The 271109-nt window shown below is 55.6% G+C and overlaps 13 protein-coding genes, 1 long non-coding RNA gene and 1 other non-coding gene across 63 annotated transcripts in view; 6 read left to right on the top strand and 9 right to left on the bottom strand.

Moving 5' to 3' along the window:
- The window catches only part of TSC2 (TSC complex subunit 2), a 40498-nt gene extending 8542 nt beyond the window's left edge, over window positions 1-31956 (top strand). For 2 of the 8 annotated variants that reach the window (XM_036409129.2, XM_045571441.1), the window contains exons 4-41: window positions 953-1063; window positions 1952-2096; window positions 3135-3252; window positions 3888-3936; window positions 4301-4426; window positions 4774-4847; window positions 5921-6047; window positions 6809-6952; window positions 7777-7914; window positions 8461-8564; window positions 9352-9433; window positions 10484-10639; window positions 10849-10965; window positions 12164-12286; window positions 13126-13232; window positions 13427-13577; window positions 14804-14926; window positions 15373-15507; window positions 17242-17431; window positions 18354-18447; window positions 18592-18694; window positions 19000-19094; window positions 20277-20405; window positions 21736-21900; window positions 22124-22276; window positions 22392-22504; window positions 22993-23205; window positions 24363-24566; window positions 26245-26369; window positions 27173-27666; window positions 27888-27963; window positions 28221-28307; window positions 29283-29469; window positions 29757-29896; window positions 31052-31130; window positions 31212-31303; window positions 31387-31485; window positions 31618-31956. In XM_036409129.2, the coding sequence (XP_036265022.1) occupies window positions 953-1063; window positions 1952-2096; window positions 3135-3252; window positions 3888-3936; window positions 4301-4426; window positions 4774-4847; window positions 5921-6047; window positions 6809-6952; window positions 7777-7914; window positions 8461-8564; window positions 9352-9433; window positions 10484-10639; window positions 10849-10965; window positions 12164-12286; window positions 13126-13232; window positions 13427-13577; window positions 14804-14926; window positions 15373-15507; window positions 17242-17431; window positions 18354-18447; window positions 18592-18694; window positions 19000-19094; window positions 20277-20405; window positions 21736-21900; window positions 22124-22276; window positions 22392-22504; window positions 22993-23205; window positions 24363-24566; window positions 26245-26369; window positions 27173-27666; window positions 27888-27963; window positions 28221-28307; window positions 29283-29469; window positions 29757-29896; window positions 31052-31130; window positions 31212-31303; window positions 31387-31485; window positions 31618-31782 (5133 nt within the window). In that variant the 3' untranslated portion in view covers window positions 31783-31956. Of the gene's footprint in view, window positions 1-952; window positions 1064-1951; window positions 2097-3134; window positions 3253-3887; window positions 3937-4300; window positions 4427-4773; window positions 4848-5920; window positions 6048-6808; window positions 6953-7776; window positions 7915-8460; window positions 8565-9351; window positions 9434-10483; window positions 10640-10848; window positions 10966-12163; window positions 12287-13125; window positions 13233-13426; window positions 13578-14803; window positions 14927-15372; window positions 15508-17241; window positions 17432-18353; window positions 18448-18591; window positions 18695-18999; window positions 19095-20276; window positions 20406-21735; window positions 21901-22123; window positions 22277-22391; window positions 22505-22992; window positions 23206-24362; window positions 24567-26244; window positions 26370-27172; window positions 27667-27887; window positions 27964-28220; window positions 28308-29282; window positions 29470-29756; window positions 29897-31051; window positions 31131-31211; window positions 31304-31386; window positions 31486-31617 lie in introns of those variants that run through there. The other 6 variants (XM_036409130.2, XM_036409131.2, XM_036409134.2 and 3 more) reach the window with 6 other exon arrangements.
- A 4-nt stretch (window positions 31957-31960) lies between these two features.
- Window positions 31961-79075, bottom strand: PKD1 (polycystin 1, transient receptor potential channel interacting). Of its 3 annotated transcripts, XM_036409124.2 has the most exons (46): window positions 78651-79071; window positions 64429-64500; window positions 64237-64308; window positions 63335-63504; window positions 62421-63092; window positions 62116-62299; window positions 61120-61340; window positions 60724-60839; window positions 59967-60093; window positions 59515-59756; window positions 58194-58949; window positions 57279-57410; window positions 56948-57123; window positions 56567-56700; window positions 52191-55807; window positions 51836-51985; window positions 50751-50894; window positions 50345-50624; window positions 50048-50261; window positions 49797-49968; window positions 49289-49441; window positions 48544-48688; window positions 47753-48373; window positions 47436-47592; window positions 46937-47189; window positions 46668-46863; window positions 44803-44973; window positions 44577-44720; window positions 44278-44488; window positions 44051-44177; window positions 42552-42668; window positions 42414-42463; window positions 41532-41716; window positions 41337-41430; window positions 37307-37425; window positions 37025-37227; window positions 36757-36951; window positions 36223-36362; window positions 35718-35830; window positions 35315-35462; window positions 35081-35206; window positions 34677-34851; window positions 34133-34423; window positions 33923-34057; window positions 33544-33846; window positions 31961-33449 (listed from the first exon to the last, which is right to left on the bottom strand). In XM_036409124.2, the coding sequence occupies exons 1-46, from the start codon at window positions 78854-78856 to the stop codon at window positions 32988-32990; spliced, it is 12891 nt and encodes a 4296-aa protein (XP_036265017.1). In that variant the 5' UTR covers window positions 78857-79071; the 3' UTR covers window positions 31961-32987. The 3 variants fall into 3 exon arrangements, with proteins under 3 accessions (XP_036265017.1, XP_045427395.1, XP_045427396.1); XM_045571439.1 differs by lacking the exons at window positions 31961-33449; window positions 33544-33846; window positions 33923-34057; window positions 34133-34423; window positions 35718-35830 and having other exon boundaries at window positions 34710-34851; window positions 78651-79074; XM_045571440.1 differs by lacking the exons at window positions 31961-33449; window positions 33544-33846; window positions 33923-34057; ... (7 more) ...; window positions 37025-37227; window positions 37307-37425 and adding an exon at window positions 37441-37869 and having other exon boundaries at window positions 78651-79075.
- Window positions 79076-90741: 11666 nt separating this feature from the next.
- On the top strand, window positions 90742-96756 carry RAB26 (RAB26, member RAS oncogene family). 4 transcript variants are annotated; one of them, XM_036410552.2, is made up of 9 exons: window positions 90742-91125; window positions 92192-92302; window positions 94615-94656; window positions 94741-94807; window positions 94945-94997; window positions 95335-95400; window positions 95496-95552; window positions 95644-95730; window positions 95836-96756. In XM_036410552.2, the coding sequence occupies exons 1-9, from the start codon at window positions 90931-90933 to the stop codon at window positions 95890-95892; spliced, it is 735 nt and encodes a 244-aa protein (XP_036266445.1). In that variant the 5' UTR covers window positions 90742-90930; the 3' UTR covers window positions 95893-96756. The 4 variants fall into 4 exon arrangements, with proteins under 4 accessions (XP_036266445.1, XP_045427394.1, XP_036266446.1 ...); XM_045571438.1 differs by having other exon boundaries at window positions 95641-95730; XM_036410551.2 differs by having other exon boundaries at window positions 90747-91125; window positions 95654-95730.
- An 11671-nt stretch (window positions 96757-108427) lies between these two features.
- LOC118703578 lies at window positions 108428-111059 on the bottom strand. The gene is made up of 3 exons (XR_006739717.1): window positions 110644-111059; window positions 110360-110425; window positions 108428-108521 (listed from the first exon to the last, which is right to left on the bottom strand). It is a non-coding gene; the product is annotated as an uncharacterized LOC118703578 (long non-coding RNA).
- LOC118703995 lies at window positions 110521-110603 on the bottom strand. The gene has a single exon (XR_004983233.1). It is a non-coding gene; the product is annotated as a small nucleolar RNA SNORD60 (small nucleolar RNA).
- Window positions 111060-111203: 144 nt separating the features above from the next.
- Window positions 111204-125727, top strand: TRAF7 (TNF receptor associated factor 7). 11 transcript variants are annotated; one of them, XM_036410627.2, is made up of 21 exons: window positions 111204-111340; window positions 115291-115409; window positions 115599-115656; window positions 117311-117402; window positions 119645-119761; window positions 120230-120322; window positions 120493-120526; window positions 121092-121275; window positions 121369-121503; window positions 122204-122421; window positions 122497-122570; window positions 122790-122838; window positions 122919-123046; window positions 123230-123312; window positions 124032-124071; window positions 124192-124308; window positions 124399-124521; window positions 124677-124796; window positions 124881-125012; window positions 125093-125212; window positions 125364-125727. In XM_036410627.2, the coding sequence occupies exons 2-21, from the start codon at window positions 115329-115331 to the stop codon at window positions 125376-125378; spliced, it is 2013 nt and encodes a 670-aa protein (XP_036266520.1). In that variant the 5' UTR covers window positions 111204-111340; window positions 115291-115328; the 3' UTR covers window positions 125379-125727. The 11 variants fall into 11 exon arrangements, with proteins under 11 accessions (XP_036266520.1, XP_045427381.1, XP_045427384.1 ...); XM_045571425.1 differs by having other exon boundaries at window positions 115587-115656; XM_045571427.1 differs by having other exon boundaries at window positions 111209-111340; window positions 115587-115656; window positions 121369-121497.
- A 255-nt stretch (window positions 125728-125982) lies between these two features.
- On the bottom strand, window positions 125983-144765 carry CASKIN1 (CASK interacting protein 1). Of its 3 annotated transcripts, none has more exons than XM_036410621.2 (20): window positions 144347-144765; window positions 137496-137547; window positions 137292-137389; window positions 136946-137091; window positions 136762-136857; window positions 136499-136629; window positions 135921-136029; window positions 135717-135825; window positions 135535-135629; window positions 135262-135379; window positions 134165-134266; window positions 133990-134078; window positions 133818-133902; window positions 133642-133733; window positions 132862-132972; window positions 132679-132780; window positions 131140-131278; window positions 129014-131059; window positions 127984-128413; window positions 125983-127622 (listed from the first exon to the last, which is right to left on the bottom strand). In XM_036410621.2, the coding sequence occupies exons 1-20, from the start codon at window positions 144438-144440 to the stop codon at window positions 127526-127528; spliced, it is 4341 nt and encodes a 1446-aa protein (XP_036266514.1). In that variant the 5' UTR covers window positions 144441-144765; the 3' UTR covers window positions 125983-127525. The 3 variants fall into 3 exon arrangements, with proteins under 3 accessions (XP_036266514.1, XP_036266515.1, XP_045427380.1); XM_036410622.2 differs by lacking the exon at window positions 144347-144765 and adding an exon at window positions 137753-137758 and having other exon boundaries at window positions 137496-137545; XM_045571424.1 differs by lacking the exons at window positions 132679-132780; window positions 132862-132972 and having other exon boundaries at window positions 144347-144516.
- MLST8 (MTOR associated protein, LST8 homolog) lies at window positions 140778-160201 on the top strand. 7 transcript variants are annotated; one of them, XM_045571435.1, is made up of 9 exons: window positions 140778-140795; window positions 156645-156819; window positions 156994-157045; window positions 157130-157292; window positions 157739-157814; window positions 157902-158054; window positions 159040-159164; window positions 159327-159490; window positions 159623-160201. In XM_045571435.1, exons 2-9 carry the CDS (start codon window positions 156691-156693, stop codon window positions 159739-159741), a joined length of 981 nt encoding a protein of 326 aa, XP_045427391.1. In that variant the 5' UTR covers window positions 140778-140795; window positions 156645-156690; the 3' UTR covers window positions 159742-160201. The 7 variants fall into 7 exon arrangements, with proteins under 7 accessions (XP_045427391.1, XP_036266531.1, XP_036266529.1 ...); XM_036410638.2 differs by lacking the exon at window positions 140778-140795 and adding an exon at window positions 155738-155930 and having other exon boundaries at window positions 156997-157045; XM_036410636.2 differs by lacking the exon at window positions 140778-140795 and adding an exon at window positions 155738-155930.
- On the bottom strand, window positions 160062-162454 carry BRICD5 (BRICHOS domain containing 5). 3 transcript variants are annotated; one of them, XM_036410642.2, is made up of 6 exons: window positions 161612-162454; window positions 161328-161453; window positions 160966-161121; window positions 160773-160874; window positions 160360-160513; window positions 160062-160260 (listed from the first exon to the last, which is right to left on the bottom strand). In XM_036410642.2, the coding sequence occupies exons 1-6, from the start codon at window positions 161660-161662 to the stop codon at window positions 160166-160168; spliced, it is 684 nt and encodes a 227-aa protein (XP_036266535.1). In that variant the 5' UTR covers window positions 161663-162454; the 3' UTR covers window positions 160062-160165. The 3 variants fall into 3 exon arrangements, with proteins under 3 accessions (XP_036266535.1, XP_036266534.1, XP_045427392.1); XM_036410641.2 differs by having other exon boundaries at window positions 160062-160513; XM_045571436.1 differs by having other exon boundaries at window positions 160062-160513; window positions 160966-161080; window positions 161612-161628.
- Window positions 162455-164449: 1995 nt separating this feature from the next.
- Window positions 164450-165640, bottom strand: LOC118703574 (phosphoglycolate phosphatase). Its single transcript, XM_036410639.2, has 2 exons — window positions 164922-165640; window positions 164450-164821 (listed from the first exon to the last, which is right to left on the bottom strand). The coding sequence occupies exons 1-2, from the start codon at window positions 165559-165561 to the stop codon at window positions 164496-164498; spliced, it is 966 nt and encodes a 321-aa protein (XP_036266532.1). The 5' UTR covers window positions 165562-165640; the 3' UTR covers window positions 164450-164495.
- A 7995-nt stretch (window positions 165641-173635) lies between these two features.
- On the top strand, window positions 173636-184264 carry E4F1 (E4F transcription factor 1). 6 transcript variants are annotated; one of them, XM_036410626.2, is made up of 14 exons: window positions 173636-173853; window positions 176084-176235; window positions 177320-177425; window positions 180739-180932; window positions 181017-181137; window positions 181233-181385; window positions 181476-181645; window positions 181965-182174; window positions 182426-182534; window positions 182682-182899; window positions 183115-183313; window positions 183389-183479; window positions 183600-183662; window positions 183743-183761. In XM_036410626.2, the coding sequence occupies exons 1-14, from the start codon at window positions 173694-173696 to the stop codon at window positions 183759-183761; spliced, it is 1965 nt and encodes a 654-aa protein (XP_036266519.1). In that variant the 5' UTR covers window positions 173636-173693. The 6 variants fall into 6 exon arrangements, with proteins under 6 accessions (XP_036266519.1, XP_036266517.1, XP_036266518.1 ...); XM_036410624.2 differs by having other exon boundaries at window positions 173641-173853; window positions 177320-177422; window positions 183389-183531; window positions 183743-184264; XM_036410625.2 differs by having other exon boundaries at window positions 173641-173853; window positions 182429-182534; window positions 183389-183531; window positions 183743-184264.
- Window positions 184174-187222, top strand: DNASE1L2 (deoxyribonuclease 1 like 2). 3 transcript variants are annotated; one of them, XM_036410634.2, is made up of 8 exons: window positions 184174-184215; window positions 184920-185044; window positions 185279-185438; window positions 185529-185617; window positions 185706-185789; window positions 185862-186147; window positions 186245-186496; window positions 186899-187222. In XM_036410634.2, exons 1-8 carry the CDS (start codon window positions 184174-184176, stop codon window positions 186950-186952), a joined length of 1092 nt encoding a protein of 363 aa, XP_036266527.1. In that variant the 3' UTR covers window positions 186953-187222. The 3 variants fall into 3 exon arrangements, with proteins under 3 accessions (XP_036266527.1, XP_036266528.1, XP_036266525.1); XM_036410635.2 differs by lacking the exon at window positions 184174-184215 and having other exon boundaries at window positions 184421-185044; window positions 185862-185962; window positions 186035-186147; XM_036410632.2 differs by lacking the exon at window positions 184174-184215 and having other exon boundaries at window positions 184421-185044.
- A 1113-nt stretch (window positions 187223-188335) lies between these two features.
- Window positions 188336-197839, bottom strand: ECI1 (enoyl-CoA delta isomerase 1). The gene is made up of 7 exons (XM_036410640.2): window positions 197687-197839; window positions 197469-197594; window positions 194394-194521; window positions 192157-192303; window positions 191482-191603; window positions 191205-191383; window positions 188336-188589 (listed from the first exon to the last, which is right to left on the bottom strand). The coding sequence occupies exons 1-7, from the start codon at window positions 197736-197738 to the stop codon at window positions 188423-188425; spliced, it is 921 nt and encodes a 306-aa protein (XP_036266533.1). The 5' UTR covers window positions 197739-197839; the 3' UTR covers window positions 188336-188422.
- Window positions 197840-198917: 1078 nt separating this feature from the next.
- Window positions 198918-208878, bottom strand: RNPS1 (RNA binding protein with serine rich domain 1). 9 transcript variants are annotated; one of them, XM_036408930.2, is made up of 9 exons: window positions 208698-208805; window positions 208265-208445; window positions 205359-205546; window positions 204963-205118; window positions 204163-204354; window positions 203777-203879; window positions 203371-203524; window positions 200131-200272; window positions 198918-199775 (listed from the first exon to the last, which is right to left on the bottom strand). In XM_036408930.2, exons 3-9 carry the CDS (start codon window positions 205427-205429, stop codon window positions 199676-199678), a joined length of 918 nt encoding a protein of 305 aa, XP_036264823.1. In that variant the 5' UTR covers window positions 205430-205546; window positions 208265-208445; window positions 208698-208805; the 3' UTR covers window positions 198918-199675. The 9 variants fall into 9 exon arrangements, with proteins under 9 accessions (XP_036264823.1, XP_036264819.1, XP_045427376.1 ...); XM_036408926.2 differs by lacking the exon at window positions 208265-208445 and having other exon boundaries at window positions 208698-208848; XM_045571420.1 differs by lacking the exon at window positions 208265-208445 and having other exon boundaries at window positions 208602-208717.
- Window positions 208879-216048: 7170 nt separating this feature from the next.
- On the bottom strand, window positions 216049-266676 carry ABCA3 (ATP binding cassette subfamily A member 3). 2 transcript variants are annotated; one of them, XM_036408925.2, is made up of 32 exons: window positions 266476-266676; window positions 256490-256671; window positions 254920-254999; window positions 252853-253117; window positions 250809-250936; window positions 250003-250168; window positions 247745-248004; window positions 245173-245289; window positions 244781-244901; window positions 241382-241555; window positions 238854-239035; window positions 237847-237990; window positions 237205-237334; window positions 236896-237050; window positions 236477-236632; window positions 235986-236196; window positions 234771-234921; window positions 232324-232422; window positions 230403-230586; window positions 229087-229390; window positions 227181-227454; window positions 223929-224133; window positions 223377-223596; window positions 222900-223058; window positions 221359-221531; window positions 220649-220777; window positions 220368-220562; window positions 218624-218811; window positions 218080-218250; window positions 217630-217820; window positions 217417-217490; window positions 216049-216960 (listed from the first exon to the last, which is right to left on the bottom strand). In XM_036408925.2, the coding sequence occupies exons 3-32, from the start codon at window positions 254971-254973 to the stop codon at window positions 216829-216831; spliced, it is 5112 nt and encodes a 1703-aa protein (XP_036264818.1). In that variant the 5' UTR covers window positions 254974-254999; window positions 256490-256671; window positions 266476-266676; the 3' UTR covers window positions 216049-216828. The 2 variants fall into 2 exon arrangements, with proteins under 2 accessions (XP_036264818.1, XP_045427374.1); XM_045571418.1 differs by having other exon boundaries at window positions 266480-266676.
- Between the last annotated feature and the right edge of the window lie 4433 nt (window positions 266677-271109).

Genomic DNA, 271109 nt, shown 5'->3' with positions numbered 1-271109 from the left:
TGTATGCTGAGCTGGTCAGAATGTTAGTCAGACAAGATCTAAAAGACATTTTAGTCCTTCTCCTAAAAGGAGTGAGCTCAGGAAAGGGTGAGTCGTCTGAAAACCCTGGTTGGAGAGAGTCTGGGATGGTTAATGTAGAGAAGGGAAGGTGATGAGAGCTACTAGGTAGCTGTAGGGAACAAGAGTCAGGTCTCCCATGGGCTAGTGGATTTAGAGGCAAATTCCAGAAACTTGTGCAGAGTTGTGTTTTTTTAAACTTATTTTATTGATTTCAGAGAGGAAGGGAAAAGGGAGGAGAGATTAGAAACACCAGTGATTGAGAGAGAATCATTGATTGGCTACCTCCTGCACACCCCCTACTCGGGGTCGAGTCTGCAACCGGGGCATGTGGCCTGACTGGGAATCACACTGTGACCTCCTGGTTCATAGGTCAATGCTCAACCACTGAGCCACACTGGCCAGGCTTGCACAGAGTTCTTGACAGGTCAAGCAAGGCAGCAGAGGTGGGGAAGGGAATTGGCACTGAGTGGCCCACAGCTGGGCTGGTGTGATTACACAGAGGAAGCCAGGGGGTGGATTTCTATGTCAGGCTACCGGCCCAGGGAGTACTGTGGTGCTTCTTGTTCTAAGCCTCTTCTACTGGCTTTTCCCAAAAGAGTCCGAGCAAGCTTTAAGGTGGACTCCCTGCGATCTCTGGAGGCAGCCTGGGCGGTTTCTCTGTCCTGCCTGCCCTTCTCTCCCTCCCCTAACCTGGGGACTGGTGAGGGTTTTGAAGTGGCTTGCAGCTTCCCCTTGTCAGGCTCATGGTCACTGTGGCTGTGACAGGCATACAAGATGTGGGCTTGAATGATGCAAGATCTAAGTCAAAAGACCCTGGTGTTCTGCTCTGCCCTTTGCTCTCATTGAGGGATCCAGCACACCCTAATCTCTCTCCCCTCTCTGCTGGTGGCAGCATGCAGTGGAAGCACTCTGGAAGGCAGTTGCAGACCTGCTGCAGCCGGAACGGCCCCCAGAGGCCCGCCACGCAGTGCTGGCTCTCCTGACGGCCATCGTGCAGGGACAGGTAAGGGTGTTGGGTCTGCTCAGGTGGAGCTAGGATGGGTGCGGGATGATTTTGGGCCACCCACTGACTGCTCCTGCTGGTCCCACTTGGATTCCTGTCTTTGACGAAGTCACCAGGCCCAGGGCCTGTAGTTCCCAAGGTCTCTGCAGCTAGACGGCCGTAGTGGGCATCCTGGCATTGCCTCTTGTATCATTGGGGCCCTGGGCAAGTCTCTGGGGCTCCCTGAGCCTCCGTGTCCTCACCTATGAAGAGGATGCCCGTGGCTCCTGCCTCCTCTGGAAAGTTAGGGAGTAAATGAGGCAGTTTATGCACAAAGGTGAGGACGGTGCCTGGCACGAATGCACCACTTTACTGTTGCTCTTGCTGACCTCGTTCCCTCTCTCTGGGCCACCCAGACTCACTGTGCTTTGGCCTCACTGGTCTCTGCTGTTCCTGGACCACTCAGGCCGCCTTCTGCCATTGCTACCTGGAAGGCTCCTCCCCTCCTCTGTTTCCTCCTTCACACCCACCTGCCCCAGAGGCCCCATCACCGTCAGTGCAGTTAGATCGTTGTCATTGTGCTGTGAGCACAGATGTGTCCACCCTGGGCTGTGAGTGTGGTAGAGGTGGGGGTATGGAACTGCACTGCCCCTACTGTGTGCCCACAGCTAAATACATAGTGGGTGCTTTACACATGCTGGTCAGATGACCAGTACGTCTGGTTCCCTACTCCGAACTGCTCTGATGTTCCCGGTTTGTCCCTCATAGCCATTTCCTGTGGGAAGGGAAAAGGGCCCAGAGTTGGGAGTGTTGGAGCCTACTGGACTTCCTGGACTTCTTCCAGCTGCCGAGAAGCCCAGGTGACCAGGGGATGCAAGCAGGACTGCTGACCTTGTGATTTTGTTTCAGGGGGATCGCTTGGGTGTTCTCAGGGCCCTCTTCTTCAAGATCATCAAGGATTATCCCTCCAATGAAGACCTCCAAGAAAGACTGGAAGTGTTCAAGGCCCTAACGGATGATGGGAGACACATTACCTACTTGGAAGAAGAACTGGGTGGGTGCCACTCTGGGTGTGAGGTTTCTCTGGCCTTGGTGATCAAATTTAATCTGGGATGTGGAAGCCGCCGGGGCCCTGAGGGAGCGCTGCAGTGTGCAGGAATGGCCTACAGTCAGCGCTCCGTCACACAGCTCTGCTTACTCACATACAGCCTGGGTTAGCCACCGAATCTCCTGGGGGAGCTTGTTAAAAATGCAGAGTCCTGGGCTTCTCTCCAGACCCGCTGGCTCAGAGCTCCTGGGGAATGTGTCTCACTGTGCCTCTCAGGCTGGCAGGAGGTGGTCTGCACTCCGCTGTAGGAAGTGCAGGATGCTGAACTGGGCATTAGACTGTGTCATACCCAGAGTGCCCTGAGGTTTCTGGGGGGCCAGGGTCTGCCTCCTTGCCCTCTTCGTGCCCTGGGTCTGACCTCCAGCTCTCCCCTTTGCTGGCTTTTCTGCTTGTTGTTCTGATGGTGTGAGGTTTCTGTGAGTCTTGAGATTTCATGTCACTGATCAGGGGAGGAGGGAAAGGAGGAGGAAGAATTATATCGGACTAAATTCCTTGCTGTTGTATTGGTCAGAAATGGGCCTCAGCTGTTAGTTTGCCCCCAGGACGGGTGCTGATGGGGTCATGGTCAGGTTTGCTGTCTAAGTTTACTTGGCTAACGCCAAGCATTGCTCGTGTCTCCTTTGAGAGATTCTTTCTGGGGCTGGGGGGGGGGCCAGGAATCTGCCTCCTAAACATGTGTCCTGCTGACGCTGACACCTCTAGCATTGGGCCAGGTCTCTGAGCCTCAGATGCACAAGCACTTCCAGACTGCTACCGATTCTCTGCCCAGATCTCCCTCAGTGCATGCTGGGGGTTGAATTCCAGAGTCTGTGACATGCAGACCTGCTCAGGCTCCAGCTGAGCCTCCCTGGACTCTGTGCATGCGTGGCCTGCCTGTCATTGCATGGGGACTGGTGATGGGGTTCCCAGCATTGAAGGGATGGGATGTGTTTTCCTGGGCAGGAGGTGGGGGGAAGTACATTGCTCTCTTCCTCTTCTCCCCAGCTGAGTTTGTCCTGCAGTGGATGGACATCGGCCTGTCCTCAGAATTCCTTCAGGTGCTTGTGAACTTGGTCAAATTCAACAGCTGTTACCTCGATGAATATATTGCATCAATGGTCCAGTAAGAAAAGAATTCTAATAATGTTACTCTGATCCTAGTCCCACTGTCTTGGGTCTTTAGTTCAGCTCTGTAGGGTGAACAGCTGTTGAAACCACCAAATTAGTGGAGAAGTTAGAAGTGGCCGTAGCCACCTGCTACTTAAATTGATATTTTGAGGCTTGACCTAGTATTTTATTTTTAATGAATATAATATATTCTGGTTTTACTTACTTGTTGTCATTTTTTCTAAACACTCTGTGAAACCCATGAGGGCAGGGGCAACACCTGCCTGTCTGTGGGTGAGTGGGGCCCTGGGGAGGAGGAACCCCCCATGTAACTGACTCTGTGGAGTATCAGAAAGTAAATTGGGCCGAAACCGGTTTGGCTCAATGGATAGAGCGTTGGCTTGGGGACTGAAAGTTCCCGGGTTCGATTCCGGTCAAGGGCATGTACCTTAGTTGAGGGCATATCCCCAGTAGGGGGTGTGCAAGAGGCAGCTGATCGATCACTCTCTCTCATCGATGTTTCTAACTATCTCTCTCCCTTCCTCTCTGTACAAAATCAATAAAATATATTAAAGAAAAAAAGAAAATAAATTGGGGCCATGCAGCCTCTGGGAAATAGCCTTTCAGTTGACTTTGCGCTTTCTCCAACAGCATGATCTGCCTGCTGTGTGTGCAGACTGTGTCCTTCAACGACATAAAGGTCAGTAGCTGCCCTCTCAGACAGTTTGTTTCACCCTCCTGGATAGTCTGGGTGGGCTCTGGGATTAAGTCCCCTCACTGACCATGTGGCTCCAGGCCAGCTGCTCGGCTTCTCTGAGCCTCACACTCCTGTAAGTAAAGGTGATTGGGTGACGGCCGTTGTGGGGTCATAGTTCAGTGTTTGGGATGTATAATGAAGTATCCCCCAGACACTCACTTGTTCTTGTGCTTTTGAGGAAGGCTGCTTTGGCAGTGGAAGGGCAATAGTCACTGACCGAAGGAGGGTGGGAAGGAGGCTGGGATGTTACCTCCCTTTGTGCGGGAGTTGAGGCAGGGCTGGTGTGACCCCCCTCTCCACCCACCAGGTGTCTCTGCAGGTGCTGGATGCCGTGGTCTGCTACAACTGCCTGCCAGCCGAGAGCCTCCCCCTCTTCATCGTCACTCTCTGTCGCACCATCAATGTCAAGGAGCTCTGTGAGCCTTGCTGGAAGGTGGGGGTCTGAACTGTTGTCTAGAGAGTCCTTCCCTAGATGAAGTTATAAGCCAGGCACATGGGCAGGACAAGGGCCACCTTGTCTTTAATGAATGGCCATCTGATTCTTGGAATGGCCACACATGGCCTGTTAAGGGGAGTCCAGTGACATTTCCCCAAGGTGGTTGAGCTGAGTCAGGGTTTTGATGGCATTTGGGGAACTCTGTGGCCTCTGTGTTTGGGAAGAGATGGAAGAAAATGGCTGGACATGAAGGGTGTTGGAGCAGTGGCTGTGCAGGGCTGGCCAGAGTTTGGGGTCATGGGACTCGTGTCTGCCAATGGTGTCTGGTGTGTTTTGTTTCCCAGCTGATGCGTAACCTTCTGGGCACCCACCTGGGCCACAGTGCCATCTACAACATGTGCCGCATCATGGAGGACAGGTGAGTGTGGTGAGGGCCTGCAGAAGGTGAGGGTGAAGCAGCTGGATCGGCTGCTGCAGAGCCTTCGTGAGGAGGTTGTCTTGCCCGGTATAGGCGAACGGGGAGGTTTCCTGTTCCTTTGGGGTGACTGCTCCAGAAGCTTGTGCTAAAACCAGAGCGTACATCTTAAAGCTCCTGATCTGCTCTCCTCTTCAACTTCTGCGGGCAAAATCAGAACATTCAAAACTGAACTCGAAATCTCCCTCCCATATTTGGCTGCCTCACCTTTGATCCTGTTTTGAGGCCCTCGCCCTCACCTCTCACAGCCAAACCATTATCAGTCCTGTTGCTTCTGTCCCTTAGAGGAGGCTTACATCTGTCCAATCAAGGGCCTCCGCCCTTCCCCCTCAGCTCTCATCTCGATGGACTCCTCTGCCCACTCTGGGCCTTTTGAAGTCCATTCCTCCACACGGCAGCACGTGTTCTTTTTCCAGCACAGATCTCTGTCATCCTTTGCCTGAAGCTACGGTGGCTCTCAGGGCTCTCAGATCAAAACCAAAGTCCTCCCTGCAGCAAGGCCTGGGTGCTCAGGCCCTGCCCCAGCCACAGCTTCTCATTCCCTCCATCTTGCCATGGCCTCTGCACGTGTCCTTGGCTCTTGTGGAATACCTTTCACCTTGGTTACGTGCTCCTTGACATCTAGGCGCCATTGTTGATTCCCTGAGCGCCTCAAGCAGGTTTTGTTTTCCTATCCCGTGATTTTCCTTCTTAGCTGTGATTTGAGGTGGCAACTTGGCATTTCCTTACGTGGCTCTTTGGTTCATGTCTGTGTCTCCTTTCACCTCCATGCCCTGGCATCTGGCATGGCTCCGTGGTGAGCAATGTGTGAATGAATCGAATGGTTGCTGCTGACCCTGGCCTCTGTGTTCCCTGACCAGCACTTCTCACTAGCTTTGCTTCTGCCCCATAAGTGCAGGACCTCTGGGGAGGCCACAAGGAGCCTGGGCCACCCTGAGCCTACTCTTGGACCCTGCAGCAGGCCGACACTGGCCCTAGGCTCTGCTCACATTCGTCTTTCTGGGGAACATTTTCAGAGCCTACATGGAAGATGCCCCGCTGCTGAGAGGAGCTGTATTCTTCGTTGGCATGGCTCTCTGGGGAGCCCACCGACTCCATTCTCTCAAGAACTCCCCGACATCTGTGTTGCCATCATTTTATGAGGTAACCCGTTTTTTGTGCCGCAGGAGCTGGTGAGAGCCAGAGAACTCACCTCATTCGGGTTTCCTGACTGGCCAGAACAGACCATTGTCCGGGTTCTGTGGCAGGGACTGTGGGGATATTTCCAGTCACTTACTTGCTTTGCAACTGGAAATGAAGTTTAGGGCCGTTTGAATGTCCCTTCCTCAAGCAAAGCGTGTATCTTAAGATTTTGTATCTTGAAAATTATCGTTAGGACTGTCCAAGGCTCTGCCAGGGATGGGACACTAACTGGTGAGGACTTTATTTGGTGATATCACTCGCCCTAGAATGGAGGCCAGTGATGGGCTTGTTTCCATGGTGCCTGGCTGTATCTGGAGTGCTTCCTGTGTATGTTTCTCACGTAGCTATCACAGCACCCGGGGAGCGGGGCCATTGTACCAACTGCGACTTCCCACAGGGAGAGCAGCTCCGACGAGCTGTGTGTGTACAGGTTCAACAAAGAATCTCCTTTGGGCTGTTTTTCTGCCCTGCCCATCCCTCATGAGGCAGTGGGTATGGGGCTTTGGGCATAGCTTGCATCAGGGCAGCTTTTAGGCTCCTCTAGGCCAGTAAGTCAGAGCCCTGAAATTTAGCCAGTCAGGCCTTTTTGAGCCAGTGTAGAAAACACTTCTGGATTCCTATGATACTTGGGTGGCCTGTGAGATAAGCGTGTGTTTCATGGATGACATGATGGGGGCTTCCTGTGGCTAACCATTGCCTGCTCCCCGGGCCTTTTGTTCCAGGCCATGACCTGTCCGAACGAGGTGGTGTCCTATGAGATCGTCCTCTCCATAACCAGACTCATCAAGAAGTACAAGAGGGAGCTCCAGGCTGTGACGTGGGACATTCTGCTGAACATTATCGAACGCCTGCTCCAGCAGCTGCAGGTCAGGCCAGCGAGAAGACTGGGCACAGGGAGGACCAAGACCATGGACCGGCAGGCCCAGGGGCCCTTCCCTGGGGACCAGGGCCTGGGCCGGTGGGGTGGCTGGTTCATTGCAGCTGAATGATAGCTCTCATAAGGCCTTCCCTCTGCGCCTGCCTGGTGCAATCCCTGCTGGTTTTTAGTGGTGTCAGCTCACCATCCCTTAAAGACAGTTGGGTTTTCCAAGTGCGCCCCATCATTGAGAGCAGGAATATGTAGCAGGTGTTCAAGGGGGCAGTGCTGGCATTGATCAAGATCAGATCACCTTTATGGCCTGGAAGTGGACCCTGAAGACAGTTCTGTCCGCATCTGGAAAGCCAGCCATAACCTTGGTGTAATATTGGAGGACAGTGTGACCACAGCAGGAAGGGGGACATGCTGGTGTGGGGGCTGCAGAGATCACAAAGTGTCTAGTAAGGACTCAGAGCTGGGTCTTCTGGGGACCAGCGTGGACCAGTGTTTAGGTGGCCAGCCAAGGGGAGGAAGGACTGGATTCTCATTCCTCATCCCAGAGGGGCAGGCTGGAGACCATTCCCTGGGGTCTTCAGAAGGTGTTTGAGCCTGGGGCAGTGTCAAGTACTGGGGGCTGGTCCCTGTGTGGGCACAGCCAGGACTTCCTGGGGTGGTGAATGAGCAGGAATAGCCCGGCTGCCTCCTGGGTCCCAGCACCACGGGGGGCATTCCCCGTGTCCATGGAAGGGCATGGGGGGATCTGGATGCAGCTGGTCTTGAGTCCTTGAGGGAAGCCAGACGTCACTCCTGTGTAATTGCACATTTGTGTTGCAGAGCCTGGAGAGCCCAGAGCTCAGGGCCATTGTCCACGACCTGCTGACCACAGTGGAAGAGCTATGTGATCAGAACGAGTTCCATGGCTCCCAGGAGAGATACTTCGAGCTCATTGAGAGATGCGCAGACCAAAGACCTGTAAGACCACCTCTCGGAAACCTGGGGGCCTTTGCTGCTCAGGCAGGAGGGCGGTTCCTCCAGGCTTGTAGGGAGGGCTCTGCTTCGCTCTGGGAACCCTGGCTGCGTGGGTCTGAGACAGTGTTTGAAATAAAGGCTCCTGCTCTCCTGAGATTTGTACTCCAGCAGGGACGTCTGTGAAGGTGTCAGAAAACAATGTGTGGCTCAGAGCACAGTGCCAGCCTGACTGTCAGCTTCCTCCCACCTGTGCGGGGGAAGGTGCTGGCCAGCGCCGCGGGGACTTGTTGCTTAGCATGTCTGCTCTCCGGGCGGCAGCAGTCCTTGTGCCAGAAATGCTCAGCTTGATGCCAAGGCTTTACATGTGCTTTTAAATGAGTTTTCGCTGCTGCCAGTAAAGCTTTGTCTTGGTAGCCCCCTCCCAGGCCTTGAAGTGGCTGGTCTCACTGTTCTGCGCGGCCATTAGCACAGGGTGTGCTCATTACAACGTCTCCGGAGGGAGAGGCAGCAAAGTGGCTGGTTCACAGCAGGTTCTTCTTCTTTTGACAGGAGTCCTCCCTCTTAAACTTAATAACCTACAGGGCTCAGTCAATCTACCCGGCAAAGGTTGGCTGGATTCACAACCTGCAGTTACTGATGGAGAAATTCTTCAGGTAGGGAGACTCTGGACACCTCTTGGGCCCTGGAACCTGCCCCTGTGTCTGTGCCTTGGGCTGGGGTCTAGGACAGGAAGAGTGAAGGCTATCTCTTTTGAGAGCTTGTTTGGAGGTTCTAGCAGGGGAGCGCAGCTACTCGGATACCCTTGACCGAAGACCGGTCCTCTCCTCTTGGGGGAAAGTCATCCTCTTCGACCGAGCGCGCAGCTTCGGGAGGGACACACATGGATCGGTGAGGGAGGAGAGGGACACCCGCCTAGCCAGCCAGATTAGCCGAATCAACCCTGGCGATCAATGGGGTGACAGATGTTGCAGCCAGATCGCCCTCATATCCAAGGATATCTTTTTTGGTTCTTGAAAGTAATCATTCTCAATGAACAGGAAAATGTTTTCCTATTCATTGAGAATGATTACTTTCAAGAATCAAAAAAGATGTTTTCTTGTAGGGCAGAATAGGCCTCTGCTGCTTGCTGCGGAGTGGTTATATAGAAAGATGCCTCTCTGAGGACTGAGTTCTGTGTCTCGTTCCCCCATTCTTTGGGTGTTGGAAAGCTGGGTCCCACCCAGAGAGAAATAAAGTCAGTGCCTTGCCACCCAGGCTGTGGCAGGGGGGAGGAGGGGCAGAAGGGGAGTCTTAGTTTCCTGCAGTGCCTGGGGTCTGGGTTCCCAGGGGAGCTCTCGGAGTTTGGGGTGCAGGGTTAGCTGGGCATAGCTTGCCGGGTGCAGGGGTGCGGCTGGCAGTGGTGCTCCCACCAGGCCCCAGAAGGTGTGCCTCTGCCCCTAGGAATGAATCTCGCAGTGCCGTGCGTATCAAGGTGCTGGACGTCCTGTCCTTCGTGCTGCTCATCAACAGGCAGTTCTATGAGGTGTGTGTCCCGTGGCTGGCGGGGGCACCCTGGGGCATCAGGGGTGAGGGGGAGGCTGGCCCTAGAGGCCCTGTATGGCCCTCACGGGCACTGAGAGCCTGCGGGATCTGCCCGGGACTTGGGATCTGGCACACTCCTTTGTGGTAGGTTTTCTCATTAGGCTTTGTCTGTTTCTCCCTTGTTTGTTTATCCATCCATCCATCCATCCATCCATCCATATATTCCATGGTATCCTCTGCCAGGCCTGAGCTGGGCTCAGAGGTGTGGCTGAGCAGGCAGGAGGGCACAGTTTCTGTCCTGTTAAGAGGTTTTTTTGCAGAGTCTTGCATGGGGATGTTTTCTTTCTTTTTGTCTTTGTAATCACACTCACTCTGTGGACCCCAGCCCGACCACTAGCTGCTGGGGTAGTGCCAGGCCCTGCCTGTCTCTACTGCCAGTTTCTCCCTCCAGCCCATCTTTCCCTGGGTTTGTGGCCAGAGCTGCCCACCATGCTCTTCTCCAGCAGATGCACCTCAGGCTCGGTGTGTTCCCCTTGATTTTCAGCCACTGGGCCTTCCCGGTGCTCCTCCTGCCCTCTCAGCCTTCCCTCTCCCTGAGTCCCTTGAGTCCAGCTCAGTGCCCTCTTCTAGGAAGCCACACTGGGTTCTCGGGTCCCTCACATCAGGGCCAGTCTTGCCCTGCCTTCCCAAAAGCTCTCGTTATGCCGTCCTATTAAGGTCGATCTGTGATGTTAGGGACAAGCCTTCATACCCCAGACACGCACACAGAGGGCCTTCCATGTAAGATTATGTTCATTGTGATGGTCAGTGACAAAGAGCAAGTGAGGACATTCACTGTTCCATCATGTCTGAGCCTGAGGGCCTGTGCCTGTGCTGGGCCATCCTGTAACCATTGCCATTTTCCCGAACTGAGGGGCCGGGCAGAGCACCCTGGAAGGGACTCTCACAGCTGACCCATCCCGGCCATGCTTTTTCCCATTTGGAGTGGTGCTTTAGCTCTTCCCAGGCTCTGTTGCAGGCAGCGCCCCTCACTCCACTGTGCTTGCTGTAGGAGGAGCTCATCAACACGGTGGTCATCTCACAGCTCTCCCACATACCCGAGGACAGAGACCATCAGGTCCGGAAGTTGGCCACCCAGTTGCTGGTGGACCTGGCCGAAGGCTGCCACACCCACCACTTCAACAGCCTGCTGGACATCATTGAGAAGGTGAGAGCTGCTGGGGCTCCGGTCCCTGGGCTGCCAGAAGGACCCCTCCTGTTTGGGGCAAGGCCCTGCGTGCTCTGGACTCTGTCCCCATCCTCTGCAGAAGGCCTGGCTGGGTCTCTCAGGGGCAGGGCTTCCCTCCCAGCAGGGATGGGCGCTGTCTGCAGATCTGCTCTGGAATCGGGATTGAAATACAAATCTTCTCTCCAAAGGTGATTGCCCGCTCCCTCTCTCCGCCCCCAGAGCTGGAGGAAAGAGACATGGCGGCATACTCTGCCTCCTTGGAGGATGTGAAGACTGCTGTCCTGGGGCTCCTGGTCATCCTTCAGGTGGGCCTCCACTCTTCCGGGAGGGGGTGTGGTGGCCAGCTGTGCCTGTTGGAGTGCTGATCTTTAGGGGACACATCTCCTGGAGAACTGGGCTCCATGGGGTCAAAGAAGGCAGCCTGGGTGTGATTCTGACTTGTCACCGCATGGAGAGGGTGGGCTCGGCCTGGTCAGGGCCATACTATGCAGAGCCATTCTGAGTCATTGCCCAACAATGCCCTCAGCTCTCCCAGCAGTAGAGGAGGGAAGGGCTGCCACCCATTTGTCCCCAAGGTTTTTTATTTTATTAAAGCTTTATTGAGATATAATTTACATACCATACAATTAATCTGTTTAAAGTGAACAGTGGTTTTCAGTGTATTCACAGAGTTGTGTAGCCATCACTACAGATACTTTTAGAACACCTTTATCACATCAAAAGACACCTGTACCCGACTGATGTGGCTCAATGATTGAATGTTGACCTATGAACCAAGAAATCACCAGTTCAATTCCTGGTCAGGGCACATACCTGGGTGGTGGGCTTGATTCCCCAGTAGGAGGTGTGCAGAAGGCAGCCAGCCGATCAGTGATTCTTATTGTTGATGTTTCTATCTATCCTTCGCTTTCTCTCTGGACTCAATTAAAAAAAAAAAGATACCCTATACCAGTGGTCAGTAAACCATGGCTCCAGAGCCACATGCAGCTCTTTGGCCCCTTGAGTGTGGCTCTTCCACAAAATACCATGTGCGATTGAAACTTTGTGGCCCATGCGCAGAAGTCGATTTTGGGCTTTCAAAAGAAATTTCAATCGTTGTACTGTGGATATTTGGCTCTGTGGACTAATGAGTTTGCCGACCACTGCCCTATACCCCTCACAGAGCATCCTGTGTGCTTGTCCTGCCCTGGTTTATCCTCCGCTGTGTGTGTGGAGTGTGCTCTTTCAGCCCGCAGGGTGTCCTCTCACACGGCTGCGTGGCGCTCTGCTGGTTTAGTAACTGATTCCCTGTGGATGACAGGGACGAGGCTGGCTCTGATTTTTTGCTATTACTGCATGCCTGCGTGTGGGGATGTCTGAGGGGCGAAGTCCTAGAGACTTTGAATTGTTTATGCATTTTAAATGGTAGATGCTACCCAGTTGCCTCTAAGGCTTGTTCTGGTTTCTCTCCTGGCTGCACTGTGGCCTCCTGCCCTCCTGGTGACCAGCATTCTTTCTCTGCAGACCAAGCTGTACACCTTGCCTGCCAGCCACGCTATGCGTGTGTACGAGATGCTCGTCAGTCACATCCAGCTCCACTATAAGCACAGCTACACCCTGCCCATTGCCAGCAGCATCCGGCTGCAGGTATGATGGGCCTGCCGGGCTGGCTCGAGGTCGACTCCCCGGGGGCCCAGCAGCTGCCTCAGTCATGGTGGTATAGTGACCTCTAGCAGGAGGCTTGGTGGCAAGTGTGTGTGTGTGTGTGGGGGGGGGGGTTCTCCAGCAAACTGTCCCCTCTGTTAGTACCAGCTGTGGCACCTGCTGCCTTCTCTTTGCGTGCAGCCAGAGAGCTGCTGTGGCATGTCAGTCCAGTCACACAGCAGCCTGGGATGGGGACAGAGAAAGGGTATCACAGCAGTTTACAGGGAGGCATATGTTCCATTCCTGGTGCTTCAGAGTCTGTCAGCAACCTACAGCAAAGGCTGTGGCTGTGTGGGGTCGGGGGCTTGGCAGGACAAACTGCCTTGAGCTCCCACTGTGCATGCTGACACCAGGCTGAGCCGAGGTCACAGACAGAAGCCCAGCCCTCCCCAGAGCATCTCCCTCTGTCATTCAGGGAGCCCAGTTAAGGGACCTTCCTCCACTGTCACTGTAGGAAGTGAGTGTCCTGAGCAGAAGTTTGCTCTCCGGCACTCAGGCCTGAAGCAGTGTTACCCAGCCAGCATGAGAGGCATTCCTTTCCTTCGTCCTAGGGGTGGACCTGTGGTGTGAGTCCCAGCACCGCCATCTGCTGTGGGATGTCACAGAGCCTTGGGCTCAGGGAGAGGGCCGTGAATGCTGCCCCCACCACCAGCCACTGCCTGCGTGGAGAAGTTGGGGTGTGTTTGCTGTTAGTGGAAGCAGCCTTTCCTGAGAAACGAGTGGGCCTGGGGCATGGGTCCATTACGGTCCTGCTCTGTGGATGGCGCTTTCTGTTCCCTCAGGCCTTTGACTTCCTGCTGCTGCTGCGGGCCGACTCACTGCACCGCCTGGGCCTGCCCACCAAGGATGGCGTCGTGCGGTTCAGCCCGTACTGCCTCTGTGACTACATGTACGTGTGGCTGACCTCCCCCTGCCACTCTCCCACCCGCTTCCCCAGTTCCACGGCGCTCAGGTTACGGGGCAGGTTGGCGGAGCGCGTGCTCTTCACCCCAGGGATTGCCGTGTGTCTGAAGGGCCCAGTGGGTCTTTCACCCCATGGATCGGGGGCTTCAGCCTCAGTGCCCTTCCCGTTTGCTTCCACAGGGAGACAGAGAGAGGCTCTGAGAAGAAGGCCAGTGGCCCCCTGTCACCTCCCACCGGGCTGTCTGGCCCAGCATCTGCAGGGCCCGCCGTGCGGCTTGGCTCTCTGCCCTACTCCCTGGTCTTCCGTGTCCTCCTGCAGTGCTTGAAGCAGGTGAGTTGCCTGGTCCCTTGAGCTCCCTAATGGCAGACTGAGCAATGGCCGGTGCTGCCAGAGTGCCGTACAGTTCCTTTCTCTGGACCAGTGGCCTTGGGAAGTTCGTTGCTGGTTTTCAGGTTCTACCCTGAGGTTCCACAGCAGTTCTGTAACTGTGTGTGAGCACCTGCTGTGTGCAGAGCGGGGTGTGCAGACGTTCCTGCCTCCAGGAGATGGTTTTGGTGCAAGACTAAGGTGTCTAGACAGACAGCTGGAATCCCGGGGCAGGGCTGGCCTCAGGAGCGCAGATGGCCTGTGGGACCGCAAGGGATGCAGTCACATCCGGTTGGGCACCTGGAGGGGAAGTAAGGTCCGTTTTGAAAGGCAAAGGCAGGAGTAAGCAAGCTCTGAAGCAGGGTCGGTGCAGTTCTGTTAGCAGAGATGCAGCTGGGTGGAGATGGGGAGGCAGAAGAGTTTAGGCCTGTTTCCTGACTGGCCAGCGAGAAAGAGTGGCCAGCAGTGTGCCAGGGCAGGTGGGGCAGGACAGCCTGTAATGGGCTGGGGGAGTTCCTGAGGGCTACAGCGGAGGGCAGGGCACGATCGCTGGGGTGCCTGACGGTGGCAGTAAAGGGGACCGTCCGCGATTTCCCGTGACTGTCAAGGCCTCTGTGTCACAGATGGGGTCTGAGGAAGGCTTCAGGATTTGTGGCAGTTGGTGTTGTTCATGGGCAGTGGTCACCTCTATGGAGGTTGGGAGGGCCACCCAATGGGTCTGGTGGTGCCATGACTGTGTCCTCCCATTGTTCTGGCCCTGGGTTGACTTCAGTCCTGCAACAGTTACCCGGGCTCGTGGATTGTAGAGGGATGCTTGCTGCTGCCCCCTTGGAGCTGGTGTAATAGCTTTTTCCTGCTGTACCGTGTCTATCATGCTGAGTGGGCATCCGTGAGGCCCCTTAGGTTCTGGGCAGTAGGCAGGCAGTCCCGTGGTCTCTGTTGGGCAGATGGGAAGGATGGAGCCAGGTGTGTGGAAGTTCCAGATCCAGCTAAAAAGAAAAAGGCAGTATTGGCTCTGCACTGGGCTTCCACTCAGCCTGGCAAAGGGCAGCTGTTGCCCTGCCCAGACGTGGAGGATCCACAAACCCCACCCCCACCAGCTATTCAGCTCCAACCAGCAGTTCAAACTGGAATTCCATCTCCCCTCTCCAGGGTGCAGACCTCCCCCTGACTGACCCCTCTTCCTGCAGGAGACTGACTGGAAGGTGCTGAAGCTTGTGCTCAGCAAGCTGCCGGAGTCGCTGCGGTACAAGGTCCTCATTTTCACCTCTCCGTGCAGCGTGGACCAGCTGTCTTCTGCTCTGTGCTCCATGGTAACATGCTGCTTCCTGTGCCACTCACTGAAGGGTTCCTGTGCCGCTGGTGGTGGTGCTGCGGCATAGTTCCTTTCGCTCCAAAAGGCTTTAAGGCCCTGGGCGGTGTGGTGAAACCAACATCATGATCAGAGCATTTCCTTCAGAGATGTGGTCTCTGTCCAGAGCGCAGACCATGTTTCCAGGACCCATCCTTCCCCAGCTTATGGGGCAGAAATGGGAGCTAGAACTGGAGATACTGAGTGTGACGGCTCTGCCTCACTGGGGCTCCTGTGATAGGGACATCACCACATTTCCTGTCTCTCCCTGAGGAGGCAGGCCTTTGGCCAGAAACAGAAGTAGGAAGGCCCTGGGGCTCTTGACCCTCCTCCCACGGGGCCTGTGCTCTGGCCACCGACAGCTGACTTAGCCACCAGGCAGCGCTGCACATCCGGCCTGTGTGTTAGCTTTCAGGACCCAAGACCCTGGAACGACTTCGAGGCACCCCAGAAGGGTTCTCCAGAACCGACCTGCATCTGGCTGTGGTTCCTGTGCTGACGGCACTGATCTCTTACCACAACTACCTGGACAAAGCCAGACAGGTACCGGATGGGAGGGTGACAGTCCATCTTGGTGCTGCCTGTCTGATCCTCAGGTGTTTGCTTCAGGGAAATGGGCCCCCAACTTCCTGTGGCTGCTAGGCCAGGACAGGGGCCTGGCTACTTCCCTGAGTGCCCACTGGGTCCCCCGCTGTGGCCCTCCCTGGCACTGCGGAGAGCTGAGTTCCCCGGCTCTCCTGAGCATTCCTCTGGGGAGTGTGGGCTTAATGCAGCACCTGATTGTCCCCCTGCCCCGCCAACACACACCCAGAGCGTCTTTTTATTTTTACTTTTTTTAGAATATGTTTTTATTGATTTCAGAGAGGAAGGGAGAGGTGGAGAGAGAGAGAAACTAATGATGAGAGAGAATCATTGATTGGCTGCCTCCTGCACACCCTGCAAACTGGGCATATGCCCTGACTGGGAATCGAACCGTGACCCTCTGATTCACAGGTCGACGCTCAACTACTGAGCTGCGCCGGCCAGGCAGAAGCGTCTTTTTGAGGAATATTGCCTGGCTTGTCCTTGCTACGGCTTTAGGACAGGTGGCCAAGCCTCTTGGCAGAGCTGGCCCTGTTTTGAGAGGAAGTGTGGCTGGGCCGAGGGCCCCCTGACTTCCGTCTGCCTCCACATCTGTCATCAGGTACAGCAAGCATGAATAGCAATGCCTGGTTTATTTATTCTTTGCTGCTGTAAGTGAGGCCCACATTGAGCCCTTACATTTACTACTATCTCATTTAAACTCACGACGCCTGCCCTGGCCAGGATAGCTTGGCTGGAGACCATCCCATACTGCAAAAGGTTGTGGGTTTCATTCCCGGTCAGGGCACGTACCCAGGTTGTGGGTTTTATCCCTGGTTGTTCATGGTGCATACAGGAGGCAACCAATTGATGTTTCTTTCTCAAATTGATGTTTGTTTTTCCCTCTCTCACTCTCTTCCTCTCGCTCCCTCTAAAATAAATAAAAACGTATCCTTGGGTGAGGATTAAAAAAATAATAATAATGATACAATAAATTCCTGACACCTTTCTTTGTCAAAACCTTGCTTAGAGAGGTCAGGCAGCATGCTCAAAGTCATGGCCAGCGAGGAGAGAGGCTTATACTCAGACTCTGGGCTTTCTGAGTTCCTGATCACCACAGCACTCTTGGGAATTCACATTTCCCATCTCATTCCCTCCTCATATCCCCAAAAGGGCAGCTGGCTATGCTGGGCTGAAGGTTCCCTGAGAACTTTGAGGCCCAAAACATTTCTGAGGCAGCTGCAGGGAATCAAAATCATCCATGGGGCCTCGAGCCACCAGGTGGTTTGTGCTGAGGCTGTGGCCCAGCCTCACTGTCTTCATGGAGGACACTGCCAGGCTCCCTGTGGGCCTCGCAGCCTTATTGTGTCAGGCAGACCCTCCCCTTGGTGATGTAGGCCAACCATTTGGGGGTCCCAGAGCCAAGGGGATGATGGGCCCAGCATGTCCTGGCTCCAGGTGTTGGCTGGTGGGGAAGTGTCAGGAAGCATCTGATATCCAGTCAGCTTGGGGAGGTCAGCTGCTGGTGGCTCTGCCACTTAGATGCTCAGAGACCTGGGACAGGCACTTAATCTTCATCAGCCTTGACGTTCTGTGTAGAACATTGTAGAGCGGGTGAGGGTAGACACCGCCTGGTTCACCAGAACAGCTGTGAGACAGGAGGGGACAGGGCTGGCCTGCCCGGGGCTGGGGCTGAGGCATCTGTGCTGTCCGCAGCGGGAGATGGTGTACTGCCTGGAGCAAGGCCTCATCTACCGCTGCGCCAGCCAGTGTGTGGTGGCCCTGACCATCTGCAGCGTGGAGATGCCCGACATCATGATCAAAGCTCTGCCCATCCTGGTGGTGAAGCTCACACACATCTCGGCCACGGCCAGTATGGCCATTCCACTGCTTGAGTTCCTGTCAAGTAAGTGTCTGTACCTCCATGTGTGTGAATGTGTACGCATGTGCATGCATGTGTGAGTATAGGGTGGACCCTTGAGTTTGGGGCTGTGCCCTGCCCTGCCTGAAATGCCCTGAGCTGACTTCTCTGACTTCATCTCGTAACCTTTCTATGGCTGCATGTAGGTGCACAGTCCTCCTGGGACATGCCATCCTCGCTGCCTCAGGGCCTTTGCACTTATGCTTTGAATGCTTTCCTCCTTCCTGGTCTTTGAGTGGCTGGCTCCTCTCCCCCACTCAGTGTCAGTTTAAATTGCACTGAAACTTCCTGTTACCTGACATTCGCTCCTGCAATCAGCTGTGAGAGCCAAGCTGATTGCAGGAGCCAATGCCAGGTAACAGGAAGCTTCTGTGCAAGCTTCTCTCACAGCCTCCTCTTTTCCCCCTCAAAGCACACACCACAGCTTGGAGGGCTTTGCTGACTCACCTCTCAGACTGTGACTTCCAGGAACTCAGGGGTGCCTCGCTCAGCCCTTCATTCTTAGTATCCTAGTGTGCGTTTGGCCTAAGTAAGCCCTCAGGTGTGTGGACAACAGAAGCCAAATGGGGCCAGTACTTCTGCAAAGGGCCACATACGGCCTCTGTTGTACATTCATTTTGTTTACAATCCTTTTAAAAATGTAAAAATGATTCTTAGCTCACGGGTCATACAAATGTGGGACACTGGCCAGATTTGGTCTAGGGACCATAGTTTGCCAGCCATGGTTATAGAGGGCCAGGGCCAAGGGTCAGTTGGAAGGTCCTATTTGGTGGGCTGTGACCTTTACTCCTTTGCAGCCCTCTTGGGTCAGAATGGCAGCACTGGCCTTCAGAAACAGCCGAGGACTGGTAACATCAGTGCCCGCTGCTGCCTGGGCGCTCTCACTGGCTGTCTCCTTGCTTCGCAGCTCTGGCCAGGCTGCCTCATCTCTACAGGAACTTTGCAGCAGAGCAGTACGCGAGCGTGTTTGCCATCTCCCTGCCATATACCAACCCTTCCAAGTAAGTGCCGGTGTGCGTGCCCGGGGAGGCCAGGCCTGTTGGAGCAGAGAGCCACGCTGACCTCAGTGCCTAGAATGGTCTGCTCCCAGTGCCCGGGCATTTCCCTAAGTGCCAGGATGGAGCTCCTGCACTTTCCTCTTGCAGGTTCAACCAGTACATTGTGTGCCTGGCCCATCACGTCATAGCCATGTGGTTCATTAGGTGCCGCCTGCCCTTCCGGAAAGACTTTGTTCCTTTCATCACTAAGGTAAGCCAGAGCTAGGTTGGGACCGGCTCTGCTGTTGCTGTCCATGCTGGAGCAGGGTGACAGATGGTGATGGGGCCGGGCATTGTTCGGTTGTGCTTACGATGCTCAGGACTTGCTCTGCTGAGCCTGGCCCGCTGGGACACACTTGGCATGGGGGCAGGAGCTGCCACCGCTGTCCTAGACCTGCAGCTTATCCCCGGTTGGCAGCATACCTGGGTGGGGCTGATAGGTGCACAGGGAAGAAGCACCTGGGTGCCTCAAGGGCCAGTTCTCCCAGTTCCAGCTCAGATCTGCTCCACTGACAGGGCCTGCGCTCCAACGTCCTCCGGTCTTTTGATGATACCCCCGAGAAGGACAGCTTCAGAGCACGGAGCACCAGCCTCAACGAGAGGCCCAAGAGGTGTGGAGCCTGTCATGGGTGTGCCTGGTGTCCTGGGGGGCAGGGCAGGGCAGAGCTGAGCTGTGACCTGTAACCAGCATGGTGCATGCAGGGCCTGGGGCCGCCCGGCTGCCCCCAGGCTAATGGATGGAAATGTGGCTGAGGGTAGGCCCCTATGCAGGCTGTGCTGGGCACCACGGTGCCCTGGGGTGTGAGGCAGGGCAGGGCCTGTGAGGGCCACTAGTGCTCCACATTCAGCTGGAGAGCCCAGAGCTCCTCACCAAGCGGCCGTGTGGTCTGCCTGGGTGGCCCGTGCAAGAGGTGCTGAGCTGGGGTGGGTGCCAGCAGTAAGTAGGACGTCTGTGTTTGGGTCTGACTACGGAACGAGCCCAGGGTTGCATTAGGGCATCTGTGACTCCTGAGAAGCCAAACACCTGGCCTGGGTGGGGAGGAGCCTCAGGGCCCCAGCACCCTCCCCTGGGGACCAGGGCCCTGTGGTCAGCCCCGCCTCAGGCCGGGTGCCCTTTCTCCAAACTCACTTCCCAGCCCTTGGCCAACTAGGGAACATGTTCTTCTCTACCATCGCAGCCGCTTCTGCCAAACCTGAAAAGATCTGTGCTAGGCCTTGTGTTCTCGTTTGCATTTCATTTGAACAGCTACCCCCTTCTGCCCCCACCTCCTGCCTAAGCTTTTGGCTCTCCCTAAGCGGGAATACGGCATTTTCCAGAATGACCAGGTCAGTGGGACCTAAAGTCACAGCTGTTCTCTCTAGCCTCTGGTGGCTGGGGCCGCTCGTTAAGAACTGGCCACTCTGAACAGTTACCCTCGGGGCCTCAGCTCTTCCTAGTCCCTGAGCTGGGAGGTGCTGACCCTCCTCAGGGCGCGGACACCTGGTCCTCAGCCTGGAATCTGCCGTGCGGTGAGATCCACACCCCTTTAGTTTGCACTGGTGCTCTTTGTTTTGGTATCACGAGTGAAACCTTTTTCTGTCATGTTTACAAGATGTATTTTCATGCGTTTTTGTTTTCTGTTTCTTCCCCCTGCTAACTGGCTTCTGGCATGGTTTTTTGTTCATCTCACCCACGGGCTCTCCATGCTGACCCTGTGGCCTGTGACCTTTCCTCCTCATCCCTCCAATGGCTTGCTCTCCCCTCCCGGGAGCTGGGCTCCCTGGGGCTTGGGCCTTCCTTCCTCACCTGGTAGTTTGAGGATAGCCAGACCCCCCAAACAAGGCTTGAATAACTCTCCACCCGTCAAAGAATTCAAGGAGAGCTCTGCAGCCGATGCCTTCCGGTGCCGCAGCATCAGTGTGTCTGAACATGTGGTCCGCAGGTAGTGGGCTTTGTTGGGCGGGGGGCTCAGACCTGGAGCTTGGCCCGTGAAGTGGCGCTGCCAGGCGGGAGCACCTGGGTGGCGGTGCATGGGGCTGCTTGCATGACTTCGTTGCCTACCCATGCCCTCCCTGGCTGGAGCCGGGGGAGAGCCCAAGTGGCACCTCTGGCCACAGTGGCCTGTCCTGCTGAGCCCAGCCGTTGGTCCAGGGAGCCTGGCAGTGAGGGGTGGGAAGGTTGCATTCTGTCCCCAAGCCTCGAACAAGCACGGGCTGGCTACACGGCTTCCTTGGACCGTCTGGGAGCCAGAAGCAAGTGTCCACTGGCAGCCTCCTGCAGGCCTGTCCCCACTGATCAGGAGCCTTTGCAAGTTAAAGCAGTGGGAACACATTCTCCAGGGTTTGGCTTTTCATATCCTCTCTAGGGAACGTTCTTGAGCTTTCTAGAAAAGGTCTGCTTTCTAGAAAGGAAGGGGTGTGTTTGTAGGGCAATAGGGGTAGGAGCCAGCCTGGGAGGGGCAGGGGAGGCCTGGACTCGGAGAGATGAAGTCTCGGTCTCCTCCCGGCTGTGTTGGGGTGCAGGTGTTGGTTCTTGGGGTCACTGTTTGTGCTGACCAGGCCAGGCTGCACTAAGCAGGGGATACCTGCCTCTTCACTTGGGAGTCCCTTCAGACCTGTGTCCTGCTGCTTGGAGACCCACCTCCTCCCTGATGCCCGGCTTGGGCTCCAGCCTCAGGCTGGCCTCCCCTGAACGGGGTTTGGCTCGGGGAGGGGCAGTGGTCAGTGAGGCTCCCTCTTAGCTCTTCTCCATGCACGAAACATGGCAAAGGTGATGTGGAATTTGTATCAGAATTATACCTGCACAAGCCCCCCTCCTGGTCACTGGGGTGCATGTGGAGCACAGGGTGACCTGAGTGTGAGGGCGAAGAGCCACACTTGAAGCCCAGACCCTTCCTGTCCTCGATGGGAGGCCCTGTGGGCAGAATGCAATCTTTGCGCGTGCGTCCCGTGGTCTCGCTGTCTCTGCATGACTAAACTGCTGCCAGGAAGCCATCGCCTAACTCCCGTGCTTTGGTGAGGGGACGGCCCTCTCTCCTGCCTCCTAATCCTCTGCTCCCGGAGTGGGCCTGGGTCTCCCATGAGCTCCTGCACTTCCTCTCTGGGGTGACTGTCCACTCTGTTAGCCAAGCTGTGGCTCAAGTGGCCATGTGCACTGGCGGGGTCTTTCTGAGCTTGGCCCCCTCAGCACATGCATGCCTCCATCTCTGGTCCCCAGTGGTAGATAATTTGGCCTGCCCAGTGCCCTGACCTTGCCATGGTCCCTCCCTCCAGCAGGATCCAGACATCCCTCACGAGCGCCAGCTTGGGGTCTGCAGATGAGAACTCGATGGCCCAGGCCGATGACAACTTGAAAAACCTCCACTTGGAGCTCACAGAAACATGCCTGGACATGATGGCCAGATACGTGTTCTCCAACTTCACGGCAGTCCCTAAGAGGTGGGCCGGGCTCCAGGGTGGGGCAGGTGGGCATAGGGCCAGCCTTTCTGCCACTGCTTTGACCAAGTGACTGTTCTTGGTCAAAGTAGTGGCAGCAGGTGTGGCCTGTGGGGCTCCTTCCCTTGGGTTGGCCCAGGCAGGGCCGCTCTGCGTGCCTGAGGATGCCCATCCAGAGCCTCCGCCGGTGTGCCCAGTGGCAGGGCCTCTGCTCCTGTGCTTTCAGGTCCCCCGTGGGAGAGTTCCTCCTGGCTGGAGGTAGGACCAAAACCTGGCTGGTTGGGAATAAGCTCATCACCGTGACGACGAGTGTGGGGACTGGAACCCGGTCGCTTCTGGGCCTGGACTCAGGAGAACTGGAGGGCAGTCCAGAGTTGAGGTGAGCCCCCTGCCTGCTCAACCTTGCCAGTGCCCACGCCTGCATGGACAGTGCTGTGCCGGTCTGGGGCCCATGGGGCACCCTGGTCACACTCTGTATGGGCCTCTGTCTCCAGCTCTGACCTCAGCATGCACATGAGACAGACAAAGGAGGCCCCAGCCAAACTGGAGTCCCAGACTGGGCAGCAGGTGTGCCTCGGGGCCCGGGACCGGGTCCGCTCCATGTCCGGTGAGCCTCCACCCCACTCCCTCAGACACGTCTCTAGGTCCCTGAGCTCAGCAAGGCCCCTGAGAGCCAGGGGCCCAGTTCCTGAATAAGGGAGGTGCTGTCTCCTGGGCCCGCATCTGGTGGGAGAGGGTGTGTACCTTGTACACGGCTGTACACAGGCCCCTTTGCTGCTGAGGGTTCTGTTCTCGCGGCCAGTGTTCCTGTGAGCCCTTAGCAGCTGGCCCGTAGCTCAGCTCACCGCTGGGCTTTCTGCAGATGCAGCTGGAATAAGCCATGGTCCGATTGTGGGACAGGTGCTGGGCCCTTCCTGTGGTCCTGGGTCCGCTAAAGCTGATTCCAGAGGGCCATGCCCAGGGAGGCTGTGCTGTGCTGGGCACTGACGTGGGGCTTCTTGACTAGATGGGCCTTGGGTGGAGCAGCCAGGTGGTTTGGTGGCTTTGCACTGGGCAAGAGGTGGTCACCAGCCATTCTGCCCTCAACCCCTGCAGGGGGCCACGGCCTTCGCATTGGTGCCCTGGACCCTCCAGCCTCCCACTTCCCAGGCAGCCCTGCTTTCCCGGGCCCGCAGACTGCGCCCGCCAGCAAGCCTGAGAGGGCCTCGGCCAGCGCCCCGCTCCCGGTGCAGAAGAAGACCAACCTGGCGGCCTACGTGCCCCTGCTGACCCAGGGCTGGGCAGAGATCCTGGTCCGGAGGCCCACAGGTGCTGAGGGTGGCCTGTGCGTGGCCAGCTGGGTCTCTTACCACGTAGGGGGGACAGTTACCCGTGAGGGGAAACGGGAGCGAGCAGCAGCAGGCTGGGCCACAGGGCGTTTGGACCAAGTCTGCAGAGGTGAACAGTGGGGAGATGCTGGTGGCTCTGTGAGAACATAGTAGTCGGCTCAGGTTCCAGAACAAAGCGCCGTAGACGGGGCTTACGTAACGAAGGTGTGGCCTCAGTCCTGGAGGCTGGAAGTCTGAGATCAAGATGCCGGCAGGGCTGGTTCCTCCTGAGGCCTTGGTTTGTTTACTGATGGTCATCTCCTGTGTCCCCACCCTGATGTCCTCCTATGTGTCTGTTCCCATATCGCCGCTTAGGAGGACACCAGTCAGACTGGATAGGGCCCACCAGTACGGCCTCATTTTACCTTATTCACCCATTTAAAGACCTCATCTCTGAATAGAGGCACATTCTGAGATCCTGGGGGCTAAGACTCAACATGATTTTCAGGGAGACAATCAGACTGTAACAGGTGTTTCAGGTCAAAGGGGGACTTATAAGACAAGGCGCAGGGTTCAGGAGGCACCTCGGTCATGGTCTGGGCTGATGGTGACCAAGCGGTGAGGGGGTGGGAAGCTGGGCCGCCAGGCCCTGAGATGGGGGCTCGGAGAGGCTCCTCACTGGTGTTTTTAGCCCAGACCCCCGGGCTCCCGTTGGAGAGGGCAGTCGGGAGGCGGAGACCAGGTGAGAGAGGGCCAGGTAGGTAGGAGGACGTGGGTTGGGGTCAGGTGGGATACTGTGACGTGAGGAGGCTCAGGAAGGTCGAGTCATGACCCTCCAGGATCAGAGCCTGTGTGCGGAGGACAGCCCAGAGCCTCTGAAACGAGGCCCCGTCCAGCCACTGGCAGAGGCTGCTGCTTTGAAAAGCCTCCTGAGCCTGGTCTGGGTGCAAGAGCTGACCTGGGCAGAGGCTTGCTCGTCACTGGGAAGGGTGACCACACATAGGTGTTACTCCGACCTTGCGGCCTGGGGATCCTGGGCCCTTCACTCTCCCTGAAGGGCCCCGCGCGTGCCCTTGAGGACAGTGCGCCGGGGGCCGCCCAGGGAGGGGACAGGCTGGCTGCATGGACCTGCAGCCTGAGGGGTGCTGCCTCCCTCAGGGAACACCAGCTGGCTGATGAGCCTGGAGAACCCTCTCAGCCCCTTCTCCTCGGACATCAACAACATGCCCCTGCAGGAGCTGTCCAACGCCCTCATGGCCGCGGAGCGCTTCAAGGAGCGCCGCGACACGGCCCTGTACAAGTCCCTGTCCGTGCCGGCCGCCAGCTCCGCCAGGCCTCCCCCGCCCCCACGCTCTAACACAGGTGAGCACTGCCTGGCTCCCACCCCAACGGGGCCCAGACCTTCCTTGGTGCTGCCAGCCTCGGGCCTGGCCAGGAGGCAGCCTGAGGCAGGATGCCTGTGCTGCCCCCTGATGTTGGGGAACAGGACTCGCTCCTGAGGAGGGCTCTCCCCAGAGACGGGGCCCGGCGGCGCGCAGACCTCCTGTCCCCTCAGCTGGTCCAGCTCACGGGATGGATGTGCGCAGGGCTCCCTCCTCGGGGTGCTCAGTGTGCGAGGCTTTAGGGGTGGCCCCACTTCTGTCGGGGTGTGGATTTGGATGCGCCAAGCACAGCCTGAGCCTGCCCGTGAGCTCTAATGCCCCTGCCTGACTGGCCACAGCTCGGGCTCAGGCTGAGCTCTGTTCCTGAGGAGGAGGGGTGCCCTCCCCTCCCCCAAACCCACCCCAGCAGCTTAGAGAGCTGAGACCCATGCACACCCGCCTGCCGGGTGCCGCTGGCTCTCCCCTTTCTCCAGGCTCTGGTTCTGTGCGGGTCTAGTGGTGCCTGTTCTTTCGCTCAGCCCGCGCAGTCTCCTCTGCTGGCTTCCCTTGCAGTGGCCTCTTTCTCGTCCCTGTACCAGTCCAGTTGCCAAGGAAAGTTGTGCAGGAGCATTTCCTGGGCAGGTATTCGTGCGTCTCCTTAGTGCTTGCTGCAGAGCCCTGCTCTGCCTCATGGATGCTGTTCTCACTGCCCTTCCTCCGCTCTCCCTACGTGATCGTGTCCGCCTCTCCTCACCCTCCAGGATCAGGGCCCTGCCCTCTGCCCAGCCTTTGTGGCTGAGCTTTATTCCCAGGCTGATGAGGTGACATCGGGGAGCTGAGCCACAGATGCTGGCAGGGGACAGCTTTTGGGGGCTGAGCCTGGCCCTGGCAGCTCAGCCAAGCTGACCTTGCCCTGGGCTCTGGTGACCGGATTGGCTTTGTGGACTCACAGATTGGGCTGTGTGCCTTCACTGTAGCCATGGGCTTCTGATGCCCCAGGCCCTGGCGGGGAGGGTGTGACCTGGCAGCACTCTGGTCTGGATCCCCTGTGGGCAGGGCCGGTGTGGAAAGGACGCTGTGCGGGGGCTCTGGCAGGTAGCTGATGACCTGCCGTGTGCAGGGCTGTTTGCAGGCGGCCTTGGGCGAGCTGCCCCTGGCCCTGATACTGGCAGGAAGCACTGCTTTGGGCATCTGCCTTCCGAGCACACCTGGCTTCCAGTTTGGCCTGGATGGGAAGGCAAGCGTCTGCTTCTCCCGGGTCTCTCCTCCGGTCCAGGCAGGGAGGAGCTCAGGCCTCTCTCCCCCGTTCCTGGGGCTGGTCCAGCCCCTCCTCCTGAGCGGGGCCTCATCCTGGTGTTCCCCCTCCTCAGGGACCAGGTGCTCCTGCCCTCGCCTCCCTGCCTTGCTGCAGGAGCAGCAGTGCTTCTCCGGATACCTGGCTGGGTGGGTGGGGATTAGAGAAGCCAGGTGACCCCTCATCCTGACCCCCTGGAGCCCAGGTAGCAGTCACCCCGTGTCAGGGATCACACCCACTCCAGCCCGCTTGGTGGGAGGGGTGGCATAGGAGGGCCTCGGGTCAGCTTCTGCTGTGCCCTGTCATGGGGAAAAGGCTGGTGCCTTTGAGGCCACATGAGCTCCTTGGGCTGGACTAGCACCCAGCAGCCATGTGTGTCTTCCAGACTCAGCCGTGGTCCTAGAGGAGGGAGCTCCAGATGAGGCTAGTTTGCTGCCCCCAGAACTGGAGGACTTTGAGGCTGCACTGGGCACAGACAGGCGCTGTCGGCACACTGAGGCTTACAGCAGGGTGAGTATTGCTGCGCACCGGAGCCGCTGGCCTGAGGCCCTGTGGGGAGTCTCCATTTGGGCCTTCAGAGCCACGCTTGCTGTCAGGTCTCAGCCTGAGCCAAGGGGTGTGGGAGGCGGGTGAGACGGAGGCAGGGGCTGAGGGGGAAGGGCCGGCTGAGGCAGGGGTAGGGCCATGGCAAAGGGGTAGGGTCTCAGCAAGCGGATGCAGGGATTCTCTGTTCTCAAGCTTTGTGGTTCTGAACTTAGGGAAGTCTATTTCCCCCCAACTTTTTAAAAAAATATGTTTTTGTTCATTTCAGAGAGAAAGGGAAAGGGAGAGAGAAAAACATCAATGATGAGAATCACTGACCGGCTGCCTCCTGCACACTCCCCACTGGGAATCAAGCCCGTAACCCAGGCTTGTACTACCTTTGAGCGGAATAGAATCGGGGACCCTCAGTCCACAGGCTGACACTCTGTCCACTGAGCCAAACCAGCCAGGGTTTGGGCAAGTCTTTTAGCCCATCTTTCTCATCTGGAAATGGCTGCCTGTTCCTCCCAGTCCCTCAGCTCAGAGCGGGGATTTCTAAGCGCTCCGTCTTGGGTGGCTCCTCACCGTGCAGCCTCTGGGTGTGGGGTTTGGCTCCTGTGCCCAGCGTGTTGCACAGGAAGGGGCTGTCCTGGGGGAGGTGGGATCATCAGGTGGTGCTGGTGGCTCTGTGGCCCAGGGCAGGAGGACATGTGGGGCCTCATTGCCTCTGGGGAAACCCCACAGCCCAGGTGGGCTCAGTGACAGTGTTTTCTTGGGAATGTTTTTTCCAGTCATCTTCAACCTCCAGCCAGGAGGAGAAGTCATTCCGCGCAGAGGAGCTGCCTGCTGGGGGCATCCCCATCGAGCGGGTGGTCTCCTCCGAGGCCGCCCGGCCCTCCGTGGACCTCTCTTTCCAGCCCTCGCAGCCCCTGAGCAAGTCCAGCTCCTCACCGGAACTGCAGACCCTGCAGGACATCCTCGGGGACCCCGGGGACAAGGCCGATGTTGGCCGGCTGAGCCCGGAGGCTAAGGCCCGGTCACAGTCAGGGATCCTAGACGGAGAAGGCGCTGCCTGGTCAGCCCCAGGCGAAGCCAGCCGGGGCCCCTCCCACGCCGAGGGCCCCGCGCCTCCCAGCGGTCCCCGCTCCCCCAGCGGCCTGCGGCCCCGAGGCTACACCATCTCTGACTCGGCCCCGTCTCGCAGGGGCAAGCGGGTGGAGAAGGACTCCTTCAAAAGCAGAGCAGGAGCCTCCAACGCCGAGAAGGTGCCAGGTATCAACCCCAGGTGAGCTCACCCTTCGGGCTGGAGCTCCGGACAGGACGCCTCTGGCCACGTGGCATCTCATCGCCCGGGGTGAAAAGGCTGGGGTATAGGCCTGCGTATCCTCTTCCTGGGCTGTTCAGTCACAGGAGCGGGCAGTCCTGGGCAGTGGGCGTGTTCGCACCGCCAGGACCTTGATCTGGGACCTGCGGTGCCACGCTCAGCCCTCATCTTTCCCTCTGCAGCTTTGTGTTCCTGCAGCTCTACCATTCGCCCTTCTTTGGTGACGAGTCCAACAAGCCAATCCTTTTGCCCAACGAGGTGGGCATGCCTTTCCTCCCCTTCAGGGGTTCCCTGGAGCCTGGGGTCAGGGCACAGGGGGGTGCCCAGCTCTGGGTAGTGGTGGCCTTCACCCAGGCCTGCAGAGGGCTGCACCTCAGCTCCCTGCGGCAGCCTGTGGGGATCTGCCTGGGCGGGGAGAGCCCTCCCTTGGGCAGGCATCTGGCTGAGCCTGGCCAGGCAGGGCTGGTGGCAGGGACAAGCCCCTGCCCTGGACTCAGGCCGGACTCTGGCTGTAGTCTTTCGAGCGGTCAGTGCAGCTCCTCGACCAGATCCCGTCATACGACACGCACAAGATCGCCGTCCTGTACGTGGGAGAAGGCCAGGTGAGGCTGCTGGGACGGCAGGGCCTACCCCCAGTGCCAGGGCAGAGTTGGGCGGCCTTCCTACTCGGGGCGGGGGTTGGGAGGATGGGCCTTTGTCCTCCACAGCTGTTACCGCGTAAGTTGCTAGAGTAATAAGTGGTTATTGAGCTCCATGCCAGGTACTATTCTGATGTGAGGACACACGAGTGAGAAAGATGGGTCAGTGTGTAAGCACATGTACTGGTGAGAGTGCTGAGGACTGTGGAGGGGAAGGGCAGGTCCCAGGAGCCTGAGAGTGAACAGGGTGCTGTCGGTGATCCAAGGGCGGTGATGCTGAGCAGAGATGCGAGGGAGCTGGTATGTGTGCAGGCGTGTGTGGGAGCATCCACTGTAGAAACAGGCCTGGGGAGAGGCACTCCCCGTGTCATCGAGGTTGGCCCTGAGTGAGCTCTGGGCGGGGGTGGAGGTAGAGCTGGGGAAGTGACGGGGAGGGGCCGATCGGCGAGAGCTTCGTGGGTCGCTGTAAGGCTGCATTTCTGTTCCCAGAGGAGGGAAGGTCTTGGATGGTTTTGAGTCAAGGGTTTGCTATGACTATGCCCAAACCTCAAAAGCATCGCTCTGGCTGCTGAGCAGAGAAGTGGGATAGTGACAGTCCAAGTGAGAGCGGTGCAGGTCTGAGGAGTAGGTCAGAGGGTGCTGAGGAATGCTAGGGTTCTGGGTGTGTTTTGACAATTGAGCTAATTGCTGGCAGGCTAATTATGAAAGGGAAAGTCAGGGATGCCACCTGGGCAGCTGTTGGAATGAATGTACCTTGCACTGCGTCCAGGTTGATGACAGAAGTGGGCGTCTTTGCCAAGTGACACCATTCACCCCCCACCAACCACCCCCTGGCTCCCAGCAACCCCCAGGGCCCTTGGGAGCTGTGCTCAGGGGGCGACAGTATACGGATGGGGGGCGACTTGGGAGAGGTGCCACCATGCTTCTCTCTCTCTACAGAGCAACAGTGAACTCGCCATCCTGTCCAACGAGCATGGCTCCTATAGGTACACGGAGTTCCTGACGGGCCTGGGCAAGCTCATCGAGCTCAAGGACTGTCAGCCGGATAAGGTGTACCTGGGTGGCCTGGACGTGTGTGGCGAGGACGGCCAGTTCACCTACTGCTGGCATGACGACATCATGCAAGGTGTGAGCCTTCCCGGGCGTGTGTCCCCCCAACCTCATTCCTATTGGCCTGTCCTCGGGGGAGCAGTGGACGTGTCCAAGGGCCCGAGGTCATCAGCCTGAGCACTGAGGCACATTGGGCTGCAGCTCTGCTTCCAGCAGCTCTGCCCTCAGAGAGAAGAGCCAAGTGCTGCTGGCCAGGCACCAGAGACATGGCTCCTGCAGGCCCAGAGCCTCTGGGCCCTTCTGCCCCCGGCCGGCCCCCTGCCTGGACGGGGCGGGCCTGCAGCTTTCCCCTCTGCCTCACAGCTGTTTTCCACATTGCCACCCTGATGCCCACCAAGGACGGGGACAAGCACCGCTGTGACAAGAAGCGCCACTTGGGCAACGACTTTGTGTCCATTGTCTACAACGACTCTGGCGAGGACTTCAAGCTGGGGACCATCAGAGTGAGCAGGGCTTTCAGGGCGGCGGGCTCCGAGCTGGAGGCATCTCTGGGGAAGTGTCTGCTGGTACATGTTGAATGGAAGCAGTGAGCGCCACTGAGACCAGTGTGGTGACAAGCAGGAGCTTTAGTGTCCCCCTCTGCCAGCCGGGGTGACCAGGTCCCCCCTCTGAGCCTGTGTGCTTCTCTGTAATGAGGATGACAACCCTGTCAGTTCCTTCTTTGAGCACATGGCACATGGCTGTGGTTTTGGGAGGATAGCAATGCACATGTGCTTAGCAGGGTGCATGGCATGTAGTAAGTGCTTAGTGTGCTCATGCTGTGAGCCCTGCTCCCTTGCTACCTCCTCCTGTCATTGCAGAGTGGTGGGGGTGGGGATAGGCCCTGGATTCCCTTCCCTTTACATGTGCTTGGGCTCCAGGACCTAAGGGGAAGAGGTGGGCTCAGACCTGGCAGCTTGTCAGAGTGGGGACATGGAAGACAGAGGCAAGGCCAAGCAGGGAGGGAAGCCCAGCGCAGCCCAAGTGTCTGAGGTGCTGGTGCTCAGAGGGGTGCACTTATCCTCAGTGCACCGGAGGCTTTGGAGGTTATGGACACAGGCTCCGGGCAGAAAGCCTGGTGGAGCCGGAGTGCCTGTGGAGGCTGGTCGGCTGCTCCTTGAGGTGAGGCGCTCTGGCGCACTGCTGGTGGGTGTGCGGTGCTTGGGCATGCCACTGGGAGGCTCGTGGGAGCTGCCAGAGTGTGGAGGGCATCTGAGCCAGGGGCTGGGAGCCCGCAGAGCTACGTGCTGCTTTCCGTTGACAATGAGGCCGTTTTCAGCAAGTGGCAGCAGGTGCCGTAGGCAGTGTGTTGTGTTGTGTGTGTGTGTGTGTGTGTGTGTGTGTGTAGGGGGGAGCTCTGTTACTATTCATGATTATGACTGTGAACTTACACTTCAGCAAATTCATGTGCTGGGATCCTGGTGTGGAGAAGTTGGGTTTTAGAATGTAAGGCAGCCAGGAGGGCATGTATCAGCCCCCGTCTGCAGGCTGGACAGGAGGGAGTGTGCAAAACAATATGGCGTTAGCGAGCCGCTGGCACTGATGCACTGCTGCCCCTCGTGAGGAAGTGGCAGAAAGTGGCCTTTGGTGCAGGGGTAACCCTGCTTTTGTCTGAGCAGGGCCAGTTCAACTTTGTCCATGTGATCATCACCCCCCTGGACTATGAGTGTAACCTGGTGTCGCTGCAGTGCAGGAAAGGTGAGGCCCGGGGCCTGGCGGGTGGGGTGGGGGGGAAGGCTCAGGGTCCTGAGCCCCACGGGAGCGCTGTGCTCCCCCCAGACATGGAGGGCCTTGTGGACACCAGCGTGGCCAAGATCGTGTCTGACCGCAACCTGCCCTTCGTGGCCCGCCAGATGGCCCTACATGCAAACGTGAGTAGAGGCGGCCTCTTGGGCAGGTGAGATGGGCTGTAGGTACCACCCAGAGGACTCACCTGTCTGTGCACCCTGCCCAGATGGCCTCGCAGGTGCACCACAGCCGCTCCAACCCCACTGACATCTACCCCTCCAAGTGGATCGCCAGGCTCCGCCACATCAAGAGGCTCCGCCACCGGGTAGGCAGGGCGGGCCCTGGTGCAGAGGCCCCCAGAGGCGGCGGTGGCCGGCCAGGGTGGGCGCCCATAGCCACCTGGGAGAAAACGGGTGCTGCCCTCTGGGCTTGACGCTAAGGCTTCCTCTCCCTTCAGATCCGTGAGGAAGCCCACTACTCGAACCCCAGCCTGCCCCTGATGCACCCCCAGGGCCACGCCAAAGCCCCGGCGCAGGCCCCTGCCGAGCCCATGCCCACCTACGAGACAGGCCAGCGGAAGCGCCTCATCTCCTCCGTGGACGACTTCACAGAGTTCGTGTGAGGCTGCAGCTGGGGCAGGGCCCAGTGGTGGTGCTCACCGAGATGCCGAGGACATGCCCAGGGCTCCTTGCAGCTGCCCTGCTAGACCCTCCGTGCCCCCTACAGGCAGCATTTATTTGTGCAACTGAATAAAGTGGTCTTGTGCCCACTGGCCCTCAATGCTCGGACACAGACACAGGTAGCAGTCAGCCAACTCATTTATTTGACTTTGTCTGTTGGGGGTAGGAGAAGAGGGGCAGGATCAAGGCTGAAGCTTTGGCCACGCCCACAGAGGTAAGGGGGCCCATCAGGTTGTTTTCAAGGCCTCCCCCCTTCAGGAAAGCCTCACGCGTGTTCACACACTCCCCTCCCCAGCCCCGGGAGCCAGCCCCAGGGAGGGGTCTTTCCCCCACAGTAGTGCTGTTCCCGAATCATTCAGACCCGACACCCGCAGGCCTGGGCCCTGCCTCTCGCTGCCTGGCCTTGGGCAGGGGACAAGGCCATGGTGGTGATAAGAACTGCCTGGGGAGTAGCCCTGCCCCAGACAGAAGTCCCAGCACCTGCCCCAGGCCAGACTCAAACCAGCAGCAGCTGTCCCTTTCCTGGCTCTGGCCATGTGGCAGGTGTCTAAGGGAAGGAGGCCAGCTCTGCAGCCCAGCTCCCCCTCAATGCAGGCAACAGTGGGCACCAGGCCATTGCAGCCACCAGGCCCCTTGGCCCTAGTGAAAAACAGCGACGTACAAAAATATATACATTTTTAACCCCATATAAATTACTGACAATAGACACATAGATGGCAGCTGGAAGTAAGTGCACTCAGCAGGGGACAGGAGAGGTAATAACTTAGGGGGAGGATAAGGGGTGCAGGTTCCCTCCCCGCAGCCTGGATCCTTAGCAAGAGGGAAATGTCTGCCCAGGAGGTGGGGCCGGGCACAGCCCGCTGTACCTGAGGACTTGGGAAATAAATTAATATCTCAGAGGCCGGGCGCTCGGTCCAATACTGCTGTGTCCTCCCACAGAGGCCTGGAGAGGGGACCCTGGGTCCTGACTGGCCACGTGGCCTCTTTAAAGTGCTGAAGCCCAGAGAGAAGTGCTGCCGCTCTCTGGGGAGCTGCATGCAGCTCTTCTGCCTGGCCCTGGACCTTGAGGGTGGCAGAAAGTAATACTGAGCATTATCTCCTGGGCCCGAGGGCCGGGGGAAAAGGCATGAGCTCAGGCCCCTTGGGACTAAGTGCTGGTGGGGTGGACCTTGTTCTTGGCCCGTAAGGAAGCCCTGCTGGGGCTTGTAGTCAGGCCGATGCCTCGACTGGCCCGGGCCAGGCGGCTGGGCAAGGCGGGCTGCAGGCCCGAGCCCGCGGGAGGCGAGGCTGGGGACCGGCTGGCTCTTCGGCCGTGCAGGCTCTGCAGCCTTCGCTCCAGCTGGTAGACGTCCTCCGTGGCCTGGTTGAGGCGGTCGAACTGGGCGAGCAGGGCCTCGAACACGGCTTGAAGGCGGGAGGGCTCGGGTTCCACCCGTGGCCCCGGCCTGCCTAGGCCCGCGCCCAGCCCCTCCAGCTGGCTAGAGGACGTTGAGAGACGGGAGCCATCGGAGTCCCCGGTAGGCGGGGGCACGTCTGGGGACGACTTGGAGCCCCTGGACGAGCGAGAGGGCAGCGGCTCCATCCCTTCGAAGCGGACTTTGTGGCGGAACTGGGGGCGGCACAGGGGCGCGGTCAGTCCGGCTGCACCCTGGGCTCACCCGGGCCCAGGGCGCCCCCTCTCCCCCCCACTGGGCCGTACCCACCTCCTTGACCTTGCTGAAGCCCATCCAGAGGCGCAGTCTGCGCAGTAACAGTTCCACCATCTCATAGTCTTGTGGCTCCCAAGCTGGGCGGTAGAGCTCCCCGCGAAGAGTATGGTACCGCCACCGGAGGAGGACTGCCCCCAGCCGCAGGGCACCCCACAGCCGCAGGGCCCAGAGCCCCGTGCACAGCAGAGGGGACAGGCGCCAGGACTCGGGGCACAGGGCTGGCCAACCAGCCCTGGGGCACATCACCAAGAGGGCCTGGGCCGCACTCTTAAGTGAGTCCACGCAAGAGGACACCAGCTACGGGAAAGGTGGCATGAGTGAGGGATGCAGCCCGAGCTAAGCCCCCCCCCCCCGGAGCCCCACCATCACCTACCAGAATAGCCAGCTGAGCATAGGCCACCGCCAGCGTCACCAGGCCTAAGGCTGCCCCCAGCAGCTCCGGCAGGGCCCGGCACAGCGTCTTGCCGAAAACCGACCACTGACGCACGAAGCGCAGCTGCTGGGTGGCCTGTGGGCAAGGGGCGTCAGCCGACAAGCCCTGGCCCAGCCTGCCCAGCCCCGTGCCCGCGGGGCCAGCCCTCACCTTGACCAAGAGCAGGAAAAGCAGCGAGGCGGCCAGACCGCGGGCCGCAGCGCTCAGCTGCGCCACCTGCTCAAAGCTGGTGAAGCGGCGCGGGCGGCGGCGCACGAAGCGCGTCCACTGGCGGTCGGCGGCGCCCAGCTGGGCCAGGCGCAGGAGGGCGGCGGCGGCCGTCAGCGCCACCAGCAGCCACCGCGCCCACGCCCCGGGCCGCGCCAGGCGCCCACGGCCCTCCCGGCGCCAGGCCCGCGCCTCCGCCACCGAGAAGTGCAGCGCGAACAAAAGCAGGCTCACCTGCGGGGGCGGGGCCGGCGGGTCAGGACCCCAGTGGGCGGGGCCGGGTGAGGGGTGTGGGTGGGCTCAGGCTGTGCGGGGCGGGGCCAGGGGGCACTGGGGGCGGGGCCGGGTGAGGGTGTGGGCGGGCTTTGGGCTGTGCGGGGCGGAGCCAGGGTGCGCTGGGGGCGGGGCTGGATGAGGGTGTGGGCGGGGCCGGGTGAGGGTGTGGGCGGGCTGTGCTGTGTGGGGCGGGACCAGGGGCGGGGCTTACCGTGGTGAGCAGAGGCAGCGAGAGGCCCGTGCTCAGGCGCCGCAGAGCGAATGGACGGACGCTGAGGGAGGCCACCGCGTGTCCAGCCACGGGGAACTCGAGGCGCAGTGTGACGGCGGCGTGTAGCCCCACGGCCGGGCTGTAGCGTGTGAGCTCCACGAACACAGCGCGGCTCCTTCTCAGACGGCAGGGATGAGGAAGAGGATGAGGGACAGGATGAAGGGGCGTGAGAAGGCAGGAGCCTCTGATGGAGGGGGGGGGCGTTGTGTGGACTGGGGAGGAAGTAGTGACTGATCTGGAGCGGCAAAGCCGGGGAGTGGGAGTGAACTGCGATCCCTGGTGAGGGGGCCACCGAGGCTTCAGGGGACCGGCAGAGCGAGGCAGCCTGTTTCACGAGTGCCTACCTGTTGTCAATCCAGTTGTGCAGCTGCAGAAAGCCCAGCTGCTCTCGGCTCTCCTCCAGGCTGAGCCCCAGCTCCTGCACGTAGCCCCCGCTGTCGTACACAGAGCAGTAGCCCCAGTACCAGACGCTGCAAGTGAGGGGCAGTGTTAGCCAGCCCAGCCCTGCAGCAGCCTGGGAGCCCTGCTGGCAGGGAGGAGGCTCCTCTGGAGAACACCCTGGCCCCTCCTGTGCTCACCCCAGCACGTCTGGCGCAGAGTAGGCCCACATCGCAGAGCCGTTGTGGGCAGCACTCCCCCAGCCAACGCCATAGTCGCTGGTGCTGAAGTCTCCGGAAGCTGCTGAGCACGTGTGCGCCCCTGAGCCTGGCCGGTCTGGGCAGAGAGCTGAAATCAGAGGGCTGGGGACTGAGCATGACCAAAGCAGGACAGCTTACCGCTTACCAGCTCCACATGATCTCCCCCAAAACCCTCCCAGAATCCTGAGGACAGCGGTCCTGCCTCACTGACTGACCGATGGGGAAAATGAGCCAGGGAGAGGGTGAAGGTCACACGGCTAGGGAGCTGAATCAAAACCCTGCCAAAGCCTTCTCTCCGGAAAAGAGCAGGACAAGTGCCAGAGGCCCCCGCCCCCCCACTCACCTTCCTTCAGCCGCACCTGCCGCAGCCGCGGGGGCCCCAGCTCGGGGCTGGACTGGTTCCCATGGACGAAGGGGAGCAGCACATGGGACATCCACGGCCAGAACTCATCAGACCTGTCCGCACAGAGACGGTCACACGCTCCACCCCGCAGCTCCCCGCGCTGCCAGGGGTCAGAGGTCCAGGGAGCACAACTCCTGCAACCCCGGCCCAGCCATGAGGCTGTCAGTGCGCCAGAGGGGATGAGGCATGGCTCACTGTCCTCTGGGGACAGATAACGAACTCTATGGCTGTCCTGGGTGCCGTAGCATGTTTAGCAGCATCTCCGGTCGCTGCCATTGCCAGCAGCACCCACTCCAGTCCTGGTAACCAATAATGTGTCGAGACCCTTCTCAATGTCCCTTGGGGGCTGAGCTGGACCAAGGCAGGATCAAGGTGAACCCTGGTTGGCATCAGCACCACCCTGGCCCAGCAGACAGGTGTGTACATGCCCCCAGGGTGTCCGTACCGGGTGATGGCCAGGAAGGCCTGGCTGTCTAGCTCCTGCCTGATGGCACTTTGCAGGCGGTAGGCGTGGCTGTGGCAGGAGGCGTCCCCGTAGTTGGCCAGCAGTGTCACCAGCAGGAAAAGCATGTACACCAGGAGGCTCTGGGGAACAGGGGCGGCCTAGTGTCAGCCATGCCCAGCCCAGCTGCCGAATCAGGGCAAGGTCTGGACAGCAAACTGCCCGTGCCAGGGCGCCTAGCACTGAGAAAGGGCAGCACAGACGCCCCAGCAGGGCCCCACTTGGGGGCAGACGTGACTCTCGGAAGGCCGAGGAAGCCACACCTAGGGCCCTGCCGTAACAGGCAGGAGGAGGCATGGAGGTGGGTACAAGGGGCAGAGCAAGGACGGGGGCATCAGGAGTTGGGGGATGGGAGGGAGGGGGGCTGCAGAGCACTGGGCCTTTGGGGAGGACGGGGTAGGGGTGAGGTTTGAGAAGAGGCTGCACTAGCCGAGGAGAGCGCGGGTGGGCAGGCACTGGCCATGCAGCCTGACTCACCCGCAGCATTCTGTGGAGCCTCTTGACTTTCCGGGCCTCCTCCTTCGCCAGAAACAGCGCAAAGCCGTGTGGGGGCCGCACGCGGGGCACACGCTCGCTCACAGGCGTCACCGCCGGGCTCTCCACCAGGGTGTCATCCTCGTCAGGGTGCAGCCGCTTGGCCACCAGTGAGAAGTACAGGGCTTCCAGCAGCACCTGCGCCAGGGGTGGCATCAGCGAGGCGCACGGGTGCCAGAGGCTGGCAGCCTGGCCCCTGCATCCCACTCACCTTGAGAGGCTCCCAGCCGAGGAAGGAGGCCAGGAAGCTGGAGCTGCTCGAGAGGAGCCACATGACACTCACTCCAGGGGGGAAGCTGGCCCCGACCCACCCCGAGACTCCCACGGCGCCAGCCACCAGCAGCAGGCTGAGCCCGTGGGCCAGGGGCGCACACCAGGCCGGCAGCAGTCGCTTCCGCAGGCCCTCCACCAGCCCTGGGAGGCAGAGAGAGGGGTGAGGGGGGCCCGGAGGGAGGGGAGGGGGGAGGGGGGCATCCGGGGGCACAGAGCGCACCTGCCCTGGAGAGCCGTGCTGACTGGGGCTGCTCCCACGTCGGGCCTGGGCTGGGGAGGCCGCTCCCCCCGAGTCTCCGCAGCAGCAGCACCTCCGTCCTCTCCCCAGGAGGGCCGGACCTGAGGGCAGGAGGGGGCACGGGCACTCGCCTGGCAGCCACACCGTCCACTCACCCGAGAGGCAGTTCCTGAGCCTCTCTGGGCCTTGCTCCTCACCCCACCCCAGGTCCCGCAGCCTGTCTCTCTCACCCCCCCACTTCCCGCTCACTCCATCCACCTCGCCCCAGACCGTGACCTGCGGCCCCTCCGGTCCCGCCACCACGGCAGCAGCCGTGCCTTCCCAGCAGGACTTCACACCAGCCAACGACCACTCCCCGCCTCGGGCCTCCCTCCCGGCCTCCCGGCCGCACCTGTGCCCAGAGGAGCCCTGCGCTCACGCGCCTCTGTAACCTGACTGACTTTTAACAAGGACGTGTGTTTTCCAAATTCCAACAGTGCCCAGCACTCCGTGGGACCAGACACCGTGTCTCTCATGGTGCCACTGCCCATCCCAGAGCTGCCACCCTGGGCAGAGGGAATGAGAGGAAAAGGGGAGGAGGAGGAGGGAGGGAGGGAAGCAGGACCGGGCAGGCAGTACTGGAAGGCAGTGCACCCCTCAGGGGGATTACAGAACAGAAGAGAACAGGTCCCAGCATCTCAGAACCTGCCTGCCATGGAGCTGCCCTAGATATTTCCAGTTTGTGCGTCTCCGAGAGAATAAAAGGCAACATTGTCAGGGGAGGGGAGATTACAGAGGAGAGCAGTGCCGACTTTTCCTGAAAGTGACTTTTCTGATTATAAAAGTAGCATCAGCTATTTGTAGGAAGTAGGATGATAATAAACAGAGAACAGAAGACAAGGTGGAGGGACAGGGAGCGACATGCCCCACAGAGTGTGAGGACCAGGAGCCGCAGCCGCTGGAGGAGAGCAGAGCAGCAGCAGGAGGAGGAGGAGGCCGTGAGGAGGAAGGCAGTGGGGCCGGCCGGGAGGCGGGTTTCCAGCCCTACTGCTGCCTCAGTGCCATCGCCAGCTGACGGTGGTGGATGGGAAGTCAGGGCCCCACTTTTCCTCTCTGGGCTTGAGCATCAAAACCCTGAAGGAGAGGGCCCGGCAGCTGATGGAAAACATCCACCAGAGCAGACAGAGGACATGCACTCATGACCAACTTCACCAGAGCAGACAGAAGGACATGAACTCATGACCAACTTCAGGCACAGCCTCGAGACCAGGGTTTTGGGCCTGAGAGCAGCTGGAGGAGAGGATGCACCAGCTTTATAACTGCCACAAGATCATCAGAAAAGGTGCCAGGAGTTCACCCCGAAAATGGCCAAGATCAGCCACTTGGAAACAGAACTCACACACTGGGCCGCACTGGGAGACCATGTACTGAGACCTTTGGAAGGAAACAAGCCCATGAAGATGGTGAATGCTGACAGCTGAGTCACCTCTCAATGATGGACACCGAGAAGGCTCCGAGGCCACCACTCCAGCCGCTCAGAAAGCTGTTTGTACAGTTCTATAATGATCTTGGCACGTGCACATGTGCACACACACACACACACACACCCACAAAGGCAGCAAGTCCAGCCACCATCATGGGCCCAGCCGTGCTGTTCCCAACATGTGGCAAATTTACCCCACCCCAGTCCTACACAGTTCATTAAACACTTGAATTTTGAGAGAGAGAACAGCATTTCCATCATGACAGGAGCAGTATTGGTATAATTATTTCTAGTCCCTTTTCTATTTGTTCATGTTTATATTTTACATGTGGGTATAAACATATTGTATCAAATCATATAGTGGATCCAGCATAGAATACACACAATTTTACATTCAACTCTAAGCCGCATGACAGCAAAGACTATGTTTACTATTGGACAGCATTCACTGGTTCCTTCAGTCACCCAAGTTGTTAATCCCCTACAAATACAGGCACTGCTCTAAGCACTGAGTGAAAGGAAGTCCATGCACTTATAATGTGCCACAGTAGTGGGGGGAGCAAACATTAAGCATGAACATTGCTTCATGTATGGAAAGCAGGGGAGGGGACTGAGGCCTAAGTGTGTGTATGCATGTACATGTGTGCACAGGTGCACAGGTTCATGTTATTGCACCTTACTGCCTTTGCTTAAGGCAGGAAGGAAGGCAGCTTTGGGTGAAGACCTGAAGGAAGTAGACCATGAAGCTCTTATCTTGGGGAGGAGCAGGCGAGGCAGAGGAGGCAGCAGATACAAAAGATGGAGGCAGAAGAGTGAGGGATGCTGTAGCGGAAAGGAAGTGGTTAACAGAGAGAAGGTGGCACGAAAGGCCTGCCTGGGTGCGGCTGGTGGGCCACGAGGGAGTGCACCCACCCTGGTGGGCACCTCCAAGTTGCCCCGATGACATTCCCCTCCTGGGAATAAGATCCTCCCATGGAGAAACCAAGAGGATCTTGTGGAGTGACAGTGTGTGACTAACGAGGCTGAGCCATCAAGGGAACGGACTGTCCACTCTGGGGACACTGGCCACCAGTTGCAAGGACACTTGAGCAGCTCAATGGTGTGGTCCAGGCGAAGCTGAGGCCTCCCACCAAGATGCCTGTCATCTGAGCTAAGCCTGGAATTCGGGGTAACCCATTAGGCAGCCATAGCTAACCGTGCCCCAGGAAGCAGACTTTCTCTGATGCAGATGGAGGACTGCTAAGGTGGCCCAGGAATGGACCAGCAGAAGATGACGCTTGGATGGAAGGGGCAAGGGCAGGTGGAGAAAAGACTTCTGTGAGGAAGGATGCAGAAAGGAGTCAAGGACCAACCTACAATTTTTGGCTGGGGGTGGAAACGTCTCAGTGAGAAATCAGTGCTCTGTGCATGCTGCTAGTCTGCACTGCACACTGACTACCTGAGATGCTGTAGGCCACATGTGTCAAACACAAGGCCCGCGGGCCAAATCCGTCCCGCCAGGCCTTGCAATGTGGCCCGCACCACACTGTCATCACTGCACTCCGCTGCGTTTCCATCACAATGGCAGTTTATGTCTGTTCAGTAAACCATTCGGCCCGCGATTTAGGCTGGATTTTAGATTTTGGCCCCTTCTCTGATTGAGTTTGACACCCCTACGTGTAGGCAGACAGTCAGTGTCTGAACAGGGAGCCACAGGGGGTGTGCTGCTGCAGGTATTTGGGGTGGTCAGCTTATAATTACTACCCCAGAATCTCCCTATGTTACAGTGTTTAATCAACTGATAATTTCTTCATAAAAATGCCATCATGTCATGGTTATGTCTTCATAAAATGATTGGAAAAATTTGCCCTTTTCCCCTGTGTCTGGGACAATTTGTGCATCTCAGTCATTTTTGGTTGCTTGAAAATTAGAAGAGTTAAAGGAATAGAAATACAGATATTAAATACAGAAACAGAAAGTGCCTGGCCGGTGTTTCTCAGTGGTTAGAGCATCAGCCTGCACACCCAAGGATCCCAGGTTCGATTCCCAGTCAAGGGCGAGTATCTTGTTTGCAGGTTTGATCCCCAACCCTGGTCGCAGCGTTTGCTGGAGGTAACCAATCGATGTGTCTCTCTCACTTCAATGTTTCTCTCCCTTCCTCCCTCCCTCCCATTTTTCCTTCCACTCTCTCTAAAAAGCAATGAAAAAAAAACATCTAAGGGTTAACAACAACAAAGAATAGAAGGGAGTTCCTAATGAATCTTGTTACTAAATTGGAAACAAATAGTCTCAAAATAAAGAAATGGGATATTTAAAAACCTGACAATGACTCTTCGTCACAGCCACCCTTTCTGCTCCTCAAATGTCTTTCCTGCTCCTATATAACGGGAACATTCCTGGGCCGTGGCTGACCCCAGGAAGTCCTTCCAACCAGTGAGGGACGCAGAGGTCAAATGTTACCCAGCTCCACACTGGGGCTCGGGGCTGGACAACTGAGTCCCATGGAGGAAGCAGGGCTTCTTGGCCTGGGTCCCCGACACTGGCCTCCACCCCCAGGAGCTGGGCACTCACAGGCCAGTCAGGAGATCCGTTTCTACTTGCGTGTCCTGGGTGGGGGCCAGGCTGCTGACCCCTTCGGCCAGGATCTGCCGGATCAGGTCTTCATCTAAAGAAAGCGGGATGTGCCGTCAGGGAGGCCTGGGCTCCTCCCACCCTGAGCCTCAGAACCCTCCGCGGAGAACTTACGGATGTCCCCTTCCTGCTCACCTGAAGCGGAGAAGTATTTGGCGGGTGAGGAGGGGCTGACCAGGGAGAGACTGTCCTCCTCAGGGCCCAGAATGTGGCCCATCCGACCCCGTGCCAGCCGCTGCAGGGTGCTGCCCATGATGGATGGGTCACTCAGCAAGTCTGGCCAACTGAGCGTGCCTTCGCTGGATGGCCAGCACACCAGGCTGTGGAGACACAGGTCAGCAAGGGGAGCCCAAGGAAACTCGTCTGCACATCCAGTCACACACGGATACATGGGGCCTCTGAGCAAACACCCCCCTGGAACATGTGTAACAACACAAAGGGCCAACAAATACTGGACAAGAACACGCGATAGCACATACAGCCCAGGTAACCATGACATGGCACACACCCAGCCCAGGCACCCATGACATGGCACACACCCAGCCCAGGCACCCATGACATGGCACACACGCAGCCCAGACACCCATGACATGGCACACACCCAGCCCAGGCACCCATGACATGGCACACACCCAGCCCAGGCACCCATGACATGGCACACACCCAGCCCAGGTAACCATGACATGGCACACATCCAGCCCAGACACAGATGACATGGCACACACCCAGCCCAGACACCCATGACATGGCACACACGCAGCCCAGACACTCATGACATGGCACACATGCAGCCCAGACACTCATGACATGGCACACATACAGCCTGGGTAACCATGACATGGCACACACGTAGCCCGGGTAACCATGACATGGCACACACGTAGCCCGGGTAACCATGACATGGCACACACGCAGCCCAGGTAACCATGACATGGCACACACGCAGCCCAGGTAACCATGACATGGCACACGCAGCTGACCTTCAACAAGATTCACATTTTCTCTAGGGGCCCCCACCTTTTGGAATCATCCAGAAATAAGTCACTTTTCATTTGTCCAGCGAAGGCCTAGTGAAAAGTACAGAGAGAGCCTCTGACTGAGCTGCCCGGAGGCAGTGGGACCCACCCCACCAGGCAGGGCCCTGGGAGCCCTCACCTCGGCCCGGAGCCCAGGGAAGGCGAGGAAGGAGCTGTCCAGCACAGAAGAGTCCAGGTAGCTGTCCATGTCCAGGACCTGCTGCCCTGTGGGGGTAGGGTCTGGGGCCCCAGCCACCTGCAGGGAGAGGCAGGTAGTCAGCAGGAGCAGCTCTCGCTCCTGTTCCAGGGAGACATGCAACCTCCTGAGAATGTGGAGTCTGGACTAGATTTTCCTAGAGAATGTTCTAGAATGATGCACACATTCGATACCTGCACTGTCACCACAGCCCAAGCACGTCAAACTCGTGGCCCACCAACCTTAGAGGATTTTTGTGGCCCAGCCAGTATAACTGTATATGAGAAACGTCTTAATAACAATTTCATAACTTAACCTTTACAATATCCTGTTATACATAATTAATAACAAACTACAACATCCGCTAATGACTGATTAATCGTGTTGCATTCATTTCCCTTACACACAGGTGCACCATTTCTCTCCACTAATACTAGCAGTGAATATTTTAGCAGCCAATTGCCATGTCATTAGTCTTGTACTGACTTGTTTGGTGTGCTCAACAGGAAATATTTCGCTATCAGAGAACAAGAAAAATAGGTTTATTTGCATTACACTTAATTTGTGTAGTTGTTCAGTGTCTGGTAAGTTAATGTTTAAGAAAAAATATTTTTATTAAGATGTTCTATTGTTTTATGTTAATGATGACTCATTTATTTCAGCCCTTTGTATTCAGCATGTCTCTATCGAAATAAACCTACGTTTCTATGAAAATTGAAGCTTTTGTTTTTTTGTGGCCCACATAAACTTAAACCTTATTTGGCCTGTGTTGGCCTTTGACATTAGGGAGCACTTCAACTGTAGCTGGAGCAGCTAAGGACCGAGGTGCTGATACTGTCTGAATGTAAGCAGCTGCACATGCTCCTATCACGTACTGGACTCCTGGAGTACATCCCTCTTGGTCATGTGGATATGATTTGCTATTTTGTTGAGGGTTTCTGCCTGCATATTCCTGAGAGGGGTCTGTGGTTCGTCTTGTGGTGCCCGTCTGGCTGTGGGGGGAGTTAGGAAGTGTGCCCTCTTGGATTTTTTTTTTTTTAATGTATTTATTTTTGCCCTCCTGTTTGTGAGACTGGGAAGAACTGCTGCTTCTGTAACTGTTTGGAATAATCACCAGTGCGGCTACCTGGGCTTCCCTTCACGGAGGTTTTAAATTCAATCCTATACTTGCTACATGTGCGCTCAGGTTTTCTGTTTCTCCGTGAGGTGGTTTTGGTAGTTTGTCTTTCTAGGAACTTGTTTCTTCTGAGTTACCAGTCCTGTTAATTTCTGTGCTGTGGGTAGTGACATTGCCTCGTTCATTCATCATTTCAACAGCTGTATTTCTCCTTTTCTCAGCTAAAGGCCTTGCTGATTGTCCCTCTTTAGCTGCCATATTGGACAGCACAGCCCTCTACACAGGAACGAGGCTCTGCTTTCCAGAGTCCGAGGCCCCAGCCCACCTTGCTCCGGGACATCCGGAAGAGGAACAGGATAACCAGGTAGATGGGGTAGACAACCACACTGGACACCAGGCCCACGGCGATCGTGTCAACACTCAGCGGAATCAGCCCGGACACGGGCCCCGAGCTACGTGACAAGAGAGGAGAGACCTGGCTAGGTCAGGCCGGGAGGGGGCACAGGAGGGGCTGGGCATAGGGAGCACATCCGAACCCCCACAGGCACCCACCTGTAGGCAGCGTCTCCCACGACCCCATACCACACAGCATTGGCGCCCAGGAACAGGCAGATGAGGAGGACGCAGCAGGTGGCCCGCTGGACTCGAGTGAAGCGGCTGCGCGGCGGCCGGTCCCACATGGAGAGCCAGATGTGCTTGTCAAAGAAGCCCCGCTGGAGCTCCGCCACCAGGAGGCGCCGGAAGCGTCGCAGGGCCGCGTCACCTGGAGAGAGGGCACCGTGGGTCCCGGAGGCCAGCGGCGCGGCTGCTCCTCCGGCCTCGGGGTGCGGGGTGCGGGGTGCGGGCCTTACTCGCTGCCAGCACCTCCTTCTCCACCAGCCCCCCGTTGGCCTCCGTCTCCACGGACAGCCAGTCGTTGACCAGGAAGAAGGTGCTGCGGGCGGTCTGCAGGTCCCGGACGATGACGTGCTGCAGGAACCAGGCGGGACTGAGCCCTGCAGAGGGGCGGGCGGGAGCGGTCAGGGCGCAGAGTGCCAGCAGGAAGGAAAGGGGGGCGGGGGCAGGTGCCGCGCCGACCTTTGTTGTCGTGCCACACGCGGATCTTCCACACGCTGCCCAGGCTGTGCGGGGTGGCAATCTGGAAGATGTCCAGGCTGTTGCGGTGAAAGGCTCTGTCCCCGTCCAGGTGCCGGTGGCCGCTCCGGCTGTCCGCCCCGAACAGCATGATGCCCACGTGTGCTGTGGTGCCTGGGGGACAGAAGGAGGCCTATGGCTCTAGGTTTGCTGCCCACCAGCCATGGGACCCAGCCATTTCCTTCCTGTCTTCATTCAAGTACAGGCGGTCCTCACTCTGCTCAGCTCGAATGAACACAGATCTCAGTTACCTAACTTGTTAAACACAGCCCCCAATGACATGATTCATGTGTTAGTTATGATGGTACATTAACTGTCACTGTGTGAAATATAAACGTGGCTGCTAGCTCTCAGTCCACTATGTAAATAAGGATGCACAGCCTGACCAGCAGCCAATCGCTCACTTCTTCCAAAGCTGGCTGATTGGGTCACGGTGCATCTTTCAGTTTCCACAGACCACCCAGCGTGCGCTGGTGCTGCCTCCCGTCTCCCCCATGCTTTACAAGAATGGCCATCAGAGCGGGGCACTGGCCGGCAAAGAGGGAAGCACAGCGAATACATGAGGAACGGTAATCACGCTGGACATGGATTCTGAACCAAAGGTAAATGAACCACTGAGGCAGCAGCCATGGGAGTGCGGACCCGGACAGAGACTCCAGAAAGCCGTCAGTGACAAACTTCCCGCATAAGTAAGGACAGTGGCCGTGACAAAATGGACAACGAGGTTACAGAACAAAAATACGGGGGCGAGAGTTTCATATTAAAAGAACTCTCGCCAAAACCGGTTTGGCTCAACGGATAGAGCGTCGGCTTGGGGACTGAAAGGTCCTAGGTTCGATTCCGGTCAAGGGCATGTACCTTGGCTGCGGGCACATCCCCAGTGGGGGGTGTGCAAGAGGCAGCTGATCGATGACTCTCTCATCGATGTTCCTAACTCTCTATCCCTCTCTCTTCCTCTCTGTACAAAATCAATAAAATATATTTAAAAAATAAATAAATAAATAAATAAATGAATAAATAAAAAATAAAAGAACCCTCCAAGGTATTTCATGATATGGAGAGGGCAAACAAGAAATGCTGGAATCTGGCAATTCGCCAGGGCACAGTAAGATGTTCACTCCACATGGTGAGTTACATGAGAGAACACAAACTATTCTTGGTAAGTTTTTCACAAAGAAATAAAACACTTTAATTCCCAGTGTGTCTGTTTTAAGTAAGCTGTACTAACTAAATGTTTCAAGTTACACTATACTGTTTATAACTGATTTTTACCATCTTGGAAATAATCTTTATTGTTTTTACAATGATTTATTATCATTTAATAATCATTTTCCACCCTGGCTGGTGTTGCTCAGTGGTTGGAGCATCAGCCTGCAGACCGTAGGGTCACAGGTTCAATTTCTGGTCAAGGGCATGGACCTGGGTTGCAGGTTCATTCTCTAGCCCTAGTAAAGGCACAAGCAGGAGTCAACCAATTAATTTGTTTCTCTCCCCCCCTTCCTATCTCCCTCTAAAAAAAAGTCAATGGAAAAATATCCTCAGATAAGGATTAACAAAAAAATAACAAAATAATTTCCCCTTCTGATCACTAAGCTGGCTTTCCAGGGCCTGCGCACACTGGGAGGTCCCGTATGGCCGTACAGAGACCGTCACCCAGGCTGACGGCACCTGCTGCCCCGACTGCTCTCATCCTCAGGAAGTGACAGCCTGTCCACAGTCACACAGCGTCTGGTCAATGAGCCCTTGTCCTGTGCTGTCTACAATCACGGTTAGGGAGAGTGGCCGGAGCCAAGGGAGGGGCCCCTCACCTGAGCCGCGGCCCCAGCCGGTCTTGACCAGGATCTCGTACTTGAAGCGGCCCCCCTTTCCGCAGAAAGGGATGGCGCGGACCCGGCTGACGTCGAGCTGGTCCAGCTTGCGCAGGATCACGGCCATCACCGCGTAGGTCACCAGGCACACGGCGCACGTCAGCAGGACGACGTAGTTCGTGGCCGAGGCCGGCTCCTGGGGAGAGAGCCGTCAGGCCCGGGAAGCACGGCCTGCCTCAGGCTCAGGATGGAGCTGGCCCCGCACTCACAGGGAAGATGAAGTGGACGTGGCTGGGCGGCACGAGGAGGCTGGCTCCGAAGGCCGTGAGGTGGCGGGTGAGGCACACGGCCTGGCTGGGCGAGGTCTCCTCCAGGGGCACAAGCCCCTCCGTGCGCCACATCATCTCCTTCTCACTGAAGTACTGGCACAGGGACGTGTACAGGCCCACAGACACCTCCAGCGCGGACCAGCGGAAGTGGCTGGTCAGGTTCAGGTAGTAACTCCCGCCCAGGTCTCTGGTCCTGTTAGGAGCAGGGGGAATGTCACGGCCACACCCTGCCTGCCAGCCCCTCGGCTCAGGACACAGCAATCTTCTCAGCCACAGCCACGCTCACCATGCGAGGCCAGCCTGGCCACGCCCCGTCACTCTGCTGCACACGTGCTGCCACAGGGAGCCTAAGCGCCCTCAGAGACTACCCCACCCATGCCCACCAGTCCTGGTCTGGTGTCAGACCCGGTGCCCAGCCTGGGGGCCACCCCGTCCTCACCCCGGGGCGATGAAGAAGGTGTAGGGCCTGTGGTCCTCGCCCGCCAGCGCCTCCAGGCTGATCTTCCTGCTGGCTGAGCAGTTGTGCTCGTTGGGCCAGGGCGCCGAGTGCAGGTAGACGGCCAGGTAGGGCTCAGGCTCCTCAGACAGGTAGTGCTCTGGGGGCGGCATGTAAAGGGTCAGACGACCACCCACCTGGGCGACATCCCCGAGAGCCCTGGCACCCGCCCTCCCGCAGCCTGCGGGAGCCTCCGTGCTGGGAACAGCTCCTGCTCCTCCCGGCTGCCCCTCCGCCCGCCGCCCGGCCACGGCACCCACCGTTCAGCACCGTGTAGGTGAGCTGCAGGTGCAGCCCGGCCTCAGGTTTGGTGTGGTTGGGGGTGACCACAGCGCTGACCGAGGCGCGAGGCGGGACGGTGGCGGAACCAGCAGGGATGCGGTGGACCCGGGCAGCCAGGTCAGGGCTGTTGGGCACCTTCACGGTGATGGCACGCTCCGAGGCCAGCTGCCCGATGGGGATCTGGGCGCCGGCTTGCGTCTGGAAGGCCATCGACGCCACCTTGGTGGAGACAGTATAGTTGCTGATGTAGCCAAAGGGAAAGGGGTTGGAGTCAACGAGGAAGATGAGCTGCACCACGTCGCTGAGGTTGGACAGAGCCCCGCTGAAGGCAGTGGGGATGGAGAAGTGGCAGCCGGGGCCCGAGGCGTTGCCCTGGCAGAGCAGGCTCAGGGGGTCGGAGCGCTTGCCCTGGGCCACGATCTCCTCGCCCGCCAGGGTCAGGGGCTCCTCGTTGAGCACACGGGAGCGCATGAGGATGCACATGAGGGATGACGACAGGCGATAGGCCGTGGATGCCACCGTCAGTGGCAGCAGCTCGGCCCCCGGCTCTGAGGGCTGCAGGTCCCGCGCGTTGGAGTTGGACAGGTGGATGAGGTCACCTGTGGATGGGGAGACAGGGGCGAGGTTGGCAGGAGAGGTGGGAGGGTTGGGGGAGAGCTTGGCGGGAGAAATGTGACAAGGAAGAGAGGCTGGGGGAGAGAGGTGGAGCAGCGGCAGGGCAGAAGGACGGCGGGCTGGGGGGTACCACGGTCCCGGCCGCAGCCCACACCTGTGATGTTGAGGATGCTGTCGGCAATGGCGGTGGGTGTCCCCGTGCCCGCAGTGGTCTCGGCCTGCAGGACGCGCATCATGGCCTCCAGCTTGAGCAATGTCTTCTTCTGGCACGAGAGGCACACAGGCTCCCTGCTGGACACCTGAGGGAACCCGGGCCGTGTCCAGCCTCGCTCCAGTCTGGTAGCTCCCTTAAGCTCCTGGCCCAGCTTAACGCCATCCCATTCGCTGTGATTCTGGGGTGCCCTCCATGGCCACAGCCTGCCTGTTCCCATCGGGTGCCTCAAACCACCCCAAACAAAGCTCCCCCCACGCTGACAGCCTCTCTGGGGCTCCTCCCTCTCTGCAACAAAATCCAGGTACTATGGCCCTCCTGGCCACCCCAGCCCACAAATCGCCACAAATGCCACATGGCAGACAGGGAGACTCCCAAAGGCGCTCTGCTCCTCTGCTGAGGCCTCTGTGGCAATGCCCTGGCACCCCAGTTCAGTGCCCCCACCCCCATCGCGACGTGCCCGGCCCAGCAGCTCCCAGCTCCCCGGTGAGGTGGCGGCAGCCTCGGGGCTGGAGAAACCCTGTCAGCCCTCTCCATAGCGGGGCCCTCCTTCTGCCCTGGGCCGTCCTGCAGGGTCACCCTGGGGGGCGCCTACGGCTCAGGCTGGGCTCCCCCAGGAAGGGCACAGGGCCAGCCAGACTCTCGGCAGGGAGGCCCAGTGCTGCCAGGAGCCTGGGTCCCATCCTACCATGCACTGGGCCAGCACGGCTGCGATCTGCTGGATGTCGTCCACGGTGTTGACCCGCAGGGAGACCAGGGTCTCGGTGATGTTCTTGCGTATCTCAGCCTGCAGCTGCCACCTTAAGTCTGGCTCCGCCTCCACGGCCAGGCTCTGCTCGTGCTGTGGTGAAGGGCACAAGGCAGCCATCAGTGGACAACAGGCAGCCATGCTGTGGGCACAGTGCAGACATCTCCGGTGCTGCAGAATGTGGGCAGTGACTCAAACCCTGTTTCTTCAAGGGCCCTCCTGAGGTTCTGGGGTGCACGGAGAAGCAAGGCAGGGGGTCTGACACTGGGGAGGGTCCCAGGAGGGTCTGCTGAGAGGAGAGGCCATTTCAAGGAGGTTAGGGATTTTGTCTGTCGGGAGCCAGGGACAAGCCCTTGGCAAGAATCGAGAGTCCAGTCAGAGTACTGCTCTGGGCCAGCACCCAACCGCTGAGGGCAAACGGCCCAGCCCCCAGCGCCCCGGGACTGACCTCGTTGAGCACAGTGATGAGGGCCAGTGAGTACTCGATGACATGTTGGGGGTCAGCCTGTCTCAGCAGCTTGGGCAGCATACTCTCCGTGAGGCTGTGCAGCCACGGGGCGAGCTCTGGGGGGCCGCCCAGGGCGTCGCCTGGGGGCTCTGGCAGGGTGATGGCCAGAGACCTGTGCAGAGGTCATAGGTGAACAGGCAGCAGCCGCTGCTCCCATCCCCGAGGCCCTGCTCCCAGGGGCCCTTGCTCACCTGTTGAGGGCGACCACGGCAGCACCCAGCTGGTCCTGCACCACCACGGCCAGGCCCACCTCAAAGTGGGGTGCAAAACCGGGTGGCAGGACAGCCCCGTAGGTGGAGAGACTGCCCTTGTACACACAGAACTCCTCACAGTGGCCCTGGCGACAGCGCTGCAGCTGCAGGGCGTACACCAGGGGGGCACCCGCATCCTCCGCATCCCGCCAGCCTGCGGGCACAAGTCACCTCAGCCGCTCCACGCAGGCCCCGTGGGCGTCACGCGGCCTCCCGCCTCCCACCCGGCGCACTCACCCGTGCACTCGAAGTGCACCTTGGTGGTGAGCGCGCACACGGCGTCCAGCGGGAAGAGGCGGCAGGCCCCCCCCAGCGGAGGGCGGTTGGCGGCGAGGCGGATGGAAGCGCAGCCCTCCTCCTCGCCGGAGCGGCCCAGCACCGTGAGCGTGAACGTGTAGCCCTCGCCGTCCCGCAGCACGCCGCGCCGCACCACCAGCCGCATGCCCGTGCTGCCCGTGGAGGTGCTCGCCTCGTCCAGCACCAGCGTCTGGTTGCTGAAGGTGCGAGCGGCCCAGAGCTGTGGGGGCAGATGGGCACTCAGGGGCGGGACTGGGGCTGCTGAGCCCTCGAGGCTGGGACACGTCCCCACCTAAGCCCGACTCTACACCCAGCCCTGCCCCCACCCCGGGCCCACCCAGCTCACCCCTCGCTTGGAGCCCTCGCTGCAGTTGTCACAGTGGCCCTCCAAGTACACGTAGGAGCTGCGGCTCACGGCATACACGCCCTGCGCCTTGCAGGACACGCACTCCAAGGACACGATGGGCACCCGGCCACTGCGGATCAGCACCTGGAGACGGGGCGGGATTACAGGAGGCCAGGCCCTGAGGTGAGGCCTCTGCTTCTGAGCCAGAAGCTGCCCAGGTCGGTGGGTGTGGGCCCAGGAGAAGGGCCGCTTCCTCTGCACGTGCCGTTGCCCCAGACGGGGAGCTCCCTCTAGGCCCCAAGTCCGAGTTCCCAAAGGACAGTGAGCTGGGCCCTCACCCCGGACATTCATCGGGTTTTGGATCTTCCCATTTGGGGGCAGGGATCATCCAAAGGGGCAGAGACCACACTGCAGCCTCCAGTGCCTATCCTGGGCCTGTCCCACAGGTGGCGCCTGGTGAGTGCCCATAGGAACGCACACAGGAAGGACAGCTGGTCTACAGCCCCTGTGGAGGGGCCTGCTGTCCTGGGGGGCGGGTCCCTCAGACAGCCCAGCTGTGCTGGACCCTGCGCGGGCTCCTACCTGCCCAGACACCCCCAAGCAGGCCATCGGGAGAGGCCTGGCATTGGGGACAGACACCTAACCCAGGCACCGCAAAGCCTGGCACACTGGCTCCCACCAGCAGGCCCTGCCCTGCAGCAGCGGGAGCGGCTGACATGGGTCACTGCACAGGGTCCTGACGGCCCGGCCAGTCCGGGGGAGGGAGCAGAGCAACGCCCACGGAGGGAAGAGCAGGCCTCCCTGTTCGGAAACCAGGACAGCCGCGCTGAGGAGAGTGTGTTTCCTCACTGGGACAGTTTATTTTTCACCAATCACAGGAGCTGCCTGGCTCCCCTAAGGCTCGGGAGGAGATGCTGCTGAAGCAGAGCGTGTTGTTAGACATCTGTATCGAAAGTAGTGACTCAGAGGACAGCCAGCCTCTGGAAGTTCTCAAACACAGAAAACCTTGGAAGGGCGCTTGGTGCTCTCTGCAGGAGGCAGCCCTCCCCCACCCCCAATGCAGGCCAAGGGCAGGTGGCACCCACCGTCTGGTTGGTGGCCTCCTCCTTCCGGCCAGCCTTCCACACCGTCAGGCTGAAGGTGTACTCCACGCCAGCCTGCAGCCGCTCCCGAGGGATGGTGACAATGCCGTTTCCGCGGGGCCCGAAGTTCAGCACACACCCGCCAGTCTCGCTCTGCGGCCAAGAACAGGGGCGGTGAGACCTGGCCCCCTCAAAGCAGAGCCTGACCCGGAGGACAGCAGGGGCCCCTCCCCATGCTGGGACCAAGCCCACCAGGACCCTGCCAGCAGATGAACCCTCTCCCGAGCTGGGCTCGGTGGTGCACACCCGAGGGGACCGGAAGGCGCCCTTCCTCCGCCCTGCCTGCCCAGAGCCTGACCTGCGTGGAGGCCACGCAGGCCCAGTGGAAGCTGAGGGGGGTCTGGTCGCCGTCCTCCAGGTTGGGGTCGTAGGACTTGCTCCCATCCAGCACGAGGTCCTGCACGTCTGACCACACTCGGTAGGAGCCGCCCTCCACAATGGGCACCAGGCGCTCGGGGGCTACTGTCACGTTGGCCTGGATGCTCTGCGACAGGGGCGTGTCCCCAAACGACACCACGAACACGAAGCAGTAGTGGCCCACGGGCAGCACCAGGCGGGGCACCACCAGCTGGGGCCGGCTCACGTCCACGCCGGGCAGGGCCACGCGGGCCGTGCGCCCCGGCCGCTGGCAGCTGGCGGCGCGGTACACCTCCCAGCGGTACTCCGTCTGGTAGCTGACACAGCCGCGCAGGTCAATGTGGGCCTCCAGGTAGTTGCGCTGGGAGCGCCGCATCAGCACCTGAGGGGGCAGGGCCACGTCCACCTTGGGCTCCCTGCAGGCCAGCACGTGGACAGTCACCGTGGCCTGTGCCACGAAGAAGCTCACCAGGTTGGAGGCATTCACCTCCACGTGGTAGTCCCCGGACTGCAGGTAGGAGTGGTCCGCCCAGGGATCCTCCGTGTCCTCCGCCGGGGCCCCGTCCCCGAAGTCCCAGCGGTAGGCCACGCGCCGGGGGCTGGGGCTCGTGGCGGCCTCGAACCGGGCCGAGCGGTTGGTGAAGCAGCGGCTGCTGCGCAGCGCCACGTGCTGGATGACGTCCTGGACCTCGACCACGAGGGTCTGGTTGACGCCGCCCAGCTCGTTGAAGGCCCGCACGTGGATCTCCAGCAGCCCCGCGGCCACGGGGGTGTAGGCGACCTCGCGGCCCGACAGGATGACCAGCGAGTCCCCCTGCACCTTCTGGAGGGAGAAGTACCAGGCGTAGGCCACGCGGGAGCCCCGCTGCACCCGGGCCGTGAAGTTCCTCTCGGTGCCGGTGGCGATGCCCGCTTCGCAGCAGTTGGGCACCTGCAGCCCGCCCACGGCCTCCAGGACCAGGATGCGGGTCTGCGCCTGCGCCCGGCTCACGTGGTTCTCGGCCTGGACGCTCACCGTGTAGTCCCCGACCCGGGGGAAGCTGCGGGAAAAGCGAGGCCCGGGGAGCGCCTCGGGGCCAGCCCCCGCAACCTGCAAGTGGAGGCTGACGGCCGAGCCCGAGGCTAGCAGGACCTGGAAGTGGACCGGCTGCCCCGGCTCCACCACCTTGCTGCTGGCCCACAGCACCAGCCCCACAACAGGCTCCTCCACCACGAGGCTGTGTGTGGCGGAGACCCAGCTGACCGCGTTGGAGGCGTTGAGCTGCACAGAGAAGGTGCCGGCTTCAGGGAAGACCACGGTGACGTGCTGGCCGTGTCTGCTACCGCCTGGCACAGCCCAGCACCAGCTGACGTTGGTGCCAGAAGCCAACTGCCCCCAGAAGGGCACAGTGGAGCCAGTCGTCACAAAGCTTCCGTCCGGCTCGCTGGCCCTGATGCTGAGGCCACTCACAGGCACTTGCACGGCCAACTCAATGGTGGTGTTGGCCGAGCCCAGCGGGTTCTTGGCCGTGACGGTGACCAGGTATAGGCCGGGAGTGGGGAAGGTGTGGGTCGTGGATGGCTCTGGGGTCTCCCAGCTCAGTCCTTCCTCCAGGGACCAGGTGTAAATGACATCACTGCCACCAGCCAGTTCGGCGCAGAAGGTGACACTCACGTTGACAGGGGCCGGGCTCGGGGAGGCAGCCACAGACAGCCACCCTACAGGCTCCACAAACTCCACGGTGCGGTTGGTCGAGGCGCTGCCCAGCATGTTTGTGGCCCGCAGCTGGACGTGGTAGGTGCCAGCCTCGAGCACAGTGAGTGAGAAGGTTTTGCCGCTGCCCACCAGGGCTGTGCCGCCGTCCCGCTGGGCAGTCCAGCCGTAGGAGATGTTGGTGCCGTCCCTGACCACGGCCTGTAGCTGAAGGGTGCTGTTGGTGGGGAAGCAGCAGCCACCGCCGCCGCCAGCCACCTGCAGCCCTTCGATGCGCTGCAGGACGTAGACGAAGATGCTGTCTTGGGCAGCGCCCACCTCGTTCTCAGCGGTGACGATGATGTTGAAGGTGCCCACAGAGCGAAAGGTGTAGGAGATGGTGGGGCCCCCGGGAATGGGTGTGCAGCGGTCACAGAGCACCCAAGAGTAGCGCACGTCACTGCCTGCCTCCAGCGAGGTGCTGAAGCTCACGCTGCCGTTCAGGGGCACCACCGTGCGGCTGGCATTGACACTGAGCCCCTGCACGCGCCGCTGTACCGAGACGTTCAGCTGGGCCTCCCCGCGGCTCACCTCGTTCCAGCCGGCCACCCTGATGGTGAAGTGGCCTGTGCTGGTGTAGACGTGAGTGACCGAAGGGCCCTCCAGCCGGGCGCCGTCCCCAAGCTCCCACAGGTAGGTGACAGGGCGCCCGTGGCCCACGGTGGAGAACAGGTAAGGCTGCTGCAGCTCCAGCGCCCGGGACCCGTTGACCCTGATGCCCGTGAGCGCCACGGGCTCCTGCGCCTCCACGAGCGCGGAGTCGTTGGCAGCCGAGATGTTGTTGGACACAGTGACCGTCACCAGGTAGGAGCCGGCATCCCAGTAGGTGAACGTGGCCTCGGGGGCCCCGACGCAGGGTGCATCCTCCGTGCCGAAGTCCCAGGTGTAGCGGTAGGGGAACGGGGGCCAGGCGAGGGCCACCAGCGGGGCCTTGTCCCCAAGCCGCACAAACTGCCGCTCGGGCAGCAGGGTGACGTTGCCCACCTCGGGCTCCACGCACACGCTGGTGAAGTAATGCGCCTTGTTCACGTGGCTGGACAGGATGAGCACCAGGGGGAACGTGCCACTCCGAGTGAAGTTGTGCGTCACAGTCGGGTCCCCCCAGATGGTCGTGTTGGAGGAGCCATCCCCAAAGGTCCAGTCGAAGACATAGTGGGCAGGGTTCCCCGTGACGTGGGCCGTGAGCCGGGCCTGCGGCTGCACCGGTATGCAGGCCACAGGGTCGATCCACAGCACTTCCAGGACAAAGACCCGCACGGGCAGGCTCTGGGCCAGGTGGCCGGCGGGGCTGGACACGCCCACGGCCACTGTGTAGTTCCGAGCCTGCAAGTACACATGCTCCACCGCGGCCTCCGGGCCGGTGAGCACCGTGCCATCCCCCATGTCAAAAGTCCACGTGACGTTGTCGCCCGACTCCAGGGCGGCGCTGACCACCACCGGCGCGCCCTGCTCCACAGCTGAGCTGAGGCTCACGCTCAGGCCACGGAGCTCCTCAAAGACGCGGACGTCAGTGCATGCCGCCGTGCTGCTCACTGTGTTGTTGGCCTCCACGCAGACGTGGTACGTGCCCCTCGAGGTGTACGTGTGGTTGACCATTGGCTGGTGATGTGCCATGGTTGGGGAGCCATCCCCAAAGTCCCACGTGTACAGGATGCTCCCAGGTGAGGGCAGTGGGTGTGGGGAGAAGGTGATGGGCCGGCCAGCCACCAGGACAGGGCTGCCCACAGCCAAGGCCACGACAGGCAGAAGGGCACGCACACTCACAGGCACCAGCTGCGTCAAGTTCTCAAAGGCGTTGGACACGAGCAGGGTCAAATTGTACTCACCTGGGGGACAGGCCCGGAGTGGGAATGGCACTGTGGCCACTCTGTCGCCTGTTAGCACAACCCCTCCCCAACCCCGAGGGCTGCTGTGCCCCGGAACCTCTTAGAAGGTGTGAATAGGGTGCCATCAACACAGAGCAAGACACAGCGCTACAGCAGAGCTTGAATGAGGAACAGACTGTCTCTAAAGAAGACTTCACTGAGGTAAGAGAGTGAACCAGCCGAAACCGGTTTGGCTCAGTGGTAGAGCGTCGGTCTGCGGACTGACGGGTCCCGGGTTCGATTCCGGTCAAGGGCATGTACATTGGTTGCGGGCACATCCCTGGTAGGGGGTGTGCAAGAGGCAGCTGGTTGATGTTACTCTCTCATTGACGTTTCTAGCTCTCTATATCTCTCCCTTCCTCTCTGTAAAAAATCAATAAAATATATTTTTTTAAAAAAAGAGAGAGAGAGCGAGCCAGTGCAAAGCAAGGACTGTGGGAACCCTGCTATTTACTCTGCGTTGTGTATGAGGATCTGGAATTTGGAAAGTAACTAAACAGTAACCCTCTACCCCTTCTCTACCAAAGAAGGCTCAGGGAAGGACATAGGAAGATCTAGTCTCCTTTCAGCAAATTCAATTCACGGGGTTCAGTGACCTAGTCCACCCCTCACCCCCAGGCACCCCTTTTTCACCCTAGGAAGGCCCTGGGCCATCACCCCAAGCTACCAGTGAAGCAGGGCTTGCCCAGTGGGGCCAGCAGGGCTGTGGGCCCGCCTCACCTGGAACGGTGTAGGTGTGAGTGGTGTTGTGCTCCACTAGCACCTGGGCCACCGTGGGGTCGGGGACCTGGAAGGACTCGTCGTATGGAGGCTTGAACTGGCCGATCACCTGCTCCCCATCCCCGAAGGTCCACCTGCCGGGGCAGCAGGCAGGCAGTGAGCATCTGGGACAATGAGTGGGACAGGCTGGCCGCTCCCATAGGCGGCATCCTTGCTGGCTACAGTCACTGTTCTTGTAGCTTCGTTCAGGGTACCACCCAGCCCTGCTGCAGCCCCTGCCCCCTCCTAGATCCTACGTACCCATCACCTCCGGACAGGTGAGGGGACTGGGGAAGGGGAGCTGAGAGAACCTGCCACCCCTGCTGGGCCCAGTGCACTCACAGAAAGGCCACCTCCACGGCCGAGTCCACTAGCACTTCAGCCGACAGCAGCAACGTGGCATTGGGGGTCAGCACAGGGGGCACTGCCGACACCCGCAGGCCCCGCATCTTATGCATCCGCTCCACGGTGACGTTGTAGTTCACAGTGACATTGCTCACGTGGTTGGTGGCTGTGAGCTGTGGAGACGGGTGATAGTGTTCAGGGAGCCAGCAGAACTCTGCACTCACCCCCGGCTCCCCCAGGGGGGTCAGGAGCAGCGCGGAGCAGAAACAGAGGCAAGGGCGAGCGCTAGTCGTCCGCCCGCCCGCAGCTTTCCGGCGCCTTCACGCACCGAGAGCTTGAAGACCGCAGCGCTCTGGTAGATGACGTTGAAGACCACGTTGTGAAAAGTCAGCGACTGCTTGTCATCGATGGTCCAGCGGAAGACCACGTCCGAGCCGGCCTCCACCACCGGGCTGTACCTCTGAGGAAAGGGCACAGCGTCAGCCCACGGTGACCAACTCTGCCCCCAGCCCACGTCTACCGTCCCGATACACTCCCTGTGGGGCTTCCTGGGGCAGGACCTGAAGACACAGTGGGGGAGGAGGGCTCAGGGCTCACCCTCGACTAAGGAGCCACATGGTCTGGGGCTGAGCTTGGGTTTAGTCACTCCTTGACCTCTCTGCACCTCAGTTCCCCACCTGCCATCCCTGAACCTGCACAGCCCTCCAGGGCTCCTGCTCCAGCCCCCTGGTTGGACAGCACAGTGCCATTTGGGAAGGCACGTGAGTCTCAATGCGTCTCATGCCTGTTTACCCGCGTCACCTGACAGACAGGTGTGACTGGGCAGGCTGGGGGACAACTATACAGGACAGGACTGTCAGAAACCGCCCTTCCCAAGCTCTGTGCAGAGGGAAGAGCTGGTGGCTGCCTTGTTCAGGTGGCACCCCAGGCCCAGGGACAGCCCCTTCCCAGAGGCGCTGACGTGGCCAGGTGGCGTCAGACCCTTCTCAGAGAGTGCTTGGGGCCTGAAAACACACCCAGGGTTAATGAGGTCAGAAGTGTGAAACATGAGGGTGGAAAACGCGTTTTTAGAGCCCCCGCTGCAGCAGCACAGAGAAGTGACTTCTCAATCATTTAGGAAAAATGGCCACCTGACAGGACCTGCCCGTTAGCCAGCCAAGCTCTTCCATCATCGGCGAGAGGCCACTCTTTGCCCGGGCACCTTATCTCAGGGAGGTCGTACAGACCTGCTGGCAACACTCACCACCAGGACGCCCTGCAGCACGCGGGCCTCGGGGCTGGGCACGGCTCGGAGGCCGCAGATGGGCTCCTCCACCTTCACCCGCAGGCTGAGGTTGGCACGGCTGGCGCTGTTCTCCACCACAACCTCCACTGCATGCTCGCCCTCACTGAGTCTCGGCAGTGCCAACACCGAGAACAGGGTGTTGTTGGCCTCATGGGCACAGCTTGGCACCAGGGCGGCCACTGAGTCCGGGCAGGTGGCCTCGAAGGGCGCACTGATGTTGCCCCCGGGCCAGCGCACCGTGGCGGTGGCATTGGCGCCCGAGTCCACCTGGAGCACCAAGGCCGAGCCATTGGTGGACACATAGAGGAGCCCGTCATGGGGGGCGGGGTGGGCCACCCGGAGCCCGGCCACTGAGGAGAGCACGTCGAAGCTGCAGGATAGGTTCCGCCTGGACACGCTGTTGCCCACTGAGGCCCGGACCTCATAGCGTCCCGGCCGCCTCAGCCCCGGGTTAGGCGTGAGGCCCAGCAGGGGGGTGAGCCGTTCCGTGGCAGTGAGCAGCCGCAGGGCACAGGCCTGGCCAGCCTGGCTGGCCTCTAGCTGGGTAGGCAGGCAGCCCAGCCAGGCCGAGGCATTGGTAGACAAGTAAGGAACCTCGGGGCCAGGCTGGCTGAGTGCTGGGGTACAGCGCAGGAAGGCGCCCGGGCCGGCATCATGCTGGAAGCCTATGAGGTCACCAGGGAGCAGGGGGCCATCCTGGCCACGGAAGGCGACCTACAGGAGAGGGAGGTGGGCTATGTCAGGGCCTCACAGCGGGCCATGGTCAGGGCCTGCGGAGAACACTGGGCCAGGGCTCCAACGGGGAGGTAGGGCCTTCGCAGGTAACCTGGAGTCACTCCTCCCCATGGATCCCAACACCCATCAGTCACTCACACTCTCCCAGACTTCATAGGGCCCCAGGCACTCGTGGTGGGGACAGAGGGACGGCCTCAGACAAACAGAACATGCACAAGGCAAGACCGAGAGTGCAGGCAGAGTGGGGCTTCCCAGACGGGGAGGGACCTCTGAGGGACACTGCAGCCAAGACCTGAAGAAGGGGAGGAAAAGGCCAAGCCAAGAGGTTTGGAGTCCCCTTAGAGGGCACAGAGGGTAACGGTCCTGGGCGGGAGCTCCTTGTGCTGGGAGATGAACAAGGGCTCTGACAAGCCGGGGGTGGGCAGGGGGGTGGGCAGGGGGCCCATGGACTCTGGAAGAATCTGCATATTGTCTATGTTTAATGGGGAGACCAGACCCAGGTGGCTGAGGGGAGGCAGATGGCACCCAGGCCAGGGACACACACCGAGTACTGGGCAGGGGGCCCCGCGGGCACAGAGAAGAGGAACTCCCTCCACAGTGTGTAGGAGGCCCCTGGGAGCCCGGGCCCTGCCGTGGACCCGTTGGCCTGAGGGTAGCAGGGGGTGTCCAGTGGCAGGCAGATGTTGGCTCTGGGGCACCAGACACCTTCTGGTGTACAGTCAGGAGCCAGCTCAGTCCTGTTCTCCGGGGACCTTCCCTCAGGCTCGCTGTTGTTTGCTGGGCCCCCTGTGAGGAGAGGAAGGTGTCACAGGTCCTGCTTTACGGGCAAGCCCTACCTAATCTGTCCTTGGGACCCCAGCACGAGTGGTCCCTGTGGACACCATTCTGTCCACCTTGAGGCTGGAGACCAGTCCAGTGGTCAAGAGATCAACAGACATGACAACGCACAGAGGCTACCCAAGCCCCCCAACTCCCACCACCAGGACAGGGTCCCACCTGCTCCTCCCATGGGCCGGTACACCTGCAGCCTCAGCTGGGCAGGCCGGCCGAGCTCTTGGGTTCCAAACTCGGCAGCGGTGAGGAAGGCTTCACGGCTCGGGCCCAGGCCAGGGAACACCATCACCTGGTGAAGTGGAAAGGGATAAGGAGGAGCCACGACACGGGCATTATGAGGGCCCCACATGCGTTGCTCGGGAGGAAAAGTGGGCCTCATAAGCACCTGTGAGAGCAGGACCCACCGTGGTGGGTTTTTAATCCACAGACACAGAGAGAAAAGGCACAGGAGCTCAGAACTCTCCTGGACACCAGGCCAGGGGCTTCTCCTCCCTGCTCAGCAGCGGGTTTTCTAAACCAGCGGTCGCCAACTGACGGTCCATGAGGTCCGAAGGGTTGGCGACCTCGGTTCTAAACCATCTATACTGGGCACATAGGAAATTAAAAAGGACCCTTAAAAAGCAGCTTGGCCGAAACCGGTTTGGCTCAGTGGATAGAGCATTGGTCTGCGGACTGAAAGGTCCCAGGTTCAATTCCGGTCAAGGGCATGTACATTGGTTGTGGGCACATCCCTGGTGGCGGGTGTGCAAGAGGCAGCTGATCAATGACTCTCTCTCGATGTTTCTTATCCTTCTCTCTTCCTTTCTGTAAAAAATCAATAAATTAAAAACAAACAAACAAACAAAAAAAAAACAGCTTGTTTTTAAAGACACACAATGAGGGTGATCTGTGTCCGGGAGCAGGATCTTGGCTGGCCTACCTCGATGGGCTCCCGGGGGGCAGAGAGGGCCTCTTGCTGTGCCAGGGCGCTCAGTGGTCCCTGCAGGTCTCCGCTGGGCGCTCCTAGGAGGAAGTTCTCCGCATCCCACACGGGGCCTGGGGTGGCAAATGTGCAATGAAGTACTGGTCCAGGCCAAAGAGGAGAGTGAAAGGGGCCAGGGCAGGATTGAGCCACCTGGCAGCAGCACCCCTCCCCGACCCAGCTTCCTCTATCTTTGTTTCCTCCAGTGCACATCCAGCCCAGGACGACAGCAGGTGCTCAGCAAACACCTAATGAACACTGACTGGCTAAGAAAGGAGCTGGGGGCGGTGGGGGGGGGGCATTGTCCTGGCCCAGGGCAGAAGGCACTCCCAACCCCCTAGCAGCCCAGCACACCTCCAGGCCGCAGCTCACAGACGTAGCTGTGCGGTGCTGAGCACAGGTCTGTGTTGCACTGCCCAGCGGGCCCAAGCCGCACACAGCGCTCTGCAGTAGCGGGATGGGGCTCCCCAGGCAGCCAGTTCTGGCAGCTCTCGAGGCTGAAGGCTTCGCCCTGAGACAGCGGGCCCGCCTCAGCGCTCTCCACAGCCGAGAAGCCGATCCACACGTCCAGGCCCCTGCAGAGGATGGGGAGGGCGGGGACTCAGGGGGATTCCCAAGACAAGTGCCACTCCGTTCATCCTCTCTAGGGGCAGGCTTCTCATAGCAGCCCCTCAGGTGGGCCTGCCCTACTATCCAGATGGGAAACCGAGGGTCAGACCTGGAGGGCAAGGCCCTTAGTAATTCCCATCCAGCCGCCCTCACCATGGGGCTAAGGGCCCAGCCAAAGGAGTTTGCCTCAACCAGACCAGCACTATGTCCTGTGGGGAAGCTCAGGGTACGGCATTTGGGGACCATGACACCCACATATCAGTTTCCAAAGGATATTTATTCTCCATAGCTCTGTCAAGGTAGGAAGACTCTCTTAGAGGAAAGAATTATAGACACATAACTAGGGATGGACACAGAAACAGACAGAGGGATAGGGACAGGCACAAGGACAAGCAGAGGGACAGGGATAGACACAGAGAGAGAAATGAGGAGCTGTGGTCAGAGCCAGGGACTGGAGCTAAACATATTAACCAATGATCTTGGGCATGGTTCTGACCACTCTGGCCCTCAACTGATTTCCCCTTCTGTACACTGAGAATGTCCAGGACGTGATTTCACTGTCTTAATTAGGCTCTTCCCTCAGGGAACCCAGGAGGTGGGGATCTGGCCCCAGTGCCAGCCTTGGCTGGTACTGAGCCTCTCCAGCCACTCCCACCTGTCCTCCTGTCTCAGGCTCTGTCCCCACCAGTGTTCAGCCTCGCCACCTCAACCTCCTAGCCTCTCAGGGCTGGGTTCAGGTACCTGGTGACCCGGGAAACCAGGAAGTGCTGGACGGCAGGACTGTCCACCATGGCCAGGGCGGCCCCAGCCCAGGCCTGGCACTGCTCCTGTGCCTGCAGCCAGGCTGCCTTCTCTGCTACCAGGCGATAGCAGTGTCCGTTACCAGGGAAGATCTCAGTGTCAGATGGACAGAGCGGATGCACCACTGAGGGCCGGCAGGGAGAGAGATAGGACATTAATGAGTGCCCACCTGGGCCTCCGCCCCCCCACCCCTGAACTTGGGGTGAGAAACAGGAGTGGTGAGCCGGGCCCAGGGCGGCACCCACCTTGGACTGGCTCCTCGCCCAGGGCCATGATGCTGTAGGTAGCTTCAAGGCCTGAGCCCCCACGATTTCGGATGCTGAGCTCAAGGGTCTCATCAGTGTGCACCGAGGCCGGACACACGAGCTCTAGGGCAGCGGGAGCCGCCTCCACCTGCACCTCTGTCCTCAGTTGGGCTGAGCCAGCCCCCAGGGCCAGCGCTGCTGTCACGTGATAGCGCCCAGGCAGCACATAGTGGTGAACGCTGGCCGGACCAGCAACGTCCACCTCAGGGGAGCCGTCACCAAAGTCCCAGTGGGTGGAGCTGACGGGCAGCAAGGCAGTGACGTGGAAGGCTGCTGGCTGGCCAGAGGCCAGGGGTCCTTGGGGCCCCACCAAGGCAGCCCCTGGGGAGGCAGGGAAGACATTCTGGAGGATGGTGGGGCCCCCGCAGGCAGGGGCAGGGGGCTGTGGGGAGCTGGAGCAGAAGGGCAGGCAGGCGGAGGAGGTGTTGGGGGGTTGGGCAGCCCCGCACAGGCAGTGGCCCTGCTCTGAGAGGGCCGCAAGGTCCTGGCCGGCGGAGAAGCAGAAGGCACTGCAGGCCTCGGGCACCCGTGGACCCTCCTGAGCAACCGAGAAGGCCGCCAGCACCACGGCCCCCGCGCTGTTGTTGGGGAGGCAGGCAACATACTTCTCACCTGCAAGGGGCAGATGGCTGCCTCAGCCCCCACTCCAAATCCCAGATCACCCCGCCCACCCCGTGCTGGTCTTCCCGCATCCTGCCCACGCCCTGCTCCCGAGGGCCTTCCTGACCGGGTTAGTCTGTCTCAGCCCTGCTCCCCAGGTCCCCATCTACCATCTAGGCTGGAGACCGAGCACTGCGGAGACAGGCTTGGAAGGGCTGTACCACAGAAACGAAGCTGGCCCTGCCCACACTCACCACAGCCACTGTCAGACAAGGGGGCTCGAAGGAGGGGTAGGCCAGCCAGGGGGCCAGGCCCCGCACAAGTGGCTGCCTCTGGCTGCACCACATGAACCTGCTGCTCCTCTACCCAGCGCGGCAGCCAAGCTAGGCCACAGTCACACTCCAACGGGTTCCCACTCAGGTTTCTGTGGGAGGAGCAGGGCCAGGCACTCAGTGTGGTGGGGCAGGTATAGCCTGGCCTTGAGGGAGAGTCTAGGCTGTCCTTATCTCAGGGAGGTCAGCCCCCAACCCCCAACCAGTGAACAAACGGCCTCTCAGAGTCTGGTCTCAAACTAGGAAGCAAGTATGAAGGCCAGGTCAGGAGGGCAGGGTTGTTGCTGGGGGGCCATGGGCCAAGCCACTGACACCCATCAAAAACAATACAACTTAGCCCTAGCCGGTTTGGCTCAGTGGATAGAGTGTTGGCCTTCGGACTGAAGGGACCCAGGTTCAATTTCGGTCAAGGGCATGTACCTGGATTGCAGGCTTGATCCAAGCTCATGCAGGAGGCAATCAATCAGTTTCTTTCTCTTTTTCCCCCTCCCCTCCTCCCCACTTCCACTCTCTCTAAAAAAATCAATGGAAAAATACCCTTGGGTGAAAACTAACAAAAAAATAAATAGAAAATAAAAACAATGCAACTTAGCCCAGCTGGTGTTGCTCAGTGGGTTGAGCGTCAGTCAACCTATGAACCAGGAGGTCACAGTTCAATTCCCAGTAAGAGCACATGCCTGTGTTACAAGCTCGATCCCCAGTGGGGGAGCATGCAGGAGGCAGCCAATCAATGATTCTCTCTCATCACTGGTGCTTCTATCTCTCCCTCCCTCTCCTTTCCTCTCTGTAATCAATAGAAATATATATATTAAAATGCAACTTACATTTCACTTAAATTAAATAAATTAGCAAACGTTCCTTCTTCTAATGTAGAAATCTTGTTGTTGCTTATGTCCCTGAAAGAAAGAGGGGATTCGGCAGGTTCTGAGGGATGCCCCCATAACCACAGTGGTGACAAGTTGCCACCACCTGCCCACCCTAGGGACCTCCACAGCTGAGCCAAAGCGGATACTCACAACTCTGTCAGCGCGGAGAGATTCGCCAGGAGCTCAACATCCAGCGCCCGGAGCAGGTTGTGGGAGACATCTCTAGGAAACAAAGCGGCCACAGGTCAGCACTGGATCCCGGGGCAGGACACAAGGCCATCCTGGAAGCTCCCCGGTACCCCACTCCCAAGCGCCCTATCCCGAGGGCCAGAATGGAGAATCGGAATGAACTCTCAGCTGGGGAAACCAAGGCAGGAGAGGCCTGGGGCCCCTCAAGCTCCACCCAGGCCCTGCCCCCTCTCCTGCAGATCCAAAGACCTGCCCAGTCCCCTTCCCGTTGGCCCAGCAAGGCCATCCCACACCATGGAGGGCAGGCTCCACCCCGCTCCACACAGGAGCCAGCTGCTGCCACTGGGGAGGCCTCTGAAGGTCCCTGAGACACAGGGGGGCACAAAGTCCAGATGAAGAGGGGTAGGGCTCTAGTGGATGACCTAGCACCACAGTGACGGTAACAGCCCCTATTAAACCTCAAGGTTAACATCACTTCAATAACATGAACCCACACAGTCAAGATAACACAGATTCAATGACAAGCATAACTGGGCAAGAACCACCAAGAAAAGGTGAAACATGAGTTGACCCTATGTTAAATTATGCTACCTATGTAGGAATGGATGAACTGACAGATGAGAGCAAGGGAATCTCCTGAAACAGACTGTGACCCCACAAGAATCTGTGCAAAGAAAGACGAGACTGACACAAGGACTTAGCCAATGATCCCACTTTCCCTCCCAGCCCAGAGGGGGAGATCATAGTCGCTCTGCCCATCTATCTCCTGGGACGGGAACTCATGGACCACTTAGACACCCCCAGTCACCTAACCACCCTATCCTCCTCATCCTCTCCCCAGGCTCCCACAGGTCTGTGTACCCCAGACCATGGTCTCTAAAAGGACCTCCTACCCATAAGCCTCTGCCCTCCGATGTCTCAGAACGCCTCTCACCAACCCTGTCTTCCATCAGTGACCACACAGCCAAGCAGAGACTGGGGTCCATCAATGCCTCCTCCAGGCCTGCCAACCCAGCTCCTACAACACACAGCCTCCCCGATCCTACCCCCACCCCTGGCCCTGGCCCCGCCACCACGGCCCTCCTGCCCAAGCTCTCACGCAGCCTGGGGGGGAGAGTGTCCTGAAGCCCAGCTCCTATCAGTCACCCTCCGGCTCTGCTTTCTCCAACCTGCTCTGAGCACCACGGGAGCTCAGTAAGAACAGGCTGGTGTGAAACAAGGTCCTCCTGGAGGCGAGTACCAGCCCAGGCCTCTGGGCCTCCACACACACAGGCCCCAAGGTCATGGGGGTGAGGGGAAGACAAGGTCCCAGGGCTTGGCAGACTAGGATGCCTGGCACAGCCTACCTGCTCAGCTCCCCACAACCAGGACCCCCTCTGGAACCAGTCTCAGGAGTAACCCCCACCCAGCCTCTGACCACTGCTCCTCCCTGGAGACCTGCTGGCCACACGGGAGCTCATGGCAACCAATGTTTGAATGCTGGCCACCTACCAAAGACAGGCTCTGAAGGCTGGGTCTCAGCCAGGCTACTCCCACTATCCTAGCTCCCAACATAGCCAGGGGGCTACCTAGGAGGTCTGGGGGGCACTACTGGCCTTTGAGTGACCAATGTAGGGAGCTTGGCCCAATCCCCCTGTGGCTTCCACTAAGGGGGTGAGGGAATTTGAACTGTAGATGCAGTCAGCTAACATTGGGTGCCTGTCTGTCTCTCTGCAAAGTGCAGCAGCCATCATCCAGGGTCTGGATGAGCAGGCAGCACATGGACCTGAAGAGCCCCACTGCATGGCCTCAGCCTGCCGGGGGTGGGCAGCAGGCCAGCGCAGCCTCAGTCAGAGGGTACAGGCAGCAAGTGAGCAAGGACACGGTCCTCCAGAGAGCAAGAGGGGCTGTGAGAGAAACTCCAAACACGGTCACAGGGGCCAGGCTGGCAGAAAGGCAGGCAGGTCCTCCCGGCGGTAAAGCCTCTGCAAAACTGGACTGGGTCCCTCAGGGCGGGGGCGGGGCTCCTGCGGGACCAGACCGAGCGGGGCTTCCGCCAGGAGGACCCACAGCGGCCCCACCACTGCTCTGACCGAGTGGCCCAACCAGGCAGGATGCCAGCACACCTAGCTTGGCAAGGCTCTCCTCCAGCAAGAAGGTCGACTAGCAGTGCAGGTGCCAGCTCATGCAGTCATGCCACCAGCACCCTGAGAGCCTGACTGCTCTGGGAACCAGTGTAGCCACACACAAGACACAGGGGAGATTTAGTTTGAGAGCCCTGAGCCCATCAGCGGTGTGGCTTGGTGCCTCCTCAGCACACAAAGGCGCGAGAAACACAGGTGCAGGCAGGTACCCTAGATTTTCCACTCTCGTTCTGCTCTTGAAGTAGGAGAAACAGGATGTGGAAGCTTCAGTGCAGAGTGGACTGGCTGCCCGAGGGGGCCTGGAACGGGGGCTGGCAGGGCCAGGAGAGGGGCCTTCACGGGGGAGCAGATGGCAAGAGGGTGGGCAAGGATAGTCAGAAGCCACTCCAGCCAGGGGTTCAGGACTCAGGCCTCCTCCACTCCACTGTGGCCTCAGGGTCAGACCCTCCCCTGCCTCTGAGCTCGGTGCCCACCGCTCTCACCAAGACCTGAGATTCTCCATCGGGAAGGGGAGTGTGTGCTCGCACATGCAGGTCTGTGGACAGGGACCCATGCCCAGAGTGTGAGTCCCAAGAACTCCAGGGGCAGAAGCCTTTGTGGGCTAGGGGACATGGAGATGGGGCCTCCGGCAGGGTCACCTCTGCTCTCCCATCTGATCCCAGCTTCCCTCTTCCCTCTGACATGGGGTGGGAGGAGGCCTTTTCCTTTCAGACTGGCAGCTGCCATCAGGTAAGCAGAGGTACATGCACAAAAGTGGGTCTGGGCCCTCCCCAGTTTGGCTCAGTGGATAGAATGTCAGCCTGAAGACTGAAGGGTCCCAGTTCATTCCGGTCAAGGGCACATGCCCTGGTTGTGGGCTTGATCCCCAGTTCGGGCCGTGCAGGAGGCAGCCAATCAATGATTCTCTCTCATCATTAATGTTTCTACCTCTCTTCTTCTCCCTTCCTCTCTGAAGTCAATAAAAATACATGTATTTTAAAAGTGGGTCTGGGAGACGTGGAGGGGCATGTACTTCCTTCCCGGGGGCACAGAGGGCAGCACTACCCATTTGTGCTCAGTGGACGCCGGGAAGGGTGGGAGCAGAGAAAACACTGGAGCGGAGGTCGCTGGAGGGCCCTGGGCAGGGCCACCAAAAGGAGAATCGCTGGAAGGGGGCGCGGGTAGAGTCCTCACCCAGCCCCACAGCCCCGAGGCCCGAACAGCCACTTCCCACATCTCCGTCTGCTTTTGCCATCACTGTTCTGGGGGAACGCCAAGGCGCCGGGCCAGCCCCATCCCCTCTCCAGCCCCTCAGCTTCCTCTGCACCCCCAGGTGATGTCATCGCAATCTGACTCCGTCCCACACTCAGTGCCCCACGGCCCTGAGAAAGCGGGGGAAACACAGACACAGCAGGCCACGGAGCTGCCTACAGGAGCCCACACAGTGGGCAGAGACGGCAGAGCCAGACCCGTGGAGGAGAGCCAGACCCTGAGAGACGCTAGGCCAAGCAGGCCCACCCTCTGCGCTCGCTGGACCATCCCAGGTCCCTGCAAACCCCAAGCCAGCAGCCTCCAGGGATGCCAAGGCTGGAGAGATCAGGCCAGCTTGGGGAGAAGGGGGTGACCTGGGAACAGGCACACGCCCACAACAGCACAGGACATGTGTCACCTCCCCAGGCACAGGGCTGGGAGGGGCCCCCACTTCCTGCGCACTGAACACGAACCCCACAGAGATGGGGACTCTCACTCCCAGCCCATTCCTTCTGCTGTCCCCTCTCCTCTCCGAGACAGGCACGTGTGATGGAGAAGAAGGGAAGATCCCTGGTGTTCCTCATGCATCCTGGCCCTCCTTCTCTTCCCCCAACAGGGCCCCAGCGGTCACTGGGAGGCCCAGTCTGTCCCAGCACGGAGCTGGTCCCAACTCCCCCTGCCTTCTAAATCAGACCTTCTCAAGGGGAAGACCACTAGCTTCCTCTGGGCCTGCATCCTTGTCTTCAGGGTTTGAGCACCCAATAGCACATCCCTGTGCCCCTGGCTCTGATCTTTCCTGCTCCGAGCAAGAGAGAGGGTGGGATGAGGGAAGGGGGATGCCTGCTTCCACCACCAAGCTGGCGGTGCCCGCAGAAGGGGCTGAGGGCCCTCCCAATCCAATGGGCAAAGGCAGCTTCCCCCGCCCTGCCCACACAGGGCTGTGCCCCTGCTCACACCCCAGCCTTGCAGTGTGGAGGGGTGGCTGTGGGGGGGGAGGGGGGGGGGGAGAGGGGAGGGGAGGAGAAGGGAAGGGAAGGGCGTCCCAGACCAGAGCAGAAAGAGATGGAGAGGGACTCTGAGTGTAAAGGTAAGTGGGTGGAGAAGTGAAGGCCATGGAGAGAGGTTGCTGTGAAGCACGGCTGGAGTGTCCCTGGGTGGCTCCAAGGGCAGTCCCTCCTGGAGCTGAGGAAATAGCGCCCGGACAAGCTGGGAAGCTGCCCCGCAGCCCAGAGGTCTGGGCGCTGCCCTGCAGCCCAGAGCTGCCTGTTTTCTCCTCGGCCACCAGGGGATTGCTCTCCAGTCTAGAACTCCCCGGTCCAGATGCCGGGCGAGGTCTGGGGGCCAGTCAGAGCCCCCAAGGAAACATCTGCACATTCCAGACACATGTGGTCAGTGGCGGGGGTGAGTGCCAGGCCCAGCCCAGCACCCCCACCCCAGTGCTGGCCGCTGTGCTGGATACAGGGCTTCAGGGGAATGGGCTCCAGAAGGCCGCCTGCACATGTTATGTAACCTGCTCCTCCCCAGCCAGCAGCTGCCTCCTCCCTCCGCCGGACAGCACAGCACAGCACAGCAGGAGCAGAAAAGGCACCCTACTCCCCCCCCACGCTCGGAGCTCCTGGAAATACAGTGTCAGAGGGTCTTGCTGGGCCAGCCTGTCCTCTCCCTGGAGGTGCCACAGGCTCCGCCCACAAGGGGAACGCCACACACAGCCCCTGGAAGCCAGGCTAAGGCCGAGGAGAGAAAGGCCACAGTGCTGGTCCTGGCCCTCAGGGGACCCCTGCCCCCCCCTCAGCCCTCAGGCCAGGCAGAGCCTCCCGCCTGCCACCTTGTCGCTCACTAATGGGTCCTGTAGCACTGGGTACAGGCAGTCAGGAGCCCAGTCCTGCCTGCGCAGTCTGAGTCTAATAACCTCATTTTGTTTTCATTCCCTTCTATTTGTGGAGAGTGAGGCTGGCGTCCAGGGCCGGAAACGATGACTTTTAATGAATTCAAGTTTAAGAGAGAGCCGATTTGAAGAAAAACATGCAGAGAGGATGAGCTGGGGAGGTGGGCAGGAGGCAGGCCTGCCAGGGAGGAGGGGCAGGAAGGGGCAGACCCACACTGGCTCTGTGCCCAAGCCCCCACCTGGCTCTAAACCAGGGCCCAGGCAATCAGCAAGGGGGGGAGCGGGGGGCGTCTCAGCTTTAAAAACTAGAGGGAAAGGCCAGAGTGAGAGCCGGCCACAGCTCTCAGCGCCAGGGCGTGGAACAGCAGGCCGTGCCCATTTCACAGGGTGTTCTGTGGGGCTCCCTCAAGGAGCTCTGCCTTCCTGTTACTAAGCTGTCACCAGGATGAGCCATGGGGGTCTGGAACAGTAACACCGACTGGCTAGGGTCCCCCTGGGACCACAGGCAGATGAAGCTGTGGGGTGTCCTCCACGCAGCCCAGCCCTGAGGAGGTGCATTTGGAGACCAGCCACTGTCAGGGCCAGGGGCTGGGAAAGAGGGAGGCCTGCCCAAGAGAGGGGCCCAGCTCACCTTCCACCTGCAGCCCCCATGGAGAGTTGGGATCCCCCTTCCAAGTTAAGGAGAAAAGAACCAGCACGTGGGTGCCCCCCAGGCATGTCCCCCTAACGCTCGCCTGTCACAGCCAGCCAGAGCAGGGCCACACCAGCCCTTTACAGATGAGAATGCTGAGGCTCAGGGCAGCCACCATCCTCACCCACCATCATTTCCTCAGAATCTGAAGAAGGCAGCGGGGCTCTCCCAACCTGGCCCGGGGGCCAGCACAGGGCAGAAGCATCAGTCCAGCAAGGCCGGCAATCCCAGCACCCGCTCAGCTGCTGGGCACAGCCAATGGCAGATGCAGCCCGAAGCCAGGGCCACAGAGCAGCGGGGCCCTGAGCCTCCAGTGCCGTTAGCCTGGCCCTGAGCCCGGCCATTCCCCATCTCCACTGGCTCTGCTCTGCCTTGGTACAAAGCCCTTTCCAGAGTGGCCCCAGGATGCAGGAGGGGGGGCCGTGCCTCCGGGCATGGGGGCCGCTAAATTTGGGGGCACTCCCCTTCTTTCAGGCCCGGGCCCACAGGCTCCTCAGGAAGAGAAAGAGCAGCCTCCTCCCTGACATCAGCAGCTGGGCATCACTGGGCCCCCTGACGGCGATGGCTGCCAAACCATAAAGAACGAGGTGTTCCGGGGAAAAAGGACATGAGCTGCATTTTCCAGCTGCCTTTCACTTGGCAGCTCCGCTGCCGCCTTGGCCAGCTGGAGGCGCAGACGCCCGGCAGGCAGGCCAGGCCCCGGTGTGCTGGAGCCCAGACACCGCACCACCCCAGACGGTGGCAGGGGAAACGGGATGTTTTCATTCCAGAGCGCTCGGCAGGCTGGGCCCCCTGGGCTCTCGCTGCGGCACTGCCACCACACAACGTTCCAGAAAGGAAAATGTGCACCTCCATCCAAAATGGCTTCCTACTGGAAACCAAGCCCGGCCAGGGTCTCTCCCCACACTCCCTACCCCACCGGCACAGGGGCAGCTGAGCGGGGCTGAGGATAGGACCACATCTGGCAGTACCAACTAGCCCAGCCAGCTGTCACATGATGGAGGCCCCCAGGCATGGCTTTTGAAGAGAGGACAGAGAGGTCCTAATAGGAAGTCCACCAGGAGATGCCCTGGCCTTGGGGAAGGGAGGTGGAGGCATGGACTGCAGGCCAAGCCTACAGAGAACTGGGAAAAGGAAACTGAGTCTGGGATTGGGGACAGCCAGGTGCACCTTCCCTTAAAGCAGCTGTGTAACAAGCTAGCTCCCCTAGGGAAAGCACAGGGTGAGCATGGACAGCTGAGGTGGCAGCAGAGCCGTCGTGCCGGGGGACACTGAGCATGTGGGTTCCACACCAAGAACAAGGTGCTCCGGGAGTTCAAGCACTCTATCCATGCCTCATAACGTCACCGTTTTACATATCCCCACTAAATGCATCAAAAGCAAAGGCTTAAAACGAGATAAAAACACAAGAGGAATGTGCGGGGCCTAGGCAAGACGATTCCACCAGCTGTTGGCTCTGTGTTGAAGGCACTTCCAGGTCAGACCAGGCTCTGGATGTGGTCTCCCAGCCCGAGTGCTGAGTGTATAGGAGTCTGCCTGTTCAGCCTCACCTGTGTTTCTCCTGTCAGCTGAGGCTTTTGGTCTGAGCAACAAAGTCATGGAAACACATGCACCAGCGCAGGGGCACTTCCACTCAGGCTTTTGAGTTCTGTCTGCTTTGCAGCAGGGAAGTTCCTAGGGACCCATCTCCTGGTGGCCAGTGCTTAGGACACACTAATGGGCTCTGCAAACATGAAGAGGAACGGATGGAAGAGGCCACTCTGGCAACAGTTCCATCACTGGGACCACCAGCAACTGACTCCTGTGGACGTGCCATACACTTTTACTTCTGAGGCCCCACAAGCCTATGAGATGTATCCACTCATGGTACCCATTTCCCAGGAGAGAAAACAAACTCAGAGAGACTGAATGACTTGGCGAAGGTCACACCAGAAGTATAGGAGCGGGAATACGAACCAGGCTTGACCCAGGGCCTGAATTCCCTACTCCTGGGCTCTCATGCTGCCCTCTAAAACCAAACAGGAAGTCGATGGAAAGGACTAGAACAGGAACGGCACAGGGAGGTCTGAGGAGGAGTTGGTGGGAAGGGCAGGGCCAAGCAAGCAGCGGGGGCCTGAGTCCAGAGCCCACTTGGTCCCACTCAGGACACCCCGACTGCCACCTCTCTGTGGTTTACAAGCCAGGTGGCTGGTGCTGCACCCCAGGCTGCCGCACGCAGTTGTGGGGATATGCCCCGAAACATATGGCTTTGTTTGAAATCACCTCTGCCACAACACACCAGTCACATGACCCCAGGAAGTGATTCAAACTCCAGGAGACCAGTGTCCTTCCTGGTCTGTAACATGGGACTAAGAGTGGTTCCACCCCACAGCACTGTAAGACACCATGATATAAAGGTCAGAAAGGGTCTAATACAGAGCCCAGAACTTGGCAGCTTTAGAGGGGTAGGACCAGGCAGTGGTGGGTTTTTTCTTCAGAGATTTGTCTTTTAATTTCTACATAATTCACATACTATAAAGTTCACCCTTCTAAAGTATAAATTCAGTGGATTGGCATATTCTCAAGGCTGTGCAACCATCACCACCATCTACTCTTAGAACATTTTCATCACCACACTCCGTGACCATCATCCCCCCACCCTCATCCCCCACCCTAGCTGTAGACATTAGTTTGCTTTCTGCCTCCAAGGATTTGGCCACCCTGGACATTTCATATCAGTGGAATTATTCGGTATGTGACCTTTTGTGCCTGGCTTCTTTCACTCAGCATTAAGGTTTCAAGATTCCTCTGATTGTAGCATGTGCCAGTATTCCATTCCTTTTTAAGGCTGAGTAATATTCCACTGTTTGAACAGACTACATTCTGTTTGTTCATCTGATGGGATAGTTGGGTTGTTTCCACCTTTGGCTCTAAGGATAATGTTGCTCTGAACATTTGTATACATGTATTTTTTTGTTTTTTCAAAGAATAGTTTATTGATTTGTAGAAAGAGAGGAAGGGAGAAGAGACAAACATCCATGTGTGAGAGCATAACATTGATCAGGTGCCTCCTACATACCCCTGTCAGGTCATATGGCCTGACAGGGAATTGAACAGCAACCACTGGTGCATGGAACGACGCCCACCCAACTGAGCCACACTGGAAGGTCTCAGGTTCGATTCCCATACAAGTTTTTGTGTGGACGTACGTTTCATTCCCTGTGAATAGATACCGGGAAGTAAAAATGCTAGGACCTGTGGTACCTCTGTGTTTACTCTCCTGAGGAACTGCCCAGCTGTTTTCCAAAGGACTTCTCCATTCTACGTCCCCACCAGCAGTGGAAGAAGTTTCCAATTTCTCCACATCCTCATCAATACCTGTTATTGTCTGTCTTTTTGGTGTTAGTCATCCCAGTGGACGTTTTAATCGAGTCATTTGTCTTTTTTTGCATTGAGTTACAAGGGTTTTTTTTTTTTTTAATATATATTCTGGCTACAAGTCCCTCATCAAATAGATGACATGAACGTTTTCTCCAACCCGATCTCCATTCAGGGAACCATGTGCAGGAGGTGTGTGCCCTCCTGTCCCGTTTTGGCAAACCTGCATTCTACGTCTCATCAGGAAACTAACATTACACACACATTTACAGTCTGAATTCCCAAGTGCCAACTATCACGTGCAGCTCAGGAAATGTGAGAGTGAGACCAGCGGAGTGTGCAGGACACAGATCCTCCTAGGACATCTGTCTCCACACAGCAGCCAGTGTTCCTTCTAGAAGACGCCAACCATGCCACTTTCCTCCTAGATCCTTTAATGCCGCCCCACCTGCTCTCTCAATAAAGGCCCCACATCCCACCCCTCCGTCTGAGACTCTGCCAGGCTGGCACTCTCACCAGCCCCTACATGAGTTCTGTGAAGACTTCAATGTCACTTACACTGGGGGACCGTGTAGGCAGACCCTCCAAACGACCCCCCCCCCATTATCTGTCCATGATTTAACAATGGCTCCCTCATAACTGAGCCTCTAAAAGGTGGGTCCTGAAGACCCTGGCACAGGGCTGGCACACAGAAGTCATGCCCAGGGCTCATGGAAGGAACCCTCTGTTACTGAGCCTGCCCTTAAGACAGCACCGCATGTGGCACCTTAAGTCTGACATGTTACACACACACATCAGGCCAGATCAAGCCCAGGAGTTGCTCACCTTCCCTCACACACATCCTGTGCAGACAGCAGGGGCTGAGCCTCCCCCACACTCTCCTGTCATTTAGGGGTACAGGCAGGGAAGGGTGAGGCCCTGAGTGCTCCCAGCCAACAGATGATCCTAAGGTCCCCAAAATTTCAATCAGCAAACCCACTGAGTCCCTGTCCCTAGCCTAGACCCAGACACAAAACATGCACAAGACAGTACACAAAACCCAGGAAGGGCCCCTGGCCAACATTAGCAGCCACAATACCTGAGACATGGTTAGCCAAAACCACCCACACCTGAAACTAACTGACTGACCACACCTGGAGCAGCAGCTGTCACATCTAGAACTTTCTGTGGCAACGAACATCCTTTGTGCTGACCTTCCCAACACAGTAGCCACCTGGCTCCAGAGCACTTGACATATAACTCGCCACATAATGCAGCTCTGGACCCAGCTATCAACCTATAGGACACAGAGGGCAGCGGGGTATGTTGGATGATGCCATAGAGCTGACGCAGAGGCACAACCCAACCCCAGGGACTGTCAAGCCCGTTTCTTCAATGAAGTGCACAAGGAGAAACAGATGAAAGGGAACCTATCCACCAAGAGAGCTAAAAGACACTGACGGCCCTGGCTGGTGAGGCTGTCGGCTGGAGAATGTCATCCATAGACAGGAAGGTCTCAGGTTTGATCCCATCAGGGCACACACTGGGCTCATAGCGGGGATAACTGATGGGTATATCGATGTATCACTCCCTCTATAAAATCAATTAAAAAAAATTTTAATTGGAATAAAAAAAGACTTGTCTTTTTTTTTTTTTAAGAAAAAAAAAAGAAAAGACACCAACTAATTGCACTGTGTGGGCCTTATTTGGATCCTAACTCAAGCTACTATAAAAAACTGAGACACCCTAGCCCAGTGGTCGCCAACCTTTCGGACCTCACAGACCACCGGTTGACGACCGCTGTCCTAGCCAGTTTGGCTCAGTGGATAGAATGTCAGCCTGTGGACTGAAAGGTCCTGGGTTCAATTCTGGTCAAGGGGAAGTGCCCGGGTTGCAGGCTTAATCCCCAGTAGGGGGGTGTGCAGAAGGCAGCTGATTGATGATTCTCTTTCATCATCGATCTCTCTCTCTCTTTCCCTTTCCCTTCCTCTCTGAAATCAGTTATATATAAAAAAAAACACAACTGAAACAACCAAAAATTTGAACACAATGGACATGTGTCGCAGATATAATCATGGTGTTGCCATACACTCCAAAATGCTTAGAGATCAAAGAATAGGATGCTAGATTTGTTTAAAAAATGAGTAGGGGTGTGGAGGGGCAGATCAGGCCCAGAGCAGTGGGTCGCTGAGTTCACCAGGCTATTCTGCCTGCCTCTATATACGTTCAAATTCTCCACGATAAGGCTTTACAAGGAGAGCAGCAGCATTTTGCTGAGTGACATCACCGTTTTCAGGCTGCTTGGTTAACCCAAGAAAAGCTGGAGCTTCGGGAGCCCACATGGGTCACACTCTCACCCAGGTCCTGCCAAGGAGTCTCAAATAGAGGGGTGGCTGCAAGACACTGGCAGCAGAGGCACCAAGCCTACGCCTCCTGGAAGGGGCTGCCGGGTCCCAGCACATCCACACCCTGGCTCGCCCAGAGGCTTCCTGGCTTCTCCAAGTTCGGCCCTACCTCCCTTGGAGAAGAGAAGGCTCATCTATCTCCCTCTCCCTGAGGAGGGGATTTGCAGGTTGGACAGGCAGAACGGACAGCCCACAGAGTGCAGATGGGGAGCCAGCGGGGCCTCACCATCTGCACCCAAGGGTCCAGTTTCCCTTGAGTCCTAGCCCTCAGCCTCCTGGAAATCTCCCAGAAGCAGCTCGAGGGTGTAAAGAGCATGAAGTCTCCTCTCTTCCCCATCCACCTGCCTCCAAGGGTCCTGTCACACACACTCAAAGGGGTCAACAAGCCTGGAATTCTGCCAGGTCAGGTGGGGCCAGACTGCCAGTGCCCAGGAGCAGAGCCTAAGGGGACACATGCAAGGCAACAGGCCTGGGCCCCATCACTGTCTCCTAGAGCCTCCTGAGCAAGGGCCCTGCTGCTGGCCTTGGACCCACCAGCGTTGTTTATTCCCTGGATACTTCCCAGAAGCCAGCTGGGACTAGCCAGCAGGAGCCGGGCCAGATCCCTAGCAACTCCCAGCCCACCAGGGATTAAAGTAATCTCACCCACAGCATCGAGAAACAAGGGATAGGGTGGGTCTGATGCAACGATGTGAGCACTGGTGGCAGGTGGGAGCTCCTCTCCACAGAGACAGCAGAGATGGCAAATGCTTTCGTGGGCATGAAGCAAGACAACAGGCCCAGAGCAGCCCCCACAGCTCCTGGCTGGCCCTGGAGAACCTGCCCTTCCCCCACCCCCACGTCCACCTGGCAAAGCCCCAAGAACATCTGGATTGCTCAGGAGCAGCACACACCCCTACTCCCTGCCCCCAACATCCAAACGCTGACCATCAGGCCCCCTAACTGAAGGTGACTGCAGTCACCTAGGGAACAATTTTACAAAACGGAATGCCAGAGCCCACCCCAGATTCAACAATCTTCGTCCAAGGAGAGAAGGTCCGGCCTTCGGTGCCTGGGAGCGCCCAAGAAATCCAAACGGGAGCACAGAGACATGGATCAGCAGGCCCTGAGCCTCCTCCACCCCAGGGGAAACTGTCTGCAAGTCTTGGTGCCCTGCAACCTTTTATTCCAGCTCTGGATGCTGAGCACCTCAGTCAAACCAGCTCTGCCACGTACTGGCTACTACTTGGTGTCTGTGCTTGGACAAGATGCACCACCTGCATCTCTGTCTTCTCATCGGTAAAATGGGGATCTTCACTCTACCCTCACCTCAGAGGGTTAGGGTTAAGCATGACAACCACAACCAGAGCTTGGCACACAGCACCTCACTCAAGGCAAGCTCTCCATAAAGGCCGACCCATTACTACTTCCAAAATGCAAACCTGACTGCTCTCTGGTGTTTGTAAACCCCACCCACCCGCTGTTCCCAGAATAACATCAGAGCCCTAAGACGGGGCACCTGAGGCCCTTCAGGACCCAGGCCCCTGGTGCCCCCATCCCCTCACACTTTCCCTGCAGCTGCACACAACCAAGTCCAGCCTCCAGGTCTTTGCATCCATGGTTCCCTCCTCCCTTCCTCTAGACCAGGGGTAGGGAATGTCCAGCCCTCGGAGAGTGAAATCATTTGATCTGGCCCTGCCAAGGCACTAGGGTTGAGTTAATTAAATGTTCCACCAAATATAGCTAAGCTAATTTTTAGGTTGATAATTTTTGTATGGCCCCCACGAATGATGGAATGATGTTATAAATATCCAAATGGCTCTCGGCAGAAAAAAAAAAAAAGTTTCCCCACCCCTGCCCTAGACCCACCTTCCTGCCCATCCTTAGGTTTCAGGCCAATTCTTACACAACCATCAAATCCCTGTCCAGACACCCCTACTGGGAATCCTTCTGCCATCCCACACAGAGCTCTCCACCTTCCTAGCTTCCTTTGGGGCTCTAAGGTGCTGGGTATCCACGCCCGGCCGGCCGAATCCTATTAGTCCTTAATTAGGGCTTCAGTGTTTGCAAGTCTCCATTCGGAGACCGCCCCACCCCGCCCCCGCACGCTTGCCACAGCCCCCCCCCCTCCTCCCCGCGTTTGCAGAGCCCCACCGGGTGGGATGTCTCTGCTTTCACAGAAACAGAGATGATTCTGTTTCCCTCTGGCTCACGCCAGGCGGGCTGACAGCCGGCCGCGGTCCCAGGTTTTCCTTATTTAGTTGGGCCGACCTCACTGCGCTGGAGCCTCGCCCTGGGAAAGGCCTGGCCCGCGCTCCGTTTCCCCTTCCAGAGGCCGGGGACGCGCCCACGCCCTGCGAGGCCCGCCAGGCCGGCGGCCTGCCCGGCCAGCTTCTCCCAAGAGGGTGCAGGCGCGCGGCGGCCTCCCCCCGTCCCGCTCCCCGCTCGGCCCCCCACCTCCCAACCATGTCCTCGCGCCCGCCCGGCGCCATGGCAACTGTCCGGTCCGCACGGAGGGGCGGCGGGTTACTCACAGCGCGGTGGCATCCGCGGGGATGCGCAGCGCGGGCCCGAGCGTCCGCAGTCCGCGGCCGGAGCAGTTGACGCGGCAAGCGGCGCCGGGCGCCGGGCCGCAGAGGCAAGGGGGCGCGCAAGGCCCGCAGCCGCGCCCGGGGTCCCCCGCCAGCGCCCCAAGCCACAGGCCCAGGCCCAGGGCGAGCGCTAGGCGGGCGGGCGGCATCGTCAGGGCAGCGCGCGCATGGCCCCGACCCCGAGCCCGCCCGGCGCCGGCGGCCGTGACTCAGGCGGGGCCTGCGGACAGCATGGCGGGGCGGGATCCAGGGACGACCGTGGCTTGTCTGCCTGCGTGACGCCCGCTCCCGCCACGCGCAACGTCCACCGCCACCCGCTCGCGCGTTCGCGTTGCAATGCGGCCCGCCGCCGGCTCCTCCTCCTCCTCCTCCTCCCCGCGCGGGGGCGGGGCGTCCACAGGCTCCGTCCCCTACGTCACCGTCTGGAGGCCCCGCCCCTCGCTCTGGAGTGCGGCCGCCGCCCGCGGGTGAGGCAGGAGGGGCGGGGCGTCCTGAGGCCACGCCCCCTTCGCGCTCTCCATAGTGCGGGCTCACCTCAGTTCCCGGTCGCTACCGGGCCTCTCAGCCCAGCGCAGTCTCCACGGTCACAACACGGAAAGCACCAGCAATAACAATAACGATAACAATAACAATAACAACAGCAATAACAACCTCCGGAGGGAGATCTCGGGGCGCCTGCTGTGCCTGCTCATCCACTCTCAGCGCCTCTGTCCATTTCGATTTGCGCGGTACCCCAAAACCTGGCGCACTGTAGACGCTCAATAAATATGCACGGTGTCCCCTCCCGGAGCCCCGCCAGGGCGCCGCCGAGGCAGGACCGCGAGTCCCCGAAGCCACAAAGGTGACGCCCGCCCAAAGCGGCCTCGCCTGGGACCGTGGACGTCGGCATCTCCGCCGCCCGCCTGCCGGCAGACAGAGCACTGCGCTCTGCTCCCGGGGCGCCCCGTCCCCCTCCGGCCGCCGCCTGCCCACGAAGTCCCCCGAACTCGGCTCTGCACAGGAGGCATCTGTTCCTCTGTGTGTGAGAGATCTAATTACAAACTAACGCCCGCGGTGGGAACAATACACGCCTAACAGCGTGAATGCACTCTGAAAACACTCCACAAGTCCCACACAGAGGACACCTATTATTATGATTCCATTTACAGGAAATGTCCAAACTAGACAAATCTATATAAAGACAGAAGTAGATCCATGGCTCCAGGGGGTGTGGTAGATGGAGAGTGACTGCTAATGGATATGGGGTTTCTTTTGGGGATGACGATACTATGGAATTGGCGATGATGGTTGCACAGTCTTGTAAATATACTTTTAAGTCGCTGAATTGTGCTCTTAAAAGGGTGGGTTTGGCCGAAACCGGTTTGGTTCAGTGGATAGAGCGTCAGCCTGCGGACTGAAGGGTCCCAGGTTCGATTCCGGTCAAGGGCATGTACCTTGGTTGCAGCACAACCCTGGTAGGGGGTGCACAAGAGGCAGCTGGTCGATGATTCTCTCTCATCGATGTTTCTAGCTCTCTATCCCTCTCTCTTCCTCTGTAAAAAATCAATAAAATATATATCTATTTTTTAAAAGGGTGGGTTTGATGGTATGTGGATTATATATCAATTTTTTAAATAATGAAGACATAATAAACTTGTTCCAGCCCTGTGAGTGTGGCTCAAATGATTGGGTGTCCTCTGCACCAAAAGGTTGCTGATTCCTTTCCCAGTCAGGACACGTGCCCGAGTTGTGGGCTCAATGCCTAGTAGAGGGCATGCAGGAGGCAGCCCATTGATGTTTTTTTTCTCACCTAGATGTTTCTCTTTTTCCCTCTACCTTATTAAAACTCAATAAAAATTAAATAATAAAAATATTTAATTAAAAATTGTTCCATCATTAGGCACAGCGAGTGGGACAATTAGTGATAGTTTCCCCCAAGAGATAGGAGGGAGGAATCCCACATCAGTCATTTCCCCATCCATTCATTCTTTGCCTCATTCCATTGAGTCTTCAGGACTCTAGGATGTGGACGCTTTTATTATTCTCTTCATTAAATGATGGAACTAAAAGCACAGAGAGGTTAAGAAATCTGCCATGTCACACAGCAGGTGAATGCCAAAACGGGGATTATATTCCAAACCCAAACTGTTAAATCCAGACAAATGACAAAGAACTCAAGATGAGGGATGATACAAAAAACAATTGTGCAAAATGAGGGGAAGATTAATCGAGTCTAAATGATTGTTTGAATGTGGTTGTGGAATAAATGCAATTGTTTGGAATTACTTCTGAAATAGAAAATACATATTTTGCCCTAACCAGTTTGGCTCAGTGGATAGAGCATCAGCCTTCAGACTCAAGGGTCCCAGGTTCGATTCTGGTCAAGGGCATGTACGTTGGTTGTGGGCACATCCCCAATAGGGAGCGTGCTGGAGGCAGCTGATCAATGTTTCTCATTGATGTTTCTAACTCTCTATCCCCTCTCCCTTCCTCTCTGTAAAAAATCAATAAAATAGCCGGGACTGGTTTGGCTCAATGGATAGAGCATCAGCTTGGGGACTGAAGGGTCCCGGGTTCGATTCTGGTCAAGGGCATGTACCTTGGTTGCAGGCACATCCCTGGTGGGAGGTGTGTACAGGAGGCAGCTACCGTAATCGATGTTTCTCATCAATGTTTCTTTTTTTTATTTCTTTATTGATTAAGGTATCACATATTTGTCCACAACCCTCCATCATTGATGTTTCTAACTCTATTCCTCTCCCTTCCTCTCTGTAAAACAGCAATAAAATATAAAAAATGTATATTTTAAAAAATAAAATACATATTTTTTCTTTAATAGTTTATTGATTTTTAGAGAGAGAAGGCAGAGGGAGAAAGAGAAACACTGGAAGCAGAACATGGATAGGCTGCCATTTGCATGCCCTCATAGAGTTTGGGCCCGAAACCGCGGCATGTGCCCTGACCAGGAATCAAAGCAGCAACTTTTAGTGCAAAGCCTGATGCCCAACCAACTGAGCCACACTGGCCAGAGTGGAAATAGATACGTTTAAAGAAGAAACTAATAATTTCAAATCGAAACTCCAGATTAGTTCAACAAACTTTGTGATAAAACAAAGAAAATAAAATTTACCAAAGATCTTTGATTCTGAGAGGGGGCCATTGGAGAAATGCTTAATTCATGATCACATATTGATTTTAAGGTTTTTATTAGCAGTTAATGATAACTATTACTAGTAGGATAAAATAAAGGGGAAAACTACCGGGAAAGGGAGAAACAAACAAACAAACAAACAAACAAAAAACCAACCCGTGATTGGTCCAGGAAAGGATGAAAAAAGAGACAATGAGCCCTGGCCGGTATGGCTAAGTTGGTTGGAGCATTATCCCTGTGCACGCGAAGATCTCAGGTTCAGTTCCCTGTTAGGGCATGTTCAATCCCTGGCCCCCGCAAACCAGGAGGGAACCAATCAATGTATCTCTTTCACATCTATCTATCTATCTATCTATCTATCTATCTATCTCCTTTCCTCCCTTCTAAAATGAATAAAATAAAAAATGAAAAAAACAAAAATGAAACAATGAGCCCTGGTAGGGTAGCGCAGTTGGTTAGAGTGTCATCCCATCTGCCAAGACTGCAGGTTCAACCAGGGCACATTCAAGAATCAACCTATGAATGCATAAATAAGTGGAACAACAAATGGTTGTTCCTCTCTTTTTCTCTTTCTTCCTCCATTCCTCCATCTCTAAAATCAATAATTTTTATTTTTTTAAATCAAAAATTTTTTTAAATGAAACAATGTATTAATCAAAACACACAAAAATAAGACCAAGCACATGGATGAAAATGTAAATGAGTTAAACTCCCTATTCAAGAACAAAAATTCTCACATAAGAAAACACACTAGCCGAAACCGGTTTGGCTCAGTGGTAGAGCGTCGGTCTGTGGACTGAAAGGTCCCTGGTTCGATTCCGGTAAGGGCATGTACATTGGTTGCGGGCACATCCCTAGTGGGGATGTGCAAGAGGCAGCTGGTCAATGTTTCTCTCTCATCGACGTTTCTAGCTCTCTATCTCTCTCCCTTCCTCTCTGTAAAAAATCAATAAAATATATTTAAAAAAAAGAAAAGAAAAAAAGAAAACACACTAAATGCTGTTTACAGGAACAAGCTAAGATAAATAACCCAGGAGGCTGAGAATAAAAAGATAGCCGAAGCTGGTTTGGCTCAGTGGTAGAGCATCGGTCTGCGGACTGAAGGGTCCCGGGTTCAATTCCGGTCAAGGGCATGTACGTTGGTTGCGGGCACATCCCCAGTGGGAGGTGTGCAAGAAGCAGCTGGTCGATGTTTCTCTCTCATAGACGTTTCTAGCTCTCTATTTCTCTCCCTTCCTCTCTGTAAAAAATCAATAAAATATATATTTTTTAAAAAGATAGGAAAGTAAAAAGATAAATAAGGAGAATGTGGCAATATTAATTTTTTTAAAAATTTGAGCGTGGTTGGTGTGGCTCAGTGATTGAGTGCTGGCCCATGAAACAGGAGGTCATGGTTCAATTCCCAGTCAGGGTCCATGTCCAGATTATGAGTTTAATTCCCAGTATGGGCCATGCAGGAGGCAGTTGATCAGATGTTTCTCTCTCATCATGTTTCTATCTCTCTATCCCTCTCCCTCTCTTAAAAAAAAAATCAATAAATATCTATTTTTAAAAATTGAACCTGCCCTGGCCAGTGTGCTAAGTGGTTAGAACATTACCCTGGGCACCCAAAGGTCTCAGGTTCCATTCCCAGTCAAGGGCATGTGCCTAGGTTTTGTGTTTGCTTCCTGCCCCTGTTCAGGGGCATGCAGGAGGCAAACAGTAAATGTGTCTCTCTCACCCTAACCGGTTTGGCTCAGTGGATAGAGCTTCAGCCTGCGGATTGAAGGGCCCCAGGTTTGATCCCAGTCAAGGGCATCTACCTTGGTTGCAGGCACATCCCCAGTGGGGGTTCTGCAGGAGGTGGCTGATTGATGCTTCTAACTCTCTATCCCTCTCCCTTCCTCTCTGTAAAAATTAATAAAATATATATATTTTTAGCCGAAACCAGTTTGGCTCAGTGGTAGAGCATCTGCGGACTGAACGGTCCCAGGTTCGATTCCGGTCAGGGGCATGTACATTGGCAGCTGGTCGATGTTTCTCTCATTGACGTTTCCAGGTCTCTCTCTCTCTCTCCCTTCCTCTCTATAAAAAATCAATAAAATACATTTTTTTTTAAAAAAGTTCTTCCTGCACACTGGTTGAAAAATCACCGAATAGATTATTTGAACAGCACAATTAACAAGTTCTATTTTATGTAACAGTATGTTTTCAAGGTCAAGGGAAATGATTAGGCAAGAAACTGGCCTTAGGCAACACCGCCCCCTAGAGGCGCTCTGGGTCCATTCACCTGCTCGGCACAGCACAAGCTGAGTCCAGCCCACAGCAAAGCTCACCCTAGCCCAGGGATGCCCATCAGAGTAAAAAGTTGTCTACCGAGGACCTGGGGACAAGGGTGGATATCCTGACAATTGAGGCAATTGGACGGTAAATGTGCAAGTGATGGCTATCTTTTTAAAAAAATATATTTTATTGATTTTTTACAGAGAGGAAGGGAGAGAGATAGAGAGCTAGAAACGTCGATGAGAGAGAAACATCGACCAGCTGCCTCTTGCACACCCCCTACTGGGGATGTGCCCGCAACCCAGGTACATGCCCTTGACCGGAATCGAACCTGGGACCTTTCAGTCCGCAGACTAACACTCTGCCACTGAGCCAAACCGGTTTTGGCAATGTGATGGCTATCTTAATTATCTTGTTTACAGTGATGATTTCATGAGTGTATACATTTGTCAAAACATATATTGTAGCCCTAGCTAGTTTGGCTCAGTGAATAGAGCCTTGGCCTGTGGACTGAAGGGTCCCAGGTTCAATTCTGGTCAAGGGCATGTACCTTGGTTGCGGGCATATCCCCAGTGGGGGGTGTGCAAGAGGCAGCTGATTGATGACTCTCTCTCATCGATGTTTCTAACTCTCTATCTCTCTCCCTTCCTCTCTGTATAAAAAAATCAATAAAATATTTAAAAAATCAATAAAATATATTAAAAAAACAAAAATAAAATTCAATAAATTATATATTTTTAAAAATAAAAAAAAATAAAAAAGAAACTAACCAGAAAATAACCCCTGACCTCTCTATACAAACACTTCAATAAATCTATTAAAACCTTCCCCTGAGCCCTAGTCAGTTTGGCTCAGTGGATAGAGCGTCAGCCTGCAGACTGAGGGGTCACAAGTTCAATTCCAGTCAAGGGCGCATGTCCGTGTTGCCCGCTCGATCCCCAGTTGGGGGCGTGCAGGAAGCAGTTGATCAATGATTCTCTCTCACTATTATTGATGTTTCTGTCTCTCCCTTCCTCTCTGAAATCAATATATTTAAAAACAAACAAAAAAACAACACCTTCCCCGTTCGACAGTTGGCACATTTTGCATCCTGAGACTGCCCAGAGTACTCATGTGTGAGGGCCTGAGCTGACGTGAGCGGTGATGCCCCAGGGTGGACCCTCCATGGAATGGTCCTTTCTCCTTCAGGCAGGAACGGGCACTTGTGCCTTACCACCTGCTGGGCAGGGCCTCCGGGACACGAAGGTAAGTGGGCTACACTGGGGCATTGAGGGCAATGAGGGAGCGCATCTCTGACACCACTTGCTTCTGGGATAATGTGGGTTATTCTCTTTTTTTTTTAATACTAAATACAGATGCATTGATTAATTGATTGAATTCAGAAAGGAAGGGAGAGAGATAGAAACATCAATGATGAAAGAGAATCATTGATTGACTGCCCCCTGCACATTCCCTACTCGGGGGGAATCAAGCCCACCACCTGGGCATGTGTCCTTGGCCAGAATCAAACCTGGGACCCTCTGGTCTGCAGGCCAAAGCTCTATCCACTGAGCCAAACCGGCTAGGGCGGTTCTTCTCTCTGAGGCAGAATTTGCACTTAGCACTGCTACAGTTCCTCTCTGATGTCTCCATGGCAACAATCACGTGGCTTTCACAGAACATAAGGTGTCTGAACTGGAAGGAACCTCCGAAATCAGCTCCTTCCACAGCCTCCTTTCACAGAGGGGACAGGCTCAGAGAGGGGATGCCACGTTCCCCCAGTCACACAGCGAGCCGGCACCCAGTGGGAGCTCCTACCTCTGGCACCACTCCCAGCCGGGCTCCTTTCCCTGACAGAGCAGACAGCTGAATTCTGTGGCACTGACTTCTTGGAAGGTGCGCTGGGGGCAAAATCTTTGGTGGCTTTGCCGTGTCCCCCTTGCTAAAGGGCTCCTGACGTCCAGCCTGCCTCTGTCCTGCTCGGTCACTGAGCTCTGTCTTCAGTGCTTGGTGGGGGCAGGATGGGAACTGTCTCACAGGCTGGGAGAAAGGCAGTGCCCCTGCCCTCCCCCCTACCTTCCCCCCATCCACCGGGAGGGTACTACTGAACAGGAAATTTGAGTGTCTATGGAGCAAGAAGGGGGAAGGAGTCAGAGAGGGCTGCCTGGAAGAGTGGGCTCTAAGCCGAGCCTGGAAGGTAGAGGAGGATTCTCAGTCCTTCCTGAGTCTGCCTGCCTTGAGGGCAAATCCCTCCCTGTGAGTGAAATGTGGGGGTGAAGCTGGGGACTTGGAAAACTGGAATCCAGAGAGACACTGCCCCAGGGAGTCCTCGAGGGCTGTTGTATCTGGGACTCCTGGCACCTATTGCTCCAGACCAGAGGGTAAGACACTCAGAAGGGCAGGCTAAGGACAGCTGTGCAGGAGCCAGAGGCCCCAGGCATGAGGGGCCAGAGATCAGGGCCTGAGGGTGCTGGGGTGGGGGCCCAGGAATGAGACCAGGGGGTGGGGGCAAGGAGGCTGGAGCTGCTCCATCCCTCTTCTGGGTCATGAACACATGTAGACGCTCCATGGCTCAGCAGAGCGGCCCTCTGCCAGCAGGACTGAGGGCTGTAGGCCCCCCTCCCCAGTGGGACATGGTCCTCACCCTCCACTGCTCGGCCCTATGGCTCACAACTCATGGCCTGCCACGGGAACCTGGCCTGCACCAGAGGGCGGGGAGGGGGTCTTCTCTTCTCTAGGTCTGCAGATGCTGAGATTCTGGGCATCCACCCAGGGCTGCCCTCCTGACCTTCCCCACCAACTGGGCCCTTTCCCGTCCCTTAGCTGGCAGTCTGTGCTAGTTCACCATAGCTGTGTAACAAACATGCCCCAAATGCTCACAGATCTGCATTTTGGACAGGGCTTGGTGGGATGGTGTAACTGCTCTGCATGGAACCTGCCAGCAGAGAGTACCCACCGCCAGCCAATAGGCCTACTTTACTCACATAAAGCGGGTTGGCAAATGGGTATCTCTCCACGTGGGCTTTCTCACAGTATGGCAGCTGGATGCCAAGGATGAGTGTCCCAGGAAACAGGAAGGAGGAGTTGCCAGGATGTAAGTTCTGAGCCCACAAGTGGACACAGGGACACTCCTGCCAGTAAAGCAATCACAACTCCTGCCCACACCCAAGGCCAGGGAACACGGAGGAGCAGCAAGGAGTTTTCCATCTCCAGCCCATCTCAGCACTCCCCTGTCCCTGCCCAGTGGGCTCTCCCTCTTTGCTCACCTCCAGGCCTGCATTCTGTCTCTCCCGGAGGTCCCCCCTGTCCCTACTACCTCCCCTTGGGTTCCTGCAATCCCCCCATGCTTAGCCCCCGGCCCACACCCATTCCTTTCTGCTGCTCTCCAGTATTCCCAGAGCCGTGTCCTTTCTCTGTTGCTCTGCTCAGAAACCATGCATGGCTCCCTATAATACTTCTCGCTGAACAATTTCCAAGCTCCTAGGAAATACATTTACTCACATTTGCCATGTAATCTAGGCCCCCCTCCTGTCCCCAACTGGACTGCCATTGCCTCCAAGCAACGGGACCACACTGTGGCTTCTTCTGCTCCAAGTGGCCACCTAATGGCACGCTGAGCCTGCACATACGCCCTCCACCCGGCAAGTTTCTCTGACTCCTGTTCTGTTAAACTTCTGCTCCACCTTACAAACCTTAAAAAAATGCCCCTGCTCCACCAAGCCTGCTCACCCCAGTCTTTCCATTGTGAGGGGAGGCACATTCTGCCTCCAATCCTTATTAGACACATGGCTCTTGAAGGAGGGGCCATGTTTCTAACTCATATTTCTTTCCCCGATTTAACAACTGTTTACTGAGGCCCAGGGCCAGCTGCCAGGGATACGGCCGTGACTAAGACAAGAGGCTTCCTGTGCCCAGAGCGCTGACATTCCAGAGGGCGCTACAGATGGCAAACAGAGGCACCGAGACACACCACGATCACAGACTGGGAGGACTGCTGGAGGCAAGGGAGGCCGAGACCCCGGCCAGAGTGGCTCAGTTGGTTGAGCATCATCCGTGCACTGAAAGGTTGCCGGTTCGAATTCAATCAGGGCACATATCTGGGTTTCAGGTTTGATCCATAGTTGGGGAACATACAGGGTGTGCAGGTGCATACAGCACACATGGGAGACAACTGGTTGATATTTCTCTACTCTCTCTCTCTCTCTCTCTCTCTCTCTCTCTCTCTCCCTTCCTCTAAGCATGCCCTCAAGTGAGGATGAAAAAAAGAGGGAGAGAAGCAAGGGGGTGCTGTGATGCAGGGGCCCAGAGACCTGGAGCTGTACATATATTTTTCTAATTTTATTTTATTGTTTTTAATATATTTTTATTGGTTTCAGAGGGGAAGGGAGAAAGAGAGAGAGATAGAAACATGAGTGATGAGAGAGAATCATGGATCGGCTGCCTCCTGCACATCCCCACTAGGGATTGAGCCCGCATCCCAGGCATGTGCCCTTGACCGAAGTCAAACCCAGGACCCTTCAGTTTGCAGGCCAATGATCCACTGAGCCAAGCCAGCTAGGGCTATTCTTCTCATTTTAAAGGTGGCAAGATCAAGCCTTTCTGCTCTGCTGCTCTCAGCTTTCCTCCCCTCCTAGCCTCTCCCCGCCCCCTTCCAACCGCTAACATGCCTACCTCCTCTCTTCCAGGTCACCCCATCAGCACACACTCCCCTTTACCCCAACTCAGACTGCCCCCACCTCTAGGGCACCCAAACTCCACATGGCTCCATACCTGGGGGGACACTCTGGGCAGTGGCTGTCGGAAGGAAGCAGGGAGCCCACTACCTAGGACCCTGGGGCCAGTGGACATTTGGCTAGCTGAGCTGAGACCTGGCCAGCCACCCTGAAGTTGGCCTCCTAGCAGGGGAGGGGGGGGGGAGGGAGACACCTGGAATCCCCAGGGGCACAGCAGTGGGAGCCCAACAATCCCGCCCCAAGCCCCACTGCCCTCATATTTGGTCACTCATTGGTCTGGAAACAGTGGGAGGCCAGAGGAATGAGTCAGGAAAGGAGGGGCTTCCTCAGGTTTGTACCCAGCTATGCCAGGGCCATGAGGGGTGGGGGGTCTCCCGGGGGCCTGGCTCCACCCTGCCATGGACAATTATGCTCTCTGGAACCCTGGAACCGGAGCTCCCAAATGCAAACCCTGGTTCTCCCTGGGCCTGTTTTCCCCTCTTAACACTGAGGATGGCAGCAGCAGCACCCGCCTCGTGGACGGTTTTGAAAATGACCTGTGCCTGGCCCCTGATGATGTCAGTGAAGGACAGTTTTCCACAGCCTTTTCCCGGCACGTCCCTGCCAGGTCCTTTGGAGGAATCGCTCCGTTGGACAGCATCCCTCCATCTGTGTTTTCCTGGATCTCTGAGCCTGTGAGCAGCATAAGTATTTGAGCTCTGGGCACTGCCAGCTGACAAGGCTGGGGCACTGCCAGCTGACAAGGCTCGGGGCTCAGAAGGACCCAGGGTTCCAGGGACAGCTGTCACATTTGGGGGGTGAGGGGTGGACAGCAAGGTCATCCCTCCAGCTCCCAGAAGAGTATGGAACAGAAATTGCCCTTCTGTCTGCACCAACTATCCCCAAACCCTGGAGGAGGGGCATCTTGGTTTACTATTTCTAGATTCCATTACCACCTCAGCCTCATTCTCAAAACCAAGGCGGAGGTCCCGAACAGAACTCTAAGCAGCCCAGGTGGGAGAAGGTGTCAGACCCTGGAGAGGGACCAGTGCGGGGTTTCAATCATCAGCATCTGGGGCCTGCTTGGGGCCAGAACCTGGCGATGGAGGTCCAAGGGCCAGCCACTGGGGGAGGGGCCTCCCGCCCCCTTCATCCACCAGGTGCTTGGGAGCAGAGGCCCTGCTGCTGGCTGCGACACCGCTGACTTCCCACGACTTCAGCCGAGCAGGCAGGAGCTGTGGGGGAGGGCCCTGCCAGCTCAGCCTTGACGCTCGCGGTGCCGCTAAGTCCTGCCTCTGCCTCTGATAACCAGCTGTCACCTGAGCCCCAGCCCTCGGTACACGGTACACGGGGCGGCGTTTGTTTGCCAAGACCAAGTGTCGGAGCTTCCTGGACCCGCCTGCCCTGGAGAGAGGGGGGCTCTGCAACGGGCCAGGTGGCATCTCTGGCTGAGAAGAAACGGAATCCAGGGTGCCCACCCCGCCATGCAGACCCACTGCCTCCGCGCCCTCTACCTCCAAGTATTCCCCTTGTCCCAGGCCGGGAGATGGTCCAGAGGAGGTCCCTGGGCAAAAGGCGGCGCGGGGAGTAGGGGCTCACAGCACGCAGAGGAACACAGGACTCCGGGTGCCCCCTCACCCGGGCCCTCCTCCCCCTACCGCGGCCCGGGCCCCCTGCCCCTACCCCGGCCCCGGCCCCCTGCCCCCTACCGCGGCCCGGGCCCCCTGCCCCCTACCGCGGCCCGGGCCCCCTGCCCCCTACCGCGGCCCGGGCCACAGGCGGCCCCGGAGCGGCGCCCCCGGGCAGAGCGCACAGACCCACTCGCTCGGCGTGGCGCGGTGAGGGTGGGGGGATGTGGGGGTCCATATGGCTCCGCCCCCGGGAGGCCGGCTCATTTGCATGGCCCCGCCTCCGCACAGCCATTGGCGGCGGCGGCGAGAGGCCGGGGGTGAGTGGCTGCGGGGCTGTGGGCGGCGGGGGGTGGAGAGCCCAGCGCCCAGGATGCCCCGGCCGCCGCCGCGGGACGGGTTCGCGTCCGGGTCCGGGTCCAGGACGAGCTCCGTGGGAGCAGGGAGCAGGGCGGCCGAGGGTGCGTGTGCGGCGACCGCAGAGGGAGAGCACTGAGTGCCCCCCGCAGGCCATGTCCAGGAAGAAGACTCCCAAGAGCAAGGGGGCCAGCGCGCCCCCCGCCTCGGTGCTCCCCGCCGCCAACGGACCCCGGGCGGCGCGCCCCGGGACTGCGCGCCTCGGCCCCCCGGGGCCGCCCAACGGGCCCCCGCCGCCCGGCCGGCCCTCCCTGGGCGGCGGTGGCGATTTCTACGACGTCGCCTTCAAGGTGAGCCGGGCAAACCCCCGCCCCCCATGCGAGCGGCAGCAGGTGGTGTCTGGCGGGAGCTGGTCCGGAGGCTGCCGGGCGGGGGTGCAGGGCCCTGCGGATCCCCGGCCCCGCGGGGCTGGAGCGGCTGGCACAGCGCAGCACACACACACACACACACACACACACAGCTGTCAGACCTGGGTTTGGGATACCCAACAGGCCTGCCCCCCACTCTACCCCCAGACTGCGGGGCGGGATAAGGGGTCCTGCGGAAGTCAGATCCAGGTGCTCTCCACCCGCCCCGCACTGTCTCCTCCCCCGCTGGGGCCCCAGTCTCATTATTTACCATATGCTGCTTTCCCTGGCCCCGGGGAATGTAGAAGCTTGTGAAAGAGTGTGTGTGCGTGTGTGTGAGTGTGTGTGTGTGTGTGGCACAGGGATGGGGAGTGGCAGGACCATCTTTGGGTTTGGGGGGCCGTTGGCAGCAGGATGGGGAGGGGTACTGAAGGGGTGGAGGAGGGGTTAGGCCTGACTGCCCCTTCCTGTCCACAGACCTGACTGAGGCCCCTCTGACAGGATCTGACCCTCAAGTGGCACATTCCTCCCAGTCTGGTCCAGATCGGAAACCCTCTGGCACAGACGCCCCCACAGGCCTCCTAGGATGTCCCCAGGCACCAATCCCCAGACTCTTCTCCCCAGGCACTCCCTTCTAGATCAGGCATGGTGCTCAGGGCCCGGGCGTGGGGGTCAGTTAGGGCCTGGATGGAGGCATCTGCCCCCACTCCCTCCTGATGGAGACCGGCCTCTTTCCGGGGTAGAAGGGGCAGGACCTGTAGATGCAGGTAGAAGCTGGAGGTGCAGGCCAGCTGGGATCATAGCTGCTGTGTCGCCCCCCACCCCTACCCGCATCCTAAACCCAAGTCCTGGGGCCCGCCTGTGGGCCTGGGATGCCCCTCTCCATTCCCGCCCCTCACTCAGCCTCCCTCTGACGAGGCCAGCTCAGGGAGGACTAGACACCCCTCTGAGTGGGCCTGCACGCGGGTCCCCTGGGTCCTAACACCTCTGCCCCTCCTGCTCCCCTCAGGTCATGCTGGTGGGGGACTCGGGCGTGGGGAAGACCTGCCTGCTGGTGCGATTCAAGGACGGGGCTTTCCTAGCAGGGACCTTCATCTCTACCGTGGGCATCGACTTCCGGGTGAGTGGAGACTGGTGTCCTGGGCCCCCAGCACCAGCTCATGGAGTTCTCACAGCACCCCTCCCCGGCAGCTGGTCCTCCATACTCCAGGCTCCCGAGGGGGAGGTCCCAGAGGGACCCCTGGCTCCCAGGTCAGGGTGGAGGTGGAATGCCATAGCCATCAAGCTGCCTGCCTTCTGAAAATCCTAGGCTGTCGGAGACAGATGGTGGCTCCATCCAACCAAAGCAGAGATGGCATCCCTGTGCACGGGGCTGGCACACCGTGCGGCTCTGACCTGTGCCTCTGGGGAGGTGGTCACTGGTGCCCCCAGAGCTGGCAGCGGGAATTCAAGGTCCATGTTCACTTGGGAGGCCAGCATTGCTGCCCCACGGAGGTGCCAGGCAGGCCATCCAGGACGGGTGGCTGTGGCCCTTGAACACATACCCGTCCAGCAGCTGAGGAAAGGGTATTATCTAGAGACGGAGGGGTTGCTTAGGGCAGAGGTCCCTGCCCTTGGGTGAGGAGGCTCATGGGAAATATTCTTACCCAGCTCATCTCCCCTGCCAGCCCCCTTACCACCCCTAGCAGGAGGGCTGCGTCCTGGGATTCTTCTGGGGGTGCCCCTGGATTCTTGGCTCCAAAGCCCTGACAGCACCCAGGCTGCTTATGGGGTCAGCAGGAAACGACGGGGACCAGGGTCTGAGGCTCGCAGGGCCCCAGCCTCAGGGCTCCCACCTCTGCCCATCAGTCTAAATGCCGGTGCCAGCGCTGAGGTGCTGTGTAAGTGCTGCTGTGTTCCCTGCAAATCCTGAATTTGCATCTTTCTCACCCTTTAATTAGACCCAGTTGTTTTGAGGCTGGGAGGGAGGCCTATTCTGGGGATAGCAAAGGGGGGTTCCCTCCAGTCTGGGAGCCATTCTCTTTAGGGGGACAAGGCCCCTCCATCCTCTGGGAGGAAGCGTAGAGGCTGAGGTGTCAGAGGGGCTGTGTGGGCCCAGGGCAGGCGGACCTTTGCCTGTTCTGGCCCTGCTTCCCCCTTCTGCCCTCCCTCTTGGCTCCAGGGCAGGCGGTGAGGGAGGTGAGGCAGCTGGTTCATACCTCTGTTCCAGGCGTCAGGGGAGGCGGGGTGTCCTCCGCAGCCTGGCAGATGGCCGGGCTCGGTTCCCTGGAGACACAGAAGCGCCTGACAGCAGCAGTTTGGGAGAAGGGAGACAGTGGCTCCTCATCCCACCCAGCGAGTGGAAACCAGGGGTGGGCCACCACCTCTAGGGCTGACTGGAGAGCGAGGCCAGGCAGCGAACACACAGTGAGCACCCACTGTGTACGGGACAGAGCTCTGCACTCCGTCTACTGCCCTGGGCCCTGTCCTCAGAGAACTGCCATGTGGAGAGCAGCTTTCAAGTCAGAACAAAGGTGCCCAGGCTCAGCTGGGGCGCGTCTGGGAGGCAACTGATTGATGTTTCCCTCCCTCCCCCCTCCCTCTCTAAAATCAATAATAAATACGTTAAATTATATACATTGGAACAAATGCTCTTAGCTGTCACTCTGGGCCAGACAGTTCTCAGTGCCTTGCACATAGTCACTCACAAAGTCATCGGAGCCTGGGATGGGAGCCTGTTATCGCCATGTGTGGGTGGGAGAGCTGAAGCACAGAGAGCTAGTCATGGTCCTGGGATCACACGGTGGGTGACTCCCAATATCACGCAAATGGCTTTAAGCCAAAGGAGCAGCACCTGCAGAGCTGAGAGATGCCAGTCCTCGGTAAGGGGGCTGGGGTCTACACTCCAGAAAGCGTGTAAGGGACAGGAGTGTGGGGTGAGGCTGAATCGGTAGGTACCAGGGCGAGGAGGGCAGGCTAGGGTGAAGGGGCTAGGCTTGCAAGGTGCTGGGAGAGGGTCAGAGCAACTGGAGTGAGTGACTGTGGTGGGTGGTGGCAAGGGGCCGTGGAGCTGGCGGGGCATGTGCCAGGCTGCACGGTGGGCAGAGGAAGGACAGCCTGGCCCAGGATTAGACACCCTGTGAGTCTATCAGCATGGCCATCAGAGCAGGAGAGAGGCCGGTGCCCCGAGCATGGACTATCAGGAGGGGCTCCCCAGAGGCACCAGGGAGAGCTGGCTGACTCTCGGACTCGGGTTCCAGGGGAAGTGTTACCTCCTGGTGCAAAGAGGGAGGTGAGCCACGTGGGCGTTGGGGGCAGAGCCAGTTCAGGGGCTCATCAACTTCAGGCTCAGTCCCTGGCCCTGCACTGCCTGCCTCTCCCCTCCCCCTCCCCTCAGCCCCTGCCAGAACATGGCACTGGGCCCATTACTGGAGTTGGCTGGTTGTGTTTCAGAACAAAGTTCTGGACGTGGATGGCATGAAGGTGAAGCTGCAGGTGAGGCACCTGGGGGAGGGTGAGCTGAGGGCCCGGAGGAGGGACCGGGCAGGCCTGACCCCCGGCCTGTCCCTGTCGCTGTAGATCTGGGACACAGCTGGCCAGGAGCGGTTCCGCAGCGTCACCCACGCCTACTATCGTGACGCACACGGTGAGCTCACGGGCAGGGTCCCAGGCCCCGGAGTCGGGGCTGTGGTCTGTGTCTGTGCGTGCCCTGTTCCCTTAGGCTTCTGCTCAGAGGAGGGTTGTGGGTGACTGGAGGTGTCCTCACTGGCCCTCTGCCCCCAGCACTGCTACTGCTCTATGATGTCACCAACAAGGCTTCCTTTGACAACATCCAGGTCAGTGGCTGCTTCCTCCTGGGTTGGTGAGTGTGTGTGTGGTGTGAGAGGCCATGATGAGTCCTGGTTCCACTCCAGACTCGTTTAGGTAGATGGTCTGAGGACCCTACTGACAGCAGGAAGGGGGGCGGAGGGCCCCTCTGGGCTCCTGGTGGCCCGGTTTAGAGTATGAGCTGGAGGCGGCCTGGGTGACCTTCCAGCTCCATTAGCCCAACCATCTTGGATATTGTCAGGAGTGTCTCAGTGTTAGAGGCCCAGTGTGGGTGTGTGTGGCTGGGAGAAGCCAGGGGTGTGGAGAACACCAGCCTCCAGTCTGGTTTCAGCTCTCCCATGACAGGCCTGGCTGACCGAGATCCAAGAGTATGCCCAGCGTGATGTGGTGCTCATGCTGCTAGGCAACAAGGTGGGCACCCCCGCCTCTCCCCTTCCCCTGGCTCTATGGGGGGGGGGGGGGGGGTTTGAGCCTGAGGCTGGCTCTCACCAAGATCCCCGTGGCAGGTGGATTCTGCCCAGGAGCGTGTGGTGAAGAGGGAGGACGGGGAGAAGCTGGCCAAGGTGAGTCTGGGCGAGGTGGGTGGCTAGGGGTGCCCCCTGGGGCTGTAGGGCCTGGGTTGTCCCCACCAGGCTGCCACCTGGCTGGCAGCAGCTCTTTGCAGGAGTGTGGGCTGCCTTTCATGGAGACCAGCGCCAAGCTGGGCCTCAACGTGGATTTGGCCTTCACAGCGATAGCAAAGTAAGTCCTCGCGGTCACCGGGAAGGCCTCCAGATTCAGACCCGGGATCTGAACCCCCTGTGGGGGTGCTGGCCCCCCGGTTCCATGGTTCCCCCTGTCCCGCAGGGAGCTGAAGCAGCGCTCCACGAAGAGCACCAGCGACCTCCACTTCCAGCTGCATGACTATGTCCAGAGGGAGGGCCGCAGGGCCTCCTGCTGCAGACCCTGAGCCAGGGAAAGCTGGTCGGCGGGCCCTCTACTTGTCACCCAGCCGTCAACCCCAGGTTTCCAGGACTCTCAGGCTGAGCCTAGCCCCGTGGTCGGCAAACTGCGGCTCTGTTGACGCACGACTTTGCCGACCACCGGCCTAGCCCTTCCCTTGTCTGTGTTGCAATCTGTATAACCTCAGCCCTAACAAATGGGCTCCAGGGAGCTAGCGGGTGTGCAGCCCTCTTTCTCTTGCTGCTGCCTGAGAGCCTTACCCCCAAGGCCTTCACGGAAAAGCTACCTAGGAAGGGATGCACTGTGCAGGGCACTTGGTGCCTCTGCTGCCCCCTCCTGGACATACTCGGTTTTTACCAGTAGGCCGCAGTTTCTAACCCCTTAAAAAGCCATGTCTTCAGCTGCTCATGCTTGCTGCCCAGGCAGAGAATGGCAGGACTCCTGACCATGCCCCAAGCAGAGGACTTCCCTGAGAATCACATGCGTTTGTGCCATGGACCAGGGGCACGTGCTCCCAGCCCGCCCACTGGGAGGCTCTGGTTCGATCAACAGGATCTTCTCTCCTGTGCCCTTGGAGAATGCCAAGACGATGGCTTGTGTAACACAAGGAAGAGCATGTGGTAAATCACAAAAATGTCGGGTAAACTAGGACCGCCAGCCCTCGCCTGCGGACGAAGGTGCCGTCTTCGCACGGCTGAGGACTGGACTTGGCGAGGTCAAGCTGAGAGGGCTGATGACGCACTACACCTTACACTGAAATCTTCGAGCCTTGTTGACAGACAGCCTTTGTTTTCAGTCCTAGCGAATAAAGTTGTGTTTTCTGGAGTGCCCGTCTCGTCTGTTTAAATCGCCTTGTAGAGCTCTCGGCAGAGCCCGCATCCTGGTGGTACTCCCTCATAACCAGGTGGAGACCCAAGAACATGCCCACGGAAGAACGCAGAGCAGGGCTGCTGGGAACCTCCGTGCCATCCAAGGAGCACATGGCAATCTGGGCAGTCACCTTCCCTCCACAAGACCCAACGAAGCAGCTCTCAGTGGCCAATTAATCCTGTCAGTAAGGGTTAGATGGGTGGAGGAGGAAGCCAGATGAAGTAAAGAATTTTAAGTGTATTAAGGCATCTGCAAACAGATGGGCTAAGTCCCAAAATGGCATCTCCCCTGAGTGGTCGGGGAGTCGGGGCCTTTATAGGACCCCGGGTGGGTTTTTTTCTGAGGGGGTATATGATGGAAAGTTACTGCATTTAGTCAAGGAGGATGTCTAAAGGAAGTCTGGTTCACTGCTTGTCCAGATCTTTTGCTTATGGAATGGGGGTAGAGGTTGTTTCCTCTGTGTCTGCTTCAGGCTGGCTGGGGGCGCCAAAGATGAAATGGGGCAGATTTTGGTAGTAGTCAGCCCGAGTGAGGTATTGGTCCCCTGCCGTCTGGGTGAGGTTCTGGTTCCGTTTGTATGGTTGGTGAAAGCTTGAAAATGGCCCTGGAGAAATAAAGAAAAGTGGCGCAGAATAACGGGGCCAAAGGCAAGACTAAGGAATATGAATGTGAATGGACCTATAAAAGGAAGCAGTCAGGTATACCGATTTATACTTTTTAGCTGAGTCCCAGGTGTTGGACTGACATTCTCTAATTTTAGTAGCCATTTCTGTCAACTTCTGAGCTGCATCTCTGACTAGTCCTGACCGGTTAATGTAAAAGCAGTGCTCTACCAGGGAGAGACAAAGACCTCTTTCTCAGCTGTCAGCAGGTCTAAGCCTCTTCTGTTCTGTAATGTTACAGCTGCAAGGTGATCAATTTGGTCTTGGATTTTAACTAAACTTTCAGCAATATTGTCTGAGCCCTATTTTTAAAAAAATGCATTTTTATGGATTTTAAAGAGGGAGAGAGATAGAAACATCAATAATGAGAATCATTGATTGGCTGCCTCCTGCACACCTCCTATGGGGATCAAGCTCGAAATGTGGGCCTCTGTCCTTGACCAAAATCAAACCCCAGAACCTTCAGTCCTCAGACTGATGCTGTATCCACTGAGCCAAACTGGCTAGGGCTAAGCTCTCTTGTAAGTCCTAGGATAGGGTTTCAAAATATGAAAGAGCAGCCAAAACCGGTTTGGTTCGGTGGATAGAGTGTCGGTCTGCAGACTGAAAGGTCCCAGGTTCGATTCTGGTCAGGGGCATGTACATTGATTGCGGGCACATCCCCGGTAGGGGGTGTGCAGGAGGCAGCTGGTCGATGTTTCTCTCTCATCGATGTTTCTAGCTCTCTGTCCCTCTACCTTCCTCTCTGTAAAAAATCAATAAAAATATATTTTAAAAAAAATATATGAAAGAGCAGTAGTCAGCCCTCCTATGCCAGTCCCGACTCCGGGGGTGATTCCCAGGGTTACTAGGAGAGGAGCTATCTGTGTTGCCCTTTTATGTCGAATGTGTAGGTTATGGGAGCGGGCAAAGAATGGCTGTTGGGAGCTATATCTACACTGGGGAAGAGATAAGAAAGGGTGCAAGTTCCTGTTCAATTAGTTGGGAGGCAGATGTAAGCATTATCCCTCCAGAGGAAGAAAAATCCCAAATCAGGCAAACTGAGAAATGCAGAGAAAAAAGGTGGACTAGAGGGTATGTAATGGATTTCCCTTGTTTTACTGGTTCTGTGCTCCAAATCTTAAGGGTGGTCGCCAAAGCGCTGCGGATAAGGAGTGACGGATGAGTGGCTGAGGTTTTAGTGCAGTGAAAGTGGGCCGGAATGCTAGACTGGGTTGCTACCCAGGGGAGAGGCAAGAGGAAAAGGAAAGAGCAGGTGAAACCCTGGGCTTGGATGACTAGGTGGGCAGTAAAGAAGACAGGCTGCAGGAAATGACCACTGACCTCTGATGAGACCTGATAATTGACAGACTGGGATGAATGGCCTATCAGAAGTTTTAGTGTTTCAGAATTTACCAGGCAATCAAAAAACACATAATGGGTACTTGGAAGATTCAGGAAAAACTATTTTCAGAGATACAAGTATGATGACTCAGGGGAGTTATTCTCCAAAGCTCAAGTACTGAACGCAGAGGGTCCTTCCCATTTATCCCTTTGGTTTGTCTCCCCAAATATGGACCGGGCTTCCGGACGTTTTGTGGGCCTTGCAGTCCCTCTGAGTTGGGATGGGGAAAGTGAGATTACACCCAGAGGCCTGGCTTCGGTGCTGCCCGTGACCTCCCCTCTGGCTAAGCTGTTAAATTCTTGGTTTATGGCCTTTGTAAACTGGGAGTATTTAGAAAAACAGATTATTGCCTAAGGAAGAGGCATTGAATTATAGGCTAACAAGAATGTGCAATAGGCCGAGACCGGTTTGGCTCAGTGGATAGAGCAGTTGGCCTGCAGACTAAACGGTTCTGGGTTCAATTCCGGTCAAGGGCATGTACCTTGGTTGCGGGCATATCCCCAATAGGGGGTGTGCAGGAGGCAGCTGATCGATGATTTTCTCTCATCGATGTTTCTAACTCTCTATCCCTCTCTCTTCCTCTCTGTAAAAAATTAATAAAATATATTTTAAAAAATGTGCAATAGGATACTGGTTACTGACACAGATTCAGATTGCTAGGCCCCCACCCCCACCCCGGTACCCCCTATATTCTCCCTCACTAGAGTAACTGTGGTGTCACAGGGTGATGATGGAAGATGGCCTGTTGATATATTGCCCTGTGATTTTGTAAAGCATAAAGAGATTTGGGCAATTAGTGGGGTGTGTAGGCTGACAGGGCCTGTGACAAGTATGGAGGTGGGAGCTACAGTGGCGAGGGTTTGAATGTAAGTGTCTCAGAGAAGCCTGATTGGCCTGAGGGGAGGATAGTTGCCTAGGAGAGTATTAGCTTTATTTAGAAAGTGACTCCTTTTCCCTTTTTTATAGGTAAAAGTGGCCTTTGCCTGATTCCACTTAAGGAGTGGTACCGGGATAGCAATGCAGGCAGAAGAAAAGAACAGGCAAAGCCCACAGTCTTGAGCTAGTGCTGGGAGTGACTTGTTTAGAAGAGAATGGGTGAGGTGAAGAGAATTGAGGTAAGAAAGTATCCCAGGGGAGTGGGAGAACAGGGGTGGCAGAGGAAAAGGAGGAGAGCTAGTCCTAGTTTCCAGGGCTCGGGTTCCCTCAAGGGCAAATGAGGGCGTTTTCTGGATCCAGGTAGGGAGAGATTTTGTTGCATGGTCCCACAGGTTAGAATCCAGGCATGGAGAGGAGAGGGGCCGTGGCTAAGAGGAGAGGACTTGTTGGGGAAAGGTGGTAAGCTTTCAGGGGGCTCCGAAGTATCGAGGGCTGTACAGAGGGGACATGTGCAGGGTGCTCTCATTTGTCGTCTTCCTCTGGAAGGCAGGTGAGTTGAAGTTTCGTGGGTCTAACTTGGTGGTTGTGGTATTTGGGGATTTCAATATCAGGGGGTTCTGTGGTGATGGTGTTCCGGGGACCTGTTAATCTAGAAAAGTGGAACCCTGTAGGATGGCTGTGCAGTTAGTGGCCACAGGAGTGGTTAGAAGAATTTGCTATAGGCCTTGCCAACAGGGCTGTTAATTATTTGATGGATGAATTTCCTTCAGTAGGACCCAGTCCCCTGGCTGTAGAGTGGGAGGGATCTCTCCCGTAAAGGATTGTGGAAGAATCTGGTCTGCATTGCCGAAACCGGTTTGGCTCAGTGGATAGAGCGTCGGCCTGCGAACTGAAGGGTCTCGGGTTCGATTCCGGTCAAGGGCATGTACCTTGGTTGCGGGCACATCCCCAGTGTGGGGGGAGGGGGTGCAGGAGGCAGCTGATGGATGACTCTCTCTCATCGATGTTTCTGGCTATCTTCTCCCTTCCTCTCTGTACAAAATCAATAAAATATATTAAAAAGAATCTGGTCTGCATGCACTCATTAGTTGCCTGACATGGTTTAGGATCTATAATAATAAAAGCATAATATGCTAATTAGACAGGACAGGTTAACAATCTACCGGATGAAGCCAGAGCTGTGTGGGCCAAGCCCCTTGCATGAATTTCATGCATTGGGCCTCTAGTAGATACATAATCTCCTAAAGGGGTTTCCTTGGAAGGTAAATTTCCTACTAGGAAGGGCTTTCCACACGAGTTCAAAGGGGCTGAGAAAGGATGGGGCCCCGGGAAGTTGCTCAGATGCACTTGAGGGGGAGGGGTAAGAGGGAGGTCCAAGGTTCCTTAGTCTCAATACTTAATTTAATTTGGTTAAATGGGATTTAATTAGGGAGTTGATCTTTTCTACTTTGTCTGAAGATTAGGTTTGGTAAGAGGTATGAAAGTTCCACTGGATATTCAGGGTAGAAGAGATTTCTTGGGTTATTTGGGATATAAAGGCAGGTTCCTTGTCTGACTGTAATGAGGTGGGCAGTCCAAATCAAGGACTATGCTGTATGAGGGCTTGTGTGACCGGATGGCTTTTCAGATGTGGTAGGGAATGCCTCTATCCCGCCTGAGAAGGTATCTTCCAGGAGTAGAAGGATTTTCTTCTTTCAATAGGAGGAATATGAGTGAAATCATTTCGCCTGTCTTGTCCAGGAATCTGGCCTCTGGCCTGGTGAGTGCAGGAGATACTGTACAACAGACAGAGCAAGCTTTGGCGATATCTTGTAATAAGGAAGCTAAGTTAGGACATGCAATAAGAGGTCTTAAAAGCTATAACAGCCGAAACCGGCTTGGCTCAGTGGATAGAGCGTCGGCCTGTGGACTGAAGGGTCCCGGGTTCGATTCTGGGCAAGAGCATGTAACTTGGTTGCAGGCATATCCCCAGTGGGGGGAGTGCAGAAGGCGGTTGATCAATGTGTTCTCTCTCATCGATGTTTCTGACTCTCTGTCCCTCTCTCTTCCTCTCTATAAAAAATCAATAAAAATAAAAAAAAGCTGTAACAGTGGTCTGTATGCTATGTGTAAGGAGACATGAATGGCCCATCATATATTGTGGGCTTGTCCATGGGGGAGGACATATTTGCCCTAAAGTGTTATCCAGGGGTTGTCCTGGGTGACTCCGAGAGCAAGGAGGGACTCGAGTTCCTTCGGTGTGTGTGGTGGTGATAAGTAACTAGGAGCTGAGAGGAGGGGGGCCACTGTTCCAGCTTCCTGGTCCACCGTGTTATGGGATCACTGCCCACAGAGTATGGCTACTGCTGCTGTAGGAGACTGAGGATTAAGGAGGCATGGTTATGGGAGAGCCATTGGTGGTTAAGAATCTCTTCTCTGCCGTAGCTCATTTGGCTCAGTGGATAGAGCATCGGCCTGAGTTCAATTCTGGTCAAGGGTGTGGACCTTGATTGTAGGCTCCTCCCTGGCTCAGGTCCTACTCCAGGCATGTATAGGAGGCAACCAGTCGATGTGTCTCACATTAATAGTTGTCTTTCCCTGCCAAAACCGGTTTGGCTCAGTGGATAGAGCGTCAGCCTGCGGACTGAAGGGTCCCGGGTTCAATTCCCGTCAGGGGCATGTACCTTGGCTGCGGGCACATCCCCGGTAGGGGGTGTGCAGGAGGCAGCTGATCGATGATTCTCTCTCATCGATGTTTCTAACTCTCTATCCCTCTCTCTTCCTCTCTGTAAAAAAGTTGTCTTTCCCTCTCTCTAAAAAAATAAATGGAAAAATATCCTCAGGTGAGGAAAAAATAAATAAAAGAACCCCTCCCTGATTTAGCTCAGTGGATAGACAGCCCACAGACTGAACAGGTTTCAATGGCAGTCAACAGATTGTGAGATCATTCCCCAGTAGGGGGCAGGCAGGAAGCAGTTGATTGGGATGTTTCTAACTATCCCTCTCCCTTCATCTCTGTAAAAAATTAATAAAAAAATATTTTTATAAAGGAATCCCTTCTTCCCAGATCTGAGGCATGACAATGTATGATGTGAGACATATTTGTAACCATTGTCTACACTGACAGTCTTATTGTGACCCGTTGGGGCAATCAGTTCTGTCTTCTGGGAGATAGTACCTTTGGGAAGAGACTCTGACTCAACAACTCCATCGAGTGATTCTGCAGCATTGGGAACAGGAGCTACCATCAATAAACCAAGTGTAATTAGTATTAGATAAAGGCTGATTCATATTTGAGAAATTGCTTTTTTGAAGTCAGGAATTTCTCTGCGTGAATGTGATGTGATGGCCAGGGTCAGCATTGCCCCTAGGGCGCCCAAGCCCCTTGCTAGAGGATGTGGGATGACACTCCTGTGTTGAGAAGAACCCCTTGCCTCCCCGAGAGCATCCTTTGCAGAAGCCGTTTTTGCTGAAACCGCAAGGCTGTCAGAAACTGCTTGAAGCAAAGCTTGGATCCATGACCAGGTGTTATGGCTTAAGAAATTTTTAGCTGGGTCCGGTTTGGCTCAATGGATAGAGCGTCCACTTGGGGACTGAAGGGTCCCGGGTTCGATTCCGGTCAAGGGCATGTACCTTGGTTGCAGGCATATCCCCAGTAGGGGGTGTGCAGGAGGCAACTGATCAATGACTCTCTCTCATCGATGTTTCTAACTCTATCTCTCTCCCTTCCTCTCTGTATAAAAATCAATAAAATATATTTTTTAAAAAAAGAAATTTTTAAAACTTTCCACTGCTTGTATAACTGATACTTCCTTTATTCTTTTGTTATAAGTTAGAACCAATCAGAGAATACCAGAGCCCCTAGGTTAGAGATAAAAAGTGCTTGTTGTCAGGGTTCGGGACTCTCGTGGCTCGCTGCTGTGTCAGTTGGTGAGCCCAGACTCGAGTTCGCAATAAAGGCTTCCTAAATTCCAAATTGGCCGACTGGTGGTCGTCATTCACGGGTCGCCCACAACAGTGAGATCTTTGTTAGGAACAGGTGAGGGTGGCACGGTTGTGTTTGGCATTTAGCTTTCATTAGTTGAAAGGTTTGGAGAAGTCCGAGAGAGAGATGCAGCCAAAATGAGAGCTTGTTGAAGTTTTGAAATATGGGGTATTCGTGGTGGGATCTAAAGGTTCTGTCAATGGACCTTTAGGTGCGTGAGCAAGGACAGTAAAATTGGGGATCCAAATGCAGAAATATCCTAGAAGTTCCAAGGAGAGGTCTTGTTTTAAGGAGGGAGGAGAAAGGGTAACAGCATGGTGTTGGGGAGTTATGGTGAGACCCAAGTAAGTGACCTGAGAAGCTGACTGTAGAATCTTTTTTGAGACTCGGTATCTTCTCTCTGATAAGCAATTGAGGAGAGTAGTAGTATGTTGGCAGTAGCAGGAGCTACAGAGGTGGAGGAAGTCTACATATTGGAGAATGCTGGGGCCAAGATTGAGATTGGGAAGGTCTGACACCAGTGCCTGTCTGAAAAAGTGGGGGCTGTCTCAAAAGCCTTGGGGAAGGCCCTCCATATGAGCTGACAGGATTATTGGGTTGTGGGCTCAGCCCAAGCAAAGGCAGAGATTTTGCATCTGGGTGTACAGGGATGGTACAGAGGCATCCTTCAGGCCCAGCACCATGAAGTGAGAGGTGATGGGCACCTTGAGATGTGTGGGAGGTCAGGATCGATGACCCAAAGATCCTGAACTAGGTGGTAAGAGCTACATGGTTTTTTGATGGGTACAATGGGGTGTTGTGTGTGAAGTTGGTGGGGTACTATGTTTGGGGAGAGATTAGACAGACTGGAGGCCCTTTCTGCTCTTGGGACAGGGGATGTTAATTGGGGAGGCAGGGAGTGGGAGATGGACAAAATGTCTCAGCAGAGGATGGGGGTTGAGCACTTGGGAAAATTAGGAGTGACTAAAGGGATTCCTTATGAGACAATTTAAAGGTGTGGCTAGGGGTTTAGAAAGTAGGCCAACTCCAACAATAGACTTGCAAGCAGGGCTTGTTGTGCTGCGCCAGCACAGCCAAGGGTTCCGTGAGCCTGAGGGAGAGCCAGCGAAAACTGAAGAGAAGACAGATACAGAGAAAGGGCTGGGTCTAGGTGGATCTTCTGTGCCTGGCTGAGACCACAGAACAGATCCAGACTGCAAGCTGAGCTTTTATTTCATAGTCAGAGGTAAGCAAGGTAATTTACAATGTTCTGTGAGTTTCACTTGTTTTGGCAGCACTTGCTGCACCTCCCACAGCCCACTAGCTACCCGGGCAAGATCTAGGGAGTATCACAAGATCAAGTTTAATTATGCTAAGAGGGCTGTGCCCTCTAAGCTGGGACTTGTTTTTGGCTTTGCTGACAAAGGCTTAACCCTATAACTTCTCCCTACAGTTTGTAAATTCTGGTAGGGCGGAATAAGTGGCCTCCATATCATCAGAGATTTTTTACCCGATACCCTGGGGTCCCAACAGTCATTCCTGGCCAAGCCTAGGAGGCTGGGTAAACGGAGGTACGAATGTCCTGGAGGAAGGGATATAGCCCTGCCTTGGGGGGCATGGTAGCAGCTCAGTGGCAGTTTTATCACGGCAGGGACAGAGCCCCAGGAAGAGTGTGGCCTCAGCCATTACATTAGAATGTTTTGGGGACTTTTAACCCTGAGAGAAGAAGCTCGATCTCTCTTTTCCGTACTTTGACCTCCTTCCCTCAGTGGTTAAAGGCTGTTTAAAAGGTCCTTTTGTGGGGTTAATTTCTGTAATTTGCATCTGATGATTGAGATGAAATTCCTGTTTAGAAATGAGTCCTTCCCTAGAACTGGGATCTAGGGTGATACATTTTTTGAGTCCCTAGGCTGAGAGAAAAAGGGCAGGGTTTTCCTCTGGGCCTTGGGCAATGCCTTCGAAATTTTTCATCATTGACTGCCTGTGGGCACTGTGTGTGGAGCCCTAGCAGGAGGCACGTTACCATGTGGGCTCGGAGACAGAGGCCTGGGGAGTCTACATGGTATTCCCGCTTAGGATTCTTTTTGGGGGAGACTTCCTGTCCGACTAGCTGCTGGTTATCTTGCCAATGGAGACCATCGGCATGAGCTGCCAGCCTATTTCTTTAGAAATGTAATGTATAGTGCCCAGCGAGTTCAACAGAGGATGCCTTCAGCCAAAGAATCAAATTATGGAGCGTTTAATTAAAAGCCGGTGGCCAAGAGAGAGCATTAGCTCTCCAAATCTCACAGCCACTGAAAAAGGCACAAACCACATCCCTCACATCAGAATGAGGAGCTATACTGCAAAAGCAGTTTGTATAAAAGCTAAATTGAGCACGGTTAACTATTTCTAAAGGTTATCTATAGTTTGTTTCCAGAGCCAGAGTCAACGGAAAACATTTTTGCGGTTGTTTCTCAGGCACACAAGAATATCTTTTGTAAAACTACAAAGGGGCGGGCAAACAAAATGGAGTGATTTATGCGTTTCCAGGTCTCATTCTGGAAACGGAGGTCAAAGTAACTACCTATTATTTAAGCAAGCAAATGTTTACAGAAGCCAGAGTAGCAGGGTTAAAATTTTAAACAGCAGTTTTTTACCCAAGATGGAGATTCCTATGCTTCATTCCCCACTGGTTCCATGTACATGAGTCAAAGCATTGACTCATTTCCCTCATCTGCACAGGGACTGAACCGGCCCCTGACTACAAGTACTTTGATTCTTTTCTGTATAGCTCTAATAAGTTAATTAATAAGACAAAGTCTGATAGGGCCAGTATCAGAAAGAGGGCCTGTCATGGAGGACAGGAGAGCTGTAAGCCAGGGGGACCAAACATACTTTGGAACAAAGTCCCTGATTGTTTTCTTTTTCTGTCTCTTTCTTCAATGTTCTTTCTTACTACGATAGGCTTTCCAGGATTACTCCCGAATTGTTGGCATAAAAACAGCAAGTCTCCCCTAGAATAAGGTGACCAGACAGCCTGATTTTTAACCCTTTGCACTCCGAACCATTCTGGACATTGGCTACCAGCTACTCGATGCTAACGGCGGAAACGTGCATTGAATTAACTCAATTCCCCGTAATCACTAATAAACTGCAATGTCCCCTGAGAGGGGACGTCCGAGTGATATGCTAGAATTCCGATGTCCCCTGAGAGGGGACAGTGGAGTGCAAAGGGTTAACAATGCCACAGGACAAATTGTTAAAAATCGGGACTGTCCCACCAAAAGCGGGACGTCTGGTCACCTTACCCTAGAGCCATACATAATCCTTGTTTCATGAACAGATCTAAGTCCTCATCTATCTTGCAATACCATTTCTACTAAGGAGTCTACTTGGCGCTGGAGAGGCAACACCAGTTCTTTAAATTTTTAATGAATGACATTTTTCGAACATACCGTAATATACCGTACATTGATACGATAAATGGAAGGTCTCTTCACAAATGGCAATGCCATGAACTTGACCGAGAAACAAGAAATCCAAAAGAGAACATTAACAGTGTACATGTTCTGTACCCAAAGCTACACTGTGTTCTAGTAAAAAGCCTGCTCAGATTGGCCAGTCAGAGAGGCGGTCTATTAAAAAAAGAACTGGTGTTGCCTCGGAAGTGGGCGGTAGTCTTATACAGTGAATATAGGCCTAAACCTATGTTTTAACCGTAAAATTAGGGGGTCGTCTTGTACACCGGAATATACGGTAATGCATAGCCACGTTTCTTGTGCTGTTGTATTACATATTGATAGAAAAGACTTACTTTGCCGTCAAGATCTGCAGGTAATTTTTGTGCAATTTTGGTCTTTTGCCTCAGTACCAGATTGTGCCTTTCCAAGAACCTACTACTCCAGGATACAGTGGCCTTAAATCCTTTGCTGTTATCTGGGTTAGATTTGGCCCACTGAAGTGCAAACATACGTATTTTGTTTCGTGTCACTACATAACCATTTTGACGATGCTCAAGAACCATGTCTGCTACATGCTTTTCGAGTTCTGGCCAATAAGGGGTGCCTCTTCTTAGTGCACACTTACTCCTTGGCATACTCTTTAATGCATCTTCATTTGCTTTCCAGTCTCGGACCATCTTTTCTGTTACTCCATATTGTCTTGCCGCAGCACAGTTATTGTGTTCCTTGGCAAAGTTTATAACTTTCAGTTTGAAACTGGCTTCAAATTTTCTTCTTCTTGCTGGAGCCATGATGGGTTCTTTTCTACTAGCCATTTGTTGTACACCCACTAATCTTTTAGGCCGGGGTTATACAGTACTGTAGCTACAGCTACACACAGAATGTTCTATTGCGGTACCTTTTAACTCACTGTATGTGTCCTGATACAGCAGCTTTGGCTACACAGAACGTTCCTGTGCTGCAACTGTATGTACCCCGGGGAGCCAATCACAACAAGCAAAGGTTCAAAGGTTATAAAGACCACCTCTCTGACTCTGGCCAATCTGAGCAGGCTTTTTACTAGAACACAGTGTAGCTTCGGGTACAGAACATATATAATTTGCATGCATAAAAAGCCTGCTTGGATTGGCTGAGTTAGAGAGGCGGTCCGAGCAGCCTTGCAGTGATTAGTGCAGGATGGAGTTGGAAAATTCGTTTAGCGGCATATCCAGACGATTTCCGGGATCGAGTAGGAAAATTCGTTTAGCGGCATATTGAGACGTTTCTTGGGATATACTCGGCGTATAAGACGACCCCCGATTTTCGGTTGACTTTTTTCCCCCCAAAAGTCGTCTTATACGCCGGAAAATACTGTAAAATTGCTTGCGGGGTCAGCCAGGGGTTGTAAGGTCGTCCTGGAGTCCAGTGTTGACCTGGGGGGAAAAATCTCTCCTTAGTCAGGGAGAGACAGGACACACACTAAGAGGAAAGTGTGGAGAGTCAACTCAGGAGGGGTGAAGACCCTCAAAGAACCTTGATATGTTAGGTCAGGAATCTATTCACACAAAGTTAAAGGAAAAGAAACTCCAAATGTTGTACAGTGTCCAGCAAATCGAAAGAGAATGCCTTCAGCTGAAACCTGTTTGACTCAAAGATCCCGGGTTCGATTCTGGTCAAGGGCATGTACCTTGGTTGCGGGCACATCCCCAGTGGGGGGTGTGCAAGAGGCAGTTGGTCAGTGTTTCTCTCTCATAGACGTTTCTAACTCTGTCCTTCTCAATTCCTGTGTAAAATCAATACGTAAAAAAAAAAAAAAAAAAAAGAGAATGCCTTCAGCCAAAGAATCAAATTATGGAGCATTTAATTAAAAGCCAGTGGCTATGAGAGGGCATCAGCTCTCCAAATCTCACAGCCTCAAGGGAGTACAGCAACAAACTGAAAAAGGCACAAACCACATCCCTAGCAGCAGAATGAGGAACTGTACTGCAAAGGCAGTTTGAACAGAAGCTAAACTGAGCATGGCTAACTACTTCTAAAGGTTATCTGTAGTTTCAGTTTTTACTCCAGATGGAGGTTACTATGCTTCAAGTGGAGTTAAAGATATCAAAATTATTTTGTAAATGTTGTGGAGCCAAAGGTGGTTTTTTGACCTGGAAGAGATGGGACATGGAATAAGGAGTAGGCTCCAGCCTCAGTGTGGGGGCGAATAGGAGGCAACAGATCAATGTTTCTCTTGTTTTGGAAGACTGGAGAAAAACCAAATGCTTAAGAAATGGAGTTACACAGCTTTATCACTCTGGTGAACTCAGAGGAGTACCTCTCAGTGTTTGAGCAAATCTGGTGGAAGCTTTTCCTTTATACCCTTTCAGCTTCTTTGTCCCACAAAAATGGATGGGGCTTCTGGACCTTTCGGGGGCTTTGCAAAAAGCCTGTGTGGGGATAGGGGTCGTGAAACCATATGTAAGGGCATGAAATGGTGCCAGCACTGACAGGCCTCTCGGGGGTTATGGTTTTATGGCCTTTCTAACATGTGAGCAAACAGGCAACAAATCTTGCTAGCTCAGACTATAGGAAAAGGGGCAATAGGTTATATTTTCCCATCTGGGTTAATTTGTTTCACTTGAGGAAACCAGCTGTTATAGAATTAGCCTTCTCACTCTCATCGATGATTTATCTTTTTATCCCTCTCTCACATCAATAAAAACATTCAAGAAATCAACTATGGCCAAAACCGGTTTGGCTCAGTGGATAGATTGTCAGCCTACGGACTGAAAGGTCCGATTCAATTCTGGCCAACAGCATATACCTTGGTTGTGGGCACATCCCCAGTAGGGGGTGTGCAAGAGGCAGCTGACGGATGTTTCTCTCTCATTGATGTTTATAACTCTCTATCCCTCTCTGTAAAAGTCAATGATATACAGTATTAAAAAAAAAAGAAAAAAAAGAAATCAACTATGGCAAAAGGCACACAAAACCTATTTTTGGAGGTCGGTAGTCTCAGCAGGTGGCAAGTTTTACGTTTCATTTTCATGCCTCTACCCCTTCCCAAGGTCGCCCAGGATTGAGCCAGTCCTCCCATGGAGTCCCCTTTGGTGTGAAAATAAAGACTCTTGCACCCCAATTAACTCATACCACTTTTGCTTTATTGCTAAGCACTTCGGGTAGATACGGACCGTTAGGTTAAGTCACAAAATGGCATCCGCCTGTCTAGGTTATATCTTCGAATGAAAAGATCATTTGATTCTCACAGGTTTATTCCACCTTTACTTACCACCAGGTCCCTGAACTGATTGATGTTGATTTACATTCAAAGTCTCCAACCAGGCCACCGATGGCACTGAAAGACAAAGAGTGTGACATTTAGACAGAAGCCCACTCAACCCCATGTGCTTTCACCCCCAGACCCACCCGCCAATGGCGAGCGGGGGCCCGAAGCCTCAGTCTTGCAAAATAATCAGACTGCACGTGCAGTTTTCATACGAGGTGTCAGAAATTAAAGCAATTCATCATAGGCTTCAGGCGGCATTGGGAAATCCAGGTCTGGCCCAGTCTTACCTTGTAGGGAGCCGTAGGTCCTGAGGTCCCGACTTCTCTGCCGGAACTGGGGAGGGGAGCAGGGAAGGAATTCGCTACAATGCCGAGGGCCACAGAGGCGCTCAGGCCGCGGCTGGCCCCCGGGCTGGGCGACCCCCGCAGCTTCGCAGCTTCACTGGGTGCTCAATTCCTCTCCAAGCGTAGCACACAGAGAACACTCCGCCCAGCATTGAAATTTATCCGGAAAGAAAGAGAAAGGCTGAGGTTCAACCTTTTATAGAAACTGCCCCACCTCAGCGATTGGCCAATCCAAGCGGAAGTACCCTCCTTCACCCCCGCTGTTGATAGGCTCCGCTCTCTACTTGTTTCCCCCAATAGCGCCATAGCATTTCTTTTTGGGGAGCGATCCTCCCATTTGAAGAGATTAAACCTGTGAGTGACTGGTGCAACGATCCAATCAGACTCCTACCTGATACATAGAATGATTCTGAAGTTGCCAATCCCGCGCCATCTGAGTCGCCGGAAGTCGTAGTTTCTGAAGAGTCGCTCCGGAGGCGTCTGCGCGGGCCGGGAGCGAGCCGGAGAACTACAACTCCCTACGTGCTCTGCGCTGAGCACTTCCGGCTCGCGCGCCCAGTCCCTTTCCCAGCCGGCGGCCGCGGGGGCACGATGAAGAGGGCGGGTGGCGCTGCCACTCCCGGGCGGCGGCGGCGGGCGGGTGAGTGTCCCCGCGGCGCGGCCGGCCGGGGGGCTCACGCCCCGGAGCCGCGCGGTGGGGCGGGGGCAGGTGCTTGGGGTCGGCGAAGGGTTGAGCCTTGGGGGGCGGGGCTGAGAGGAAAAGGGGTTTCCGCTCCGATCCCTTTCTTTGACTGTCAGCTGGCCCGTCGCGCGCTCCATTCTTTTTCCCCCTCTTCCTCTTTATTCATCCCTTCTTCCTGCATTTATTGAGCGCCGCCGGTGTGCCCGGCACTGGGGTAGGCGCCGGAAGATCATGGAGAGCGTGATCGCGGTTCTCATAGGCTCTTCTGGTGTAGGATGGATTGCTCACCCCCGTCACTGTGGACACTCAGCGCCAACCCTCCTCTGCTGTGCCTTTTAGAATGTTGAGCCACATCCCTGGTCTCAACCCGGTGGATGCCAGTAACCTTTCCCAGCCCCGCTGTGACAACCAGAAACGTCTCCAGATGTTGTCAAACATCTCCTGGGGGGACAAAAATCCCCCCCCCCCCACTTGACAACCGGTGATCTAGACAGGGTGTAGGGCTGATAATGTACAGACACATTCACGAAGAATGGGGTAGGTGCTGTGGACGAAGCAGGGCGCTGAGAGAGGACTGAAGGCTCCGGAAAGGTTTGGGGTGGGTTGGTGGACTTATAGAAAGCGGACTGTCCCGGAAGTTGCTTGAAGAGCATGCCAGGCAGAGGGAGCAAGATGTGCTGGAGGACCTGCCTCCAGGCAAGGCTTGGTCCCTAGTGGGGACTTGCATGTGGCCACCCCACTGCCCGTGACTTCAGCATGGCCAGCCTGGGCCTCCCCACTCCCCTGGCTACTATCACAGGATCCAAGTGGGCGGGAACTCCAGCGACACCCGATCCACAGGCCCCCTGAGGGTAAGTGGAGGCAGCAGATCATGGGCTCTCTCCAGGGGGTGGGCTGGGGGGTGGGCAGCCTCCCATGCAGGCTGCTCAGCGAAGGGGTCTGGTGGGGGCTCGCCTAAAGAGGGGCTAGAGCACTGCAGGTGGCTCTGGTTTCTTATGTCCATATCTAAGGGACTCCCAGGCCCTCCAATCCCCACAGGGTCCGGGAGCCCCTTGGATATGGACACGGGTAGACCAAGATCCCTGGGCCCCTCCCCTGGGCTACCCTGCGGTCTCTCGAAACAGGCAGGGTGGAGGCTTGGAGGGAGCTGAGGGGAGGAAAGCCTTTCTCCCCATCTGCACCCTCACCCAGGTTTCCCTAGCCTGCTCAGCCCAAGGCTTTTCCCAGTTTGGCAGAGACCAGGCCTTCAGGCAGGTGAGGATTCTTGCTCTAGATACCGCTTTCTGACTGCCTGGGAGCCTCAGGCCGACTATGGGGTGGGGGAGAGTCTGCTGCCCTGGGATGGCCTTGGGGGTGGCGTAGAGCACATCCCTGGGACAGCTGGGCCCAGCATTCCCTGAGCTGGGGTTGGGGCCTGCAGGGCCGGAAGACACCATAAGGGGAAGACTGCTATTGCAAAACGCAGCCCCCGGGGACCGGCCTGAGAGCATCTTGCTCAATTCTGAGATGTTTCAGGGCTGGGTGGGGCGTACTGACGAGGGGCGCTGGACTGCAGCACGGGTCCCCCACCCCAGTCCCTGGCCGGGGCTGTGTGCTGAACCCGTGTGAACCCGGAAATGGCTCCCTCCCTCCTTCCCTGGCTCAGCTTGCCTGGTGGGCCAGTCTTGCAGGCCCCTCACCGGGCTGCGTGTCAGGGCTGTGGGCCTGGCCGCTGGCCTCCCGGGACTTTCCCATGAGCCCCGCATGCCTTTCTGTTTACTTCATTTTATAGTGAGGGACCGCCAGCCGCCTGCTCTCCCAGACTGCACTTGGGCAGGCTGGACCCATAGGGGCTGGTGGGCTGGCCGTGGTCCCAGGGGGAATGCCTGCTGGTGCCCTGGTCCCAGGCCTCAGGCACCGCTCACCGGAGCCATCAGCTGGCCTCAGCCCTGGGAGCTTGCAGTGGAGGGAACAGATGGATTGTAAATGCAGGTCGGTTCAGCTGGTGACCTCCCTGTGAGTCCACCCTCCTCCCTGCCCTTTGGCGCTGAGACATAAGCGAACCTTGGGCTTCCTGAGAAGGCGGAGCCTCTCCACCGGCTGTGGAGTCCTGGAGCTCCTGCTCTGAGCTCTCTGGGCCTCACCCTTACACAAAGCAGGGTGGCCCTCAGAACTTCCTTCTTCGTGTGGAGACCAGCAGCAGTGCTGAGGCGAGGCTCCCGGACAGCCTCGCACTGCCCACTCTCAGGAGACTCTGCCTTTCTCCCAGAGGACGGACACAGAGTCAAACCCCTCAAGTCACAGCAGTTGGGGGGCTTTGGCCAAACTCCCTATCTAACTGGACCCAAAGGGCAATCGGGTAGTGCCTGGTGCCAATGCCAACTGTAGGGTCTGGGAGCCTTCCCGATGAGGACTGAGGCACGAAGGCTGGGAGGCTGGCATTGCAGGCGGCATTTGAAAGGGCAGATGGGGAGAGAGGGACAAGGAGAGAGCAGGGGTGGCAGGTTGCTCATGAGCACAGTGTGAGGACACAGGGCTCAGGACCCAGCCCTCTCCCTGCAGACCTGAAGGCTGGCTTGAGACCCACTGGGTGGACCCTAGGTCCCATGCATCGCCGTGGTGTGTAGGGAGGGAGACATTGTCAGGAGGGCCCGCTGGAGAAAATGGCAGAACCAGCTGGACTGTGCAGTTGCCCTCCTGGCTGTACTCCCCTCAGAGGGGGCAGAGAGTGTCTCCCACCCGGAGCCCTGCTTAGTCCTGTGGGGCTTCGAGAGCACAGAGTGGGTCCTCCCAACTCCCACAGCACCTCTAGGAGCAAAGTGAGCCGCCCTCCCGTGGGGAGCGCAGCTTCAGGCCCCGTGGCTCAGCACCACCGACTATCCCGGCAGGGGCAGGGGGGCTGTGGGTCGTGGCCGTAGGAAGGGCCCCTGCTGATGGGGCCGTCGCCAGGAGAGCAGCTCTTCCGCTGTCATCGGTGTCTACTCTCCCCGCTTCCGCCCACACCGGCCTGGCCAGGGCTCCGGGGCCCCTCTGGTCCCTCTTCCGGGGGCGGAACCGTTGGAGCCCAGGGATGGCTCACACTTCGCCTTCTCCCTGCCATCAACCCTTGAGATCGGAGCCACACAATTGGGGGGCGAGAGGGTGTCCTCTGTTTCCAGGGTGGGGGACCTGCACGCAGTGAAGAGGGCTCTCCTCTCTCTGGGTCCCTCCCCGCCCCTGCCCAGCGGGGCTTTCTTTCTGGGATGAGGCTTGTGAGGAGCTGGGCTCCGGGTACATCATCCAGTGGGCTCTCTGGCGCATGGCCAGTGTCTGCCATGGTGGCAGGAGATCGGCGTGTAACCTGGCCACTCTGCGAGCCCAGCCTTGGCCCCAGGGACATTTGGCCCTCAGACCCGAGGAGCAGACGGAGCATGGGTGGGGGGCTCTCCGCCTCCGGGTTGAATCTGGGTGGGCATTTCCGAAGGGTTAAGCCTTAAAGCACATGTGTCAAACACAAGGCCCGCGGGCCAAATCCGTCCCGCCAGGCCTTGCAATGTGGCCCGCACCGCGCTGTCATCACTGCACTCCGCTGCGTTTCCATCACAATGACAGTTTATGACTGTTCAGTAAACCATTCGGCCCGCGATTTAGGCTGGATTTTAGATTTTGGCCCCTTCTCTGATTGAGTTCGACACCCCTACCTTAAAGGAAAGTAAAACTGAGTGCCAGTTGCCTGCCTGCGCCCAGGGCCTCCCTCCCTCGGGCCTGTCACACCTGGGACGGGCGGGCGGGAAGGAGCTGCCGGAATGGACTGCCCTTGTTGGCGTTGGCGATGGAGAAAGGCGGAGGCGCGGTGGGCCGGTCAGAGCAGGCTGCTGTGCGGAGCAGGCCTGGCCAGCTGACGGGCGTCCGGCCGCCCTCTCTCAGGCCCCTCTGTGCTCCTCACGCAGGAGGCGCTGCCGGAGGGCCCTACGTGCCTCTCTAGAGCATGAGCTCGGGCAACGGCGCCTGGTTTAACCGCTTCTCGGGGGGACCTGCCAGCCTTCCCGCCCCGGACGCCACCGCCGGGGTAAGGGACTCCCCGTGAGTCAGCGTCTGCTCCCTCCGTGAGGTCCCGTGGGCGGGCTGGGGATGTGTGTGCGGGTGGTGTGTCTGTGATGTGCACACAGGGTGTGTGAGTGTGAAAGCGTGTCACTGCATGTCCGCCCGTGTCCATGTTCTCCCTGGAGCCAACCAGTCTCATCAGTTCTCTTTCCAGACCAGAATGGAAACGACCTTCGGGCCCGCCTTTTCAGCTGTCACCACGATCACCAAAGGTGAGCCTGTGAGCCAGGCCAGCCCGGCGGGGCAGAATCTGGGCACCCTGTGGTGGGGTGGGGTGTTCAGCTGCCCCCTCCCCCGGCAGGAGTCAGATGTTTTGCTCCCTGTGGCTCTGTTCTGGCTGTGGTGCCCTCCCCCGCCTCCCCTTGCTCCTCCTTTCTGGTGCCTTGCTCACCACCTCTCTAGGGAGGGCTGTCCCAGCTTCCCCGGCACCCCATGCTCACCTGCCCTGTCGGTGACCCCGCTCATGCCTGCCCCGAGCTCCCAGCAGGCGCGGGTAGGGGACAAGAAGTGCTCCTGGGTCCTTCCTCAGGTCCGATCCACAGTGAGTGTGTCCAAGGAGGTCGTGGCACATGAGGGTACAGCTTCCTTCCCAGTCACGAGGGTGGCGGGCCCCTCCTGGCAGGCACTTGGCCCCTCGCAGGAGCACACCAGCTGCTAATTGGTTTTAAATTGCTTCTCCCTGGCTTCCTCTGATGCGTGTGGCCGTGTAGTCACAGGGCCACCGCATACACCTGCTCACGCCAGCTCCTCTGTCACTGGTGACATCCTCAGAGCCTCTGAAGGAGCCCTCTTTTCTTCTCAGACACTTTTCCTGAGGGAAAAAATAAACTCGCCTCTAATTTCATCACCCAGTCATTTTCTTAATTCCCCACCTACCTGTGGAGACGGCCCCCCCGGCCGTGAATGACAGGCCCGCCTGGCCCTTCCTTCCCACCCAGCACCCCACTCGGTGGCAGGGGTGGGTCAGAGCTGGCCCTCTCACTGCAGATGGGTGAGGCCCAGGCTCAGGGTAGCCTGTCGAAGCCTGTATCATAAGCCCGGGCCTTCAGAGCTGGTTGTTGGTTCAGCTGGGCCCGGCTGGGGCCTGAGGCCAGAGGCTGCCATTCCTGGTCTCTGGCTGCCGCCTGCAGGGCTCTCTCTGACACCCACATCCACCCCTGACCAGTGCCTTCTGAGGGCAGCCAGGTGACGGGAGGAGGAGGGGGGCGAGAGCTTCCCGCTGCCTTCCCGGAGGAAGCAGGAAGGCTGGTGGCCAGCTCCGGGTGGTGGTGGAGCCAGGGGAGGAGGTGAGGAATGAGCTGCCGTCCTGGCCTCTCCGTGTGCCCGCTGAGGAGCTTCAGACCTCAGCGCCTCAGTTTCCTCTATGGACTGAGGCTGTCAGATAACCCACTCGGCAGAGTTACCTCGAGGGTCAGATAAGACGATATCCCAGCTCCTACCTTTGACCCTAGGTGTGGCCACTCAGGTGTTACCTCAAGCCTCAGCTGGGCAAAGTGGCCCCAGGGCCGGGCGGGGTGCTGGGAGCTGGTTGTAGAGCCTGAGAGAAGACCCAGCATCACCCCCAGTCTGCCTGGAAGCAGCAGCGATTAGACCTGCAGAGGCCACCTGAGCCTGTGCCCTCCCCCCCGCCCGGCACTGGGCAGGGCTGAGAGCTAGTGATGGTCCACAGAGCAGGCCGGGCGCTCCCTGAAGGCTCAGGGCCGTTTCATGCTGAGCCCGGTGTATTTCCTAGTTGCCCCCCGGCCCAGCCCTAGCCAAGTTGCCCTCAAATCCAGAAGGAGGCAGTGGGAGCCAGCCTGGGCACGGTAAGTCAGGCCTCCCTCTGTGGCCCACACTCATGGCATCCTGGCCCTCTCTCCTTGGCAGCGGATGGCACCAGCACATACAAACAGCACCGCAGGACGCCCTCCTCCTCCAGCACCCTTGCCTACTCCCCTCGGGATGAGGAGGACAGCATGGTAGGTCCGGGTCACACTCCTTCCTCCCCCCTCACACCATGCCCTCCCTCCCAGGGCAAGATCCCAGTAGAAGCTGAAGGTGGGATGCTCAGCCTCCAGAGCCCTCGGCCACAGTCCGCAGTGGGAAGTGAGCTGGTGGGACGGAGGGCTAGTGTGTGTGGACCCGGGACCTGAGCACCAAGGCTGGATTAACGGAGAGGTAGCCGCCAGGGACAGCCGGACCAGAGGGGTGGGGGGTTTGACTCCATCTGGAGTGGGTGGGAGCCACGGAAAGTTCAGTCTGATCTCCATTTTCTAAGCCCCCGAGCTGCCCAAGTGGAGGGCGAAGGGTGGGTTGCCAGGAAGAGGCAGGAGCCCTGAGAAGGGGCTCCGCTGAGGGAGATGGGCCCCAGCAGATGGGAAAGGAAGACAGGTCAGCAGAGGGGCCTGACTGTGGGGAAGCCAGAGAGTCCCCTACTGCTGGCCCTGCAGAAGGAGAAAAGGTTTCAAGGCAGAGTGCACCTTGCTGTGGTACCCAGTCACATGGCTGGGATCATAGTGGACACGCCCTCCTGTCTGTCCAGTGACACTTGGTGCTGGGCTCTGGACCTGCTTTGGGGAAGGCAGGTCCAGAGTCCCCCCCTGGGCGGGACACAAAGATGCTTGAGCCCTCTTGCCACTGACCTGTCCGGTGCCCTGCTTTCTGCTTTCCCTTGGCGGTGGCCCCTGACAGACCCTCCTGGTGCCCCACTCTCCCAGCCTCTCGCATTGAGCTGCCAGGCCCATGTGATAAGAGGAGTTCTATCCGTTACACGAGCAGACACACCAGTGTGCCAGGCACTGCACTAGGCCTTCACAAGGACAAGTCACACCACGTGCTCCACTCCCTCCAGTGCTTCCCGCCTCGGTCTGCACAACCCCCGCCTGGCCCAGGGGAGTGTGGCTGGGATCCGAAGGCCTCCCCTCCCAGGCCTCCAAGGAAGCAACTTTCCTGTGTGTGTGGTTGTGATCCTAGCACTTGGAGGCTCGAAAGAGGTGGCACTGTGTTGTGAGGGCCCTGAGGCCGTGGCCACCTGGGCACCTTCTCTGTTGGCTGCTGGGCCCCCGCAGGCTGCCCCTCCGCTGCCCTGGGGGGTTGGCAGTGCCAGCCCCCTCACTCAGGAGGGCAGGCAGCGTGGAGAGCGGAGCCAGGCCGGGCCCGGCTTGCTTGGCTCCGCTCCCGTCTGGACCTGCTCTTGCTCTCTGGTTTCCACGCTGCCCGTGGGGGTGGTTTGACTCACTTCCTCTGACTTTCCCCTGGTCTCTCATGTGGTGTTTCCATGCACACTTGCCACTTGGGACGCTGTGAAGGGAGGTGGGCACAGCACCGGTGAGGGAGGTGCTTCTGTGGGCAAACCAGGGACACGGGGCTCTGCTGCCCTCACGTGGGAAACCGCCCTGGGCCTGGCCGGGCCTCCCTCTGCCCCTGGGGGGTCCGACCCCCTGGGCTGTTGGGGCGGGGACGGCTCCCACAGCGCCCACACCCTCAGAGGCTCAGGCAACGGGGCCCCAGAGCCGCCGGGACAGGGAGGGGCCTGTGGAGGCACGTTTGTGGCTCATGTATGAGGCTTCTCAGCATGAGGGGAGGAGTGGGGGAGCAGGGGCTCTTGAAGGATCTCTTCTGGAGGGTTCCAGGCCTGGAGGGGAGGAAGGAGCAGCCCCCGCCCCAGGAGTCCCCCCATCCTCACCTCGGGTGGCTCTGGCAGAGGCTGGCACCGAGGCCGTCTCCTGCGCTCGGAAGGCCGGCCAGGGAGTTAGGATGTCCGACTTCCCTTGGAGCCTCTTGCTGCCCCATGTCCCCGGCCAGGGAGGCCAGGCGGGCCCGGAGCCTCTTCCGGCCAGCCTCCCATTCCCCCCGCTCCAGCAGTCCGGGCTGCCGCTGCCGGGATTGGCTGCTGGCGGTGCCCCCTGTGCGGCCCACAGTCCCTCACGGGAAGCAGGAAGCAGGGCTAGCCTGTCCTCGCAGAATTGAATAGCAGGAAGTCTCTCCATTTACACAAAGAAAGTTGGCAGACGTGAGTGGGCCGCACAGCGGGGCCAGGGCCGCTGGGCAGGAGGGGGCCTGGGCACTGCTCCGGCTCCCTGTGCCCACACCGCAGGCCCTGCAGCCTGAGTGCGCGCCCACTAGGATGGTGTGGCCCTGGGGGCCCCACTGCCCTCAGTGCACCCCGGGGCTCAGCCCCGCCCTCCTCCTGGCTGACGGCTGTCTGTCTCCATGCTGCAGCCGCCCATCAGCACCCCACGCCGCTCGGACTCTGCCATCTCCGTCCGCTCCCTGCACTCCGAGTCCAGCATGTCCCTGCGCTCCACGTTCTCGCTGCCTGAGGAGGAGGAGGAGCCGGTAGGTGTGGTGGGCGCAGGGTGGGCTCGGTGCAGATGGTTCCCAAGGACCCTTCCTGTCCTGTGACAGCGGTCAGGGGCACTTTCCGCCTAGGCACAGTGAGGGGGTGGTAGGGCCTCGTCAGAGCCCTGCGCTTCTCTGGTCCACACCAAGGACCCCAGGCCGGGCCCCACCCCCGGGTGCTGCCAGGGACCAGCTTCAGGAAACCATGGCGGCCCTTTCTTGTTGCACCCCACGTAGAGGACAGGTGCTGGCAGGCCGGGGACACAGCCAGAGGAGTCCTCCCTGCTTGGCCACCCTCGAGTTCAGGTCTAGCTCTTAGCCTTAGCAGGCTCCCCTTGGGTTACACCCCAGCTGTGGTGCCTCTACCCTGAGAGGGCAGCCCAGGCCTGTGGGGGAGGGGAGACTGGGCTCCCTGACCAGGTCAGCACCCCCGGGCCCGCCCTCACCTGCCCTCCCTGGTTCCAGGAGCCGCTGGTATTCGCGGAGCAGCTCTCCGTGAAGCTGTGCTGCCAGCTGTGCTGCAGTGTGTTCAAGGACCCTGTGATCACCACCTGTGGGGTGAGCCTGCTGTCCCCTCCCTGGCCTGGGCACCGCCGTGGGGCTGGGTGGGCTGCCAGCCCGTCCATGTGGAACCTGGGCCTTGGTCACGTGCCTCGTCTGGCCGCCCAGCAGGGCACGGGGAGGGGCCCGCTACGGCCATGCCCCAACTCTCCCCATTGTCTCCACAGCATACGTTCTGTCGAAGATGTGCCTTGAAGTCAGGTAGGGCCCTTTCAGGCCCAGGCCCGGCCACCCTGTTCCCCAGCGGCGGGAGGGCCCCTTAGGGAATCCCAGCCCAGGCCGAGCGCTGGTGGCTGCATGGCAGCTTCTCCCTGGTCCCGCACAGAGCATCTCCGCTGTGGGCGGCGGCCCCTGGCTGCCCGGGGCCAGGCTCAAGGCCTTGGCAAGCAGGGCAGTAAGGGCTCTGCACCCCTCTCCCCGGAGGAGGACGCCCTTACTGTCAGGGCTGCTGCCTCGCAGTCTCGGACTTCAGTAGCATCTGGGTATCCCTCCTGGGCTCAGGGGTGGGGTCCCTCCTGCTCTGCCCCCAGTCCTCTTGGCCCCGTCCCACACTCGGGTCAGCAGAGAGGCCTTCACTCAGCCAGTGGGCACTGTTGGCAGCCCCCTTCCTATTCCGGCACCTCAGGAGGGCAGGCTCAGCCCGCCAGCTGGGGGAGCAGGTTCCAAGCCCCTCGCCCCTGCATAGCCCGGCCACAGTGCCCTGGGCAGAGCTCCCAGGGAGGGGGCTGGCTGGGCGGCCGCAGGGTCAGCACGTCCTCCCCTCCAGAGAAGTGTCCCGTGGACAACGCCAAGCTGACCGTGGTGGTGAACAACATCGCCGTGGCCGAGCAGATCGGGGAGCTCTCCATCCACTGCAAGCATGGCTGCCGAGCAGCGGGGGTCGGGAAGCCCACTGTCTTTGAGGTGGACCCCCGAGGGTGCCCCTTCACCATTAAGCTCAGTGCCCGGAAGTAAGTGCCCCGATGGCCCCCAGCTCCCCACCGATCAGGGTGCCAAAAAGGTGCCTCTGGGGACTGGACTGTCCTGTGTCTTGTCTCCCACAGGGACCACGAGAGCAGCTGTGACTACAGGCCTGTGCGGTGCCCCAACAACCCCAACTGCCCGCCCCTCCTCAAGATGAACCTGGAGGCCCACCTCAAGGAGTGCGAGCACATCAAGTGTCCCCACTCCAAGTACGGGTGAGTGGGCGGGGGTGGGCTCGAGGGGGCCGGCCTAGGGCAGGAGGGGTGGGCAGGAGGGTGGGTGGGCCTGGGCTGGCATTCACAGTCCCTCCTTCAGCAAACCTTTGTTGAGATCCACCTGTGTGCCGGGCACTGGGGAGACAGCCAGGGTCCCTGGGGAGATGGACCCTAGCGGAGCCACACCGTCGACTATGTAATTGCAAACTGAGGTACAGGTGCTGTGAAGGAGAGAAAGTCCCATGGGAACACACGGGGGTTGGAACATTTGGGGAGTTGGGGTGGTCAGGGAAGGGGTGAGATGACAACTGACCTATGTGTGGGCATAAGCCAGGCAAAGACCAGGGCAAGGGCTCCTCACAGCTGGACCAGCAGGGGTGGACTTGAACCAATGGCCAGAGTTGAGAGCAGAGGAGAGATGGAGTGGGAAAGAGGCACGCTGAGGAGGGGTGTGGGTAGCCCTTTAAGAGCTTTGAGCGGGAGTAGAGTGATTGGATAGTCTTTGCATAGTGGCCTGCCGGGTGCTGGGTGCTGATGGGAGCAGGAGAGATGGGTGGGCGTGCAGGTGTGGAGAGGATGGTGGCCTATCTGGGTTGCAGTGAGCGCAAAAGTGAGATTCAAGCGAGATTTTTAGGCAGAGGGGAGGGTCCTAATGGGTGGGCAGTGAGCAAAGGGGCAGGCAGCTCTCCTGTCCCTCCAGGTGCACGTTCATCGGGAACCAGGACACGTATGAGACGCACCTGGAGACCTGCCGCTTTGAGGGCCTGAAGGAGTTCCTCCAGCAGACGGACGACCGGTTCCACGAGATGCACGTGGCCCTGGCCCAGAAGGACCAGGAGATCGCCTTCTTGCGCTCCATGCTGGGCAAGCTCTCCGAGAAGATTGACCAGCTGGAGAAGAGCCTGGAGCTCAAGTTCGGTGAGAGCCCAGCCCAGAAGGCATGGGGGGCAGCTCCTTCTCCTGGTCCCTGACACCCTCTGCCCTGCCACGCAGATGTCCTGGACGAAAACCAGAGCAAGCTGAGCGAGGACCTCATGGAGTTCCGGAGGGACGCGTCCATGTTGAACGTGAGCGGGCGATGGACATAAGCAGGAAGGCTGGGTGGTGTGGGGGACACAGGACTGTCCCTCCAATTGGGCCCCCACAGGAGGCTTGCCCTGCTCAGGATTAAGTGTCTGGGGTGGGGAGGGCTGTTGCTCCCCCTGCCCTGTACCAGCGACGCTTAGGCTGGTGGGCAGGGGGTCTGTGGAGCCACAGCCACATGCCCTCCACTCTCGGCCTTGCAGGATGAATTGTCCCACATCAATGCACGGCTGAACATGGGCATCCTAGGATGTGAGTATGGGCCCTCTGCCACTCCCACCACTGTCCCCGAGGCCTCCCCGTGCCTCTCACACCCACTCCTGTCTCTGCAGCCTATGACCCGCAGCAGATCTTCAAGTGCAAAGGGACCTTTGTGGGCCACCAGGGCCCTGTCTGGTGCCTGTGTGTCTACTCCATGGGGGACCTGCTCTTCAGTGGCTCTTCTGACAAGACCATCAAGGTGGGTGGGACCCTGCCTCGGTGGGCCCTGTAGCCCGGCAGGTGAAGAGTGGGGACTGGCCATGGGCGGGTTTTCCTCTCACACGCAGGGCTTCCTGAGGATGGCTAGCTTCCTCGTTCCCCCGACGCCACCCCTGGGACCTGGCTGATCTCGTGGGACCCACCTTGATCCCGGTCTCTGCAGGTTTGGGACACGTGTACTACCTACAAGTGTCAGAAGACACTGGAGGGCCATGATGGCATTGTGCTGGCACTCTGCATCCAGGGGTGAGTGTATGTGTGTACCCACTGACCATGGGCCCTCCTGGAGCTGGGGACATGCGACCCCATGCTACTGCCCCAGGGACGGTGAGCCCAAGCCCGTATAGCCCCCATGTCCACATGTGGCTGTGTCTGCCTCTCCCGTGAGGCACTCATGACCTTGAGCGGGGGGCATCTCTGGTTGCAGGGCCCTCCGTCTCTGACGATGCACATTCACAGAGCATAGCCCTGGTCCTGGATGCCTCGGGCAGCTGGAGGGCAGAGGTGGGACTCTCAGAGTGGAGGCAGGAGCTCAGCTGCCTCTGGCACGGGCATGGGTTGGGGACAGGACCACACCACAGCTGGCCCAGCCCCCTCCTTGCCGCCGGGCGGCCCTTTCTAGACCTTCCCTCTGTCCCGGGCAATGAGGTTTTGTATTTGGGCATGAGTAAGGGAGGGACGGGGATGGATTCTCAGCCACAAGAAGGAGCAGCTTGACTGCCAGCAGTGCTAACTGGGTGATCACCTCCCAGCTCAGCGCTTGCCAGGCAGGTACCAGGATTTGGGCCTCCACTTCCAGCATCCCTCCCTGAGACCGAAATACTGAGCCCGGGCTCACGGAAGCGGCAGTGGCCTTGGCATTGCCCCAAGCTGCCGATTCCTGGTGGCCAGTGCTCCCTTCACCGCAGGGCCATGTCCGTGAGGACAGTGCCTTCTGCCCCAACACCTTAGCTTTGCTTCCCCAGGTGCAAGCTCTACAGCGGCTCAGCAGACTGCACGATCATTGTGAGTAGGGCGCATGGGAGGGGCCAGGCACGTGTTAGCATGTGGGAGGACCAGGCACGCTGGGGCCTGGGCTCGGGGGCAGCAGGGCGGGTGCTGAGGCTTCCTGTCCTCCACCCCCAGGTGTGGGATATCCAGAACCTGCAGAAGGTGAACACGATCCGGGCCCATGACAACCCGGTGTGCACGCTGGTCTCCTCTCACAACATGCTCTTCAGCGGGTCCCTGAAGGCCATCAAGGTCAGGCAAGGCAGCGTGCATGCGTGTGTGCGCCAGGCTGTAGGGTGCCGATGCCCGGCCACCCAGCCCATGCTGACAGTGTTCTCACAGGTCTGGGACATTGTGGGCACTGAGCTGAAGCTGAAGAAGGAGCTGACAGGCCTCAACCACTGGGTGCGGGCCCTGGTGGCTGCCCAGAGCTACCTGTACAGTGGCTCCTACCAGACAATCAAGGTACCCCTTGGCCACGTTCCCAGAGGCAGGACCCCTCCCTGTGCCACCGGGGCAGGGAGATCCTCGCACACAACCTGGGTGGTGGGTGGGCTGCCCACATGCCTGAAGCCCCAGAGGCCCTGGCCTAGCACCAAGCGGTCTGCGCTTGCCCACAGATCTGGGATATCCGGACCCTCGACTGCATCCACGTCCTGCAGACGTCTGGAGGCAGTGTGTACTCCATCGCCGTGACGAATCACCACATTGTCTGTGGCACCTACGAGAACCTCATCCACGTAAGGGTGGACACCGGGGCAGGGCCTGACCCTGGGCCCCCGTCCTCTCCCACCTGTCTCTGACGTGCCTGTGCCATCACTTAGGTGTGGGACATCGAGTCCAAGGAGCAGGTCCGGACCCTGACGGGCCACGTGGGCACTGTGTATGCCCTGGCGGTCATCTCCACCCCAGACCAGACCAAAGTCTTCAGTGCATCCTATGACCGGTCTCTCAGGGTCTGTGCTGGCCTGGTGACAGTGGGAGGCTCAGGGCGGGTAGCCTGGCCTGGCAGTCCTCATGTCTTATGTGCCCCCAGGTCTGGAGTATGGACAACATGATCTGCACACAGACCCTGCTGCGCCACCAGGGCAGTGTAACTGCGCTGGCCGTGTCCCGGGGCCGGCTCTTCTCAGGGGCTGTGGACAGCACTGTGAAGGTCAGGGCCTTGGCCGGGGCCATCCCAAGGGGCTGAGGCACAGGGAGAGCAGGGTGTTGGGGGCAGTGGCAGTGGCGGGCAGGTTTGAATGGCAGATGGTGTTGGGGCAGGACAGCCGGGAGGCACCTGAACCAGAGCCCCTCCTCCACAGGTTTGGACCTGCTGACAAAATCCAGGCCAGGCCTTGGCTTCTCCCGGGCCCACCCTCGGCCTGTGGAAGCCCGGCTGGGCTCGGGGTCTCTGCCTGCCCGTTAGGGGACAGGCGGGCAGGCTCACCTGGCCAGGCGCTGTCTTGATCCTGCACCCGGCAAGTCTCGGTCTGTCTGGCTCTGTCACCATTGCTGCCAGGACAGTGCCCAGACCCTCTCTACACTCCAGGTATAACGCTCGCCCGGTCCACCCTCCATCCCCATTCCTGATGGACTGCAGGACCTTTTTACTCACCTTTTCTATTGTTTTTAGACTGTACATAGATTTGATTACTTCCGATTGAAATAAAAGCTGCACAGACTGTGGCTGTGAGCAGGGATGGTCCCGGGGTGACTGAGAAGCTGCCCAGGAACATGGTGTGCCCAGGCACCAGCGGCCTGAGGGAGGGAAGCTGGGAGGGGTCACAGAAAGGGTTCCTGTTGTCTGTTGACCCCAGGATGTAGCCCTCTCGGTTGACTTCCTCTCCCTTCCATGGACAGGCCAAACCTCCCCCTCCCCCCCTCCCCACCACCAGCACCACCACCATTCTCCCAACACACACCACCAAAAAGTGAGCCAGGCCATTTTCTGCTGTTTATTGACAGCCAAGAGTGCCTCCCTGCCCAGACCCCCCTCCCGACCTGCTGGAGCCCCAGCCCCGGCCGCCCGCTAAGGAGAGGCCAGGCAGACGACCAGGTGAATCCATAGGGAAAGCGCCATCACACAACCACTGAGAGGGGCCTCGCATTCCTCGATGCCGCCTCGGCTGATCACCTCCACCCACCTGCGTCACAATTGCTGGTTTTTGGCATTTTTGAATTTTTTTTTTTTTTTTTTAAGAAATGTCAAAGTTGTGTCCAACACACGTGGATCAGCAAACACAAGAGAGGAGGCTGGTCAGAACTTTTTTGGAGGGGCGAGGAGGGAGAGGCGAGAACAACCACACGACACAGCCTTGGACCACGAGCAGAAGCATCCGTGGGGATTCAGACGGGGGTGGGCTGGCTGCCTGCTGGAGCCTGGGCGGGAGGGGCAGGCACACCGGCACTCGCCGCACACACGCAGCCTGGCATGCACACCCGCACCCACTGCGGTCCTCCGGCGACTCCGCTGCACGCTGGGCACGTGGCTCCCCCAAACCCAGGCAGACTTTCCCCGCGGCATCCCCCAGAGAGGAGGGAGCCCCCCGTCTCCGGCACGGAGGACACAGCCCAGCAGCAAGGCACATCCTTCGAGTTCTTCAGACACAGAAGTTAGAGCAGAGGGAGGCCCTGTGGGGCACAGACCCCAGCCTGCTGTTTGTGCTACGGGCCCAGGGGTCTGGCCGCTCCTGGCTAGAGGGGAGGACAGACAGGTGCCAGGGCCTGTAACAGCTTTTGCCTCGAGCTAGACTCCAGTGTCCTTGCGGTTGGTAAATGGTTTTCTATAGAATCAATAATATTTTTTTTCTTTCTTTAAATATATATTCGTTAAAGTTATACCTTTTTGTTTCTCTAGGGAAATTTGCCTCAGCTTATTCCCAATAAATTAATACTCTCAATAGCTTATATTCTGTGGGGTAGAGTAGGGCAGGGGTCCTGCCCCCTGCCCCTTGTGCTGTGCCAGAGCAGCTGGCAGAGGTCCCCAGTGGGCAGTTCTGTGCTGGGCATAGGCCTGTGCTCTGCCACTGATCGGGGAGGGGGCTGCCGTGGCTGCCCCCCCTCCCACTACCTCCCAAGGTGGGCCCAACGTGGGTTCAGGGCAGGGGTGCCAGGGACTGCCCCTTCTCTTCACACTGGGCAGAGCCTGGTGGTGGGTGGGCAGGTGGCCCAGCAGTTATTGCACAGGGAGCAGCAGACAGGGACAGGCACCCACAGAGCAGCAGCATCTGTCCAGAGCCCTTGGGTCCCTAGGCCAGGCAGTCTTCCGCGCCGGGCATCCTGCCTGGGCCCAGGGGGCAGGAGTTGTGCTTATGCAGGGACAGGGCAGCACGACCTGCCCCCACCTGGTGGCCCTGGCAGGCTGTCCTCCGCACTCCGTCCCCCTCGGCCGCCCACTTGCGCTGCGCCCAGAAATGCCCATCCTGAGGTAAAGGTCTGTGCAGCCAGAGCCCGGGCAGCATAGGAGGGCCCCACGTGTGCCACGTCATTCCAGCATGGCGTCCAGCTGGTCCGCCAGGTCATCGAACATGCTGCCGATGTCGTCCAGGATGCTGCCCGTGCTCTTCTCCGAGGCGGAGGGGCTGGTGGGCGCGGTGTGAGAAGAGGGGGGCGAGGTGGGGTCGGCAGAAAAAGGCCGTACCCCATCCCTGCACAGACCACGCCCCGTCCCTGCACAGGCCACGCCCCGTCCCTGCACAGACCACGCCTCCCATTCCAATCAGCAGTGCGTGGGCGGGGCCGCGCTCCAAGGTCCCTAACCCCCAACAGCCCCCCCAATCCCAGCGGAGCGCAGCCGCCTCAGTGTGAATGACTGGGTGGTGTGCAGGCCCCGCCCCGCTGTATAAGGTGCCCAAGACCACGTCCTCCCCACCCCATCTCAGCCCGAGCCGGTTCCCTACATCTTCGCTAACCCAGGCCCAGCCGGACCCGCCCCGCACCTACCGCTGGCCCTGCGCGTCCTCCTGCCGGATCTTCTCCTCCACGGCCTGCAGCGCCGCCGCCAAGCACGCGCTCGTCTCCTCCAGCTTCTGCTGCGCGCTGTCCCCCGGCGAGGCGCCCTCGGGTGCGGCCGGGGGCCCCGCGGCGGCGGCAGCGGCGGCCGCTGCGGCGGCGGCGCGCGGCGGCTTGGCGGGCACGTGCGGCGCGGGCGCGCCGGGGGACGGCGGCCTGGGGGGGCTGGCGCTCAGCGCGGGCGGGGGACCGGCGGGCTTGGCCAGGGCGGCGGGCGGCTGGCGCGCCGGCGAGGGCGTGGGCGACGGGTTGGCGCTGCCCGGCTGCAGCCCCGCCGCGGCCTTGAGCGGCTTGGGCGCCGTGGGCGGCGGCGGCGGCTTGGGAGACACGGGCGGCGGCGTGCCGTGGGCGCTCTTCACCTCTGCGGGGAGGAGGGGGCGCGCGCGCTGCGGGAGGTGCACGCAGCGCACCCCTGCGCCAGCCCCGCCGCAGCACCCCGCCTCCCGCCCAGGAGCGGAAACGCAGGGTCCTCAGCACAGCTCTCCACTGCCCCTCCCACCCCAGCCTCCCTGGCAACCAAGGGGTGTGCTTCCCGGGACAAACCCTGGCGGCATCACTGTCTCCAAGTCCCTCCGGGCCCGTCCCCCTTCCCCACTGTATCCCCTTCCAGGTGCGGCCCTGATCCTTCTGCCTGGAAGCCTCTCCCCTCCCTCCTGAGTGCTGGGGTTCCTCTCCGCTGGGTCAGAGCCCTCTCTAACGCAGCATCGTGCACCTGTCCTCCCTCCCCTGGTGCTACTGTTAATATGTTTGTGCCTCCTTCACCGAGCAACTCGAGGACCAGCCACCTTCCTCCCAGCTCTGGGGTGGCAGAGTTGTCCTCTGGGTGGATGGATGAGACAGTCTGAGGACACTCCACCCTACTCCACCCGGCTGCCATCAAATCCGAGTAGAGAAAAGCCCTTCAGACCACGGAGTGGGGAGGTGGGGCGGAGACCCTTCCCCAGCCGGCCCCCTCACCTACCTGGGCTGCTGGGTCCTGGCAGCGGCACCTTCTTGGAGGCGGGAGTGGGTGACCCCTGGATCTTGGGTACCGTCTGAGCCAGGACGGGCTTGGGAGAGACGGGCGGCTTGGTTGGTCTCCGGGCATCGCTGTCTGGCGGGGGCAGCGGGGGCAAGTGCATCAGGTCGGCGGGCAGGGGCTCGGTGGGCGCGGGCGGCGGGGGCAGCTCCAGGGGCCCGGCCTGCTCAGGGCCCAGTCTGCGGCGCCCGGTGCCGGTGCCGGTGCCGTTCTGGTACACCGACAGCGACGGGGGCGGCTCTGGGCCCGCCTCCCGCTCCTTGGCCTTGGGCCGGCGCTTGACGGTGTCAGACTCGGTCAAGATGAACTTGACATTCTCCTGCTGGCTCTGCTTGGCTCGGATGCGCCTCTTCAGCGTGGCACTGGCCTCCACCCGGGCCAAGGGGGGGCCCTCCCCGCCCGCCTCTCCCTTGGCCGGACCCCGAGGCCTCTGCCGGGCGGTGCCATCCTCTGCCAAGTGGCCGTGGTCGGCGGGCCCGGCCGGCTCCCCGGGCCCTCGGCGGGCGGCGGCCAGGAGCCCGGTGACCGGCCCGCTGAGGGTGCGGCGCCGGTTCACCACCTCTCCGTCCGGCCCGATGGCCTCCTTGTGCTTCACGGAGGCCAGCACGGTCGCCACCCGGCCCGCCTCGGGGCTGCCGGGGCGCAGCGCGGGGTGGCCCTCGGGGGGCCTGCGGGCGGCGCGGCCCCCGCCCCCGATGGAGGACAGCTCGAGCATGGCCGCGATGCTCTTCACGCTGCCGGCGCTGCCCGTGTCCACGCTGCCGGCCAGGTCGCTGGCCCGCCGGCGCTGTGCCCGCACCGCCAGCTGGCCGTCCGCGGGCCCGGCCGCCCTGGCCTCGGCCTCGGGCGCGGCCTCGTCGGCCAGGCCGGCGCTGGCCATGGCGGAGCTGGAGCGCTTGGGCGGGGGCGGCGGCGGCCCCTTCTTGCGGGGCCGCACGGCGAAGGACTGGCTGCGGTTGACGTTCTTGTCGGCCCCGGCGGGCGCCCGCACCGAGTGGCTGCGGCCCACGCGCCGCTGGACGGTGGCGTAGGGCCCGGCGGCGGCCGGCACCAGCAGCTCCTCCCGCTCCTGCTCGCTGTCGGACGCCGGGTAGCGATTCAGGCTGTGGGCGCGCTTCTTGGGCCGCCCCGGCTCCACGTCGGACTCGGACTCGGGGGGCAGACACAGCACGGGCACCGGGGCGGGGGCGGGGGCGGGGGCGGGGGCGGCGGGCCCTGCCTCGCCCTCCACCGGCTGGGGCAGCACATAGGCGAAGCCCCGGTGTGTGGGCGACTGAGGCAGGGAGCGGGGCGACATGGGCCGCTCCGTCGGCGGCAGCAGCTGTGGGGTGGGCTTCACCTTGGCCGTGGCCGGGGCCGGGCCGTGAGGCGCCCCCAGGGCCTGGGGGGAGCCCGGCCGAGCTTTCGTGGGCGTCTGGGGGGGCGTGAAGGGGCCGGCGCCCGGCGGGAGGACCTGCCGCGGCTTGCCGGGCACCGGAGGCACACTGGCCCGCTTGACGCCGTGGCCGTGGCGGCCGGGCCGGGCCTCCTTGGGCAGAGTGCCGGCGCCCGGCGCCTCGTCCAGCAGGTACTCCTGGCTCCGTGACATGGGGCCGCTGGGCCCGGGGAACCCATCGCCCAGCAGCTCCTGAGAGCTGCTCAGGTGCCGGGCCCGCCCGCCCAGGCTGGGCTCCTGGCGCGCAGAGGCCCTCGGGGTGGGCGGCAGGTGGTTGGGGGGCTTCTCAGCAGCCGCAGGGGTGGCGGCCGCCTCGGCCGGGCCCGTCAGGGCAGCCTGCAGCTCGCCGCTGAGCTCGCTGTCTTGGAAGGTGGTCATCTTGGGAGACTGGCACTCGGCCGGGGCAGGCTCCGGAGGGGGCGGCGACTCGATGGCCATCACCTCCAGGGACTGCGGCGCCTTCTGGCGCAGAGGCCCCCCCTCGTACTTCGCGTACTCCGCCTTCTGCAGCTCCGCCAGCTTCCTCACCGCCAGCATCAGCTTCTTCTGGTGTCCTGGGCGGGGCGGGGGGCCGGTCAGGCCAGGGAGAGCGGCAAGGACCAGGAAGTGGGGGGGTGGGGGGCGGGAGCCTCACCCAGCTTGGTGATCCCGATCTCCTGCAGGTCCTCCCAGGTGATGTCGGTGATGAAGTCGATGTTCTCGTAGCCGTTGTCCACCAGCACCTTGTAGTACTGGGCCAGGCCGATCATGGACAGCCACACCGCCAGGTTCGCCTAGACGCAGAGCAGGGGACACAGAGGGCAGCCGGTGCTGGCTCCCCACGCAAGGCCTGTGGGCCGCTGGGAGCTGCTGGGGCAGGGGCCTCGGGCCAGCCCGGCACAGACAGACAGAGGACAAACCAACAGGAGTGTCAGCTTTGGAGACAGCTCAGCCTCAGCAGGAGCCCATGTGCACATGCACACACACACACAAACACACACATACACACATGCACGTGCACACACACACGCACACACACAGGGCAGCCCTAGCTTGAGGACACTGTTCGAGAAAGACCGCACTTCCTCACCTGTCCAGGCAGCCACGGGGACGGCACCCAGTGGACACGCACCACACAGCGTGGACGCAGACACACAGCACCACCGATCAGATGCGTGGGCACGCACACCCTGGATCACAGCCACACACGGGCACCGACTCCCCTCTGTGTCACGCTCACACCCTCTCACAGCTTCCCACCGCGTCAGGCACAGTCACACGGCCACACCACACGTGTGTGCAAACAGCCACGGGAGCCTTCACCCAGGACCACCCAGTGGCTTCCTGAACGGCATCCACCCGTCCACACTCCCAGCAGGGGCATCGCCGATGCCCCAACGCACAGCACGTCCGCAAGAGCAGGGTGAGACCCGTGGGCCCGGGCGTGCTCACCGGGAGGACCGCTGGGCCGCTGACCGCGTGCGGCAAGGCAGATGGGTGCCAACCTACCTGTCCCTGACCCACAGCCCGGGGGCCAGGGACAGGACGGGGAGTCACAGCTCTGCATGAGAACCAGAGGCAGCACTGAGGCAACAGGCCCTGAGCCTGCCTTCTCCTGGCCCAGAACCGGTTCCACCATATGCCTGCCTGTTAGCAGCAGCATGGCCTGCAGGCAGAGCGGTGACAGCTGTCAACACAGCTGGCACGTGCGGTTCAGTGGGCGGGGGGTGCGCCCGCCATCGTCAGTGGGCACCTGGAATATGCTTGGTGTGCGTGTGCTGTCTGTGTACGTGTCGCATGCTCACTCACGCATCTTCCCCACGCGTGTGCCTGATGGCGTGCACGCACCTCCCGTCACTGCAGGCCCCCTCTGGTGTCTGGGTAGGGGTGCCGGTGACCCTGTGAGACTGCCTGGGTACGGAGGGGGGGTCGCTGCAGGAGCGTGGAGTGGAGAGAGGTGTGCTCCCCGCACCCTGACGGCCTCACAGGCGGTCACCCCCGTTCCTGCCCCGGGAAGGCTGGTCCCCGTGCCCGTGATGGACAGTCGCCGTCCAGGGGGGCCACTGCTGAGGGGCCGTCCTCTGGCCTCCTCTCCCTGGAGCGCCAGAGGGCAGCGGAGGGCCAGAGCCAGGGAGGCAGTCTGTCTGTCTACCTGCCCGTCCTGGGCCCAGCCTCGGGGTGCGGGGAGCCTTACGGGCTTGTGCTCAGGCAGCCAGTCGGGGATGCTGAGGCTGCTGATCTCTGCCGTGATCTTCTTCCGGTGGCCGGGCTTGGTGACCCCAATGGCCGTGAGGTCCTGGTTAGAGGAGGAGCCCGTTAGCTGTGGGTGGGGGCTCTGTCAGGGTCACAGCTGGCGGCCGGCCTTCGGGCAGCTCACCTCGGGGGTCATGCGGCTGATGGTGGGCAGGTCGTAGCCGGCGCTGAGGAAGTTGGGGGCGTACAGCTGCAGCTGGAACGTGGCGAGCCACTGGCTCACGGCCTCGGCGCTCTGCAAGACACAAGGCACCCGCTGCAGGCCCGCCCACCGCCCACCCGCCAGGCGCAGGCCCCAGCCGCCTGGTGCCTCCGGTGTGCGAGCTCCGTCTGCCGTCCACGGGTCCGCGCGCAGCCAGGCCCCGTCGTCTGGCACCGGTGCTCCCTCCTCACTCTGCGGTCCTGGTGCCGCCGTCTTGAGCTCCGCAGGGCACTGCAGCCTCGCTCTGTGTTCTCCACCGGGAAGGTTCGGCGGCTCCTGACCATCCCCCCCATTCCTGCACCGGGGACACCCTCAGTGTGGCCCCAGCACTGCCCCGCACGCCCGGGTCTCAGCCAGCAGCTCCCGCTTCCCCCGCACGCACGTCACGCACACAGCTTGTCTTGTCTCACACGTGCCATTTCATACACACGCACACATGCACACGTGCCCGCCTCACAGTCACACCACACACACGCACACGCACACCCTGGTTCGCCTCACACCCGTGCACGCTTCTTACATGTATTGGTTCACACGCACGGCCCACACAGTAGACAACACCTACACACGCAGACTGAGACAGACAGAAGGAGGGTGCTAGCCTGTCCAGAGCCCCCGGCTGTGCTGTGGCCAGGCCAGGCCAGGCCAGGCCAGGCAAGCTGCCCCAGGCACCCCTCCCTGCTGCCGGCCCAGGCCCTGTACCTTGCCCTCCGATGCCGACTCCAGCTTCTTGGACGGCAGTTCCGCGTACACCTGCCCAGCATGGGCCCCTGGAGGCTGGGACCTGGCCGCCCCTGGGGACGAGAGGGCTGGTGGGCCACGGGCTGCTCACAGGCTACCTGTCGGCCGGGACGGCAGTGCTGCCTCCTTGCTCTCACCTGCTGAGCCCTCCAGGGGCTTGACGGGGCTGTCCCCGGGGCTAGACTCGGACAGGGACTTCTGGGAGAGCACTGTGGCCAGGAGCTGCAACCCAGACAGGTGAGCTGGCCAGCGCTGCTCTGGGCCCAGGCCACCCCGGCCCTGTCACACACACACACACACCCCACCTACCTTGACCCCCTCAGAGCCTGCATGCAGGGTGTGGGCCCCGCTGGTCCGGCCAGCAGCCACGCCGCTCAAGCTGCCGCCGCGGTCTCCACCTGCCACACACAGGAGCATCAGCCAGCGCCGGCCCTGCCGAGCCGGGGGCCGCCTGCTGGCCCTGCCCTCCAGAGGCCCCGCCTACCTGCAAAAGGCTTCCTCAGCACCCAGATCTCTTCTGGCGGCGCAGCGGCTCCCGGCAAGCCGCCTCCCTGAGGGGAGCTTTGTTCAGCACCTGCTCGGGGACCTGTGGACCAGCCATGGCCTCCCTGAGTATCGGACCAGCCCAGCCTGGGAGCCAGACACCGAGAGGAGGGCGTCCCCTGGCCCAGCCCCGCGCCTAGGTGGAGGCCCAACACATGCAGTCCTGTCAGCACACTGTCTCCTCCCGCCCTGAGAGGCCCTCAGACACTGGAGAGCGGGAGAAGGTGGCAGAGGAGCCCAAGCCTGGCCATCCTGCCGGCTTACCACGGCCCTGTGGTCCTGTTGGGGGGAGAGGTGCAGATTGCAGGGGTGAAACTGCTCCGTGCCAGGGAACAGGGCGGAGGAAAGAGGCGCCCAGGAGCCCGGACGAGGCTCTCCACCCCAGGAAAGCTAGTGGTCCAGTCAGATGGGTGGACTAGCTACATCACCTGACTGGGCCACTCTCTCTTCGGTCCCACCTGTCCCCCACTGTGATCTCACCAGTCCCCTGCCTGAAACCACTCCATGGCCCTGGGGCCACGCCCTCCCCTCTCTCCCTCTCCCTAGCTCTGCGCCAGCCATGCTGGCCTCCTGCGGACCCTCACACATACCACGCTCTCTCCGGCCTCAGTGCCTTCGCATGCGTGGTTCCCGCTGCCCGGATTGCTCTGCCTGCAGCCAGTCCCTCCCACTCCTCAGGGCCTCCTCTGACCACCCTGTCTCCACCCACAGTCTCTGCCATCGGCTGGTATGTTTTGTTCCATGTTTACTTCACTGTCCCCTGCTCCCCTCCATCCCTCGGGGCAAGCTCCTTGAAAGCAGGACTGACGTCCATGCGTCACCATCTATTCCCAGTGGTCAGAGTGCAAGGTCGGCTGAATAACTGAAGGATGGGCATGAGGACACTGGTGCGGAGACAGCTGGCAGGACATGCTTCTGAGCACCACTTTGGACCCTACCCCCAGCAATGGCTAGCGCTCGGTCCTTGCCCTGCCATCCCCCGCACGCTGGGCACTGACTTCCTTCTGGCCCCCGAGCCCGGACCTGGGTAGGACTTGCCTGCTCGCTTGATGATGGCCTCGCCCAGGGAGGATGGGAAGTAGCCCACCCGGTCATTGCCTGTCCGGTTGTCATGGATACAGCCCTTCCATCGGCCGTCTGGATGCTGCTCAAGGACCTGGCCAGATGAGGCGGGGAGAGCACACGCAGGGAGACTGCTGGGTCAAGCGGGTGGGTGGCCTGGGCCTTGTGCCCAGACCGCCTGGCTCCCCAGTGGTTGAGGGGGAAAGTGGGGTGAACATCCCAGCTCCAGCGGCCCCCGGCCATCCTTACTGTGATGATGTCCCCGGCTTTCACGTTGAGGCTGGTCAGGTCATAATTGTTGCAATAATCTTGGGTCGCCCGGACCTGCAGAGCCGCCGAGGCCTCTGGGGACACAGGAGGTAGACGCCCCAGTCCTTCCAACCAGCCCGGCCCGGGCCCCGCTCCGGACCCCCTGCCCCAGCCGGGCCCACCTCGCAGCAGCTGCTTGATCTCCTTGCTGGCCTGCGACGTGGTGAACTGGTGCACGATGTCCAGGGCCGTCTGGCTGTACGTGTTCCTCACGTGGGCGTTGATCCCGTTCTGCGTGTACCGGGAGGTGAGGTCAATCAGGAGCACCCCGTCCCCTGCCCCCCAACCCTGCCCTGGATCCCGCGCCCCCCGGGCCTCCGACTCACGTCCAGCAGCAGCCGAACCACTTCCGTCTTCCCACAGAGGGCGGCCTCGTGCAGCGCCGTGCCAGACTTGGTCTGGCGGTTGATGTCGATACCAGCTTGGAGCAGGAGTCTGGCGGGAAGGCGGGGGGAGCAGGCGGGGCCTACTGCAGGAGCCCTCTGCCCCGGCACCCCGAGCTGAGCCCCGATGTCCAAGAGCCTAAGGACTAACCAGCCCTGCCCGTCTCCCTGACGACATACCTGACGGCGAGGAAGCACCTGTGGCAGTGCCCGCCCTGTGCTAACCCTGCCCAGCGGCTATCTCGTCTGCTCCCATGGGGACTGCGGTGACGCCCATGGGAGAGCTGAGGCTCAGAGAGGTTAAGTGTATCCACGGAGTCACCAGCAAGTGACAGGACTGCACAGAGCCCGGGCTCTGTGGCTACGGATGCCCACGCCCCATCCCCTTCTAGCACATCCCTCAGGCAGGCAGCTGGAGGTGCCTGTGGCGTCCGGAGGCACACAGCTCCAGGACCGCTCCCATCTTGTCACCAAGCCCGGAGCAGAGCCCCAGGCCGGGACCCACCCCCGCGGAGCCATACCTGATGATGTCGATGTGGCCGTTCTTGGCCGCCAGGTGCAAGGGGCTGGTGCCGTTGGGGTCAGTGGTGTCCCCCGGCCGGGGCTCCAGCAGGGCCGTGCACATGTTGCTGCTCAGGAGCAGCTGGACCACCTTGAAGGAGGGGTCAGAGGAGGGGACACCCAGAAATAGGCCGGGGGGTGGGTGCAGGACTGTCCCCGACGCCAACCCCAGAAGAGGCCGCAGAGCAGACGGGAGCGGCTCTCAGCTCCCCAGGAGGCTTACCCCAACGCGGCCGAACTCGCAGGCCAGGTCCAGGGGCGTCTTCCCGGCGCTGTCCACCATGCACGGGTTCGACTGGTGCTGCAGCAGCATCTCGGACTGCGTGCGGGTGCAGAGCGCCGTCAGCCAGTGCTGCCAGGCTCACGCCTCCCACACTCGCCGCCGGGGGTGGGGGGGGGGTCCTCACCACGTCATAGTGGCCGTGCTGGGCCGCGAGGTGCAGGGGGATGTGGCCTTCGTCCGACGGGATGTTCACCGCGGAGCCCGCCTTCAGCACCAGCTTCATGGGCTCCTTCCGGCCCTGCCAGGCCGCGTAGTGCAGTGGCCGCATGCCTGGGGGCAGGCAGGAGCCACTGGGAGCTGGCCTCTCACCCCGAGCCCACCCCAGACCTCCGGGGTGCAGGTCCCAGGAGGACCTGCCTGGCCCCGGCCTGAGGCCCCGGGTGGAGACCTCAGTTGAAGAGCCATCCAGTCCTCGAGGGACCCCTGACCTCAGCCCCTCCCCTTGCTCTGCGGTCCCGGCCAGGCCTTGCCTTTGTTGTCCTTGATGTCGACGGCAGCCTGGGCCTCCAGCAGCAGGCTGATCAGCTCCGTGTTGCCATTCAGGGCCGCGTGGTGCAGGGCAGAGAAGCTGGGGCAGGTGGCAAACACATAGGGGCAGGGACTCAGCACCCAGCCTCCCCCAGAAGCCCCCTCTGCCCCCATCCCAAATGGCATCGCCCTGGCTGAGGACTCACCCATCCGGGTCCTGAAAGTTGACATTGATCTTCTTGGTGGAGCCCAGGAGCTCTGGGAGGGGGAAGCAGACACAAGTGAGGGGGTCTGCCTGGGGCCTAGCCCACTCCAGCAGCTTCAACACAGGCAGAGGGTGCTAGCTGGCTCCCTGGCTGGCTCAGAGCCAACGCTATCTATGTGTTTAGTCTAGAAACAGTCATTCGTTCGTTCATTCATTCACTCAGCTCTGTTCCCTGCACTCAGCCCCAGCTTTTTAGACCTTGGTTTCCCACTAAACTAAGATGTTGGGAGGAGGGTCGCAGGTCCAAGGTCCCCAGGCCTGTCCCTGCCTGTAGACAGGAGCCGGGGATGGGCACCCACACAGGCACACACATGTGCAAACGTATCCCCAGCCAATAGTGGGAGGGAGAGAGCCGGCCCAATCTGTCTCTCAGAAGGACCCAGATGGGCCGGGGGTGGCCCGGGGAGGCTGGGACACCCAGAAACGAGGGTGTCTCTGAGGGAAGATCTGCATTTCCACGATGCAGCCTCCCGGAGCCCAGCCTTGGGGCTGGCCAGGAGAGAGGAGCCCTCCTCAGCGGGGCAGGAAGGGAAGGACGGCGATTGGCCAGCGCCTCGGAGTGACCACATGAGAAGGGCCGCCTCACAGACATGCTCAGGGGCACACGCAGGTCCTAGGATTAACCACCTGCACCCGAGGGCCCATCCTCCCCTCGGGGCTGCAGTCTCCTCCGGGCCCCCAGGAGCTGCCTGCCGAAGGGGGGGGGCCCCCTGACACGCTCCCCGTGGGCTCAGGTCCAGCCAGACTCAGGCCAAGCCCCTGCCTGTCCAGGCCATGGTTACATAACCTATTTGTGGGTCAGTTGCTCTGGGAGGGAGGGAGGGGCTGGCAGGACAGAAGCCCCTTTGTCCAGGCCCAAGACAGGGATGGGGGCAGGGGGACCCGAGGGCAGGGAACCAAGGGAGTTGAGTCACAGAGGGGCTGCGGCAAGGGCAGCTCAGTGCGGGGTGCGGGTCCCCCGATGGCCCACAAAGCGCACAGAGTCCGACAGGCCCAAGTTCGACTCTTCACCCAGCCCTCACGCCACCCCTGTGGCCTCGCAACGAGCTCGAAGGGGGCTCGCAGGGCAGGCCCTGGAGACCTAAGGACGTTTCCAGACGTAAAGCAGAGAGGGTTTGGCCAGGAGCCTGCTGTGCGTAGCGATGACTGATATTAGCTCTACGGGAACCCCACCCACACCCTCCAGGGATGGGGGGCTTCTCCTGCTCCGAGCAGAGGCTCCGGGAAGAGGGCCATCGCCCCGCCCGGCCCCGGCCCTCTGCTCAGCCCCCGCTGGTGCTGAAACCCATCTGTCTGAGCAGCAATGCCATCCTTCCCTCGGTGGTCCGGGCCAAGACCCGGAAGTCAGCCGGCGTCCCTTCTTGACTACCGTGAATCTTCTCCACGGGTAAGCCCCGTGGGCTCTAGCTTTAAGACACGCTCAGAGCACACCCAGGGTCTTACCACCGCTCACCGCCGCCATCGCTGCCAGCCTGGGCCGGGCCGGCACCTCTAGAGGAACCACTGCCCTCACCTCGCCCTCGTGTCCCCCGGGCCCCCCCACACCCGCGGGGACCCTGTCAGACACGGTTCTAACGGGAAGACCCCCCGCAGCACCTGTCTCACTGGACAGTGGCTCTGCACGACGCAGGCCCCGGACCTCCCCAGCGCCCGTCCCAGCCACATCCTGGCACTCCGACACCCCGGCCGCCCTCCACTGAGACCGCACACGTGACACACACGTGTGAGGCTCTTCTTCCGCCAGCTATTCCCACGACCCCTCACCTCATGTCCTTGAGGTCTTTATCCAAATGTCCCCGGCGGGGTCTGCCCATCTAAAATAGTAACCCCGCCGAAACCCGTTTGGCTCAATGGATAGAGCGTCGGCTTGGGGATTGAAAGGTCCCGGGTTCGATTCCGGTCAAGGGCATGTACCTGGTTTCAGGCATATCCCCAGTAGGGGGTGTGCAAAAGGCAGCTGATCGATGACTCTCTCTCATCGATGTTTCTAACTCTGTATCTCTCTCCCTTTCTCTCTGTACAAAATCAATAAATATATATATATAAAAAATAAAATAAAATAGTAACCCCCATCACCGCCTTTGACTTGTTTATGGCCCATCTCCATCACTACACTGCTAGCTCCAAGGGGACCAGGGCTTCAATTGGCTCACTGCTGTCCCCTTGGTGGCTGAAACAGTGCCATACAAGGTGCCCAGTAAGTTAGAGGCTGAGGTCAGATGCTAGTCCCACACCCCGTCCCCCGGCCAGGCCCAGTCTCAGGCGTGTGGCCTGCAGTCACGCAGAAGGCCCCCCATCTGGTTGGACGCTCTGCTCTTCGTCACCTTAAATTCTTTGTGTTGTTGTTGCTGTCCCGATAGAAAAATTGTACTGACTCAAAGGGAAATCGCTGAAAAATGTACTAATCTTTTCCTAATTAATATTATGGGATTCCTAAGCCTACATTATGTTCCATTCTTTTATCTGTTTACAGGATGATTTCTTTAATCCTTTGAACCATTTTTTAGAAGCCACAAGGTGCAAGTATATTAGGATAACTTTGACTAAAGAGATACAATACAAATGATGAGATGTTTTATTCCTTAACTTTGAAACCTCCCTTATTTCTGGTCTTTTATAGAACACATTAGTGGCCTGGTGCATGAAATTCGTGCACAGGAGAGGGTTGTCCCTCAGCCCGGCCTGCACTCTCTTCAATCTGGGATCCCTCAGGGGATGTCCGACTGCTGGTTTAGGCCCGAACCTACAGGCAGTCGGACATCCTTCTCATAATCCGGGACACTGGCTCCTAACCGCCCACCTGCCTGCCTGCTTAATCGCCCCTAACCATTCTGCATGCCAACCTGCTTGCCCCAAAATGCCCCCCCACCGGCCTTCTCACCCCCAAACTGCCCCTCCTGCCAGCCTGCTTGCTCCCACCAGCCAGATCACCCCTAACTGCCCTCCCCTCCTGGCCTGATTGCCCCTAACTGCCTCTGCGTCGGCCCCACCACCATGGCTTTGTCCAGAAGGGCGTCTGAAAGGTCTCCTGGTCTAATTAGCATATAATCCTTTTATTAATATAGATATCTACATCTGTTCATTCAAACTGCTATTTTCAATTCTTTTTTTTAAAATATATTTTATTGATTTTTAACAGAGAGGAAGAGAGAGGGATAGAGAGCTAGAAATGTCGATGAGAGAGAAACATCTACCAGCTGCCTCTTGCACACCCCCTACCGGGGATGTGCCCGCAACCAATGTACATGCCCTTGACCGGAATCGAACCTGGGACCTTTCAGTCCACAGACCGACGCTCTACCACTGAGCCAAACCGGTTTCGGCTCAATTCTTAATTTTGGACAAGGCACCCAGTTGCACTGGGCCCTACGCTGCAGTTCCTTATTACACCAAAGACAGTGATGCCCTGGCCAGGGTGCTCAGTGGCTAGAGTGGTCTGGGTGCATGCCAATAGCAAACAACTGATGTGCCTCACATCGATGTCTCTCTTTCTTTCTCTCTTTCTTTCTCTATCTCCCTCCTTCCCTCCTTTCTTCCATCCTTCCCTCTTTCCTTCCCTTCTGCTCTTTTTTAAATCAATGGAAAAAATATCCTCAGGTGAGAAGAGAGAGAGAGAGAGAGAGAGGGAGAGAGAGAGAGAGAGAGATTGAGACATGGCTGTCTATAGCAGCTCCCACCCTGTCCAGGATCACACTCAGGACATTTTCAATCCCGCCCCCGCCCCCCCCACCCCACATACACACCTTGCACAATTCTAATGTTTGCCACCTACCACTTGTCTTAGTTTCAGTTCTTAGTACCCAGTCTTCAGCTTCTCCAGCAAGACTTCCCAGTCCAGCCCCCTTTCCTCCCTCCCTCAGCAGATGCCTTCAAGCAGCCGCCGAGCCAGATGCTCCGAGCGGCACCCACAGCCAGGCCCGCCTGCTCCCCTGGCCCACACCTGTTGAAATCTCAGAGGGGCTGGAGGTCAAGGCCCGGGAAGTGACACAGTCGCCAGTGGAGGCGGAGTCTCCATCCCAAAGGGGACCCCTCCTCCCATGAAGAGGGGCTTCATGGTAAAGTCATCTCACCCTTCTCCCTGCCACCGGTCTCCTCACAGAGGAAACAGCTGGAGGTTTTGGAATAGTCCCCTGACTCCTCTGGGAGACGCTGAGCCCTGAGGGAGGTCCCAGGACTGGATCTGCATAGGCCTGGGGAGGCGGAACCAGGCGGAGACGGGGGCTCTGAATGAAGCTGGAGCAGAGCATGGGGGGAGGGGGGGCTGGGTAAGGGTGGGATAGGGGGCAAGTGGGGGACCAAGTTTGAAGTCTTAGGAGCCCCTTTCCCTTCCCACAAGAGCACCAAGCCTATGGGTTCCGCATCAGTGACAGCGCGTAAACCTCGCCACCCGGATCCCCACCCCACCTCACTCCCACCCCCCTGACCTGTGCTCTTCCGTCTCTGACCCACCCTGACCTGTAACTGCTCTCCCGGAACCATCTCTACCTTTGAGGTCAGCTCCAACCTCGAGGCTGCAGAGGCCGGCCCCTCCCCCGCCCTCCCCCCATGGCCTCCCCGCACCCCTCTGCCCAGAAGCCCCTCAGAGCTCCTCTTCCCCTCCTCCCGTCTCATCTCAGAGCAGCTGGGCCCATGGCCTCCGTGGGGCAGGGGCGGGGGGCGGGGGGCGGGGGGCGGGGCCCACCCAGCTTCTCCGGGAAGCAGGGCCAGTGCCGTCTCTTCCCAGCCGCCCCCAGGCCGGTGGCTCTGGGTCAGAGGCTGGAGGGGAGCCGTCAGTGGGCCACAGTGAGAGAACACAGGAGCACTGGCCTGTCGTCCTCAGGAAACTCAGAGAGGGCACGTGGGCCAGGGGGAAGGGCAGGGCATCCCCCGCCCAGCATGAGGCCGGCCCTCATCCAGGCTTTTCCCTTCTCCCCCTCAGAGACAGCTGCTGAGGGTGCCAGTTCCTGTGTGTGGAAAGGGAGGTGCCCTTCAAGGTGGGGTGTGGGGCTGACAGAGCCTGGGGCCACGGGAAGGTGCCCGCACAGGAAGGAGATCGTGGGAACAAGGGTCCTGGAGACACCTCTGGGCCCTACGGAGCACTGCTGGGGACCCCCCACCCCATGGCCCAAACTCCGGCTGTACTTTGCTGAATCAAAATACATCTTACTCCAAAGCAGGCCAGCGTTGTCATGACGACTGAGCCAATTCATGGAGGGATTTCTCCGTCTGACTTATTAAGCCCGCTCCGGTGAGTCAGAGCCCAGAGCCCAGTGCAGGCAGGGGTGTGTGGTGACATCCAGGTGAGACCCAGGTAAAGGGAAAAGTCCCCGCACCTTCCCCCCAAGGGGCCAGAGTCCAGACGGGCGGAGGAACCACCAGATCTGACGCCCCCACTTTCCTGGCCTGCCGCGCTGGGCTGAGGAAATGGCCCCAGTCGGTGCTTACGGAGCCTCACTGAGAGCCCGGGCTTCCTGCTCGCTCTCCCACTGTTCTCACAACCACGCCAGGAGGCCAGGAGACAGGCACCGGGAACACCCATCCCCGTTCCGTTCCGCAGACCGGCCTGGGGAGTGAGTTGTTTATGTGCGAGGTGGCACAACCACTAGGTGGAAGTCTTGACCTTGCCTTCCACGTCTCGGTCCCTCCACCTGCTTTCGAGGCTCAGTCTCCTCGAAATCCCGAGACCCTGAAGCCAGCCCCGCTGAGGCCGTGGAAGGCCAGGCGGGCCTGTGTCTGTGCGCCTGCCAGGCTCAGACGTGCGGCTCTAATTGCACAGAGCAGACGAGCTGGCGAGCAGGCTCTGCAGCAGGAGGGTCCCTCTGGGGCTCAAGGACATGCCTCCCACCTCAGTGCTCAGCATCCTTCCTGGCGAGAGGGGAAGGGGGCCCCCCCTGGCTTCCATGCCGTTCCTGGGGGTGGTGTAGGGCGTGGGGACCCCAGACTCCACGTGCCATCCTGCAGAGCCCTGCCCGCGCCCCTACAGGTGCCCCGGTACACTGACACAGCCCTACGTGCGCAGCCGCACATGTGGTCCACACGCCCATCCATCCATCCGTCTCCGGCGGCCCCCAGGGAGGCTCCCGGCTGAGCTGGGATGAGTGCTGGGATCAGGGCTCCAAGCTCCCAGCCCCTCCCTGGGGTACCCCGGCTCCAGCTCAGGATGGCCGGTGGGAGACCTGGCCCTCTCCACAGCCCTCCTTCCCGGCAGGGGAGCCAGAGTGAGCTGGGATCTGTTGCAGGGTCTGCGCCCGCCTGGAGCTCAGCCTGGCCTGGGCTGGGCGACCTTGGGCCTCTGCGCCCCTGGCAGCAAATGGCCCCCACCCAGCCATGCCCGGGCAGCCACACCCCCAGCATGGACCTGCCCCCCCCTTCCCTGAAAAGCGCGTTATTGAACATGGGGAGGGAAGGGGGGTCTGACCGGGACCATCAGGCGCCTGGATGCCCCTCACCGCCAGGGGCCCCTCCCTCTCGCCAAGGGGAGGGCATCGCCTTGCCCTTTAAAGGCCCAGCGGAGACCTCCCGCTGCCAGCCCACAGCCCGGGGAGGGGGGAGAAAGGGACCGAGGCAGGGAGGGAGGGAGGGAGGGATGCCGATGCCGAGACCGGGCAGGTGGGTGCCGCCCGGTGCCCGCTGGGGTTTCGGGATGACGGCCGGGCTCTCGGCGCCGCCCCTCCGTCAGCGCCCGGGGGTGCGGGTGTGGACCGGCCCCGCCCCGCCCCCGGGGACCGGCAGCATCCCCCTCCCGCGCCAGGGGGTGAGGGGCAGCGCGGGTGGCCCCTCCGCCCCGCCCCGCCCCGCGCCCCCCGCACTCACTGGCTTTCCCCGGCCGCGGCCTCTGCAGCAGCCGCTGCGCGGTCCCCACGTCCTCCGCCTTCACCGCCTGCACCAGCTCCTGCTCCTTCCCCATGGCGGGCCGGGCCGCAGCGCTGGCTCCGTGCGCCCTGCGCGGCTCAGAGCGGCCGCATCCCCTCCCTCCCCCGCCGCCTGCTCCGCCGCCCGCGCCCCTCGCCGTCCTCCGGCGCCGGCTCCGCTCGGGCTCCGGGCGAGGATGGGGCGGGAGCGCGTCACGGGCGGGGGGTGGGGGGCGGCCCGGAGGCGGGGGCCGGGGGGGCGCGGGGCGGGGGCGCGGCACCTGGCACCGCCTCCGGGACGCCTGGGTCCCTCTCCGGCGGCGCTGACCTCCGTCCGCCCGCCCGCCCGCCGCACCGGCCGCGCGCCCGGCTCCTGGCTCCGCCCCTACACCGGCCGCGTCCGCCCCGGCGCCCCCTCCCCACGTGCGGGCCGCGGGGTCAGGCCGGGCCTGAGCGAATCCCCCGCTGCCCCGGGACGCCGGGGGCGGGGGACGCAGCGGGAGATGGACCCTGAGCCGCTAGGCTGAGCCTCAGAGCGGCTTCCAGAGGCTGCGGACCCAGGTGGGGGAGCAGCTCGGCGGCAGGGGGCGGGCGGGTACCCGGGCATAGACCCAGACACGGAGGGACCAGAGCACCAGCTGTGCCAGGGGAGTTGGCGCGCCGGAGGCTGTCACACATTTCTGGCCTGTGGTTCCCGTGGGAGGTGTCAGGGATGGTGAAGGGGAATCTCCCCATAATGAATTCAGTGTCAGGGAACCTGCACCGCCCCACCCCCGCGCCGCCCTGCGCCCTGCACCTTCTTCCCTGGAATTCTCTGGCTCTCCCCACAAATCTGGGCAATAGCTCCTCCCTTCCAAGCCTCAATCTGGACCCCAACCCCAGGGAAGCACCCCAAACTGGGGTGCGGCCCCCAACTATTGCCAAGGGGTCCTCAATCCCCCATCTCCAGCACCAACAGGGTCACAGGCCCGCTTAACACCAATCTGAGCCCCCCACAAAGCCTGTGCGCTCTCAGGCCTGGGCTTCAGACTCTGGCAGCCCTAGACAGGGGCTGCATGACAGATGCTGACTCCCCTACATCACACACACACACACACACACACACACACACACACAGGTCTCACCCTTCAGACTTCCTGAGCCTCAGCCCCTCACCTTGAAATGGCTGTAGCATTCCAAAGATAACAGTCTTGAAGTCTGTCTCCTGGCTCAGGCTGTTGGCTCATTGGCAGGGAGGGGAAGATTATTACCCCGTGGGGCAAGGCAGTTTGGTGAGTTGGCACATACAATTGCCCCTCTTCCTATAGCCCAGACCATGAAGCACCTCCAGGAGGAAGGTGACCAGCAGCTGATCATTCCCCCTCTCCAGTGGGGTCTCCCATGAAGTTCCGGGAGCAGGTCTGGATCTGGCCTGCCAGAGGGGCCGCTAAATGCAAGGGCCCTTTCTCCTATCCTTCATGGTGACCAATTCCTAGGCACCTGCTGAGTCAGGAACTGTGCCAGTCACTTCAGAGATGAGCTTGTGTCCATTTTACAGATGAAGAAACTGAAGCTCCGAGAAGCCAAGCCACTCACCTACAGTCCCAAAGTATCGAGGTCATGAGTGTTTGCTTAGACCCCACATTAGTCTTAGCTGCCCTTGTCCCAGTTCTGCCCCTTATTGTTTTGGGTTTTGTTTTTTGTCACTCTGTCTTTCCAAGTCATAGCTTCCCCTCCATACAATGTGGTAAGAATGATATTCCCACCCTGGCTGGTGTGTCTGAGTCGGTTGGACATCATTCCGTGCACTGAAGGGTCTCCGGTTCGATTCCCACCAGGACACATGCGAGTGGTGGGCTCGATTCCCAGTAGGGGACTTGCTGGAGACAACCAATTGATGTTTTGCTCTCACATCAATGTTTCTCTCTCTCTCTTCCTCTCTCTAAAAATCAAAAATTTTTTTAAAAAAAGGAACGATCCCCTTTAGGTTATTTGCGGAGACATTATGATACAATCAATAAAGCACTCTGCAGTAGAACTTACTAAGTGCTCAACCAATAGTTGCTGTGACTATTGTGATATTCTTATGTCTCCCTACCTGGACTATCTGAGAAACATGTATTTTATTCATCTTTGTGACTGCAGACCCCCTCAGTGTAGCACATAAGAACACTACAAAAAAAAAAAAAAAAAAAAGTACAAAGATTGCAATCATTCTTACTATTATTTCTATTTTTTTGGCTGGCTAAGGTAAACCTTTCTGGCCTGAGCCTAACATTCACAGGGCCTTGGGCCAGAGTACAAGCAGACGCCCACACAGTGAATGTCTAAATATTTAAATGTTATAAATCGTGCTAATAACCTGTTCAATAAAATATGTTCAATCATCCTACTCTGACAAATATACCTTCATCATGACCTGGCAGGCCAAATTCCAATTTAGAATTCTGATTCCTCTGGGTAATGAGCTGGCCCCTGCCTGCAGCTGCTGCACCTCTGTTCTTTGCCCAGCTCCAGCTCCATCTCTACCCCTCAGTCACACCTCACGCCCAGGGGTGGGCACCTTGCTGTGTAGTCCACCTTCAGGAGGACAGACCCGGGAAGAGGGCTGTATGGATTCTCCTAGATTCAACCTGCTCAGTGAGGCGATTGCCCTAGAAAGGGCCAGGATCTGTGGCTGGCTAGCTCCTTGTACAAGCGCCTGATGCTCAGCTGCCTCATCTGTAAAATGGGCCGGCAGCTCTGCCTGAAGCCCAGGGCTGATGGGAGGATCCATATGAAAACAGAAACGTGTATGTTCAGGGATCCCCCAACCCCGGGGCTGGGGGCCACAGAGCAGGCCAGCTGGCCCGGCGGAGGGATTGGGATGCAGAAGTGTGGGGCTTGGGCAGCCCTCCAGGAAGCCAGGCCTCCAATCTCGTCCCTGGGAGGAGGGGCTGCTGAGCCAGCAGAATTGCTGAGGCTCAGCCTGGAGCAGAGCTGGCGGCCACTTCACTGCAGCCTGGGCTGGCCCCCTTCCCACTGCACAACCGCCTCCACGGCAGGCAGGCCCAGCCCTTGCTTCTGCCCACCGGCTATACGCCTGCTCAGGCACTCCCGAGGGCCCTTCTCCAAGCCCCCGAGCCCTAGAACCCTGCTCCGTATATGTAAAACGGGGGTGACATGATGAATATACTCTCTCCATGGCCTGCTTGGGAGCATGCATGCAGTATATGTTAGCTACTATGGTGCCTATCATTCTCCTGGATACTTGATACATAAGAGAGGATTCACATCCATGCATCCTGCCCCCGCTTCCTGTCCAGCAGAGATGCTGGAGCTGCTCAGGCTGGGCAGGGAGAATGGCCTGGTCTGCCAGTTACCCCTAGGCATGGAGCATGGGCAGCTGCCACACTCTACCCAGACCCCCCTCACAAAGGCAAATAGCTCAGAGCCCGTCTCCTGAGCCCAAAGTGGAACGACGCCATAGACACCTGGCCAAGGCTTCCAACCTTCCCTCAGCCCCTTCCCTCTGTCCTGCTTTCAGGTTCCTTTGCCGCTTGGCTCTGGATACCCTTCAAATGTTGGGGTTCATAGCACTCTTCCTTTTTCAGCCTCTGGGCCCTGCATATTCAGCTGCGGCTCCCAGAGCTGCCTCGGAGCCTGGTGGAGCTGCCCGGAGGAGGAGGATAGCTCCTGCACTTACAGAGGTACATGGGGAGGACATATGAAATGCAGGGGGCTGCCCAGAGAGGAGTCACCATAGCCAGAAGCAGGGAGACCAGGGGAGAGCTGAGCCCAGCAGGATGGGTTCTATCGTGGCCTAGTTGTGTGCACTTAGACACACGACTCTACACCTCTGAGCCTCAGTGTTCTTGTTTCCAAGATGGGGCGGATTCTCCTTGGTAGAGCCATTGCGAAAACCGGATGCATAATGTAGTTAAAATGCTTAGCACGGTTTGGTGGTTCTTCAAAAAGTTAAATAGTCACCACGTGACCCAACAATTCTACTCCTAGGTATATGAGAAATGAAAACAGGTACTCAAAAAGATACTTGTATAACCTGGCTGGCATGGCTCAGTCGTTGAGCATCAACCTATGAAGGTCATGGTTCAATTCCTGGTCAGAGCACAGGCCCAGATTGCAGGCTCGATCCCCAGTGTGGGGCCTGCAGGAGACAGTCGATCAATGATCCTCTCTCATCACTGATGTTTCTCTCTCTCCCTCTCTCTTCCTCTCTGAAATCAATAAAAATACATGTTTTGTTTTGTTTTGTTTTTTAAAGATACTTGCACAGGAATTTTCATAGCAGCATCCTTCAAAATAACCAAAAGGTAGAAACAAGTTAAGTTGAATTAATACATAAAATGTGGTCTAGTTACACAATGGAAAATTATTTGGCCATAGAAAGGAAAAAAGTACTGCCCCATCAGAGTGGCTCAGTGATTGAGCATCAACCTGTGAACCAGGAGGCCACGGTTCGATTCCTGGTCAGGGCACAGGCCTGGGTTGCAGGCTCAATCCCCAGTGTGGGGTGTGCAGAAGGCAACTGATCAATAATTCTTTCTCATCTTGGGTATTTCTATCTCTCTCTCCCTCTCCCTCCCTCTCTAAAATCAATACAAAAGAAGTATAATACTTGTTATAACTGGATGCAACTTGAGAACATGAAAGAAGCCGTACACAAAAAGCCATATATTATATAATTCCATTTATATGAAATACCCATACAAGCCAATATTCTTGATGAACACAGTTGCAAAAATTTTCCACAAAATACTAGCAAACTGGATTCAACAATAAATTAAATACATTAAAGGATTACACACCATAACATAGTGGGATTCATTCCAAAGATGCAAGGATGGTTCAACATCTGTAAATCAATCAGTGTGATAAATCACATTAACAAAATTAAGGATAAAAATCATATATCATCTCAATAGATTCAGAAAAAGCATTTGACACAATTAAACATCCCTTTATGAGAAAAAGTCAACAGAATGGTTATAGAAAAAATATATCTTGCCGAAGCCAGTTTGGCTCAGTGGTAGAGTCCCAGGTTCGATTCCGGTCAAGGGCACGTACGTTGGTTGCGGGCACATTCCCGGTAGGGGGTGTGCAAGAGGTAGCTGGTCGGTGTTTCTCTCTCATCGACATTTCTAGCTCTCTATCTCTCTCCTTCCCTCTCTGTAAAAAGTCAGTAAAAATATATTTTTTTAAAAAAGAAAGAATTGTTAAAATGTCCACTACCTAAAGCAATATACAGATGATACAGATTCAATGCAATCCCTGTTAGAATACCAATGGCATTTTTCTCAGAATTAGAACAACTCATTCTAAAAGCTACATGGAAACACAAAAGGCCAGAACAGGCAAAGAAATCTTGGGAGGAAACCAAGTGGAAGCGATTACACTCCCTGATTTCAAACTATACTACGAAGTTACAATAATGAAAACGGTGTGATACTAGCATGAAAACAAATATACAGATCAATGGAATAGAGATTCCCAAAATAAATCTTCTCTTATATAGTCAATTAATCTATGACAAAGAAAGCAAGCATATTCAATGGAATAAAGACAATCTCTTCAATAAGTAATTGAGAAAACTGTACAGATACATGCAAAAAAAAAATGAAACTGGACTACTTTCTTACACCATATCTATCTATCTATCTATATCTATATCTATATCTATATCTACCTATATCTATATCTATCTGTATCTATATCTATCTATCTATCTATCTATCTATATCTACATCTACATCTATCTATCTATCTATCTATATATATATATATATATATATATATATATATATATATATATGGCTAAGTGACTGACTGTCCACCCGTCAAACCAGCAAGTACATAGGATGCACACTGGCAATCTTCTATATAAGAAAAGGTTAATATGCATATTGTCCCCATGGGCAGAGTTTGACTGACCAGAGTTAGACGTCCGCTGACCACCAGGGGGCAGTGGTGGCAGGCAGCAAGGGAAGGGAGGCCCGCCAGAAGCCGGTAGCTGCTGGGGAATTTCTGAGCAGGAATTTCATGTACTGGGCCTCTAGTATAAAATAAACTCAAAATGGATTAAAGACTTATCAATAAATGTAAGACCTGAAACCAAAATCTCTTAGAAGGAAACATAGGCAGTAATCTCTTGGACATCACTCTTTTTTTGGAAAAAAAAATATTTTTTTATTGATTTCAGAGAGGAAGGGAGAGGGAGAGATAATCATCAGTGATGAGAATCACTGACTGGCTGCCTCCTGCATGCCCTTTAATGGGGACCAAGCCCACAACCCAGGCATGTGCCATGGGAATTGAACCATGGCCTCCTGGTTCATAGGTTGATGCTGAACCACCCTGCCACACCGGCTTGGCTGGACATCATTCTTTTTTTTAATATATTTTATTGATTTTTTACAGAGAGGAAGGGAGAGAGATAGAGAGTCAGAAACATCAATGCGAGAGAGTCATCGATCAGCTACCTCCTGCACACCTCCCACTGGAGATATGCCCGCAACCAAGGTACATGCCCTTGACCGGAATTGAACCCGGGACCTTTCAGTCCCCAAGCCGACGCTCTATCCATTGAGCCAAACCAGTCTCGGCTGGACATCATTCTTACCAGTATCTTTTTGGATATGTCTCTTCAACTAAGGGGAAAAAAGAGAAAAAAGGGAGTCACATCACACTAAAAAGTTTTTGCACAGTTAAGGAAACCATCAACAAAATGAAAAGATAACCTATTGAATGGGAGAAGATATTCACAAATGATACATCTCACAAAAGGCTAATGTCCAAAATATATAAGGCACTCATACAACTTAACAGCAAAAAAATACAATTAAAAAAAAAAATGGGCACAGGTAGGTGAAAAAGGTAAAAGGATCAAGAAGTACAAATTGGTGCCGAAACCGGTTTGGCTCAGTGGATAGAGCATCAGTCTTTAGACAGAAAGGTCTCACAGGTTCGATTCCAGTCAAGGGCATGTACCTTAGTTGCGGGCACATCCCTAGTGGGGGATGTGCAAGAGGCAGCTGATGGATGTTTCTCTCTCATCGATGTTTCTAACTCTCTATTCCTCTCTCTTCCTCTCTGTAAAAAATAAATAAAATATATTAAAAAAAAAAAAGAAGAAGAAGAAGTACAAATTGGACCCTAGTCAGTTGGTTCAGTGGGTAGAGCATGGGCACTCAGACTGAAGGTTCCCAGGTTTGATTCCAGCACATATCTTGGTTGCAGCCTCAATCCTTGACCCTTATCAGAGTGAGTGCAGGAGGTACCCAATCGATGTTTTTCTCTCTGTCCCTTCCACTCTCTAAAAAACAAGAGTCAATGCAAAAATATCCTCAGGTGAGGATTAAGAACAACAAAAACAACAATTAAAACAACAAAAATTAAGTACAGATAGGTAGTTACAAAATAGTCACAAGGATGCAAAAGTACAGCATAGGTAATATAGTCAATAATATTGTAATAGCTATGTATGGTACCAGGTGGGTACTTGAAATGTTGGGGTGATCACTTTATGAAGTATATGACTGTTTTACCACTATGCTGTACACCTGAAATTAATCTATATAATAAAAGCTTAAGCCAGTGGTCGGCAAACTCGTTCACTAGTTAACAGAGTTAAATATCAACAGTACAATGATTGAAATTTCCCTTGAGAGCCAAATTTTTTAAATTTAAACTTCTTCTAATGCCACTTCTTTAAAATATACTTGCCCAGGCCGTGATATTTTGTGGCAGAACCACACTCAAGGGGCCAAAGAGCCACATGTGGCTGACAAGTCACAGTTTGCTGACCACAGGCCTAAGCAATAGTTGGCAGACCAACCAGAGCAATTGGTTGCTGTGATGTGCACTGACCACCAGGGGGCAGATGCTGAATGCAGGAGCTTCCCCCTGGGGGTCAGTGTGCTCCCACAGGGGAAGCACCACTCAGCCAGAAGCTGGGTTCAAGGCTGGCAAGTGCAGTGGCGGGAGCCTCTCTCGCCTCTGCAGCAGTGCTAAGCAGCAGCAAGTAGGCAGGCATAAGGAGAGAGGGTCCTGGACTGCGAGAAGGTGCAGGCTGGGCTGAGGGACAATCCCCCCCTCCAGTGTACAAATTTCGTGCACCAGGCCTCTAGTACAAAATAATGTTGAATGCCAACTTTAAGGGAAAAATAAAAACTTTTAAAAATGAGCAGAGGACCTGAATAAACATTTCTCCCAACAGAGCATACAGATGGCCAACAGATATATGAAAAGATGCTCAACATCACTAATGATTAGGGAAATTAAAATCAAAACCACAGTGAGCTATCACCTCACACCTGTCACAGTGGCTATCATCAATAAACAACAAATGTTAGTGAGCATGTGGAGAAAAGGGAACCCACATACACTGTTCATGGGACTGTAAACTAGTTCAGCCACCATGGAAAACAGTATGGAGATCCCTCAGAAAATTCAAAATAGAGCTACCATATAACCCAGCAAATCCACTTCTGGGTATTTATCTGAAGAAAACAAAAACACTAATTTGAAAGATATACACACCCCTATGTTCACTGAAGCATCACTAGTAATCGTAAATGTATGGAAGTAACATAGATGTCCATCAACAGAGAAATGGATAATGAAGATGTTATATACATATATATGTATATATATACATATATGTATGTATACACACACACACACACACACACCGTGCGTGTGTGTGTGTGTGTGTGTATACATACATATATGTATATATATACATATATATACATGGAATATTATTCAGCCATAAAAATTATGAAATCTTGCCATTTGCAATAACATGGTTGGACCTAGAGGGCATTATGCTAAGTGAAATAAGCCAGACAAAAGAAAGACAAATACTCTATGATTTCACTTATACGTTGAACCTAAAAACAAAACAAGGGAATAAACAAAACAGAAACACACTGGGAACAAGCTCATGCTTAAAGGGGAGAGGACTTCTCCCCTTATATAAAAAAGAAATACCCAGAATAGGCAAATCCATAGAGACAGAAAGTAGATTGATTGGTGGTTGCCAAGAGCTGGGAAAGTTGAGGGAGGGTGGGGTGGAAATGATGAGTGATTGCATAATGGATATAGGGTTTTCTTTTGGGATGATGAAAATGTTCTGGAACTACCCTGTTTCCCCAAAAATAAGATAGTGTCTTATATTAATTTTCCCCCCCAAAGTTGCGCTAGGTCTTATTTTCAGGGGATGTCTTATCTTTCCATTCGCTAGGTCTTATTTTCGGAGGATGTCTTATTTTCGGGGAAACACGGTAGATAGAAGTGGTAGTTGCACACCTTTTAATGTACGAAGTGCCGCAAAATTTGAAAATAGTTCATTTCAGCCAAAACTGGTTTGGCTCAGTGGATAGAGCGTCAGCCTGCGGACTGAAGGGTCCCAGGTTCTATTCCAGTCAAGGTCACTACTCTCGTTGCAGGCACATCCCCAGTGGGGGGCTTGCAGGAGGCAGCTGATATATGTTTCTCTCTCATCGATGTTTCTAGCTCTCTCTCTCCCTTTCTCCCTGTAAAAAAATCAATAAAATATATTTACAAAAAAAGAAAATAGGTCATTTCATATTATGTGAATTTGACCTCAATTAAAACAAAAACAGCGTAATGCCTCACACAGAATAAGCCTTGAAAATGCTATGAAAGGTGCTGAAAACCAGTTCAATAGGTAAAGAGGTGGAGGGGAAAGCATCCTAGGTATGGGGAAAGGTTCAGAAGGGAGTGTGTTGGTGGCAAATCATCTCCTCTGGCAGATGGAGCCCAGAGCAAGTGGCTCATGGAGCGGAGACGGGGAGAAAGCTGTGGGGTCTGTAGAGGCCAGACCCAGGGGTCTGGAGGGTTACAGGAAACCCCTGAAGGCTTGTAACAGATTTAGGTTTTTAAGAGACCGTTTCCCAATGTGTACGATAGCTTGAAGGGGGGGTGGGGGCAGAGTGGTGTGGGAAGGCAGGCCAGGAGAATGTTATGGGAGAGTGGGTAGTGACGGCACCTGGATCATACATAACTAGTTGAAATACCCAAGTAGCCACCGCACACAGAGGAGTAGTCCATAGCGAACTGTCTTGGCTGTGAAAAGTAGAGATGTCGTGGGGCCTTCCAGGGACAGTGTGTCTCCCAGGGTGCTAGGTCTGAGCTGGAGACCCGGGAGGAGGGATGGCGGTATTAGAAGCCCTGGAGACCCCAGGGACAGTGTGGTGCGCAGAGATAAGAACTCTGAAGGGCACCAGCCTTAGGGATAGGGGAAGAGGCTGAATGCCTGGCCAAGAAACTAGGCAACAGGAGCTTTTCAGGAGCAGTACTGTCAACTACTGTGCAAACGTGTCAAGATCCAGAAAGAAAATTATCAACTGGGTTTGGCAGCATGAGAAGGGCAGTGACCTTGTGGCATTTTAACTGGATAGCCGGGAATTCCTGACAGCAAGAGGAGTGGAAAGCGAGAATGTGGAACCAGCAAGGCGGTGAAGACAGCTCTTTGAAGGAGAGAGTGGGGGCTGGAAGTAGAGCTTTGGGTTGTTTTATGGAGTTTCAAGTTTGGGGAGAAGAAAGAAGGGGAAGTGGGGAAGGTACAAGAAGGTTCTTGGGACTCAGGGTCTGGGGGGATGGGCTGGAGGATGTGGCCTTAGTACAAGGGCCGGATAAGGAAGGGGGTGAAGGTGCAGCACAAACAGTGGGAGAGCCTGACTTAAGGGCTGTTTTTCTGTGAAAAAGGGTGAGACTATGTGCCTGGAATGTGTGGGGTGGAGAATGGAAAATAAAGTATGAAGGACCCCAGTTTTGGAGAGGTCACTAGGCTGAGTTAGGGGATAGGGAAGGGGGTGAAGAAGACTTCGATGGGTCTACAAAGCCCTGTACGTGCCCGGACTAAGGTTGCCAGATTTAGCGAATAAAACTACAAGACGCCGATTTACATCTGAATTTCACGTAAGCAACGAAAACCTTTTAGTTTATCTCATGGGACTTTTTTAGTTTATCTTTGGGACTTTTTGTTGTTGGTATTGCCGCTCATGCGAAATTCAAATGTAACTAAGCGTCTGGTGGTAATTTACCTGGGAATCCTGCCCCGGCCTGGGGAGAAGGGGGTGGAAGAGACTGGCCTCGGGACCCACACATGGAAAATGAGTGCCACCAGGGAGGGGCGCTCGAGTGAAGAGAAGGCTGAGGCACCACTCCATCTACCCCTCGCCGCCAGCCAGCACCAACGCCCCTACTGGTTCTCCCAGGGAGGGGCTGGCCGCACAGCCCCAGAGCTTTGGTCTCGTCCCACCCACCCCGGCATGCCCCGTGGTGTCGCCGAGCGGCCCATCGATAACTCTACGCTCGGCCTCAGACTCTATCGACTCACTCCTCCACTCGCCGCCCTGGACTGCGGCGGAGCGCCGAGCCGCCGGGACGGTAGTGAGGTCGCGGGACGAGGACCAGAAAGCAGCTCCCGTGTGGCCCGGAGAGCGCACCCGGGGGAAGCTGGCCCCGTGGGACAGAGCCCGGCCGCCGGCAGAGAACCAGGGAGCGCCAGGACCCCGCCTCAGAGGGACTCCTCACATCAGGTCTAGCCGCTGGCCTGCTACGCATGCGCAGTCGCAGCACTCGGCTTCCGGTCGGCCCCTCTCTGCCGCCTTGCGCACGCGCGACCCATCATGGGGCGCGAGAGGCGCCGGCGCAGCTGCCCCTGCGGGTGGCGGCGTCCGCGGCGTGTCTGTGGGGCCGCCACGGGAGTACCCTGCAGAGCTGGCTGGGAGGCTGCCTCTTGCCGGTTGCCGTGCGTGTCCCTAGCTAAGGTGACCAGATGTCCCGATTTTTAACAATTTGTCCCGCGGCGTTTTAAAACAGTCCCGGTTTTTGGAAAGAATTGTTAAAAATCGGGACGTCTGGTCACCTTACCATCCCTGTGCCTCAGTTTCTCCATCTCTAAAATGGTAATATGTATATTCCCGAGTGGACCTATAATCTGTTTAGGACAACGATTTTCAACTGGTGTGCCACAAGAATTTTTAAAACGTGCAATTCCCATTTAGTCAGGAGCACTGACCTCTTTTCCATTAGATTGTCAAATTTCAAAACGATAACAGCCAACACAACAATAGCCCTTCAGTGTGAATGAATCACAATTATAACTTTTTTTTTTTTTGGTCAGATCAGCAAAAATATTTCTTGGTGTGTCGCAGAATTTTAGTATTTAGTGTATGTGTGCAATGAGATGTAGAAGATTGGAAATCGCTGGTTTAGGACATAAAGGGTATACTCACCTTTCTATTTTCCAGATCCTCTGACCTTTGACCCCTGCCGAGGCTTCCAAGCAGCCACAACATGAACACGTCCCCAGGCACTGTGGGCAGTGACCCGGTCATCTTGGCTACTGCGGGCTATGACCACACCGTGCGGTTTTGGCAGGCCCACAGCGGGATCTGCACCCGCACGGTGCAGCACCAGGACTCTGTATCCTCTGCTGGGGAGGTGGGGAGGTGGTGCTGGACAGGATCCCTGGTGGGGTTGGCAGCCTGGGCGAAGGCCTGGGGTGGGGAGAATACAGCAGCAGCTGAGCCAGATGGTGGAGGCCTTGAGGGCTCCTGACTCCAGGGCTCTGCTGGTCCTCATCCTTAGCATACGTAGCAGGTGAATGCACTGGAAATCACGCCCGACCGCAGTATGATTGCTGCTGCAGGTACCTGTACCCTCAACCTGACCCCTAACCTCTTGGTGGTTTGATCTAGGCCCAGCCGAACCTCAGTTTGGTCTGTGCCCACAGGTTACCAGCACATCCGCATGTATGATCTCAACTCCAATAACCCCAACCCCATCATCAGCTATGATGGGGTCAATAAGAACATCGCGTCTGTGGGCTTCCATGAGGATGGCCGCTGGATGTACACGGGTGGGGAGGACTGCACTGCCCGGATCTGGGACCTCAGGTGTGGATGCCAGGCAGGAGGGCCAGCTGCCTGGATGTGTAAGGGTTCTGGGGGTATGGGAGTGAGGGTCAACCTGGAGCGTTCCCTCTCAGCAGAGCAGAGACAGGGTTTGCTATGTGGGTGATTTATTGAGAGCAATGAGGAAAGCAGGTTAGAGAAGAGATAAAGCCTCACAAAGATGAGTCCAGTCTCAGCCTGATCCCACAGGGAACTCTGGAGAATAAAATGCATCAAAGAGAAAGTCCTGCCTTGAGGCAGGGGACTGGCCTTTATGTCCCTTCTGAGTCAATCATTGGCTTCAGACTGCCCCTGGTGAGTGTGAGCCTCCTAAGTATTTCCTGTGGGGCAGCTCTTACCAGCGGAGGGACAAGGATAAATGGCCAGGGAAAGGGCATGGGGGGGAGGGGCACCAACAGCATCTACAGTATTTGCCTCCCACCCCAAAGGTCCCGCAACCTGCAGTGTCAGCGGATCTTCCAGGTGAACGCACCCATTAACTGTGTGTGCCTGCACCCCAACCAGGTGAGGGATGTGCACAGGTTTGGGCACCCTGGGGCTTTGGGGGACAGGGGTCCTGCCTTATCTCACACCTTATCCCTTGCACCCCAGGCAGAGCTCATTGTGGGTGACCAGAGCGGTGCTATCCACATCTGGGACTTAAAAACTGACCACAACGAGCAGCTGATCCCTGAGCCTGAGGTCTCCATCACATCTGCCCACATTGACCCGGACGCCAGCTACATGGCGGCAGTAAATAGCACTGTGAGTGCTGGGGTGTGTGTATCAGGGGAGACCAACTCCGCGCCCTGCCCCTTGTCCCTGTATTCCCTTCAGGTGTCTCCCTTACCCCACTGTCTGCTTTCCCTTCCTGTACTCCAGCTCCAACCATCACCAAAGTCAAGATGCCACCTCTCGTTGCCTGCTGTAGCCCCATCAGTCCCCACTTCCTGAATCTATCCTGAATCTGTCCCATTCACCCCATTTTCTTGTCCAAATTTCCCTTGCCTCCCCTTCTCTGTGGCCTCTCTCTGACCCCCCCATCCCAATCCATTCTCTCTCTGCCACCAGGGCATTCTTGAGTAGTACCAGCCTGATCCCATTGTTCCCTGCATAAATCCAATGATGACCCTGGCTCCTTATGGCCTCAAGATACTGTGGGTGCCCTCCTCTCATCTCTCTTTTTTTTTTTTTTATCCTCACCCAAGGGATGAGGATATTTTTTCCCATTGATTTTAGAAAGTAGAAGGCAGGGAGGATGGGGTGGGGGGAAGGACTGGAGGGAAGAGGAAAGAGAGAAACATGATGTGACAGAGACACATTAGTTGCTTGCCTCCCACACTCACCCTGACTGGGGGCAGGGATCAGACCTGCAACCTAGGTATGTGCCCTTGAACCAGAGTTGAACCTGTGACCTTTCAGGATGCAGGCCATGCTCCAACCATTGACCCATGCTAACCAGGGCCCATCTCATTCTTCGCATTCTGGTTGGCCAGCAGCATCAGGAAAGGTAGATATAGCCTTTTGCTCTGAGCCCACCTGGTGTAGCCCTTGATTGGGGCCAGGCCTCCAGGTGCTCCCTGCAGATGGGACTTGATGTACCTGCAATATGTTCCCGGCCCCAGATCCCCCATGTACAACCACAGTGTTGGATGGCAGACCCTGGATCTGGGTCTACCTGCTAGGGCATCCATCCCCATGTGTTAGACTGGAGGTTCTGGTCCCCCATGATTTTCCTCCTACCCCGCAGGGGAACTGCTATGTCTGGAATCTGACCGGGGGCATTGGCGATGAGGTGACGCAGCTCATCCCCAAGACCAAGATCCCAGCACACACCCGCTACGCCCTGCAGTGCCGCTTCAGCCCAGACTCCACGTGTGTGCGGGGCCTGGTGGACCAGGAGTTCCTGTGGCTCTGGGGAGGAAGGGACCTGCCTGGGTTGGGGGCTTTTTGCATCTGGGCCTGCTTGGTGGATGGCAAGGGGATGCAGCATTGGAGTGACTGCTGACGGCATCCCCACCATGCTCACACCCTTAGGCTCCTCGCCACCTGCTCGGCTGACCAGACATGCAAGATTTGGAGGACGTCCAACTTCTCCCTGATGACGGAGCTAAGCATCAAGAGCAGCAATCCCGGAGAGTCATCCCGAGGCTGGATGTGGGGCTGTGCCTTCTCTGGGGACTCCCAGTACATTGTCACGGGTGAGTCCCACCTACCCTGCTCCCCTGCCCTGCTAGCCCAGGGTGGTTGCTGGGGCTTCCCTGCTACCTGGGAGCCAGCCTCCAGTGTGGGGCCGAATCCTGAGTTGCTACCCATATCCTCCCTCCACGCAGCTTCCTCTGACAACCTGGCCCGGCTTTGGTGCGTGGAGACGGGAGAGATCAAGAGAGAATACGGCGGGCACCAGAAAGCCGTGGTGTGCTTGGCCTTCAATGACAGTGTGCTGGGCTAGCCTGTGCCCCGCCGGGACTGCATGCAGCCGTCAGGCAGCACTGGCTCGATGTGACTGTTCAGCTGCCGAGTCAGAGTGAACCCTTCCTCAGGCTAGCCTCTGCCATGGCTAGCTGGACCTGACTGGCTACCCTGGCTCCCTTGGCCAGCCTAGATGCCAGCTGGTCTGCCTGGGGGCTCTTTTAGTCTCCAGTTGCTTATCTGGATGTGACAGGTCTCAGGAAGCTGACCCAAGCGGCCTGGCTGCTGCCCACCCCCAAGCCAGTGCTTTTCCCCTCCCCACCCATTATATGTTTCAAGACCACAGAAGACACCATCATGGCCAAGTGGAGGGGTTTATTAGCCCCTGCTGGTGGCTGCCTTCCATGGTACTGATGAGAGGGCCGTCCAGCGGGCTGGCCTGTGGGGCTGGGGGGGCTGGGGGTTCAGTCTGGGAGGTAATAAAAGCAGACTGACACACAGATGTTGCTTGGGAAGCAGATGTCGATGCATAGATAGATCAGCCGCTGCCTCCGGGGCCCTGTGGGAAAGGGTCTTAATGAACCCCAAAAGAGTTCCTCTCCCTCTCCCAGAATGTCCATGGGAGCCCAGGCCTCTCCCCATAGCTGCCCCGACTCACCCTCTGCTCGACGGGCCCAGTAAATGGGGATCTTTGAGCAAAAGTGCCGGACTGAAGCCCCCACTTGGGCAGGGTCCACCTCATGGCTCCCAAGCACGGCCAGCAGCTCCTGAGCATAGTGGGTGTCCTGGCTGGGGCTGTTAGACCCCTGGGTCTGCAGAGAAGGCTCTGGTGGGCCTTGGGACAGGGATACTTGCACTGCCTTCGGCTGGGCAGGGCCCATGAATCTGTGGACATGCCAGCAGTGTGCCAGCCACGCCCTCAGTTCTTGTCAGCAACCTCAGCAAAGGGAAGATAGAGCTGCTGTTCCCCTGAAACCAGAGCCCAACCCACCGGGCCCAGGCTGCACACAGGACCCTTTGTCTGGCCCCTGGCCTGGAAAGTCTGATTGTGCGAGTATGGAGGCTGCTCACCTTCGAGGTGTTCACCAGGAGCTGCAGGGTCTTTCGATCTCTGGGCTCCATCAGGTGGAGGAAGCAGGCCCGGTGCTCTGCAGGTCGGTAACAGACACAGCCCTGGGGAGGCAGGCAGGTAAGGACAGTCAATCTGAACACCTTTTGACAGTGATACCCCCCTCCCCGCCCCCATCCCCACCAGTCAACTCACGCTCTGCCCATCGAACAGCACCGCCCAGCTGTGGTTACTCTGAGTCGGCGTTACCCTGATGGTTGCCACATTCCCGGCCACGTCCACCTGGGCAGTTTGGTTGAACTGGTACACCCTGGGGCTCGGGAGGGTCAGACGGAACGTCTGTAGCAGTGGCTGGGTGGGAAGCCAGAGCTTAGCTGGGCAGGCGAGGGCTGCCCTCACCCTCTTTCCCCAGCCCTTCTCGGAGCTTCTGACTCCTCCACTCCTTTGTCCTCCCCCTGTAAGCTCAGCTCTAAGCCCTGGATTTATTGGAGGGCTGGATATGCTGGCTTCTCCCCCTTCCTAGTGTGCGTGCCTGCCCAGGTCCTGAGGAGGCTCACCTTGGGAGGGCTGTGAGCAAAGCCAAAAAGCCCTCCAGCCACAGCCCCAGCAGTGGCCAGTGCCAGCAGCAGCAGCAGCAGCAGGCCCAGGGCTCCCCAGCCCCCATGGCAGGGCCTGGTCTTCACCTGAGGGCACAGTGCAGTCAGTGGGGCTTAGAGCAGACTGGCTCAGGGGAGGTAGGGGTTGAGGTGTGGGTGATGGGTGTTGCCCTCTTGTCCCCTGCTCAGGGCAGGCCCTGGGTCTTTGTCCCAGGAGTGGGCCCTGGGTGATGGGAGGCACTCACCCTGATAGGCCCAGGCCCGGAGTCCTCTGCACAGCAGCTCCCCTGCTCCATGATGCAGCCCTGGTGACAATGCACTGATTGTCTGCCACTCCTTGGAGTCAGCCAGGAAAACCTCAGGAGCCGCTGATAAGCCAAACAACCGTCCTGGCCCCCTCCCCTCCTGACCCTACTGCCTCCTCCCCAGCCCAGCTACCTGAGCCAAGACAGCCCTCTCCCCTCCACCTGGAGGGGGGATGAACTTGTCACGGAGCCTGGCCCTCCTCACACCTGGCCTGTGCCAACCTGAGAACACAAACCTGGTAGGGCATGAGAGCAAGGCTTTGTGGAAATCAAGACCTGCTGGAGGGCAGCCCAGGCCTGGCAAGAGCAGCTTTGCAGCCTCATTGGGGGCAGATTAGTTTTTCCTCAAGAGGCCTGTTTCTAGTCTCCTGGGTTACCTAGACTCCTAGGGCTGGGCATAAGGCCTGGTACACAGCAAACCGTCAATAAATGCCCATGAAAGGTTGGTATTCTGCACTGCCATCCCACTTCCCAACCCCTGCAATTTTGGGTTGGGTAGCATCCCAGAGACTGCCCGACACCAGGAAGCTCTGCTGCAGCCTACTTGAACCTCCCTTGCACTCTGAGATGGTTAGGTCAGCCTTGTGTCCACCAGCTTCTGCCCTGACCAGCATGGCTTTCTCTGTGCTATGGCCCTGGCTCCTAGCTTGCATTTCCAGTTACTTAACACTGTGGGTTGCCCCAGGCAGCTTTCACAACACTGGTGTCCTCACCAGGAGCCCTGTCCTACTCTGGTTTCGCTGTGCTTCCTTTTCCCTGAATCTTCAGAGCCTGTTCTGTTATGAACCTGAGATGCGGTTGTTTCCAGCTCTGGAACAGAAAAGCCTTCAACTAAGTCCTCCCGCCCCATACCCACATGAAGGCTAGACAGCTGCAGCCTGGGTGTGAAGGCTGCTGTCAAGGCGAGAGCAAGGAACGCTAGTCAGCATGGGTTTGAGAGTTTAATGTGCATATGAGTTCACACAGTGCGAGAAGGGCAGAGGTGGGGCGCAGAAGAGGAAGGTGTCGCTGGCTGCCGCACCTGCTGCGTGCTCCTGGTGTGGGTGACAACGCCCTGACAGGCCTGCTCAATATCCAGACCCACCTTGAGCCGACCTCGCAGAGCCAACGTCAGCACCACCAACCTCACAGGCACCGGCTGCCCTGCTGTTGTTGACAGAGTCCAAACCCCAAACACTCCAGGCCTGGGAGGAGCTAAGGCTCAGGATACCCTCTGCTACTGAGAACTCAGAGAAAGAAGTGAGGGTGCTGGGACTCTGGGACTAGGAGAGAAGCCACAGGTTGTAGGCAGACCCCACTGGGTGCAGAGCAAGGCGCCAGGAAGGAGTCGGCCCAAAGGAACAGCTTCCAAGGCTCTACCCTACAAGTGCAGCTGGAAAGTCTGCTTATCAGGCCTGTTCCCAAAGGTCAGCAACTTATGGAATAGGCAAAGGCAGGGCTCCCTACCAAGAACCTGTGGCTCGCCGGTGAACCCTGCCAGTCCTCCAGCTGGCCACTGACAAAGGACTCAGAGCCAAGACAGTTGGCCTCATGGACCATTGGCATCTAACCCCCACTCAGCCGAAGGTATGGAGGCCAGGGAGAGGCTGGATGCTTTGTAGGAACCATTTTTCCTGTCCTTGGGGACACTTCTTTCCTCTCCCACCCAAAGGGCACCCTGGATAACAGGCATTCCTTGGCCTGCATATGACTTTAGCCCTGCTGCTCATTGCGGGGCCTGGAGATTTCTTCAGTGTGATTTGCCCTACAAGACAGAGCACAGCTATTAACATGCTTAAGATTCAATCCCACCCCTTGACAAAGCTGTTCAAAACTTTAAAAAAATAATTTTTATAACAATGCTGCTCTGAGCTCCCTACACAGCAGGCCAAAGTTCAGCAAAGGCACCCATGTCCTCCTGGCTACTCAGCCAACAATATGCTCCCTCCATGTCACTTGGGTTTAAATGCACATTTGAGAAAGCTGTGGTTTAGCTGGGGTGAGTTGACAGAGCTGCACAACCATGTATGAGGAGCAGCAGCCCTGAGCATCTGAAACACAACTCTCACTATGGCAGGGTGGTTTGTAAGGAAATATGGAGTGGTGGTGGAAAGGACTGCTCTCCACACCCCAAAGACAGGGAGACACTACCAGGGTACCACCCAATCCTCCATCCCACCCTGCAGGCAAGGAGATGGAACACAGCAGCAAGCTCCTCTGCTGATGACCCCGTCCATGGGGTCATGGGTTGGTTTGTACATTTCTCCTGCTAGTCAAAATAATCCCTTCTCCCCTTTGCCCAACAAGGGGACTTGATCCCTGAATAAAATTTTCAATGAAATATGAGCCCCCTAGACCTACCTCAGTCCCATCAGCAGGCCCTTAGGTTATCTGAATTCTGGACAGATGTGAAGCCTGCTCTTGCCAATGGCAACCAAGGCCCAGAATCCCCCCCACAATGGCCTCCAAATTTAAAAGTGCATTTTAGGCCCTGGCCAGGTGGCTCAGTTGGTTAGAGGGTTGTCCTGATATGCCAAGGTTGTGGGTTCAATCCCCAGTCAGAACCCACAACCTTGAAGCAACCAATGAATACATAAATAAAAGCAAATTGATGTTTCTCTCTCCTTTACTCTCTTAAAAAAAAAAAATGCATCTTAACTTATAAACACCTCTAACAAAATCACCCCCCAAACCTTTACTTCCAAGGTTACCAGTGCCTTTGCTTAGCTCCAAGCATCACCATTAAAGCCTCCTAGCTGAGCAAGTGCTTAAGCCCCACCTATTAATTTGGTTAAGTGATTTTCAATTTTTTTTTTTTATTCTGAAGATTAAAGATGCTAAATCTTTAACCTTGAAGGGCAGGCAAAAGGTCGGCTATGCTGTCAACATAGAAGTCAGGGACCATTTTCTTTTTAGACATGCAGTCACTTTCCTGATTACTCTTCACGTCTCTCAGAGAGGAGACTCCAGTGAGGGTGAGGATGGTCTTTAGGCCACAGGTGACGCCCAGGAGGATATCTGTGTCCAGGCGATCTCCCACCATGACGGTGCGCTCTGGGTTGATGCCGTACTCCTGGGACACGCAGTCGAAGATGAAGCGGCTGGGCTTCCCTATGATGTCGGCCTGGCGCTCAGCGGCCATCTCCACGGCTCGGACCAGACAACCGGTACCTGAGGGGCGGAGAGGGGGTGGGGGAGAGCGCCCGAGGTCAGAGGGTTGGAAGGGCCCGCCGCTGCCGCCCTCCAACCCCCTACCCCGGGGCGCACGGACCCGCGATGAAGCGGCCGTTCTCGAGGGGGAGCCGGTTGTCCATGTTGGTGCCCACGAGCAGGCAGCCGGGCTGCTGCAAGTAACGCACGGCCTTGGTGAGCTTCATGTAGCTGAAGTGCGGGTCGAAGCCCACCACCACGGCGCGCACATCGGGCTCGAGGGGCGCGTCCAGCCAGGCGCCAGGGCCGTCGCCATGCAGGGGATCGGGCCCCACGCCCACGCAGGCGACGCCCACGGCCTCCAGCTCGGCCGCCAGAGCCGCGCTGCCCAGCACGTAGGCCTTGGGAGCCGGGGAGCCGGTCAGGTGCTGGCGCAGGTAGAGCGCGGTGCAGTAGGCCGTGCCGAAGACCTCGGGGCTGCCGCCGGGTCCCGCGGGGCCGCCGAAGCCCAGGCGCCGCAGCTTCTCGGCGTAGGCCTCACGGGTCTTGCTGCTGTTGTTGGTGATGAAGCCGAGGCGTTTGCCGCGGGCCCGCAGCGCCGTTAGGGTCTCCGGCGCGCCGGGCACGGCCGTCTCGCCGCGCCACAGCACGCCGTCGCAGTCGAACAGCAGCGTGTCCACGTCGGCCAGCAGCGCCTGGGCCCGCTCGGCGTTCAGCCGCACGCAGCGGGCGTCGTCGCCGCCTGCCTCCGCCTCTGCCATGGCCGCCTGCCGCCGTCACCGCCACCGGCAGCCACCGGCCTCTCCTCACAGCCGCCCGCCACAGTGTCCGCCCCGCCCCCGCCGTGCTCATTGGCCCCCCCGCCGCACGCGCGCCACCCATTGGACGCCGCCTGCGCCAATCCGCCCCTGCCTACCTCAGGTTGCCGGAGCTCGGCGCCAACCGTCACGGGCCGGCGCAGGGAAGGGGACAGCTATTGGCTGTAAGTCCAGGGCCGCCTCGGTGATTGGCTGGCAGGGAGCCAACCGGCATTCGGAGTGGAGCCTTGACTGCGGAAACGCTGCGGAGCCGGGGAGCCGGCTTGGGACGTAAGGCCGCTGCTTATTGGGCAGCTCAACGGGCAGCTCGCTCATTGGAGGCGCGTGGTCAGCTTAGGTGACGGAGACCCTTAATCGAGTGACCCTCAATCGGGCAGGCTGCTGACTGGCTGGGTGGGGTGCTGCCCCCCTGTCGGAGGCAGTCACGTCTTCCTTCACCTTTGCTTGGGTTGAGCCCGGCATCGTCCTTCCCGCTGGGCAGTCTCCGCACACAGTGTCAGCGCGCGGACAGGTTACGGCCAGTCCTGAGAGCCACCTCGGAACTCCTTCCTCACAAGCCTTGCGTTGTCATTTCCCAAAATGCTTTTCCCCGCGGTCTTCGTGGTTTTGTGAACGAGTAATTTCGAGGCAGTGGGATTAGGGTCCTTATTTGGTCATCATCATCATTATTAGGTTCTTGTTATCTTTTGTTGGGGTGTGATGTATAATAAAGTGCATAAATCTTAAGTATGCAGCTTGATGGCATTTTTACATTCCTATACACCTAAACACAACCCAGATTGAGATTCAGAATATTCCCATCACTTCCAAACTTCCCTCACCTCACCATCCAGCCAATAGCGGACACCCCTCACCAACCTCTTTCCTGACTACTATCACCGAGAAGTCATGGCTTCCTTGGCCTGTTCCAGACCATCTTAAAAAAATATATTACTGTGTGTGCCGAGACCGGTTTGGCTCAATGGATAGAGCGTCGGCTTGGGGACTGGGGGGTCCCGGGTTCAATTCCGGTCAAGGGCATGTACTACCTTGGTTTTGGGTATATCCCAAGTGGGGGGTGTGCAAGAGGCAGCTGATCGATGACTCTCATCGATGTTTCTAACTCTCTATCTCTCCCTTCCTCTCTGTACAAAATCAATAATAATAATAAAAAAATCTTACTGTGTGTATTTTCTGGCTCTTGATTCTTTGGATCAACATGTCTGTGAAATGCTTCCTTCTTAGTGTTTTTGTTTCGTTTTAGTTGTGTCAACGTAAAAATAAAAACTTTCAAACCTATGAAGAATTTTTGTGAGTTTATTTGAGCCAAACTGTCAACAATTGCTGGGAAGCAAAATCTCAACGGACTGAGGTAATGCTCTGGAGAATGGCAGTTTTGCACTTTATTTTACACATTACAATCAAAAGAGGAGATGTATATGAAATCCACTGGTGATAGATTAGGGAGGCAGGAGAAAGCCAGGGGAGGAGGAGAAACCTCTGGGATTGGATAAAAAGTAAAATGATAGACACATACTTCTTTTACATATAGGTGGGTATAGGATAGTTAACAGTCAACAATAAACTCAATAACAGGGGATTTATGGTCTTGGTCCCCAATTACTGCAGGTGCCCGTGCTTTAAGGGGTCCGGAAAAAGGAAAATTACTTTGACATTCCAACGATAAGTTATCACAGATGCAAAAAGACAATGACAGGCTCAGTTAGGGTAAAGACTGACCTTTGTCAGGGAAGATACTGGCCTAGGACATGACTACCCACCATACGCTGTTTTTAGCTAAAATGTTTTAATTTCAGACTACGATAAATACAATTTAATGTGTATTTATCACAAAGTAACCTTTTGGTTACTTTAGGTCTCTGAGTTTGCAAGGCCACCATGCAGGCCTTCCCTGAGCTAGTCAGGTTAACACAGGGCCCCTGTTTGTCCATAGTTGCCTTGTGGAATATTGTAATACTATTCTCCTTCTGATCTCTTCTCCAGTTCATGGACATTTGGGTTGTTTCCACTTTGGGGCTACTTATGCAAAGTGCTGAGGTCCCAGAAAACTTTAGCATATTGTTCGTGAATTCCAAAGAAATAACTGGGAGGACTGACTGTGAAAGACATGGGTTTATTAGGACTTAACGTGTGTACCAGTGGCGACCAATCAGTGAAGTTTGCCACCACACTGGCTGCCACCTGTGACGTTGTCCCACTAAGTCCCATCTGGCCTGCAGACAGGCCACACTGGGGGTTGGCCAACTGGTGCTATTGTTTTGCTGCCACCCAGACTTTCCCAACACAAGGTTTTATGGAGTACAAAAAAAAAAAACACAGAGAAAAACAAGACACACACAGGAAGGAGGATGTGCTACGTGAGATCAAAACACTAGCTATTTAAAATCCAGGCTCACATCTAGAAGCAGTTTCTATTTGGCCTTGAAGAAGAAGAAGAAGCCGAAGCCGGTTTGGCTCAGTGGTGGAGCGTCTGCGGACTGAAGGTCCCAAGTTCGATTCTGGTCAGGGGCATGTGCGTTGGTTGCGGGCACATCCATGGTGGGGGGTGTGCAGGAGGCAGCTGGTCGGTGTTTCTCTCTCATCGAAGTTTCTAGCTCTCTATCTCTCTCTCCCTTCCTCTCTGTGAAAAATCAATAAAAATATATTAAAAAGAAGAAGAAGAAGAAGAAGAAGAAGAAGAAGAAGAAGAAAGAGTTGATGTCCTAAGACCTCTGCTGCTGCTGCTGCTGCTGCTTCTTTTTAAAAAAATGTATTTTAATGATTTCAGAGAGGAAGGGAGAGGAAAAGAGAGAGAAACATCGACATGAAAGACAAACATCAATCAGCTGCCTACTGAAAGTCCTACAGGGGATTGCGATCTCAACCCGGATATGTTCCCTGACCAAGAACCGAACTGATGAGCTCTCTCGGGACATGTGTTGACTTTCAACCACTGAGCCACATCAGCTGAGCCCTGCCTGCTTTCATAAGACCGGTTTCAGTTGGTCTCTGCTGGCCTGGGAGCCCCTGAAAGACAGGGCCATGGCCCACAAAGGCAGTGTGGGTGTTCCTTACTGGTACACCAGGACCCAACAAGGGAGTACCTTCCTCCCTGTGTCTTCCTGCTTAGTTTTGGGGGTGGAGTTGACCTTGGGGAGGAACTGGATTTGACAGAAAATCACAAACATCTGTTTAAGCTCCCAGAAACACCCTGTGTATGTGGTAAACTGACCAGAATGGAAAATACTGCTGCTGTGCAGCCCTAGGCTGGCTCATACAATACTTGCCAAGTTGCCTTGGTTTACTGGGCACTCGGAAAGCATCTATGCACTGAACACTGCTCCTTATCTGCATTACCTTGTTGGAACCACAGGAGAGCCCTGAGAGGCAGAAGCTATTAGTATCCTGATTTATAGACGAGGAAAGCCAGCTACAGGGAATCACCACCCTGATAATGCAGAGTCAGGATTAAACTCACCTTACCCCAAAGCTGAGCTCTGCTGCACCTGTTTGGTCTAACATCCCCTGTAGTTTGTGGGGACTGAGGTGGCAGAGTGGGAGAGGTGTAACAGTTGGTATTGAGACGTAGTGGATGGTGTGGACAGGTCCAGGAGAAGATTAGAAGGGCTGGTGCCATTTACTGGAGAGGACTGACCTTGGGTGAGGTGCCCTGCCACTGGATGGGAGAGGAGCAAATCACAACCACGATGTGTTCTCAACACACAGTAGGTGCTCAGTTTTTACCTACAAATGAATGGTGTCAGGAATGCCACACTGCAAGAGGAACTGGGCATGGATATAGGTGGCATAAGGACAACACTGTTTAATCTTAATAGTGTTGCATGGATTTAAATTGTACTAGAAAATACAAGTAGCCAATGAGTCTGAATTTTCACCTTTGAGGAGCTAAGCAAAAAAATGGGGTCATTGATAAAAGACTCAGGTGGCAAAAAATTATATTCCACCAAAATATTCTTCAACATGGGATTGGTTAAATAAAAGTTCAGTCAGAAAATGGAGATTGAGCCGAAACCAGTTTGGCTCAATGGATAGAGTGTCGGCTTGGGGACTGAAGGGTCCTGGGTTCGATTCCGGTCAAGGGCATGTACCTTGGTTGCGGGCATATCCCCAGTAGGGGGTGTGCAAGAGGCAGCTGATCGATGACTCTCTCTCGTCGATGTTTCTAACTCTCTCTCTCTCCCTTCCTCTCTGTACAAAATCAATAAAATATATTTAAAAAAAAAAAAGGAGATTGAGCAGCCATCATAAAGATGATGGAGTTCTGCGCATGCAAAGTCAACACATAAAACACAGTGTGTGTCTGGTTAGTGTGGCTCAGTGGTTAATTATCAACCCATGAACCAAGAGGTCACCGGTTCGATTCCCGGACACATGCCTGGGTTGCGGGCTTGATCCTCAGTGGGGAGTTTGCAGGAGGCAACCAATCAATGATTCTCTCTCATCATTGATGTTTCTATCTCTCCCTCCCTCTCCTTTCCTCTCTGAAATCAAGAAAAAAAATTTAAAAAACCTTGCATTGAGCATGTTCATGGCAGCACTATTCACAATAGTAGAAAAGGTGTGTTATGCAAAGTACTGAGGTCCCAGAAAACCTCAGCATATTGTTCGTGGATTCCAAAGAAAGAAAGAAACCAGAGGGCTGGCTGTGAAGGACATGGGTTTATCAGGACTTATGTGAACACTGGTGGTGGCCAATCAGTTAAGTTTACTGCCGCACCAGCTGCCCCTGTGAGGGGCTGCACCGGGGCAGCCTGATGTGCTATTGTTTCACTGCCACCAGACTTTCCCAACACAAGGTTCTATAAAATACACAGAAAAACAGGGCATGCACTGCGGGAGGGACAGGCCTGTGTGAGATAAAACACTAGCTGTTTACCAGCCTGTGTGGTTCAGTGGTTGAGCATGAACCGGGAGATCAGAGTTAGTTAGGGCACATGCCTATTGAGGGGTGTGCAAGAGGCAGCCAATCGATGATTCTCTCATCATTGATGTTTCTACCTGTCTCTTCCTCTCTGAAATCAACAATATATTGGAAAAACATATAAAATATTAAAACAAACAAACAAAAACACGCACCAAGGGTCACAGGTTCGATTCTCAGTCAAGGGCATGTACGTGGGTTGCAGGCCCATTCTCCGGCCCCAGTAGGGGAAAGTGCGAGAGGTAATCAATTGCTGTGTTTCACATCAATGTTTCTCTGTTTCTCTGTCTCCCTTTCCCTCCCTCCCTTCCACGCTCTAAAAATCAATGGGAAAAATATCCTCGGGTGAGGATTAACCAAAAAAACAACAACAACCAAAACACCACTAACTGTTTACAATCTAGAAGCAGTTTCTCTTTGGCATTCCTTCTAGCCAGGTTCCCAAGGCCTCTCAGTCCACTTACAGGTGGTCGTCACTCTATTTCCAATAGGGTGGGAGCGGCCCATGTTCCCATTTACCACACAAGGTGGAAACAACCCAAATGTAATGAATGGATAAATAAATTGTGATGTATCCGTATAATTATTCATCCACAAAAAGGAATCAAGTACTGCTACATGCAACAACCTGGATGTGTTGGTGGTGGCAAGAATGGCCCCAGGTGTTAGGTGGGTGGGGTCAGACTGCACCTTGGTACTTGAGTTCTGGCTAGAAAAGAATTCCGAGCCAAAACTCAAACTATAAGAGAACATTTCTTTAGAAAATCTCAGAGGTGGAAGAAGTGAGTGGCAGAAGAAATGGGCTCAGGAGGTAACATGCCTTGTGGGGGAGGGAAGAGGCATAGGAGGGGGAAGGTAGAGGGTGTGCTCAGGGGAGGGAGAGCAAGCAGGGTCCTCCATCCTAAGGGCTTTTTTCCCCACCCTAAGGGCTTTAAGGGTGGGAATTTTAGGGGCAATCCTTGGGGAGGATCCCTATAAAATATTCATCAACTTGACAGTTGTATCTTTTTTTTTTTAAATACATTTTATTGATTTTATTTACAGAGAGAAAGGGAGAGGGAGAGTTAGAAACATGGATGAGAGAAACATCAATCAGCTGCCTACTGCACATCCCCTACTGGGGATGTGCCCGCAACCCAGGTATATGCCCTTGATCAGAATGGAACCTGGGACCTTTCAGTCTGCAGGCTGATGCTCTATCCACTGAGCCAAACCGGTTAGGGCTCCAGGTGTATCTTTTCAGGGTCATGGTCTCCACTGAATGGCTGGTGTCTGGGCATGGGATCATCAGTAAATGCAGCTAGTCCTGAGGTCAGCTGCCAGGTTTTGTTGCTTTTCTTATAAAAAAAATATATTTTATTAATTTTTTACAGAGAGGAAGGGAGAGAGAGAGAGAGGAGTTAGAAACATTGAGTCGATCAGCTGCCTCCTGTACACCCCCTAACTGGGGTTGTGCCCGCAACCAAGGTACATGCCCTTGATTGGAATTGAACCTGGGACCCTTGAGTCCACAGGCCGACACTATCCACTGAGCCAAACCGGTTGGGCTTGTTGCTTTTCTGTAACTGAAGTACAACTGAAGCCTAGATGTTACCCCTCAGGGTTAATGCTTAAAGGCTATTCTCCAGTCCCCTTGTTCACCCCCAACTCCCAACCCCATGACTAGCAACATGCCAGGGGAGGCAAGGTCAGGGCAGGGTCCAAACAGTGTGACCAGTGATATGGAAGGTCAGTGGGTCTAAATTGCATGATTAGAAATGTGCCAGGGGAGGAAAGGTTACCTTGAGGGCAAGGTCCTTGTTTTTCCAGCTTTGTCTGCTGCTTGGCACCCAGGGCTTCCCGCCCCGGTGACTTACAGGACCTAGCCCCTTGTTCTGATCATGTCTCACTGCTACCACAGATGAATTTTGAAAACATTATGCTAGGCAAAAGAAGCCAGAGGCTGCCCAGCTGGAGCGGCTCTGTGGTTGTGCACTGACCTATGAACCAGAAGGTCACGGTTTGATTCCCAGTCAGGGCACCTGCCTGGGTTGCCAGCTCCATCCCCAATGGGGTGGGGAGGGGGCGTGCAGGAGGCAGCCCATCAGTGATTCTCTTCATTGATGTTTCTCCCTCTTTCCCTCTCCCTACTTCTTGGAGATCAATGAAAGAAAGAAAGAAAGAAAAGAAAAGAAAAGAAAAGAAAAGAAAAGAAAAGAAAGAAAGAAAGAAAGAAAGAAAGAAAGAAAGAAAGAAAGAGAAAAGAAAGGAAAGAAAGAAAGAAAGAAAGAAAGAAAGAAAGAAAGAAAGAAAGGAAGGAAGGAAGGAAGGAAGGAAGGAAGGAAGGAAGAAAGCCAGAGGCAAAAGACCCCACATGTATAATTTTATTTCTATGAAATGTCCAGAAATGGTAAATCCATAGAAACAGAGTGGTTGCCAGGAGTTGGGGTAAGGGAATAATGGAGAGTGACTGCTAATGGGTACGGGTTTTCTTTTGAAATGACAAAAGTTCTGAAATTAGATGATGGCGATGGTTGCACAACATTGCGAATGTTCTAACTGTCGCTAATGATACATTTTATGTGTATTTATCACAACTTAAAAAATATATACAAAAGAATAAGAGGCTTAGTGAAGCTAGCTGCGCGTGAGCCATTCCAAACTCGGTTTTACTCCATGACCCGGGCAACCAACAAGGGACGTTCTGACACCTGGTGGGGTTCGGTGACCGGAGGGCACCACAGGGCTCTCTGCAGCTGAGATCCGGAGCCCGGATCGGCGTGGTGCCCAGGGCCATAGCACATTCTCAAGGCTGGCCGGGTGGCGCCGCCGGGTCGCCTCCCCCCTACACTCCAGCTCTCAAGTCCTGATGCAGCTTTCGGAACCGAGCCCAGCCCCTTCCAGTCCCGCCCCGGCCTTCCGTTCTCCTCTAGCACGGAACCAAACCAAAGAGCCCTCCTCTGGATCCAGCCCGCTGCTTGAAAGTCGCTCCACTGTAAACCGAGCACCCCGAAGAAGCCCCGCCCATCACCTCCATTATAAGCTCCGCCCGCCTGCCAATCAAACCCACATGGCCCCGCCCCGCCATCCCGGCGTCGTCTTTCTCGCTCCGGCGCGGCCCGTTGTTATGACGACACGGTCGTAAATCCGCCATCTTCCTGCGGCGCGTTGCGACATGGAGGGCGCAATGGCAGTGCGGGTGACGGCCGCGCATACGGCAGGAGCCCGGGCCGAAGCCAGGAGGGAAGCGGGCGAGGGCGGGGTCGAGTCGGCGTCGGCGGCGGCCTTGGCCCCTGGCGGCTTCCTCGGCCTCCCGGCGCCCTTTAGCGAGGAAGGTAACACGGCCGGATGCGGCGGGGTGTGGCCGGGGTGGGGGCCACTCTGCCGGGGCCGGCGGAGGCTCCGATTGCCTGAGCTGCAGGCGCCGCTGCCTTCCCCAGACCCGGGTTTCACGGACCCCTCTGACACCTGCACGAGTCCCCGGGCTCCTCAGACTCTGGGGCCTCCCCTGCGGGCCGCCAGCCCTCCCCGTGTCCCGGTGCTTACTGTGGGGTCCTCACAGTTGCCCAAGCCTTCGTGGCCGTCCGCACATAGACCTCCACGAACGCCTCCGCCGCCAGCCCTGCCCGCAGCCCCGCCGCCCGCCGGCCCCTCTGCTTCCTGTCTGGGCCCGGCCCCGCTCTCCCCGGGGCCCCCTCCCTCGGCACCTGACGGGCCGCCAGGGCCCTGGCTGGGCTGTGCCGGGGGCTCCAGGAGGCGGGGCCTCGGGCTTCTGCAGGATTTGGGCTTTAGGCTGGCGCTTGGGGAGGAGAGCCGCTGCACTGCCGCCAGCCTGCGGGCTCCGTCCCAGACCTGCCCGTGTCTAGCTATTTGATCCTGGGCAGGTGACCGCACACCTCCCTCTCCATTTCCTGTTACAAATGGGGGTGCTGCTGATAACACGGTATCAAGCACTTAATCCGTGTCAGCTTTTCTCACCCTCAAACCAACTCTGGGCACTATTATTACTGTTGTTGTTATTCCCATGTTGCGAGGGAGGAATATTGAGGTTCAGAAATGTGGAAGCGACCAGGTCACGCAGCTAGTAAGTAGCAAGGACTGGATTGGATTCCAGGAATGTGAGACAGCTCAACACACTCCTTAGCTTCTGCGTTCTGCTGTTGCACAGGGCGGCGGTGAGAATGGAAATAGAGCATGTAAATCAGTGCTGGGACACACTGAGGGCTCATTCACAGAGAAGTAGCTTTTGGAGATAGAACTGAGGTCTCTGCCCTCTGAGCTTGTCCCATGCAGCTGTAGACTGGGCCAGACAGGAGGAGATTGGCTAGTGATAGTGGGATGATGGTCATTGTCCCTACAGCATTCGTATTCCTGGCAGTTTTTTTCTTACTCCTATTCCAGCTTGGGGAGGGACAGTACCAGCAGGGCAGGGCCAGCTTGAAGAGAGGTCTCTGGAGATCAGCATTGTCTCAGCATCACATGGGCTGGGTGTGTCCCCTTCTGCAGCAGAGTTCCTTCAACCGCGATACCCTGGTGCCGAGTCAGACTCGGCAAGTTAAAAGGGTGGCGGACACCTCAGTGCTTGGCTTGTGACTCTGAGCCATCTGGATGGGACTGCCCTCTGTCAGGTGGCCCGTCGGCGAGTCATGGCTGGAGTTTGGCACTTTGCTCATTCATTCAATAGACATTGACCGCCCCTGTGCACCAGGCCTGGGTTTGACCCGAATGTGGGACTGCACAGGAGGTGATGGAAACCAGCAGGCTTCTGTGGAAGCGGAGGGAACACCTCCCCATCCCTTCGTATAAACCGATTTCTGGACCCTCAGGTTCAGGCTCACCCCAACAGTCACCAGCTGGGTGGCCTTGAATCTCAGATTGCTTTTCTCGAGTGGAAATGGTGATTTCCATTTCCCCAGGGAGGTGCTGGCATGTGGCAGGGACTCAGTGAGCAGGAGGGGCAGGCACTGGCTGCTTGTTCCACATGGTGAGGGGCTCGGGTGCTGTGGCCCGAAGGCCTGGAGCCCCTCCCGGGTGCTGCCTGTTGGGACCAAGGAAGCACCACGTCAGAGTGAGTGAAGAGTAATTGTGGGTCAGGGTGCCCCCTCTTCTGTGTTTGCTAAGGGCCGACCTCTTAGCCAGAGCCCCGTGGGCACCAGCACCTCTTCTCCCTCTGCTGTACTCTGCACTGGGTCAGCCCATTTTGCAGTTGAGGGAACAGACCCAGATGTGGTCATTGAGGTACCCAAGGTCACATGCAAACCCTGTACACCACTGTCCCCAAACTGGGTTGGTCAAATGCCTCTGCCTCACGACCGCCTCTCTGGGCTCCCCTCCCCTCATCTCTGAGGTGGGGGCTTTGGACACGACGGCCTCATGGATTCCTGCAGCCAGGGGTACTGTGGAGCTGACCTCCAGAGGGGGGGCTTGCACCTTGGGCTCCGGAGAGGGCTCTCAGCCCCTCTGGGAGGGCCAGGGAGGGCGCTTCTGGTTCTGATGCCACCCTGGGTGGATTTGGCCTGGGCCTGGAAGCCCTGCCAAGCCCCACTGACCTCAGGCTCGTTACAGATGAGGACGATGTGCACAGATGCGGCCGCTGCCAGGCAGAGTTTACGGCTCTGGAGGACTTTGTTCAGCACAAGCTCCAGAAGGTCTGCCAGCGGGCTCCCCAGGAGGCCTTGCCTGCCACCCCTGCGGCTGCCGCGCTGCTGGGTCAGGAGGTAAGCCCAGGGGCTCCAGTGGCGCAATCGGTTAGCGCGGTACTTAGAAGGAAGGAGGTAAGCCCACCACCCACACACGCAGGGTGAGGAGGAGGAGGCCTGCGGGACAGACCTGTGCAGCTGGTTCCCGGTGGTACCGGGGCAGGCAGAGAGCAGGCATCCGGCTTTGTGGCTCTGAGATGACTGCCCCGTCGGGGTGGGGGGATCTGGCTCTGTTACCAAGAGCCTGGTGGGGCTCTAGGATCTCCTGGACGGCCTGGCCTGGCCTTCTCAGCAGCCGCTGGCCGAAGCATATGCAGTGGGGCCTGTGGTCCCTCCTTTCTTGTGGCCCAAAGTTCTGTCTTGGCTCAGGGGTATCATGATGGTTTGTTTTGTTTTGTTTTGTTTTGGCCTGTCTTCTATCCTGTACACATAGTTCTTGTGGATCCCACAAACAGAGCATGGCTTTGGATCCTGCCACCCATAGTAAAAGTGGCCGACTTTGTTGCACCCCATGTATGCTTGGGGCTGTACGTTAAGGCCCACAGCGCCCTGCACAGTGGGCGCTCTTGTTCCCTCGAGGGAAGCGGGAAAGGAGGCTCCAAGACAAGCCAGTTGCCTCAGGTCACTCCAGGGAGTAGCCTAGAGGACAGTGGGCCCAGAGTTGTCTTACTTCGGCCCTGTGCTCCGAACGTGCCCCTCCCAGAAGTGCCCTCTCCTCTAGGAAGGGCCGTGGACCCACACTCCCAGAGCCCTTTCCTCTGACTGCTGGCGGGGGCTGGTGGGTGCAATTGCTTTCCTTCACCATCTTCGTTCCCGCACAGCCAGCTGAGCTTCGAGCCGGAGCTCTGATCACTTCCTTCCGGAGTGCTCCCTGAGGGTGCTTGGTGCTCCGTGTTCCTCAGTGGCCGAAGGTGTTAGAGTGATGGGGCCGCACCCTGGGCCAGGCTGGGAGTTGGGCTCGGAGTAGTGACTCCCTTGGGGGAGAGGAGCGCCTCCACCCAGCCATCTTGCGGGGACATAAAACCAAGCCTGCACTCGCCAAACCAGGGGGCTCCGGAGCTCCACAGATGAGTTCCTTTGGTGCCTTGTTCGCCATTGACAGGTGGTCCCGGCCGGGGCAAGTCCGGAGGAGCCCATCACTGTGGCCCACATTGTGGTGGAGGCAGCCGCTCTGACACCGGACATCAGCCACACGCCGGATATTGTTGGTAAGCTGGCCCCACTGGGCATGTCCGCTCCTGGCTTTTAGCCCTGCGGTGTCGCTGACCTGGTAGCCATCAGCGGTCAGGGCTGGAGGCTGGGAACCTCTGCTGCCCACGCTCCTCTGCTCCCCCGAGAGCAAGGCCTGGCCCAGGAGGAACTGAGGCCTCGGGCGCTCCTTCCCCGGGGGGTTGAGCATCAGGCCCTCCCCAGCCGGAAAAGGGGAAGCATGTTGCCTGGGCTGTCCTAGGATCTCCCCTACTTTTCTGCTCCCCCCCGGGTTCCTTCCCCCCCCCACAGTTGGCTTTGGAGATTCCGGGTGGGTATGCATGGGGTGCATCTGCTGCTCCAGCTCGGCCATGACCTGCTGTCTGACCTCGGCCTTCTACTCCCCAGTGCTCACTCCTTGTGGGGGTAGTGATTCCTGACCTAATTCTCACAAGGCTTTTATGAGCATACAACGCCAAATCAGCCTCTTTGATGGCTTTTTTTAAAGTTACCATAGGGGAGGGGTGTTGAAAGGTTTGGATTGGATCACACACTCACTAATTGGGGACAGGCCAATGCAGGGGGACATTCAAAGGGAAGCCCAGGGCTGGGGCAGGTGTAGAGCTCTGGGGCGGGGCAGGGGGTGAAGAGGGTAAGGGTGGGGGAGGGGAGGTGCTGGGTATGTGCACAGCAGTGGAGGGAGGCTGGGTTGAGCCTGCTGCCTTGGGAAAATTGGGAAGGGAATGGTGGTTACCTGGGGAGCCTGCTGGGCAGAGACTTTGACAGGTGCATGAGTGGGTTGAGGAGTTAAACAGGAAGTTTGGGCAACAGGTAGAATTTGCCCTTGGGAAGCTCTTAGGACCAGCTGGGGTAGAAGGAAGTGGTTGGTGGTGGAGGAGATGTGGGGGAAGGGAGCAGGCTTTTTGCCAAGGCCCCACCTCACGGAGGAGATGGGACACCTGTCCTTGTCTCCGTGCTTTCTTTCCCCTGAGGTTCCTGTGGACACGGAGGTTCATCTGGAGCCACTCTGGCACAGGAATGTCATGTGGGAGGTGGGGCCGTGCTCCAGCGCTGGCGTGGTGTTTGGTTTCTGGGGTGGGTAGAAAAACAAGTTCCCTGCCCTGGCTGGGTGGCTCGGGTGCTTGGAGTGCTGTCCTGTACACCAAAAGGTTGTAGGTTCTGTTTCCGGTGAGGGCACCTACGGGAGGCAACTGAACAGTGTTTCTCTCTCACATTGATGTTTCTCTCTCCCCCTTCCTCTCTTTCTCAAAATCAAAAGCATATCCTTGGGTAAGGATTAAAAAAATAAAAAGAAAGAAAAAAGATGCCAAAACCGGTTTGGCTCAGTGGATAGAGCGTCGGCCTGTGGACTGAAGGGTCCCAGATTCGATTCCGGTCAAGGGCATGTACCTTGGTTGCGGGCACATCTCCAGTAGGGGGTGTGCAAGAGGCAGCTGACCGATGATTCTCTCTCATCAATGTTTCTAGCTCTCTATCCCTCTCTCTTCCTCTCTGTAAAAAATCGATAAAATATATTTTTAAAAAAAGTCAGCAAAAAAAAAAAAAAAGAAAGAAAGAAAGAAAAAAGAAAAACAAATTTTCTGTGATTGGGTAGCATCTACGGGCTGCAGATGCTTGTCCAGTCAGGCATCTTCCCACCACCCTGACCTCCAGCCTGCCCATGCCTCAGCTCGGCAGCTCTGAGGGCTCCTCTCTGGGCACCCCCTGCCTCTCCTACAACCTTTGGGGTTTCTTTTTGCAGACATCCTGAGTGCCCCAAATGTCCCCTTGGTGTTAGCTGCCCAGGATTGGCCAGACTCTAAACTACCACCTGCTGTTTTCCCAGGGCTGGGAGCTCTGTGTCCTTGCATGGCCAGCGGGGGCAGATAGATACCCACTCCTGCCTCTTCTTGGGAAACAAACTTGCATTTCTTCTAAAAATATATATTTTTTATTGACTTTTTACAGAGAGGAAGGGAGAGGGAGAGAGAGTCAGAAACATCGATGAGAGAGAAGTATCAATCAGCTGTCTCTTGCACACCCCCCCACTGGGGATGTGCCTGCAACCAAGGTACATGCCCTTGACTGGAATCAAACCTGAGACCCTTGAGTCTGCCGGCTGACGCTCTATCCACTGAGCCAACTGGTCAGGGCTAACCTTGCATTTCACTTGTTACCGCTTCCCTAAACCTTTGGTCTACTGTATGATACATTCTGGGGCAGAGGAAGGATAAAGCATCAGGCATGCTTTATCGTCTTATTATTATTATTATTATTATTAATATATTTATTGATTTCAGCGGAGGAAGGAGAGAGAGAGAAACATCAATGATGAGGGAAATCATCGATTGGCTGCCTTCTGCCCACCCTCTACTGGGGATGGAGTTGGCAACCTAGGCATGTGCCTGGACTAGAAATTGACGCTCAGCCACTGAGCCACATGGGCTAGTTCCTTATTTGTTGTGCTTCTGTTCTATTTGGAGGGAATGACTTGTCAAAACATGGTGTCAGCCTGATTGAGGCTTCAAAGAAGCAGTTTCACAACCATTTCCAACTGTCACTTTTATGAACAGAAATTTGTGAAGTGTTTACAGCTTAGCTTTACACATTGTCAGATTTATTTTTTTAAATATGTTTTTATTGATTATAGAGAAGAGAGCAAGGGAGGGAAGAGAGAAAAAATTGATGTGAGAGAAAAACATCTATTGGCTGCCTCCTGCACACTCCCACCAGGGATCGAGCCCCCAGTCCCGGCAGGTGCCCTGACAAGATCAAATTGGCGACCTCCCAGGGCAAGAGATGAGCTGCACTAGACAGGGCACATTGGCTGATTCTTGTACGTGTCCTTAATGGGGATCGAACTCACATTGGATGGCACTCCAACCAATTGAGCTACCGGCCAGGGTGCTTGTCAGATTTCTTCAACACTCTCAACAGGTCCAGGAACCTCAGGCTGTCCCAGGTGTCTCATGAACATTCACTTTCAGGCTGGTTCCTCGCCTGCCTGCTTCAAAACGGATGTAGTGGGTCACTCGGAGGCATTTTCTTATGTTAGTGGGAGCGGGGGCAGCAAGCAGGGGAGATTATAGTGAGCTTGGTTGGCCTGCCCACTGGCTCTGTGTTGGGTACCCCATCGCCCTTAGAAGTGGTAGGACCCCTGTTGGCTTAGGGGAGGGGGCGTTTGCTCGCCGTGGGCTCCACTGGGTGCATTCTGGGGGCCTGGGACTTCTCTAGACCGCTCCGGGGTACCCCAGCTGTACTTCTGGGCCAGGATCCCAGGAGGCGGTAGGGCCCACGGCATCCTGAGACTCAGGCTGAACTGCTTTCCTTTAGACAATGGACACATCAAAGAGGTCATTGTGGCTGCTGAGGTGGATCCAGACGACAGTGAGATGGCAGAGGCCTCAGGCAGCCCTGAGCATCAGGGGCCTGGGCTGGCCGGGCAGGGGGAACAGGCCCAGCTCAAGCTGCTGGTGAACGAGGATGGCCGCTACGTGTGTGCGTTGTGTCACAAGACCTTCAAGACGGTGAGCCCCAGGCCTGGCTGGGTCGGCTGAGGGGACCAGCTCCTGCCCAGGGAGCTGCCTGAGCCTCGCTGCCCCTCCCCCCAGGGCAGCACCCTCAAGGCCCACACGGCCACCCACGGCAGCCGAAAGGACCACCAGTGCACGCTGTGCGGGGCCTCCTTCCGCACCAAGGGCTCGCTCGTCCGGCACCACCGGCGGCACACAGGTGAGCGAGCTGCGCGCGGGGCGCCCCCGCCTGCCCCCGGCGGAGGCTGTGGCGCCAGGCCGCCTTCTCTACCCAAAGCTGGCTCCCTCCCGCAGATGAGCGTCCCTATAAGTGTGCCAAGTGTGGAAAGAGCTTCCGGGAGTCAGGGGCACTGACCCGGCACCTCAAGTCTCTCACCCCGTGCACTGAGAAGATCCGATTCTCCATGAGCAAGGACGTGGTTGTTGGCAAAGAGGACGCGCATGCAGGTCAGCACGGCGAGGGCTCCCTGTTCCAGCCCCGGAGCTGTGCTGGCCAGGGAGGCTTCTTCACGGACTCTTCCTGGTTCTGCCTTAAAGGGCCCGGAGCCTCCGCCATGGGGACCGTTCCATCGTCACCGGCGATAGGAGAGCCCATGGAGACATCGCCCGTGATCCACCTGGTGACAGATGCCAAGGGCACTGTCATTCATGAAGTCCATGTCCAGATGCAAGAGCTTCCCCTGGGCATGAAAGCCCTGACTCCAGAGGTGGGGGCCGCCTGGGGCGTGGCCTCTGGCTGCACAGGGCTGGCTCTGTCCGGCACCGGCTCCGGTGGGAATGGGACTGACTGGGCCTGCACCCTGTCTGGTTGCAGAGGTGATGAAAGACCAATGGCTGCCCTAGATGGGGCAGGCAAGAGCAGGTGGGCGTGGACGCGGGGCTCCCGGGGGCATTCTTGAGGGAAGATACTGGGTGTGCACAGTGGTCCTGGGGCCCCTTGGATTTCTCCTGCGTGGCGGGTTCGGGTGGGTGCCATGTGCTGAGCCGCCCGGCCAACCTCCCTCCCTCCCTCCACCTCCCCCGCAGCCCCCTGCTCCCAAGGAGCGTCCCTGTTCCGGCGAGGACAGTCGGGAGAACCTGCTGCACCAGGCCATGCAGAACTCGGGCATTGTCCTTGAGCGGGTCACTGGGGAGGAGGGGGCCCTGGAACCAGTCCCTCCCGCTGCGTCCAGTGCCCAGCCCCTAGGAGATGGTCCCCCAGGACTGCCGCTGCTGGAGGTGGAGCAGGTGGAGACAGTAGGTACCTGTGCTGCCAGTGTGCTCGTTCCTGGGGGCCGCACCTTAGATGGAGCTGCTCATTACACTGGCCTGGCCGCCAGCCTCCTCGCCGTCCTCCCTGCTGTCCCTTTCTGCAGTGACTTTGTCCCTGATCTGCTTACCCCTAAGCCCATGACGGAGCCTAAAAGGGTGGGGGTACTACGGGTCTGGCCTTGGTACTGCTGGGCCCAGCCCGCAGGGGATCCTGGAAATGTGCTGTGGTCCCCCAGCAGGTGGCCAGTGAAGCCTCAGCAGTAGCCAGGACCCACCTGTGCCCTCAGTGCAGCGAAACCTTCCCGACGGCTGCCACCCTGGAGGCCCACCGAAGGAGCCACGCAGGTGGGTGGCGGGAGTGTGGGGCCCTGGTCAGTGGAGGATCTGAGTGGCCAGGGTGGTCCCTTGGGCAGAGGTGGTCAGGGCAGGCAGCAGGGAGCTGTGGGGGGCCCTTGGGGGTTGGACGTGGCCTGACATTGCCTGTGGCCCCAGGGCCGAAGCTGTTCACGTGTGTGCAGTGTGGCAAGGCCTTCCCCAAGGCCTACCTGCTCAAGAAGCACCAGGAGGTCCACGTGCACGAGCGCCGCTTCCGCTGTGGGGACTGTGGGAAGCTCTACAAGACCATCGCTCACGTCCGCGGCCACCGGCGTGTCCATTCAGACGAGCGGCCCTACCCTTGTCCCGAGTGTGGCAAGCGCTACAAGACCAAGGTGGGCCCTCCAGCCCTGACTTCTGACCCCCAGCCCTGAGCTCCCCGCTCGGGGCCAGCTCCACCGCTTGTTTCTGCCCCAGCCCTCCCCGTCACCCCTCTGCCCAGCGTTGGCTCGGACCCTCGCTGCTGGCCAGTGAGGCCCGCCCCTTCCCTGGGAAAGCCTCAGTCTTAGTGTGGACAAGGCCAGGCTGTCCTGACAGTGGGCCTCCTCAGAATGCCCAGCAGGTGCACTTCCGGACGCACCTGGAGGAGAAGCCGCACGTGTGCCCGTACTGCAGCCGCGGCTTCCGGGAGAAGGGCTCGCTGGTGCGGCACGTCCGCCACCACACGGGCGAGAAGCCCTTCAAGTGCTACAAGTGCGGCCGCGGCTTCGCCGAGCACGGCACGCTCAACCGGCACCTGCGCACCAAAGGTTGGAGCTGGTGGGGGGCAGAGGGGAGGGAGGGGAGGGGCAGCAGGAGGCCGGCCCTGACTGAGCTCCCGCCAGGGGGCTGCCTGCTGGAGGTGGAGGAGCTGCTGGTGTCTGAGGAGAGCCCCACAGCAGCTGCCGCTGTCCTGGACGAAGACCCGCACACCGTGCTGGTTGAATTCTCGTCCGTGGTGGCCGACACCCAGGAGTACATCATTGAGGTGGGTGTAGGGCAGGGCTGGGATGTGGCCCAGGGGCAGGCAGGGTTGACCTCTGTCCCTCTTTCCAGGCCACCACGGATGACGCGGAGACCAGTGAAGCTACAGAGATCATCGAGGGCACCCAGACGGAGGTGAGGGGCTGGGGGAGAGCGGGAGGGGAGGTGTGGCGCCCTCACCCATCCCTGTGGGCTGAGCTGTGAGCCACCCACAGGTGGACAGCCACATCATGAAGGTGGTGCAGCAGATCGTACACCAGGCCAGTGCCGGGCACCAGATCATTGTGCAGAATGTGACCATGGACCAGGAGGCGGGGCTGGGTCCGGAAGCAGCTGCTGCGGACACCATTACCATTGCCACCCCCGAAAGCCTGACAGAGCAGGTGGCCATGACGCTGGCTTCAGCCATCAGCGAGGGCACTGTGCTTACTGCCCGTGCGGGTGCAAACGGCACCGAACAGGCTACGGTGACCATGGTTTCGTCGGAGGACATTGAGATCCTGGAGCATGCGGGCGAGCTGGTCATCGCCTCGCCAGAGGGCCAGCTCGAGGTGCAGACTGTCATCGTCTAGCATGGATCCCACTGGGCGGGGCGGCCTCAGGGACAAGGAACCTGAGCGACCTTCCCACTCCTGCTTGGCCTGGTATGGACGAGACACGCACAGAATCCAGATGTTCAGACGTGGGCGTGTAAATAAGAGTTTTTTTGTTGCTTTACAATAAAACATGAAAACCCACCACTTGTGATATTGCGGCCGGGGCACCCTGGCAGGCTCTCCCGTGGCAGCACCTGCCTGCCCAGGCCACGCTGTTGCCTGGCCACCCCACCCAGTATTCCTGATGGGGCTGGCGACACCTTGGCTGTGTGTGGGCGTCACTGGCATGTGGACAGGCAGCCATCTGCTGGTGCCCTGCCCACTGGGATCTGTGACCCCAGCTTCCTGAGGCCCCAGGTGGTGCCCTGGGGCAAGGGACGTAGGCCAGGAGACCAGGAGCTCAATGTGCGGCAGAAACTGGTGGATGTGGGGCCGAGAATGAGGGGCTTTCCTGATGGGACTGCCTTGGTTTCCCTGAGGGGATGCAGTCCTGGGAGGGAGATTCTGGATGACCTAGTTTCCAAGGGGTGGGGATAAGAACAGGCCTGGATTAAGGACCTGGCTGGCCACCTCCCTCATTGCTCATGAAGCTCTTGGGGTGTTGGCAGGGGCTTCTGAGTCCTGATTTTGACAGACTTGGGGGCTGGAGCCTCAGGGTGGATCCCCTGCTGCCTTCCTGTCTAGGGTTTCTGTGGGAATGGGAGCCAGGAGTTCTGGCACCAACTTTGTTGAGGGGGCGGGACCCAACACAGCTGGCCCCTCCCTGGACCAGGGCCTCAAATACCTGAGTGCCCAGGCATCAGACCTTTTGTCCGACCGAGCCTTGGAGTCTGGTACCACGGACACACTCCCAGCCTGGACCTCAAACCCTTATTTGGGCCCAAATCCTGAGCCTCTGGCACTGCCCTATCCACATCTCAGGTGAGTCTGGGGCGGGATGGTAATGGGGTCCCTCTGTTTGGGCTTCAGTTTCCCATGGTGTAGAAGGGCCACGAACCCAGCACACCACCCTGGGGAGAGCACAGGGGAGGCCGTGCCTTGGTGCTGGCCAGCATGGGGTGGCAAACCCTGTCAGGCCCCAGGCCTGGGGAGGTGACGGGTGGTTGGGTGAGTCCCATTCCTGGTGGGTGCTCAGGGCTGTGTCGTCCCTCCCAGCCCCTACCTCGGAGCAATGGGACGGCCCCGGGCCCTGCTGGCTGCGCTCTGGGCTCTGGGGGCTGCCGGGGCAGCAGCGCTGCGCATCGGAGCCTTCAACATCCAAAGCTTCGGTGACAGCAAAGTGCTGGACTCGGACTGTGGCAGCGTCATCGCACAGGTGAGCGGGGCCTGGGGGGGCTGCTGCCTCTGGGCTCTGCGGGTGCAATCTGCCGTGCGTGACCCCGCCTCCCCTCTCCCCCTCCCCCAGATCTTGGCAGGCTATGACATCACGCTCGTGCAGGAGGTGCGAGACCCGGACCTGAGCGCAGTGACCGCGCTCATGGAGCAGATCAACAGGTGCGGCGGGCAGGGCTCAGCGGGGAGCTCCGGCGGCGTCCTAGGCCTCGGAGCGGTGCTGACTCGGGGCTTGGTCCTATCTCCGCAGCGTGTCTAAGTACCAGTACAGCTACGTGAGCAGCGAGCCCCTGGGGCGGGATCAGTACAAGGAAATGTACCTGTTCGTTTACAGGTGAGAGGAGGGTCGCAGCGTGTAGGGTAGGAGGCTGCTGGCTTAGCGCACCCACCCGCCCTTCGCCCGCAGGGAGGATGCGGTGTCGGTGGTAGACACGTACCAGTACCCGGACCCGGAGGACGCCTTCAGTCGTGAACCTTTCGTGGTCAAATTTTCAGCTCCCGGCTCCGGTGAGGCCCCGCCCCCGCCGCAGCCCCGCCCCCTGCAGGCCCCGCCCCGCCTGACACCCGCCTCTCCCACAGCCGCCAAGGAGCTGGTGCTGGTGCCGCTGCACGCCGCGCCGCACCACGCGGTGGCGGAGATCGATGCCCTCTACGACGTGTACCTGGACATCATCGACAAGTGGGGCAGCGACGTAAGCCCGCGCCGCACAGCCCTGGGTCCCCGGAGGCAGGCCCGCACAGCCCTGGGTCTCCTGGAGGCCCGGGCTGGCTGACCCTGGTCCCCCGCAGGACATGCTGTTTCTGGGCGACTTCAACGCGGACTGCAGCTACGTGAAGGAGCACGACTGGGCGGACATCCGCCTGCGCAGCAGCGAGGTGTTCAAGTGGCTCATCCCGGACAGCGCGGACACCACCGTGGGCAACTCGGACTGCGCCTACGACCGCATCGTGGTCTGTGGTGCCCACCTGCGCAAGAGCCTGAAGCCCCACTCGGCCACGGTGCACAACTTCCAGGAGGCATTTGGCCTGGACCAGACTCAGGTGAGTGCTGAGCTCCATGGGGCGGGGATGTCCCCAGGCTGCTCTGCACTGGCAGACAGGCCCAGGCTCAGCCTCAGGGCACCTGGCGACCCCCTCCCTGCCCTGGTTTCTGGAAAAGGCCCCTGCAGGGTCAGTTCTGACTGAATGGGACAAGCCTGGGAGGGCAGAATAAGATGCCTTTGCCTCTCCCAGAGGTAGGGTCTGAGTCTGTGCCCACTCCCCGCTTGCAGGCAACAGCAGGGACGCATAGCCCAGGCCTCACTGGCCTGCTCCCCCAGATGCAGTGGTTTTCTACAAACCCAGTGGGCTTCATCCTAGGTGGGGGCTGCTTCTCTGAGGTGAAGCCTCGGGAAGGACAGGCTGCCCAGCAGGGCCACTGAGACTTGGCCCCTCTCCCTCCAGGCCCTTGCCATCAGTGACCACTTTCCTGTGGAGGTGACTCTCAAGTCCCACTGACAGCTCCGAGGACTGGCCAGGGCATGCTGCCGCAGACTGGCTGAAGAACAGCTCCACGGGACTCCTTTAAGGTGCCCTCAGCAAGGCTGCAGGGCAGGGTGAGCTGGGCCCGGACAGGTGGCCATTGACATGTTACTGGGACACTGAGCCTACCTCCTACCTGTAAATGGCCTACCACTACCTACCTCACAAGGTGTGAGAAGCAACCGGGAGCACTGAGTGTGGCTCTGCTCAATAAACAAGAGCTCAGCTAGGACCACAATCAGGTCAGCTTAGAGGCCTTCGTGTCTTCTTAGGATTGTCTCCCGGCAGCCCAGCAGGTTCTTTAGGGCAGCGATCGCCAACCTATTGGGCCTCATGGACCAGCGGCTGGCGGCCGCTGCTTAGGAGACAGGCTGTCTGGCTGCCCATTCCACATCCTGCCGGGAACGGCGCCCTTCCCTGGTAGGTTCTCCTCAGGAGCCCCGCGCGGGGCGAGGACTGGTCCAGGAGGACATGGCCCGAATCCCAGGTAAACCCATCACCGGAGGATCGGGAACAAGCAGAGCTGGAGTACACAGCATAACTGACAGGCGCCTGATGAGCTTTCTGGTTTTCGGCAGGATTTGATAACTGTCTCGAATTGTATGGTGGGAGGAAAAGCCTTTTTGTCAATAGGTTTTTCTGGACAAGTCTTTAAAATTCAGATCTAGGACACTTGCAACATAGAATGCCTCTCAAATAATGCCTCTCTTGACCCTTGAAGTTCCCTGATTTCTTTGAACTGTCATACATTCCCTCCATCTAAATGAACAAATGTGGTAGCCAAAGGGTTTTTCTCGGGGCGGGGGAGTGTGGGAGGAGAGGGGAGGTATCTTGTGTGGATCATCAGGACCCATGTCTCTCTTATGCTTCTAGCAATCAGGCAGCCGAGAGGCCAGGGATAGGACAACCTGAGAACTTAGTGACAAGTCTTTTTTAACTCAACTGAGGACATTTTCCCCATTAATTTTTAGAGAGGGTGGAAAGGAGGGAGAGAGAAACCTTGATGTGTCCCTCCCACATTGATCCATTGCCTTCTACACACGCCAGGGACTGGGAATTGAACCCGTGACCATTTGTGTACGGGCCAACACTCTAACCACTGAAACACACTTGCCAGGGCTTTAGTCACAATTCTTTGGAAAGGAGGAACTCAGTGGTGACACTGCCCAGGTCCAGAATAGTTCCGCCTGTCAGTTCACAATTCCCAAATCCAGATACTGCCCGCCAAGCCCACTCTGCCCACCTGCCAGGCAGAAAATGCACTCATGTAAGGTGGTGGTGGGTCTTCGGCCCTGGCTACAAGGAACAGGCCCTCCTAGTGAGATCAGCAAAACAAAGAGCTGGAAGGATTTTTAGGTCGGAAAATAGCTTGTTTAAAGCCCCTTGAGACCAGAGCTCCCTGGAAGGCACGGTGCGTAAGCCTAGAACCTGTGTGGGCAGCGGCCATTAGCCTTTCTTCTGTTTGAGCTTTTCTAGGTAAATCTGCAAGGACTTCTGAATAGAGTCTCTGGAGACAAAACTGACAAAGTTCTTGATGTCATCATCACGCTGTTTCACCAAGCGGTCCACAGTGGGCTTTCGCATCATGTTCTTGGTCAGCTGTCGAGCGTGATCTAAAGATAACAGGGTCCATGTGTGAAAAATAATTCCCAACCTTCCTGAGAGTTCCAACACAAACTTTGTATAAACTGCCTTTTTAGCCCAACCAGTGTGGCTCAGTGGTTAAGCTTCAATCTACAAACCAAGTCACAGCAAATGCCCCAGTTTCAGGTACAATCCCCAATTGGGTTTGTGCAGGAGACAGCCTATCAGTGATTTTTTTTTTTTTATCATCATTGATGTTTCCATGACTCTCTCCCTCTCCCTTCCTGTCTCTGAAATCAATAAAAAAATAATTTGCATTTTTAGCCTATTTATTTTCACTCAACTATATTATTGAGAAGATCTTCCTTTTATTAAAGATTTTTTATTTTCATTTTTTTATTTTTAGAGGGAAAAGAGAGAGAAACATCAATGTGAGACTGCCTCATGCATGCCCTCAACTGGGGATCTAGCGGGCAACCTGGGCATGTACCCTAACCGGGAATCAAACCAGCAATCTTTTTATTTTTTTTAACATTTAAAAATATATATATATTTTAATTGATTTTTTTTACAGAAAGAAAGAGAGAGGGATAGTGAGTTAGAAACATTGATGAGCCAAAACCGGTTTGGCTCAGTGGTAGAGCGTCGGTCTGCGGACTGAAAGGTCCCGGGTTCGATTCCGGTCAAGGGCATGTACCTTGGTTGCAGGCACATCCCCGGTACGGGGTGTGCAAGAGGCAGCTGGTCGATGTTTCTCTCTCATCGACATTTCTAGCTCTCTATCTCTCTCCCTTCCTCTCTGTAAAAAAATCAATAAAATATATATTAAAAAAAAAAAAAAAAAAAAAGAGACATTGATGAGAGAGAATCATTGATCAGCTGCCTCTTGCACACCCCCCACTGGGGATATGCCTGCAACTAAGGTACATGCCCTTGACCAGAATCGAATCTGGGACCCTTCAGTCCACAGACCAACACTCTATCCACTGAGCCAAACCAGCAACCTTTTAATGCATGGGATGAAGTCCAACCAACTACGTCACACCTGCCAGGACTTATCAAGAATATTTTCCAAGTCACTCAATATCCTATCCTAGGTAACAGCTGCACAATATTCGGTCATCCCATGGCTGAGCTGAGAATTTTTACATTTTTATATAGTATTGAAATACTAGAGGACCAGTGCATGAAATTCGCGCACTCTAAAGGGGAGGTCCCTCAGCCCGGCCTGTGTCCTCTCACAGTTCAGGACCCTTGGGGAATGTCTGACCAAAGGCTTAGGCCCACTCCCTAGAGTAGGGGTGTCGAACTCAATCAGAGAAGGGGCCAAAATCTAAAATCCAGCCTAAATCGCGGGCCGAATGGTTTACTGAACAGTCATAAACTGTCATTGTGATGGAAACGTGCAGTGATGACAGCGCGGTGCGGGCCACATCGCAAGGCCTGGCGGGACGGATTTGGCCCGAGGGCCTTGTGTTTGACACATGTGCCCTATAGGATGGCCTACCAGGGGTCTTCAAACTACGGCCCGCGGGAGTCTGATCCGGCCCGCCAGGTTTTTTGGGCAGTGAGCGCAGCCGAGGTGTTACAGTAGGAATTAGTAGTTCATATACTCCGGCCCTCCAGCTCTCTGAGGGACCGTGATCTGGCCCCCACTTTAAAAAGTTTGAGGACCCCTGGAAGCCCTCGGTTGGACATCTTTAGCACTGCTGCAGAGGTGGGAGTGGCTCCTGCTATAGCTCTGCCCTCGCCAGCTGTGAGCCCTGCTTCTGGCTGAGCAGCGCTCCCCGTGGGAGGCACTGACCACCAGGGGGCAGCTCCTGTGTCGAGCATCTGCCCCCTGGAGGTGAGTGCACATCAGGTCACTCCACTGTTCGGTCAATTTGCATGTTAGCCTTTTATTACATCAGATAGTTGAACCACAAAAAGGGTAGTATGTTGCGATGTGAAATTACATGAAATAAAATTTCAGTGGCCCTAAGTTTTATCAGAACATCAACATGCTCATTAGTTCACATACTCTCTGTGGCTGCCTTTGTGCCACAGTGTGAGAGACTGACCACAAAGCCAGAAACCCACCTGGCTCTGTCATGGTCTGCTGACCCAGGTCCCTATGTAGCTGACGTAACCTGCCCTGTTTCTATAGATAAGACAAACAGGATGTAAGTCCTCACCACCCTTCTAGAACCAATGCATGTGGCCTTATTTGGAAAAGGGTCTTTGCAGATGCAATTAAGATGAGGTCCTTCTAAAGACAGGAAAGGGAGATTTGGAATAAAGGAGATCATGGGAAGATGGAATTAAAGATTGGAGTGATGAGGCCACAAACCAAAGAATGTCTGGAGCCACCAGAAACTGAGAGGAAGAAAGGAGCCCCCCCCCTAGAATATCTGGAGTGACTGTGGCCCTATTTACAACTTGGTTCTGGACTTCTGGTCTCCACTCTGCAAGAACACGTTTGTTTTAAGCACAAATGATCCACCTGTGACCATTAGTTGTAGTGAGCCCAGGGCACTAAGCAGTCTGCATGTGTCCTTTCACATGAGAACCTCCTGGTCTCACCAGGAGGGTCGGGCTGGGCGGGGAAGGGGGCTTTGCTTGCTCAGCAGTGCCCACAGTGGCTGCCCATCCCTGTGCTCCTCACCTGGAATGGCCATCCACTTGGCCATCACCGAGAGCACTGTGCTCTGCACCTGGTCCTCAGGCACCACCTTGTCCACGATGCCAACCTGGAGGGCCTTTGCCGGCGGGAAGAGCAACCCCAGCTGCAGGGCACGCTCTGCGGCACGGTGCCCAATGGTGTTCACAAGGGTGTCTTTGAACCTGGAATGCAGACACCCACTCACCTGGGGCTGGGGGCTCCCCGGAGGGTTGGTTCATCCCTGGGCCAAGTGGAAAATGGGTGCAGTTCCTGGCCTTACCAGAAAGGGGCGACGATGCCCAGCAGGGTTTCATTCAGCCCAATGGCATATCTGGGATTGTCAGCCAGGACCCGGTAGTCACAGGTAAGGGACATCAGGCAGCCTCCAGCAGGGCTGGCTCCCTGCAGGGGAGGCAAGACCAGTGGGCTCCGGGTGCTGCATTGCTGGTCCCAATAGTATTCCAGAGAGCCAGGGTCCCGAGGAATGCCCGCAGGGTGTGAGCTCTCACACCCACCTAACCCTGCCACCCTCCCTCCACCAGCTCGGGCTCTCCTGGCACCTTACCCTGGTTGTCACCACATCTCTTCAGGGCACTAGTTCTGGAGCATTAGCTTCAGCACCTTACCTTACCGGTCTGTCCCTGCCTTCCCCAGGTCAGGCCAAATGATGTTTTCAAAATGTGGATCCAATTGCCCACTTGCTCCCCACATAGCCCTTGGATCCTGGGCCTTGCCCCCACCCCAGTGAGTGAGTTGACCCTGTGGCCCCTACCTTGTTTGTCACATGTCACAGTGATCTGTAATGGCATGCTTACCTGTGCACATCTCTCCCCAAGGCACCCTTCCCCTCTGAGGGCTTCCCGAGGGCAGGGCCACATCTGCATTCCCCCCTAACCACCCCCGCACCCCAGCCTCCAGGGAGTCAGCAAGGCCAGTGGAGAGTGGGAACACTCACATTGATGGCGGCAATCAGCACCAGATTGGACATGTAGAGCCGCAACCACATCTCCTGCACAGCCTTCCAGTACTCAGCATAGTGCGCTGGGTTCCTCCCGCACATCTCCCTCAGGTCCAGGCCAGCGGAGAAGACCCCGGGGCTGTCCTGGGTGAGGGAGGGAGCAGGGCCATTCAGAGCCCCCCTTCCAGGGCAGTGTGCTCCCGGAGCAGGAGCCCACAGGTGCCCAAGGGGAGCAAGGCTGAGGGGGAGGCAGCACAGGGCCCCAAGGAGCCCGAGCTGGGGCTCCAGGACTCAGCCTCAACTTCCCTGAGGCTCAGTTCCTTCTCAGTCCTGGGAAGTTCTTCCCTTTCCAGATTCAAACTGGAAAAGGCAGAATAGGCAGGCGGGGTCAGGCATCCCCCAGGCTCTGTGCAAACCTATGTGTTATCCAGGCAGAAAACTAAAGGGGCTGGGGAGGACTTCTGACAGTCTGTTGGGCATCTGTTGATGTACTGCTGCCGACTGCTGCGGACAGGAAGATGCTGCTGTCTGGTCAGGAGAGGGGCAGTGACCAGTCAAGAAGCTAGACCTCTGCCCTGGGCTGTCACATGTAAGACAGAAGCCTGGGGAATGACATATGTCCTGTATGGATGCCCGAGGTCAGGAAACAGCTGCCGAGGAAGGGAAGGGGAGCAAACACAGAGGAGTGACAGGCTGAAATAAGGGGCTGCAGCACGATGGCACTTTCCAGCAGAGGGCACCAAGTTCTGGGTGTTCACAGGGCTGTCTGCCAAGAACAGACAGGGAGGATGGCTCACAGCCTTCACTTGGAAACACCCACCCAGGGGCTCCCATGTGGGCACAGCACCTCTGAGCAAAGGAGATGCTCCCACATTCCCATCGCTGGGGGATGGGATGCCTGAGGCTGGTGCTGACTAGAACTGAAGGGAACCACAGCGCTTATGAGAATGACAACCACCATTGTCTGTGAAGAGCAGGCAGATAAAAGATGGGACACACAGTTCCCTCATGTTAGAGCACAATAAAGAAAATGCCATTCTATGATATGACATCTTAAGTGGAGTCTTTTCAGAAATTACCCAGGGTGAAAAGTTCCCAGGCAATTTTAGCATCTCCAGAAAGTTCTGCTGCGACTGTCAAAAGTTCCCTGGGATTCGGTCACCAGGCCCTCAACAATCTACACCCACAATATCAGTCCCACCTTCGGAGAAACATGGGATCATCTTTCTTCCAAGGCATGGGCCACGCTTTGTTCTACAAACCCCAGCTTCACAGTATCCACCAGGTATACACACCCAGCTCCTGGTCCTTGTTGCTGGCACAGTGCTGTTCCTCCAGGGTCAGAGGCAGCAGGCTCCTCAGAGCTTTGACAATACCAGGCTATACTGCCAAAGCCGGTTTGGCTCAGTGGATAGAGCGTGGTCTGTGGACTGAAGGGTCCCAGGTTCGATTCCGGTCAAGGGCATGTATATTGGTTGTGGGCACATCCCCGGTGAGGGGGGCGTGCTGGAGGCAGCTGATCAATGTTTCTCTCATTGATGTTTCTAGCTCTCTATCCATCTCCCTTCCTCTCTGTAAAAAAAATCAATTAAAAAAAAAAAAATACCAGGCTACCCCTGGGACAACCTGAGGGATAAGCAAGCAGATGTACACCTACAGTGGTTGCTCCAAATCTTGGCTGAAAGAGGCTGGGGCACCTTTACTACTGATGGCAGGTCTCTAATATGGTGGCACTTAGCTTTGGGGACCCTCCTAACTTGAAAGGTGACCCTAATACTCTTCCTGATCTGACAAATGGCCTGTTAAGTTGGGTCCACACTTCACCTCCCTGGCCTGGTCTTATTTGTGTCCTCTCTTGGCACCTCTGGTGCCTGGCAGAGCAGGTAAGCCTGATGCCAACTGGAGGAGGGTAGGAACACATGAGATGCCAAGTCCTGTGGGTCTGGGTGTTAAAACCAGCCCAGGTTCTGAGGACCACTCAGGGAGGGCACCCCAGGAATCCACTGCCCAGTTTGCACAGGTCTAGACTTCATGAATCAACGAGGGCTCAGGATTGTGCCTGCAAAAACATCACCTGCTCAGACCACGATCCCCAGAAATCTCTTGTGACATCTGCATCCACGGCTGCCTAGGTATTCCAGACTGTGACATACAGATGGTCTCGGAGTCTGGACTCTGATCTGGTAACAGGGTCTCACTTTGATCAGGGACACAAGGCAGGGACAAGCACCCACCGAAGTTAAGATGACGCCTCGGAAGGTCTTGTCATTCTCCAGTTTCTCCAGACTGATGACGAACTCTGTCAGAAACTCTAGGCTGAGGCTGTTCACTGGGGGGTTCTTGAACTTCATTACAGCAATCCCTAGTGTGAAAATGAAGAGGCAGCTCATGTCCAGCATTGGAAAGGTGCCCCTCGTTGCCCTGCACCCACAACCTGGCCATGGGAAGTTACATGGTTTTTAAAAATTGAGGTGATATTTGCATAACATAAATTAACTCTTTAAAAGTGAACAATTTAGCTTAGCTGGTTTGGCTCGGTAGATAGGGCATCGGCCTGTGGACTGAAGGGTCCCAGGTTTGATTCTGGTTGGGGGCACATGCCTTGGGTGCATCCCCAGTGGGGGCGTGCGGGAGGCAGCTGATCTATGGTCCTCTCTTGTCACTGATGTTTCGCTCTCCCTCTTCCTTCCTCTCTGAAATCAATAAGAACATATTAAAAAAATTTCTATCACCTAAAAAGGAAGTGCTGTACCGATTGGCAGGGCAGTCACCATTCCTCCTGTGCTAGCCCCTTGCCACCACTGATGTATTTCTGTTGCTATGATTTTGCCTACTGTGGACATTTCATATAAATGAAATCATAGGTGACCTTTTGTGTTTGACTTCTTTTCACTTAACATGTTTTTAAAGGTTCACCTATGTTGTAACAGGTATCAGTGCCTCATTCCTTTTTTTATTTTTTATTTTAAGAGAGGAGAGAGAGAAGCATCAATTGGTTGCCTCCTGTATGCGCCCCACCAGGGATCAAACCCACAACCTGGGTATGTGCCGACTGGGAATTGAACACTCGACCCTTCGGTGCATGGGAAAATGCGCCAACTGAGCCACATGTCAGGGAAGCCTTATTCCTTTTTTAAGTCAAATAATATCCCGCTGCACATTGCATTGTCTATCCTTTCACGTGCTAATGAACACTTGGGTTGTTCCACCTCCTGTCTATTGTGAATATGCTTCTGTGAACTTTCACGTACAAATTTTCCTTCCACACAAGTCTACTGTCTTCGTGGGAGTAGGATAGTTTCTTGAGGAGTGAGCGAGCAACTCTGAGAAGTAGATGTGCAAGGAGGAATCCAGGGAGGTACTCTGGTTCTCACTTATTTTATTTTTAAACTTGTCTTTATTGTTGAAAGTACTATAGCTGTCCCTCTTTTCCCTCCATTAGCCGCCTCCCCAAGCCTTCACCACACCTACTGTCTGTGTCCATGGGTTATACATAGACATGTAAGTTATTCGGTTATTCTCTTCCTGCCTCCTCCCCACTTCCCTCTGAGAATCATCAGTCTGTCCCAAGCGTCCATATCTCTGGATCTATTTTGTTTGTCAGTTTATTTTGTTAATTAGATTCCACATATAAAAGAGACCATGTGATATTTGTCTTTCTCTGACTGACTTTGCTTAGCATAATCCCCAGGCTGTCCATGTTACCTCAAAAAATAACATGGAGTACTTTTTGGTTGTATCAAACTTGTTATTAAATATAATCATATACTGTTTAAAAAAATTAAAAAAAAAAATAACATGGAGGGACCTCCCCCCTTTTTTTGTTTATGCTTATCTAAGGATAGAGGCAAAAAATATTGGGGGGAGGGGTGTCAGATGTTCTTCATTCAATCATAATGCCAGCAGCAGGAAAAGCAGGATGGACAGGGCCTGCCTGCCCTCGGGGACAGTGTAGCTGCCAGCCTGGGGTGGGGGTGGGGGGTGGAGCATCTGTTCTCACTGCCTGAGCAAGGGCAGCCCCCAAGGACTTCCAATATGGCCCCGTTCATTTGGTGCATTTGCCTGGCCAGGGCCTTGGAAATCTCTGGACCGTCAACACACACCATTCTGCAAGAGTAAGGACTAAGTCCTAAAGAATCTTTTGAAGCCTCTAATTTAGGAGGAAGAGGTAATTATTACATACAAGAAGCAACCAAAACTTCCAGAAGTGAGTTACCCAAACTCACTTGGTTCAGTAGAAAATTTCTGAAGGTGACCCTGGATTTTTGTGGAGCTGGTAGGGCAGAATTCAGGACACTGGGGGAAAGGTAAAGAGGCCAAGGGTGAACAGGAGGTAACGAAGAGAAATTTGGATGAACTTGGATGAACCAGAGATAAGTAACAACACACCTGGCACAGGGTGATTATTAAAATAAATATTGCAAACGAATCTAAGACCAGTTCAGTAGCAGCACTTAAATAAAAAATTTTAAAGGCACTTTTACTGCATTCCTTCATCCAAGCCTCCAGATTTCTGAAAGCTAACTGGGCCTAGCAGTGAGGACAAAACCAGCTCTAGCTTTAAGACCCCAAACTTGACTTTCTAACAAGCGAACAAAGCTAGTGAGTTCTGTGGTGGGGTGGGAATACACTTGGGTAAAAAATTACCTCAATAATACCTTTTAAATACAACATAAAATTTACCATTTAAACCATTTTTAAAGTGGTGTTAAGGGGCGTGGCAGCCTTTACCACCATCCATTCCAAAAGTTTAAAAAGTGTTGTTGCACTTTTTATATGGCTAAGGCCTTCATGTCCTAAAATCCAAAACTTTGCCCATCTCTGACCTCAAGCCTTCTTTCTCTGTACCCAGCTCTGGATTGCCCAGGTGTTTCTTTCAAAAGTGCCTTTTCTATCCCCTTTGGAGAGCGGTATTAGGGGTGATTCCACTAGTGGATCCTGGCTTTAATTAGTGCAATATCTGCTGGGTTCTGTGCCAAGTGAAAGTATTAAGAAAAAATAAAATATTTTATTCCAAAAATACTTCCAATTATTTTCAATTTCCAGTTGAATAGCTTAACGGGGCACAGACCCCAAGCCCTTAAGGAGAATAACAGGACAAACTGCCTGGCGGAGCCTGCCCTGCCAGCGCTGCCAGGCATTCTTCAGTCTCGCCTTTCTCGGCCTGGCAGCGGGCAGTGGCAGGAACCAGCTCCGCACGCCGGAGCCCGGCCGCCAGGCACGCCGAACCTCGGACCCTGCGGGCCGGCGCGCGGCGCAGGGCGGGCGGGCGGCAGGAGGCCGGGCTCCGGAGCGCGGGGCGCGCTTACCTGCGGCCGGGTCCGGCTCCACCAGCACCCGCTGGTTCCCGAAGCGTCGCACGCCGCCGCCGCCGCCGCCACCGCCGCATGCCGCCGGCTCTGTCCGCCCGAGGGCCGCGCCCGGGAGCCGGGCCCCTGTGAACGGCAGCGCGAGGCCCGTTAGATCGCCCCCCACCCCGGCCCCGGCCCGCACCCCGGCCCCAGCCCGCCCACCGAAGGTCACGCACACGCGCGGAGCAGGGCGCGCGCCGGGACGCGCACTCCAGTCGCCAGCGCCATCTTGACTGGAAGTGGTGGGGCCGCGGCGCGGGGGCGTGGCCTCACTGTCCGGCGGGAAGGCCACGCCCCCTCCCCCAGCAGTCCCTCCGCCCGCCGCCGAGGTCCACTCTGCCGCCCCGCGGCTCAAGCCTGCCCCGCCCCCGCCCCCACCAGGACGCAAAGCTTCCGGGTCCGGGCCTCGAGCCCCTCCTCCTGGAGGCTTTCCAGGTGCAAAGGGCTTCACTGAGCTGGTTGCAGGACTGGCGCGGGCCGCTGACCCAAGACAGACCATTCCCATAAGTCCCACAGGACAGACCCGCACCACCACCTAAAGTTCCCATGGGATGCTGGCAGGCTTCCCAACCTGGCAAAGATCAAGTCACCAAAGCAGGAATGTTGAAACTGGGAGTGACTGCACATAACTCACAGAGGTCAAGGAGAGGTTTTGTCAGTTAAGGGTAATAGGGACTTTGGGAACCCTGGCAAACTGACACCAAGAAACAGATGGGAGCCGGGTGCTGCAGCCGCAAGTGTGAGCTCTGCCTCCTGCCTGTGGTGGGAAAAAAATTGAGGAAGTAGCTTAGGTATGGGAATCAGCATAGCCTTGTGACTAAGGAGGGAATATCTGCCTTCCTCCAGCACACTTGCTGAAACTGCAACCGGCACTAATGGCAGGTTGCTAGTGGGTGTTTTCATTTGCTTGAAAATATACCCAATAAACAAAAAAGATGATCTGAGAGGCAGGGGAGCAAGTCTTTATACCGCCTGGCAGGACATGGTCTTGTTCCGACCATTCAGCTTGCACAGTGAGCACAGGAAGGGTCAAGTGCAACATCGGATAATTCGAACTTTTGTTCTTTAACACCTTAGGTATTTCAAAATCTTCCTCTTGGAACAAACCAATTTATGATGAGGAAAAAGTTTTTTCCATAGTACCAAATATAGCAGCAGCAAAGACCCATGTTTCCAGTCAGGCAGAACTAGAAGTTCCTGGGAATATAAAGGTGATAAAACATCTTCCTCATGTATGTCTATGTGGAGGAGCAACCCAACTGACCAGTGTTCTTGTTTGATTTTGGAATCAAACGTGACTTTGAAAACGAAGCCAATTAAGAGCTTAGGCAGCCACATGTCCCTCACAATCTTAGCTATCTTTGGGGCCAAGAGACAGGAAGAAAGCAGTGAACCAAACACTCAATCTGCATTCAATTCCTAGATTTATTCAACACAATTCTTTCACTCTACACACCAAAGTATAAACACATTATCTAAAATGCTACAAAGTTACAAAAAAATTCAAAACAGAAAATTCATAGTACTGACTGTACAATAATAGCCGAAAAAGCAATGTACACGTTGTCAAGGTAACCCCAAAAGCCACCGCGAAGGGGGAGGTCTGTGATGACCTTGCAGAGCTCTCAGTTTGCTCACCAATTTCAGAGAACAGAGGTGCCACATGGATGATGTACATGAGTACATGTGAAAACAGAACCATTTACAGCAACTAACACGGGATGTTTCTCTAGAGGTCAGAACAGGGGAGCACAGCCAGGTTAAGAGGAACAGCAGCTGCACAAAAGCATGTCCTTTCCCGAGGGATCCTCAGGCTACTAGACAGGCCCTCGGTCATCTATGGAATGGAAATGTGCTCCCAGGCGGGGCAGCACTGCTCCCTGGACCCTGCTCTGTTCCTGTTGGCTCTGCCACCAAACTGACCCTCAGAGACTGGAAATGTGGGAACTTTCTAGCTATGAAACTGGAGAGCATCTTCATAGGCACAACCCCAAATCAACAACACGTCTGCAGCCAAACTTGGCCTTCAGAGGAAACGTCTCAATGCTCCTTTGGAAGCCTGCCCCTGAGTGAGGATTTGTTTCCTACAGACTCTCCTTCAGCTAGAAACGTGACAGGACTGAGTTGGAAGGTATGAATTCCGGGGCAGAGCTTCGGCGGCTTGCTTATCGGGAGGAATTGGAGCTGGAGCGGCTCCTGTGGCGGCGGCGGCCGGGGGAGCGGGATCGCCGGCGCACGGGGGACCTGCGCCGCGGGGAGCGTGACCTGTGGGAAGAGGAACAACATCAGACACTGAAGCTCACGCCATGGAAGCAGCTCTGCATCCTGGACGCTGGCTTCTTTTTAGAGCAATTTTGTACAGCTTCCTGGTTCAACACTTTGAGTCAGGAAAGCTTGCAAAGGAAAGATGTTTTGGAGTTTCGGTGCAATCTGCAAGGGCCACACCTGGTGGTCTCTTTCCCTTTCCCCTGCTGTAATGAACATGAGCTTTGAAGGCGCATCATGGTGTGTGTGCACTCCTGCATGAGTACACGTGGGGCTGAATAAATCCCAAAGTCATTACTGTCACAAAACAAACCCAAACTGCGCCCGTCTCCTGTGGAACCCCAAACTGACTCACCTTCTCCTCATTCGCGGGGGGGACCGACGCCACATGGGAGGCGGTGGCAGCATTCTCCTGGGAGGGCTGAATCGCCTGGGGGGTGGCCTAGGCCAGGGGGCCAGCACAGCAGTGGCCGTGATTTCCTGGCCATCAATTTGTCCTGTTGAAAAAAGGGTCAAGTCACAAAAGATCTAACATGTCCCTAATCACGTCAGATGTAGGCATACCATGGAAGGCAAGACAAATGGGCCCTGGGAATAAAGACAAACTCAACTCCTCACAGAAATAACCACACAATTACTATCATTGAAGGTTTCATTAAGAAAACTGTAAGTGGCCGGGACCGGTTTGGCTCAATGGATAGAGCGTCGGTTTGGGGACTGAAAGGTCCCGGATTCTATTCCGGTCAAGGGCATGTACCTTGGTTGCGGGCACATCCCCAGTAGGGGGTGTGCAGGAGGCAGCTGATCGATGACTCTCTCTCATCGATGTTTCTAACTATCTCTCTCCCTTCCTCTCTGTACAAAATCAATAAAATAATTAAAAAAAAAAGAAAAAAAGAAAAAGAAAACTGTAAGTGGGCCTAGAACATTACTGGGGACTCAATCTGATGCACTGGGATGGCCTCCCAGGGTCAACATCTAAAGAACATGCTGGAGAGAGATGCAAATCAAAACAACAATGCGGTACCATCTCACACCTGTCAGAACGGCCAACATCAACAAATCAACAAACAAGTGCTGGCGAGGTTGTGGAGAAAAAGGAACCCTCGTGCACTGCTGGTGGGAATGCAGACTGGTGCAACCACTGTGGAGAACAGTGTGGAGTTTCCTCAAAAAACTGAAAATGGAACTCCCATTTGACCCAGTGATCCCACTCCTAGCCCTATGTTCATAGCAGCACAATCTACAATAGCTAGAATCTGGAAACAGCCTAGGTGCTCGTCAGCAGATGATTGGATCCAAAAACTATGGTACATCTACACAATGGACTACTATGCTGCCATAAAAAAGAAGGAATTCTCATCATTTGCAGCAACCTGGATGGAATTGGAGAACATCATGCTGAGTGAAATAAGCCAGTCAATGAAAGAGAAACATCACATGACCTCACTCATTTATGGATAATAAAGAACATTATAAACTGATGAACCAAAGATATAGAGACAGTAAAGCAACAAGCAGACTGTCAAATTACAGCAGTAGGGTAGGGAGATCTGGGGGAGATAATAGATCAACCGAAGGACTTGTATACATGCATATAAGTACAACCAATGGACACAAAACTCTGGGAAGGGAGGGTATGTATGGGGAGAGGCAATGTTAAAATATGTACACAGATAATAATTTAATAAAAAAATATATAAAAAAATAATTAAAAAAAGAGCATGCTGAAATCTGTAAAACTGAGGGGAAGAGTGTGCCGGCCCTGAGCTAGGCCATGGGATTAGCACCTGAGTTTCCTTCTCAAGAACAATGGGAAGGGAATAGGCAAGAGAAGGAAGGCCAACGAGGGGGTTTCACAAGAACTGAGACAGGGGGAAACTAAGAACACAAGGGATAAGTGGACATAAAATCAGCAGAACCAGGCTTTGAATAAATTATCTAAGAAGTAGGGCTCAGGGGGAAGAACACCTCAGGGGTGAGGGGACAAAATGAAATGAGGTTCAGGAGATGTCAAGTCTGCCCTAAGAGTTTGGAAAAGTGCTCCTGGCCGAAACCAGTTTGGCTCAGTGGATAGAGCGTCGGTCTGTGGACTGAAAGGTTCCGGGTTCAATTCCGGTTGCGGGCACATCCCCGGTAGGGGGTGTGCAAGAGGCAGCTGGTTGATGTTTCTCTCTCATCGACGTTTCTAGCTCTCTCTCTCTCTCTCCCGTCCTCTCTGTAAAAAAACTCAATAAAATATATTAAAAAAAAAAGAAAAAAAGAAAAGTGTTCACGGGGAGGCAGCTTAGGAAAGAGGCTGGAGGAGCCTGCAGGGACTCAGTGAAAGACCAAAGGACACCGAGCCGCAGACCCACGAACCCCAGGGAAGCATACACTGCAACCTCAGTCTAGGAATTGCCCAGGGAACCACGCACAGCTCCTGTGTGTCACCCCACAGGGTAGAGGACTTTTATCTTCTCAGCTCCAACCTTTAAGGAAATTTCAAAGGCATGGAGGGGGTAACTGAGGCATGAGGAACTGTGTTCAGAAGAGACTCGAAAGGCTTATGTATTTTCAGCCTAAGCTGGCCCTGGCACTACCAAAGCCAGCCTGTACGGAATTCATGGCACGGATGATAAAATAACAGAGAAAAATACACCTTCTAGCCAGCTGCCAGTAAAGGCCAAGCCTTTCACTCTCCTTCTGGAGATAATGTAGGCTTGTTCTATTCAATGGTGCATAGCACAATATGGGAAAACACAAAAACCCATCAGAATCTTAAAAAGAAAATGTGGAATATTTATAAATCAGGTACACCTTGGATGTGTCCAAGTCTCTTGAATTTTTAGCAAGTGCACAGATTGTCAAACCTGACTGGCAACCTCTAATATGAAGGTGTAACTCACAAAGCCAAAAGCTGATGCATGCAAAGTGGTGGAATGTAGTTTCTTCTGAACTATACTACTCCCTAAAACAGTTCAAAGGGATTTAAATAAATTGAAACAGATTCAGTGAGCTGGGACAGAGACAAATTATACATTCTTTAAAGACAAAATGAAAACTGGCCATCTGAAACTATTCACAAATGTTTAAACATTAAGATCATTTTGCTCAATACCAAATGGCTGCAAATATCATAAACAGTTAAAATACAAGCTTTTAGAAAATGGGTTAAATTTGTGAATTCAGAAAATTTTAAAAATCCTAAAAATGCTGAAATGTTGCCAAAATAGAAAAATGACTCTCACAGGGAATTAAAGGAAACGTTCCCATACGAAAGTCAAATGGCTCCATTATATCCATAATCTATTCTTTGTAAAAAACAAAACAAAAAAACACCCACATAAAAATCACACCATTCAATTTTAAGAAAATTTCTTAAAATGCTAATGTTTTCATGTCTGCTAATTTTTTTCAATAATGTTCCATAAACATGTTTTTTGTAAAACCACACCCACTGAGTAAGAATTAAAATCCTGAAAGAGCTCAGGGAGATTTGATGTGTAGCCAGGTTGGAAATTGGTCCTAAAGGTCCCCAATGTGGTGGGTAGCCAGTCTTGGAGAGGAGACAGAGAGGGAGTCCAGGAGCGCTGGTAGGGTCACCCACACCCACCTCCATCCATGTGCTTCAGCGCCTTCTCAGCTTCGTCTGGATTCTCAAACTCCACGTATGCATAGCCTTTGGATAGATGGGGGTGCATCCTTTCTACAGGCATGTCAATCATTTTAATTTTCCCATAGGTAGAGAATATCTCCATGATGTGATCCTAAAGGAAAGAAGTGTCACTAAAGCTGAAGCACCAGTCACTTGTGTTAAGAACCAAAGAGTACTGCCCGGCCTCGGTGGTTCAGTGGTTGAGTGTTGGCATTGGGGGATATAGTCACACACACACAAACATACTCCATTAAAATGAGTTAATCAGTGCACTATTTGAATCATGTACCATCCATCACACAAGTCCTCCAAAAGGCTACGTCCAAAGATACCATCCCTGACCCACTAGATTGGGATTCCTCACCTTGGTCACATTCCTGGTGAGCCTACCAATGTGTACTTTGGTGGGTTTAGGGGAAGGGCTCCGCCTTTTCCTTTCCTTTTCATCTCTTTTGGGTGGTTTGGATCTGATGGAAAAAAAATCAAAATACCCAAACAATCAATTTCTGTCAAGCCAAAGTTTAGTTGTTGTTATGTTAACTGCTAGTGTGAGTTTTTAAATAAGGAAACCTTTCCTACTAGTTCATACATATTATCCCTGTCTTAGAAATACTACTGGGACAGAAAGAGTCCTTTGGGTCTACTTTTAGAATAATCACAGTAACTTTATAGCCCCCCCACCCTTTGTAAACATAAAACATTTACAGGTGAGTCACAGTTGGTGAGAAACGGTGCTGGAGGGGAGCTTACTTGGAGCGGGACCGCCGCCTGTTGTCATGTCTACGCCGAGAAGGACTCGGAGAGCCGGAGGAGCTGCTGGAACTGGAGCTTCGGGATGTGCTGGAGCTTCCTGAGCGGCTCGATGCTGATGAAGAGCTAGAGCCGCTGCTTGAGCCAGTGCTAGTACTGGAGCCAGAGCTGGAGGTAGAGCTGGACCGAGACCTGAGGAATAAGGTGGCAGAGGGGGGTGTTACAGACAACAGGGGGGAGCAATGTTTCCCCAGCGCACAAGCAAGCCTGCACCATGCTCCCAAGAGTAAGTAGCTGTGCTCAGTTTTCCAAGTGGCCCTGCGTTCCCCACCTCACACTCAAGCCCAAACCCTCGGTGGGAACAGGAAACAGCATTCACATTGTGCAGTGACAAAAAGGAAGAACGGGCTGCTTCCTACTGACACAGAAGCCCTGTCTACTGAAAGGTAAAGGAGGAGCCTGCAAGTCAGAGCCATCAATTCAGCGTGAAAGGTAACTACAGGCTGACTGACAGAGGCTGGTTTTCAATGGAAGAAAAAAGTTCTGGGCTTGGGCAATACAATCACAACTCTGAATAAAACGCACTTTAGAGAAAAATATACCCCAAGATGTCTCATTCCTCAACATCTCAAGGAAAGAAAAACCAGACACCAACTTCCTATACATAGCCAGAGCAAACCCCAAACCAGTTGGCCAATTAACAATCTGAGTGTGATTTCTGTATAAATAAGACGACGACGAGCACTCTCTGGCTCTTCAGGAGGGAAGCGAGGCCTCTCAGCACGGTCCTGTCAGCCCACCTGGTGCTGCTGCTACCACTGGAAGCGCTGCGCCTCTTTCGAGTTTTATCCCTGCCGCGATCCTTCTCACTGGACTCCTTGGTGGCCCCTTTATCTTTAGAGCGATCCTTGGACTTCTCATCAGAGCGGTCTTTGCGTTTGGAAGGAGAAGGAGCCCTGGATGGTGAAGAAGAGTGTGAGATTGCATTCCCCTTTGATCAAACCCAGAAACAACAGCACAACCCAAAAGAGGGGATCCATGCGGCTACAGATCCAGGCCATCATAGACCAAAAATGAATGATCTGTGGCTTAGGTCACTTCCACAACGTAAGACATTTCCAATCGTCCCCTTTCTCAGAATCCCTAGCAACAAGCACCCCAAAAGTAGCACTAGAAAAATCTGACAGAAGAATTACCTAGTGCTGGACTTTTTATTATTTTCTTTGACTCCTAGCAAGCTCTTCTTTTTCACTCCTGATAAATCCATTCTCCCCTTCTGAGGTGTTCAAAGCAGCAATGGTGGCCTCACTTATCTGAACTCTCACGTCTAACTTGAGTCAGAGAAACGATCCCTAATCGATTGCAATTTACGCCAAAGTGCAGCCTAATAACAAGATAAAAGGATTTACAGAGTGAACAAATTGACAAGGCAACAAATCTACTTGCAGCCAAAAGCTGAGCACACAAGATGGCGGCAAGAAACACAGCAGTGAGTGTCCACAAAGCCAGGAACACCCGGGGACCACTTCCTCAGGGAGGATCCCATCTTCACAGGACACACAGGAGAATCGTCCCCTCAGCTTGTCTTTTCTTAAGGAAAAGATGGTGATGCTGGTCACTGTTATTTTACAGATGGCACAATACCCGTTTTCACTTCTAAATTCGACGATAAGCCCTTCACAATTCCACAGAAATATTACAGCACATTTGCATGCAGAAGAGAAAAACCTAAGTGAATGTGTGCAGCTCTCCTGATAGGCATGTCTCTTTCTCCCTCTCTCTCACATATGTCCTCAGATGAGGTTTAAAAAAGAAGTTTCCTACCCACACACAGATAAATTATCCCATAAGAATATTTTAAAAGCAATGAAACAACACATTAAAGAGTAGTCATTGTAACTATTGAACTTTAGTTCATATATGATAGAGCAAATATTGCAGAAATGTGACTAATAAAATCTAGGTGGTGGTAATGTATTTACTGTACAATTCTTTCAACCTTGCTGTATGTTTATATTCTTTAAAAAATAAAATGCCTGGGGATGGGAAATAGACATTGGAATTGGACGAGATACCACAGGTTAAGTATGTGCTCAATAAATGGCCATTAGTCAATTTTACTCAAGTACAAATTGCTAATTCATTTTGTGCCCTATTTCCTGCGGACTGCTGCCTCAGTAATTCCTGTGAGATTTTGTAAAGTTTGCTTGAGTTGTTTTTTTATTTTTTTAATTGATTTTTCACAGAGAGGAAGGGAGAGTGATAGTTAAAAACATTGATGAGAATCACCGATCAGCTGCCTCCTGCATACCCCCTACTGGGGATGTGCCTGCAACCAATGTACATGCCCTTGACAGGAATAGAACCTGGGACCTTTCTTTTCTTTTTCTTTTTTTTTTTTTTTGAACCTGGGACCTTTCAATCCACAGGCTGATGCTCTATCCACTGAGCCAAACCGGTCTAGGCTGTTTTTTTTGTTTTGTTTTGTTTTTTAAAAATATATTTTATTGATTTTTTACAGAGGAAGAGAGAGGGATATAAAGTTAGAAACATCAATGAGAGAGAATCATCGATCAGCTGCCTCTTGCACACCCTCCGCTGGGGATGTGCCCGCAACCAAGGTGCCTTTGACCGGAATTGAACCTGGGACTCTTCAGTCCGAAGGCCGATGCTCTCTATCCACTGAACCAAACCAGTTTCGGCAGTTTGCTTGAGTTGTAAGCAAACATCTCAGGATGTCAGTCTTAACTACTTTTGTCCCACCTTTTTCGACAGCCTGTAAGTAAAATGGACATAGCACACCCTTTGGGATTCTGTTTTCGTGTGTGAAGGGGGAGACTAAGGGTAAGGTTAACAAAGGGCCTGGCCTTGAACAAGCAAACGAGTGCTCTTTTCTTGGGCTGTAAAATCTTCAATGTTTTGCCTTAAAACATTAATATACTACAGACACCGAGCTGGCAAACCAGATAAGGTTAGTGTCTTTGGACAATCAGTGATTATGGTTAAGACTCTGGAGTCAGCTTGCTTGAGTTAGCTTTGCTGTGTAACCTTGCATAAGTCACTTAACCTTTCTGGGCCTCAACATCTCACCAGGATTATGGTGACAATTACATACCTCATAGTTATCAAGGACATCAATCAAATTAACTCATGAAAGAGACTGGGCATCTAATAAAGGCTGTTTCTTCATGTTTGGAGGCTCTTTTCCCATATAAACCCTTGTCTTCCAAGTGACATATCCCTGAGTGCTCAATAAGTGGACTTGAACAGCTCCCATTCGAATCACTGGGAGCAGCTCTGTTCAATAGAGTCCCAAACATATCCTAAAATTTTCTAGTAGCCACATTACAAAAAGTAGAAGTTAACAAATTATTACCTTTCCAACAATCAGTACAATATCTTAGTAGTAAAAAATTTAACACCCCCTAGTATAAGCCTAAAAACACCTCAATTTGGTACAGTTGTATTTCAAGTGCTCAATAGCCCTATGTGGCCAATGGCTACCTATAATGACTTAAGTGTACAGATTCCTGGGCTCCACCCCGGTTCTAAAGATCTACTGGAATGGACTTTGTGAAAACAAGCACCACCAATTATTCTTAAACACTAAAAATTAAGAACCACAGAGTAAATGAACTTTTTGTTGGGTGTGGCCGAACGCTAAAAAAAAAAGAAAAAAAAAAGCAAAGGTTGAGGTTCTCTGCTCACACAAGTTGGGGTTAACAGCGCAGGACCTGGTTACCTCCCCCATCCTCCGGAAAAGGTGCGCGTCCAACAGTCAGAGAGAGGAGAGAACAATTAGTTAAGTCTCGAGCAGATGGCGTTCAGCTCAAATCTTCCCCATTTAAAAGTACATGTTAGGCACCATTCATGCAAAACAACAAAGAGAGAAAAGGCCACGTATCTCCATTGATTTTAACCTTCCCTTCTGGGTTAAGCCGTCAACCTGAGCTCCGTGATCTCAGGGGCCGTATCCCCAAGGTCTAGCACCGAGAATGGCACACGGGGGGCTCAGTAAACACTCGTGGGGTAAATGTTTGGATTGATGGCCCCGAAGGGAGGATTAGTCGGCACCTATCCCACAAAGCAACTCCGCACCCACCGGGCACGGGCTTCGCACGCGACCTCGCCGCACCCGTTCACTCACAACTCCCCAGTCCCGGCGCCGAACCGCGAGCGCTTCCAGGGCCGGGCCCGGCGTTGCAGGCCTGGATCTTCAGCCCGGCGAGAGGGTCCTGAGGGCAGAGGCCACGCTCGCGGGTGTCCGGTGGGCCTAGCTGGGCCTGCCGCAGAGGGGACGAAGCGAGGCCGCCCTTCCGCCCGCCGCGGCTCCAACTACTTCCGGGCCGCGGCCTCGAACCCTCCCATTCCGTCCACCCCGGGCCACACTCTTTCAATTCCTAGTCCCCGCGCTCGCACCGCCAGGCCGCCGTCCTCACCGTGGGGCCGAGGAGCGCGCCGGCTCCAAGATGCGTCCCGCCAATAGCGGGGCGCGCCCCCCCGAAGGTCGGATGGGGTCGGATTCCCCCACTTACATCTTCCCGCCACCGCGACTTGGTCCCGCTCTCCTCAGCCACTGAGGTCGGCGACGCTCAGTTGTCAGCTTAGGGAGCGGGAAGACGCCGTTCGGCGCGCGGCGATGACGTAAGCCTCTCCGCCAATGGGCGCGCGCGCCGGGAGTGTTAAAGGGCCAGGCGGTTTGTGGAGGGACGCTTTGGGAATCCTTACTCCCTGTGCACGGTTGTGTTGGGCTGGCTACGCGCCTCAGGGGGCCGACAAATTGGCCGCTTGTTGGGGCTGGAAGGCCTGAGCCGCCAGGGCAGCTGAAGGGGCGGCGCCGGTTTGGCTAACGCGGCCCCCTCTCCGTGTGCAGGTATCTGGGCGCACCTGGCAGTTGCCCCGGCGCTAAGCTCCTTTCGGATCTGTTTCGCGCCCTGGGTGGCAGCGGCCTCTGGCTGCAGGTCTCGGAGGCCCGCAGGGCATGGACAGGTCAGCGGGCCGGCAGGTAGGGGATGGGTTCGTGCGGCTAAAACCACGCGTGGAGTGCGTGTTGGCCGTGAAGACTGGGCTTCTGCACTGGCGGGACTCGGCCGGAGAGACCAGACGGGGCCGTGCGGCCAGCACGAACGGGATACGAAAGGCAAGATGCAGAAGGGAAGGCGTCTCTGAGGAGGTGACACTGCAGCTCAGTGGAATATCATATACAAAGGCGTGGAGACTCGTGGGAAGAAGCGAAGGGAGGCCCACGCGGCGGCTCGAAGGCCGGGGCTAGGAAGGTGCAGTTAAGCGGCGGAGGGTGGGGGGAGTAGAGGGTGTGCAAGATACCGCCTGAGGCTTCACCCCACCCCGCCAGCCACCCTCCCTGCCTGTGGACCCCGTAGGCTGGGAGGCACTGGAAAGGCAGAAGAAAAAGAAGGGGTGAGGGTGTAGAGGCCCCGACCCAGCCAGCAGGCTGTTGGAGTACAACTCCAACGCTTGAGAGGGCCAGGTTTTTGGGTTTGGTTCACTTTTATGCCAACCGCTACCCCCCACTTCTGCCCCCCTCCCCCTCCCTCCTCTGTGTCTGGCAAGAAGTCCTTCCTTGACTTATTAGTGGGAGGAAGGAATGTGCACCCAACCCCAGACATTGTCCAGTTAGGTGCTGTAAGGAAGAGACAGCTCCAAGATGATTTTTTTTGGAAGAAGGGATCAGTGTGACTTGGAGATGGATTAGATGTCAACAGGGAGGACTGGCTTGGTGAGGTGGGGTGGATGGATGGTGCTGTGGATGCCCTCTGCAAGTCATTGCTCTTTGTTCCACTGGTGTTCCCAGCCAATGATGGTGACTCCTTTCCCTCCTCCAATAGTGTTTCCCATCCAGGGATGTCAATGTGCCCCTAACACCTCACTCTGTACTGAGGATGTCTGAGGAGTCCCGGACTAATGAGGCATGGGAGGAGCAATCTGCCCCCTCCCCCGTTCCTTCAGTCCCCTCCACTGTGGCACCAATATGTTCCTGGGACTGGGTTGGCAGGTTGAGTCCATCTGGGTTACTGTCTTCCCTTTGGATTTAGATTTGATGGCAGGGATGAGGGGACATTGGAGCAAGTTAAATCCTCTGCATCACGGCCACATCTGCCACGGCCAGGCATGGGAGGGTAAATGGACAGCAGGGCAGCCTTGGCCCTGTGGCAGTGAAGAGGTGTTAGCATTGGGGATGGGGTGGCCTCGGTGGGCCAGGCCTGGAGGTCTGTGAGGAGGCTGGCAGCATGCGGGGGCCCCACACATCCTGGGCCAACCGTCAGTGGGTGCCTGAAGGGCCTTGAACTCAAAAGCTTTTGTCCAGGGCGGCAGTGAACCCAGTTTGGGAGGGGCAGGCCTAGCATGAGGAGAGAAGGATGGGGAAATAATCATTGGCCTGACAGCCCCATCTGCTTATTTATTTATTTATTTATTTAAAAAAATATATATTTTATTGTTTTTTTACAGAGAGGAAGAGAGAGGGATAGAGAGTTAGAAAGAAACATCGATGAGAGAGTTATCGATCAGCTGCCTCTTGCACACCCCCTACTGGGGATGTGCCCACAACCAAGGTACATGCCCTTGACCGGAATCGAACCCGGGACCTTTCAGTCCGCAGGCAGATGCTCTATACACTGAGCCAAACCAGTTTTGGCCCCGTCTGCTTTTTTAAAATGTTCTAATAGAATATAATTTGACATGCATTTAAATTTTAACACATTTAATCTTTTTTTTAAAAATTAGGACCTTTTATTGAATTTATTGGGTGACATTGGTTAATAAAATTACAGATTTTGGGTGTACAATTCTATAACCTGTATATTATATTGTGTAACACATTTTATATAAAATCTGAAAGCATGATTTATCACATGAAATTAATCGAATTTGTTTCTAAATATTACTGATTTTTATCAAGTGCATTATCATCTGGTGAGCTTTAACATTTAAACATCCTGGCTTTTGCCATTTTGGGGATCAGCAGAATGTGTTCGGAAGAAACATGAAAAAAATGAAACTAGAGGCCCCTGTCCTTTCCCCCTTCCTGCCCCAGTGCCAACGTGCTGAGCCATGGGGGGCTGAGGGCTAGGAGCAGGGGCCTTCGGGGACTTTAGGAGATCTTTGGCCCAGATTTGACAGAGGGGGTGGGGGAGGGCTCCTGTGGACAGGGCATTTGGCCACCAGACACAGGTATTTGCAGGCTCTGGCCAGTGTCCTGAGTCCCCCTCCCTTTCCTCCCAGTGCTGAGGGCCACCTGCTGGTGATGTGGGCTGCTCTCCCTTTGAGAATGGACCCACATCAAGTAGTAGACTGTCCCCTCTGCCTTCATCCTCTGAGGGCCTGATAACCTCTGCAGCGTCTGCCCTGGGAGGCTGGTGACCCTGGACACAGAGAGGGTCAGAGATAGGGAGGGCTGTGCTGGAAGTCATGGTGGGCCACCCAGGAGGTTTGAGCAGGCACTGTGACCCCTGGTAAGCCTGCCCTTTTGCCCATTGCTAGCAGTCTCTGTGCCAGGGCAGATGTGGCCCAGCAGGTGGAAGAGGGATTTGGGTGGGGTCAGGGCGGTTGTGATGGCTCGGTGACCTTGGGGAAGGCCTTAGAGAGGAGACAGGTAGGTTACTGAGGCCTGGCTCCTGTCTGGGGTGAATGCCGCAGCCCATCATGAAGGAGCCCAGTTGGTACTGACTGGATCTGAGAGGGCCAGCCAGCCAGTGAAGGTCTGGAATCCTCAGTTCGTGTCTCCAAGATGTGGGGCATCAAGCCCTGAGCCCCACCTCCCAGCGAGGTCCCGCTGCTGTAGGCAAATCGGGACTCTCCCAGGAGGCTGGAGGCTGCCCTCTGGAGGGGCTGCAGGGCTGGGTCAGCTGAGCAGGGGGTTTGGGAGCCTGTGCTGGTTTTAATGCTCAAAGCCCCAAGTTCATTTCTGCCCCAAGGAAGTCAGTTAGCTGCCCACTCTGGGGCGGTCACAGGGAACAGGATGGGCCTGGCCGGAACTGGGTGCCGAGCAGGTGAATGGTGTGCTGGAGCACTGGGTAGGCCTCAGGTTATGCTGTGGTGTTGACTGGTTTTGAGCTGTGTGGCCTGGCCCCCATCCCTCTCCCCTTCCCTTGTGCCTTACACAGCTAGTCAACTTGGAGCTTCTCTGACTCAGAGGCATCTGAAGCCAGCACCTGTGGGGTATGGGCCAGACCCAGGAGTGGGGCCTGGCAGCAGCGTGTGTTAAGGAAGGCAGGCAGCGGCCCTGCTCCCCAGGCCTGACCCCACCGCTTCAGCCCCTCCCCCTCTCTGCTTGACTATGTGAGCCCATCAGGTGGGGATGGGACTCCAGGGCCTGCCTCCTGCCTGCCGCTCAGGTGCCTGGACCTCTGCATTGCTGCCCCTTCTCTGGTCGTCTCCAGGCCCTTCCCTGAGCTCCCTCTCATGCAGGGTCCCTAGAGAGCTCTCTGTTGGGAAGGGAAATGGGTTGCAGGAGCTTAAACATTCTGGGGTTTGGGATCAGACCTTAGCCAGGGTTCAGGGAATGGGCCTTTTGTGTGGAGGGTGGGATATCATACACTTGGCCCACTGGCCTCAGCTGTGGAGTGGGGTGAGCAGCCTAACCCTAACTGTGGTGTTAAGGGGGTGGGGGTTTAACCTCTTGGAATGTTGGGCCATCTCTGAGATGCAAGAGTGGACAGAACTTAGTCCCTCTGGGTCCCGGTAGGGCCCAGGCTATCTCCCCAGGAACGTCCGTCCCTCTGTCTGCTGGTGACACTCTGTCCCTCAGTGCAGCGGGCAGGCTCTGGATGAGTGTAGGCAGCACTCACCTTCACAATGGCCCATCTGTGTGAGAGCGGGGGTCCCACTGGGCCGGGTGAGCTTATGCCAGAGGTGAGCTGAACAGCAGCTGGCACGGGGTGTCACTCAGATGGAGCAGCGGGAATCAGCTGCTCTGGTTGGCTGTCTAGCCTTATGCCAGCCTTTGGAACCTTCTCCCCCTCGTCCCTAGATAGCCTGTGGCTGCCCTTGGACCTGCCTTCCAGCCTCCCCTCCCCTCCCCTCCAGGTGTGGCCTTGGCTCACTCCTTTGCTGCTTTGTGAGACCAGGCCAGGGATCCCGGACTAGAGATCTGGGTTTGGAATTTGCTCAGCAACTGTCCCGTTTGTCTGTTTTTCTGAGTCCCTTCAAACAAAGGGCAGGGCATGGGTAGGGAGAGGCCTTAGGGTGCGGCCACTCCTGGTCTCTGGAGCTTACTTGATGAGGTGAGCTCAGGTGGACAGCGAAGGCAAACATAGGGGGGGTCAGCTTGAGGATGCCAACCTGCCTGCTATAATCATGGCAGAAACTGTAGCTGTGTCCTTGTGTCTGGGTTTTACCCCGTGTCCCAGCTCCCTGCACCTGGTGCAGCCATAGGCCTGCACTCTGGGCAGTGACGCGAAAGCAGAAGTGTCTGGCGATCGCTGGGAGCTGTGCCCTCTTGCTCCTACGCTGCTTTCTGATGATGCCGTCTGGAAGCCTCAGCAGCCCTTGGACCCTGAGAGAGAACCTTGAGGAAGGAGGCCTGCACCTGGATGCAGCAGGCACATGGAGTCTGACTCCCCCACGGAAAGAACGCCTGGACTGCCTTCCCTGGACTTTGTACTTGGCAGAGAAATAAACTCTTTTCTAAACCACTGCAGTCTGGGATTTTCTGATGTGCTCAGCAAGCCTGCTGAAGTCTTCCTTCTGCAGAAGCTGTTCTTGTGACCTGGGGGGTGGGGTCCCCTTTGACTTGTGACCTGCTTACTGCCTGGCAGCCCTTCCCACAGTAAAAGCAATGGAGAGGCTTGGCTTCAGCCCTGCCCCCCAGTAGGGTCTCCCCACCCTTCCCACATGGCTACCCTTTCCTTGTCAGAGGCCCCTCTAAATTCTGGGTGCAGCTGTCAGTCCCTCTGTCCACTGCCTGTTTCAGTTGAGCCACACCATTGGACTGGGCAGGACTTTCCTGGGCCTTGCTCTCGGCCCTGATGTGAGTATCTGTCCCTCAGGAGCCCCGACCAGACCACACAGGGCAGGGAAGGCATGACCTCGTCTCCTGGGTCTCCTAACTGCTTTTGGGGGTAGGGCAGGAGTGGAGTCCCCTGGAGGGCTGTGCCTGCAGGATGTGACAGCTGGGCCCAGCATCTCTAGGGACTGTCTGGCCTGAAGGTCTAGTGGAGAGTGATAGGAATGGGAAGAGGGGTGACAAAGACCACCTTTCTGCTGGGGGGGAGGGGAGCGTGATGTCCACGGCTCCCTCTGCACCAGCTCCTGGGCTCAGAGCTGCCACAACTAAAACCAATCAGGACTGGGTACGTGTGTGGTTTCTTAGGCCCCACTCCTGCTCCTGGAGGACACTCAGCTTCACACCATTTTCAGCAGGTTTTCAGCAGCTCTGTAGGTGATTTGGACACATTGGACTCTAACAGCAGTGCTCCTTCCTGCTGCTCCTGGGGTCCCTTCTCATTGTCCCCCCTGCAGTTACCCAAGCTCCATGTGTGGGTGCAATCATGGGCTCCTCTCACAGACAGTCTTCTGGGCTCTCTCGCACTGTGCTGTGCGCCTGTCCCTCTGGTCCCCACTGCTGCAGCTTCGGCTGTGCCTGTATCATCCTTTCCGCAGCTGCCAGGTCATCTTCCTAAGAAGGACCTCTGATTACTGTCCCCACTTCCATCCTGCCAGTCTCCTTCAAATAATCTCTGTACCTCATCTTCTGTCAATGAACACACCTCTCCCCAAACTGAGGCAGTCTTGATTTCATATGTGTGCCTCACATACGTATTAAATGTTCCTTCAGTCCTAAACACCTTTCCTCACATCCTTTTTTGTGTCATCAAAGGAGAAAAATGACGTATTTCCAACACATGGGCTTACAAACAGCCCAGGAGCCCTGGCTGGTATGACTCAGTTGGTTGAGCGTTGGTTGTCCCATGCACTGAGAGGCACTGGTTTGATTCCTGGTCAGGGCACATGCCCAAGTTTTGATCCTGATGCCCAGTAGGGGGCGTGCAGGAGGCAGCCAATAGATGTTTTTCTTTCTCATCGATGTTTCTTTCCCTCTCCTGCTAAATAAAAGTCAGTAAAAACATTTTAAAATGAAACAGCCCAGGAAGCCCTGCAGTAGGGTTTCCAAGTGTGGACATGCAGCCAGGCCGTGCTGGCCTCTACCCTCCTCCAATGACCCAGCACACCCCAGTCTGGCATAGCAACCACGGCTCCTGCCAACAACTCGGAGGCCCTTCTCTCGATGTGTTCCGTTGGGCAATGTTTAGGATCACAACCACCCCTGTTTATGTTTTATAACATGGAACTAAACGATGATAGTTTGAAGAATTTTAAAGGGAATAAAAAAAGCTACTGGAATCCATGTGCAGTGTTTATAAACTTTGAGAGACTGATAAAAATGCAAATTTGAAACTGACCAAAATGAACCAGTGATGAAAACAAGTGTTTTCTAAAACTATGAATTCTAAGAGAATGTAAAAGGCACAGAGATTCAAATAATGGGAAATTTAGAAAGCTAAGAAATAAATAGTACATAAATAAAAAGGGAGCTGATGCTGAAGAATGATCTAGAAAGTGGCTTAAAGCCCATGAGTGGCCCTGGGGCTAGAGGTCTCCTGTTCACGCACCATCCTACACCAACCTGACACCTGTCTTTCCTCACTGTAAACGAACATCTGTCAGTTGGCTATTTATATAATCTGCTTTTGCACTTGTGTTTTTGGCTTATTTCTCCATCTCATGGCAGTGAGTTCTGTAAGTTTACTACATGCTGTGAAAAATGAGCTCTTGCTTTTGTTTGTCTGAAACGACAAAGTTTGTGTTAGGACGGGGTGAGTTATTGGGCCCAAGACTCCCATCTTGTGTTGACTCACAGACGGTGGCCATGTTCCCTTCCAGCCTTTATTTTCTGGACACTGAGTCACCATGTGTTTGGTGCAGCCTCCACAGATGACTGCTCAGTCCCTGCCTGGTCTCCTGGCTGGAGGCTTCTCAGAAGGCCAGGGCCAGGAATGGAGGGTTGCCTTCCCTCCCTGGGCTGACTCTGGAAGTTCCTGATGGGAAGGTGCTACACAAAGGGTCAGCTCTGCCTGGTGTGGTGTCCACACTCTGAGGAGCACGGACTCTCAGGATGCCCCCGGTATCCTGGAAGCCAAGACTTTAGTGCCTAATCACAGCTGGCATCTCCCTCACCGATGGCAACAGGTGACCCTTCTGTCCATTCTGGGCAGCCTGGCGAGTCCGCTGCCATCTGTCCAGCCGGTTTCCCGTTTCACACCCAGAGAAGCTCAGTGCCACGTGTGAACGTGGAGGTGTCACTGAGTGCTCTCTTCACGAGCTCATAGGAAGTTCACTCCCTGGGTCGGCTGTGGCCCCTTCTGGGACAGGTTCTCCCCAGTGACCCTGCAGCCTGCCTACACAGACCGGACCAGCTCTCGGGTGGGATCTTGACTTCTGGGAATCGGGTTCGACAACCACCTTCGATGCAGATGCTCGCATGCTGATTCCTGCTGTGAAGACACTGAGACACCCAGTCCACACTGTGCCTTGATTCCATGTCCATCATAGAAAGCAGTGATTAGAAATAAAGGTGCAGGAGACGATGAGCTCGGAGGGAGAGGACGTCCACCTGTGCTGCCCCTCATCCCGCCTCTGCCAGGCTCCTCACGGCCCCTCATCCTCAGCAGGCGGCTGCAGGTGGGCAAAGCTCAGGAAGACTTGCTCCAGTGAGATCTGGCTCACCGAGTAGTCGTCCACTCCATACTTCTCCTTGGCCTTCTCCAGGACACCAAACACCTTTGGGAAGTAGACCAGCTGCTGTTAACAAGGCCAGGGCCCCACTTCCTGGTTGGTCTGGGAGTCCTCTGGCCGTCAGGGGTGGTATGGCCACAGAGATCCTACCCCTGCCCAGTCCAGCCCCCAGGGCATCCGCAGGGAGTTGGCCTTACAGGATGAGCCAAGATCCCAGAAGGAAGAGAGGAGCTGTGCTCAGTGAGCAGGCTGGGGGACCGGTGTCCTCCTGACTTAGAAAATGATCTAAGGCAAGCTGGGTTCCCCCTCTGAGCCAGTTTTCTTCCTTGTACCAATATTTTTCCAACTCAAATATTTCAGGCACAAACCCCTAAACCTAGTCGATGCTAGGGTGAGTGTTAGAAACTACAAGTGATTCCTCCTTGGAAAGAGCCTGGAATCACCACGGAAGGGGAGACTGCTGGAGGGAACTTCCCCAGCCCCTGTGGGGCTCGTGCTCACCTTTGCCCAGCTGAGGTCATCGCCGGGCAGGTGGTAATGGACCATCCCTTGGTGCTCATCTTCCAGGACGCTGCCTGCACAAAGGAGAGACCGTGTCCCCACGAGGGCTGGGCGGGAGGGTGGGCCCACAGCATCTCAGCCCTCGTCCCAAGGGTCAGGGGTGTGGGACTTGGTAGAGGCAAGGTTCAGGTGCCCTCTGTGCAGCTCACACACCTGGGAAGGTCAGGTCCACAAATGCCTTGAACTCCTGCAGCGCCTCCTGCTGCCCATCACTCCTGACCTTGGCCCGCAGGGAGTAGCCGCTGCCGAACTTGCTCTTGAGGTGCTGCGGGCTGCCCAGGCACTTGAACTGACCCTGCACCATGATGGCCAGCCGGGTGCACAAGGCCTCGCATTCCTCCATGCTGGGGAGAGGCAGTGGACTCAGGGCTGGGGTACGCTGACACCCACCCTCCATGTGCAGATGAGAAGGTGCTAACACCCAGATCAGGCTGTTCCTGATTCCCATGCTCAGAGTGTGGTGCAGGTGCTAGAGCCTGGGAATTCTCCTCCCAGATTCTGTTCCAACTGATGTCAGGTCCTCTCCACCCTGTCCCTCCGGCCTCTTCCTCCCACAGCCCCCATCCCAGCTCATCCACGGACCCGCAGCGACCCAGGCTCTACCTATGGGAGGTGATGACGATGGCCTTGCCCGATTCACGTGCTCGGGCCACAGTGTCCCAGAGCAGACGCCGGGCCACGGGGTCCATGCCAGTGGACGGTTCGTCCAGGAAGATGACTGCAGGCTCTCCGAGCAGGGCAATGGCAGTGCTCAGTTTCCGCTTGTTGCCACCGCTGGGTTAGATGGGGTGCAGGAGGGGGCAAGGCTTGTTATTAGCATGTTATCCCCGGGTCCGTGGGTGACAGGGCCCAATGACCGCAGGTGAAGAGGAGAGCTAGCGGCCCAGAGAAAGCTGAGCCCAGGGGGTCAGTTCCCACCCCCACATGGAGCATCACCATCTGTCTGCACCTAAGGGGAGTCCTGACCTCACCTGAGGTTGGGTTTGCCTCTAGCAGGCAGGAACCAATAGGGCAGTGCCTCTCACCTGGGAGCCCTGGCTCCCGACCTGCGTGGCTGTCTACGTTGATGGAGACCCTGACCCCATCCTGGGAAGACCCCTGGGCCATCAAGTCATGGGGCGGGGGCGGGGCCGAGGCGCAGGGGCACCTGTAAGTCCTGACCAGCTTGTTGGCATGAGGCTCCAGGAGCAGGCCCCGAAGGGTGTTCTCCACGTAGGCACTGATGTGGCGCTCGGGGATGCCCCGGAGCCGGGCGTACATGACCAGCGTCTCCCGGCCGGTCATGTGGTCCAGCAGGGCATCAAACTGGGGGCAGTAGCCAATCCGCTGTCGCACCTTGGGGAGGTAACAGGTCAGAGGGAGGCTGCTCCAGGCTTCTCTCAGCCCATTTGTCCAGGGTGGTCCGTCAGCCAATGCACAGGCCTGGCACTGGCACAGCCGAAGCTGGCCAAGCGGCACTTCAGGAGGGACCCAGGAGGGCTTGGCCAGCTCAAGGATGCCACGAGTAGCCACACTGCCCCAAAACAAGGGGTCAGAGAGGAGCCAGGGCCATGTCCACTATAGGCTGGGTGGGGGCAGGTTGGTGCAAGAATATATAGGTTATGCCAAGTGATCACCACATGCAAATATCTGCTGGTGTGTCATGCATCATGCCTTCATCAGACGTTTAACAAACACCTAACGTGTAGGACTTTTCTTTCTTCTCCCTCTACTGAAAGAGAGGTTTAGTGGCAACACCTCTGAGGTGGGGCACCCCCTGGTCAGATGGCCACCTTCCTCAGAGCCAGGGTGCCCCACAGCCGCTGCCATCTCCCCGCCTCCCTGCAGCTGCCGCCTGGGACAGGTGAGCCTGAGGTCTGTGGATGCCAAAGATGGGGTTTCTTTTCTTCATCCTCTTTGGATGTAGTACTTACGCTTCCAGCATTTGTGTTGAATGGGTCTGGGAAAACTCCTAGCTATTACCTTGTCAGTGATTAACTTTCCCTTTTCTTCTTTCCTGCTAGAACTTAGATGAAATATATTGAGGAATTCTCACCCTTTTCTCCACTTTCTGGATCACATCTATAGTTTTCACTTTCTGTATCGTCAGTCTTATTTATTTTCAGGTTCCAGTCACAGGGACTGTCTTTGTTTAGCTGTGCACTGCTCCTTGGCCTGGAGACACTATTTGGGGTCTCTTTGAGGCCTAGGATGAAGGCCTTCCTCGGGAGAGGGGTGTGCTGCGGCCCCGCACAGGCTGTGCTTCATTCCTTTTCTTGCTCTGCTCAGCACACGGGGAGCCTCTGGACAACCCCAGGGGCAGGGAAGCAGGAGGTTGGCCTGGTTCATCCTTGCCCTGAGGGGCAGCCTTTGGGGTTCAGCCCCCCATGGGGAAAGTCTCCTATTACATCCCTACCATGGTGGCCCTGGGCCTTTGTTCTGCCTCTCCACTCAGGCCCTAAACCCACACCCATCGTCTGGAACATAATGGCCCTTGCGCCTCTCAGGGCTCCTGGATTTTGGTCTGAGCTCCTTACCATGCTGTGCGCTCTCCCATGCTCTTGCCAATACGGTTTGTGACTGACATTTTATCTGGCTTTTGGTGCTTGGTGGGATGGCTGGTCTGAACCACCCAGGGACCATTATTGTACATGACTGTGCACAGACTGGAGAGAGCCTATTTTTAATTTTTTTTTGAGCAGGACAGTGTGCTGTGAGCACCATGCCCTCCCAGGTCCAGAGAAATAGCTTCTCTGGGAGGGGCCCAGTCTCGGCCCCCAGCCAGGCCCTTATCTCCCTATTCTTTCTCTCTACCCCGTCACCGGCTTAGTTCTGCCCACAGTCACTGCCGCATCCACTTTCCGAGCCAGAGATGAGGAACCCCCTCTTCCCGCCTCCCTAGTGGCACCCACCTTCCCGATGTCTGAGCGGATGCTGTATCCCCCAACAAAGGCGTCCCCAGAGGTGAGGGTCTCCTCCCCGGTCAGCATTTTGAAAGTGGTGGTCTTCCCGGCTCCGTTGAAACCCAGCAGCCCGAAGCACTCCCCTTTCTGGACCGCGAGGGAGATCTTGTCCACGGCAAAGAGGGGCACCCGCTGCTCATACACCTGCCAGGGGCCAGGGAGGAGTCACGGTGGGAGGCGGGCAGCCGGCGCGGGGACAGACCCGGGGCCTGGGGGCTTAGCCGCCTTACTTTGCAGAGCTCCTTGATGACCAGAGGTGTGTTCAGCGGGGAGTGCAGGCTGGGCGCCAGGATCCGATTCCTTTCGTCCGCCACGTCCTGGTCCTCGGGAAGTGCCGACGGCCGCTCGTGCACTTCCATCTGATTGTTCCGGAAAAAGACGGCAGGGCTGAGCTCCAGCCCGCGGGGTCCTCCTCTTTGTGGGGAGGGGCTGGGACAGCTCACGTGTTTGCTTAGTTGTGCCTTTCTCGGGGAGAGCTCAGGGGACCGTAGGGACTGAAGGTAACACTGAGCAGGCACACACTGCCTGAGGAGTAAGGACAGTGCAGACCCTTGGAGAAAACCAGGAAATGTCACGGAAGGATGCGAGATTTTAATACATAAAAAAAAAAAACCTCCTCTTTTTAGAGAAGTCCTACTATTTTTGGAGAAGCTAATGTGCCCTGGGTTACTCTGTGCATCCAATGTGGTCTCAGCAGGTTTCATTTGTTTGTGGGACGGGATCTAAGTGATAAACATGCCGCTGGCTGGCAGCACCGCCTCTGCCGAGATGAAGGCCCCCAAGTCCAGGAGGACTGTGACCCCGCCTCCAGGCTGGGGAGTCCTGGGTGCACCTGCACCCTGGCCGCTGCTGGGTGCTGAGGCTCTCGCTGTGAGCTGGCCCCAGGAAGCCTGGCCTCAGTGGGAGAGCTGCCCAGGGCAGAGCTGCAGGAGCCACTCACCAGCCCCCGCCGCCTCCGGAAGGCACAGATGCAGGTCTTCAGCCTCCACAGCAGGTCGGTCTCGATGAGGAAGAGCAGGGTGAGGTAGGCAAAGCCTGAGGCAGCCATGGAGGTCACAAACCTGCCGACCCCCGGGGCACTCCATGCATAGAAGTTTTCCTGGTACTGGATGTCTGTGTGGGCAAGGGAGAGGGTGCTGCTCCTGCGTCCCCTCCCGCCCTCGCCTCTCCACTGGGGTGCCAGCCCGAGTCTCTCTCTCTAGGCCCAGCAGGCTGCACCCCAGCCCTCTACAGGGCGGCTGGGAAGGTCCACGGTCCACTCATCTTCCCAGGTGCATGCCATGCTTGCCACTGCCACCCAAGAGCCCCAAACACTTCCTGCATTTTGGGGAAGTTTCACCTTGCAAGGGGCACCTACAAGTGACCGAGCTGTGCCCTCACTCACTCACACATACATTCACTTCCTTGCCTGGGGACTGCACTGAGACACACAGACAGGGAGGATGTGCCTCCCTTCCCCCAAGCTGGTCCTGTGAAGTAAGAAAGTGGCAGGAACAGAGCAGAGACAGCCTGCCAGGGGGATGTGCAGGGCTCTGTCGATGTGACAACAAAGCTGCCTGCTGAAGACTGCTCCAGGTGCAGAAGGGCTGTGCATGTGTGTGAATCCCAGAGAGACATCCAGTTCTTCATCCCCTTAACCTGTGAATGATCTTACTTAGAAATAGCGTTTCTTGCCGAAATCAGTTTGGCTCAGTGGATAGAGCATCAGCCTGTGGACTGAAAGGTCTCAGGTTCGATTCCGGTCAAGGGCGTGTACCTTGGTTGCGGGCACATCCCCAGTAGGGGGTGTGCAAGAGGCAGCTGGTCAATGATTGTCTCTCATCGATGTTTCTAACTCTCTATCCCTCTCTCTTCCTCTCTCTCTCTAAAAAAAAAAAAAAAAAAAAAAAAAGGAAAGGAAATAAATAAATAAATAGCGTTTTAGGGTGGGCCCTAAATTCAATGACAAATGTCTTACAAAACAAAGGAGAGGGAGTTCTGAGATACAAAGACACATGGAGAAGGCCACATAAAGACAGAGATGGAGAGGGGAGTGATGCTGCCCAGGAGTCAGAGAATGCCCAGGAGTCAACAAAAGCTAGAAGGGTGGTGGGGATGGGGGGGATCAGGTGGGAGCTGGTCAAAGAAGCAGGGGACTGTGTGGTGACAGTGCTGCGGAAGCAGCAAGGGGCGCCCAGCCCAGGGTGGGAGAAACTCTCTCCTCCCCCCAGGAGAGGGACCACCTAGGCTGATCTCACAGAGATGTCGGGTCAGCCAGGCAGGAAGGAGGAGGCGCACATCCCTGGATGGGGCGGTGAGCACACATCTTCTGAAGCCCCTTTTCATGCTTATACCCGGGTACCTCAGTCCTGGGACCAGGGACCTGCCTGCCTGACACTCGGTGCCGAGCCTCCCAGAGGAGCCCTCCTCAGGAACAAGGCTCCTGGGGACGCCCCGGCTGGTCCTGGGGAGAGAGCCCAGAACGGGGGCTCCGACACTCACTGTATTTCCGGCAGTAGTGGGCGGCCATCTCCGAGGACGTGCAGTACCGCCTGGTCTCATAGTTCTCGTAGAAGCTGCTGAACGCCATCCCCAGACAGTGGTTGGGCAGCACCAGGAATATGTGGTCCAGGGTTCTAGAAAGTTCTTCCAATTTTACCGCTGTGGGGAGAAGGCACAGAACAGTGAGTGCAGGAGGACCCGCAACATCCTGGCCCCAGGGACAGATCAAACCAGGGAAGGCAGGTTCCTGATGTTCCCTGTGAAGTGTGTGTGTGTGAGCCTGGGACACCAACTGGGTGTCCTTCCACACACACACACACACCCCGCCACTCTCTGCTGCAAGTGAGAGGGGTGGTGCTGCTGGAGTGGCCTGGCCCAGGGTCTGCACTGGTACCCCCTCCCCCACACCTCCACGCGGGCAGAGGTGCCACGGGCATCCAGGCTGTGGGGGGCGGGGGGCGGCCTCCGGGCTCCCACCTGGGATGCGCATGATGGTGACCATGAGGAAGGTGGCGATGCCGGACAGGATGTTGAATATGGTCAGCCTCGTGTAGGCGGTGGCCGCCCCCGAGAAGAGGAAGTTCATCAGGTACATGAGGGGGATGATGGCCCAGCCGTAGAGCATGAGCAGCAGCAGCGTGTCGGCCACGTGGCCGTCCCGTGTGAAGGCGTGCACGTCGAAGGCCTTGAACACCACCTGCAGCGGCACCGGGAGGGTGGCGTGGTCTGCCCATCCGCCCCCGGGCCCAGTCACTCCCCACGTGGCTTTCAGCCCTGGGGTCTTCCCCCATGAGGACCCCCTTCTCCCCTTTGCTGACAGAACTGTGGCCAGAGCACCAGGGCACCTGGCTCTGAGGCCCTGCCTACCAAAGGGGGCAGAAGCTGAGGGCATGGAGGTCAATGAGAGGGGCTGCCTGGCATTTCTCACTGTCCTCCTGGAATCAGCGCTGAGCTGCCAGGGTAGGGCCCGAGCTGGTTTTGGTCAACACAGGCCCCGGGGCAAGCCTCCAGCACCAGCTGCGGCCTCACCAGCAGCAGCAGAGTGGGGATGAGGAAGGAGATGAGGTCCCACAGCAGAGCTGACAGCCAGAACGTGGCCACGTGGACTCCGCTCACGAACTGGACATGCTTGGCCTGGACAGCCCTCTCGCTGACCGCCAGGATGGAAAACGTGCTGGCCAAGAACGCCATGGCGAAGAGCAAGTTGAGGGCGATGTCAAATCCCTTTCGGCCCCTGCGGGGGTGGGGAGGACAGGGCAGGTCAGGGATGGAGCACAGCACTCTGGGCAGACGGGGGATGGGGTCCTTGGTAACGACCATTCGAAGCATGTGATGCAGGTTAAGGGGAAATGCCAGAGCCGGGGGGTGGTCTCTGTACCAGGAACCCCCCCTCCCCCCCTCCCCAGAACAGCTCCTCCTCTGGATTTCCTGTCTCCAGTGACGGCAGTGCCACTCCCCCAGTCACTTTCAATCTGTGCCACCCACTCCCCACTGACACTCGGGTATCGCTCTGCCTTTCCCACATCTGAGGACGCTCGGCCTGCTTCTCGGTCCTGTCTTTGTCAGACCCCCATCACCGGGTGCCTGCATTGCTGCAGCAGCTCTTCTCCCTCCATCCCACCCCCATCAAATGCATTCTACATTCCACATTTCATTGCCAGTAACACTTTCTACAAACTGGCTTTTATGGCTTTCTTCTGTGGCTTAAACCCATCCTGACCATTTCAGTATGTGAAACTGGGACAGATGGGTATTAACTGACCCAAAAAAGGAATGCAGTACTGACACATGCTACGACATAGATCAATCTTGAAAGTGAAAGAAGCCAATCACGAAAGGGCACATATTATATGATTCCATTTACATGAAATGTCCGAAACAGGCATATCCATGGAGACAGAAAGCAGACTAGTGGCTGCTGGGAGACGGAGCAGAGAGGAATGAGGAGTGACTGCCTGTGGTCACAGGGTGTCTTTTTGGGGTGATGAGAGGTGCAATAAAATTATTCTGTGGTCCAACAGGTACATGAGAAGATGCTCAACATCCCTAATCATCATGGAAATGTGAGTCAAAGCCACGATGTTTCCTTGGAAAATTAAAAAAAGAACTACACCATGATCCAGCAATTCCTCTGGGTATTTACATGAGGGAAATAAAAACACTAACTTGAAGAGATAGCTGCATCCCATGTTCACAGCATGGGATGCAGCTATCTCTTCAAGGACTATAATAATAAAAGTGTGATATGCTAATTAGACCTGAATGCTAATTAGACCTGACAGCCTAATGACCTTCCGGACGACCTTCCGGACGATCTTCCGGACGAAACTGGGGCTGCAAGGGGCGTGGCTGTGAGGGCCGAGCTCCTTGCATGAATTCCGTGGATTGGGCCTCTAGTTATTTATAATAGCCAAGACACGGAAACAACCTCAGTGTCCATCAATGGGTGAACAGATAAGGGAAATGCAATGTATCTCAATATTATTCAGCAATAAAAAGAAAGAAATCCTGCCATTTGTGACAACACCAATAGGGGGGACGATGCGAAGTGGAATAAGTCAGGCAGAGAAAGACAAATCCTGCATGATCTCACTTATCTGAAAAATCCCCTCACAAAACCCCAAATTAACAAAATTCATAGATACAGAGAACAGACTGTTGATTGCCAGAGGTGGGGCATGGGCGAAATGGGTGAAGAGGGTCAAAAAGTACAAACTTCCAGTTACTGAATATATGTCATGGAGATGTAATGTACAATATGGTGACCATAGCTAATAATACTGTGCTACATATTTTAAAGCTGTAGGAGAGTAAATATTAAAAGTCCTTATCACAAGAAAAAATATTTGTGCCCTAACTGGTTTGGCTCAGTGGAGTGTTGGCCTGCAGACTGAAAGGTCCTGGGTTGCAGGCTCGATCCCCAGTAGGGGGATTGCAAGAAGCAGCCAATCAATGATTCTCTCTCATCATTGATGTTTCTCTCTCTCTCTACCTCTCCCTTCCTCTCTGAAATCAATAAAAAATATTAAAATATATATATATTTGTAAATATGTATGGTGACAGATGTTAACTAGACTTATTGTGGCGACCATTTCCCAATACATGTATCAGATCATGATGCTGTACACCTGAGACTAACATAATGTTATAATTCAATTATATTGAAAAATTACACTGTGATGAGGGCTCCATGACTCTGTGAATATACTAATAATCATACAATTGTACCACAAACAGGGATGCTGTATGGTAGGTGAATAATATCTCCTAAGCTGTTAAAACAAAAATTCCTGCTGCCTGGCCCACTCTTAGCAGACTGCGCTTGAACCTGCTCAGCCTGAGCTCTGGGTCTCCTGGTTTGGAGCCGCCAGGAAGTAGCTGCCCCTCTAGGTGCTCCAGCACAGCCCCTGCCTGTAGCTGCTGATGACCTACCCGGGGCTGAAGGCCCCATAGCCCGCCTCTTCCTGATGTCTCCATCCAGGGGAAGCCCCTCCCTAGCACTTGGGTTTCATTTCAAAGCCCTGCCATCTGCTCCATCACAAGTATTCATCTTCTGATATACCAAGGAGAGAAAGTGACTGCCACTGGGGTAGAAGTGGGAGCTATCAGAGGGAGAAGAAGACACAGGAAGGCCCCGGGCCCAGTCTGGAATGGAGGATGGAGACGAACCTGCCTCCCCCATTAATAAGCTGCCCTGAAATGGAGTGACTGTTCTGAAATTGACTGATTTTCTTGGCTTCCTCTGGGTGGTCTCAGAGGTTTGGGGGCTCCGTGACAGGGATGTGGTTGAGAGCCGGACACATATGATGGCGTGACAAGGCCTAAGGAGAGAAACGCCTACTGGGCTCCCTGACTCAAGCCATCAACACACACAGCCAGGAAAGCCCTGAGCATGAGTGTGTGCTGGGATTCCCTGGGGACATGGCTGGTGGGACCCGGGTGCAGATTTGGGAAGAGGGCATGGCTTTTCTCCACATCTTCAGGAGCTCCCTGCAGGGACCTCAGTGTGTGCGGCATGGAGACTCAACACCTTATCTGCTATCCAAGACAAGGGTGGGTAAGGGGAGCTGGGAAAGACAGGGGACGAGGTTTCCCTGGCCAAGAACTGGAAGCTTCCTGAGGGCATGAACTAGGCTTTGTCCACCTCCATGGCCGGTGGAGGCCCAGGCAGGGCTGAGGCGGTCCGTTCTGATGAAGGCCCTAACAGGAGGAGGCAGGGGTCTGGTCTGATGGGGATGGAGACCTGACGGGACACAGGGGTGGTGGGGCAGTGCACCTACTCATTGAACTGGTCCTTGGCGGCCTGCAGCGCACTCCGGGGCTGGGGGTAGTTGGAGACGGTGATGGAGGCCCGAGGGCCGCACAGCAGCTTGAAGAGGAGGTTGTCCACCATGGCCAGCGCGGTGGCCGGGGAGTGGTAGGCCTGGTTGTTGAACAGGGCGGTGATGACTGTCCGCTCGCCCACGTCTCTGAAGGACGCGGCCACCAGGCACCGCTCGTTAAAGCCTCCGCCCTCCACCGAGGCCCTGAAGATCAGGAACTCCTCCAGGTCACCTGGGGGGCAACAGCAGAGTCAGCAGTGTGGGCGGCCGGTGCCCACGGCCCACGCTCTGAGAGCTCTGAAAGCTGGAGGAACCAAGGGAAAGACACGCAACCCTCCAGGTGCACAGAAACTGTCCGCGGGCTGTTCCGCCCTCACACAGGCTCGCTGCTCTGGTCTTGCCTCTCACTCAGCTGTAAAAGGGGTACAGCGATGACACCTATACTGCAGGACCCAAGGGTCAGCAAGGGGACAGGGACACATCAGTGAATCCTAGTACCGAAATGTGCATTGGCTTCCGTCAAGGCCTGTTGTTATTTCCCTAAGGCAGTGGTTCTCAACCTTTCTAATGCTGCGACCCTTTCATACAGTTCCTCATGTTGTGGTGACCCTTAATCATAAATTTGTTTTCGTTGCTACTTCAGATATTTACATTACAATTCATTAACAGTAGCAAAATTACAGTTATGAAGAGTCGCGGCATTAGAAAGGTTGAGAACCACTGACCAAAGGTCAGATGTTTTTAAGTTCATTGTTTTTTTTTTGTTTTTTTTTTTAAATATATTTTATTGATTTTGTACAGAGAGGAAGGGAGATAGACAGCTAGAAACATCAATGAGAGAGAGTCATCGAACAGCTGCCTCCTGCACACCCCCTACCGGGAATATGCCCGCAACCAAGGTACATGCCCTTGACCAGAATCGAACCCGGGTCCCTTCAGTCCCCAAGCCGACGCTCTATCCATTGAGCCAAACCGGTCTCGGTTGTTTTTAAGTTCATTGTAAAAAACCACGCAGTGAGGTGGTCAGAAACAAAAGGCCCCACACTTGAAAAGGGAGCAGGCAATTTAACCTTCCAGATGGACTCAGGCCGGGGCATCTATGCAGCGTCCTGAATCCCCAGAGCCACTGCACTCCATGAGAGCCCCACAATCTTTGGGCCAGGCTGGGTGACAGCCAGAAAACAGGCTCGGGGAACAGGGGGTGACAAAGAGGGGCTAGTCAGGGTCACAGTCACTGGCAGGGCCAAGTGAGGAGTTCCTGCCCAGCACAGTGCCCAACTCAGTGCCAGCCCATGCTAGGCTGCCCATTCACCTAGCTAAAGATTTTGTGACCATTCAGTGTACTGAATCTCAAAGTAGCTGGCCAGGAAGTGGGAGGGGAGCAGTGAGGGGAGAAAACCTTCAAGCACAGTTCATGACACTGGAGTGATGCCAGCTCCAAACCCAGGGCAGTGTCCCACTGCCACCCCTGGGGACATGGGATGGTCTTGGTTTTAGGATGATGGAAGAAAACACTGTGTTACATTAACGCATACTGTGACCAGCCAGCAACAAAGAAAAGGCAACATGGAAGCTTCATCTTTCCTTTGAATGGGCCTAAATAGAAAACTTCAGGAAATCACCCCATGGACAAAATCTGGCCCTAGAGATGCTGTCTCATGTCTTCTTCTGACTCAGCGTAACCATTTTCTCCCCAAGGAGAGCCGGGCAATGCCTGGTGGCATTACTCTGGTTGTCATGATGGGATGGGGTGTGTGGGGAGCAGGAGGCCTGTGGTGCAGGGTAGAGGAGAACTAACTACCCCCAATATCTGCAGCTCTCTCCCAGTGCAGCTTGGGTCCTGAGCCCTGGGGAGGCCCCTTACCCAGCACTTCTCGAGGTTCCTGGCCCTCAGCCTGCAGCATGTCCTTCAGGTGCTCAGACAGTTGCTGATCCAGCCGAGAGGCCCCAGGCACCGAGAAGGGCACCACGGTTCTGCCGTACTCGCCCAAGGTCAGCTTCAGGAGGGGGTCGTCGAAGATCTCGGAGGAGTAGTTGATGGCCAGGAGGGCCAGGGTGATGGACATCACGGGGACCAGCACCTGGGCCGCCACCATCTTCCACTCCCGCCAGCTGTACGTGGCCTTCTTTAGGAACATGGCCAAGAACTGCTGGCAGTAGAGCGTGAGCTGCAGCAGAGGGGACGAGATGACACGGCTGCCACTCAGAAGCCAGCATCTGACCAGCAGCAGGCCTGGTTCCCACGTGAGCCTGGGGCCTTCGGCTGACTTTGTGCCCTGGGGCCCCTGAACTTCTTGCAGGCTCAGCCAGTGACATGCAGGATACTTGTGTTCGTGTCCCTGCGGGTCCCGATGTAAGCCTCAGGGGGTCTTGCAACAGCCATGGAGGCAGGGCAGGCACTGTTTCTTTATCACAGGAATTAGGGGACTGGCTGTGGCCCCACAGCTCTCCTGCTGAGGCCTTTGCCTCTCCTCGCTACTGGTATGAGGACACGGGTTGCACTTGCACACACACACACACACAAAAGTCCCTCAGCTGTTCATATTCCCCAACTTCACCCCTTTACTGTCTTCCTGTGTGGGGAGTGTCACAGGAACCGATCCCCACGTCTGCCGCATGCTGACCATGCAACCTTGGCTCAGGCCTCTTTTCTGTCCATACAATGGAGCCAGCGCTGCTTCTACCTCACCCAATGCTGTCAGCATCATAAGCAAAACTCCCCTCTTATCTGTAAGGGGCCAAGTTAGAAGATCAAGAAATACAACTGCTTGCCGAAACCTGTTTGGCTCAGTGGATAGAGTGTTGGCCTGCGGACTAAAGGGTCCCAGGTTCGATTCCGGTCAAGGGCATGTACATTGGTTGCGGGCACATCCCCAGTAGGGAGTGTGCAAGAGGTAGCTGATCGATGATTCTCTCTCTCATCGATGTTTCTAACTCTCTATCCCTATCTCTTCCTCTCTGTAAAAAAAAAATCAATAAAATATTTAAAAAAAAGAAAAAAAAGAAATACAACTGCTGGATAAAAATGCTCCAGGTTTTCCACCTCTTTGCCAACCCCTGGGAGCACGAGCTGTAATCTACCCTCTTCCTGGCACGCTGACCCTACCGAAGTACACATCTACCCTTGGGGTCTCAGGGGTCTCTCAATCCTCCTGCACTGGCTCCAGCCCCAGCACTCACCCCTGTGTTGAGCTTAATGGCGGTGCAATCCTCAATCAGGGCACCGATGCTGTCAGTGGGGTCCATTATCCCACACAGGTTGCAGTCCAGTGCCCAGTCGCTTGCCCGCCTCTCGTGCTGGTATTGCAGGGCAGGCAGCTGGATGGCCTGGATGTCCATGCTGGTGTCTACCAGCTTACCGACCCTGCACCAAACACACGAGGCCTGGTCATAAGGGAGGGAGAAGCTATTGTTTCACGGAGAAGGGAAGCAGGGGTGGGGGTCAGGGGGAGAGGGCGATTGTCAGAGGCACTAAAGTAGAATGCCATCAGCTTCCTTGGCTGGTTTGTGCATGCATTCATTCATCAGTAAATACCTCCAGAACTCCAGCTACTGCAGCCAAGGAAAGTCCAGGAGAGAAAGACAAGCAGACAGGGACCCTGCTCAGGGGGACCCCTGTCTCATGGGGAGCCTGAGTGTGGGGAGTGTCACAGGAGCATTGATAATCAGGGCTTTCCCAGGGGACACAAGGAGGCTTGCGTCATGATAGTTACACTGTATTTACACCCACTTAATCTGTTGCCTGCTCTAGGCATGGGCCCTCAAGGAAAAATCCCTACCTCACATTCTATTTCTTTGCATTTTTAGTTCTTAACACTATGTCTGTCAAACAAGCATCTGACAAATGTCTGATACATGCGTCAGTCATAGCGAGCTCACCCTGCAGTTCTGAAGGTCTGAATGCTAGATTTCACGTCTTCATTAGGGATGGAGGCACGCTCTGGACCACGGCCTAAACCTGGGAGGCGTTTGGCCAGCCTGTGGTTGCCAAGGTGCTTCCAGGAGAAACCCCGGTGGAAGCGCACAGACGCCCAACAGGATCGGAGCACGGCTGCTCTCCGCTTTCTAAATTGCTGTGCATGTCAGAAACCTCACTGAGTTCATACGGTCTTAATAACAGAGTTATGATTCAAACTCAGGCTCTGATAGCTGACTTACTGCCCTGCTTCCACCCCAGGTATATGTCCCCCCTCAGATGGGTGTTAGAGACATAATTGAGATGACTGCTTTATCATTACACTCAAAAAAAAAAAAATCCATTCACAAGTTGTAATGCTGATTTCTGGTTCAACTCTACAGGATACTATAAACAATATCCTATATAATAAAGGGTTAATATGCAGGTAGACCAAATGGTGGAACAACCCAACAATGGAACAATTGGTCACTAACTGTGTGCTGACCACCAGGGGGCGTGTGAGAAACATGGAGGGCATCAACCGAGGAGAGATGATGGAGCAGGTGGGCGGGGGCTCCAGACCAAGGTGGGCACTGGTTGCTGTCATTGGGTGAGCCTCTGGTGGTTACTAAAGTCCTTTGCTCCCGCACACTGCAGTCCCATCCAGTGCTTGTACCTGCTGCTGGCACCAGCCCCGCTCACACCCACTGTCGGCACCAGAGTTGTCACTTGCACCTGCTGCCAGTGCACAATGCCAGTCCCTATCGCTCGACACTGTCAACAGGTGCGAGTGGCAGCTGCAGGCTCCAATTGCCCCTGAGGGCTTCTCAGCCTCCCCCAGCTCCTGAGAGGCTATTTGGGCAGCAGCTGTTGCTCGCACTCACTGCAGGCACTGGCCCCAATCGCTCCGCCCACTCATAAATGAGTGGGGCTGGCCCTGTCAGCATGTGGGAGCAATGGGGCTGGGAACAGGGTTGCCAGCAGACAGGGGACCAGGGGCGCCGGTGGGAGGGGCTAGGTGAGGGCGCAGAGAATGGGCCGAAACCCGCCCTTGTGCCCACCACGGCCTCCCGGCCCACAATTCCTTTCAAGGTGCATGAATTCCTGCACTGGGCCCCTAGTCATTAAATAAGCAAATAGCAGTAGAAAAAAAATCATCCACATTGCTGAGTCCTAGACTAATGGGAACACACACTTACTGACCGTAAGAAGACTTCCTCCATGGTAGTGACAGAGGCCCCAAAGCTGGCAATGCCCAGCTCCTTCTGCTTCTTCTCCAGTTTAGCAAAAAGACTTTCAAACCTGAAAAAAGACTTGGAGTGATGAGTCCCTTCTCAATGACTTTCCAGATACTTCATTCCTAAAATTTTTAAAAAATGTAATGTATCTGCATGGAAAAAACCCCCCACAAAATTAGACAACTACAAAATTGAAAACATTGCAACAAAAATGGTTGAAATTAATTCCCAACATGTTATTAATGGGTCCACTTACGTGAAAAATTTTTCAAACAAATATATAACTTTGGCCGGTGTGGCTCAGTTGGTTGGAGCGTATCCCATACACCAAAAGATGGCAGGTTTGATTCCTGGTCAGGTACATACCCAAGTTGCAAGTTTGGTCCCCAAGTGGGGTCCATGCAGGAGGCAGCAGATCAATGTTCCTCTCTCATATTGATATTTCTCTCTCCCTTCCTCTCTCTCTCTCTAAAAAAATAAAAAATAAAAAAATAGTTCTATAAATGTATTTTCTCTTCCTTCTAAAAAATATATTTTATTGATTTTTTTACAGAGAGGAAGAGAGAGGGATAGAGTTAGAAACATCGATGAGAGAGAAACATCCATCAGCTGCTTCCTGCACACCTCCCACTGAGGATGTACCTGCAACCAAGGTACATGCCTCTGACTGGAATCGAACCTGGGACCTTTCAGTCTGCAGGCCGACGCTCTTTCCACTGAGCCAAACCGGTTAGGGCCCTTCTGATTTTCTTACTGATATTTTATTTTCTCTAGCTTACTTTGTTGTACAAATACAGTGTAATATATTTATCATAAGAAACACGAGTTTATCAACTCTTTAGGTTATCGGTAAGGCATTTGGTAAACAGTATGCTATTATTAGTAGCTAAGTTTTGTAAAGTTAAAATTTACACGTGGATTTCTTAATGTGCAGGGGTAGTGGAATCAGTGCTGCTAAGCTCTGTGTAGTCCAAAGGACAACTACATATAAGACACTCTGGCTGGTAAGTAAGAAAGAGATATAAACACGTAACATGCAGAAAAAGCAAGGCTTAAAAACCAGGAAGGCCCTAGCTGGTTTGGCTCGGTGGATAGAGCATAGGCCTGCGGACTGAAGGGTCCCAGGTTCAATTCAAGTCAAGGGCACATGCCCAGGTTGCAGGCTTCATCCCCAATGTGCAGGAGGCAGCCAATCAATGATTCTCTGTCATCATTGATGTTTCTATCTCTCTTTCTCCCTCTCTCTTCCACTCTGAAATAAATTCTCACACACACACACACACACACTAGCACTGAATATATTTAACCTCCCACCAGCAGGAATGGAAGAAATACAATATGCCAGTTTAAGTGGGTATATATCATTTTTCACCCATCAGATACACAAATATTTTTTAAAAATTTATTCAAACCTGGCAACCGTGGAGTAAAATGGACACTCTTTTATCATGCTGATGGGGAAGCTAAACATACCACCTTTCTAAAAGGTAAATTTGTCTTATTTACCCCACTTTTGGGAATCTATCCTAAGGGATCACTGGATATATGGACAAAGAGTTTTTTAGAAGGATGCTCATTAGCATATTGTTTTGGAAAACCATGAGCATGTGATAATAGAGTAGATATTATGTACAAATTATTATATATCTTTGTCAGGGACTATTATGTGGCCATTAAAACCACATTACTAGCCCTAGCTGGTTTGGCTCAGTGGATAGAGCACCAGCCTGCTGCAGACTGAAGGGTCCTGAGTTCGATTCCAGCCAAGGGCATATGCCTGGGTTTCAGGCTCGATCCCCCATAGGGGGCATGCAGGAGACAGCTTGATCAATGACTCTCTCTCATCGTTGGTGTTTCTGACTCTCTCTCGTTTCTTCTCTAAAATCAATAAAAATATATTAAAAACAACAACAACAACACATTACTCAATCGGTCTTGAAGCAAGATTAAAAGTACTTTTAAGATTATGTCCCAAAGTTTCAGAATGTGAATCAAGTTTGGTTTTTTATCTCCCCACCCTGGTAAGCCTGCACCGCTGATGAGACGTGTGTCGAATTCGCATGTCTGCGTATACAAATTCGCAGTTCCACAGAGAACTCTGGATGGGTGGTGGTGCGTGCTTCACCCGGTGTGACCAATGCCCTGAGCTCCCTTTTGACGAGTGAGACCCTTCTCTGCTTCTCAGGTATGAGCGGTGTTTCTCCCAGCCCCACTGCAGAGGGAGGCCTGGCAGCCTAGACCCGGCAAGCAGGTCCACCGCGCTGACTGTGCTGACTGACACAGGCCCAGGACTGAGGGACGCCCAGCGGCCGGGCCTGACGGGTGCAGGGTGGGTGGCTCTGAGCGTGGAGCCCTCAGAGCCCACCGGGCCCCATCCTCTGACAGCACATGCGCGCCCTCCGGGGCGTGTACCTGTGCGTGCTCTCCTTGGGGAGGATGAACGACAGCTCCGCCCCGGCGCTGCTCTCCAGGGAGGCGTGGGGGATGTGGTGGTAGACGAGCCGGGAGACGGCCTCCGGGTTGCAGTGAGGCTCCTTCACCAGGGTCATGTGGTAGCCTGCACCTGCGACACAGCGGGGCCCTGCGTGAGGCCGCCGCCCACGTTTCTTGGCCTGCCCGGGGTCCTCAGGCTCACGGGGAAGGGGCTGGAGAGCAGGGGCCTCGCAGAACTCCTCAGACCTGTCCCGAGGGTTTTGCCTCCTGCTCCCTAGCTGGGAAGAGATGCTGGAAAATGTGGGCGCTGAGCATGGTAAGGAGGTGACACCAGGCTTCAGACTTCAAGTCTCAGAGGCTGTGGTAGATACTGTCCCCAAGACCTTGCTTTCTCAGTAATGGTACCCCAGGATGGAGGCCACCCTGTCCAGTCTCCACCAGCCCGATGGTGGCCACACGGGGGTCACCATCTACTTGACTGGGCTGTGTGCTGACCAGGGGAAGCCACAGAAGGAAGGTGTGCAACTCCTAAGGTATCTTGTCTTCTGTCTTTTCTCCTTCCCCCTGGCAGAAGGTGGATGGGACCTGGCACACTGGGCCAGGAGCTGCCCTTGAGAAAAATCGTGCCTACAGAGCAAAGAGGATCCTGATTCCACATGCGGCCCACCAGCCCTGGGCCAGGTCGTAGGCCACTTGCTGGTGTGAGAGCGGCAGGACTGGCACACGGCTTGGCCTCTCCAAGCACTGCCGCTCTGGGCAGCCCCGATTCCCACCTGCTGCTCCACGGACCACGACTGGTTGTTATTCAAATCCAATCAGGACCACCTGCTCCACTTCCCTCCCTCTTCACTCTTACAACCTTCTCTGCCCTTATTTAGGAGGCCTCGGGTCTCCACCCAGAAGCAGCAGACAGAAGTCTAGGGAAGGCCTGTCCCTGTCTGACCTCAGAGGCCTATCACCCGAGGGTATTTTTTCATTGATTTTTAGAGAAAGTGGAAGGGAGGGAGGGAAGGAGAGAGAGGGGCCAGGGATCGAACCCACAACCCTTTGGTGGACAGGCCAATGCTCTAACCACTGAGAACGCTGGCCCAGGCAACGGCGGACACTTTGCTCAGCACACTGGGTCCGTGACACTGACCCCACATAGAATGGAGGTGGGTCGGCCCAGCCCACTTCCCGCCCCGGGCCACTCACCATATTTCTGTTTGAGGAACAGCGAAGAGCCGCAGCACTGCAGCTCCCCCTTGGCCATGATGGCGATGCGGTCCCCGAGCAGGTCGGCCTCGTCCATGAAGTGGGTGGTCAGCAGGACGGTGCGGTCACTTTTCTGCTGCTGGATGAGGTCCCAGATGGCCCTTCTGGAGATGGCATCCATGCCCGAGGTGGGCTCATCCAGCATCAGGACCTGGAGGGCAAGGCACAGCCTGGGAACAGGCCTGGGCTGCTGTATCCTCAGCACAGGCAGCTCCAGTCCACAAAGAGGCAGCAGGACTGCCCTTGCCAAACTGCCCAGACAGGGTGTCCAGGGTCGAGGTGTCGGAGCCACGGCGGCGGAGCCAGCAGCCAGCCCAGGCCCAGGGGGAGCTAGAGGGCAACGCCTCTGGACCCCCGGCCCCCAGTGTTTGTCATCGCAGAGGGGGGCCCTGGCCCGTGCCCTGCAGGAGGTCGGGCCCGCTGCCCTGTACCTTGGAGCCCGCTATGAGGGCGATGCCGATGGACAGCTTGCGCTTCATCCCCCCGCTCAGGAACCTGCTCCGTGCGTCCCGCTTGTCCTCCAGACCCAGGATGTGCAGCATCTGTTTGACTTCTTCAGGGCACTTCTGGCGGGACAAGCCTTTCAGCTGAAATAGCAGGGCACGGAGAGTTCGACAGGGGCCTCTGAGGGGCCATCCAGTGACCCACTTAGCCTTGGCCTTGTCTCATCCTCTCCTGTGTGGGCCTCCAAGCCCTGGCTTCCCTCCGCCTCCCCCTCCCCCACTCCACAGAGCAGGTTTGGTTTGCCGGGAGGCTAGGGCTCAGCTGGCTGCCCGGGGAACCCAAGCACGCCGACTAAGGAGCAAATACGACAGCGGCAACCTCTGAATGCCACGCTCTGCCGGCTCACCTGAGCATAGAAACACAGGTGCTCTGCTACCGTCAGGTTGTCGAACAGGACGTCGTGCTGTGGGCAAAGGCCCAGGCTTTTCCGGATCTGAGCCATGTCTTGTGAAATTTCATACCCGTTGATATACGCCCGCCCGCTGGTCGGGGGAAAGAGACCTGCGGCCAAGGAGAAGACCGAAGGCCTCAGTTCCGGGGGACCCCCGCCAGCCAGCGCGAGGCGCAACGGCCTCGCCTCGATTCACCCAGGGACCGGCCGTGAGCGGGTTGCCGGTCACCTGGCTCCGCCCACGGTGGCCACGTGGCCCCTCACCTGTGAGCATTGAGAGGGTGGTGGTCTTTCCTGCACCGTTGTGGCCGAGAAGGACAGTAATCTGCCCCTCGTACAGGTTCAGGTTCAGGTCTCTGACGGCTGCCTTGCCCTTGTTCCCCACTTGGAACACCTGCAGGAAAGGCAGAGCGGCCTGGACTTCAGGGGCCCTCAGGGACTTACTCCATGGGTCCCTCCCACCCCCACCATCACTGGCACCAGGCAGAGAGGAAGTTTCGGACAGAGTGCTGATTGGTGACCATGCTGCCTCCCGCTGTTCTCTGACTCCTCCACCCCCTACAGCTCCCCAACATCCCTGGTGTCGGCCTCAAAGGCTTGTGAGGCCCAGGCATCGCTGTGCAGCCAGCACAGTGTCACTCGCTGCAACGCTGCTGAGGGTTAAGTCTGAGCAGCGGCATGCATTACTGACTCAACCCTGAGTCTCCACCCTGGGCCCTGGTGACACAGAGTCTGAGCTGTGGCCAGTGCCTGGGAGAGCTGGTCAGAGAGCAGCCCCGAGGACCCAGGAGGCAACAGGCCCAGAGAACAGTCACCAGCTTGGAGAGAGCCATAGGCAGGGCAGCAGGTCTTACCACCTGTGACTCCGAAGTCCCCCTTCCCTGCCTGACCCACAGGGTGTGACACCTTGGATATGTGCTTGATCTTGATCCCGGCCACCAGGTTCTCTGGCTCAGCTTCAAAGTACTCTGTCTTGAGGGCTTTCTCGGGGTCATGGTCTTCTTCCTCCTTCCCTGAAACCGTTCGTGGGTGCCCGCACCAATACGAGGGCTAGACCGGAAAGCAGATGGGTCTCAGAGGGCTGATTCGTATCAGGTCATTGTGTTTGTGACAAACAGAGCAACAGTGAGCTGACATGCTAAACACAGGCAGGAGGCAGGCCTCGGTCTTCCCTCCCATGATGCTGTGCAGAGGAGAGACTGTTTAGAGCTCCAAAGCTGGTAGGATCCAGCATAGCGCTCCCCCCCACCCCCCTACTCCCAGGGAAGTGCTAAGCCTCAGCTTCCTAATCTGCCACGTGGCATGATGACAACTCACAAGCTTACTGTTCTATCATATCAACTCCGGTGTGACATGGAGGAAAAGCAAACAAGGACAGTTAATACAGAAGGTTATTGAATGTTCCACTCCAGAGTGAGGTGAGGATAGAACATGAAGGAGGCGGTGTCTTCACACCCTCCACTGCACCCTTACTCACCCACACAGAAGCTCAGGAACGATGTAGGAGAAGCCAAAGGGCCTGGCCTCCCTGTGCTCGGAGGAAGCCCCGCCCCGCCCTGTCTAGAGGATGACTCTAGCCCTCAGTCTGGCTCTCACAGGGACAGGCCATGTGAGGGATAAGACTATCACCACAAACCGTACCCAGACCCCACCCAGGTGACCAGAAAGAGGCTGTGGGTGAGGGTGTGCTGGTGCTGCGGATGGTGGGCCAGCCCAGCTCCTTCTCTCAGACCCTGGAGGGCAGGGATCACCTCAGGGCCCTTAGGATATACTGCTCACCAACGGAGCCCAGGAAAGGTCCTATATCCTTGCCCAACTAGGCATCAAACGTCACAGTGAGTGTTGGGAAAACCTGTGGCCCCCCCCTCCCGCCCCCAGTGGCCAGCATGAGCAGCAGGGGCATCAGGACTCACCGTGATGAAGAAGTACCAGGGCTGGGGCACACCGAACTGCCCCGGGAAGATGGCCTCCACATACCAAGTCACCAGGCCGTAGAGGACAGAGTCCAACAGCAGCATGCCCAGCACTTGCCCAAAGCAGAAGTCATCATCCACATTGACGGGACTCAGGAGGTCTCGCCACTGGACACCCGTGCCTGGAAAACAGACTAGGAAGTGGGCCTGGAACGGACCTGCAGCCCTCCTTCCCCGCCAACAGCAATGCCAGCATGACTTCTCCCTTCCTGCTCTTATAGCCAAGCTGATGACTCTCTTCAGGTCTTTTTTTAAAATATAATTTAAAAAATATATATATATTTTTTATTTATTTCAAAGAGAGGAGGAGAGGAGAGATAGATAGAAATATCAATGATGAGAAAGTATTGATTGGCTGCCTCCTGCACGCCCCACACTGGGGATTGAGCTCACAACCTGGGCATATGCCCTTGACTGTTATCAAATCTGGGGCCTTTCAGTCCACAGGCCAACACTCTGTTCACTGAGCCAAACCAGCTGGGCTCTTCAGGTCTTTAAGGGGAGAGTAAGTTACAAAATTGATGTTATAGAACCTGCAAAAGCTCATTAACTGGCTAGACAGGCTCACGTTTGATTTACAATATATGTACATAAATAAATATCTCTCTATATAAACACACACACATATATACACCCATGTATAGTACACATACACACATATGCATGCATATATGTGATTTGGGATAAGTCCAATATTGGATCAGTGTGCATTTCATATGTCTTTTTAAAAACAGAAACATGCTTTAGGCACATAGAAAGCTCTATTTGGTGGTGCTCATAGTGTTTTGTCTTCTCTTTGTTTTCAACAGCACAGTCGAAACGACCTTGGCATTCTATGGAGCCAGATGACCTGTTGGCTCAAGAATCTCTGATGGAAATGGCTGCTCTCTGGCCTTGGTCAATGTTCACTTTGAAACAACTAGAAATGTGTCTGTTTTACGAAAATTCAGTAAAGAACTTTGGAAAATGAAAGGTGCCATACAGTTATATTCTTCTCTGTAAATGGCTTTTAAAAAAGTATTTGAGCCCTGGCTGGTTTGACTCAGTGGATAGAGTGTGCGTCTGTGGACTGAAAGGTCCCGGGTTCGATTCTGATCAAGGGCATGTACCATGGTTGCGGGCACATCCCCAGTAGGGTGTGTGCAGGAGGCAGCTGATCGATGCATCTAACTCTATTCCTTTCCCTTCCTCTCTGTAAAAAAAACAATAAAATATATATATTTTAAAAGTATTTGAATCCTGAAAGGGACTGTGCATCAAAAGTCCACAGTCTACTTCACACCTCTAAACACTGGAGACACACATTTAAAACGAAAGTGTTGGGAGACATTGCCAACTGAAGAAAAAAATTCTAAGTAAAGATAAGCCACACTAAGACAAGAAAAGATAAAGACACACTGAAGGTTCCTGTGACTCTCCACCTGCTCCTTCCATAGACCGCTTCCCCCAACCAGAAGCTACAATAACTGGGAATTGCATGGATGGAAGAAACGGGAGCACTCATCCTGAAAAAGAGACCATCTGGGTGGGGCAGGGCCAAGATGGTCTTAAACTACACACAGGTCAGTCATGTAGAAAGGGAGTTTGCATTTCACTTCCTGCTAGTGAAGCCAGAAAGCAATGTTCTGGCCGGGCCTTGTTTTTCCCTCAGGCCTCTCACCCTCACTGCCAATCACTGCAGGGGGCCAGGAAAGGAGAGATGCTAATTGTACCACTTTATGGAGAACTCGGCATGGATCAAAACCCATGGACTTTGACAGAACCAAGAAAAACAAATGCCATATGATTTCACTTATATGTGGGATCTAAAAACAAGATAAACAAGCAGAACAGAAACAGACTCAAAGATGCAGAGAACATTTTGATGGTTGTCAGGTGGGAGGGGGTTTTGGGAGATGGGTGAAAAAGGTGAAGGGATTAAGAAGTACAAGTTGGTAGTTATAGAATAGTCATGGGGATGCAAAGTACAGCACAGCCAATAATATTGTAATAGCTATGCATGGTGTTAGATGAGCACTAGGTTTATGGGGGTGATCACTTAATACATTATATAAATGCCTAATCTTTGGGTTGTATAACTGAAACTAATATAATATAGTACATCAACTGTAATTGAAAAAATAAACAAAAACCAAACATGGACTTTGAGACCTGGAGTGTAATAATTCGGAATGCCTCCTGCTGCAGGCAGAGACTGGGGTAATGGAGTGCAATCCCCTGTCGGCAGGTGCAGATGCTCACATCCAGTGCTTTCCTGCGCTAACAGCTGGTTCCAGGCAGAGCTTCGAGGGAACTCAAAGCCAGGACTACACCATCCAGGTGGTGGATGCCAAGAACCTCCTCCCAAACGTATCACCCGCTTAGCTGTCCCGGAGGTCTATTCCGGGAGTTGGAGGCACCTCTGCTCAGGCTCCCAGTGGGTGCAGCTGAATCAGCAAGGGCAGCGTATGAAAAAGGAAAATACTCACCTTTGGCCTCAAACTTTCCAATGAGTTGGGCTCCCATCGCCATGGCGACATTGGACAGGAGGCAGGAGAAGAGCTTCTGGCTGAGAGTCATCCAGTTGTATCGAGGAGCCACGAAGAAGTAGGGGATGTAAGTAAAGAAGAACAGGCAGCCCCCGACGGCTGACGCCATGTTGGCTACAGATGAAGAGAGAAAGGTACGTGTGATAAAATCAAGCACGAGAGTTTGCATGAACGTGTCAGAAGGAAATCGTGAGCCTCAGGACCCCCTCCCTGGGACACCGGCTGGCACTCCAGGCTTGGCCTGCAGTCTTTCTCTAGTCTGGGTGCCTGTGCCCTAGGCCAGTGGTCAGCAAACTCATTAGTCAACAGAGCCAAATATCAATAGTACAACGACTGAAATTTCTTTTCAGAGCCAAAAACCGACTTCTGCGCATGGGCCACGAAGTTTCAATGGCGCTGTACGTGTGCGCCTGCACACAGTATTTTGTGGAAGAGCCACTCTGTTGACAAGGGGCCACAGAGCCGCATGTGGCTCGCAAGCTGCAGTTTGCCGACCACGGCCCTAGGGAATGTGATCCTGCTCAGGGTGGCAGATGTCCTCTTCATCCAGGGACCACACCTTGATTTTTCTGGCCCTCTCCTACAGACTTCACAGCCAATTGCCTTGACATTGGACACCTGGTATGACTAATACTAAGCCCCTCACAACAGCCTGCTTCTTGCCTGGTCTTCCCCTTCCCTCACGGATAATCACTGAGTGCCCACTCTGTGCCAGGCCTGCTGCAGGCACCAGGGAGAACACTGCAAACAAAACAAAGCCCCACCCGATGCCCACCCGAGTTTATAATCCCGTGGGGACAGACAGCCAGCAAGGCGAAGAATGAGGACACAACCTTCCCCAGACCAGGGGCTGTGACTGTGAGCAGGCTGCGGCTGTGACGGGGGCTGTGACTGTGAGCAGGCCGCGGCTGTGACTGTGAGCAGGCTGCGGGGCTGTGACTGTGAGCAGGCCGCGGCTGTGACCAGGGCTGTGACTGTGAGCAGGCTGCGGGGCTGTGACTGTGAGCAGGCCGCGGCTGTGACTGTGAGCAGGCCGCGGCTGTGACCGGGGCTGTGACTGTGAGCAGGCTGCGGCTGTGACTGTGAGCAGGCCGCGGGGCTGTGACTGTGAGCAGGCTGCGGGGCTGTGACTGTGAGCAGGCCGAGGCTGTGACCAGGGCTGTGACTGTGAGCAGGCTGCGGGGCTGTGACTGTGAGCAGGCTGCGGGGCTGTGACTGTGAGCAGGCTGCGGGGCTGTGACTGTGAGCAGGCCGCGGGGCTGTGACTTGTGCAGCATGCCATGGCGCGTGGCTGTTGACTGTTAGCAGTCCGCAAGCTGTGACCCGGGGCTGTGACTTTGAGCATGCCTGCTTCTGTGACTTGGGCTTGTGACTGTGAGCAGGCCGCGGCTGTGACCGGGGCTGTGACTGTGAGCAGGCTGCGGCTGTGACTGGGGCTGTGACTGTGAGCAGGCCGCGCTGTGACCGGGGCTGTGACTGTGAGCAGGTGGCCAGGAAGGCTCTAATGAGAAGGTGACGTGTGGGAAAGACCTGAGAGAGGGTGGGCCAGGGGGTGGAGGTGTGGGGAAAACAGTGTGGCTGAAGTCCATGCTGGCAGCCCTCCAATGCTTTGGTCTTAAGACTCCTTTACTTACTTAACAATTATTAAGGACATTAAAGAACTTTTGTTTATGTGAGTTACACACACACACACACATCAATGTTGACTGCATTAGAAATTGATACTAAGAAAATTTAAAGATATTTAGAATAAAAATAATAAATCCATTATAGGTTAATGTAAGTATTTTTATGAAAAACACTCTGTTTCTCATCATTTAGCAAGAGGTTACATTTTTGCAAACCTCTGCATGTATGGCTTAGATTACAACTGAATTGTCATAGCTACATGTATTACATTTTTTGGTGAAGTAAATAAAGAAATCAGCTTCACACAGATAAGCAGTTGGGGAAGGGAGGGTATTTCATACCTTTTAGATATTTGTGGATATTCTTTTTGACACTACACCATTCAATAAGTGGTAGTTTCTTAAAGGTTAGGTGCATATGGAATGAAATCAACCAGTGAACTTTTCATACTATCAATATTACACTGAATTCCATTGGAATTCAGTGTAATAGTATAGGTTAATCTTCTTGCATGATTTTAAATGGGTTAATCTTCTTGCATGATTTTGTAACATGATGCCTTCCTTGATCATTTGGAAAATATTGCTTGAGTTATGCAGATCTAAATGTTAACATATTTTATTATACAACAGAGGACCCAAGTAGATATTTCTCCAAAAGGGACATACAGATGGCCAACAGACACATCACCGATCATCCGGCAAATGCAAATCAAAACCACAATCAGATATTACCTCAGTTTGTCAGAATGGCTATCATAAAAAAGACAAGGTGAGGATGTGGAGACAGAAAACCCTTGTGCACTGCTGATGAGAGTGTAAATTAATGTAACCACCATGGAAAACAGTACAAAGAACCCTCAGAAAATTAAAAACAGAACTATCATAAGGCCTAGCAATTACATTCCTAGGTATTTATCTGAAGAAAACAAAAAACAATTATTCAAAATAATATATGCATTCCCCTGTTCATGGCAGCATTATTTACAACAGCAGAGATATGGAAGCAACCTAAGTGTTCATCAATAGATGAATGGATAAAGATGTGGCACATATACACACAATGGAATATTACTCAGACATACAAAAGGAAATCTTGCCATTTGTGACAACATGTCTGAAACTAGAGAGTATTGCGTTACGTGAAATAAGTTGGACAGAGGAAGACAAATACCATATGGTCTCACTTATAAGTGGAATATAAAAAACAAAACAAACAAAAAAAATAAACAAAATAGAAACAAACTCAGAGATACAGAGAATAAACTGATGGTTGCCATAGTGGAGAGGGTTGTGGGGTGGAAAAGGGGGAGGGGATGAAGAGTACAAACTTCCCGTTACAAAGTAAGTCACGAGGACATAAAGTGCAGCACAGGGAACACAGCCAATAACATCACTGAAACTACGTACAGGGACAGGTCATTACTAGACTTCCTGTGGTGATCGCGTTGTAAGGCACATAAATGCTGAATCACTACGCTGCACACCTGAAACTAATATACTTACCGATTGTCGATGCTAATTAAAAATAACTTAAAAAAAAAGAATTAGTCAGGGATGTACTTCAACACCTAGAACACTGAGCCCAAAGGAAGGTGCCGATACAAAAACTCCTCAGTTTCTATTTATCACAAATGAAACGGCCAGGTTTTCTGGGGTTTGCTCACCGCCCCCCGCCCTGTCCTCTGTCCCCGGGGTCAGGGAGACTCACCTTTGCTGAAGAAGGTGCTGACCATGAAGCTGAAGGAGATGGAGGAGATGGCAAAGCAGAGCAGGAAGACCAGCACCAGAGAGGGGTCGCTGTGTGCGAGCACCGCCACGTCCTTCTTCACCTGTGGTGTGGCCCCCCAGAGGTCAGCACATGCAGCGACGGCAGGGAAGTGGGGACGGTAAGTGAAATGGGTGGGGAGTGGTGAAGGGGCTACACTGAGTGCAGGACTGTGAAACCATTGCTCCTCTCCACGGAGCCCAGGCAGACTCCCCTGGAATCTGCAAACGTGGGATCTTGGGGTCTCTATAGTGATACCAGGGCTGCCTCTGGATCTTCCATCGAATTGAATGCCTTACTCTTGGCATCAGACCCCCTCTTGAAACCACAAATACCTTGACACAGAAGAGCAGGGTCATGAAGGAGACGGCGACGAGGAGGAAGAAGAAGAAGAGCAGGAACCATGCCGTCCAGTGCAGCCAGCTGCTGAGCCCCATCATGCGCATGTACTCCTGGAGGAACAGCGGCATGCACTCCCACACGCGCCCTAACGCATGGCCTGACAGACACACACACCCTGGCACCCCCTGCCTGACACCCCCGTTTGGGGCAGGTTCCCAGACCCGGCACCTTCCTCACAGTGATCTTCCTTAGAGCCTGTGTGTGTGGGTGTGACTGTGGACGGCGGGGTCATACATGGGCCAAAAGAGGACATGGGTCACCTGGGCCACAGGCCAAGGGCAGGAACAGTGAAACACACACTGGCCAGAGGCAGACGACATGGGTCGCACTGGAGTGTCAGCGCCTGACCTTCGGGCCTAAGGAATCTCTTCTCTTCCTACCTTTCCCCACTCTCCAGCTACTCAGCTGAGACGCCCTCTCTGTTCCCAGCCACTACTGCATCTTTCCCTTCACCCAAGGGAGCTCCTGTGCCCTCTGCTCAGCATTACAGCCCCTTCCTCATAAGCTCAGTCAGGGCCTCAGGGGGCCATGCACTGCGTTGGCTAAGCCCGTGGTCGGCAAACTGCGGCTTGCAAGTCACATGCAGCTCTTTGGCCCCTTGAGTGTGGCTCTTCCACAAAATACCACGGCCTGGGCAAGTCTATTTTGAAGAAGTGGCGTTAGAAGAAGTTTAAATTTAAAAACTTTGGCTCTCAAAAGAAATTTCAATCGTTGTCCTGTTGATATTTGGTTCTGTGGACTAATGAGTTTGCCGACCACTGGACTAAGCTAACGAACTCCCTCACGGTCCTTCATTCCCTGGAGCAGCCCCAAACTCCTAGCTTGTGCTCCCCAGTCTTCTCTGGGTACCCATCTGCCCCCCAGAAGTGTGTGGTGGGGCAGCTCGTGTTGGGGTTTTGAGTCAGGCGAGCGGAGCCCGCCCTCCACTGTCTAATATCAACCCCACCAATGCCCTTGCTGCAAAGTGTGGTGCCAGGGCTGTTCCAGGACCAACAGTGGCTGTGGGATTCTTTAGACCCAGAGGCACTGCCTCCCCTCCTGCTGTTCTGAAACGAGGGGTCCAGACTATTGTTGTGAGGGGCAGGGGCCCTACAGGAAGGACAGGAGCATAGCGATGTTGGGGACAGGCCTTCCTCAGGGGGTTCAGCCAGGCGGTCAGGAGGTATGGTGAGGAAACCCAGCTATGCCACTGACCAGGGCGTCCCAGGACACATAAGGCTGTGATGTGCAATGGACTGGCCAGTGGCCACATGAAGCTATCTCTATGGAAATTAATAAAATTAAAAACTTAGCTCCTCAGCTGTGCTAGGCACCAGTGCCCAGTGGAGACAGTACTGGACACAGGACATGTCCATCCATCATCGGGGAATGTCCTATTGGCTAGCAGGAGTCTGGAGGAGGGGGCCAGCACTGATTGTCTCTTATAAGCTGGGCACCAAGCCAGGCTGTTGATTTTCCAGCTTCTTCTTATGCCCAGTTTCACAACCTCAGAAAAATGGGAGGACTGCTACAAAGGTCCCACTTAGGTTCCACAGTCACTTAACATCCTGCCACATTGGATTTATCTATGTTTCTGCAGGTGTGCCTGTGTACACATATTATTTTCTGAACCGTTTCTTTGTCCACGGCTAACTATTTAAACTACACACATATCACCTTATCAAAGCTTCTTAAGGTGCCCGAGCAGAGAGTACCCACCTCATGGGTTCTCCCAGCCCCAATAATCACAGATTTGGTGCTGGCGGGAGTCTTCTAAACGTCATTTCCTGGCACTGCGACATTGCCAAAAGGGAAGCTCTAAATAAATTCTGGACACTTTTGGCAGTGTCATGGGTATGGGTTTACAGGTGACACTACTCATTCAGGTGCACTCAATCAAGCCCATGATATCCTTTTAAAGTGACACTTGATATGTTTGTATTTCCTATCCTATTGTGCCCGGCAGTTGTCCTTGATCCATCTGCAAAGTAAATTAGCTTGTGCTCAGCCATATATTTAAGCATCTTGGCTCGCTGTTGAGCTAACGTCTAGAGCGGCTCTGTTCCACAGAAACAGAATGCGAGCCACGTGTCTGATTTAGCATTTTAGAGTAGCCACAAAGAAAAAGTTAAAAGAAACAAGTAAAATTAATTTCCGCAATGTGTTTTACTTACCTCAATACGTCCAAACTGTTGTCTTTTCAACGTATAACCAATATAGAGAGTACCAATGAAACAGTTTACTTTTTTTTTCCTTTTCAGACTAAGTCTTCAAAAATGGGGTGTATGTTTTACTATCTCAGCATGACTCGGGTGAGACCAGACACTGCCCACAAAATATACTACTTCCTTAGGATTTTAAAAATCCGGGTTTATCAGGATTGGTTTCAAAGAAGCCCCACGTAGGCTAACGCCACCACTGGCGCCGGCCTCATCCCACACTGCTCTGGGGCCCCCGCGTCCGTGAGCCGCCCCTGCCTGATAGCAGCTGCCGAAATGTTTTAAAGCCAAGTGCAAATCGGGTTACCTTCAGCTTCCTCTCCTTCTCCTGCACGACGGCCCGGACGATGGTGAGGGAGGTGTAGATGAAGCTCAGCATGAGCAGCAGGGGGAGCTGGTACTGGATGGCCACGAGAAAGGGGTCCGAGATGAAAGGCGGGTACGGGAACCTCTTGGCGATCACGGTGAGCTTCTCAAACAGCTGGTGTGTGGAGGCGTTGGTGTGGTACTGCATGATGGCTCTGTCCAGGGCGTGCTGCACGGCCAGGAAGCCTTCTCGGATGTACCCTAAGTGTGGGAGCACAGGACATCCGAGCACGTGAGGTAAATACATGCTGGAAAAGCCACAGCAGGCGGTGCGGCCCCCGCAGAGAGCCACATGCACGGAGCTGTACTGGGCCTCCCCGTGGAACTGGCCTCAGAGCGACATCGCCAATGCCCTGAGGCCTCTTCACTCTCCTGGTTTGCAGGGACCGCCGTGATTCCCAGCCTGTGCCCCTCTCTCCCCCTTCAAGACCCTGCTGCTGCCATCACATCTCTGACCCTCTCCTCTGCCTTCCTTGTCTACGACTTTTAAGGACCCAGTGATTACAGTGGGCCCCCTGGGATAATCGACAATAATTTGGCTAGCTTAAGGCTAGCTGGTTAGCAGCTTTAATTCCATCTGCCACATTAATTCCACGTGCCCTGGCACATTCACAGCTTACGAAGATTAGGACGTGGACATCTTCGGAGGACCATACTATGGCCGACCAGAGAGCTCTGCCCTCGAGGTACCATCTCATAAGGAGGCAAACACCATGGACCAAAGACCACTGCTGTACCTCGTGGTTTCTCCGTGCTGGCCCTTTCAGATGCCCCATAGTGGTCTGTAATAAAATTCCTAAAGTGAAAAGGGCCTGGGAGGAGTGATGAGCTGGGGATATGGTCTTCCAGTCCAGAGCTAAGATAGGGAGGGTCTGAGCCTCAGAAAGGAGAGGCATGGCCTCAGGAGCAAAAAGGCAGCCTGAGCTCCTGGGCCTGAGCCCAAGAAACGGAGGGGAACACGGGGTGCAGCTGGGCACCCTCACTCACAAAACAGTGACGCTGGGAACATCTGTAACGAGTGTCTCTCACAGAACTAACTGTCTGGGTTTCAGCTGCTAGAAAAGGGAAAAGCAATATGCCAACCATACCCCCACATGAGGTTACCCTACCTGTGTGATTCTACTATTTCTCTCAGATTTAACTCTTTTTATGGTTGCGATAATAGTAGGTGCTCCATTAAGGCCACCCATTATTGTGTTGGGTTGGGGGTTAGCTCTCTTCTTTGCAACAAACCAGCAGAGGAGGTCACGATATCCCCACTGAGCAGATGGGACCGCTGAGACCCGGGCAGTTGAGGCACACAACTGGTGGCGGGGCACAGGTGAGATGGGACCCTGGTCTCTGGATTCAAAGCCTGTCTTTTCACAACCTCACACACGAAATATCCTGCCTGCTCACACACTGTTCTCTCGAGAGGCTTTGCCATGTCATCATAGGCTCTTCCTCCTCATGATATGTGTGGCTGCTAAACCCTCTGAGGAATGATGCCATCACTCTGTAACCAGTCACTTCCCACCCCGGTGACATTTTTGTGATCACAAGTAAAGCTGCGGGGAACATATTTGTGCCTGTGGATCTTCTCCCTCTGTTAGATGACTCCAGGGCTAAATTCTTATCTGGGGAATCAGGGAGTCTGAGATACGGGCCTCTGGGGGTGTGCTGGAGGAGAACACTGGACTGAATGTACCCAGTGCCTCCGTGTGCCAGCTTCCCGTCCTTTCCACGCTGCTCGAGGCCTGCATGTTTTTCTGACTGCTTTAGCTGAGTCCTTTGTGTAACAAAAATATTTACCCTTCGCCATTTGCTACCCAAGATCCAACTTCTACAAACATTCCACTGACTCAATTAAATTACAGATCATTAAACAACCACAGAGCTTACAGAGCCTATAAAACTGTATCCAGAGGCAGCAACCAAGAGGAGGAAAACATAAAACCAAGCCCAAAAGCTTCAATGGAAACGGAAGCTCCCTAAAAATGGGAATATACATGTTTCATTCAAGAGCACACGTTTTCACAAACAGGAAGAGAGCCTTCGCTGTTTTACAGAAGACAGTTTTACGAGATGTCTTCTTCTTTCTCCCACAAAGAAGATAAAATATTCCTAAAAAGTATTTCTGCAGAGAACTGCAAGGTGGGTTCCCCATGTGACTGTCAGGCACCACTCTGGGGCGCAACACCACCCGAAAGTGCTTCTCACCAGGTTCTCCGCCATCGGGGGATGCGGGCTCCCTCGGTCCCGGGTTTGGGAAAAGTGGGAAGAGGGAAGTGGTGTGCCATCCCTCCGTCTCCTTCACGAACAAGGAGCCCGTCTGGGTCCACATGTAATTTCTTCGAGTGTAACTGAACCGTAAGTGGTATTTCACCTGTGGAAACAGAGAGAACCAACTGCTCTGGGGGATCCAGAGGAACACCCCCCCCGCATCAACTGAGAGGGGTTAGGGGGCTCTTATTCTGTGAGCTCCCCAGTGTCTCCCAGTGTCTCCCCCACGGTCAGGGCAAGTGGTCCTGCCCCAGGGGTAACAGGGAACCCTCAGGGGCACTGTGGGTGTTCTTTGCCACACCTCTCTTGCCGGCCACCCACATGAACTCTACATGACCTTGAAATAACGCTAGAGGGATTTGATGGGTTCCCAGTCTTAATCCCATGGGGCAAGCGAAACATCTTTTCGGAGGGGGCTGTTTTAAATATGCAGCAGACAGGCTAATGCCATATCATACTTCAGTCCCAAGTATTTGCTACTTTCTCATCCACGGAGGCCTAGAGACCAGTAACGCCTTTTATGAAATGAGAGGACATACAGGGGCCTATAGTGATGGCTCATAGGCTGCTTTCTCCGAGCAGGTAAGGTTTCTAAACTGCTTGGCCTGATGGGTTAAACTGCCCCAGGGCTCCCTCAGTAGGGACCAAGATGGCAATACTGGACCAAGAAAAGATGGTTTACGCCCAGGCCGGCAGAGCACCTTTGTAGGCTGAATTGGTTGGGGGGGGGGGGGGCTCCTCACCGCCAGGGGCAGGGGGTCCGTGCTGTGGTTGAAGGTGTGCTCGAACACCACGGCGGCCAGCACGTCGGCGGAGCGGTTGTCATACTTGATGTAGTCCTCGAAGTCCTTCTCCGAGGCGAAGCCGCGAGCTGCGAAGAGCAGTGAAACATCTCAATGGCTCCGTCATTTGCAGATAAAAGACCGAAAACTTACACGTTTCTCCAGGGTTGTGTACACCTTTCCTAAGACCAGAGGGGGCTTTTGTTTTTGGCAGAGAGGCAGTTCTGCCGGGAAGACAGGCAGAACCTGAAAATCACAGCCAGCCCCCGGGTTCTGGTGAGCCTGCAGGCAGGGCTGGCAGCAATGCCAATCCGTTACCCTCCTCCGTGCAGGCGGCCCCCTGCCCTGGCTCCACTGCCAGGGGTAGTCCCCTTAGTAGGGGTGTCGAACTCAATCAGAGAAGGGGCCAAAATCTAAAATCCAGCCTAAATCGCAGGCCGAATGGTTTACTGAACAGTCATAAACTGCCATTGTGATGGAAACGCAGCGGAGTGCAGTGATGACAGCACGGTGCGGGCCACATTGCAAGGCCTGGCGGGATGGATTTGGCCCGCGGGCCTTGTGTTTGACACATGTGCTTTAGAGCCTTAGAGCCATGGTGGTGCTTTAAAAAGTAGGCACCAACATATCGCTTGTTAAATGGTTCTCTATCACCCAGACCCCATTTCATATAAAGGGTTTTACTGATCGATCAGTGAGGGACCAAGGATCTTCTCCTAAGTGTTTGCTATGCTGAATTCAACAAGCCCCAGGAGGTAGATGCCAAAATCAAGAGGAGGGGAAAAAGAGATCATACTTTTTTTTTTTTTTAAATATATATTTTATTGATTTTGCACAGAGAGGAAGGGAGAGAGATACAGAGTTAGAAACATCGATGAGAGAGAGTCATCGATTGGCTGCCTCTTGCACACTCCCTACTGGGGATATGCCCGCAACCAAGGTACATGCCCTTGACCGGAATCGAACCCGGGACCTTTCAGTCCCCAAGCTGACGCTCTATCCATTGAGCCAAACCGGTCTCGGCAGAGATCATACTTTTTATCCCGAAAGTAAAGAGCTAGAAAAGACGGACTAGCATGCGTTTACTGGGAATATACCTCGACAGGCTCTCTAATGGCTCATTTGTTTCTCTTTTAATCCTCATCTGAGAATATGCTCTTATTGATCTCAGAGAGAGAGAAAAAGAGAGAGAGAAAGGGAGAGAGTGGGGGAGGGTAGAGAGGAAGGGGGGAGGGAGAGAGAGAGAAACATTGATTGATTGGCTGCTTCCCATCCCCCACCTCTGACCAGGGATCGAACCCACAACTAGGGATGTGCCTGGGAATAGAACCCACACCCTTTGGTGTACAGGACAATGTTCCCACCAAGGGAACCACCCAGCCAGAGCCTATGGCTCTTTTTTAATTTTTATTATTATTCATTTTAAAAATAATTCTTTATTGTTGAAAGTATTCCATATGTCCCCCATACCACCCCACCCCACTGACTCCCTCCAGCCCACCCCAGGCCATGGGCCAGGCCTCAGGACCACACCCCAGAAAGGATTCTTGGCCCCATATTCTCACTACATCTTACCCTTGTAACTAAAGGAGCTTTCTTTGGGTATGTGGCCACCTATTCCCCCAGGGGGTAACTGGCTGCTGCTCAATCTGCCACATATCAATTCATTTGGCCCTCACAACACTATAATAAGACATGTTACAAGCCCTGGCTGGGTAGCTCAGTTGCTTAGAGCATCATCCCAATATGCCAAGGTTGTAGGTTCGATTCCCCCGGTCACGACACATAAGAATCAAACAATGAATGCATAAATAAGTGGAACAAACAATGCTTTTCTCTCTAAAACAACAACAACAACAAAAAAAACATTTTAAATCAGTAAGTAAAAATTTTTAAAAGGAGAGATAGGAGACAGAGGTGGGGGACTTGCCCTGGCAGCATGGCCAACAAGAGGGAGCTGCGTGGCCCTGAACCTCACAGAGAGAAGGTCCCCCGGCCGCCTCACCTCTCAGGTTGATCACCAAGGCCCTCCTGGCCGTCTCCGTGACGGTCTTCACGGCGTCGCTCTGGGACGGGATGTAGGCGAGCTCCCAGGCGCCTCCCGGGGGAGGGAAGCTGAAGAACAGGGGCAGCTCCCGGATGGGTTGGCTGGGGTAGATGGTGGCCTTGGGCACGTTCTCCGACTGGATCTTCAGGCGAAGCCAAATCAGGATCCCAGAAAACAGCAAGGGGAGGAGGAGCTCCAGGGCCGTCACCAGGATCTTCCGCTTCTGGAGGAGGAATGAAAGCACATGCTGGCGGATGGAGAAGCACGGAGTGGCTCACAGACCCCCCTCTCCTGGGACACCCCCCTCCCCTGGGACACCCCCTTCCCCTGGGACACCCCCCTCCCCTGGGACACACCCCCTCCCTGGGGACACCCCCCTCCCCTGGGACAACCCCTCCCCTGGGACACCCCCTCCCCTGGGACACCGCCCTCCCCTGGGGACACCCCCCTCCCCTGGGACACCCCCCTCCCCTGGGGCACGCCCCTCCCCTTGGATACACCCCCTCCCTGGGACATACCCCCTCCCCTTGGACACACCCCCTCCCTGGGACACACCCCTTCCCTGGGACATAACCCCTCCCCTGGGACATACCCCCTCCCCTGGGACACACCCCCTCCCTGGGACATAACCCCTCCCCTGAGACACCCCCCTCCCCTTGGACACACCCCCTCCCTGGGACATACCCCCTCCCTGGGGACACCCCCCTACCCTGGGACACACCCCCTCCCTGGGGACACCCCCCTCCCCTGGGACACCCCCTTCCCCTGGGACACCCCCCTCCCCTGGGACACACTCCCTCCCCTTGGACACACACCCTCCCTGGGACATACCCCCTCCCTGGGGACACCCCCCTCCCCTGGGACACACCCCCTCCCCTTGGACACACCCCCTCCCTGGGACATACCCCCTCCCCTGGGACACACCCCCTCCCTGGGGACACCCCCCTCCCCTGGGACATACCCCCTCCCCTTGGACACACCCCCTCCCTGGGACATACCCCCTCCCCTGGGACACCCCCCTCCCCTTGGACACACCCCCTCCCTGGGACATACCCCCTCCCCTGGGACACCCCCCTCCCCTTGGACACACCCCCTCCCTGGGACACACCCCCTCCCTGGGGGACACCCCCCTCCCCTGGGACACCCCCCTCCCCTTGGACACACCCCCTCCCTGGGACATACCCCCTCCCTGGGACACCCCCTCCCCTGGGACACACCCCCTCCCTGGGGACACCCCCCTCCCCTGGGACACACCCCTTCCCTGGGGATACCCCCCTCCCCTGGGACACCCCCCTCCCCTTGGATACACCCCCTCCCTGGGACATACCCCCTCCCCTGGGACACCCCCCTCCCCTTGGACACACCCCCTCCCTGGGACACACCCCCTCCCTGGGGGACACCCCCTTCCCCTGGGACACCCCCCTCCCCTTGGACACACCCCCTCCCTGGGACACACCCCCTCCCTGGGACACCCCCTCCCCTGGGACACACCCCCTCCCTGGGGACACCCCCTCCCCTGGGACACACCCCTTCCCTGGGGATACCCCCTCTCCCCTGGGACACCCCCTCCCCTGGGACACACCCCCTCCCTGGGACACCCCCCTCCCCTTGGACACACCCCCTCCCTGGGACACACCCTCCCCTGGGACATACCCCCTCCCCTGGGACACTCCCCTCCCCTGGGACAACCCCTCCCCTTGGACACACCCCCTCCCTGGGACACACCCTCCCCTGGGACATACCCCCTCCCTGGGGACACCCCTCTCCCCTGGGACACACCCCCTCCCTGGGGATACCCCCTCTCCCCTGGGACACGCCCCCTCCCTGGGACACCCCCTCCCCTTGGACACACCCCCTCCCTGGGACACACCCCCTCCCTGGGGACACCCCCCTCCCCTGGGACACGCCCCCTCCCTGGGGACACCCCTCTCCCCTGGGACACCCCCTCCAAGCTTCACTCTCCCCCGAGGCCCTGTCTCCCAAGGTGCCCACACACTTCTTGCCATGCCCGGGAGCGGCACTTACCTGCAGAGTGTAGTTCTTCCAGAGCAGGAGTGACAGCTGCCTGAGCACCGCCATCCTCTCACCAGGAGGGACCCTCCGCACTGGTTACAGACCAGGGACAAAAAGTTAGGGTGTGCCATGAAAATGTGCTTTGAGTTTGGGGTGCATAGGGGAAAGAGGGGAAGATTGAGTCTTGGGACACATAACCTTCTCTCCACGTTCCTCCTCACCCTTGTTCATACCATCTTCACCCAACACAGCACACGTGAGAGAGAAACCACAGTTCTACTGCTTGTGTAAAGTACACTCCTTTGGGAAACGGACCTTCTTTCTTCCCGAAACTGAAGTTCAACAACAGGCTTTCATGTGCAATGTGACTGCTGGAGTGGTATTTATCATTTGATAAAAAGCTATTCAGATGTCCTCTGTAGTTCATGTGAATGTGCTATTTCTTAGCAAAATACTCAGGCTGGTGGAATTCCTCTCCATGACTGGCTTTCCTCTCAACCAGCACAGAACCAGCAAAAGGAAACTCAGCTTAGTGTGCTGGCTTCGGGGTGATTTCTAAGTGTGAAGAGGGCTGTGGAGGGATGGAGGGGGGAAGGGAAGGAGAGAGGGAGGGAGGGGAAGAGGAGAAACCTGATATGGGGCCCTCACAGGCGGGCGGGCCCTGTTGACTCAGGAGCAAGACACAGGTAGCAGACACATGGGCAAGATGACGGACTGTACCTTCCTGCTTTGAATCCTAAGGAAGCATTTCCTGCTTTAACTGAGCATTGGTATGTGAGCTTCCCACAAGAGTGGTCATTTTCCTTTGGAGAAAGTCTATCCTGTGTCACTATGAATGTTCTATTTAAATCTGGTACATAAACTGGGAAAGTCTGCTGAGAGATTATGAAACACAAGAGATAGCAGAATGGATGGAACTGGAGAGCTAAGTGAAGTAAGCCAGTCAGAGAAAGATAAAATATCACATGATCTCACTCATTTATGGAATATAATGAACAACATAAAGTGATGAACAAAAACAGATCCAGAGACAGAGAAGCATCGGTCAGACTGTCAAACCTCAGAGGGGAAGGTGGGGTAAGGGGGAGAGATCAACCAAAGGACTTGTTTGCACGCATATAAGCCCAACCAATGGACATAGACACCAGGGGGGTGAGGGCATGAGTTGGGGGGAGGAAAGGAGGGGCAAGGAGGGGATAAGGACATATATGTAATACTTTAATCAATGAAGAAAAAAAGGAAAAAAGAGAGATAGCAGAAACAAGAGTGGGGTTTAGAAAGGCCTCTCTCGGCCCTGGCTGGGTAGCTAGTTGCTTAGAGCATCATCCCAATACACTAAGGTTGCAGGTTGGATCCATGGTGAGGGCACATACAAGAATCAACCAATAAATCCAGACATAAGTGACACAACACATCAATGTTTCTCTCTCCCCACTTCTTTCTCCCTCTCTCTAAAATCAACCAATAAATAGAAATATGTGTCTACTCTCAATTTAGGAAACCCACTGTACTAGATCTCGGGTGTGAGAAGCACCTGGAATGGGCAGAGACACCAGGCTCAGAGTTTATATCAGATGCTTACCTGCTAGAGAAGGAGGCGGTCACGTTCTGGAAGCTGCGGGCATGGAGGCTGCAGTGCGGCCAGGCTGCTCAGCCCCACGCGGTCAGCGAGAACGGCAGCGGGGGCGCCCGGAGAGCCCCTGGTCGCCGTCCATGCACCGAGGACGCAGGTGGCGCAAGAGGAACCCCTCACGGCTCGCCGTCCTCTAAGAGGGGAGAAACCTCCGTGACTCACAGCGGAAGAGTTCTCAGTTCAATGAACCGGCTCCACATTCAGGCTGACATTCACCCAACGCCATCCACTAAGTGGCCGGCGACCACACAGGAGACTCACACGGCCGGTCAATCATTCGTTAGTGAGCACAGGTCACACCGCTGCCCCAAGGGCCTGCCCTCAGACCCAGTGCGTGCAGAACGGGAGTTAGTTGTTTTTTGTGTGTTTTTTTAAAATAAATTTTATTGATTTTTTACAGAGAGGAGGAGAGAGGGATAGAGAGCTAGAAACGTCGATGAGAGAGAAACATCGCCCTACTGGGGATGTGCCAGCAACCATTGTACATGCCCTTGACCGGAATCGAACCTGGGACCTTTCAGTCCGCAGACCGACACTCTACCACTGAGCCAAACCGGTTTTGGCTAGTTTGTTTTTTTAAAAGAGCTAGCTTCACTTTTGGCTCTAGTCAGTTGAAAATAATTTCTATTAATGCCCCCTTTTTTAAAGTAAGCTCCTGCTTTAAAAAAAACAACAACACAAAAACACACAAAACAACACAAGAAAAGATGTGTCCATAGTTATTCAAAATGTATGCTTTAAAGTATAGTCAATAAATATTTTGTATATTTACAGACAACACAACTGCAAGAAGTTATATATTAATTAATGCAAAATATGGCTTTCTCGGTTAACCACATGGTTAACATGTGAAGACATTAAAGCTAAAATAGTATAAAGTGCTATTAAGCGGCAAAGTAATAAGTTATCCTAATTGTTTTAAAATTAACAAGGTGGAGAACTGTCTTAAAAATCTCTTGCAGACAGGTAGTAAGAGAGCAGTGATTTAGTGCTCATCGGCGGAGGCCTGTGGTTTAGGAAAGATTCTGACAAGTGGGTCAGGCTCGGAGGGGAAGACAGGGCCTCCCTCAGGGACCGGTCCTCCTGCAGTCATCTGGCCTGGCCAAGACGCTCTTCCTTCCTCTATCTCAAGAGGGGAATGTAAGAAAGGGTCACAGCTCACAGAGGTCTTTGGGTCAGAGACGGTGATGACTTCCTTTTCTGGAAGAGTCTGTCCCAGGAAGGATTCATCACCAAGCCTGACCCTGTCTCTGGGTGGGAAGGCGGGTGGTGGTGGGATGGGGCAGAAGGACAGACCCTCCATCTTCCTATGAGGCTGAACGGCAGTATCGGGAACTGACCTGAGTGCTGTGCTCGCTCCTGGCTGCGGTTTTCCTCCGGGGCCACGGGAGGACTGGCGGGGAGGAAGCCCTGTGCAGAGGGCTCTGGGGTGGGGCTGGCAGGGTGACCTTGGAGATCAGGAGCGCTGACGCCTCTCGGGACATCGGGGGGTGGGGGGGGGACCCGGGGCTCCCTGGCATGACTCCCTGGCACCTTTGGGCAAGTGGAGAGTGCTAGGCGATAATGTGAAAAATGTCTTATGTTTATAAGACATCCCTCACCAAGTCAGAGAACCACAGAGCAGAACAGATTGCAAGTATGTTACTTTGGGAAGAACAGAGCCAGAAACAAAGAAATACAAACGCAGGAAACAGAGACCAGACCGCAGGGCTGACTCTTTGTTCCCTCCTGCTACATGAAAAGATAAGAAGCTTTCATATGATATACTTTTATACTTACACAGTCTCTTATTTCAACTCTGGCTTCTGGTATCCTCACCCTTTTACAGACAAAGAAACCAGGAGCAAAAACCTGGCCCTGGATCACACCACAAGAAAGCCACAGAGCCGGGATCTGAATCTCCCATCAGCTACTACACCACTACATCCGAGTGTACCCTGAAGGCAGTAAACATCTTTTATTATTATTATTACTTTATTTCTAAAATATATTTTATTGATTTTTTACAGAGAGGAAGGGAGAGGGACAGAGCTAGAAACATTGATGAGAGACATTGATCAGCTGCCTCCCGCACAACCCCCACTGGGGATGTGCCCTAAACCATGGTACATACATGCCCCTGACCGGAATCGAACCCGGGACCCTTCAGTCCACAGGCTGACGCTCTGTCCACTGAGCCAAACCAGTTTTGACAGTAAACATCTTTATAAAACTGTACACAGTGCCTCCAGAACCCAGCATTAGAAATCAGAAGAAAAATGTCCCTTGAGCCCCACCACCTCGGTATTTTATTTATTTCTGTCTCCCCAAAACACCCAGCTTGTGGCTTTGTCCACACCAGGCTTTATCCAAAGTCGCACTAAATGCTGTATCTGTGTCAGTTCTGTCCGAGTAAAAAAAGAATTTAAAGGAGGAGATTTCCCGGAATTACAAAACCAAGGCGGCTTTCTGGTTACAAAAGCAAATGTCCACGAGGAAAGGAAGCTCAAGTTCCTTAAAACACTTGACCCGGGCGGCACCGAGAGTCCCCAGAAGTGGCAATGGCCTCGGTCCAGAGCCACCCAGGCGGCTTCTACGCTAAGGCAAACGCTCGGCCCCTGGCACAGCCACCACCTCCGCCCACAAGAGCACATCTGAAGACTTCCCGCAGAGGCTCACTCCACTCCTCCGGGGACAGAGCCAGGAAGGGAAGGGAAGACTTTACTTTCCCCGACTTAAAAGCCTTGTTTGCTTACTGTTAAAATATTAAACGTTACACAAACCGTTGAGTATTTCAATATTTGCTTTTTTTAGGTGAGCAGTTGAACTGGTCCAGAGTGAGTGCATACTGTGGCTTGCTAATTTCTGAGAAGCCTCTTGATGGCACAGAGAATTCCTCTAAAAATGGTTTTCCCAGTAGTTTTTGGTAAAGAGCTGTGGGTCGTGCCAGTCCATGAGCACCCACTGCTGTCCAGGGCCCACTGCTCAGCAGCGCCCTTCAGTGCAGCGGTCCCCACCCAACCAGCGGTCTGGTCCCGGAGGTCTGAAAGGTTGGCAACTGCTGCTTATTGTGTTTTGGGGAGTCTAGACACTTCCAATGTTATTTATCTATTTGTTTATTATTATTATTATTATTATTATTATTATTTTAATATATATATTTTTATTTTTTTTTACAGAGAGGAAGAGAGAGAAACATCAATGAGAGAGAAACATCGACCAGCTGCCTCCTACACACCCCTTACTGGGGATGTGCCCGCAACCAAGGTACATGCCTTGACCAGAATCGAACCTGGGACCTTTCAGTCCGCAGGCTGAGGCTCTATCCACTGAGCCAAACCGGTTAGGGCTGTTTATTATTTTTTAATCCTCACCTGAGGGTATTTTTCCCATGGATTTTTAGAGAGAGTGGAGGGAGGAAGGGAGGGGGAGAAAGAGAAATATCCATTGGCTGCCTCCCACATGTGCCCGGACAGAGGCCAGGGATCAAGCCTGCAACTCAGGCACTTCCACTTTTTTGATTTTTGGGGATTTCCTTTTTCATTATGGGCTTCAATATGTCCTACAATTTATATATATATATGCCAGTGCAAAAATAAGGTTTTATTTCTGCATATACAGAACAGAATGGTGTTAAATGATTCAAGAGAGTCGCTGCTGAGCCATCCTCCAGACCAGCGAGCAGAAGCGGACAAGGCACACACCCTGTTATGTTCCCGTCATATCCCAGGTTCAGTGCATCTCCTTCCGTGGAAACCTAACTCTGCACAGGCCTGGAGGGAGGAACGGGCGGAGGGAGGGGTCTCCATAAAGCCGCAGGCATGCCTGCTGGTGTCAGGCAGAGGACGGACAACCATGGTCCTGCCTCTTCACCACAGGTGTGGGATAGAGAGATGGCCTGGTTGGGGGTGCTGGTCAGGACTCAGCACTTTTTCCTGAGGATCTATCTCAGCTAGGAAAGCACTTCTTTATCAGCACGGGGTCTGTAACAGTCAGCAGTATTAAGGGTCGACATGTGTACACGCTGAAGAAGGCCTGACAGCACTTAATGGATGTTTGCTGGTAGAATCTGTGGCCTTTTAGGGTACACAAGACAAAAAGGCATTTATTAATCCAACTAACATTTGCCCAGTGCTCACTGTGTGATGGGCACTTTCACCAGGTAATAAGGATTTGGAAATGAAAATTCCAGCGTTCTTAATCCAAGGAGTTCACAGTCTGAATGTTTGCATGTACTTCAATTGCTAAGCATGAAGCCAAATAAAAGGTTTGTTGAGTTAAATTTTCTATTAAATGCAGTTAATTTAACTGCTTTAAATTAAAGTGAAATGGCAGAAATACCCCCTATACAAACATACATAAATATACAGGTAGATTTATCTAAAAAAAAAGTCTGATCAAAATATGCATAGCAAAACTGGTGCTCTCTGGACTCACTGGGCCACATTTTGCAGCATTTGGAGCACGCTGGTCTCAAGTTTCTTATTAGCTGGGGTGGGAGGGCATTAGATCACAGAGAAATGAAAGTGTGTGTGTGTGGAACAGCAAGTAGTTTGGAGTGGTGATGGTGGGGGAACAGCAGGGAATAATCCAGAAAGGAAAGCCAACAAGGGCTTGGATGCTATGGCAAGAAGGAAGTTGGGATGGGGCATGGAGGGAGAGAGTCTCTAAATGTGCAATAATGCTGCTTGTGGGTGTTTTGTTTTGCTTAATCTTATACCTAATACATGATCCTTTTCTGGGGGCGGAGTGGACAGGAAATATGTGAAAATGTCTAATTCAATGAATTCTTCAGATGAAATGCCCATCTATATATATAAAAGCCTATACAACCAAACAACCGAACAACCAAACAACTGGTTGACCAGTAGCTATAGCACATACTGACCACCAGGGGGCAGGCGCTCAATGCAGGAGCTGCCCCCTGGTGCAACAGCAGGAGTGCTGCTTAGCTGACCAAAAGGCCCCAGACGCAGGGCTCGTGGCTGGCCACTGCACCCCGGAGACCACAGCAAAGTGGCAGCAAGCCCACTGAGCCATGGCGGTGGCAGGCACAGCAGGGCCAGGATGAGCAGGAGTGGCAGGCAGGAGCGGCAGGTAGCACTGGACTGCCGGTTTCGGCTCAATCCCTGCAAGCTACGCGGAGGGACCCACCAGTGCATGAATCCATGCAGTGGACCTCTAGTATAACAATAAACACTGTCAAAAACAGGCTAAAACTAGCAGGCACGTTTACTGAGTATGGTCCCTGCCAGCGAACCCACTATTAGTCTCCAAGTGTGGTGAGCAAGATTATCTTCTGGAATCATGGAATGGTGAGGAATTTTATTTATAAGTATTTTTCTTTAGAAATGAGAAAAATTGGCTTTACCAATATTTAAAAAAATATTTTTATTGATTTTTTAGAGAGAGAAGATGGTAGAGAGATAGAGAGATAGAAACATTGATGAGAGAGAAACATCATCAGTTGGCTGCCTTCTGCAGGGGATCGAGCCCACAACCTGGGCATGTGCCCTGACCAGGAATCCAACCAGTGATCTCTTGGTTCCTGGGTCAGTGCTCAACCACTGAGCCACACCACCTGGGCAACTTTACTAATATTTAATACATGGATGGACCCTGGCGCCCTTGTTGGCCTGTATGTCAGCAGCCATGGGCACCCTGATGGAGGAGAGGTTCTGTGATATGGGGGTGGTGGTGGGCCCTTCCCACTAGTTTACTTGAAGCCTCTAAGATATGTTGGAGTTTATATACTTCAAGATAGCATGGTTGAAGGACCTTGTATGCATATATGCATGGCTCATGGACAGAGAAAATGGGGCAGTGAGGACCTGGGGGGGGCAGGGATGGGTTGGAGGGGGTCAATGGGGGGAAGGGACATATGTAATACTTTCAACAATAAAGAATTATTTAAAAAAAGAAAAGATATGGCTGAAACCGGTTTGGCTCAGTGGATAGAGAGTCAGCCTGGGGACTGAAGGGTCCCAGGTTCGATTCCGATCAAGGGCATGTACCTGGGTTGCGGGCACATCCCTAGAGGAGGGGGTGCAGGAGGCAGCTGATCGATGTTTCTCTCTCATCGATGTTTCTGACTCTCTATCCCTCTCCCTTCCTCTCTGTAAAAAAATCAATAAAATATATTTTATAAATAAATAAATAAATAAATAAATAAAGATATGGTTGTATTCCATTAAAAACAAAAACCATACTCCACTATAATACTTTGTAGTGACTCAGGAATACCTGCGAATATCTTTTATGACACAGAGGTTCAATGATTATCTTGGGATTTAGAACTTAAGGAGGGAATCTGCATTTTCTTTCACGAAAAGTTCCAAATCTGGAGACCTTTTTCTTTTCTGTTTTTTCGAGGGCAAATGACTTCAGCGATGTGTCAGCTAGCTCATTTCTTTCAAGCCAGCATACTCCAATCAGTGCCTCGAAGGAAGAGGTGTGATTGTGTGGCCGAGGATGCTGCAAGAGCACCATCTCACGAACATCTACTCTTGCACGCCACGAGCTTTGGGAACTAGATTGCCAGCTCCTCCGATAGCCCAGGAACGTTTATCAGCTCAAATCCAGGAGCCCTGGCATGCCCGGTGAGTGGGATGGAAAAACAGGTACTGGAATCATAGCACGGTCCCCATGTCTCCGTGCGGCGTGGTATCACATCCCACAAGAACCAGATACTGAAGTAAACAGGACGCAGAACCAGAGCCAGACCTTCAAATGCTGGAACCTATATCTCACCATTTTATAAAGGAGATGTAGACTTGATCACATGGTTTCTTTTAAAAACAACATATGTTGGTGCGGGATGGTGAGGGAAATGGCAGGGAAGATTTTGTAGCATTAGGACACTGACAAAATTTAACTATGTTCACATTCCCGCTCATGCTTTAAAAGTCCTATATTTGTGTATATGTCTATGTCCATAATATCAGTGCAGTAGTGTATGACTATAATTTATAAATAAGTATAATATATGGGGGATACATACTTAAATTCTTTTGCACAAGGAAGTGCACAAAAAATAGTTTTTAGACAATGAGATATTTACACAAGTGGTCCTGGCATGAATGGGATGGGAAGAAATCCTGGAGGCTCAGACCCCTCCACACCCTCCAGGCTGGGTTTGAGGCTGTGGTCATTTGCACTGGGAGGCGCAGGGGGAGACCTAGTGTGCTGGTCTCACCACCACCAGCTCTGTTCAGGGGTGGGGGCAGCCATCTCCTCAGGATCACGTGGCTCTGAGTTTACATTAAAGCTTCTGGCGGGAGTTGGTAGGGTATGTTTTTGCCAAAGATGTAGCCCAAGGAGGTTATGGGGAGAGAGTTCTATGACATCTGTGCTGCTCATCCCTTTAAAACTTCTATGGTTGTAGCAAAAACCGTTTGGCTCAGCGGTAGAGCGTCGGTCTGCAGACTGAAAGGTCCCAGGTTCGATTCCGGCCAAGGGCATGTACATGGTTGCGGGCACATCCCCGGTAGGGGGTGTGCAAGAGGCAGCTGGTCGATGTTTCTAGCTCTCTTTCTCTCTCCCTTCCTCTCTGTAAGAAAATCGATAAAATATATATTTTTAAAAAAGGTTTAAAACTTCTATGATTGTATATATTTCTATGTCCATATATTCATGACAGTAGTGTATGGCTATAATTTATAAATAAATATACGGGGATACATATTTGTATTCTTTTACAAAAGGAAGTGTTGCCTGCTTTTCTAACCCCTGCCGTAGCCTCGGCCCCATTCCCAGGCCTGCTAGCTCACCTGCCTCTCTAGGTGAGGAAATGGAGTCATGGGGCGACTGGAACCCCAGGGAGAGGTAACATGGATCTTCTGTGAGGGCCGAGGCGCGAATCATTAGTGAGCTCCTGCAATGGTTCTACCTGCCTGTTGACTCCAAATCTCTTCAAACGTGCAAAGAACTCTGAGCCGAATGGTACCCTGCACCAGTCCCCCAGGACAGGGACTGACACGCCTTACACTTTCCCACAGGTGTCTGGGCCTTCTAGGGTTTTGTCTGCTCGGAATACCATCCACCATATCTGTCTCCAGCCTCTGAAATCCCACCTATTGTTTCTCAGCCCAGTCCCAGCACCTCTGTCAACCAGCCACTGATAACCTTGGCTCAAGGGTTCTGCATCTTGGCTGAACAAAGGAATCTTTTGGAGGAGCTTTAAGACAGAAACTGACGTCTGAGGCCCATCCCTGGAGATTCTGGACTCTGCTCAGGGCATGGGGCTCTTTCCCGAGGGATTGTAACATTCAGCCAGCATTGAGACCTTGTGCTCTTGCTGAAAGCTATCCCGCCCCTTCTGGACATCTTCAGCAGCTTTTCTGGATATCTCATGTATCACTTATCTTGTCCTGTCTTATGTCCCAGTTACCTGTGAATAAGTCATCTCTTTAACTCTACCTTAAAGTCCCCAAGGGCAGGGACCATGTCCAGGAAATCTTTCAACCATTCACTGAGCCTTGCCCACATTCTCCTCGGAGTTCTAGAATGCTTTCCCCCCTCAACAGACTCAATAGCAGAAGAGGCCACTGCCATCTCAAGAAGCAGGTCCGGAGAAGAAACTGTTAACTAGGAGTATTACGTGGGCCTTCCCAGGTGAGACTGCCTGGCAATGCACCATGGGAGGCTAGCATCTTTTTTAAAAAAAAAACAGCTTGAGCTACCCTTTCTTGTTCCAAAAGGCTGTCTCATCAGAATGGCGGTAGAGCATCTTAGAGAGGGAATGATGCCATCCTGTTTGTCAGATAGAATAAGCAAGTGTTTATTAATTTTTAATTCTCCAAGAAGTTAAAAAGATGGGGGAGGGGGAATCCTCATGGCATCCATTTTTACCCATTTTCTTTTTCTCTTACATCTTCCGGGATGCAAACTTCCTAAAGGAAAACAGCCTTCATCCTTTCAAGGTTACAGAAGGCGAAAGCATCAAATACACGGAATCAAATGGCATCATTGCTCAGGAGAAAAGGGCATTGACTTTTTCACTTGAACCTTGTCTGAGCCTCCAGGCCTGGCATGTGCCAGGGACTGGCTATGTGCTGGGCGTGCAAGACCAAACAAGAGCCAATCGGGGCCTTCAAGGAGCCCCCAGTTTGAGAGGCAAAGGGACAGACAAACATAAACAATCCTGTAAGGCAACAGCTTTCATTGGATCACGTCCAAGGAAGTACAAATACACACTGGCCCTAAACCCTCCTGCAGGAGACCTCGTTAAGCTTACCGTGTGCTGTGTGAGGACCCATACCCGTGTAAACACAAATTACACCAAATCAGGACTGACCACGGACGCTAGATGGTTGTACTTAGGGTTGTCGAGGCCTCTCTGCCTAGACCAGGAGTAAGTACCCTTCCCGCTGTCCCCCACACAACTCTCATCACCAACCAACAGCGGACCCCTGGATCCTCAATGGACCTGAGGGGGTGGGAGGAAGGCGAGTGCAGCACGGAGAAGGATTACCACCCACATTGGGGCTCTGCACCGAGAGATGAGCCAGCAGCATTCTCGGAGGCCCTGCAGGTCTCCGCCAGACAGGACTCCGCCAGACAGGACTCCACCAGACAGGACTCCACCAGACAGGTGTTGAGTGCCTGCTGGATGAACGCGGCCACGGGTCTGCTCTGGGCTGGGCACAAAGGGTTTCGCAGCTATTTATTCTAATGTCCGGGAAGGTTTAGGTTTCTCCGAGGCCAGCTGGCTTCAGCGACTTGCCCGCAGGGATGGGGACACGCCCAGAGAGGTTGGAGCGGAGAGGAAGCCTGAGTCAGGGCGGCCTGGCGCTGCAGGGAGATGCACCTGCTGGGTGGGCGCGGGCAGAGCGGGGCGGTGCAGGGCGGCGGCGGGGCTCCGGGGCAGGGCGGCTGGGGCTGGGGCTGGGGTCGGCCGGGGCGGGGAGCGGCTCCGCAGCCGCGCGCGCCTTTGCGGCGGGTCCCACGGCACTCACCGACCCTCGGCACCGGGGATGCGGCGGCCGGCGCTCTGCCCTCGCGCGGCGTCCACTCCTTCGGCTCCCGGCTCCGCTCCAGCCTCGCGGAGGACGCCGTCACGCAGGGGAAGGGGCGCCGGCGAACAGCCACAGGACAGACCTGGCCGGGCGCTCGGGAGCCTGCAGGGGGCGCGCCGGCCGGCTCGCGCGTGCGCCCTGGGCCGCCCCTGCGGGTGCCCCGCCCCGCCCCGCCTGCGCCTGCGCAGTGCCTGGCTCGCCGGGCCGCGGCCAGCAGGGGGCGCACACGTCTCGCCCGGCAAAGTTTCGGACCCCCAGCAGGTTATCCCTGGGGGCTGCGAAGCCGCTGAAGGAGTCAGTGCCGAAACCTTGACCTTCCGTTGGCTTCCTTCCACTGCCCCTTCAGCACTGTCTTTTGTTGGATGCGGTGCCCCTTCTCCTCACGGACCTCTAGCTCGGCCGGCCTCACCCTTTTGGTGGGCGAGCTCGTCTTTTGGGGTCGGGGACCCTGTTCGGCCCGGTACTGGCGGCTGCTGGGGCGGGTGAGGCCCTGGGATGGCCAGGAACTTTCTGGAAAACGGCCGTAGGTGGTCGGCAGGAAGGCCGGCATCCCGGGATGTGACCACGGTGACGGCGCAGTTCAAAAGGGTGGGGAGGTGCCGAAACCGGTTTGGCTCAGTGGATAGAGCGTCGGTCTGCGGACTGAAAGGTCCGGGGTTCGATTCTGGTCAAGGGCTGCGGGCACATCCCTGGTAGGGAATGTGCAAGAGGCAGCTGGTCGATGTTACTCTCTCATCGACGTTTCTAGTTGTCTCTGTAAAAAATCAATAAAATAAAAAATAAAAAAAGGTGGGGAGGCCAGGGGGTCCCGAGGTTGGGTCGGAATCACCTCGGGCAGGGGAGTCCAGGTTGGGGTACCAAGGCCATGTTGGGGTCCCCTTGGGCGAGGAGGATTCCGAAGCTAGACTGGGGAGGAGAGTACTGGGTGGGGCTGGACTGAAGGGGAGCGAGGGGGGTGGGAGTCACGTGGGAACGATGGGGTCCCGAGGCAGGACCAGGGGCCAACTGTGAGGAAGGGTCGCTGGACGAGGGCAAGGTCGCCTGGGGCTGAGGAGGTTCCGGGGCCTGCATGGGTCACGGGCCTGGAGGGTCTCTGGCGGGTCTCTGGCGGGGGTGGGGCCGGCGAGGGCGGCCTGGGCTGGAGTGTGGACGGCAGGGCCAACTGTCACCAGGGCCTGGCCCTCCAGGGTCTGGGTCTCCAGGACTCAGGGTCCTCTGGCGATTCCCCCCCCCCCCCCCCCCGCCCTCACCCCACCCCCGCGGGGACATCGCAGGTGGGCTGCTCGGCCCGTCTTCCCTTCTGGCCTCGGGCAGTTCCTAGGAGCGACTGCTGGGCCACACCTGGCAGGCCAGCTCCTGGGGCGCCGCCTGCTGGTCAGCTGGCTCCTGTCTCTGCTCCCAGCAGCCTCAGGATGACAGTGAACCGCAATGACCTAAGTCAGGTTTATTCTCCCGAAGACTCCCTATGTGTTAGTGATTGTCTCCATGCCTCACTTGATTATTTTCTTTAAAAAAAAAAATTAAAAAAATTTTTGTTGATAGTATTACATATGTCTGCCATCCCCCTTTATTCCTTCCCTCCCCCATTTGATTCTCTTCATAGCACCTGTCATTATCTCAAGTGGTATTCACTTATTTGTTTGCTTTTCTTCCCTCTATCTCCCTTACTGGAAGGTGGTCTCCATAAGGAAAGGCATTTTGTCTAGTTGATGGCTATATCTAGAATGCCTGGCACAGAGGAGGCACTTGGTAAATATATGTTGAATGAAAAAGTCACAAAAACCTGGTTTTAAATCTTAATCTGACCCCTTTACTAGTAGGCATATCATTTTACCTATCTGAATCTCAATTTCTAATAAAACAATAATAGTAATAATACCAAACTCAATGGTATTTTTTTTTTTAAAAATGTGTAAGTGCTTATTACAATGCCTAGCCTGTGAATGCCAAATAAATGGTAGTATAGCCCTAACTGGTTTGGCTCAGTGAATAGAGCATCGCCCTGTGGACTGAAGGGTCCCAGGTTCGATTCCGGTCAGGGGCATGTGCCTTGGTTGCAGGCACATCCCCAGTGGGGGTTGTGCAAGAGGCAGCTGATTGATGTTTCTCATCAATGTTTCTAGCTCTGTCCCTCTCCCTTCCTCTCTGTAAAAAAAATCAATAAAATATATATATTTTTAAAATGGCAGTATATTGTGAGTACAACTAGAGACTTATATAGCCTGCTCTTGATAATGAGCATACGGGGTGGGGGAACCCACACAAATGAATGCAGTTATGGGATAGGTAGGGCAGTGGATTATTATTGTGCTGTAAACATCTTACTAGTAAAAACTATCTCTCCCCATCAGTCCTCGCAGACTGCACCCCCTCTTCCCAACCAAAGTGTCTATCAGAAAACTCTATGAACCTGTCTGGCTGGTCCTTCTCTTTACTCTGCCTCTTCCTCACTCAATTTTTTTTTTTCTTTCAAGAACCAAACTCTGCCATTTCCAATTTCGATTGGTCACACCTTGCAGTTACTTTCCAGTCCTTTCTAAATCTGATCCTGGGTCTGCATCACCAAATCCAGAGTTGACTGACACAGAATTTCCCCTGGATGGAAGGTGAGAGTGGGGGTACTGGAAGAAGAATGACCACACAGATCAAGATAGACAATTGCAAAGAGTAGTAATTTTATATCTTTGCCCTTAATCACGTCAGGGTGCTTGCTATTGTAATTATTATTTTTTTTTTTCTTTCTGGACCAACAGTTCTTTTGAGACCCAATTTCAATGTCAAACAGTTCCTTATGTGTACATGTCAGCAATGATATTTCAGTTCTGGATAGTGGACAAATGGTGGTAATGCAGGTCCGACCCTCTCTGGTTTGGTCCTGGGCAACCTACAGTGATGCACAGCTGCTGTCTGCTACCGTAGTATGGCAAGGCGACGTCAGTGTCTTCCATCTCTGGACTGCTTCTTTTCTGTCTTCATGGCTGTAATTATTATTAATTATCATAATCATGATCGGGAGGGTGTAAAGGTCACTGGCAAAGCAAGATTGTTATGTGCAAAGAGTTCAGGATCTGGACTCCTGTTCAGAAACAACTGCCCACAAAGGGCTGGACACTTTTGGTGTTCCACAACAATCAAAACGTAATCAAATTTCTGCTTAGAGCTACTATTGAAAAAACGAAGCCAAATCTAGATGCTCCATCTAGTCTTTTCCCTCTACACGGAAGCCCAGGTTAGGGTCATAATTTGTTCAAAGTCACACCTTACAGGTGAGACTGGAACCCAGTGTTCATGTTCCTGGGCTTGTTCACACTTTCTGGTATGTAAATTACTCACATTCCTATATCACGAATATATGCTGAGGAATTACACGGCACACTCCTTGGGGTTGCCATGGCAAAGGCATTTCTCCACCTGGATAACAAAAGTTAAAGTGGATGGTGGCACATAAATTTAATGGCTTTACAAAAGGCAATAAACCCTGTTGTTACAATAGTTGTCAGACATTTATAGATCTATACATGTCCACACTATATGCCTTTTTAAATGAAACCAATATGTCATCTCCTATTTCTTTTGCAGGAACACAAATACTATCTACCTATCTATCCCAATATATGTTTGTTTGTTTTTGGTTCAGAAGTGTCCAAGTTACCGGTATTCAATGCACAGTTTTAGAAAGGGCTCCTCTGATTGTTTCCATAGTAACAGTGATATAATTGGGGGTTAAATTTTAAATCAATGGCTGTACACTTACTCCTTCATGCTGTGATTGAGAGGCATCATATTGTAGTGGCTAAATCCCGTTATTGAATCTGACCACACAGCCTCAACTTGAATCTTAAATCTTAATGTCTTACTTAGCCATTATGTGCCTTGGTTTCCTTGTGTAAAATGGGCATCATATAGTGCCCACTTCATAGGGGGGTTGTGAAGATTCAATGCATCAAAAGATTTAAAATACTTTAAAAAGTGCGTGGCACTTAGCAAGAGCCCAGTTTCCAGTCTTGGGGAGATAGTGAGTAAAGCCTTCTATAATCATTTGTGTATAAGTTCTCATGTAAAAATAAATTTTTTTACATTTGAAAATAAAAGTTATCACTTTTCTCAGGTAAAAACGTCGGGATGAGATTGTTGAATGGTATGGAAGTATATGTTTAGCAATATAAGAAACTGCCAAAATATTTTCCCAAGTAGCTGTACCATTTTGCATTGTCACTGCCAATATACTAGTATTACAGTTCCAGTTGCTGTGTATCTTTGTCAGTAAAGATCGGCCATTCTAGTAGCTATGTTGTAGTATTTTATTGAGATTTAAGTTTGTGTTTTTCTTATGACTAACATCTTTTCATAGTCTTATTTGCCAACCATGTATTCTTTTTGGTGAAACATCTTAAATTTTTCTTTTAGTTCATTAAAAAAATTGAGTTGTTTTCTTACTTTGAGTTTTGAGGGCTTTATACATCTGGATACGGCTCCTTTGTCAAATGGTGCTTTGCAAATATTTTCTTCCAGTCTGTGGCTTTTCTTTTTATTCTATTAAGTCTTTAGCAGAGAAAAGTTTTTAACTTTGATGA

Source organism: Pipistrellus kuhlii, unplaced genomic scaffold, assembly GCF_014108245.1.
Source record: "Pipistrellus kuhlii isolate mPipKuh1 unplaced genomic scaffold, mPipKuh1.p scaffold_m20_p_4, whole genome shotgun sequence".
NCBI classification, from domain to species: domain Eukaryota; kingdom Metazoa; phylum Chordata; class Mammalia; order Chiroptera; family Vespertilionidae; genus Pipistrellus; species Pipistrellus kuhlii.
Note: the sequence above shows the minus strand (reverse complement) of the source record. Positions and strands in the feature narration are given on the sequence as shown.

What these genes read in the sequence shown, in the direction of transcription:
- E4F1 (XM_036410623.2), top strand. Translation starts at nt 173,694, where the DNA reads ATGGAGGGCGCAATGGCAGTGCGGGTGACGGCCGCGCATACGGCAGGA. An exon ending in CCGCGCTGCTGGGTCAGGAG is followed by an intron (nt 176,236 to 177,319) that starts GTAAGCCCAGGG and finishes CGCCATTGACAG; the next exon opens with GTGGTCCCGGCCGGGGCAAG. An exon ending in TGAAAGCCCTGACTCCAGAG is followed by an intron (nt 181,646 to 181,964) that starts GTGGGGGCCGCC and finishes CCTCCCCCGCAG; the next exon opens with CCCCCTGCTCCCAAGGAGCG.
- CASKIN1 (XM_036410621.2), bottom strand. Translation starts at nt 144,440, where the DNA reads ATGGGGAAGGAGCAGGAGCTGGTGCAGGCGGTGAAGGCGGAGGACGTG. An exon ending in GCTGAGGAAGCCTTTTGCAG is followed by an intron (nt 134,079 to 134,164) that starts GTAGGCGGGGCC and finishes TGTGTGTGGCAG; the next exon opens with GTGGAGACCGCGGCGGCAGC. An exon ending in AGTCGGCATCGGAGGGCAAG is followed by an intron (nt 132,973 to 133,641) that starts GTACAGGGCCTG and finishes TGTGTCTTGCAG; the next exon opens with AGCGCCGAGGCCGTGAGCCA.
- RAB26 (XM_036410551.2), top strand. Translation starts at nt 90,931, where the DNA reads ATGTCCAGGAAGAAGACTCCCAAGAGCAAGGGGGCCAGCGCGCCCCCC. An exon ending in CTTCCTTTGACAACATCCAG is followed by an intron (nt 94,998 to 95,334) that starts GTCAGTGGCTGC and finishes CTCCCATGACAG; the next exon opens with GCCTGGCTGACCGAGATCCA. An exon ending in TCATGCTGCTAGGCAACAAG is followed by an intron (nt 95,401 to 95,495) that starts GTGGGCACCCCC and finishes TCCCCGTGGCAG; the next exon opens with GTGGATTCTGCCCAGGAGCG.
- PKD1 (XM_036409124.2), bottom strand. Translation starts at nt 78,856, where the DNA reads ATGCCGCCCGCCCGCCTAGCGCTCGCCCTGGGCCTGGGCCTGTGGCTT. An exon ending in TTATTTAATTTAAGTGAAAT is followed by an intron (nt 63,505 to 64,236) that starts GTAAGTTGCATT and finishes CTCCTCCCACAG; the next exon opens with AAACCTGAGTGGGAACCCGT. An exon ending in CAAATACTTCTCCGCTTCAG is followed by an intron (nt 41,431 to 41,531) that starts GTGAGCAGGAAG and finishes CGCTTTCTTTAG; the next exon opens with ATGAAGACCTGATCCGGCAG.
- TRAF7 (XM_045571425.1), top strand. Translation starts at nt 115,329, where the DNA reads ATGAGCTCGGGCAACGGCGCCTGGTTTAACCGCTTCTCGGGGGGACCT. An exon ending in GGTCCCTGAAGGCCATCAAG is followed by an intron (nt 124,309 to 124,398) that starts GTCAGGCAAGGC and finishes GTGTTCTCACAG; the next exon opens with GTCTGGGACATTGTGGGCAC. An exon ending in CCTACGAGAACCTCATCCAC is followed by an intron (nt 124,797 to 124,880) that starts GTAAGGGTGGAC and finishes GCCATCACTTAG; the next exon opens with GTGTGGGACATCGAGTCCAA.
- BRICD5 (XM_036410641.2), bottom strand. Translation starts at nt 161,662, where the DNA reads ATGGAGCAGGGGAGCTGCTGTGCAGAGGACTCCGGGCCTGGGCCTATC. An exon ending in TTGCTCACAGCCCTCCCAAG is followed by an intron (nt 161,122 to 161,327) that starts GTGAGCCTCCTC and finishes CTTCCCACCCAG; the next exon opens with CCACTGCTACAGACGTTCCG. An exon ending in TCCTGGTGAACACCTCGAAG is followed by an intron (nt 160,514 to 160,772) that starts GTGAGCAGCCTC and finishes CCTTCTCTGCAG; the next exon opens with ACCCAGGGGTCTAACAGCCC.
- LOC118703574 (XM_036410639.2), bottom strand. Translation starts at nt 165,561, where the DNA reads ATGGCAGAGGCGGAGGCAGGCGGCGACGACGCCCGCTGCGTGCGGCTG. An exon ending in GAACGGCCGCTTCATCGCGG is followed by an intron (nt 164,822 to 164,921) that starts GTCCGTGCGCCC and finishes TCCGCCCCTCAG; the next exon opens with GTACCGGTTGTCTGGTCCGA.
- MLST8 (XM_045571435.1), top strand. Translation starts at nt 156,691, where the DNA reads ATGAACACGTCCCCAGGCACTGTGGGCAGTGACCCGGTCATCTTGGCT. An exon ending in GCCCGGATCTGGGACCTCAG is followed by an intron (nt 157,293 to 157,738) that starts GTGTGGATGCCA and finishes CCCACCCCAAAG; the next exon opens with GTCCCGCAACCTGCAGTGTC. An exon ending in CGCTTCAGCCCAGACTCCAC is followed by an intron (nt 159,165 to 159,326) that starts GTGTGTGCGGGG and finishes TCACACCCTTAG; the next exon opens with GCTCCTCGCCACCTGCTCGG.
- ABCA3 (XM_036408925.2), bottom strand. Translation starts at nt 254,973, where the DNA reads ATGGCGGTGCTCAGGCAGCTGTCACTCCTGCTCTGGAAGAACTACACT. An exon ending in CGGACCCCCTGCCCCTGGCG is followed by an intron (nt 250,169 to 250,808) that starts GTGAGGAGCCCC and finishes CTGTTTCCACAG; the next exon opens with GTGAAATACCACTTACGGTT. An exon ending in CCACTACTGCCGGAAATACA is followed by an intron (nt 221,532 to 222,899) that starts GTGAGTGTCGGA and finishes TTGCCCACACAG; the next exon opens with ACATCCAGTACCAGGAAAAC.
- ECI1 (XM_036410640.2), bottom strand. Translation starts at nt 197,738, where the DNA reads ATGGCGCTGGCGACTGGAGTGCGCGTCCCGGCGCGCGCCCTGCTCCGC. An exon ending in GCGCGCCCTGCTCCGCGCGT is followed by an intron (nt 197,595 to 197,686) that starts GTGCGTGACCTT and finishes TGCCGTTCACAG; the next exon opens with GGGCCCGGCTCCCGGGCGCG. An exon ending in TGCTGATTGCCGCCATCAAT is followed by an intron (nt 191,604 to 192,156) that starts GTGAGTGTTCCC and finishes CCTCCCCTGCAG; the next exon opens with GGAGCCAGCCCTGCTGGAGG.
- DNASE1L2 (XM_036410632.2), top strand. Translation starts at nt 184,821, where the DNA reads ATGGGAGCCAGGAGTTCTGGCACCAACTTTGTTGAGGGGGCGGGACCC. An exon ending in CTGCCCTATCCACATCTCAG is followed by an intron (nt 185,045 to 185,278) that starts GTGAGTCTGGGG and finishes CGTCCCTCCCAG; the next exon opens with CCCCTACCTCGGAGCAATGG. An exon ending in TCGACAAGTGGGGCAGCGAC is followed by an intron (nt 186,148 to 186,244) that starts GTAAGCCCGCGC and finishes GGTCCCCCGCAG; the next exon opens with GACATGCTGTTTCTGGGCGA.
- RNPS1 (XM_036408926.2), bottom strand. Translation starts at nt 205,429, where the DNA reads ATGGATTTATCAGGAGTGAAAAAGAAGAGCTTGCTAGGAGTCAAAGAA. An exon ending in AGGCGGCGGTCCCGCTCCAA is followed by an intron (nt 203,880 to 204,162) that starts GTAAGCTCCCCT and finishes TTTTTCCATCAG; the next exon opens with ATCCAAACCACCCAAAAGAG. An exon ending in CCCCCGCGAATGAGGAGAAG is followed by an intron (nt 199,776 to 200,130) that starts GTGAGTCAGTTT and finishes CTCTTCCCACAG; the next exon opens with GTCACGCTCCCCGCGGCGCA.